The sequence below is a fragment of the Protomyctophum parallelum genome (assembly GCF_964188405.1).
Source record: "Protomyctophum parallelum genome assembly, chromosome: 18".
Lineage (NCBI taxonomy): Eukaryota > Metazoa > Chordata > Actinopteri > Myctophiformes > Myctophidae > Protomyctophum > Protomyctophum parallelum.
Window position 1 is genome coordinate 13,471,115 of NC_139716.1, and position 265,743 is coordinate 13,736,857.

The window sequence follows — 265,743 nt, forward strand, 5'->3', positions numbered from 1 at the left end:
CACGCACGCACACACGCACACACACACACACACACACACAGAACATAAATACGGTATTAACAGAATGTATGTCACACCCCGCCCCGCTCCTCTGCCTTTGTTTGGATTTGAACTGTGACTAATATTAGCCCCAAACCGCTGATGGACTAATATTTGGCAGCGTGACCATATATGGCATGACCGTCCATAATGGTTGTTTTGTGGTTGATTCATGTTCTGTAAATGCTTAAGTTTTTGTTATTATTGTTGCCATTGCACACATGTTCACTAATACAACAGTCCTTGTAGGCCAGTCAATCTAAGCTAAAAAGTGGCATATGGGCCAACATAAATTGCAATAGTAATCGTTTTTGATGATCCTCAGGGTCATCCAAATAACATTGAGTATTATATACATTTTGGATCATGGTAAATTCAAGGGTTGAACGTTGGGGTAGGCCTACCATTGAAAACCTATAGCCTATATGATTTCACATTTGAATTATGCTTTAAGTAGCATGTGCCATGTCAAACTAGGGGTTATGTATGATTCTGAACGCATTACAAGCATTAGTTGTACACGTAAAGTAAAGTGTTTTTCATGTACAATAATGTACAGCTCTTTGAGTTACAGACCCATATTAAGGGTCCATTTAGTTCCTAACTGTCATTTAGCTGGTGGGGACCCCCTGGAACTCCCTCAAGGACCCCTGGGGTTAAGTTCACTAAAGAAATAAAACTACAGTGTTGACTAATCATCACAAGTAGCTCTTATTTTGAAGAGGAAGAGGAAGTCTGTTCCGGTTGTAGCTGCAGCTGCCATGACAGTTTGTGTTTCAGATCCCAGGAGGAGGAAGTGGCCAGTAAACCAGTGGTGGTGGATTAAACAACATGCCTTTAGCCAAAGTTCATATATTTACCATTCTGCATCTTTGACTTAAACAATGTACACACTTTGGAATTACGTTAAACATGGTGGAACCTCCTACGGCGGCAGCATTAGGTGAGTAGTACATAAATTGTACAAAGTATCACACTGGTAAAAAAATCATTTTTACCAGCCTACCTGGTTTGTGCTGCTTTCACACATGCAGCAAGCATACTACAATGTGTTGTGTACTAGCTTGTCTGACACCTTGATCAAGTTGAGAGGGCAACTTATCTTTGCCCTCTATATTTGCGGGGATGTGTTTGTTTTCCTGTTACCCTGTGTGTTCTGTTTGCCTGTTGGCCTACCCTGTGTGTGATTGTATTTTGAGTACACCTGTGCCCTGTTACCCCTGCCTATTTAAGGCCTGTGTTTGCTGTGTTTTCTTGTTGGTCTGTAGACCTATGTCGACTGAGTGTATTATTCAGACAGCCTTATTTCTGCCTTTGTTTTGCCCTACGTATGTGGAAGAACCTGGGTTAGTTTAAAGCCCAGATTTTTACGGTAAACCACAACAATGCAACTCATTGAGTTGCAAGGAGTTGCATTGGTGTGGTTAGGATGCCTCTCGAGCGTCTCCCTAGGGAGGTCCTCAAGGCACGTCCCACTGGGAGGAGACCCCGGGGCAGACCAACGCGCAGTTGGAGGAAACACATCGACTCACTGCGGCCTTGGAACGCCTCGGGATCCCCCAGGAGGAAGTTATACTAATGTTGCTCTGGAGAGGGAAGTCTGGAGCTCTCTGGTGGAGCTGTTGCCCCGGCGACCCGACTATGGATAAGCGGTTGATGGATGGATGGATGGATGGATGGATAAATGTACCTGTTTCTCTAATGACATGTCGTTGAACAACAGAGTCAGCCAGTTGAGTTTCTGGGCTCTATGCGCTTCTTTGCTTGAATGAGAAAAGAAAAAAAAACATTAGAATCTCAAATATGAAAATACTTTAGTGGTTGAATGAGAGCGTAAAGATTTAATCAAATGTTCAGTATTTAGAATTTCAATTCTAAAACATGAAAATACTCGCACGCCGAGTTAAATTAACCCATTCTGGGCGGGAACCCCTGTTGGTGTTTTAAGCATTATGTTATACTTTAGCTATTGAAATAAAAATAGCAGATCTAGGTCTGCTATTTTTGAAAATTCGTGAAAATGTGCCTGAAATCTTTGAATATATATTCTTTCAGAGCGAGTTTTTAACTCAAATCTTTGCTTCTGAGGGGTCTCTGGAACAACATGTTTTCAGATGGGGGTCGACGGCCAAATACTGTACATCTAGTTTTGGGGGTCTTTGACATGAAAAATGTTTGAAAACGACTGACACAGAAAACTGTCAGGAATTAGAAGGCATTTGTAGAATCGTCCTCGGGTCAAAATGGGTTAACAGGTGATGGCAATCAACTGCAATCATCAGAACTTTCAATAAGGAAGGCTGAATATAAGACATCTTATGTATGCTATGTACGTACAGTTTCGTTATTTGACTTTATGATAACTAAATCCCACTATCATATACAGCAGTGCTTCACAAACGTTTTCATGTCAAGGACCCCCAAATTGACGGACCCCCATTTGAAAAGATATGCCAGGGACCCCCATAAGAGAAGATTTGTACGGCTCTAGCAGTGATTTCTCAACCCGTTTAATTGCAAGGACCCCCCCAGTGTGACATGCATTATTACTACCGACCCCCATTTTACCCATTCTGACCTGAGATCAGATTCATACGAGGTTTCCACTGGACACACACTGGTCTGACGAACCCATTCTGACCTGAGATCAGATTCTAAAAATGTCAGTCGTTCTTCGATTTTTCAAAAATAGCAGACCTACAAGCTCGTATCGCGCCACTCGGTGGCGCGATATGAGCTTGTAGATCTGCTATTTTTAAATAGCTAAAGCACGACATGATGCTAACACCAAAATGGGTTCCCGTTCAGAATGGGTTAATGGCATTTCTATATCTCCGACCCCCAATTGATATTGTAAAATCAATGTTAATTTAACTCTGAGAGTGTACAAATGGAACCAAATGGACCTGTTAGGGTCCATTTGGTTCCACTTTTAGCTAGGGACCTCCTGGAACTCCCTCAAGGACCCCTGGGGGTCCCCGGACCCCACTTTGGGAACCACTGATATACAGTACTGTAGGATTGTACTAAATGTATATATATTTTTAATGCTTGAATTTAATTTCCTCTCTGGGATCAGAAAAGTGGAAATCTAATCTATGTTTGTACCTACTGTACAGTACATACAGTATTCGTGTAATGAAAGTGAACTGTGCTCACACATTTCGACAGCAATAGAGAGTATGCAGATGCATGATTTTCCCATCAGGACACTTTGCAGATAGAGGATAATTCAAGCTTTTCGTTCAGCTGCAATGTTGGTGAGTTTAACATTGTTTAATGCAATCAGACAGGACTTTTCTGTTTGGATGAATGGGGCTGTCAACTGTCAAGGCCAGGAAGTAGTTTTTTGCCACACAGTGGGCGTTCCCGCATAACTTCCAGCCTAGGTACGATGATGTCACGTGCATACACTCTATATAGTTTCGTTCTCAAGTGTCTCTTTCAGATTTTACAGACAGCATTATTTATCTTTAACCCATTTTTGAAGTTTTCTGAAGTCAGTCATTCTCAAACATTTTCATGTCAAGGACCCCCAAAAATATATGTAATTGGCCACTGACACTCTGTGCCACGCTATGAGCTTGTAGATCTAGCTAAAGTAGAACATAGTGCTTTAAAACACCAAAAGGGGTTCCTATCCTGAATGGGTTCAAGTCGTATATGCTCTCCACCTTCCTACTGTGAACAAACGCATGGAAATAGTTTTATTTAATGAGTGTGATGTTAGCGTAGCCTTACCGCTCAGCTTCCAGCGTGTTCAGTGAACGCCTGACTCTATCGTCAACCACCAATCTATACAACACAGAACAACAACCCTCTCATAATCTCATTATTATACTTTACGTAAAAACATCTGGCCAGTATAATTGTTTTCCATATTATCTTTCCTTTTTGTAAGCTTTGAAAAGTTGTGTTGTGGTTAGCAATGATAATTAGCCATACATTAATTGTGCCCAAACATTAAATAACATATTTTAACATAATTACAACAAAGAAAAGTTAAAGAACGAAAATTCTAAATAAGCTTACGAGTTGGGGCTGTTCTGAGTAGGGGGTCTTTCCTGCAAACACACATACACATGCACGCACACACACGCGCACATGCACACACACATGCACACGGCACACACACACGCGCGCGCACACACACACACACACACACAAACACACACATTAACCATTTATTTATGTCCACACAAAGGAGATGCATACAAGGGCACAAATATAGGTGCATTAGAGTTACATTTACAAAATCTGTATTTTACAGGCACGTCACTCAGTACTCTATGGGTATAAGTAACAACGTCTCCGCCATATATGACACCACAATACTTTTCCAGCCTTTTTGCCTCCTTTTTGGGCGCACACACACACACACACACACACACAGTATTGAGATGTACACCATACCTGTGGCGGCTGCTCATCAGAGGGGCCGACGGGGGGCTTGGCGGGTTTGGCGTCGGGGTTGCTGAGGTCAGCGAAGGGGTTGATGGTCTGCCACGACTGGAGGTACTTAGACATCCTCACGGACGCCCGCTGTCTGCGCTCGCTGGGCGTCAACGTGTTGGCCTGGAGACCCAGATCACAGAGATCACTTTGACCCACTCTGACCTGAGATCAGATTCATACGAGGTTTCCACAGGACACACACTGGTCTGATTCAGCCATTCTGACCTGAGATCAGATTCTAGAAATGTCAGTCGTTCTTCGATTTTTCAAAAATAGCAGACCTACAAGCTCGTAGCGCGCCACTCGGTGGCGCGCTATGAGCTTGTAGATCTGCTATTTTTCAATAGCTAAAGCATAACATGATGCTAACACCAAAATGGGTTCCCGCCCAGAATGGGTTAACACCTACCTTTATGGGTGTACTGGTAAGACTTTACCACAAACTAGGCAGCCTGCAATGATCATGTATACGATCTGGTAATCCAGCTTAGTAAGAGGTTCAAAGTAAAAAAATATTTAGGACGATCGTCGAGACGATTCTACTCTATGCGGCTCCGAGACATGGACACTTTCAAAGAAATGAGAGAAACGTTTGGATGGCACTTATACACCCGCCTTCTAATGAGAGCGCAAAATCTTTCTTGGAAGAACCACCCATCGACTAAACTAATCTAATATACAGCAACCTTCCCCCGTGTTTCTTCACTAGTCCGATCCAGAAGAACACAGTATGCCGGCCACTGCTACAGAGCTGACAATGAGGTTATATCTTCGCTTCTTCTCTGGATCCTGGCCTCAAAGCAGACCAGAGGTAGAAAACTGTCGTTCCCTGATGTCATCGCTACAGGGACACAGTAAGCAGGAACTGGGGATGGCAATGAAGGACCGGGAAGTCTGGGTGTGGGCGGCATTGTGAAATCCATGATCTCGACCGCGGTCGAAAAATGATGACGATGAAGACTCTTTTAACACCTACCTCTATGGGTGTAGTGGTAAGACTCTTTTAACACCTACCTCTATGGGTGTAGCGGTAAGACTCTTTCTCTTGTGGGGGTCTATCACCAGATAGGTTGTTCTGCCCTTCAGAAGAGCGTCCCGGCTGCCCCCGTCTCCATCCTCCACTTGGTACGCTCCGTTCAAGTGCTTCAGCGTGTCTCCTGTGATGTGGACCCGCCTGGGAGGAAGAGACCATTATTGTCATACAGTGGGGGGGGGGGGGGGGGGGGGGTTACATTCAGAGGTAATCTTCTTTAATCCATTCAGGCCTGACGTCGGAAAAAAGATAAAAAAAGTTTTCTAAATCATGACAATTTTCGGAAAGATTTGAGGCACATTTCAAACGATTTTTCAAAAATGGCAGACCTACAAGTTCATAGCGCGACACTCTTGTAGATCTGCTATTTTTCAACAGCTAAATTATAACATAATGTTTCAAACACCAAAAGGGGTTCCCGCCAAAAATGGGTTAACTGCATGGCTAATGGCCAGACTAATATAATTTTAGCTCTGGCAGGTTCGTCTTCATTTCCAGGCTAATCTTTAATCCCTTTCTATGGATATTATGGACATAATCATTACAGAAATGTAATATTATCTACTGTACGTAACTGTTAGATACAATATTATGGCATTAGCTGTTTAGCTAAGGTCAATATAAAATGCATCGGGTTGTACCATCAATATGTCTGCAAGTCAATTCAGAATGGTAGCAGAAAAGACAAGACCCACATTTAAAATAACAGTATTATTATTAAACGTGGTCGACACGTACATTGTACGTGTCGACATGTACATTGTACAGCAACACAGGCTTACAGTAAGTGGCTCAACAGGTTTCAGTTGTTACTCATAACCAGAGCTGCTTGGAAACATTCCATAGAGCAAGAGTTAAGACAACTCCGTTCACTTCATGGGGCTTCAGTCCAATTATTGCCGAAGAGCATAGCGAACAGTGACCGGAAGTTGGCAGAATGCACTGGACTCAGGCAACAGCCCAGCTTTAAACCCCAGGGGGGTCCAGGGGGGAAATCCCGCAACATCGGAGTTGGAACCGGAGACCAATTGGGTCTCCACTGACCCGCTGAGTGCTGTTCAGAGGTGGACAGCCGGCGGGAGCAATGGGGCTCAAGAGGTTGATCTTAAATCCCTTTATTTTAGATGGTCTTCTAGTAATAGTACAACATAAACATGACAGAGACTTTAGTTGTCACTGTGCAATACTTTAAAACAGTTGGCATGTTGCACACATGCCTAAAATTGCGGATTATTTGCGCCGCCCTCGTTGAAAACAATGTATTTTAGACTCCAGCTTGTCACTCTCCTCCAGGGCTGTTGAAACAGCGCTGCTCAAGCGCTCTTGTATTCTGCCCCCTCAATGTCGTATAAAACTACGTCTTACTCTTAACTGCAATGGGAAAACACTTACCCCGGAAGTCCTCCAGACTCCATGTGATTGGCCAGCGTGACGTCATGTGACCACACGTCGTACTGCCACTTCTGCAGGCCGATGACGCCACAGAGCACGTTGCCCGTGTGCACGCCCACACGCATGCTGATCTCCACGCCCGTCGCCTCGCGCAGCTTGCTGCACGGTGGGAGACACAGACAAAGGGTGACTAGATGGAGACACAGACACAGGGTGACAAGATGGAGACACAGAGACACAGGGTGACAAGATGGAGACACAGACACAGGGTGACTAGATGGAGACACAGACACAGGGTGACAAGATGGAGACACAGACACAGGGTGACAAGATGGAGACACAGACACAGGGTGACTAGATGGAGACACAGACACAGGGTGACTAGATGGAGACACAGACACAGGGTGACAAGATGGAGACACAGACACAGGGTGACTAGATGGAGACACAGACACAGGGTGACTAGATGGAGACACAGACACAGGGTGACTAGATGGAGACACAGACACAGGGTGACTAGATGGAGACACAGACACAGGGTGACAAGATGGAGACAAAGACACAGGGTGACAAGATGGAGACACAGACACAGGGTGACTAGATGGAGACACAGACACAGGGTGACAAGATGGAAGGAAGGGTGAATAAATACCCTTGTTGTTTTTTAAAAACCTTTATTTATTAAGTCATTAAGAATAGGCGAGAGGGAGAGAGGTCGGAAAGAGCTGATTCTACAAAATAATGTCTTCTAAATCAGTGAACAGTTTAAAACATAAATAATTTAGACTAGGTTCTCAAACTTTTTCATGTCAAGGACACCTAAAAAGAAATGTACAGTATTTGGCTGCCGACCCCAATGTCCAAATATTTTGTTCCAGGGACCCCCCTATAAAATAAAATAAAATAAAATAAAAAGGTTAATATGTGGAGCCGGTGGGACACTGACTTGATGGCCGTGCACATGTCCAGGCCCATCTGGACACAGTTGCTGGCGTGGTTGGGGTGCGGGTCGGGCAGGCCGGACACGCAGTAGTAGCAGTCCCCCAGGATCTTAATACGAAGACACTCATTGGTCTGCAGCATGGGGGGGGGGGGCAGGGGGAGGGAGAGAGTAGGGAGGAGAGAAAGAGGGGGGGGGAAGAGAATAAATAGAGAAGAAAGAGAGAGAGAGAGAGTGTGTGTCAAGGGGAGAAGAAGAATAGCTGGAAGTTTCTCTGTGTGTTTGAATTAGTGATGTACAATATAATCGGTAAAATCGGCCATACAAATGCCGTCAATGGCTCCGTCGCTTTTGTTTTGTGTATTTTATAATTTTTGAAGGCAGCATAGAAATTCTCATTTCCAAACCATATCATATCAGAATTAATCTCACTCTCTCTCTCTCTCTCTCTCTCTCACCTCATCTCTATCAGAATGAATGAGACTCTCTCTCTCTCTCTCTCTCTCTCTCTCTCTCTCACCTTGGCGATGTCATCGAACCTTCCGAACAGTTTGTTGAGCACAGCGACCAGTTCCTCTGGAGAACAGCTGCTGGCCAGCTTAGTGAACCCCACGATGTCTGCATACAAGATACTGCACGCACGCACGCACGTACACACACACACACGCACGCACGCACGCACGCACGCACGCACGCACGCACGCACGCACGCACGCACACATACACAGAGTGGGAGGCCATTCACATCAAGAATGGTTTTCCAAATCAAGGTTGTATACGTCTAGTATTGTATACAGTATATGAATGTTTGTGATCGTCTAGATCAGTGGTTCCCAAAGTGGGGTCTGGGGACCCCCAGGGGTACCTGAGGGAGTTCCAGGGGTCCCCAGATAAATTATACCAAATGGACCTTTATGGGTCTGTAACTCAGAGAGTATATACAAATGGAACCAAATGGACCCGTTAGGGTCATAGAGTATATATGAATAGAGAAGACACCCGAGTTCTCCTCCCATCCACTTGCATTAAGTTGCTCAAAAGCGCATGAGGCGATTTCACTCCTCATTCCTGGTAGGAACAGAGTGCATTCTGGGATGGATTTGCCTCAAACACATGAACGTGCTGGTCCGTTGACTATCATTGTGCCGTTTGTGCGCGTTCACGTATGAAACATTCGTTCACGTGTCATGGCCTCAAACACATGAACGTGTGCAATGATAGTCAACGGAGCAGCGCTGGCTCGAGCTTCAATGACAAATTCGGCCACTATGTCCATTTCGCCTCAGGGTTTCCTCTGGGTGCCTTCTCTATTCATATATACTCTAAGGTTAGGGTCCATTTGGTTCCATTTGTTAAAATAAAACATTGCTTTTACAATATAAATTGGGGGTCCCAGAGATAGAAATGCCATTACATGGGGGGTCCGTAGACTAATGCATGTCAAACTGGGGGGTCCTTGAAATTAAACTGAGAATCACTGCTAGAGCCGTAAAAACTTCTCTTATGGGGGTCCCTGGCATGTCTTTTGAAATGGGGGTCCGTGGGCTAATTAGTGTCAATTTGGGGGTCCTAAAAAGTTTGGGAACCACTGGTCTAGATGTACAGTAGATATATTGTTCCAGTGTGTGATTGTCTAGTTGTTACAGTAGATATTGTTCCAGTGTGTGATCGTCTCTAGTTGTTACAGTAGATATTGTTCCGGTGGGTCTGTCTCACCTGACGTCTCTGCTCTGCCGTATGTACAGGCTGTGGAAGTTGTGGAAGTTGGTCTGGCTCTGTTTGGACAGTCTGTTTATGATCTCCTTCCTGAGCTCCATGGCGATGCCGCGCGGCAACACCGACAAGAGCAGGTGCTCCTGTCGCCATGGAAACACACCAGGATAAAAGACAGGGGGGATTCAGCCCATAGTATGCTAAAACAAATATAGACAACATTTAAATCATCAGCGCCAGAAGAGTAACTAAAAACATTAAAAAATTCAGTGGGTTTCAACTCTTTTCATATATCATCAAGGTCCATTATTTATTCAGCATTTGAGCCACCATTTGACCACCATTTGATGACCACCATGAATGGGAAACAGTCATTGGCCTGAATATAAAACTATGTTTGTTTTTGTTTTTTCAATGGAAATATCCTAAACATATACGGGTCGCATTATAATCGGGGACTAGACTATGACATTCAATGTTCTTTTTCCACAAACGAGTCTTGAAGAATGGGGGTCGTCTTATAATCAGAGTCGTCTTATATTCGGGACAATACGGTACTCATTTTCATTTTGTCATGTCATGTGAAGGCAGGGAATCATAGCTTCAAATTGACATATTGGTTGTTCAGTTTGACCCACCGGTTTTGGAGATATGGCTTATAGAGTAATGTCTTTGAGTTGAGAAAACACGCTTGAAAGGTTCACTTATGTGGTCTCTAACATTACACCTAGCTACATGTTTAAGCATTTATTTCATATTGACATGTCGATTTCATCTCTGACATTTATTCCAGACATGCTCTAGTATGTGAAGAGTCTGCCTGTGCTATAAACTCCTTTTGGATTAAAAAAATATATATATTCAGTTTTTCTCCTCTCTCCTGAAAAGCTTCTTAGACTTAGAATATTTTGTCCAGAACTCTGTATCACTGTATTGATGTTGGTACCATTAGGAGAGATAACAGGCAAATGTTGATCAAAATAAAACATATCTACATTCTCTAATTGTGTAGACTTCTTGTAAATGAAGTAATGCAGATGTTTAGCAGCAGCAGTTTAAGCAGACAGCAGCGCAGTTATTACAAGCAAGCAAGCAAGCAGATAGATAGATGGGTTTTAAGTGGTTAACATGTCTGACAGGATTGGCGTACTGGATGTTTATGTTGGGACAGACACTAAATAGTTTAATAGGCACTCCGAGTATCGAATTGTTGACTTACAGTGCCAGCGATCTGTTTTGATTTGGCTGCACCACGCAACGCACGCACGCACAGATACAGTAGCATTTCATCCATTATCCCGGTCTGTTTGCACATAGTGAAAGACGTTCATTCTCGCTCTGCCTGTTGTTCTACTGTAGCACCATGGGCTACACAGAGTATGACGTGAATAATTAATCTATTGGAACTTAACCCATTCAGGACTGGGAACCCCGTTTGGTGTTCTTAAGCATTATGTTATACTTTAGCTATTGAAAAATAGCAGACCTACAAGCTCATAGCGCGGCACTACGAGCTTGTAGGTCTGCTAATTTTGAAAAATCATAAAACTGTGTCGCAAATCTTTGAATATAATATTCTTTCAGAGCGAACGTTTTGAACTCAAATCTTTGCTACTGGGTGGTGGGGGTGGGGGGGGGTCCCTGGAAGTTGGAACAACATATTTTCAGATGTGGGTCGGCGGCCAATGTTATGTTTTGGGGGGTCCTCACATGCCTTTTTTTGGGGGGGGGGGGTCCTCGCATGAGTATAGGGGTATTGGAAATTGGAAATACTTTAAAGTAAAAGTGCCTCAAAATTGTACTTTAGTAAATGTAACTATAGTTACTTTCCACTACAGCTGAACGCGCGCGCGCGCGTGTGTGTGTGTGTGTGTGTGTGTGTGTGTGTGTGTGTGTGTGTGTGTGTGTGTGTGTGTGTGTGTGTGTGTGTGTGTGTGTGTGTGTGTGTGTGTGTGTGTGTGTGTGTGTGTGTGTGTGTGTGTGTGTGTGTGTGTGTGTGTGTGTGTGTGTGTACACAGATAGGGCTATTTGACTACGGTTCTTATTGTGTGCGCTGCTTTTTAACTGCCTCTTTTTATTGATATTTTCCTTCAACATGTACAGTACGCACATACAATACAATATGTAATTATGTACACATGTTCTTTACCTCTGCTGCTACCCCCATATCACTGCTATTTGAACCATGCACCATACTATTATTATTATTAGATCTTAAATGATCTCCCACCTTGAATAAGTAAATGATCAACAAGCTATTATCAACGATGATAACATCAAAAGCTGTTCATAAACTACATTCCCCACTCGCTGTACCATACTGTTGTGACGAAAAGAGAGCTGAGCCAGAAGGAAAAGCTCTCTGTCTACCGAGCAATCTTCGTTCCTACTCTCACCTATGGTCATGAAGTGTTCCTACTCTCACCTATGGTCATGAAGTGTGGGTCATGACCGAAAGAATAAGGTTGTGAATACAAGTGGCCAAAATGAGTTTTCTTCGACGGGTGGCTGGCATCTCCCTTAGAGATAGGGTGAGAAGTTCAGTCACACGAGAGAGACTCGGAGTAGAGCCGCTGCTCCCTCGCCTGGAAAGGAGCCAGCTTAGGTGGTTCGGGGCATCTGGTTAGGATGCCTCTTGGGCGTCTCCCTTTAGGGAGGGCCTCGAGGCACGTCCCACTGGGAGGAGACCCCGGGGCAGACCAAGGATCACGTCCCACTGGGAGGAGACCCCGGGGCAGACCAAGGATCACGTCCCACTGGGAGGAGACCCCGGGGAAGACCAAGGATCACGTCCCACTGGGAGGAGACCCCGGGGCAGACCAAGGATCACGTCCCACTGGGAGGAGACCGCCGGGGGCAGACCAAGGATCAAGTCCCGGCCCAGGCCGTAGCGTAACGGTCTGGGCACCGGACTGGTGATCCAGTCGCGGTGTGCCGCGGGTTCGACTCCCGAACCCGACACGGCCTTTACCGCATGTCATCCCCCCATCTCTCTCCCGTTTCCTGTCAGCCTACTATCTGTCCCTTAAAAAATCAATAAAAGGCGTAAGCCGCAAAAAAATATCTTAAAAAAAAAAAAAAAAAGGATCAAGTCCCACTGGGAGGAGACCCCGGGGTAGATCAAGGATCACGTCCCACTGGGAGGAGACCGCCGGGGGCAAACCAAGGACCACGTCCCACTGGGAGGAGACCCCAGGGCAGACCAAGGATCACGTCCCACTGGGAGGAGACCGCCGGCCTTGGCCTCACTGGCTCACTGGCCTTGGAACGTCTCGGGATCTCCCCAGGAGGAAGTCACTAATGTTGCTCTGGAGAGGGAAGTCTGGAGCACTCTGGTGGAGCTGTTGCCCCCGCGACCCGACTACGGATAAGCGGTTGAAGATGGGTTGATGGATGGCTCCAGCCACAGAAACAAGCTGCTATCATTAAATTGAACAGAATGAAAATTGAAAAGTACCTGTTGGTACTTCTTGACTTCCTTCTGGGAGCGCATGGCGCTGAACTCCTCTTTCTTCTGATTGGATATCCGCAGAGCGCGCTCCGTCATCCACAGGTGGAACACACCCACGCCGTTCACACACACAAACAGCACCGCGTTGGCCACCAGCTGGAGGGCAAGGGTTGAGGGGAGGAGAGGACATGAATAACAACGGCACTACTGTTATCATGAGCTGAGCATACAGACAGTGCGCACATCATTTTGAATACCAATGTTATGTTATGTTTTTTTTGGCATATGCAAATGTTGTGCGTCGATTCTCTCTCTCTCTCTCTCCTCTCTCTCCCCGCGAGCTCATTTGCACAGCATTTGCTTGTGGGAGCTCCAGGCTGGGACTCCAGTGTGTTGGTTACAGAGTTACAGAGAGAAAAAACTCAATGACGAGAAACCGTTTTGTTTTTTACTTCTCAACCACTTGAACCCTAGCTAGTCCTAGTGGCTTTCAAGCCTTTTTGTGCCAAAGATCCCCCAAATTGATGTGTATTTGGCCAAGGACCCCCCTTCCCCCCCATCTGAAAAGGTTTTGTACCAGGGGACCCCCCCCCCCCAGAATGAAAAATAAATATATAGATATATTCAAAATGTTTCAAACATTTTGGATATTTCTGGAAAATATTTCCAGAAACAGCAGATTTTACAAGCTTGTAGATCTGCTATTTTTGAATATGCAACATACAGTATATACGTCATGGATAAAGTGCTTAAGATGATTTGGGGACCCATGAAAACAGCCGATCTACAAGTTCACAATGTCGTGGGATTGCAATCTGCTATTTTCAATCAGCTGAAATGTATATACTGTAAGTGGTTGTGTTTTGTAATAATAATGAAAATCTACAAAGTAACTAGTAAAGTTTTCAATATAATTGTACTGGGGTAAAAGCACAATATTGTCCTCCCTGAGACCTAGCTTAGTGCAACACATGGGACTTTGAACAAGGCCGTGTTTGCACATCAATCTGCTGTGCAAGTATACATAATGTCTGTATTATGCTCATGTCCAGCTAGGGCAGGAATTTTCCACCGGAAATCATGTGTGAAATAACGAACTTTATAATAATTAATTACCCTGACCAACTAGTGCTGTAGGAGTTGTCTCTAGTGCAGGGACAAGGACACAATTCCCGGTCTGTTTATATCGATCGAGTTGATATACAGTAGTAACTCTATAGTACAGTATATTGTGGTCATTTTGTCCCCAACTTGGCAGAGGGAGTGTATAGCGCCCAGGATTACACTAGACTAGACAACATTTTGGGGGTCCTTGACATTAAATAGTTTGAGAACCACTGACATAGAAACATAGCAGATCTACAAGCTCATAGCGCGCCACCGAGTGGCGCGCTACGAGCTTGTAGGTCTGCTATTTTTGAAAAATCAAACAGCGACTGACATATAGAAGACATTTTTTTAAATCTGATCTCAGGTCAGAATGAAAAACTGTCAGGATGTAGAAGACATTTTTAGAATCTGATCTCAGGTCAGAATGGGTTGAGTAAAAAGTGTGAGTGCTGTGTGGACGGACGCTCTGGTCGTGGTCAGTCACCTGCACGGCCAGGTCGGGGGTGTCGGGGCTGGTGACGGACACGTAGACGCTGATGATGACCACGTGGGACACGCTGGTCCCCATGCCCACCATGAGGGCCCAGGCCAGGGAGAGGGGCAGCACCGTGTACACACTGAGGGACAGGAACATGAAGAACGCCACCTGAGACCAAAGAGGCAGAGAGAGACATGAGAGAGAGAGAGAGGGAGAGGTAGAGAGAGATGAGAGAGAGAGAGGGGGGGTGGGGGGGTGCAAAGACAAGAAGATCGGGAGAGATACAGTATTATGACAAGCGCAGACTTGAGAAAATGTAACTTTTTAATCTTTTAACATTTTTAGTCAAAGTCAAAGGCTCCATACGATTTGTCACACACACACGTTACTGCAGTGGAATTTGTTCTCTGCATGCATTTGACCATATCTCTTGGAGCGGTGAGCTGCAGCCGCGCCGCGCTCGGGAATCATTTTGATTAGTAGATTTGACCCCCCGAATTCAACCCATTGATGCTGAGTGCCAAGCAGGGACTGACCCCCCCAATCCAACCCATTGATGCTGAGTGCCAAGCAGGGACTGACCCCCCCAATCCAACCCATTGATGCTGAGTGCCAAGCAGGGACTGACCCCCCCACAATCCAACCCATTGATGCTGAGTGCCAAGCAGGGACTGACCCCCCCCAATTCAACCCATTGATGCTGAGTGCCAAGCAGGGACTGACCCCCCCAATCCAACCCATTGATGCTGAGTGCCAAGCAGGGACTGACCCCCCCAATCCAACCCATTGATGCTGAGTGCCAAGCCAGGGAGGCATTGGGTCCCATTTTTACAGTCTTTGGTATGACCCGGCCGGGGATCGAACCCCCGACCTCCCAGTTTCAGGGAGGTTTCACTCTAAACCACAAGGCCACTGTCTGGTAATATAATAAGATGTAATGTAATTGTAAGATACTTCGGGGTGTATTTTGCGTGTCTTAAGTACCAGGTCTTATTACCTAACTTGAGTAAACTAAAGACCTGGAGGCGTGATCAATGCTCTTTGGCCACTCAGAATAGCCAAATGGCATTGATCACGCCTCCAGGTCTTTAGTTTACTCAAGTTAGGGAATAAGACCTGGTACTTAAGACACGCAAAATACAGCCCTTCATGTTTAGATTTGACAGATTTCGCCTATAAAGACATATCCAAAATAGGAAAGCCAGGTTCGTTGAAAGTGTGGCCAAAGGGAGTGAGGCAGAAGTCGCACACTCTCCTGGAAACACACACACACACACACACACACACACCTGTTCCCAGGCGGCCACGGGCCCCCCGGTGAAGACGAACACGATGGCGGTGACGTAGAGGCTGCCCCAGACGCCCAGCGCCAGGGCGCCGCCACAGCGACGCACCACCGCCAGCCACGGCAGCGCCAGCAGCAGCATGGAGGACGTGCACAGCAACACGCACACCACACACAGGGCGCCCACGTGCACGCTGATGTTCTGCAACGTTAACAACACAACAAGTGGTGATCAGTGCACAGCAACACACCACACACACACACACCACACCACACAGAATCAACCTCCACACACCACACGTGACATACAGTTCAACACGCTTACAGTCAAATCCCTTTCGTCTTCTTCTCCTTTCTCTTCTTCCCCTAACGTCGCCCACATACAGTACAACCCACTTACTGTCAAAACCGTACCTTTAAAAGTATGCCTGTATCAACAGAATAATTATGTCATGGGTACTGTATATACTGTATGGGGGGGGGGGCCTCATATTTGATCCAGATTCCTAAGGCCGCCCCTGTGTAGATCGGCTATTTTCAAATGGCCCGTGTGTGTGTGTATATATATATATATATATATTTATATATATATATATATATATATATATATATACATATATATATATAGGGCTTGGTTATTGTATGTTTTGAAATATAAAAAAGTAGAATATAATATGGTTCCACTGCTGTCCGGTCTGAGATGACTAGGATTTTATACCGTGCATCACTCTCTCACACACACGCATGTCGCATGTGCCTCTTTCTCTCTCTCTCTCTCTCTCTCTCTCTCTCTCTCTCTCTCTCTCTCTCTCTCTCTCTCTCTCTCTCTCTCCCTCTCTCTCTCTCACCCTGCCTGTGGCCGGTATGAGGATGATGATGGCCAGGCAGAAGGCCATGGTGAGCAGCAGGCCGGGCAGCATGGCGGGGGTCTCCTCCACGCAGCGCAGGAAGGCCCGGCTGAACGCCCGGTAGCAGCAGCACACGCTCTCGCCGACGCTGCGTGCCGATTGGGCAGAGGCGTCGTGATGAGGGCGGGCAGGACTCGTGTCGTGATGCAAGGTCGGGTCTTCTTCTTCTGGTGACGCGGCAGGGGGGTCGCACGGCGGCGGTGGTGTGGTGGTGGCGTGCTCTTTGAGTACAGCGCTTTCGGGGTAGTTTTCCGGTGTTTTTTCTTCTACTCGTCTGTCGTGCGGGTGATTTCCCTCGCCGGGCGCCCCGTCTGCGTCAGCGGTGCGAGACGTGCGTACGTCGGGGCTGGACTTACCGTCGCTGCAGTAATCCGAGTCTTTAGAGACGACGCTCTCGGTCGAGGAGGACGTGTTCTCGCCCGTATTCACACTACGAGGGGAGGGGGAGTGGACCGTGGCGGCGTCATCCCGTGTCTCCCTAAAAGACGCCGCCGCCTGGGGGAGCGGCTTGAGAGGCTCCGGGGCCAGCGCTGTCCTAGCCACGCCCAGCTCCGCTGCTGCTACTGGTGGAGCTTTATCTGTGGCGGCGCTTTCGGACCCCGACGAGATTGGCTGTCGTCTGGCGTCGCCACCACCCGCCAAGTGGTCCATCTCCAGGGAGTCGTCGTCCCGCGGCCCGGCGGCATATCTGTCCTGCTCTCCCCCGGTGAGGAGCCCCAGGGCGGCCTGCGAGGCCCCCTCCTCCCCCTCCATAGCTGGATGGAGTCCTCGAGAGTCGCCCTGCATGGCGGGTCTGCTCGGGGACCTGGCGGTATCTGTGTCTGTGTGTAATCCGTGTCTCTGGACTGTGAGCGTCGACCCAGACCTACTCGCTCATCTTCCTCGTCTGTCTCGCCTTTTTAAAGATTTGTTTTTGGTTGAAGTCTTCAGTGAAGACTGACAGGAAAGAGGGGGAGAGAGAGAGAGAGAGAGAAGGGGAGAGACGAGGTCGTCATGAACGGGACTCGAACACGCGTCGCGCTGTCACATGCCGGAGCCTATATTATGAGGCATGATGCGCCTGGACCGCTAGGCCAGCGGGCGCCGTCTGTCTCCCGTTGTTGTCTGTCTCTCTCACTGCCTGTCTCACTGCGCTGTTGGTTTATCTACTGTAAGTCATCATCTGATTCTGTCTGTCTGTCTGTCTGTCTGTCTGTCTGTCTATGCTTTAAATACAATGTTCCATATGCACATACTTTTGCCTGGGGGTAAATTAAAATAGATAAATAAATTGAATGTTTAACAGCTCGATGAGACAAACAGCCGGAATGATGTCCAAAGTGATGATGATGAGGTTGATGATGATGGTGGTGATGGTGGTGGTGGTGGTCCCACTATTTTGCTTACATCATGACCTGATCTTGCCCCATCATACCACCCGGGGAACAGGACTGTCTCTGTCGACGTAAAGACAAACAAACAACAGAAGAGGCGCCGGTTATTGTTCACACTTTGCAATATTATAGATTAAAAATAAATACCAGACATATTGCAGAACAAATTGGAGAGGAGAAGAGAAGAGAAGAGAAGAGAAGAGACTACATAGCTCTCTCTCAACAGCTGCCTGTTACAGTATGTGCAGACAGACAGACAGGCACTACAGTGCTGAAGGCAGTAGCTTTAGCATAACATGGTTTTAATTCCATTTTAATGACAGTTCCTCCATGGCATTTAGCCCATTGTATGAAAACGTGTTTGGCTGGCTGTAGCCTCTTCCTCTGAAACATGTGCATGCACGCGCGCACGGCACGCACGCACGCCCAACCATCTGTCTGTCTGTCTGCTTCTCTCTCTCTCTATTCAATTTCAATTTCAAAAGGCTTTATTGGCTTTATAGCCTTTATTGGCCTTGATAAAATATGTTCCAGTTCTACATTGCCAAAGCATACATACAACAACTCTCTCTCTCTCTCTCTATCCCGGCTGTTAGAAATAGTTGTCTTATATATCCACGTTTTTTTAATTTTAAGTTTAAAATTAATTGCTCTGTTTGTATGTTAAAGATTTGTCAAGAGAGAGAAAGAGAGAGAGAGAGACATTGTTTTTTTTGTGGCCCTCTGAAGGTCCAGACCTACAGTTTAAGAACCCCTGGTCAAACTCTTTCATGTCAAGGACCCCCGGGCCCCCACCACCGTAACTCTGAAAGACCCGTAATTAATTAAGGGTCCATTTGGGAACTCCCTTCAAGTCCTGCTGTCTGATCGGGTCTGAGGGGGTCCCTGGACCCCCCTCTGAAAAACGTTGACCTATAAACGCTATAGCGCAGTGGTTCTCAAACCTTTTCATGTCAAGGACCCCCAAATTGACACTCATGAGCCCGCGGACCGCCCATTAGAAAAATATATGCCAAGGACCCCCCACAAGAGAAGGTTTTTTACAGCAGTGAATCTCAACCATTTAAATTTCAAGAGCCCCCAGTTTGACTACAGTCCGCCATTGCTATCTCTGGGACCCCATATTGTAAAATCAAAGTTAATATATATTGTAATTTGTAAAAATCTAAGTTAATTTAACTTGTACAAATGTACACATTTTGTACACTCTCTGAGTTACAGACCCATGAGGGTCCATTTGGTTCCTATAATTATCATTTAGCTGGGGACCCCCGGGAACTCCCTTTGTTGGCTATTATGGTTTTCAACCAGTGGTCCGGGGACCACCATGTGGTCCTTGAGGGGGTTCCAGGTGGTCTCCAGCTAAATGATGCATGAGTTGGTAACCACTAACCAAATGGACCCTGATAGATCTTTAACTCTTGAGAATGTAAAATGAAACCATTTGGTTTAATTTTACACACTCAAGACTTAAATTATTGTTAAACATCTGCATTACTTAATTTACAAGAAGTCTACCCAATTAGAGAATGTAGAATAATTGTTATTTTGAACGTTTGCCTGTTATCTCTCCTAATGGTACGTACCATCATCTGGAATGGAATTGTGGACCAAATCTATATCCAACGACAACAAAATATTCTTTAGAGAGGATATGTCATCAAATGGTGGTCCGTGGCTCAGATGGGTCAGAGAGGCTAAATGTCATCAAATGGTGGTCCGTGGCTCAGATGGGTCTGAGAGGCTAAATGTCATCAAATGGTGGTCCGTGGCTCAGATGGGTCTGAGAGGCTAAATGTCATCAAATGGTGGTCCGTGGCTCAGATGGGTCTGAGAGGCTAAATGTCATCAAATGGTGGTTCCGTGGCTCAGATGGGTCTGAGAGGCTAAATGTCATCAAATGTTGGTCCGGCTCAGATGCTGAATAAATAATTTGGACCTTGATATGATCAAGGGTTGAAAACCACTGCATATTGAGTGTGTAAAGTGCAGTGATAACAGAATGGTATCAAAGCATCTACATGTTATCTTATCTGTCTAACAACTCACTCACTGATAGCATGCTGAAAGGAAAGCCTTTCAATTCAATTAAATTCAATTCAAACAGCTCGTGGGAAAATAACATGAAGGCGATAGCCACTATACTAATAACAATAAAGTCTCAAAGTTTCTATAGTGTAAAATCAACTTTTATTAGAGTTTAGTCACCCACCTGTTTCCTCCTACAGTTGTTCGTTTCCCTATAATGATGATATCTCCATCTCTGTTCCTCTTCCATCCCTCCATTATAATGTTTAACACGTTCAGTCACTGTGATCACCGACAGACAACAACATGCAGCTCTCCGCGGATATTATCTGCTCTTTCTTCACTACTTTATAATAATTAATAATGTACTGCTAGTGCTTCGCTATTATTAATCCTGTCGTTTCATCTTCGGGATTGACTCGACTCGGACCGGTGCGTGTGCGTGAGCGTGTGTGCGTGTGTCTGTCTGTGTGTGTGCGTGTGTGTGTGTGTGTGTGTGTGTGTGTGTGTGTGTGTGTGTGTGTATGTGTGCGTCGGTCCATGAGGGAGGGAGGGAGGGATCGCTGCTATCACATCCCATAGCCTGTGGGATTGACTGAGTCTACACACACATCCCATAGACCGTGGGAACGGTCGTCCACTCTGTGATTGGGTAGTTGTTTGGCAGGCAACCTCTAACGAGTGATTGATTGATTGGTTGATTGATTGATTGTTTGTTTGTTAATTAATTTGTTCCAAATGGGAGTCATATTAATTAATTTGTTAAATTGGAATCTTAAACGACCACACAGGGAACGAAATGGAAAACGTGTGTGTGTGTGTGTGTGTGTGTGTGTGTGTGTGTGTGTGTGTGTGTGTGTGTGTGTGTGTTTGTGTGTGTGTGTGTGTGTGTGTGTGTGTGTGTGTGTGTGTGTGTGTGCGCAGTCTGTGCACGCCTTCCAGTGTGTAGATCCAGCTATGCAAATAATACCGTGCGCTAAACAGACATGAGTTGCAGGAAGATGGCAGCAGGCAAAGGTCACACCGACTGACGCTTGTAGATTTCCATTATGCGTGCAATAAATACGTGCACGCTTAATCACAAAAACAATAATGACAATTAATAATAGGCTGCTATGCAGGGACGTGCACACATAGACATCAAAGGGGCCACGAATGTAGCATTTATAGGCTACTAGTGAAAGAAATGCAAATGCCACTCCACTTTCTATGCCATGCATGCCGGGAGGCAGCATTCAGGAGAATTGCTTTAGAAATACATGTCATATACACCTCATGCATCACTATAGCTAAAGAGTGCTGCATTGCACCCCGAGAATAGCTGATCTACAAGCTCACAACGCGTCTGCTATTTTCGCTATTTTTGTTACAACCTTCCTGTTGTTGTTTTCCTATATCCAGCTATTAGTGTTGTTTTTTGTCTTGACACAAACATTAATTTGCCCCATTGACGATGAATGGAGAATTTACGTCATATAATGTGTCTGAGCACACATGACGTGAATTGATGTTTTTGTGGGCTATTTCGGTCGCACAAAAACATTAAATTCCCATTAACAATGAAGCAATAGATGTGTGATAGCGACATGAGAAATAAACTAAAAAGCATAACATAATGCTTAAATAACTAAAAGGGGTTCCCGCCCCAAAATTGGTTAAGTGTGTGTGTGTGTGTGTGTGTGTGTGTGGTGGCGTGTGGGTGTGGGTGTGGGTGCAGTGTGTCACTGCGTCACGTGCCGTGCCCTTCCTGTTTGCTATATTTAGTCTTGAAGAATGCTCCTGAAATTGTTGGCGGTCTCTTTCAGCCGTGGTTCAGACTCACTTAACCGGTCCAATATGATTATATGAAGCCTATTCACCGTGACAAATGGCCTTATTGTGTGAACAAGCTACGTACGGTGCCCAACCTGGAAAACTCCATTCATTCATTAGACACAACTAGGCCATGGGGTTCTCAACATGTGGGTCAGGGACCCCCAGGGGGGCGGGGGGTCCTCCTCACATGATCAGTCAGTATAGTGGTTCCCCACTTTGGGAACCACTGACTTATACAATAGGAGCATTTTGAAGTGAACACGAAACCCTGATTTTCCTTCAGAGGTTTCTGTTTTCCTCTGACTTTTTTTCTCTTCTGTCGAAGACTGCTGATTGATTTTGTAATCTTTTTCCTGTATACAATCGGGGTAGGCAAAAATAAGCTTCTAGCTTCAGCCTACACCCTTTTGGTCCGTTATTTTCTTCTGCTAATTTGTTGTTGTTATTTATTGTGATGTATTGTGCTGAAAAGGACCAAATAAACTATCATCATCAATTCATCATCATCACCACTTCATCCTTATGGTCATTATATCTACATTCTACAATAATCTACATATCCTGCATTCGTTACGGATGAACAAATAGGCCGTTTACAGTCACTGCCACATGCATGCAAATGCATGCTCTCTCTCTGGTATACTGTCATTTGAATGATAAACGAGAATCCAAAGTACATCGCCATGCCTCATTCACCATTATAACCTTCATCATTAACCAATGACTAGTCTAAACTAAGTAAGTATGCACCCCTAGAAGGACAGGCACCCAGTTAAATATTGCCACACAACAACAACCACGTCCTTGTTCATCACAGGAGAAATCTTCAGGAGAGTTGAACAACTCATGATTATGTGTCATAATTATGTTTTACATAATTATGACAAAAGGGAGGAGATAAGTATTGTGTACAGTAGTTGTACATGTAGTGTAATCAACGGCCACAACACATCGCTGAAGCTGCGAGGACTCAAGGCAAATTAAATGACGGTATATAGCCTAATAAAGGTAAGGTAAAAATGTGCTCCTATATATTTTAAATAGTCTATACAAGTAATATGTTCTTAACCTATTTTGTGAAAAATTGGGTTAGAATCTTCTATATTTCTAAATTATAATTACAATGTTTTGTGTTTCTGTTCTATTGGTCAATGTCGATTTCACTGACCGTCCTGTGGATACAGTAAACAGTAGGCCTATGTGATGACTTCTTTAAGTTCGTTGTGTCAAAGAATGTCATCCTACATCCTTTCCAATTTTAAGTATAGAATAAATTATTAATGGCACCTCAAAATTCCCAGGATATGTATAACTTACATTAGGCAGCGCAATGCCTTTTGAAATGGATTGATTAGTCCAATGACCAATAACCATCTCTGTGTCTGTAGCATGTGATATGTCAATCTCATCATCTCATCATCATCATCTCATCATCTCATCATCTCATCATCATCTCATCATCTCATCATCTCATCATCATCTCATCATCTCATCATCTCATCATCTCATCATCTCTTCATCATCTCATCATCATCTCATCATCTCTTCATCATCTCATCATCTCATCTCTTCATCTCATCATCTCATCATCATCTCATTAGATAATTGACACGGGTGAAAAATTAAAAAATTAAAAAAAAACCTTGTAGAATGAAGAAGAGATGTCGGTGATGTGACGGCCCTGCCCCCTCTGCCTCTGCTCAGTAGGCTATCTGGCAGCCTGGGTGATTAGGGCAGAGTGGAGCAGGCCGTCAGGCCAACTGTGTACACCTGAGTGGGGTGTGGTCTCTGGGAGAGTATATAAGGGCCTCTCCTTCCATGCTCTCAAGCCAGCTATCTTACATTCCTTTCGAGCAGTTGCACACCTTTTACAACACTCACACACAGCACACTCCATACATCCATACACTGCATACATGACTGATTACTGACATTGTCACATCTCATACCAGTTTATTTGATTATTGCTTAATTATTTTAACTTAGAATAATAAATATAATATAAAAGGTTTGCCTTGTGTGTGGACTCCCTTTTTGTCATGTATTGCCCTAGAGTGCATGACAGTGAGGTCAGGGTTTTAAATACAGCTTAGTAAAATGAACATGGAAAACAACATGCATAATACAAATACAAACTGAAGTAAGTAAATAACTTAGGTGAATCTAAACTTCCCCAAACCATACTACATATCTACAATTCTTCATTTACTTTCAGACATCTGTCTTTGTCCTGTTCTTCTCCTTTAAAGACTTTTCCACCAGGCTGCTTCTTCCATGTCAGCTTGACGTCTCCACTCACCCCTCGCTGCTTCAGTTTCTCTTTCATCTGAGTGAAAAATACAGTCTTAATTGTTATTCACCTCAACAGACATTAGTCCTCTGGTCCAGCTGTGATGTTGGACTTGGACTTGAACCTACAGACAGTCTAGTGACACTGACCTGCTTCAAGATGGCCTCCATCGCGGCAGGATCATTCAGGTCCACAGTGGGGTCGTCCGGGGTCACCTTCAGTTTAAACACCTGCTTTGGTTCTGTGGAGACGGCCGGGTGCGTGTGTTTAGTTAGACATACCAACAGTCAGACACCCCAAACCCTAACCCCAATGTAGGTTTGTTTTTAACCCGCAGCACGGGTTTGTCTGACTAATGACTGTAGGACTGTTTTATGTCTAACCAACACATGCACCCCGTGGAGACAAGGGGGGGACTCTATGGAGGCTGTGTTGATGACGCTAAACCTTCTACGTCAAGCATCAGCATTTCTGAACCAGTTGTAATTTGAACAGACTTTGTTGAGACACACACAGACTTGTAAAGTGAGTAGCACTAATCCAGACTGGATGCTACTGATGCTCAATAACAGAACAGTAAACGGTAAGCCTGGTAACGTCCACATCTACTGTAGCTAAACTCAGTTTCTCTGCAAACAAACAGTAACGGCTACCTGGCCTGGGAACGTCTTCACATCTGGGCACCAGGCAGTACTCCCAGCGTGTGTCTGTTATGGTGTAGCACCATGGCATCTCCGTTTCACTTGGATTACGGCAGTAGTTCCCGTCCAGGCCGCTAACAAAAATGTAGATACAGTATTACTGATAGAAAGATAGATAGACAGACAGACAGATATTTTGGCAGGGTGTTCTTACGCGCGTGGGTAGTCTTTGGGCGGGTAGCTGTGATCGTGAGGTGTCTTGGCAGACCAGTTCTGGCACGTTTTGCCAGAAATCGTCCAGGCAATGGTCCCCCGATAGTTTTTACCATCGGAAGTGTAGCAGGTCAGCTCGGGTTCGATGGTAGAAGTCTCAGATGCTGAGGACAGGGGAAAAGTAGACGGATGGAGAGGGAAGTCAAGGACCACTAGTGTTGTGGGAGAGAGGCTAGTCTGGGAAACAGAAAGGTGTCCAGTTCTCACCCTGGCCTTGGTCTGTGTGTCTAGACCCTTAACCACTAACTGCTCCCCACTCACTTTATTAATAGTGCTCACTGCTCCTAATAGTTGTGATGGGTAAATGACAGTGCCCTCAATACCCTCATACCTGTCTAACTAGTTCTACTTCTCCAAAGTGACTGACAGCCAGACCCACAACACTAGGGAGCGACCATGATCTGGTACCACACAAATTTAGAATGAAAACTAATTTTCATTCTACTAATCTGCCACCAACGTGGAATGCTGACACAATCTTTTCATTCTTTACTTTTTTTTGGGGACGTAAATCTTCCCTTCATTGTCAATGGCATTTAATGTTTGTGTTGCGGACATTTTGTGGGGACAAAATATGTATATAGGAGGGGCAAGCGCCCCTCTAAAATCACACTTGTGTGAAGTGAGGGATCATCGTACGTACATCATTCTGTTTTGGGGGTATCCATGAATGTTGTAGAACTACTTACCTGACAAAACACTGAAGAACATGAAGAGCTGGCAGAACATGATGCACGATGCCGCCACTGAGAGGCGCTGTTTGTCTTAATCTGTAGAACTGAAATGTCAAGATTCAAGAATTATAGTCAATTGTCACATTGCATGCAAATTGGACTCAGGCAACGCACAGCCCAGATTAACACAGATTAATGATCTTAAATCCCTTTATTTTAAATAGTTTTGTAGTAATAGTACAACATAAACATTAAAGAGACTTTAGTTGTCACTGTACAATACTTAAAAACAGTTGTCATGTTGCACACATGCTTAAAATAGCTCTTGTTTGCGCCGCCCTCGTTGACAATGTATTTCCAACTCCAGTTTGTCTCAGTTCAGGCTGCATGAACAGCGCTCGAGCGCTCGGTTTCTGCCCCTCAACATCACAACTCTTCTATTAGATGGCTCTGATTAGGACTAATGAATCCGTTCCCAATTAATTTCACTGCATATTATAGGCAATGTGTTCTGGGATTTCAAAGTGCTACTAATGTTCCATACACGATTAAATCTAAAGTTCAATATAATTCTGAAGCTTGGAAATAATTACATATATACTGTACTGTACTGTACCTTACAGTGTGATGACTTATTCTTTGACAAAATACCACATGGGCAATTTAACAAAACTTTACATTTTTAACAACTCATTCCTTGTTGAAAGTGTTTGTAGGATGAGATGACTAGTTTTAAGCTTGTGTTTCACAACACAAAATTATTATTATTATTATAATTATTAACCTACTACTACTACTACAATAGAAGCATTCTATGAGCCTATACGGAGAATAAAGTAAACTATTACCTGTTTCAAGCGTGAACTTCAATCTGTCATTTGCAGCTTGTTGTAACCCCGGTTTACACTATAACTATTCTGCATGTCATAAGATCTATTATCACCTCCTTCTCCCTCCCTCCCTTTATGTAAAACAATGCCTTGCATGATTTCCTTTGCCCTTGGTGATTCGTGTGTGAGTGTGAACTATACATTGACATCACTATTGGAGACAGGCGATGTGGTCTTTGTCTGGTTGTCCTGATTGGATCGGGTGGTCAGAAATCGGGGCCCTCACGTCATTTTCAAATCATCAGAATCAGTTCGGGAGCCAAAAAACGTGATCAGTATTCAATAGTATATCCATATCATGATATTAGACTGGATATTGTCTGTGATTTTGGATATTGTACTGTTGTGATATGTTGGCATAAACGCTATTTTTGAAAAATCGAAGAACAACTGACATTTTTAGAATCTGATCTCAGGTCAGAATGGGTTAATCAGACCAGTGTGTGTCCAGTGGAAACCTCGTATGAATCTGATCTCAGGTCAGAAAGGGTAAAATGCATAGAGACTGTGGAAAAAACCCAATAACGAGGTGCAATGTTAAACAGGTGTGTTCCAGGGTTAATGAGTTTACTGAGTAAATGAGACAGTTAACCAGGTACTGGAGTTCTTCATTCTGATTGGTGTGTGTGATCAAGTGATGTGTTCAGTGCAAGGAAGCTCTTAGAAGGAAGTGAAGTGGTCACGTGACTGGGCTGCGCCATGACACTTTCATGGACACTTTCATGGGAGCCAAACTCACACCAGTAGTGCAATGAATACATGGCAGTGAATGGAGCCGGCTGGACCAGCTCATAACAAACATTATACATGAACGATTGCGAGCTTTGTCATATAATTGGTTCAGGAATATGAAAGAAGACATAAGTGATATCACATGTTTTTTCCGAGTGGTTGTTTTTCGACTTAATAACTATTTATTTTTATTGAGGTATTTATAGAAGAGCACATAGTAAGTTTTCTGCCTGGGCTGCTCTCTGCTCTTTGAAAAAATAAATCACATTAAGTAGTATGCACATCAAAAAATAAGACAGCCTAAAATAACGTGTTATATATATTATTTTATTTTCCAGAAGCGATCACTTTACAAAAGGTCATAAATAATGTTTGTTCATGAGCTGGTCACTGAGCTCTCATTAACTCCAGTGCATTCTGCCGAACTTCCGGGTGTAGTTTGGCTCCCGTGAAAGTGTCCATGAAAGTGTCATGGCGCAGCCCAGTCACGTGACCACTCCACTTCCTTCTAAGAGCTTCCTTGGTTCAGTGGAAAAGTACTGAACCGTTTCACACAGAAGTGAAGTGGAAGTTTTCTGATAGTTTGATGCACAGTGCATGATTCTTGTGTCTGTTTTGTTGGAGTGAGTTATAAGAAGTCTTAAGTGAGTGGTAAAGTAACATGTGTTTGGACTGAGTGAAGACAGCAAGTTAGTTTCTCAACAAGAGGAGTCTTTGGCTCATTCTAAAAGACCAGTGGCGTGCACAGACATTTAGAGGGGCAGGTGCTCAAGTGAAAAAAAGGGCACCTTGTGCAGCACATTTTGGGGCGGGAAGTTGGGAACCCATTTTGGTGCTTTAGCTATTGAAAAATAGCAGATCTACAAGCTCATAGCACGCCACCGAGTGACGCGCTACGAGCTTGTAGGTCTGCTATTTTTTTGTTATCGAAGAACCACTGACACTGACTGGGCCTAGATAATATAGTAGAAGCGTTTTTTTATCAAGATTTGATCAATGTCACCATGGTCCACACACTACAAATTAAGAAAAAAAATTAAACATTTTTTTCCTTTTTTTTAAAAGCACATTGCTAAAAAGGGCAGGGGGTGCTCTAGCACCCCCTAGTGTCTATCTGTGCACGCCACCGTAAAAGACTGTGTTTTGGAGTGTGTTCCTGACGAGGATTCAGCGTTCCTGCAGTCTGCTCGGCTTCATCACATCTCACCATCTCACCAACTGTTCTACAGATCTGACAAAGAACTGTGAGTAGGACTTTTGCAGTTGCTCATCAACAAGGACTGAGGATTAAACCCATTCTGACCTGAGATCAGATTCATACGAGGTTTCCACTGGACACACACTGGTCTCATTAACCCATTTGATTTTTCAAAAATAGCAGACCTACAAGCTCGTAGCGCGCGCTATGAGCTTGTAGATCTGCTATTTTTCAATAGCTAAAGCATAACATGATGCTAACACCAAAATGGGTTCCCGTTCAGAATGGGTTAAATCATCATCGCCCCACCATCACCACGATCAGGCCTGCACCTTTTGGTTTGTGTGTGTGCGCGTGTGTATGAGTGTGGGCCCACTGTGTGTTTAACTCTAATGTATTTGGGTTTTGTATTTTGTATTTGCTATTTAGGTATAGTAATCTGATTTTGGTTAAAGTCATGTAAAAGGGAGTTTGTACAGATTTGTCTTACAGATTTTGAGAGTTGGGTTTTGTCTACTGTATTGTATATTTCATGTTTTATTATTTTCTTTGCCATTTAAAAAGGGTTGAACTATTAACCCTATCAGTAAATCTGATTTACATTTAAAGTGTGGTCTGGTATATTTCTTTAAAATAGGTATAGGCTACTGAGCTTGTAGATCTGCTAGTTTGCAGTTAAAGTCAAGTTATTCAACCTTGTGGATTATTCTATTTATACAGGGTTATACAGAGGTTAAGTTAACAAACTCAAACACCCCGTTATTCCCTTTAAGACGGTACCGGGGTGCTATATATATATATATATATATATATATATATATATATATATATATATACACATACACACATTCACGTTGCCACTCAGTCATGATTAGAACGGACTTGAACCCCCTGTCAGCAGGACCCAAACGCAATGTGTGTCTCTGCTAAAGACATATCCTCCCCATGTGGGTGTGATAAACACACTTCTTTTCTGGATGGCTGCCTGGTAACTGGAGAACTGTGGACTTAATGAGAGAAAGAATTGGACCCGTTTTGTTTAGGAAAACTACTTTGGCAGTGGATTTGACTATCAGCTTCTTGACACTCAAACCACAACAATGTAAACAAAATGCATCAACTAAAGGAAGGTCTTAATCCTGAGTGAAACAGCTGGAACTAACCTTCAGATTCCAAGACTGAACTACCATCCTGCAGAGCCCCTGATGCATCATAGAACCCTGATAGAAACGCAGCCATGCGGGACCCTGCTTGACCTTGACCCAACAAAACGTCTGATGATGTTTTACATATGAGTGTTTTACATAAGAGACACGGGAGGGGTCCCAGGGAGAGGGAGATGATGAGTCGTAGGTACTCTTATGACATGCAGAAGCTATAGTGTGTAAAGGTGATTACAACAAGCTGCAATTGGAATCAGCAACGCAACAACGCAACAAACAGGTAATAGTTGGATTATTCTCCATAGTTCTGTTATACTCATAGACTGCTTCTATTTGTAGTAGTAGTAGGCCTAGTAGTCAATAGGCTAGTCATTTCACCCTGCTGTGATCTAGCCCATACTTATTTAGTCAAAGAATAAGTCATAATACTGTACAGTAGGCTACTCAGAATTATTAAAAAAACGTCAGAATATGGTGAGTTCAGCACCACGCATATGCTAAATTAATGGCAGTTCCAGGAGAACACATAAATTTCCTATATTTTACATAATATGCAGTGAAATGAATAGTCACTAGTCCTACTGAAGTGGTTCACTATAGGCCAATGTTTCAAAGCCGGAAATGCAAACAGACATATTTTCATAAACTTGACTATGGCAGGTAGGCATGAATGTATATATAATATATATTATATCATAGGGTTATTCATTGGCTTGAATATGTTTTTTTCTACTACCCATACACTTAAAACATATATAAATCACTGATGAAAACATTCTATCTAGTGTATATTTTAACAATTCCATTGCCCCCAGCGCTGTGGGTGCTGGGGGCGTGTTCTCTCCTCCGCGTCATCAGTGCCCATACCTGAGGTGGGGTTGGCAAAAGGGCCTTTCTGTGTGGAGTTTGCATGTTCTCCCCGTGTCCCCTAGGGTAGGTATACCTCACAAAAAACATGCAGTAAGTAATCCTGGTCACTAAACTGCCTCCCCCTGGCCAGCCGGGGTGCCTGATGGAGGGGAAAGGAACTGGTTGGCGTTGGAATAACGTGTTCCTTCCACGCACTACGTCCATCCAGGGAAACTCCCCCCTGTCAGGTGTAAAGGAGCAACTTGGACACTCATGCATGAAGGAAGCATGAGTTCAAGTCCGTTGCTCTCCCCTTGTCCCCCATATATGGGGACTAGGTTGGCGGAGGGTGTGTACAGTGTAGAGCCCAGGATTATTGACACGGGTGAAAAATGGGTTACAAAGGGAAAAAAACTGGAAAAAACACCACCTGTAGTTGTGGAAAATGACAAGGTACTAGAGGTTTACATGCATGCAATGTGACAATTGCACTTGTTGAATCTTGAAATTTCAGTTCTGCAAATTAAGACAAACGGCGCCTCTCAGTGGCGGTATCGTGCATCATGTTTTGCCAGCTCTTCATGCTCTCCAATGTTTTGTCAGGTAAGTAAGTAGACCCACAACGTTCACACATGGGTCCCGACTCACTGTTTGGGGAGTGCTTTATAGCAGGGGTTCTCAACCTGGGGGTCACGACCCCTCGGGTGGGGGGAATTAAAAAACTTCAGTGCACTGTGCCTACACATGTTGCGACTGCAGGTCGCAACATGTGTAGGCACATATTGTTTTACCCGTTTCTCCGACATATTGTAAACCACATTTGTTACATGTGATTAAGTAAATGCAGTTGCTGGTTCTGGTTGTTATTCGTTGTTTAATCTCTAACACGCGTTTTGTAGTTCTATTTTTGACTAATTGTTTGGGTTTGAAGTATTCTGGTCCCTCGCGTGCTGGTGTGTTGATTTCTTTTAGCTTGCTGTGTACTAGATAATCTTTAAGGTTTTTGTTTTTTCTGTAGGCCGATATAATTTTATAATCTTTTAGAAGATCATCCGTTCGGTTCTCAAAATTCCTTTTTATTCTGTTGTTGGCTAGTGTGCTCTGTGTTGAATAACTGGTTATCAGGGCCAATTTAGGGCCTGGATCTCGCACTCTTATTTCTAAGAAGGTACTTTGAGCTTTCCGGAGGAATGTCCTAGTGTATCCCCTTAGTCTGAGTGCCTTAAATAGTGTTTTACAAGCTATTTTGAAATCACTTCTTTGCGTGCAAATCCTATGGAATCTTAGTAGTTGTGATTTGACTATCCCTGTGTAAGAGTGTGTCGGGTGAAATGATGTTTTGTGTAATAGGGCGTGGGTGTCTGTTTCTTTAAAGAATACTTTTAAGTCTAGTTTCCCATTTGTGTTAAAGTTTGGGCCCTTGAAGATTGTTACATCAAGAAAGTCAATCCTTTCAGTGTGTGTCACAAATTTTATCGTTATGGATCTATGATGGCTATTAAGAACATCAATAAATTCCTGGAATTCTTCCTTGCTATGTTCCCATATTCCAAAAATATCATCCAGAAACCTATAATAATGTGTTGGTTTAAGTCTGCATTTTTCTAGTGCTGTCTGCTCCCATATGCTCGCTTTCCCATGGCCGTCCCTTTGATTTGTAAATAAAATTAGTTGTTAAAGGAAAAATCATTCTGGGTTAGATTTAAGTCTAGTAATTCTGGGTCTGTTGCCAAATTATTTGGGGGGGATCCCCAGATTTTCTTTTTGAGTGGTGCAACCACTCCAAGGAACAGCAATCTCACAATGCGTCACAATGCGACGGATTGTGAGCTTGTAGATCGGCTATTTTCAATAGATTTAGTACACATTTTGAACTTTACTCTAAATTGCAGTATTGGTACTTTTTAAGTGGTGCAAACCACTTCTACATCCAGTCCGTGTGCCTGTTTGTGTGTGTGTGTGTGTGTGTGTGTGTGTACCCATGAGCATGAGTGGTGTGCGCATGCGTGAAATTGGAACGAGAGAAGTATGTGACATGGCTGCCACCTGCTGGACGCAAACGATACAGAGAAGAAATTGGAATGATACAAATTGGAACGATACAGAGAACCAATAGATGGGAGTTGCACCACTTGGTTCACACTGGTGTGATTTTTTACTTAAGTAAAAACAATTGAGTCGTTTTTTTCACCTCTGCTCTCCATTCATCTACTGTCCGTCCATCCCCGTCTCGTCTGTCCTCAGCATCGGCCGTCGAACCCGAGCTCACCTGCTACACCCTCGATGGCAGGAACTACAGGGGGACCGTCGCCAACACGGTCTCTGGCAAAACCTGCCAGAGCTGGTCATCCCAGACACCTCACAATCACAGCGCCTTGCCAGGATCCCACCCCAGCAAGTAAGAAACACCCTGCCAAAATATATCTGTCTGTCTGTCAGTGTTGTTTTCGTCGACTAAAACTAAGACGAAAAATGTTCGTCGACTACCTTTTTCCACTGACAAAAACGAATGGAAACTAAATGAAAACTAAGCTACGATGACTAAAACTAAGACTAAATATACTGACAATTTCGTTGACAAATAAAAACTAGACTAAAATGTTAGGAAGGGACTATAGTGGACAAGAGATCCACTATAAGTAATTTTACTCTTGGTTGCATGCTGAAAATAGCCGATCTACAAGCTCACAAGTGAGCTTGTAGATCGGCTATTTTCAGCAAGTGTAAAAACACTCATTACAACGGCATCAAGGCCCACCAAAACACATTTTAGTCGACTAAATCACCTGTAGATTTAGTCGACTAAAATCTTATGACATTTAATCGACTAAAACTAGACTAACACTAAGACATTTCCAGGTGACTAAAATGTGACTAAAACTAAATGAAGTTTCAGTCCAAAGACTACAGTATAATGACTAAACTAAAATCGAAAGTTGCTGCCAAAAACAAACCTGCTGTCTGTCTGTCTGTCTGTCTGTCTGTCGGTCCCAGTGTTGTTTTTTTTACAGCAAATTTTGATTTTTAGTTTAGTCGTTTTCTTTTGGAATGAAACTTCATTTAGTTTTTAGTCATATTTTTGTCACCTGGAATGTTTTAGTGCTAGTCTAGTTTTTGTCGACTAAATATCATAAGATTTTAGTTGACTAAATCTACGGTTGATTTACTCGACTACAATATATTATGGCGGGCCTTGATGCTGTCGTAATAGCTGATTTTACACTACGCTGCGACGCGTTGTGAGCTTGTAGATCTGCTATTTTCAGCATGTAACAAAGTGTAAAATGACTTCATGACCACTAGTCCCTTCCTAACAATTTAGTTTCGTTTTTATTTGTTGACGAAATTGTCAATATTTAGTCTTAGTTTTAGTCATCATAGCTTAGTTTTCATTTAGTTTCCATTCAGTTTTCTGCAGTGAAAAAAGGTAGTCGACGAAACATTTCTTTGTCATAGTATTAGTCGACGAAATCAACACTGGTCACTCTGTCCATCCATGACTGCCTGTGCCTGCCTATATCTGCCTTTCTGTTTATCTACACATACATTTTTGTCAGAGGCCTGGACAACAACTACTGCCGTAATCCAGACAGCGAGAGTATGCCATGGTGCTACACCATAACGGCGACACGCTGGGAGTACTGCCCGGTGCCCAGATGTGAAGACGTTCCCAGGCCAGGTAGCTGTTACTGTTTACAGAGAAACTGAGTTTAGCTACAGTAGTTGTGGACGTTCCCAGGCTTACCTGTTTACTGTTCTGTTATTGAGCATCAGTATAGCATCCAGTCTGGACGTAGACGTAGAGAAGGTTCCCTATCTCTAACCCTAACATAAACATAACCGCAAGCGCAGGAGCAGTGCATGTTCGCCAACCTTAATGCATGTTCGGACTAACGGGACTTCGGATCTATGGGCCGATCTATGGGCCCCCCCCCCCCCCCCTCGTCTCCACAGAGCCCCCCACCGTTCCCACAGAGCCGAAGCAGGTGATTAAACTGAAGGTGACCCTGGACGACCCCACTGTGGACCTGAATGATCCTGCCGTGATGGAGGCCATCTTGAAGCAGGTCAGTTCTCTAGATTCAATTCTCTGGGTTCAAGTCCAAGTCACGACATCACAGACCAGAGGACTATTATGTCTGTTGAGGAGAATAACAAGACTGTCTCTCTCTTTCAGGTTAAAGAGAAACTGAAGCAGCGAGGGGTGAGTGGAGACGTCAAGCTGACATGGAAGAAGCAGCCTGGTGGAAAGGTCTTTAAAAAAGAAGGAGTAGAACAGGACGAAGACAGATGTCTGAAAATAAATTCTTATGTGTGAAGAATAGATATATAGTATAGTTCAGGGAAGTTTTACTTAAGTTATTTATTTACAGCAGTTGCACTGAGGAACACTTTGGTATTATGCATTTTGGTTTCCATGTTCATTTTACGAAACTGTATTTAAAACCCTGACAGCACCGGCCTCTCTTCTTCATTCTTTGTTTTCTTTTTGGGAATGTGCCCCTGCCCTATTGCCTCAAAATACCCCTTTCACCCCCCTAAACAAAATGACAGGCTGTGGGGGAAAAAAGAAGAAGGACCGCAGATGATCCGTGGCCTTTATCAATATCATATATTTTAACGATTACATTGTAATGAGAACATATTGCTTATTGACTGTCCAATGACATGGCCCATTAAGTTATTGTGAAACATCTTGCTTTGGGCCCCTGAGGGCCCCGTCAATGCTCTCTGCCTAAAGGGGTTGTCTCAAGTGCCCTGGCCTGTCCCCCCCCCCCCCCCCCAAACCATGCAAGGCACCAAACTTGGGGCTCAGTGTCTTGCTCAAGGACACTTCAACACAAATGGGATCCAGGAGGAGCCTGCAGGGATTGAAACCGGGAACCTTCCGAGTCCAAGACTGAAACTGTACCTACTAACTGAGCCCTATACAGTAGCATGCAACCCCCGATTAAAATGCACGCATGCGTGACGGTCTTCTGATGTTTTACATAGTGCTCTGAGATCGTTTTACATGAGAGACAAGGGAAGGAGGGAGTTAAAATAAAAAGAGTCTTATGACATTAAGAGTAGCTATAGGGTGTAAAGCGGGATTACATCAAGCGGAAAGGAATCAAGGCAAATGATTGATTGAAATTCACGCTTTAAACAGGTATGACAGCCCACTTCTGTCATAGAATGTCTATGTGTAGTAGTAGTAGTACTATAATAGTAATCTGAGTTCCCAGAAGTTTTATTACTATAATAGTAATAGGCTAATAATTATAATAATAATTAATAAAGTAGCCTATTAGTTCATGTGTATACATGGACCTCAAAGTTTTGGGGGAAATAATAATCAAATAAAGGCCTATCTTGTGTGGTCCAAATTTCTGAAGTATAATATCAATATGTTGTGTGTTTGGGTTTCAACACAAGCCTGGTCAAGGTGGATTTCACCCTGCTGTAAATAACTAGCCCATTTGACTGTATCTTGTCAAAGAATAAAGCTGCATTCAGACCTGAATATATATATAGGTATATTAGCTCGTTTCGCCCACGTTTGTGCCACACGTTTGTGCCACGCCCGTTTGTGCCACGCCCGTTTGTGCCACGCCCGTTTGTGCCACACGTTTGTGCCACACGTTTGTGCCACACGTTTGTGACACGCCCGTTTGTGCCACGCCCGTTTGTGCAACGCCCGTTTGTGCCACACGTTTGTGCCACGCCTGTTTGTGCCACACGTTTGTGCCACACGTTTGTGCCACACGTTTGTGCCACACGTTTGTGACACGCCTGTTTGTGCCACGCCCGTTTGTGCCACACCTTTGTGCCACGCCCGTTTGTGCCACGCCCGTTTGTGCCACGCCTGTTTGTGCCACACGTTTGTGCCACACGTTTGTGCCACGCCTGTTTGTGCCACGCCCGTTTGTGCCACACGTTTGTGCCACGCCCGAAAATGTGGTGCAAATCTTTGAATATATATATTCTTTCAGAGCGTTTTTAACTCAAATCTTTGCTTCTGGAGGGTCCCTTGAACAACATATTTTGGAGTTGGGAGGCATTTTTTTAAATATCGATGTCAGGCCTAAATGGGTTAAGTCATCGTACTTTTTATATATGTGATGTATGCCATGCTTTTGTTATTGCTTAAATGTAAGTCGCTCTGGATCAAGAGCGTCTGCTAAATGCCTAAATTGTAAATTGTACTGTACAGTTTGTGCCACGCCCGTTTGTGCCACACCCGTTTGTGCCACGCCCGTTTGTGCCACGCACGCATGTTTTTGTTTTTGCTTAAATGTAAGTCGCTCTGGATCAAGAGCGTCTGCTAAATGCCTAAATTGTACCGTACAGTACAGTAGGCCTATACTCATATTTATTTATTTCCAACAAAAATATTGAACTTGTGAGTTCAGCACTGTAACCCTGCACGTAACTCGAGAACCGTTCGCCCCACCCACTTAAAATTCGACACACACGTTCCACACCCCCACAGGGAGTGCCCGGTGTCGAGTCGGTCAGATAGCCGGCAGAACCAGAACCAGCACAAAAGCCTCTGCCCGGGAGCTGGACCTGATCACCCCTATATCTCCATATATGGAGCTGGCCTGTTCTGGCATCACAACACTTCATATTTGGGCATGCCTGACACAGAACTCCATATAGGAACTAGAACTGCACTCTGTCGACTGCCTATTTGCGCGTTGCCATTTTTGGCCTACCAGTGCACAAGCAGGGCACGCAAGTATACTGTCGACCGCTACAAACTTTCAAATCTCTGTGAAACATTGAAATTAAATACTAAAGTCGGGTTATAACTGGCTGTCAATGGTGACGTAATTACGATATGTTTCAATATTGGTTGGGTAAACAGGTAACGTATGTATACATGTATGTAAGTTGTAAGTTGAAGGTGTAAACTATAGTGTGGTCGGCTGGCTTATTTATGTGCGTATGCTTGGAAGGTATATATACTGATGGTGACGTAATTAAGATATGTTTCAATGTCGGGTTATAACTGGCTGTCGATGGTGACGTAATTAGGATATGTTTCAGTGTCGGGTGAATTATAGGTGTAATGTCTGTATGTATGTAATCTGAAACCTATCTTTATTACGTCACCATCAAAAGCCGGCATTGATGCATATCTTAACCCATTCTGGGCGGGAACCCCTTTTGTTGTTAGCATTACGTTATGCTTTAGCTATTGAAATATAGCAGATCTACAAGCTCATAGCACGCCACCGAGTGGCGCGCTACGAGCTTGTAGGTCTGCTATTTTTGAAAAATCAAAGAACGACTGACATAGAAACATAGCTTTTTCAGAAAACTGTCAGGATGTAGAAGACATTTTTAGATCTGATCTCAGGTCAGAATGGGTTTACGTCACCATCAATACCTACCAAGCATACACGTGCATTCGTACGAGCACGACTCTGACATGGGTACAGCCGGGCACCAGTCTATAGTTTGACATAATATATGCCGTGAAATGAATTGGGAAACGGATGAATTAGTCTCCTATTAACCCATGATGATGACCTGATGTCTGCAGACTCTGTACCAAAGGCCCTGCATAGCAGTGTTGTTTTCGTCGACTAAAACTAAGACGAAATATGTTCGTCGACTACCTTTTTTCACTGACTAAAACTAAATAAAAACGAATCTATGATGATTAAAACTAAGACTAAATATACTGACAATTGCATGCTGATGCAGCGCGACGCGTGAGATTGTAGATCTGCTATTTTCAGCATGCAACCAAAGTGTAAAATATGTCATTACAACGACATCAAGGCCTGTCAAAACACATTTTAGTCGACTAAAATCGTATGACATTTAGTCGACTAAAACTAGACTAAACAATAGAACATTCCAGGTGACTAAAATGTGACTAAAACTAAGTGAAAACTATTCAAGAGACAACGACTAAAACTAAAATAGAAATTTGCTGCCAAAAACAACACTGCTGCATAGGTCACTGAGGATATGTGCGTGACGACATCATCAAACCCGGAAGATATGCGGAAACGCCTACTGAGTGGCAAAAAAAATAAATACATTCTGGCCTTGACAGCCCATACATCCCAACAGAAAAGTCCTTTCTGACAGCCCATACATCCCAACAGAAAAGTCCTTTCTGACAGCCCATACATCCCAACAGAAAAGTCTTTTCTGACAGCCCATACATCCCAACAGAAAAGTCCTTTCTGACAGTCCATACATCCCAACAGAAAAGTCCTTTCTGACAGCCCATACATCCCAACAGAAAAGTCCTTTCTGACAGCCCATACATCCCAACAGAAAAGTCCTTTCTGACAGTCCATACATCCCAACAGAAAAGTCCTTTCTGACAGTCCATACATCCAAACAGAAAAGTCCTTTCTGACAGTCCATACATCCAAACAGAAAAGTCCTTTCTGACAGTCCATACATCCAAACAGAAAAGTCCTTTCTGACTACATCCCAACAGAAAAGTCCTTTCTGACAGCCCATACATCCCAACAGAAAAGTCCTTTCTGACAGCCCATACATCCAAACAGAAAAGTCCTTTCTGACTACATCCCAACAGAAAAGTCCTTTCTGACAGCCCATACATCCCAACAGAAAGGTCCTTTCTGACAGTCCATACATCCAAACAGAAAGGTCCTTTCTGACAGTCCATACATCCAAACAGAAAAGTCCTTTCTGACAGTCCATACATCCCAACAGAAAAGACCTTTCTGACAGCCCATACATCCCAACAGAAAAGTCCTTTCTGACAGCCCATACATCCCAACAGAAAAGTCCTTTCTGACAGTCCATACATCCCAACAGAAAAGTCCTTTCTGACAGTCCATACATCCCAACAGAAAGGTCCTTTCTGACAGTCCATACATCCAAACAGAAAAGTCCTTTCTGACAGCCCATACATCCCAACAGAAAGGTCCTTTCTGACAGTCCATACATCCAAACAGAAAGGTCCTTTCTGACAGTCCATACATCCAAACAGAAAAGTCCTTTCTGACAGCCCATACATCCCAACAGAAAAGTCCTTTCTGACAGTCCATACATCCCAACAGAAAAGTCCTTTCTGACAGTCCATACATCCCAACAGAAAAGTCCTTTCTGACAGTCCATACATCCCAACAGAAAAGTCCTATTGTAATAAACAAAGTTAAACAATGTTAAACTCACTTTGCCATTGCCTCTATAGGCCTATGCAGGCTAAGGATGTTTCAAAGCAGGTAATGCAAATGGGACATATTTGCATAGGCCTACACTTGCGTGGCTATGCAGGATAATTTATGTTTTTTTCTACTACACACATAAAACATAGAAATCCACTCATGAAAACATTCTATCTATTTAACCATGCATGTTGTTGTTGTTTAAGTAAAATGTCATTGTCTTGGTGTTGTATTTCAGGAAAGTAAAAGGACCAGAGGTTTATTTGCATGCAATGTTCTTGAATCTTGTTATTTTCAGACAAGACAAACAGCGCCTCTGAGTGGTGGCATCGTGCATCATGTTTTGCCAGCTCTTTGTGTTCTTCAGTGTTTTGTCAGGTAAGTAGCTATAGCATAGGCTACCGCATTCATGGTTTTTTATTTACATAAAGAGAAAATCCACCCCAAAACAGATTTTAGCTGACATTGTGCTATTCCAAAGATCCTACAACACTGTCTCCATAAACTCAATCAGATCACGTAGACTTGAATTTAGAGATGCCATCGATGTGTACAAATTAAGAAGAAATCCAATTAAACATATCCTTTAAACTAAAGGAAAATGTCGGGGCATTCCACATAGGTAGGTGGCAGAGTATAGGAATGAGTATTTTCCCATGTTTGTTCAAAATGTAGGACCAGCAAAGATGGTCTATGTATGAAGATGGGTGAACTTCATTGGAGCCACTAGAGGCGAAATGGTACACACAGCCGGTCTCCTAAATATAGTAGGCGGTTTGGATTGGGTTACAAACATTTTTTGTACTTGGGAGCGGTTAAGGGTCTTGCTCAGAAACACTGTAACCCAGACAGCCTCTCTCCCACAACACTGGTACTTTTCCCCTGTCCTCAGCATCTGAGACTTCTACCAACGAACCCGAGCTGACCTGCTACACTTCCTATGGTCCTATGGTGCATCATTGTGCACGTTCATGTGATTGGGGCCATGACACGTGAACGAATGTTTCATACGTGAACGCGCACAAACGGCACAATGATAGTCAACGGCAGCGCGTTCATGTGTTTGTAACCAATCAATCCCAGAATGCACTCTGTTCCTACCAGGAAGGAGGAGTGAATCCGCCTCATGCGCTTTTGAGCAACTTAATGCAAGTGGATGGGAGGAGAACTCGGGTGTCTTCTCTATAGATATATAACTCTATGTGCTACACCATAATAACAGACAAATGCTGGGAGTACTGCCCGGTGCCCAGATGTCCCAGGCCAGGTATACCGTTACTGTTTGCAGAGAAACAGATAAACAGTAGATGTGGACGTTCCCAGGCTTACCGTTTACTGTTCTGTTATTGAGCATCAGTATAGCATCCAGTCTGGATGAGTGTGTGTGTGTGTGTGTGTGTGTGTGTGTGTGTTAAAACAAAGTCTGTTCAAATTGCAACTAGTTCAGAAATGCTGATGATTGACGTAGAAGGTTTAGCATCATCATCAACACAGCCTCCATAGAGTCCCCCCCCCCCCCCTCGTCTCTTAACTAAACACATGCACTCGTCTCCACAGAGCCCCCCCTCGTCCCCACAGAGCCCCCCGTCGTTCCCACAGAGCCGAAGCAGGTGTTGAAACTGAAGGTGACCCTGGACGACCCCACTGTGGACCTGAATGATCCTGCCGTGATGGAGGCCATCTTGAAGCAGGTGAGTGTCTTTAATAGCATAGACATATTCCCGGCTCTGGAGCGTATAAGTGTGCTCAAGGGAGGGCTCTGGAGTGTATGTGTGCTCAAGGGAGGGCTCTGGAGTGTATGTGTGCTCAAGGGAGGGCTCTGGAGTGTATGTGTGCTCAAGGGAGGGCTCTGGAGCATATGTGTGCTCAAGGGAGGGCTCTGGAGTGTATGTGTGCTCAAGGGAGGGCTCTGGAGTGTATGTGTGCTCAAGGGAGGGCTCTGGAGCGTATAAGTGTGCTCAAGGGAGGGCTCTGGAGTGTATGTGTGCTCAAGGGAGGGCTCTGGAGTGTATGTGTGCTCAAGGGAGGGCTCTGGAGCGTATGTGTGCTCAAGGGAGGGCTCTGGAGCGTATGTGTGCTCAAGGGAGGGCTCTGGAGCGTATATATGTGCTCAAGGGAGGGCTCTGGAGCGTATCTGTGCTCAAGGGAGGGCTCTGGAGCGTATGTGTGCTCAAGGGAGGGCTCTGGAGCGTATCTGTGCTCAAGGGAGGGCTCTGGAGCGTACAGTATGTGTGCTCAAGGGAGGGCTCTGGAGCGTATGTGTGCTCAAGGGAGGGCTCTGGAGCGTATCTGTGCTCAAGGGAGGGCTCTGGAGCGTACAGTATGTGTGCTCAAAGGAGGGCAAAACTCTCCCCGAGATTCCTTGCAAAGCACCGAGCGCATGTTCGGGTCTGATAAGTCCCGGAAAAGATGCGCCGTGATTGGCCAGTAATCACTTGAGTGGCAGCGTGACGTAACGTGCCTTCCACACTTCCGACGTAACTCCTCCCCCAGTGTAAATTGTTCCGCCCCTCCTTCAACACACATCGCTCCAAAGAACTGCAGCGGCCAATGAGGCATCTATCTATTGAGTGGTGCGACCACTCAAACTCACCAAACTCACCATCTATGGTCTCTATAGACTGTAGGTTCAAGTCCAAGTCCAACAACCTAATCTCTGCTGAGGTGAATAACAAGGTACCAGATGGGTGAAGTCTTCATGTTCTGTGTCTCTTTCAGGTTAAAGAGAAACTGAAGCAGCGAGGGGTGAGTGGAGACGTCAAGCTGACATGGAAGAAGCAGCCTGGTGGAAAGGTCTTCCAAAAGGAGGAGACCAAAGGAGAACCCCACCGCCCCAATTATGTGTGTGGAGAATAGCAGCATGGTTTGGCAAATTTTAGATCGATATACTTAGTATTAACTAACTGTATGCTCCCAGCAGTATCGCTCAAGAAGACCTTTGTCTAACTATATATTATATATATATATACACAAGTATATATATTATTGTTTTCACATTCACTTCAGTAAGCTGTATTTATCTTTTTGATTCATTAAAAACATGCATCTGAAGGTGCAAACCCTACTTAATTCTCTTCACAGTGACCATAATAACCATCTCCCCCGGAGTTAGTGTCGAAGTGTCCTTGAGCAAGACTCTAAACCCCTAATTGCTCCTGATGTGCTGGTTGGTGCCTTGCATGGTTTCCTCCGACATCGGTGTGTGAATGTGGTATAAATGTAATGCCCAATCTCTGTAAGGTCACATTCTCACCAGAGAGCTTTGCTGCGATTAAAACGAATCCTGCTGCGCATTTTCAGAAAGTGCGCTTCGTTTGGCAGGTGTGAAGGCCCATTCGAATCATAATGCGCAGCAAAGAACCGCATTTTACTCCGCCCAAAAACGGGGGTTTCGCTTCGCTTCCAATCGCACTTGACTACGATTCGGTGCAGGTGTGAATGCAATCCGCAGTAAATAAAGGAAATGAAGCAAACAATGTGGCGGGTGAGGAGCTGAACACAGTTGGAGACGGAGAAGGCATATTTTACGCAGCGCAAAGATGTCCCGTTACTGTGGACTGAAGCCCTGATCGAAATGAGGACGTGTACATTAATCAATTGCTTAAGAAAACACATAAAAACACTGCAGTGTAGCCTATTATAGCCTACAGAATATTCTGTCTGTCTGTCTGTCTGTCTGTCTGTCTGTGCGTGCCGTAAACATGGAGTGCTGTCACTGTGTGGGGACTGGGGAGTTATATCAGTGCGCTCATGCAGCGCTGTGCCTCCATGCCCAAAAGAACAGTGTGTGGCGGCTGCGTGCGTAGAGAGAGAAAGAGAGAGAGAGGGGGTCCCAGACGGCAGAACACATGCACGTTATGAGTGTAATTTTATCACCATACTGTATATTTCACTGTGTAGGCTAGTTTATGAATGGAACACATTGATAAAGGTCCCCCCGCTGCGTTTCCAATTGCTGCGATTCGTGCGAATGACAGTGTGAAGGCCAATTAAATATGCAAGAATCCCAATTTCCCCGCCAATACGCATTCGAGTCTACCGAAGTATTAGGTGAGAATGTGACCTAAAGCGCCTTGGATAAAGGCGCTATATAAATGCACCATTTACCACTTTGTTGATTTTTATTATTATTACACCACTTCAACCCTATACAGCTATTAGAAAACAGCTCACAAATAGCTATTTGAAAAAAATACGCGTCACATGGCGAGCTATAGGGGCGAGAAACTTGTGAGCCAGAAGCTGCAATGAGCAGAATTCTAATATGTATTTTTTTTTCTACAAGCTCATATAGCGGACTACTATGTGCTATGACCTTGTAGATCTGCTGTTGTATTAAAAAAGAATGTGTGCAAATCTTTGAATATACCTTTTTTTTTAAAGCAAACATTTTTAACTCAAATCCTTGAAATGAAAAAGTGTCATGTGCCACGCATGTTCCTGAGTCCATCACTCCTTCAACAACAACGTATAGAATTCGCAATGCCCTGCCTTGACATTTTTGCATCCATGATATCCAAACAAGATCGAATTTCCGTGCATTGTCCCTCCCGCCGCGTGCTCGCAGGACACCCCAAGGACACACTTTAAAATCAACTGTGGCCTCAGCAGCGTTTCCACAGATCAATATGACATTAATACTCAGAACAGAAACACCTTCACTGAGGTCTGTGTTGAACATGTTTCAATGTAAACCGCATCCATAACCATGGCCCTGTGATCATCCATATAATGCCTTCTGTTTAGTTTAGACCTGCAGCTCCATTCTACAACATGTTCTGATGTTTTCTGGAAAACCCTACTGTATGTGTCTGTCATGTCAGTGCGGTTCTCCAACTATTTCACGTCAAGGACCCCAAAAATAATATGTATTTGGCCTCCGACTCCAATCTGAACATATGTTGTTCCAGAAGCAAAGATTTGAGTTAAAAATGTTCGCTCTGAAAGAATATATACCGGTATATATTCCAAATTTGCACCACATTTTCACGATTAAAACAGACCACAAGCTCAAGCTCGTAGCGCGGCTCATTCCGCGCTATGAGCTTCGATAACATAGAGTAGATCTATAACATGATGCTTAAAACACCAAAAGGGGTTCCCGGCCAGAATGGGCTAGTGCTCGCGTTTCATATACACAGGCATGCAAGCAAGCAGGTACATGCATGCACACACACACACACACACACACACATGCACACATTGTGCACGCACGCACGCACGCAAAACCAGTGCTTAGTCTTCTGAAGCAACCAGCTGGGTAAGCAGATAAAGAGAGACACCCCCTCCACCCCCATGCCCTTGACCCCCCCCCCCCCCCCCCCCCCCTATCGGACATCAGAAAAGGACACTGGACTACATGTGGTGCTTGGTCGAGGCTTATGGCAGCTTATGGCACCTATGGAAAAGGCACACTGCATGCACACGTGACACGTCACGTGCACATGCACACATACACATGCACGCACGCACCCGCGTGCACACACTCACACACAGACACGCACACACGCACCCGCGTGCACACACACTGCACACACTCGCACGCTCGCGCACACACACACGCACACACCCGCTTATGTTTTTTATCCATGTCGGCATTGATAATTAATTACTGTAGTAGACTACATCAAGGTGAACATAATTCACCTGTGATTACATGCTTCGAGACTACCAGTCAGATCAGCACAAGTTCCACTTCACTACATTCTATCTGGAAACCTTGTATGTCCAAGAGGAGCCACGCTGGGCACAATATACACTGCAGAATCTGGTGGGAGGGCGTTAACATTTGTCCTTTGGGAGCCCTGCTGTATGTGGGCTGACAGACAGACAGACAGACAGACACAGATCAATCACGTTGCTATAGAGTGACATGACGGAGCTTGTAAACAGTGACTTTTCCATGCTATTTCATATTACTTTATTGACTTAAGAATTAGGGATGCACCGATCCGGCTTTTTGGCATTCAATACCGATTTCGATACATGGGGGTCCAGTATCTGCCGATACAGAGTACCGATCCGATCCCCCCCACAAAGAAACGTAATAACCTATTAAGCTGTATGCCTCACTGTGTGGAGTCTGGAATCATTATTTTGTGTAAGGCAACATCAAGGCTTGACTTAAACATTACTTTCCCAACTTTGTAAAACAAAATGTAACAAACACAGATATAAATGCACTGAATTATTTATTAAATAACTGCAACAATTAGACCAGGTTAATGTGTGCGCAGGCTAGCCTGGCTGCATTCCACATGTTATACTGTCAATACTACACTGCTGTGTCACAGAGGAGGTAGAGTTGTTTTCATACTGTAATTACACATAATTATCGGATCGGATCGGATCGGATAATGGATCGGCCACCGATCCGATAACCGATCTAGAATTTTAGCCTGGATCGGCGCCGATCTCCGATACGAGTATCGGATCGGTGCATCCCTATTAAGAATGGTGCAGATTGGCTCAGTTCATACTTGTGCCAAAACAGAAGGACTTTAGAAGCACCTTGAATAATGTCGTTGTCCTGCACTTTTCAATAACGTCCTTTAAAGGGTAAGAGTAAGACCACTTTTTGTTGATATTTGGGTTGTGTAGTTACCATGCCATGCATGATGGAACTCCAAATAAAAAAATATTGCTCCAGTGATTAGAAGTTGATCATTCAAAATATGCTCCTCGTTGACTTACATTGTACACTGAAACAGCTCTCTAAAGTCACTCTTTTAGTACGTAAACAAACACAGACAAAGTTGATTCAGACAATATTATAGAGCATCTCCAAAACTCATAAATGTTTTCTTTTAATAAAACTTGCGTTTTTTCTTGTCCACATTTGGAGTTACATCAAGCCACCCCTCAAACAACCCAAACCTCTACAAAAGTGGTTAATTACCAATAATCCTACCTCTAGTCTACTCCCTTACAACTCACAGGTAACTATTGTACCTTTTACCCCACTTTGATTATTTAAAAACTTTAGTTACTATAGTCACTGTTGTGGCAGTGGCTCTGGGGTAGAGTGACCGTAGGCAACCACAAGGTTCCCAGTTTCCAGTTCAAACCCGGTGTTGAAGGGTCCTTGAGCAAGACTCTGAACCCTAAATATTGCTCCCAATGTGCAGGTATGTGCCTTGCATGGTAATTCCTCCGGCATGTGTGTGAATGTGGTAAATGTAATGCCCAATCTCTGTAAAGCGCCTTGGATAAAGGCGCTATATAAATGCACCATTTACCACTTTGTTGATTTTGATTATTACTACACCACTTCAACCCTACAGCTATTAGAAAACAGCTAACAAATAGCTATTTGGAAAAAAAGACGCGTCACACGGCGAGCTATAGGGGCGAGAAACTTGTGAGCCAGAAGCTGCAATGAGCAGAATTCTAATATGGATTTTCTTTTTTTTAAATACACTTTTTTAGCATCCGGGGTCGCAACCCCTGCAGAATGGTCTGCCAAGACTGAAATCAATTCCAATTTGTCACCGGGACGTTCAGGTCACATTTATTAGTGGCAAGAAATAGGAGAAATTAGTTTATAGCTTCACATCAAGGGTAATTTAAAGAGGATGTCTGGATCAGGTCATTCCTGACACCACAGCTTGTGTCTCGTTGGTTAAAAACGGTGGTTCTCTAACACATGTTCATGTCAAGGATATATAGGAGGATGTTGCCACTACTGTTGGAGCAGCCATAAACTATACACACAGGTTCATCTGGGCATCTTTGTAATGTTAGTGTTAGTAAAAAGCAGGTAAAAGAGTAACGTTTGAGGAAGACTAACATCAGTCACTCTACCATTCAATGTAGTAGAAGAGGTGCGGGTCCACCTACAGGAAATACGTAAGCTGCGACCATGAGACCCGTTTCTGAATTCGTCTATAGGGAACATACAAACATTGGTCTTGTGTAAAGTGGGAAACTGAGTACTCTAATTATTATGTTTATATGATTATGTGGATAATGTGTTGAATAATATATATGTGTCACTTTAAATAGGTGTAGGTGAAATGTAATCTCTCGATCTGGACATTGCGAAATGAACTGGTTAAATTGTGTAATCAATTCAGCGTTGGTATGGTCCAGTGGGAGGGGCTTAGCCTATATAAGTAGGGAGACCTGCCACTGCAGGTAATTGAAGGTAGGACTGTTGAGGTGGAAAGACCCATGAGAGCCAAGCTGTCCAGTTAGTGTCGTAAACACTTTTGTTCTATTTCATTTTGATCACTGGTCGTCTGTGTAAAATCACACCCGTGTGAACTGAGTGGTGCAACTCTCCTCTCCCCTTTCCCCTCTCCCCCTGCCTCTCTCTCTCTCTCTCTCTCTGTAATTATCAGGCAACAGGGCAACTCTCTATCTCTCTCTCTCTGTTTCTGGCACAACAGCGCCACTTTTGCCCCTACTGGTACTCATAGTCACATTGGTGAGGACGGACCTTAGGGACGGACGGACATTGCTGTTCTTTGGAGTGGTTGCACCACTCAAAAAGGTGAATAAAAAAAGACCACTTCATCTCTGCATCAAGGATCTCTCTGGCAAGTTTTCAGTATTTTTCTTACAGTTTTTGCTATTTTCCAACCTGTGCCTTTTGGGCCAAACAGACCCATAACGGTGGGTTACTTATTATGATTCTGTTTGGACAAACGTAGCAGTTACTGGGTGGCATGGATTAGGTGTCATTTTAAATGTAAATTACTTACAAAACAAGCTTAAATACGATGTATCATCATGGCCACAATTACACACACACACACACACACACACACACACACACACACACACACACACACACACACACACACACACACACACACACACACACACACACACACACGGGGGTCATAAGGTCGTCAGTGGCCATCTGTCTTTTTTAATAGTGTCTGCTAATTAACATTTACCCCTAATTAACCTGTGTGATGGTGATAGCAGCTGGATTAATTATTCCAATATGAAAAGGAGTATCTAGCCCTGGGGGACCCCGGGCTAGAATTAGTACAGTTTTATGGTTTAAGCTCACAACGCATCGTATCACGTTGTGAGTGTCTAGATGTTTTTATTTCTGAAAATGTTCGACAAATTTAGAAAAATAAAATGTATTGTGTGGTACTGCAGATAAATAAATAGAAATGCCTCCTCAACCACTGCCATGGTATAATAGAAACTACAGTGACGTTAACAAGTGATTTATGGGCTACAAAAGTTCACAAAACTAAAAACATGAAAACCTTGAAGCCCCCGGCCTTTTCCTTTGTGCTAGCTACAGCAGTGTTTCATACACAAGGACAATTCAAGGTGATTTACAAAAGTCATGAAAAGGCATTCAAAAGTACACAGAAGAAGGAAAGAATTGACTGTGAATAAGCCTGTCTTACCTACTGGTACTCTTATCCATGTTAAGCATGCTTGTGTGTATGAGAAATACAGGAATGGACACATTTTGCTAGCCTGGTTAACCACTTCCCCTTCAATACAATTTCTTTCCGAAATAAATGAAATGTTTTCGAGGGGGAGTGGATAATAAATGGTGCATTTATATAGCGCCTTTATCCAAGGCGCTTTACAGAGATTGTGCATTACATTCACCCATTCACACACGCATTCATACACCGAAGGCAGCGGAAACCATGCAAGGCACCAACTAGCACATCGGGTGCAATTAGGGGTTCAGTATCTTGCTCAAGGACATTTTGACAGTAACTCTGGGGGAGCCCGGGTTCGAACATCCAGGCACTCTACCCCTGAGCCACCGCCGCCCCTAATAACCAATATTCAAAAAATAAATCGTATGCAAATCTTCTTCTACAAGTGCCTTCTAGATCAGTATAGCATAACACATAGTTGTCTCACATAATTGCAGAAACATTACGACTATCGACCCTAGTTAAAACTAAACATGAGCCAAAAATGAATACCAAAGAAAAGATATACAAAGAAGAAAAAATATGTATTCAACAACAAAAAGCTCCCCACACATATCATGGTATAAAGAAAAGCATACAGAGAGGAAATGTCTTTTTGTTTTTATTCCAGTATTCCAGTTCCTTCCAGGCTCCAGGCTTCATTTCACACTAGAAAGCAGAGGACCATTAGTCTGCTTCCTGGACTATAGCAGCACCTATTTCACACGCACGCACGCACGCACGCACGCACGCACGCACGCACGCACGCACGCACGCACGCACACACACACACACACACACACACACACACACACACACACACACACACACGTTACGCTAAGTTACTTGCTACGGTGTGGCTCTGTGACACCGCTTACACCCCCGACCTTCATTCCCCACAAGGTCAGCCGTCTCTAATGAGTCGTGACTCCAGTCATAAGGAGCATGGAGCATAAGGAATGGAGAATGAACAGCCTTTAGACACAGAGAGAGAGAGAGAGAGAGAGAGGGGTGTATCCAGTGTATAGTCAGGGCCGGTCCTGGGCACTCTGGCGCCCCAAGCAGGATTTTTCGCGCCTGGGGAGACACTGGGGAGTCACTATAGGGAGGCACTGGGGGGGACATTGGGGAGGTACTTGGGGGACACTGGGGGGGACATTGGGGAGGTTTTTCCTTTTCTTTTTTCCCCCTGAAATTGTGTCTCAGAAGTCACCTGTTAACCATTGGTGACGAAGTTAGCAGGGCATTATAAAAACAAAAACAAAAATCTTTAAATATGGATAAGGATATATTCTGTGTTTTCTGCTGCAAGCTATACATACATTGTCTGCTTTTGCTTTTAACTGTGTTTTGTCTCAACTGTTTTTAACTTGTCGTACGGCGACCTTGAGTGCCTTATTATTATTATACATTAGAAGGTTTCTTCTTTCGGGGGCATCGAGGGTGCGATAGAGGGGATTGAGTTTTATTTTTATATTTTGTTATGTCCGTTTAATACTTGCCCCTGGGCTTCTGTCATAAAACCTAAATAGAAAAGAAAAGAAAGAAGGTTTCTTCCCAACAGCAACGGAAAGCAAGACGGACGTACGTGGCCTAGATGAGGCGGGAAGACGATCTGCTGTTAGGAGGATTACCTGGGGGAGGTTGGTTGGTTGGTGGCTACGGCAGGACTTCCATCATTTTGGAAGGTCATCGAGTGGGTTCTGGACTTCATGTCCCCAGAGACACACTCCTCCTGTTACACCCCTCCGCACAAACACACACACACACACGCACGCACGCACGCACGCACACACGCACACACTGACGGCAAAATAGGCATTTTCGTCACGAAGGACAAACACAGATCAACAGCGGTTGCCTGTTATTGTCCATTTGCTGCCCCATTGAGCAGCACTATCTGACGAGTCCTTGACATTTTACTGTGTTTCCGCCATCGAGAAACCAGTGGGATCGGCTTCATGGCGACGTTTGTCTTCATGAGCGGACAAGGATATTATGCTGTGAGAAGAACGGAAAAGAAAACATGTTAACATCATGTGATGTGAGAGTTTCCTATAGTATACACTAGGCTGGGCTGGAATGAACCGTCAGTCACGTGTGTCAGGGGCGTATATCCACCTACTGTATGTTTGAACTAGGCCCAGGATGCAATCACTGCATTCAATTTAGCAAATATGGCAGTGGGTGTATTATTATTATTACAATTATTATTATTATTTATTATTAATCTATTCCTATTTGGATCCTTAGCCACTGGCACTGCCTAGTATGTCCATCTTATCTGTACCTGCATAGATTGATTGGTCATGCCTGCCTGATGACTGCCTGTCATCATGTGCTTTAGTTGTTTCTAGAAATGTGCCAGAATAGTTTTTCTTTGTTTATGATTAAATATAAACGAGAAGCCTCTCTGAGCGTATCCTAAATGTTAGCCTCACAATGTCAAAGGTCTGTTGCAAAGTCTTTGGAAAGATAGGAAGTCTGCACTGCAGTATAGAGGAGCTAGCCTAATTAGTTGTATCCTGAGGACTTCAGCTTTTACTGGGCAACTCCACAACAACAGCGTCCGCCCTTGATTATGGATTACTACCTGATTGAAGACATCAAAGGTCATCATTGTATTTTTTTGCTGAATGGATTTTCATGTATTGTGCCCATATGTTGTCTGCTGCTATGCTATATGGGGTGCTATCTCGCTCATTTGTAATTTGGAAGTGAGTTGAAAGAAATTAGCTGTTGTTGCACACTCGGTCACGCAGTCTTCAATACTCAACACTATACTTATACTTCAATACTAGTAGGCTGTCTGGACACTCTGCAGTCTTCAATACTCAACACAATAGGCTACTTATACTTCAATACTAGTATGCTGTCTGGACACTGCAGTCTTCAATACTCAACACGACTACTTACACTTCAATACTAGGTAGGCTGTCTGGGAGAGTGTGCATGTTGTTGTTTTATGGTTGTTGAGGAGCGCTCCTATGTCCAGTTGAGGGTGTGTGTAAACACAAACATTGTGTTTTAACACAAACATTGAAGACAAAAAGGTGTGATTTTTAGTTTACATTAGTGAATGTGATGTGATGAAGTGAAGGGGATGTAGCAGCCTGACATTACACCTGTCAATCTCTGTAGGCTAAGACACCTGACTTAGTATTTTTTAGGAAATTGAAGGCAAACATGATTATTAATTAATTCATTCATGCAAAGATGTGTGTGCCCAGGCAGATGGTCCCAGGCCAAGGTAATGATTAATTCCTGCAAACGCCATCCGTGCGTGTGTGCATCCGTGCATCCGTGCATCTGTGCATGTGCGCATCTGTGCATGTGTGCAGGGCCAAAGTTTGGAGAAAACCTTTTTATACCCTCCAGCCTTGCGTATATAGCCAGACGAATCTGCCATTGCAAAAATGAAATGGCCCCCAGACTTTACTTGATTAGTTTTTTTTGCAATACAACACATTTCCAGATTCATTTAACTTTGTTCTCCTTCATAATGCAGCGACGGCCCCTATAGCAGCAGGACATTCTGTGCATTGGTACAGTAGCCTATTGTTTTCGGGGGGTAGAATTCCTACTTTAACACATACAGTATGTCTGTCATTTATGAATTTTTAATGGCCTGTGGTCATGGAGTTTATTCTTCAAGAATTTCTATGTCATATTCACAGACTCCCCCCCCATCACCACCACCGCCATCATTTCATCCATCCTCTTCGCACGCGAGCGAGCGAACACACACACACACACACACACACACACACACACACACACACACACACACACACACACACACACACACACACACACACACACACACGGGGCACGGCCAAATTATATTACTCACCTTCATTTATGGTACAAAGTCATCTCAATGCGAGATTAATTTCAGAGTGTCTGTGAGTGAATAGAGTATAAGTGTCTCTGCCACAGGCCATTTCCTGAGCTAGAGTTGAGTCAAATGACCTTGATTCAGAATATTTGTTGACCGGATGGATTTAACCGATTAAGATCTGAAGCCGATTCTAAATGTCTTCTAAATCTCAACAGTTTTATGAAACATGTATGTTGTTATAGATATACTATCAGTGGTACTCACTCAGACCCATGTTTTCATATCAAGGACTTCCAAAAGTAGGCTATGTTAGCCGCCGACCACCCTCTCAAAATATTTTGTTCCCCCAGCTAGTACTGGTCAGAGTGATGTCAGAGGACCGCCCGCCGGCTGTTTTTCTCACACACAAATGTGTTTTTCTTACAGTTACACAAATGTGTTTTTCTTACAGTTACACAAATGTGTTTTTCTTACACACAAATGTGTTTTTCTTACAGTTACACAAATGTGTTTTTCTTACAGTTACACAAATGTGTTTTTCTTACAGTTACACATGTGTTTTTCTTAGTTACACAAATGTGTTTTTCTTACAGTTACACAAATGTGTTTTTCTTACAGTTAGCCTATACAAATGTGTTTTTCTTACACACAAATGTGATTTTCTTACAGTTACACAAATGTGTTTTTCTTACAGTTACACAAATGTGTTTTTCTTACAGTTACACAAATGTGTTTTTCTTACACACAAATGTGTTTTTCTTACAGTTACACAAATGTGTTTTTCTTACACACAAATGTGTTTTTCTTACAGTTACACAAATGTGTTTTTCTTACAGTTACACAAATGTGTTTTTCTTACAGTTACACAAATGTGTTTTTTTTACAGTTACACAAATGTGTTTTTCTTACAGTTACACAAATGTGTTTTTCTTACAGTTACACAAATGTGTTTTTCTTACAGTTACACAAATGTGTTTTTCTTACAGTTACACAAATGTGATTTTCTTACAGTTACACAAATGTGTTTTTCTTACAGTTACACAAATGTGTTTTTCTTACAGTTACACAAATGTGTTTTTCTTACAGTTACACAAATGTGTTTTTCTTACACACAAATGTGATTTTCTTACAGTTACACAAATGTGTTTTTCTTCCAGTTACACAAATGTGTTTTTCTTCCAGTTACACAAATGTGATTTTCTTACAGTTACACAAATGTGTTTTTCTTCCAGTTACACAAATGTGTTTTTCTTCCAGTTACACAAATGTGTTTTTCTTACAGTTACACAAATGTGTTTTTCTTACAGTTAGCCTACACAAATGTGTTTTTCTTACACACAAATGTGTTTTTCTTACAGTTACACAAATGTGTTTTTCTTACAGTTACACAAATGTGTTTTTCTTACAGTTACACAAATGTGTTTTTCTTACAGTTACACAAATGTGTTTTTCTTACAGTTACACAAATGTGTTTTTCTTACACACAAATGTGTTTTTCTTACAGTTACACAAATGTGTTTTTCTTAGTTACACAAATGTGTTTTTCTTACAGTTACACAAATGTGTTTTTCTTACACACAAATGTGATTTTCTTCCAGTTACACAAATGTGTTTTTCTTCCAGTGACACAAATGTGTTTTTCTTACAGTTACACAAACGTGTTTTTCTTACAGTTACACAAATGTGTTTTTCTTACAGTTAGCCTACACAAATGTGTTTTTCTTACAGTTAGCCTACACAAATGTGTTTTTCTTACACACAAATGTGATTTTCTTACAGTTACACAAATGTGTTTTTCTTCCAGTTACACAAATGTGTTTTTCTTACAGTTACACAAATGTGTTTTTCTTACAGTTACACAAATGTGTTTTTCTTGTTCATGACAAAGGGAATGAGAATGCAACGTACTGTAAGTCTGTGTGGTTTCATTTTGACATGCACGGCATTGACTATCTGCCCATCATCACCACAGTGATGTCACATACTGTATATCCTGTGTATCGTACAGTAGTATCAGTACACAGCCACAGCCAGTGAGAGGGGATATCTGTCATTGTTTATTAATGAATGGCCTCATTATTTATCAACTTGTGTTGTCCTACTGTACTTTTAAAAGTACTGTACTAAAGTAACATTTTGAGGCAACCAAGTGTAAAATGACTTATACCGGATCTCTTGTCCACTAGTCCCTTCCTAACGTTTTAGTCTAGTTTTTGATTGTTGACAAAATTGTCAATATATCTACTCTTCATTTTAGTCATCATAGCTTAGTTTTCAATTAGTTTCCATTTAGTTTTAGTCAGTGAAAAAAGGTAGTCGACAAATCATTTTTTGTCTTAGTTTTAGTCGGCGGAATCAACACTGCTCTGTGGTCTCCGTCCTGGGGGACAGCCAGCCGAACGGCCTGTTGCTGTCCTCTAGGAATTTAATATTCATATGTTTTGCCCTGATGAAGGTCGAAGGTCGAAACGTTGCAATTTGTTGCTCATCTCTAGGAAGAGAAAGAACATTATTCATTTCATATTTTTCATTAATTTCATATTCATATTGTATACCTGATGAAGACCCCCCCCCCCCCCAGAAGCAAATATTTGAGTAAAAAACTTTAGCTCTGAAAGAATATATATTCTAAGATTTGCGCCACATTGTCACGATAAAAGAAAATAGCAGATCTACAAGCTCTCGGTCCCTATGCTATGTATAAAGCAATGATAATACAACGATACATTCAAGTATCTGACAATGTATAAAGTCACCATATACCATCTTTTCATTCTCTGAAAATGTTAATATTTCGGACATATACTGTATCTGGTGTACGACGTACAGCGGAGATATAATAGTTTATAATTGTCAGTCTCCCAGGTTAACTGCACTTGATGTGTTGCAAAGCCAAACGTGACTTTGATTCATTGAGCTTGGCAAGCGCCCTATACAGGGTTTCATTTGTTGTCATTTAATCCATTCTATGCCTTGATGTGTGTCAGGAAAACTATGCTCCCCAAGCCGTGTGATGACTCCATGGTGTCATTTCCATAGTAACAAAGAGAAGGACTTCACATGTTATATTATTTCCAGACACTCTGGTGTTGTGCTTCTCAGAAAGATGATTTGATTAGATTTTAATGATCTGACTTCCCTACGGAATACAATATGCCAACCACATAATGGATTTGGCTCAGTAACCTTTCCAGGTTCATCAACACATTATCTCTTGTTGTTGTAGTTTGCATTCAATGTCAAAACATTCTCTTGTATTTTCAGCTCCATGTGTGAAGAGAATGTTGCTGTTTTTTTATTCTGAACTGCAGTCCTTCCTTACCTGTTGGAATATGTGAACACCAAATGATGTAGGCTACAGTGTGCGTAATGCGATTTAATAGATCATATTGATGTATGTATTTTGTAAGGCTGCGACGATTAATCGATTAATCGTAATCAAATTGATTATTCAATTAATTTCGTAATCACTTAATCGAATCGGCAACTAGTGTTTTTCCACTTAATTCTTTCTGTGCTATCTATGATTATAATCGTACACCCTAGGCTAGGCTACGGCATCAGCCATCTACGAACCCCCCCCCCCCCCCCCCCCGTATACTCCATAATATGAAAGCGGTGAACGTCAATTTACAGGGGCTATACAGCCGGGAGGAAGCAGATCCTGTTAAAGTGGACGCAGCTTAACTGCAATTATGGCTAGCAGCAATAAAATAGTTAAATTAGTGCACTGTGCTGTCTGTCTGTCTGCCTGCCTGCCTGCCTGCCTGCCTGCCTGCCTGCCTGCCTGCCTGCCTGCCTGCCTGCCTGCCTGCCTGCCTGCCTGCCTGCCTGCCTGCCTGCCTGCCTGCCTGCCTGCCTGCCTGTCTGTCTGTCTGTCCGTCACACAATGTTTGAAAGATCTACTCTATGAAGTTTTCTTTTTCTTCTTTTTTTCCTTTCAGTTCTATTCACCCAATCAGTGTCAATAATTCTAAAGAAGAAAGATGCTGCTACAGTATATGAATGCAGTGCTCAACCAATGAATGCATTAATGATTAATGAGCAGTCAAAGTGATCGGATATATAAACATACCACATTTCAGAGAGTGAGGTTAGATTACAATCTACTGTAGAGGTATATAACATCATAAGTAATAGGACATTGATATTTGATATATATCACATTAATATTAATGTGTATAAATGATAAGGGGTTGGTAGCTATACTTTACATGATATTAGGTTAAAAGTCTTTAAGGCTTTCAAGGGCGGCAGTGGCTCAGGAGGTATGACTATGAGCTGTCTTCTAATTGGAATCAAAAGGTTGCCGGTGTGTTCCCCGCCCTCGAGCAACGCACTGAACCCCCGTAGAACTGCTTTCGACGAGCACGTCGGCGCTCTTTAATTACAGGGTTTCCTCTGCTTATACGTGAACGTGAAACGCACATGTCGGGTTCTGTTGGAGAAACGTTCCATCATTGAATGCATTCGCAAATGACATTTCCTTTCATGTGTGTGTGTGAGTGATCCCTGAAAGCAATGCAACAACAGCCTGAACATCAAATACCCTCTCCTGACTTTCAACGCGCCGGCTCTGCTCTGTCATGTGATCTAAACCCACACCACTCTTAATTAATCATTTGGAATTCACAGTTAGTTGGCGAGTAGCTGTATACAGCCCAGCAGCATCAGCCATTATTATGCTTATTATTTGTAGCCTATAAGTGTACTGGATCATGTTTATTAATGAGGCGGTTGTAATAGGTGTATATTATGTTCGCACGCACGCACGCACACACAGAGACTTTTAGCTTATGCAAAACTAAACCATATATTATAGCCTCCAGTGAACATCCAGCCATTCGATGAGGAGGCGAGACCTTCAGACTGGTTCAATGACAATGCATGATGTTGAGTCAATTTATATGAGAAATATGAAATAGTCAGCAATGATGATACTGTTCATGCCATTGTTGATTGTTCATTTTCTATTTTGCATGTTTGCCCATGCAGTTTTCCATGTCATTTTCTCCCTGACACTAATTCATTGTACAGACAAAGGGTGTTTGGGAGTCATTCCTTATAGACACCAAATGTGACCAGATTTGACTGAGAGCCTGTCATTGTGCAACCTCAAGCTTTTCACCCGAGGTGAAAAGCTGATTACATGTTTTTTGTTAAAATCATGCTTTTATATGGACACGCCCACCAGTTCATTAAGTATAGCCATGGTTTGCCCGGTGGGTGGTGGTGGGTGGTGATCCACCTGAACTGAAGCCGCACCCACAGCTTTATGATAAAGGGGGGAGGGGTTATGGGAGGGGCTGATAGTGTGATGTCACTATATTACTGTTTATTCCATTGGCCCGTTTGACTGTCAAGGGTTCAGCCTCCAGGAAGAAACCCTAAATACAAAGTTAATACACCATTGCACATAAAAACGACTCCAGGGTGTCTAATGAAGTACTGTCACCTCATAGACACATGAAAAACTGGAAAAAATAAAAATAAATGTGGCACTCCACCTTTAACCATGTAGCTAGGTGTAATGTTAGAGTTCCACAGAAGTGAACCTTTCAAGCCTGTTTTCTCAACACACCGTTTTCTGCCAGAGAATGTTAGTCTTGAGTGTACTGTAAGGAGAGAATGTAGAGTGTTTCTGCCAGAGAATGTTAGAGTCTTGAGTGTAATGTAAAGAGAGAATGTAGAGTGTTTCTGCAAGAGAATGTTAGTCTTGTAGAGTGTAATGTAAAGAGAGAATGTAGAGTGTTTCTGCAAGAGAATGTTAGTCTTGTAGAGTGTAATGTAAAGAGAGAATGTAGAGTGTTTCTGCAAGAGAATGTTAGAGTTCCACAGAAGTGAACCTTTTCAAGCCTGTTTTCTCAACTCGCCGTTTTCTGCAAGACATTCCCTCCTGCTTTCATATGACATGACACAAAACTGAAAATGAATAATAATCCAATGACTGTCTCCCATTCACGGTGGGTCACAAATAGACAGTTTTGTCTTCATGTCGCGCTGAATGCCAAGAGCTCCAGGGCCTGGATTACTGATGTATAGGTCGGGGGGGGATTAATACTTCATCCGTTGGACCGTTTGGCAGCTTGAGGGCGGGCATACGTCGGATTACGGGAGTCGATCTTGACATTTGATTAGCATAAAACACACATTAACCCAGTTAGACCTATAGGAACGATTCTACAAAATAATGTCTTCTAAATCGTGACAGTTTTCTGAAAAAACCCTATGTTTCTGTGTCAGTCGTTCTCAGACATTTGAGCAAAGATTTGAGTTTGCTCTGAAAGAATATATAGTCAAAGATTTGCAAATCCTGAATGTTTCTATGTCAGTGGTGCTCAACAATTTCATGTCAAGGACTGCCAGAATTATCTGTATTTGGCTGCGGACCCCCATCAGAAAATATGTTGTTCCAGTGACCTCCCAGAAGCAAACATTTGAGTTAAAAATGTTCGGTCTGAAAGAATATTCTTGCACCACATTTTCACGATTTTTCAAAAATAGCAGACCTACAAGCTCTGCCGAGTGCCGAGCTATGAGCTTGTAGATCTGCTATTTTTCAATGGCTAAAGTATAACATAATGAAACACCAACAGGGGTTCCCGACCAGAATGGGTTAATGTGTTACTGTGTGTGCCAAAGTGATCATTGCACACATATATCCCCTGGTGGTCTTTCCTTGACCTTAAGCAGAAATATTGGACACAGTGAAGATGACTTTTCCATATACCGCATATATAATGCACGTAATCTCTGCATGCGTGTGTGTGTGTGTGTGTGTGTGTGTGTGTGTGTGCAGTGGTGAAAAGTAACTACGTACATGTACTCAAGTACAATTCTGATGTACTGTTACATTACTGGAGTATTTCCAGTAATGTAAGTACATTTTTTAAAAAAAAAATTTTGGCTTTCACCTTTATTTATTAATTTTTTATGAAGGGACAGACAGTTAGGCTGACAATAAATGGGGGAGAGAGATGGGGGGGGGGGGTAGTAAGGGCCGTCGGATCGGGAGTCGAACCCGCGGCACACTGCCAGACTGGATTATCAGGCAAGGTGCCTGGACCACTGAGCCACGGCCCAGGATGGACCTCTGAGCCACGGCCCAGGATGGACCGCTGAGCCACGGCCCAGGATGGACCTCTGAGCCACGGCCCAGGATGGACCTCTGAGCCACGGCCCAGGATGGACCTCTGAGCCACGGCCCAGGATGGACCTCTGAGCCCCAGGATGGACCGCTGAGCCACGGCCCAGGATGGACCTCTGAGCCACGGCCCAGGATGGACCGCTGAGCCACGGCCCAGGATGGACCTCTGAGCCACGGCCCAGGATGGACCTCTGAGCCACGGCCCAGGATGGACCTCTGAGCCACGGCCCAGGATGGACCGCTGAGCCACGGCCCAGGATGGACCTCTGAGCCACGGCCCAGGATGGACCTCTGAGCCACGGCCCAGGATGGACCTCTGAGCCACGGCCCAGAATGGACCGCTGAGCCACGGCCCAGGATGGACCACTGAGCCACGGCCCAGGATGGACCGATGAGCCACGGCCCAGGATGGACCGATGAGCCACGGCCCAGGATGGACCGCTGAGCCACGGCCCAGGAAGTGGGGACCGTGCTGAAAGCTTGTACATCTGCTATTTGTTTGCCAAGGTGTTTGAAAAGGTTTTGCTTCTTTTTTTTGTCACAAATCTTCTCTTCTGGGGGGGGCCAAATACATACCATTTTGGGGTCCTTGAAACGAACAAAGTTTGAGAACTGCTGATTTAGAAGGAATTTGTAGTAATCTGAATCTGTAATACACAGTGCTTCAGGTCTTAATTTGGGTTAAATACTTTTCAGCTAGGATGCTCATTAGCTGACAAAACAAACTTACGCTTACAGTATAATTAATACCATGAATAAATTGCATAATAATTAAAAGGCAGAGACCCGGAGTTTAATTGTTGCAAATGAAAGTCATTTTACATATTTATAATTCATCTGTTATTTTGTTTTCTCAGATAACTCATCGGCACCGCCCCCGGTTCGTCGACAGAAGTCTTATATTTGCTAGTTTAGATTCACTCAAGTGAATAGCATTTATCCATTTAGATAACTTTATTATTATTATTATTTAATTACTTATTTCTTTACACAAAAACATAATGTGTGTCTTATAGCACCATTTAAATGCTTAATTTGTAGTTTAATGTGCAAATGAAACTTTTTTTCAATACTCTAGAGGTTACTCTTATTTTGAAGAGATCGTCTTAAATTTGCTAGCTTAGATTTGATAAAAAGAACAGTGCCCTTAGAGGCGCACAGCTGACACCAATATATACTTAGTGTGAGACGCACCGACACACGTTCCAAAGGATATGCTTTCATGGTGGCTTGTAAAACTTTAATCGTTTATTATAGAGAATTGCCTGTCTTTGAAGAACTTGCAGCAGCGATCGAGGTAGGCAGTCAAGCCTGCTATGTTGTTTGTGTATTATTATGTTTATTCTAGCGTCTGTGTGTCTGTGCGTGATACTGATATTATGAGTGCGTGATTATTGTGTTGTGTTTAACAGCTTGGGTGATTACGTTCACTTGAATAAATCCACCAAACAGCGGTCAGAGCTTGGCTTGGTGTCCACTAACTGATCGAGGAGCACCTCTACCATCTTCTGAGGAGCACCTTCAACGCTTATCGCTACCATGTTGAAGTTGATGCCAGTGATCAAGTTACACAGAATAAGCCTAGGTATGTCTAAACGTGGGGTCCGGGGACCCCCAGGAGTCTTTGAGGAGGGGGATTTTAATTTATGAAAAATATTTTATTAAGAACATGTGTAATTGGAAGTGATGCCAAATAGCCTACTATACCATACCAGACACAAACAAAGTTTGAGAACTGCTGTTTTAGAAGGAATTGGGGAATATAGCAGGGGTTTAACCCTTTTCATTTTTAAGGCCCATTATTTATTTGGCATCTGAGCCACGGACCACCATTTGATGAGATTTAGCCTCTCAGACCCAAAACTAAAGAATATTTAGTTGTTGGGTATTTTGTCCACAATTCCATGCTGTTGGCAAACGTTGATCAAAAATAATCTACATTATCTAATTGTGTAGACTTCTTATAAATTAAGTAATGCAGGGACCCGTACGGGTCCATTTGGTTTCATTTTACGATCTCAAGAGTTAAACCATTTTGAGTGGGAACCCCTTTTGGTGGTTACATACATTATAATTTAGCTATTGAAAAATAGCAGTCTGCTATTTTTGAAAATCACACCCGTGTGAACTGAGTGGTGCAACTTCCCTCTCCCCCTCCCCCTCCCCTCTCTCTCTCTCTCTCTCTCTCTCTCTCTCTCTCATTAGCAGGCAACAGTGCAGCACTGTCTCTCTCTCTGTTTCTGGCAACAGCGCCCTTACTGATACTAATAGTCATACTCGTGCTCATAGTAACATAGGTGCATGGATGGGTGGGTGGGTTAACTCAAAAATCGTTAAAATGTGCCTCAAATCTTTCAGAAAATTGTCATGATTTAGAAAACGTTTTTTTTTTTATTTCGACGTCGGGCCTGAATGGGTTAAAGATCTAGAACGGTCCACTTTGTTACCAACTCTGTGTCATTTAGCTGTGGGACCACGTGGAACCCCCTCAAGGACCACTGGTGGTCCCCGGACCACTGGTTGAAAACCACTGAGCTATAGGATGCTCAATACGAGTACTTTATTTTTGTGGGAGTAACCACTTCTTTTACCCCTTCTTCTCATAGATGCAGATGGATCTCTGATCTACACTTGTCAGTTGTCATTTATGCTCGTAGATCGGCTGTTTTTGGCGATTTGCTGCAGTGTTGGGTCAGACTTGCGGTCGTTGGGTCGGACGTTGCATTCGTTCAGCCTAGTGTCAATTGGATGTTTTGGTACTCGGGTCAAAGTATCAGGGCCGGTACCGAGTACTTGAGGGTGGTATCGGCCGGAGTAACCGATACCATTATCAGTGTCGGGACAACTCTATAAATTGCATAATAAATAAAAGGCAGAGACCCAGTCCGGAGCTTATTTGTTGCAAATGAAATGACTACGGTGTATATAAATGCATGTCATTTTACATATTTATAATTCCTCTTGTTATTGTTTTGTATTCTCAGATAACTCTTCGGCACCGCCCCCGGTGAAACCAAATCATCCCGCTCGCGGTCGGCGTGGGAGGAGCTTTGAGGCATGTTCTGACCAGCAAACGGTGTGTAACCTGGAATACCACGGAATAGGTATGTCTAAAGTTTGATCAGTATTAAAGGACTACTTTAGTTTTTTTTTAACCAAGGTTCATGTTTTATGTTATTATTGGAGAAAGTAAAATAATAATAAGTGTTCATTTTTCTTCATTTGCTGCTTTCTTTCGTTTTAGGGAATTTAGCTGTTTTTGACAGGGGGGTGGGGGCATTTGAACAAGGGGCTAAATATGTATTGTTTTACAACATTTTATAGCGATTTTTTTTATTTTTATCATTTACTATAGTCCTACTAGACCCCAGGAAATTACATCTGGCCACAAAAGATCACGAGATGTACTGAATGTGTCAAACTGACATATTGAGCCTACGACACAGTGTGGCTTCCTCCCAGTAGGCCTCCTTCACATTCAGTAGATCCTGTGATCTTCTGTGGCCAGATGTAATTTCCTGGGGTCTAGTAGGACTATAGTAAATAGTCAAAAAATAAATCGCCATAATATTTTGTAAAAAAATACGTATTTAGGCCCATGCTCGAATGCCCCCGCCCCCCTGTCAAAAACAGCTAAAATCCCTAAAACGAAAGAAAGGAGCAAATGAAAAAAAAATTACACTTATCTTTTACTTTCTCTAATAACAACTTAAAACATGAGCCTTGGTTGAAAAAAACTAAAGTTGTCCTTTAATTTATCTTCAGGTCCGGTTGGCACCTAGGTGGCGCTATAAGCGAGATATGTAGAGTGCGCCCCCCCGTACATACACGCGCGCAAAGCACATTCGGGTATATGCGGTTATTAGTCGAATTTTAGGACATCTGGTGCGGTTTTGGTACGGTTCTACACCCATCTATCCTCGTGGAGGATTTAATCCATTTTTATTAACTTACCATTTTTGTTGAGTCCATTTTGCTTGGAGTTGGAGTCATGCCTGTTAAATATATATGCAGTCTGCAGAGCCTTAAGTTTACTTGGGAAATCCAATAAAACATTTTTGTTTATCTTTTTTCCCCTTCCGGTTAAACCCGGGCCGGAAGGGTCTGCTGTTAAACCTGTCTCCTAGGCAACGCGCAGCATGTAGAGGATTCATTTTTAGATGGTGGCGACTACCCCCCCCCCCCCCCCCCCCCCACTAGCGTCTAACATCACCTCACCCAATGTGAATGTGTGGGTTGCCAGTTGCCCGACCGATATCCCCCCTCTTAAAGCAGAAACCAGCGCAGAAAAAATATATTTTTGGAGGGCTTAAGTGGCGCCCCTAAGAGGTGGCGATCGAAGCGGCTGCTTCGTCGGCCTGTACTAAGAACCGGGCCTGGTTATCTTAATACAGTTTGTTTGGTAACACATGCTATGCATGTATCCCTTCTCATTATGATGTGTATATAATATGGATCTGTGGGGTCCGGGGACCCCCAGGGGTCCTTGAGGGGGATTTTGGTTTATCAATTTATTGATTGGTTTATTCATTTATAAAAATAAAAAGTGTAATTGGAAGTGATGACACAAGGAAATGAGCAGACAACATTGGAACTTATACTTGGCCACTAAATTAAGCTGATAAATGAGTACTCTGTCCTGATTGGCTGAAATTGTGCAACCTGCCTCGAAAATGTATTTTTGTTTATTAATAGGAAATCTTAATAATAAGATGCCCAAGGGCCCCCTGATGCCCGGGGGCCCTTGGGCATCAGGTGTGAATGTGCCTAAAGTGCCCATATGGTAGATCCGGACCTGTAGAGCAGAGCTTCTCAAAGTGTTGGACCGTGCTGAAAGCTTGTACATCTGCTATTTGTTTGCCAAGGTGTTTGAAATATCAGGTCTTAATTTGGGTTAAATACTTTTCAGCTAGGATGCTCGTTAGCTGACAAAACAAACTTACGCGTACAGTATAATACCATGAATACATTTCATAATAATTAAAATGCAGAGACCCAGAGTTTATTTGTTGCAAATGAAATGACTATAGAAATGCATTTCATTTTACATATTTATAATTCATCTGTTATTGTTTTGTTTTCTCAGATAACTCATCGGCACCGCCCCCGGTGAAACCAAAACGTCCCTCTCGCGGTCGACGCGGCAAGAGCTTCAGCGCATGTTCTGACCCGCAAACACACCCGAGAATTGACACTGGAGAAGAGAAGCACATCCATGCTGGAGAGAGGCCTTACAGCTGTGATCAGTGTGGTAAAAGCTTCCGCCATAAGAAAACCCTTGTAGTGCACAACAGAATACACACGGGGAAGAAACCCTTTGCCTGCAATCAATGTGGTAAGAGTTTTTGTCAGTCGGGAGATTTAAAGAGACATCAGCGCATCCATAGTGGAGAGAGGCCTTACAGCTGTGATCAGTGTGGTAAAGGTTTTTGTCATTCGGGAGATTTAAAGATCCATCAGCGCATCCATACCGGAGAGAGGCCTTACGTCTGTGATCAGTGTGGTAAAGGTTTTTGTCATTCGGGAGATTTAAAGATCCATCAGCGCATCCATACCGGAGAGAGGCCTTACCCCTGTGAGCACTGTGCCAGGGGATTTCGTTCTGCACAGGCATTAAAGTATCATCTGCTCATCCATACTGGAGAAAAGCCCCACTGCTGTGGACGATGTGGGAAGTGCTTCCGTGATGCACGGCAATTAAAGGTTCATGAGCACAACCATACTGGATTGAAGCCTTACTGCTGTGGACAATGTGGGAAGAGTTTTAGGTGCCCACGAATTTTAAAGAAGCATATGTTCATCCATACTGGAGAGAAGCCTTACTCGTGTGTTTTGTGTGGGAAAAGCTTCACAAGGGCATCTAACCTCAAAAGACATCAGCTAGTTCATACTGCAAAGAGGCCATACGCATGTGACCAGTGTGAGAAAAGCTTCAAAATAATGTCTGACCTCAAATCACACCAGAAGAGTCATACTACAGAGAAGAATTACCTCTGAGACAAATGTTACTGTTGAGACCAATGTGCCAATAATATGAATGATTCAGGAACATTATTGGAGAGCAGCCTTATGGCTGTGGCAGTCTGGGGAAAATTACCCTTTTTTTCCGTTTCGTTTTGGTTTGGGAGTTAATGCATTATGTCCAATGTTACACATGTTCAAAAATAAAAGCATTTAACACTAGCACGTCGGAGCGATTTTGAAGATTTTTGAGGATTTTCTTTACCCATTAAGTCTTGAGAAAGTTCCCCTTGCATGACTTTTTCGAAATATTCGATTCAAATCATCTTTTTCTCCATCTGAAACGTTTGGTAAATATGATTTTAGGCATACTTTAGGGCCCTTTTATCTGAATTGACCGTGTTCTGATTGGTCCTACGTACCACACAATCCGTGAGCGAGGGGAAATCACCATCAGTGTCCAGATTCAGATCTGTAGCTCGCCACCCAGTATATGCACTGGGAATCTATCTGGGGAATCGTTGTTGTTGGATCGTCGACGTTTGGAGACTGCCTCACATGCACCGGGGCTACTCGATGGATGGGAACGGAAGCGCCACAGCCCACATGAGATGCTCCAGGGGATGAAGATGGGAATCTGAATCACCCAATCTATTAAAAACCTGACCATGTGTTATTCACACACACTCTGTGTAAAAGATGTTTTTAAATTCCCGTTCAAAGCGCTTATTTTTAGTGATGGGCGTCTGATACTGAAGCTCTGACACAGGCTTCAAACCCCGCCTTAATTTACATATGAACCACTGCTTCAAAGCTTCATTGCTTCAGTAAGGAAAAAGTCACGTGGCCAATGACATCAGATTATTTTTTAGTACATTCTGTATATTGTTGTGAGACCAGACCACCAGAGATTTGGTGTAAGTCTTGGGCTTCTTATATAATGGTTAAGAAGCTGTATTCTAGTGTGTATAGGCCTATATGAGGTTTAATTGTAAGATGTGTGTCAATGACTAATTCCCCAAAGTAAGGAACAAAGTATGTCCATCTGTTCAATAAGGATCTTTTAGTTTCTAAATAAAGGGACGATTCTGTATTTCGAGGGATGGTTGCGAGTCCTGCTGCTATAATCTTCTCTGGCTGACCTGAGTCTGAACTGTGCTCACTTGACCTCGTGACCTTCCCTTTGACTAACGACAAGCGCCCTCTTGTGGCAAAAGCAGGAATAGCCTTTAAGTGCTGTTCAACATTTGTTTTCCTCTGTCAGATATGTAGCCTATATACTATCAAGGGATTCCTAATTGCACCCCAAGGTAAGTACGGAAATAATATTACTACAATGTACTGGGACCCAGTAATGCAGGGACACATACGGTAAGTTGTATGAAATACTTGCCATTAATATAGTGGTTGCAACTGTATTAATTGATTGCCAGAGTCCTGTGGTGGGAGTTCTGCTCTGGTTTTGGTGAAATATTAAGTAGTTCCGGTCATTTTGTGGGGGGCACAGGGGGCCATGCAGTCAAAGTAAATTAAAACTAACAAAACTAACGTCATTTTTATTGTTTACCTATTTCTAAAATATTAGTGCAACTTTCGTTCATTTTTGACCCCTCTATGGAACAATTTTTTTGTGTCCATATCACTATCAATCACAATTTGCGTCGTCACCTTCGTCTTCAATGTTTGTGTTTACACTCAGAACTGTCCATTCATTGTCAATGGCTTAGGACAATGATTGTGTATACACAAACACTCAAAGCTGGACATAAGGGGGGGCTATAGCGCCCTTAAAAAATGGACAAAATAATTGGCTCACAAATGAACATCCTAGACCAGATCTTTAAGAAACGGGTGCTTAACAAGGCCCTGTGTATCCGATCTGATGCTGCTCAGCCTCTACACGGAGAGTACATCCTTCTCCCATTCGGCCTTCGCTTGCGAGCCCCTTATTGTGCCACAAAAAACAGGCACAAACATTTGTTTGTCCCTGTCTCTATTTGCACACTAAATGCTGCTGAGGGTAGATCTAGGAGGAGACCTCATGATAAGCACTTTTTACTGAATTGGTCTCGTGCCTATAATGTCTATGCACACGCACTTTTTATGACCTATCGCATAGCACTTTAATGGTTATGTGCACCTTTGTACTTTGGTATCTGCTATGTGAACTGTTTGTTTATTTGTACTGTCAAATTGTTTAATGATACTGTCTATGCTGCAGCCCAATTTGGCCTTCGGTGACACTAAATAAACTTGAACCTTGAACCTTGAACCTTTCTTTCACGCCAGGTTTACTGCCGTAATATGAGTCTTTTAACGAGCCACAACAGCCAGCCATGCCGTTCTGGTCACATGGTCACATGGTCACATGATGGTCAGGTACACAGCCCCCCACTATTCATTTCAATAGAAGTTGCTCAGTGGCGTTTTGAAGCACCCGGAAGTACAATTATAACTCAATGGCTCGAGTGAGCGGAAGTTTTAGCCTATAGCCTAGCCCCGGACCTCAAATTTGAGGTCCCGGGATGACGCAACGTTACGCACGTGATGTCATGAACGTCCGTCTGCCTCCATGAAAGTGCTGCAGTTCCACTTTTCGCCAGTAGGTAGTGGCAGCTTCAACGTTGGAGGATCGCCTTATACTGGGGGCTTTGACACAAACGGATAAAAAAAACGTATAACCGACGTTACTGCACAGGTATATGATGACTTTGTGTTACTGCTATGATGGCTTTTCCTATAATCCTCTCCCCATACGGGCATGGATTCTCGTGTGAGTGTGTGTGTGTGTGTGCGTGCGTGTGTGTGTGTGTGTGTGCGTGTGCATGTGTGTGACCAATCCATGCGTGCGTGCGTTAACACCCATGATTCAAACCCGGAGTTTCCATGTGGGTTTAAAGCCACATATCTACCACTGTAATCCTAGAGGGAAATCCCCCTTTGGTCAGGAGAGATATTAGGATGTTCGAGCTATACGCTGAACGAGAGAGAGAGAGAGAAAGAGAGAGAGAGAATAAATGTACAGCATTTCTCTAATCTTTTCACCATCCTCTCACGGGAAACGCCTGGCAGCCCTGACTGTACACTTAAATTGGTTGAAACGGTCCTCGATAATATAATGGTCAGCATTGCTGTGAATACTTCCAACCTTCCGGCCTGTACTGAAAGAGACGGTATCAGTCTGATTTTTAATGACATCGTTTTCCTGGTGTTTTTACAGCTTTGGTGTATAAGATGGACTGCACAAGTTATAATTCAAATTCAGAACATGTTGTTCTTTCCCCTTTGCCAACATACATTTACCCCGACTGTGGCTCAGGAGGTAGAGCAGGCCGTCTAATGATCTGTGGGTCGGCGGTTCGAATCCGAATCCCGGCTCCTCCTTGTCTACATGTCGAAGTGTCCTTGGGCAAGACACTGAACCCCAAATTGCTCCCGATGTGCATGGTTGGTGCCTTGCATGGCTTCCGCTGCAATCGGTGTATGAATGTGTGTGTGAATGGGTGAATGTAATGCACAATCTCTGTAAAGCGCCTTGGATAAAGGCGCTATATAAATACACCATTTACCATTTTACCCCTTTCAAAAATCAACACCAGAAACTCATAGTTGCTGCTTCCACTTGGACCAGCGTAGTTGTCATTCAGCGGTATTGGTAAAGCCTGCAAGAATACAAAATAGAACACATAGTATTACAACACCTTGCATCAGACACCATCAACACAATAACAGCACGGACAGACATGGCAGACAGACAGCTGTCAGCTACAGTATAGCTGGTCTTTACATCAGTCTTAACGCATTTTGGGGCGGGAACCCCTTTTGGTGTTTTAAGCATTGTTATACTTTAGCTGTTGAAAAATAGAAGATCTACAAGCTCGTATTGCGGCACCGAGTGCCGTGCTACGAGCTTGTAGTTATTTTTGAAAAAATAGAACCACAACAATATAATAATATTTCAGGTCAGATCAGTGTTAACCGTCTTCCTGCCATTGCCGAAGCCCTTCGGCAATCAAAGCCTCAATTTGATAATACACCTTGCTGCCATTGCCGTAGCCCTTCGGCAATTATACTTTTATAGTGCATATGATCGATCGAGCCATAATGCTACTCACGTTAGCCGGTTAGCTAGCAATGTTGTTAGCACTGCACTGGATCGTTCAGATTAGATCGCGGTCGCCATAAGAATCCATTCTATCCGTTTCTTTCAATCGCCTGTATCTCCTATTCCTTGTCCCAGATGGCATTTTTGGTCAAACCAGCGTTTCTTTGACGGCACAGAGCCGACGTTGTGCAGTGCTATATGTACCGGCATTGATTCGATTATGTAAACAAAGGTTGTCTTGGCAACGTAAAGCTGGCAGGGATAAGCTCACTTCCGGTTGAGGCAAAATGTGGCTTTTCAAAATAAGAGCTCAAATTAAAAAAATGCTGGCATGAATTAGGTCCTAATTTCTCAATAAATGGCAGCAGTAAAAGGGTTAAGAGGAATGTTGTAAGTCAGACCAATGGGGATGTTTCTTCTACATTTGAATGACATTAAACGTACCTAATGCATTCATTCAGACGTCATCTTCAGTCATGTAACTGACAACTGTACCCTTCAAACATAATTATGTGAGGAATAGTCGAGTGATAAAAGAAAAAAGATATCGTCTCTAGGCCTACTCATTCTCATGCATAGCTGGGTTATGCCTCTTGGCCGCACGCACGCACGCACGCACGCACGCACACACACACACACACACACACACGCACGCACGCACGCACGCACGCACACACACCTACAGTATGCGTTTGCTAAAGACAGCAAATTCATTTAGCAGTATTCTATTTTCTATGCTAATGTGTTGATGATGATCCTTATTGCATCTACACAGAACAATAAGCCTAAAGCACTCATTAACTCAATGGCCAACAGATCGTTGAAAACAGGCCATCAGACGCTGCAAGATCTCCGTTAAAAATGCACGAGATTAAACTTCCAGCCGTCACACATAATATGCTTCAAAATGAGAAGAGGGGGTAGATGGCACTAATTCAGGTGCATTAAGCAACACATTGCCAGCCAGGCAGCAGATGCATAGACGATGAGACACATGGCATAGTCCCATCTTGGCACATTTCAGCTGTTTTAGTGATATATGTGTTGCAAATTGGACACGATGGCGTCTAGAATCTGGCAGGCCGGATGGTGGATATAGAGTGAAAGTTTGTGATCATCCCTGACACCGACATCGGAGTGGGGCCACTGGGTTGTCAATAAATAGCACAGCTCCTTCTGTGCCTGAAAATAAATGGGACTACTACTACCTATACCAGGGGCCCTTGGTTCTCAGGGAACTTTGGCTCTCAGTGGCCCTTGGAGGAAAATGGACCGCGCTATATACTGGGTTTGAGGCCCTGCGACAAGGGCTCCTGGGGCCCTCCATTGACCGTTGATTGTGTTAAAATTAGGTCAAAAACAAGAAGAAAAAAAAAACATTGAAAGGACTTCCGGCCTGGCTGGTGCAGCAAGGTACGGTAGAAACCAGTATTGCAATATTGGTATTGGTATCGATTATCATTTTGGACCTTCTATATCCTGTTTTTCTTTTCTCTGAGTCCTGCTCTTTACCTATATATATCCTCTCTCTTCTCACAAAACAAAAATATATACAAAACGCTGGAGCTTGCACTGAAATAAATAAATAAAGTAAAACAAATGTCATGTCACGAAGCATATTGTGCCTATAGGGAGCGCGTGCCACTTCAGTAAACATCTTACATTTAGAAGCCTACCTCAGTCTCATCTTCTGGGCCTTGGAGCATCGTGTCTGACAGCAGCACTGCTGTCAAGCTTTCTAACGGCCGTGGAGATGACTGTCCAACCACAGATTCACCATTCTCTGGCTCCCTGGCTGGCACACTCCAGGGCAATGCCACATAGGCAAGATTCATCAAAGCATTGAGCCATTTAGACCTGAGAACGAATTCTACAAATGCCTTCTAAATCCTGACAGTTTTCAGAAAAACCCATGTTTCTATGTCAGTGGTGCTCAAACATTTTCATCTCAAGGACCCCCAGAATTATCTGTATTCGGCTGAAGACCCCCATCTGAAAATATGTTGTTCCTGCAGGGACTCCCCAGAAGCAAAGAAAAACCATTATATTCAAAGATTTGTGCCACATTTTCACGATTTTTCAAAAATAGCAGACCTACAAGCTCGTAGCGCGGCACCCGATGCCGCGCTATGAGCTTGTAGATCTTGCTATTTTTCAACATAATGCTCAAAACACCAAAAGGGGTTCCCGTTCAGAATGGGTTAAAGATGACATATCTCTCTCAGTCTCTCTCTTTCTTTCTCTCCCATAAGGCCCAACTTCCCTTGCTGTGTATTAGGATGTAACCAGTTCCTTTCACTGGAGTCATTAGTCAGTGTACGAGTTAGTTAGTTGCTCAAGAGTCCAGAATCAATACACATTATTTGTTGCAATTCATGCAGGTACAACGGAATGCAAGTATGAGATCTGCAGAAATATCAGAGTCTACACAACATCCACATAGAATTAACAATAATAAAAACTGAGGTACGATAAGAAGAAGACATCAGTTTTAGTGCAGAGATGTGCGGGCAGGAATTAATTGGCATAATGACTAAAATGGAGAGAAGTTATCGCCATCGTTGGCTAGCACGGACATATAAAAGGAGTGGGCAATAATATTACCAGAAACACATAAATACATATCCCTGAATAACAGGTCTGTAACTCTGAGTGTTCAAACGGAACCAGACGGGTCCGTTTGGTTCCATTTTGAACACTCTCAGAGTTACAAGTCAACCAGAACCACGTTGGACTCCTAATGTGCCATAGTGACATAATAAATAATTTGCCATACATATTCCGAATAAAACTTGGAGATTGACATACAGTAATCGGGTCTTATGATGGGAATAAGAACATCAACATGGTGTGTGTGTGTGTGTGAAACAGAAAATCCGAAAATGTGTCACAGAGCTTGTAGATCTGCTATTTTTCAAAAATCGTGAAAATGTGGCGCAAATCTTTGAATATTCAGAGCGAACGTTTTTAACTCAAATCTTTTAACTCGTCACTCCCACCCCGTCCCTGACCGCCAGGAGTTATAGGTATATACAGTATATATTTCTGAATAGAGCCACCTAACTTAACAATAATAGCACAGTTCAAGTTAGCTCCTTGCTGAAGCTAAGGACTAGAAATATAATGGATTATTATGTTGATTACTTGTTTCAGGCAGATTTGCTAATTTAATATGTTGTTGCCTCAAAATGCTCAAATATATTATGAATAATTAAATATTGTTATTTTTTTTGTGCAGCACCAAAAACTTTATAGGCTATCATGATCATCACTTATTACTTTAAATAAATGTTGTCATAATTGTTGAGAAAATTACATATTTTGTATTTGTATTTTGTTACCCTTATTGGCCTTGGGCCTTAGTGAAATTAAATTAAATTTATTTGTTATCATTAATGCAGTAGAAGCTCAAAATCAAGCTGTTAAGCTTGACATACTAAGGTGATGTGGTGATAATTTATATTATAAATAAATTGTGAATGGTTAACTTTAACCACATTTTATTGTTATATACCTGCCTGCTACCTATAGTACTACCGTCACGTGACCCCTGCATCCGGCTGTGTTTTGTCCAATCAGATTTGTGACTGCATTGAGGCGGGCGTTTTTCAATTTGGTTTACGTTTGTTTTGTGAGATTTGAGACATAGACAAATTAAGTCAGACAATATGCCGGCGAGCGGTTCTTCCAAGAGGAAAGCAAAAAATATTAAGGATGCGAAGACGGCTAAATTACTGAAAAAGGTTCCATTGATTTCAAACTTCTTTCTTAAACCACCACATGAAGACGCAAACAGCGACGAGTCCGACGAGACAGGTGCGTGTGCGTAACAGGTGATGCTAATGCTAACGTCAACCAGGGCGAGGCAAGTGGTGAGGAAAATGTTAAGAAGACAAGCCTGGCCCTGAAGAAGAAGAGGATATCGCCATTTTAACATCCGAAAATGAGGAAGAATTACATCTTTCAGTGGAGGGGCTCCAAGTGGCGGAGCTGCCCCCAAGCCAACAGCACCAGTGCCCAAGGCTAGTAACCAACCAGGTGGATTGGACCCGCAACAAGTGGACAATTCCTGGTGTGAGAAATGCATTTAAATACAGTAAGAGTATAACATACTATTTTTGTTATTGTACCACAGGGGACAAATACTATATTAAAACAGACCATCTTTATTATAGTATTTAAAAGAGATGCATATGCATGTGAGAAGGAAAACACAATATTACTATTAAATTAGCATGACAATATTACACATTGGCACACTACATAGCTCTCTCGCTCTCTCTCTCTCTCTCTCTCTCTGTGTGTGTGTGTGTGTGTGTGTGTGTGTGTGTGTGTGTGTCTCTCTCTCTCTCTCTCTCTCCCCGCCCCTCATTCCACTTTCTCAACAGAGTGAACAGACTCGCACTCTCAGTCGTATCTCTTCTCTCTCTCACTCACACACACACTCACTCCGCCGTGAAGCTTAGCTGTTGCCCGGCTGCTCTCTCTCTACTCTCTATAGTACAGAGTGTATCATTTGTATCCATCTCTAATAATAATAATACTAATAATCAATTAATCCTTCGGGCTCCAGCAGAAAGCCACAACAAACCCAAACTCCGACAGACTACACATCTCTTCTCTCTGCAACAACACTCCAAAGGGCACAATTGTTTGTGACTTCTTCAAACGTCAAACGGTAGTTATTTATTCCCACTAGATATCGTCTCCGTTCTGTCTTCCTACCACGCCGAAGCGGCGACCACCACCAGGGCGGCTCTAGATGCAGCTCCGCCGGGGAGAAGGAGCAGGTCCAGCCGCTCCAGCGGAGGAGGAGGAGGAGGAGGAAGAGTGGTAATGATGGTGCCATGGTGGGACACTTTATTCCAGCAGGAGGATGCATTTTATTTTCTACACAAGTTGTGGCTTCTTGTTCTTCTTCCTGGAGTTTCTTCTCTGCCTGCACGTCCCTGCCGCCTCAGCACGAGGTAAGAGCTGTTTAAATGCTATTATTATGTACACATGTTATTTATTTATTGGCTTAATTAAACAATAATGGTTCTCCTCAAAGAAAGTGCGGTCCCACTCCACCACCAGTCCAGGGACTCTCGGGGTCGTTCCAAATGGACCCCAGCATGCGTGGTGAAAATTGACCCAAGCAATAATTGGTGATGCGAGGTTATACTGACACAAAGATTAGACCTAAATGGGACCAAATATGGACCGTTACAGCCAGGTCTGTAACTCTGAGTGTAACTAATGGATCCTTGGCTTGTAGGCTACACAGTAAGTCTGAGTGTATTCCATTTGAACACTCAAGAGTGAATGTGGGTCCTCCTCAGATACAATTAATTGTATCAACTGTATGGTTGCATTTTGTGAATATAATTCCACATCACCTTTTTTATATGCCACCTTATTTTGATTGTGAAAATTCAGTTTCAGTGGTGCGTCACGCCCTATTGCAGTGGCTGGAGAGATATTATATGCTTTTTGAGTGGTGCAACCACTCCTATAGACAGCTATGTGTGTCCCTGGCTGGCTGGCTGTGTCCCTGGGTCCGAGTACGGAAATAGCATATTATCACCACAAGTGTCACTGTTGCACTGCCTAACACACCACCAAGTCTCACTGTTGTGCAGCCTCTTAGGAACAGGGCTGGCCCCCTGGGCGCATTCCTGGGGGTCGGGATGTTCCGGGGACCCCTACACGGAGTTGCACCACTCACTTCACAATCACATGGGTGACATTGGGTGTGACTTTTGTTTGATCATCAGTGACATATTGCTTTAAGTGCAGGCTAATTAGGAAGGTTATATATTGTCTGTGTGGAGCTAAGTTGACGCAGGTGTGATTGATAAAGCTCTGTCTGGATAAATGGCTTAATGCCTACACAGGTGGTCTCTCTGAAGCCGTCTTTCTGAAGTCGCTCATACCTTCATTTTCCAACTATGGTACTTCATCATTTTAAATGTTGAGCCTCGACCCCAGAGCTCTGTGAATGACTTGACAGTAAGCTGTACAAGCACAATGGTTCTCAACCTTTTCAAGCTGAGTGTGACCCCACAAAATAGTCACATTTGAACAGGGGACCCCCCCCCCCCCTGACAGTGACAAGCATATTGTCACTTCTCTGTCATCAAAATCCTGTGGGGTCCCGTCATATGTGTCTGAGCAAATGATGAGGATGTACAATGATAAGACACTTCACACACAGGCGTGATTTTTTTTTATAGCATATTTAGAGTAGCCAATTATATATTTTTTTTACTCCTTTTTGTATCCCAGTGTAGTCATTAGGCCAATTAATTCCTGGCACTGCTCGGCACTGCTGTTGTAAGTAACCCGTGACCGAGGATGCCTCGCTGGTGGCGCTGTCCTACACTCCCTCCTCGCTATAGTGGCTCTGTCCTACATTCCCATGCAGCTGACTAGACAGGCTGCCAGACCCATGGAGCACATTGTCATGCAGGGACAAAATATCACCCTTAACCGCCCGGCATCCCTACCGACCTTCCAAGTATGGTACGGGACCCCACAGGATTTTGATGACAGAAGTGACAATATAGTGTGTTTTTATTTTTATTTTTTATTTTTATTTTATTAAGCTTAAGCAGATACAGGCTATGAGAAAATACATTCAAAGAGCCTATCAATGACCTGCAGCTACTCAGTCAGGCGTACAATATGTCTAAACTGAATGATTGGATGAATGACAGTCCTTGAGCTTTGTGCGATTACAGTCACATACTGAGGAGGTGTTTGTTCAGCCTCTTCTTCGTGAAGACTGCTAGATGCAATGTCTCCAACAACCACAGGGGGAAGGCTGTTCCATGTCCTTATAGCAGAGTGGAGAAAGCTCCTGTCAAGGCATTTGGTGTTTGACTTGGGGGTTTCCAGGGCGTGGCTTGGTAGTACTGAGCTTGAGGTAGTAGTGCTTTGAGGTCCACTGGACAGTTGGGAGTGTGCATCTTGTAGAGAACAGTTGTTGCTGCAACTGTTCTGCGATGACTCAGCTTGCCGATGGCGTACTGCTGTAGGGCAAGGTCCTCATCAACCCCGATGATTTTTAAGGCCTTGTCACTGTCACGGGGGGGGGGGGGGGGGGGGGGGGGGGTCCCCTGTTCAAATGTGATTATTTTGTGGGGTCACACACAGCTTGAAAAGGTTGAGAACCACTGTGCTTGTACAGCTTATACTGTTTTTGGGCGGGAACCCCTTTTGGTGTTTTAAACATTGTTATAATTTAGCTATTGAAAAATAGCAGATGTACAAGCTCATAGCGCACCACTGGCGCGCTACGAGCTTGTAGGTCTGCTATTTTAGAAAGATCGTGAAAGGATTTAGAAGATTCTTTTTATTTATTTCGACGTCAGGCCTAAATGGGTCAAGTCATTCACAGAGCTCTAGGGTCGAGGCTCAACATTTAAAATGATGAAGTACCATAGTTGGAAGGTAGGTAGGAATCCCACTCCACTGAGCGAAGCATGCCGGACTGTTAAGGGTGATATTCTGTCCATGCATGACATGTGCTCCATGGGTCTGACCGCCTGTCTGGTCAGCTGCATGGGAATGTAGGACAGATCTGTTTTCTAAATGTCCTCCTCTGTGATGTTTGCACAAGATGGTATGAAACACACGTGTTGTTTCTGCCTCTGCAGATGAAAGGGGAACGGTTCTGAACCTCTGACACACGTCAGATGTTTCTCGTTTGGTGAATAGCCAGCTGCCTATCGCAATGTCACAACACGAGTGACTGAGTAGATGGGGACGACGAATGAAACGGAGAATGTTTGTTATATAAAGGGTTATGGAGTCATGATGGAAAGCCATGTTTTATTTATTGTAAAATATGACCGGTATACCCGAGCATCTCATGCTGACGTTGTTTCATATGAGAGTCATTTCTGAAAGCAGCCAGGCTGGAATCCACGGCTGTCTGTTGGAGATAGACACTGCATTATTCAAAGAAAACCCTTTTCTTTACTCACTGACCGCACAGAAGGTAGGCCGTCACTCTGTCGGCCAACTCGATCAACTCCAAAGCAAAGCTAGCGAAAAAATGCTACCAGTTGAGTTTTGTTTTCGTTGTGTTATGCATAGAGGTTGCCAGATTCTGTGAGTGAAACAAGCGACCAGGTCTATGGAAATAAGCCCCAAAAGAGCCCTATTACATCAGCTATTTTCAAAAAAGAATGGTGAAAGCAAAGCCCAAATAAGCAGAAACAAGCCCAATAAGGCACCGCGCAACTATGAATATTTAAGCTACTTTACAGGAAAACTATTCCAAAGTTGCTTACAACGAGCAGAACTGGCAACACTGCAAACCAACGCTGCAGGCTACTTCGCATAGGGAAAAAAAAAAGTTTCATTGGCCGATGCTAGTCTGTTGCAATCTGACAGTTTTAAGGAGTCTTTGACTAGTCTGAACAAGACTGTGGTGTGGAAAGGCCTTAACACACACACACACACACAAACACAAACACAAACACACACACACACACACACACACACACACCACACACTCACGTTTCTATTACTAATGCTGTGAGGACTTCAACATTTTAGGATGCCGAGTCTTGCCGACTTTTTCACATTTAACCCTAATTCTGAAGCTGGAAATAGAATGCGTTTTGTGTGAGCTTGTAAATCGGCTTGTTGCATAAAACAAACGTGTGTGTGTGTGTGTGTGTGTGTGTGTGTGTGTGTGTGTGTGTGTGTGTGTGTGTGTGTGGGTGTGGGTGTGGGTGTGGGTGTGGGTGTGGGTGTGGGTGTGGGTGTGGGTGTGGGTGTGTGTGTGTGTGTGCAGCCAAATGTTCCCACAAGTGTAGTAAACATTGAGAAATAGACATTGTGAGGAGAAGATTTTACGGGTTATGGATGGAGTTGTGCGCAGGATTTATACTTGGTCGCATGCACACACACACACACACACACACACACACACGCTCGCGTGCGAGCACACACGCCTTTCTTCCTCACTTTCAGGGGAATTGAGCCCTTCAAACAGCCCGCTCAAGAGTAGCATTCTTGGCAGTTGTTATGACATTAAAAATAGAACACTACTGAAATGGCATTAATAAAATATTAAACTGTTTGTACAGTGCATTCATCAACTACCTTGCACTCATTAGAGAGTTAAGGCAACCTGTATATAATGGAGTCATCGGACTCGTACAGTATATTGAATTGAATTTGGGGAAAAGCGGGATAAGATTTAAGATGTGAAGGTGGTTGGTTATTGTATAAACTATTCCCTGGTGGATTTAGCATTGATTGGAGCACAATTATCCAGGAATGCAGTAACAACAATAGTCTCATTGTTTCTGTGGTGCTTGTGAATAGAATCCATATTATGTCACCATTGTTCCATTGTAGGAAGTAAACATACATTTATGCCATCCTTTGTCTTTCATGACAGATCCCCCCCCCCCCCCCCCCCCCATATTCCTTATTTATGTTTAAGATAACATTACTGGTATATATAATGCACTTAGTGTGTGCACAGCTTGTGTTTTCCACGGTTATAAATAATGTCAACACCCGCATTTGCATATTGTTCCTGCCTAGAGAGAGGGTGTCAACTGTCAAGTGTTGTTATTTCAGTAAAGCTCTTCCATTTAGTACCTCGGTCTCATCTTCTGGGCCTTGGAGCATTGTGTCTGACAGCAGCACTGCTGTCAAAGCTTTTTTTCTAACGGCCGTGGAGATGACTGTCCATCCATCCAGTCCACACATTCACCATTCTCTGCATGGCTCTCTGGTAAAGTCAAGGGCAAATGCCACAAAGGCACAAAGATTCACACCATTCCTTCTCTCTCTCTCTCTCAAGGTCCAACTTCCCTTTTTTGATGGCGTTTTAAGACATAGTCGGTATAACTAAGCCCCCCAGTAGGGCTGGCCAACGTAGAAGTGATCGGCCCTACTGGTCAGAGCTGGGATTGCAGGCGGGGCCTGGGCGGGGTGTTGTTTTTGGCAGCAAATTTTGATTTTAGTTTTAGTCATAGTCTCCTGAATAGTTTTCATTTCGTTTTAGTCACATTTTAGTCACCTGGAATGTTTTAGTGTTGGTCTAGTTTTAGTCGACTAAATATCGTACGATTTTAGGCGACTAAATCTACAGTTGATTTAGTCGAACAAAGCTCTGTCCCGCTGACAACACAATTATTAAGAATTGGATTTAGGTTGTTATTATGTTATTTAGACAAACACTGGGTAAATGTTTTGCTGGTATATGTATGTATACACATATGTATTTTTTATTTATATATATATATATATATATAGTTTTTTATTGTTCATACCAGCAGCAGTTGGACTTAAAATACAGTATCTTGCATATAAGGGAGAAAAGAAAAAAGAGTGGGTACATCTTTCTGTTTTTTTCCCTAGAGACGACCTCCTCCTACCACCCACCATATCTGCATATCCTAGTTTCTTGATTTCAGGAGGTGTAAAGTAACCTCCTGAAATCCGAACAGGAAAGGACCCCCATTTGAAAAGATATGCCAGGCAGGGACAATAATATGCAATATATGATATGCAATATAGGCTACGGACCCCCCATTTAATGGCATTTCTATCTCGGGGACCCCCAATGTATATTGTAAAATCAATGTTAATTTAACTCGGAGTGTACAAATGGAACAAATTAGGGATGCACCGAAAGGCAGAAAATGCATTTTTTAGCCATTTTCTGCTGAATACTTTTTGCGGCCGAATATTCGGTGCATCACTAGAACAAATGGACTGGTGTTCCATTTGTACACTCTCAGAGTCACAGACCCATAATGGTCCATTTGGTGCCTAATTATCATTCAGCTGGGGACCCCCTGGAACTCCCTCAAGGACCCCTAGGGGGCCCCGGACCCCAGTTTGGGAACCAGTGATCTATCTATGCGACACATAAATTCACCTTGACTTTCAGTTGAGTGAACACAATTTCATCAGATGGCTGCAGCTGGGTGTGTCCTATAGCTGAGTCAGCCAGTCAGTCAGTCAGTCAGGTGTCCCTGAACAGGACACCCAACCCCTAAACGTTCCCCGGGTACTGTATTAATAGAACCACTTCACTACATTTAGGCCAATTTTACAGGCATAACAAAAGGCCTTTTAATTAGCGGTGGGAGCAGTCACCTCCAGAGAAGTGTAGTGGTGGTAGCTATAAAGCTAGTCTGTCAACCACTTAATGCCCTGGTTTTCAACAGTTTATATATCGAGGAGCATTATTTATTCGACATTTGAGCCACGGGACCACCATTTGATGACATTTTAGCCTTTCAGACCCAAAACGTTGAATATTTTCTTGTTGTTGGATAAGATTTTGTCCACAATTACATTATATTACGTATTGATGTTGGTATACCATTAGGAGAGATATCAGACAAACGATCAAAATTACAATTAACCTACATTCTCTGATTGTGTGTAGACTTCTTGTAAATTAATAAAGTAATGTAGATGGTTTTTCTTTCTTTTTTTCTGTTTATTCATTTTGTTTTTTACAAATATAGAAGTAAATTGAGAAATAAAAACAGAGAAGTAATGCAGATGTTTAACAATAATTTAACTCTAAGAGCGTGAGAGCCCACTGGTGGTCCCCGGACCACCAGTGGGTGAGAACCACTGACTTAAACCATTTTGAGCTGATTCTAGACAGATTTATGAAAAACCTCATGTTTCTTCTCAAACATTTTCATGTCAAGGACCCCCCCAGAAATATATGTAATTGGTCGCCGACCCCCCATCTGAAAATATGTTGTTCCAGGGACCCCCTAGAAGCGAAGATATGACTTAATGCACTGTACTTTATTACTTACAGTATGTGGAGTGACGTTCCATCATGTGAGTGAAAGGCTCCGCTGGCAGGCAGCGAGATGGATTGGACAACAAATACCAGCGGTCGGATTGCGTGTCGGTTTGTGCACGGCGGCCGTGCGTGCCGCCATAGGCAATTGGAATAGTGTTTTATGCATAATGTTACCTATCGCTTGTCGGTGCATACTTTCACTTTATTGGCCATTACTTTATAACGGCATTTGTTAACCCATTTTGGGCGGGAACCCCTTTTAGTGTTCTAAGCATTGTGTTAAACTTTAGCTATTGAAAAATAGCAGATCTACAAGCTCGAGTGCCGCGCTATGAGCTTGTAGGTCTGCTATTTTTGATAAAATCGTGAAAATGTAGTGCAAAGCTTTGAATATATATTCTTTCAGAGCTAACGTTTTCATCTCAAATCTTTGCTTCTGGGGGAGGTCCCTGGCACAACATATTTTCAGATGGGGGTCGGCGGCCAATTACATACAATCTTGGGGGTCCTTGACATGAAAATGTCATGATATAGAAACATGGGTTCTTCGGAAAACTGATTTTAGAAGACATTTGTAACTCGGGTCTTTTTACGTATTTTTCGTTGTTGGGGGCTGGAATGGAATGGATGTCAACCATGGTGTGACAGAGTGGGGGGTTCTTTTCTGCTGGGTGTGTAATATTAATCTTCCAGTGTGATCACGAGGTTCTGTAAGAGTGAGGCAGTTTGGGGGACTGGACTACCGTATTGTGCTGGACATAAGATTGTTCTGATTATGAGACGACCCCCGTTTTTCAAGACTCATTTGTTGAAAAAGAACATTGAATGTCAAGTAGTCTATACTCTGATGAAATCTGATTGGTCTCTGACTGACTAACCAGCAGGCTCTTTCTGCCTTGTTCCGCCCCCTGGTTCCGCCTTGTTTATGTTGAATTTGCTGAAACATCATTTTTGGAAAAAAAACTAAAAACAAACATGATATGCCCTGCAGTCACCCCTGCTGCACCTGTGATGTGATGTTCCTTTTTTACTGACGCCAAGTTTAAAATAAGAATTGAACGCACAGCATATCTATATACGAAGCAACTGACAAACACTTTATTTCAATGGTAGTGGATGGAAAGAGAGAGGATTTTTGTCCAACCACGAAACGGCAACCAATGGGTGCGAAGAGGGGCACGACCACATGGGTGCAGGGACCTGACAATGGGTGAATCCAACCACGTTTTTTTTGAAAAACAAAACAAAACGTAGTCTTATATTCAGCACAATGGGGTAATAATTATTAAAGAACAGCAGGAAGATGGAGGGATGGGCCCTCAAACCACTTGTTCTCCTAAACGTCAGGTTCATTATGTGCCTCTATAACCAATTCCAATACCGACGCTGTAAGGCTCGGCACCACAAACTGCTGCCTCTTGTAATCAACTGTAACTGAGACTTAACCCATTTAGGCCTTGAAATAAAATAAAAAATTTCTTCAAAATCCTAAGAAACCTTATGCTTCTGTATCAGTGGTGCTCAATATTTTATGTCAAGGACCCCAAAAAATTATATGTAATATGCCTCCGCCCCCCCATCTGAAATATGTTGTTCCAGTGACCCCCCCCAGAAGCAAAGATTTGAGTTAAAATGTTCACTCTGTAATAATATATATTCAAAGATCTGAGGCACATTTTCACCATTTTTCAAAAATAGCAGACCTACAAGTTCATGGCTATGAGCTTGTAGATCTGCTATTTTTCAATATCTAAATTATAACCTAATGCTTTAAAACGCCAACCAAAATGGGTTAATGCTGCCTGTGGACTGGATACACTATATTATATTAACGCTTTGGGCTCAGCTGATTTTACACTATAGTCTCCGGAAATAGTCGATCCATCTATGCGTGCGTGCGTGCGTGCGTGTGTGTGTGCGCGTGCGTGCGTGCGTGCGTGCGTGCGTGTTCGTTCATATTCCGAAAGGGTTTTTCTCCAGAATCCTCGAGGTTTGTTTCTCACTGTAGTGTCAAATGTTGCTGGAGCAGCAATATTTCCAAGAGGTTGTTTGAGGTTTCGGCTGAACTGAACTTTCTCTTCACAAACTCTTTTTTACTTCTCCAAAAGATGAAGACATTGAAAGAATCTGGAGGCTATATAACTATAAAATCATACAATGTGGTTTTGATTTAAGTGAATAATTGAATAAAGCTAATTAATGCTAAACCTCAGATACACTATTGTGCAAATACTTCACACAGAAGAATGTGTGGGTGTTGTTGGCCCATGTTTAAATTATTTTTGGGGGTCCCCAGATTATTTAAAATAGTCCAGTAAAGTAAAAACTACCTCGAAAGTGTAGGCTACACTTAGAATGAATACAGTACTGTACTTACTACTCTGCTACTTTCCACCACTACTCGAGAACTACACTTTATAGCAATGCATTGCTGGAGTTGGTTTAATTATTTGTTAATTAGTGGCAGATTATTCAGAAGCCTGTCTTGGTCTTTCTCCATCATGTCCGCCCACATTCTACCAATTAACCCATTCTGAACGGGAACCCCTTTTGGTGTTTTAAGCATTGTTATACTTTAGCTATTGAAAAATAGCAGATCTACAAGCTCATACGACGATGCCTGTAGGTCTGCTATTTTTCAAAAATCGTGAAAATGTGGCGCAAATCTCTCTCTCTCTCTCTCTCTCTCTCTCTCTCTCTCTCTCTATATATATATATATATATATATATATATATATATATATATATATATATATATATATTCTTTCAGAGCGAACGTTTTTAACTCAACACTTTGCTTCTGGGGAGTCCCTGGAACAACATGTTTTCAGATGGGGGTCTGCGGGCAATTACATATAATTCTGGGGGTCCTTGAGAAACAGTGACATAGACATTTTCAGAAAACTGTCAGGATTTAGAAGACATTTGTAGAATCTTTTCTCAGGTCTAAATGCCTTAAATTACATGAAGCAAATCGCCCACATCGGTCATGTCTGGGTCACCGTAGACCCACAACATCATCACCACACGACAAATAGCATTAAATACAAAGTTATATTCGTTTGATTTTCAATTGGTGGTGTTGATGCAAACTAATATAACCAGGAAAGCATCATTTTAGATAAGGTAAGCTATATATATACACAGTATATTGCACATTGGTTCTCAAAGTAGCTTTGTCAGGTGCTATTTAATTTATGCCTACCAGCACCTCCTCCATGCACCTGGATGTGCACGAAAGCTATTTATTCTCGTGTGTTTGTGTGTGTGTGTGTGTGTGTGTATATATATAATCAAGTGTGTGTGTGCGTGCGTGCGCGACTATATTTGTGAGTGCCAAATGTCCCCACAAGTATAGTAGAATTTGGGAAATGGGACCATTTTCCCAGTCCTCACCAGACAAATGGTTGTTTTTATGATTCTGGGTAGTTATCTATGCAGTGGTCCTCGAGGGGGTTCCAGGTGGTCCCCAGCTATAAATGATGGAGAGTTGGTAATCAAATGGACCCTTATAGATCTGTAACTCTTGAGAACGTAAAATTATCAAGAGTTACATTATATTGTTAAACATCTGCATTACTTAATTTACAACGTTCTACACAATTAGAGAATGTAGAAGAATTGTTATTTTGATCAACGTTGGCCAACACCATGGAATTGTGTGTCAACTCAACATTCTTTAGTTTTGGGTCTGAGAGGCTAAATGTCATCAAATGGTGGCCCGTGGCGCAAATGGGTCTGAGAGGCTAAATGTCATCAAATAGTGGTCCGTGGCTCAAATGGGTCTGAGAGGCTAAATGTCATCAAATGGTGGCCCGTGGCTCAAATGGGTCTGAGAGGCTAAATGTCATCAAATGGTGGCCCGTGGCTCAAATGGGTCTGAGAGGCTAAATGTCATCAAATGGTGTTCCGTGGCTCAGATGGGTCTGAGAGGCTAAATGTCATCAAATGGTGGTCCGTGGCTCAGATGGGTCTGAGAGGCTAAATGTCATCAAATGGTGGCCCGTGGCTCAAATGGGTCTGAGAGGCTAAATGTCATCAAACGGTGGCCCATGGGTCAGAGAGGCTAAATGTCATCAAATGGTGGCCCATGGGTGGCTCAAATGGGTCTGAGAGGCTAAATGTCATCAAATGGTGGCCCGTGGCTCAAATGGGTCTGAGAGGCTAAATGTCATCAAATGGTGGCCCGTGGCTCAAATGGGTCTGAGAGGCTAAATGTCATCAAACGGTGGCCCATGGGTCAGAGAGGCTAAATGTCATCAAATGGTGGCCCATGGGTCAGAGAGGCTAAATGTCATCAAATGGTGGTCTGTGGCTCAAATGCCAAATAAAGTATGGACCTTGACATGAAAAAGGTTGAAAACCACTGATGTAGACGTTCTAGCTTCAGGGTTTGGTATTACAGGTATACCTGATTATACCACGACGGTGTCACACATTAGAATGGAAGAGAAGCTCAAACGCATATTCTTTTATTGTTTATTCATGCCTATGAGCTCTGTGTCTTCTTTATTTATTTATGTTTTTCATTCTTGTATTTGTGGACTCGGTGCACTGTGCCCGTCGACGTTGTAAAAAAAAAAACGTGCTTCATGAATAATACATGAGTGTAGTTGAAAAGCCAGTAATGGAGGATTTCATAAGTGAGGTTGTGTGTAATTGGAGTGTCGGGAAGCGAAGGAATTCACAGGCGAGGAGGTGTTTCTCTGTTATGCTTTAGCTATATAGTGTGTCAGGAGGGAGGGAGCTTTAAAATGTTCATTACATTACAGAGTGGAAGAGCTTCAAAGACCTTCCATATGGGGGATCTGCAGGTTTATATCCATTTATCTCTGGACCCGTTTGTCTGCGTCCCTTCTTATGCTCAGATAATGCAGTCCCTAGTATATAGTATGCCAGGGTTAGTTAACGGAATCAACATTGAGTAGAATGCCATCCTAATGGATCTAGTCTGCATGCAGGGCGGACGGATGGATGGATACATGGATGGATGGATGGATGGGTACATGGATGGATGGGTACATGGATCTAATTGAAACATGAAGCCCTCTCTGTTCATCATTTAGAAGTACAATTCTAAATCGTGTCCTTCTAGATTTGACCACTCATGTGCGGAGACCCAGTAACCTTCATCAGTGAATTCAGGACGGCACGCACACACAGTCACACACGCACACGCACACGCACATGCACACGCACACGCACACGCACACAGGAGCTCGGCCAACTTAGTCTCAGGGGTAATCACGCCTTCTATTTTACCACCGTCCGTCGTCCAACACTGAAAATGGGTCACCATCGTCCTGACAACACACGCACACGTGCACACACCCACGCACACACGTGCACACACACACACATACACGCACACACACACACTCTGGTTGACCGGAGTCCCTCAGGGCTCTCTTCTTCTAGTGTATTTTCAGTTTTCTGTTAAAGGAAATACCAGAGCGACAACGAGTGAGCTTGTCGATCGATCTTATATTTTCCGCGAAAGCACTCCCCACAGTGAGGAATGAGGATGCAGTGGGGTTTAAACCATTTAGTCCTGACGTCGAACTTCGACAGTTTTGTCTGTAAAACCCTATGTTTCTATGTCAGTGGTTCTCAAACATCTTAATGTCAAGGACCCCCAAATATAAATGTAATTGGCCGCCGACCCGACACCCATCAGGAAAATATGATGTTCCAGGGACCCCCATTAGAAGCAAAGATTTGAGTTAAAAAACGTTCACTCTGAAAGAATATGTATTCCAAGGTTTGCGCCACATTTTCACGATTTTTCATGAATAGCAGACCTACAAGCTCGTAGCTATGTGAGCTACGAGCTGCCTATTTTTGGGGGTCCTTGACATGAAAATGTTTGAGAACCACTGACATAGAAACATTTTTTACCGTTTTTCAGAAAACTGTCATGATTTAGAAGACATTTGTATAATGAATCGAACTTATAGATCTAAATGGGTTAAGACACATTAGGGAGACTTGTACAGCAGAATATGGTCTCTGTATTATTACAAGTACTATTGAGGATTAATCTAAAGTCTTTTCTAAAGATTCCATTTGAGTTGTGGCTACTGTACATTTAATTTTTATCAATTTTGGGCGGGAACCCCTTTTGGTGTTTTAAACATTACGTTATAATTTAGCTATTGAAAAATAGCAGATCTACAAACTTGTAGGCCTGCTATTTTCGAAAAATCACGGAAATATGCCTCAAACCTTTGAATACATATTATTACAGAGTGAAACTTTCAACTCAAATCTTTGCTTCTGGGGGAGGTTCCTGGAACAGCATATTTTCAGGTGGGGCTCGGTGGCCTATTTTTGACATCCTTGACATTAAAAATTGATAACCACTGATATAGAAACATTAGGTTTTTCAGAAAACTGTCATGATTTTGAAGACATTTGTAAAATTTCGACGTCACGCCTAAATGGGTTAATCCACCCACCTCTGCATGACTCTGCCATTGTTGCTTCTTCTTTCTTTTTTTTTCTCTTTCCTGCTCAACAGAGCTGATCTGGCTTGTTGCGTTCCTTCCTCCGGGCTTCGTATCTCTGTCTCTGTGAAGAGGAACGCGTTTAATAATTTAGAAAATAAAAGCTGCCTTAATGTTTAATCAATGAATGGTGTCAGCAGTCATGCATAGCAGCGGGCGCAGCATTCATCAGGTGAACTTGTTGGTAGTTTTATGAGACCACTGAGAAATCAAGTCTTGTCAGATGTACGGTAAAATACAGTACGGTTGACGCCGGGTGTGGTTGATTTTCATTCATAAATAGAAGTTAAACGGGAACCTGTTTCGGTGTTTTAACTAAGCATTATTTAGCTTTTGAAAAATAGCAGATCTACAAGCTCGAGCTTGTAGGTCTGCTATTTTTGAAAAATCCTGAAAATGTGGCACAAATCTTTGAGCATAAATATTTCTTTATTTTGACGTCGGGCCTAAATGGGTTAATTGTTACACTGGGATTGCTTGTGTTTTATCGCTTTCGGATGGAAACCTTGTATGTCCGAAACCATTCCTTTTTTAATTGTTTAACATGGTGAAGACAAAAACCATCCGATCTGCAAGCTCACAATGTGTTGCATCGCGGTGCGTTGTGAGCTTGTCTATCTTCATTTCATTTGCGTGGCACTCTGGTATATGATTAAGTCGGGCAGTGGTTCCCAACCAGTGGTCCGGGGACCACTAGTGGACCTTGAGGGGGTTCCAGGTGGCCCCCAGCTAAATGGAGAGTTGGTAACAAAATGGACCATTATAGAGCTTTAACTCTTTTTAAGTAAAATTTATCCAAATCGTTTCATTTTACGCTCTCAAGAGTTACATTATTGACATCTGCATTACTTAATTTACAAGAAGAAATGAGAGAATGTAGAATAATTGTTATTTTGATCAAAGCCTGTTGTCTCTCCTACTAAATCAGTACCGGCTAGATGTCATCAAACGTGGGTCCGTGGCTCAAATGCAGAATAAATAATGGGCCTTCATATGAAAAAGGTTGAAATCCACTGAAGTAGGGCATTAGTTTATGAAAAAAAACAAAAAACACAAAACCTTTAACATTTGAAACGTGGGAGTTACAAGGTTCCTGCGACTGCGACAATTTTCATTTTAAATTATTTACCACTCATCAGCCAGTTTTCATGGTTGCTTGTTATCTTTTTTTTCTTTGTTCGTATGTAAATCGTTTCTTTAGTTACACGCAGTAAAACTTGCCGTTAACACTTAAACATGCCTGCACGTGTAGACCTTGTATTACATTATTCATCATTATTCATGCTATTTCTACCACTGCTATCTGTTGGCTATAGTCATGATTTAATCCATTTTGGGCGGGAAGTCGGGAACCCCTTTTGGTGTTAGCATTATGTTATGCTTTAGCTATTGAAAAAATAGCAGATCTACAAGCTCATAGCACGGCACCGAGTGCCGCGCTACTAGCTTGTAGGTTCTGCTATTTTTGAAAAATCCTGAAAATGTGTCGCAAATATTTGAACATATATTCTTTCAGAGCCAATGTTTTTAACTCAACTCTTTAATTGCTTCTGGGAGGTCCCTGGAAAGACATTTTTAAATGGTAGTCGGCAGCCAATTACATTATAATTTTTGGTGTCCTTGACATGAAATATTGAGCACCACTGACATAGGAACATACCGGTAGGTATTTCAGAAAACTGTCAGGATTTAGAAGAATTTTTATTTTATTTTGACGTCAGGCCTAAATGGGTTAAAGTTCTCTGTCACTACGACTGATTTCACTCATTTGGATTCCACAGAAGCCGCGTGGTGTCTTCCCTGGAAGCGGAGATAGTCGATCTGCATGCTCACCACACGTCGTGCTGCGAGGTGTTGTGAGCTTGTAGATCGGTTATTAGGTTATTTTAAGATGGAAGTGGAGTATTTTTGTCATGCTATTGTAGCAATAGAACACAGTCATCTTCTATACAGTTTGGGGTCTGGAATATTTCATAAAAGTAAAGGCTAAATCTGTGATTTCTTCAACTGATTGGCTGCAACCATCCATCCATCCATCTTCAACCACTTATCCGTAGTCGGGTCGCGGGGGCAACAACTCCACCAGAGAGCTCCAGACTTCCAGAGCAACATTAGTATAACTGCTTCCTGGGGGATCCCGAGGCGTTCCAAGGCCAGTGAGTTGATTTGTTTCCTCCAACTGCGCCTTGGTCTGCCCCAGGGTTTTGTTGATGATAATAATAATAATATCTCAAACTTACATAGCGCTTTTCTGAGTACCCAAAGATGCTTTACATGGGGGGGCAGGGGTAACAACAAAAAATAAAAATAACTTTATTAGAAAAAATAAATAAACATTAAAAACAGTGAGAAGAGTTAGCTGGGGAAAGCAATGTTGAACAGGTGTGTTTTTGAGGCCGGTTTTGAAGGTTTGGAGGGTAGAGTCATCTCTGAGCGTTTTAGGGTTGGGGCAGGAAAGGTCCCAGGAACAGTATATGGTATTTGGTCTTGGGGACGTAAAGGAGGTTTGCATCACCAGACCTGAGGGAGTGGGAAGGGGGGACATGACATTTGAGGAGATCACAGAGGTATATGGGGGAGCCAGGTTGTTTTAGTGCCTTGTAGGTGGTCAGTAGTGTTTTGTAATTGATTCTTTGTTTGACCGGGAGCCAGTGAAGGTCACGGAGGACTGGTGTAATACGATCTCTGGACCGGGTCCTGGTGAGCAGAAAGAGTTCTGGACATATTGAAGTTTGTTCAGGACTTTGGAGGTGGTGCCGTAGAGAGGATACTGTTGCAGTAATCAAAGCGGAGTGAAACACTCGTCCACGCTCTTTGGCTGCATACTTTCACGTCAATTTGGACAATCATGGTAATTTTGTTCCCTCTCTCTGTGCGCATATATACCATACCATACCAGGCCAGCACACTTTACATTAAATTAGCATACTTTTACATGGCATTACATTATTATTCTTTCTGAGCCAGTTCTTATTGTTCTCCTTGACTCGTGGAACTCTCATCAGCGTTCCCATCTCCACCTTGGGAAAGCGAGAAGGGCAACAGTACTCAATCAATGCCATTAATTAATCACGTCTCCTGCTGAAGTGCAGCCTCAGCCTCCAGTCTCACATCCTGAGAGGGAGTGGAGACCATTCATTCATTCATTCATTCATTCATCCATTCATTCATCCATTCATTCATTCATTCATTCATTCATTCATTCATTCATTCATTCATCCATTCATCCATTCATCCATTCAAAACTGTGTGCGCGTCCGCGTGTGTGCGTGCATCGTTCCGCTAGATGACCAGTGAGCCACTGCACTGAATAGTGAAGCCTCACCATGCTGTCCCTTCATGGTAACGACCAGAGTGGCGACATTGAGGGGTCAGAACATGGAACTGGAGCGCTGCTCATGCAGCCCCGGAGAGGGACGAGCTGGAGTTTGATGAAATGCATTGTTGTCCAACAAGGTTGGCACAGATATCAGCAATTATAGGCACGTGTGCAACATGACAAGTATTGTACAGTAACAACTAAAGTCTCTGTAATGTTTATGTTGTACTATTACTACAAAACAATCTAAAATAAAGGGATTTAAGATCATTAAAGCTGGGCTGTTGCCTGGGTCCAGTGCATTCTGCCAACTTCCGGTCCAGGACTTTGTCACTCTTCGCCAAGTACAGAAGTCTATGTAGAAGAGGACTGAAGCCCCATCTAAACGGCACTGGTCACAACTAACTCATCTAAACGGCCCTGGTCACAACCACAGCTCATGTGCTTTTGAAATGGTATTTTCTAAACAATGTCTTTATGATGATCAGTGTGTCAGCTGCGCTGGACATCTGGTGATGTAATTGGTGTGCAGGGAATGGCCAAGGTACAGTAGTTTGTAGGCGTGTTTAATCTTTAATTGCTTTCTGCTGCGTTGTGCATTTTTTCTGATTTCTGAAAGGCCTGGAATTCATATTCTGGGCGTGAAAGTTTCATTGCGATGCTGTATCTCTGACGATCAATATAATGCAAAGGTTGACGGTTGGCTGGCTGCTGTTTTTCTCCCCCCTCCTTTCTAAATCATGTGAAGAATCTGACCAGACTCTAAAGCTCTTACTTAGAGCTTACTTAATTTCCTCCAATCTTAATAGTGTATGTTAATGAGATGTAACTTATACAATCTCTGTGCATGTATTTGGTCTCCCTGCTGTTCCAGTGAGACATTTAGTTCCTTAGGCATAGAAAATATTTGACCTTATATGTAGCCAATGGTGTTTGACCTTATATATAGGCAATGGTGTTTGACCTCATATGTAGCCAATGGTGTTTGACCTTATATGTAGCCAATGGTGTTTGACCTTATATATAGGCAATGGTGTTTGACCTTATATGTAGCCAATGTTGTTTGACCTTAATATAATGTAGCCAATGGTGTCCTCGTTTCATTCACATCATCATTAAAGATGAAGCAGCCAGCTGTGTGTCCTGTCCTGTCCTGACCCTCTCCTCTCCTCCCACATTGAGAGAGCAGCAGCAGTAGGGAGGGGAGGGAAGGGAGGGGGGGGGGCAGCCTGAGGGAATATCTCCACCTGCATAAATGATGACTTCCAGTCGTACTACAGTAAGATACAGTACTTCAAACTAGGGCTGAAACTATTCATTAGTATTCATTGAATTTGAATCATTGAAAAGTAAGACTTTTAATAATCAAGAATACTGTGATGTTCCAGCAACTGTCTTCTCAAACGTTAATATGAGTTCTTGTTTCAATCATTTATCATTTATTTCACATATTAAATGAACCATGCATAATATATTGCAGGTCTAAACTTATAAACTTAAAATGAGAGCGCTCATGATCATATAGCTGTTTCAGAGCAGTACAGTTAACATTTATTGATTTCCTCGGTTCAGAAGATATGTTTTCTAAGATCCACTTTTATTAAATAGTTAATTTTTAGCAATTCAAGTGATGAGGTTCATATTTCTTGCGAAAAACGTGCGTGCGCGCGTGTGTGTACTCTATTTCTAATAATGCATGGCTTTTTTTTCCTGTAACTGTACTGAAGCCATGCATAATTAGGCAGAGGTTTCACCTAAAGTATCTCATGACATCAACATGTCACTGTAATGGAAGCCTGTGGTTGGAGCCCCGGAATGCCGGAATGCCTACACAAGCTTTTAGTGCCACGCGCGCACACACACACACACACACACGCAGATGCATTTTGCTGTGTGGATCCTGAGCGATGTTAAAGTGGACTAGTCCTGTTCTGGTTGATGGTTGTCCTTTCGGATTGTGTTGGACACTTAGCGTTGTGTTCTGTCAGCTTGTATTGTAGAACCAGGGGTCGGCGACCTGTTTGGCATGAAGTGAAGTGCTGTGTTTTCACTTCATTCTGGATATAGTCGGTGTGCCACGTTACGTTTGAAAGGTTTTCTTTCACACCAGGATGTATACTCGTTACACTAAAGCACAGAGAAAACTGTTTTTCAAACTTGACTATACAGGAGCGGTGGTCTCAAAAACATTGAGCAAAACTTGACGGGAAAATATAGCACTGACGAAGGTCTTAGGACCGAAACGTTTGCTACTTTTAATTGCACTTTGAGCACAGAGCAGTTTATGAGCATCAATCAATCAATCAATCAACTTTATTTGTTCAGACTCGGGGTCCAATAAACAACAGACAGACAACATAAAACACTACATACAGAGAAGAAACACCCCTAACTCATAAAAACAAAATTTTTTCTATAAACATTCATACCAGTGCTTCCAAAAAGCAGACCGGTACCTATAGTGCTACTGAAGCTGGGGTTACATAGCAGCATAATTATGCAGTTTTGAGACTCATTGAGCCGACACATACATTTATACATTAAGGCATGAAAGGTGTATACTCCCACACTACAGAATAACTCACTTGCACTGCTTCACCTTGGTTTGTTCAATAATATACGCATGCAATCATTATAGGCAACCTGCAGTTTATACATACTTGCTTTCTTAAATGTTAAAAGAAAAAAATGTTTTCTTTTAACATTTAAGTTTTATGACATTCATTTTCATTTCTTTTTCTTTTTTCTTTTAGGTTTTATGACCTCAATTACACCCAAAAAAACCTGAACTTTGAACATTCAGTGGATTTTCTGTGGTCTGAAGTTTTTTTGGGTTTTTTTGGGCCTTTTGAGCTACAATGAAAACAGGCAACACAGGGATCACTGCCACTCGGTGTTTCAGCACCAAGAACAGCATCACTGCCGCTCTGTGTTTCAGCACCAAGAACAGCATCACTGCCGCTCTGTGTTTCAGCACCAAGGACAGCGTCACTGCCGCTCTGTGTTTCAGCACCAAGGACAGCGTCACTGCCGCTCTGTGTTTCAGCTCCAAGGACGGCGTCACTGTCGATCTGTGTTTCAGCACCAAGGACAGCGTCACTGTCGATCTGTGTTTCAGCACCAAGGACAGCGTCACTGCCGCTCTGTGTTTCAGCTCCAAGGACAGCGTCACTGTCGCTCTGTGTTTCAGCACCAAGGACAGCATCACTGCCACTCGGTGTTTCAGCACCTCTGGATGAACGTACACTGAGTGGTATCTCTGAGAGTGTATACTACAGTAGTAAATATGCGCCTGTAATGGCCCTGTATTGATCTCTGTTGTTGTGGGAGGCAACTTTAAATTGCCATGCATTTATATACTGTATCGCCTTTATCCAAGGCGCTTTACAGAGGTTGTGCATTACATTCACCCATTCACACACCGATGGCGGCGGAAACCATGCAAGGCACCAACCAGCACGTCAATTCGGGGTTCAGTGTCTTGCTCAAGGACACTGCGACACTAACTCTGGGGGAGCCCACAGGGTTCGAACTGAGAACCTTGCGGTTCTCATCCGGCCACTCTACCCACTGATCCACCGCCGCCCCTGAATTCAGTTGTTTACCACGGTTGCCTTCTCTTTTCTTTATCTTTTAATTTCACGTATATTTTTATCACCACTCTTTTATTACATTTTTTTGTCTCTTTTTCTCATGTAGTATTTAAGATTCAGTTCACACAATGCAATTTCCTGGTAGTAAATGTAGTTACTTCACAATACAGGTGTTTTTTTTTAACTTTACAAACAGAACAACGTTTTCGAGAGAGACAGACAGTCAGACAGACAGACAGACAGACAGACAGAGAGAGAGAGACCAGGACCAGTGAGAAATTCAGTTTTATTAAAGTACCAAATCACAACAAGCCATCTCTCTCAGGACACGTTACGTCTAGAGAAGCGACCCAACATGGTCCCGCCCTGAGCAAGACGCGTTATGCGTTATCTGTCTGTGTCCCACATGGAGATGCAAACTGAGTGTGAGTGCTTATGTAATCAATTGTCAGGTGTGGGGTTGCCATGGCTGGGAAATTGCACTGCAGGTGAGGGGATTTAGGCTGATTAGGCTCACTGGCAGAGCCTGAGCAGAGCCTTTTTGTGGTGGTTCTGGAGAACCGTGGGTCGACCGACTCGATATACCGGGCACTGCGCTCAAGCCTCTAACCACGTGTGTTGGTACTTGGCTCCGTTTAGTTTTTTTCATTTTTCATTTTTCAATTTTTACATTTTATGACACTGACAAAGACAAGATAGGAAAAACAAAACAAACAAACAAAAACAGACGGCTCAGCTCAGGCACGTTGTGGAAGAAAAGACACAGTTATACACATAATAACACATAATCCATATTTGCATATAATTTTTGTATTTTATTTTTTTGGTATATTATACCAAAAAAATTAAATACAAAAATAATATACAAATATGGACCCATTCAGTTTGGTGCTTGAAAGGGTTAACAACTCCAGAGAAAATTAAAGAAAATAAAAGATATGCATATACATACATACATACAGGCTCTGTTTAGTTTAGTGTGAGTTACTCATGGCAGGCCCAGGAGGACCCAGGTGTCGACGCGGGGAGGAGAGGACCGTGATTTAGGAGCAGAGGCGTGTGGACAAGCAGCCGCAACAACAACATCACAGACCCTGTTTGGCTGATTTATAGGCCTCTGCTATTGGCTGCGTACGGACAGGGCTAGAAATAAACGGCCATCCAGTAGGCCTGAGGATACGTCAGAAAGAGCCTCAGCGCTCGCTTTAGACACCCAGGATAATGTATAACGCCAATAAAACCCGTCCTTCTGCTCGGGTCAACAGAGAGGGAGGGAGTTGCTGGATAGATTGAGACGGGGCAGGACATTAACCCATTTTGATCTGAGATCAGATTACAAAAAAATGTCTTCTACATCCTGACAGTTTTCTGAAAAAGCTATGTTTCTGTGTCGGTCGTTCTTCGATAAAAGAAAAATAGCAGACCTACAAGCTCGTAGCGCGCCACTCGGTGGCGCGCTATGAGCTTGTAGATCTGCTATTTTTCAATAGCTAAATTATAACAATGTTTATAACACCAAAAGGGTTTCCGCCCAAAATGGGTTAAACAAACCACATGAATGTATTGTCTACCCATGGACCGTGGTGGAAAGTACTGGACCTAAATAAAATGCAACAGTACTTTTACATTACTTGTATACGTCAATTTGTCAATACTTAATGCTTCTACATCTCGGAGGCAAATTGTTCTTTTTACTCCACGTTTATCTGACAACTTTAGTTACAAGTTACTTTATTATTACAAAACATACATAAACCATCAATCGGCCTGTTTTATACTTTGTCTATCGGAAAACAGCCGATCTACAAGCAAGCTCATAACACAGTGACAATACCTTTGTACTTTTACTCCAATACACTTATGATTACATTACTTTTACTTGTAATAGAGTATTTCTAGACATTTGTTTTAGAAGACATTTGTGGCTTTACGTACAATTTAGGCATTTAGCAGACGCTCTTAATCCAGAGCGACAGTAAGCAAGAACAAAGAACATGGTAATACATCAAATGGAATATCAAACAGTCTAATCTAAACTATCTAATGAAACTATAAGTGTATACACAATAGAGGGTTATGTCTAAAGTGCTATTTAAGTTACATAAGTTGAGCCTTTGCATACGCCTGTAAGGTCGTCGAGGCTAGGGCAAGTGCAACGGCAAGTGATATATATGGGCTAAGATAAGATGGAGTCCGTTTTCAGACTGCGGCGGAAGATTGGGAGTGAGTCTGCAGTTCTGATTGATGTACGGTATGTGATGAAAGGTTGGCAGAGAAGCTGCCATACTTTGATGGCAGCTGCTGAATCATGTCTAGAAGAGGGTGAGGGAAAGGGCAGGGGTGGACAGGTGAGCAAAGGTCTTGAGGGATGAATTGTATTGTACTAGTCCTTACCCGTTCTGAATATATGAACAGCAAATGATGTTCAGTGTGGGTAATGTGATAGGGGGGGAATTGTTTACAGATGGTTTTGGGAAGTTGGGTTGGGCACAAAAGTAGGCTAATTAAACATTTCTTTTGCAAGTAAATGCTAAGTACACCATTGATGTGTGATGTAAATTTGGTGGTGATATTCTGCCTATAAATGGAAGTTATTGAATATTTTCGTAACATGCCCCCGTCCAACTGTCAGAGCTGGCTTTCAGGTGCCTGTGCCACGCAACCCGCGCGTTGGCCGCGATGCTTCCCCAAAGAAGAAGTTATGTCGACTGACGCAAGAGTTGCTAGTAGTATCAGGGTCCGAGTTGTTTTCCCCGTGTGGGTCTGTTGCGCGGAAAAGTGTGTCCCAGTATTAATCTGTGCCCGTCCAAACATGCATTTCACTGGTGACACGTGATTTGCGGGGAGATGTTTTATTTTTTGTCGCAAATTCATTTAATTAAGATGAATGTTGGAATGTTTGTCGTGTGTAATGCAGGTTGCATTGATGTTGGAAGACAGGGCTGTGCGACGCTAGGTTCCGTGAGGCGGTTCGTGCGTTGTGGCGTTGTGAGATGGATGGGTTCCGTGAGGCGGTTCGGGCGTTGTGGTGTTGTGAGATGGTGCAGAAAGCGAGCAGCTGTCTTGCTCTATGCTAAGGAATTACTCTGACTGTCAGACAGCGACCGCGCAATTTAAACAGCGAGCGAGCGTCTGCTAAATTATTAGATGTATTGTATTGTATTATGTTGTATTGTATTGCACACACATGCTCTAATCATGAAGAAGGACAAAAGGGCACAGTACAACACTTTTTTTTGTTTTTTTATAAGAAAAACAATCAAAGTGTTGTACCCTCATGGCCTTCTTTCTAATTATTTGTTCGCCTTTATTTTCCTTTTTTTATGGAGTGACAGACAGTAGGCTGACAGGAAATGGGGGGGAAGACATGCAGTAAAAGCCATCGGGAGTCGAACCCGCGGCACACTGCCAGACTGGATTACCAGCCATGGTGCCTGGACCACTGAGCCATGGCCCAGGCCAGCAGTACCCCATTTTAACTCTCTGTCTGTGTCCCACATGCAGATCCGTGTATGTGCCTGTGTGTGAAGAGTGCAGACTGACTGTTTAAGTAATCAATTGGCAGGTGTGGGGTTGCCATGGCAATCAATTGGCGGAGGCAGAGGCTGGAAATTGCACAGGTGAGAGGACTTGGCCTCATTAGGCCCACTGGCAGAGCCTTTTGTGGTGGTTCTGGAGAACGGTGTATGCCACCGACTCGAGGCCGGGCATTGCACGCATTGCACTCCCTGCGGGGACCCACCGAATTTGAATTCGGTGGGTCAAACGGTTCGCGAGTTATGTGCATTAGAACTGTACACACACGCATGCACGTGCACACACACACAGACAGACAGACAGACAGACAGACAGACAGACAGACGGAGACGTGGCACATTTATAGTTGGATGATGAACCAGATATGTCGAAGAAAAGGAAGGTGTGTGTGTGTGTCTGTGTGTGTGTGTGCGCGCGCGCTTGCTGTGCATGTGTGTCCATAAAGGGCTGTGGAGGACATAAGCGGGTCACACACACACACACGTGCAGCAAAACCCAGAGGATTAATTTAACGAGCTGTCGGACGCGTGTCCTGCGCTGCAGCCTTCGTTAACGCCACCGCTCACAGGATCCATTTCTCTGCCGTCTGACGGAACTAATTGACTTATTCCGCAGGCCTAAGCAGCAGCGAACGCTCTCGACATTTTCATATTAATCTTTCCTTTCTTTTTCTTTGGGGGGTTGGGCTGGTCTGGGTCCAGTGTTGGTTCTGACAGCAAGTTTTAGTTTTAGTCTCTACGTCGTCCTCAGATGAGCATCGACTCATTTGTGCTGAAGTTTCTGCAGCAGCATCTTTCTTTAGTATACGTCCACGTAGGTATAGGTGTGGGACGTCCTCTCCATCGATGCCCGTGTGTTGGTTTCCACAGTACAAGCTTTTTGACCCGGGAGTTCTTGGTGTCAGGTGACAGCTAGTGGTCAGCTAGTCTCATCCTCCTCACTGCTATCACTGATACACTTGGTAATGCCTCGTACAGTGGCCAGCTAGTCTCACTGCTATCTTCACAGCTATCGGTAAAGGGGGTGTGTGTGTGTGTGTGTGTGTGTGTGTGTGTGTGTGCTCGAGGGGCGTTGGTATAGACTCCCTTTGTTCCTAAGCATGTTTTATTTTGTATTAGCTTTACAAGAAATTCTCTAAGGAGAGAATACCAGTACTCACGGACATGGTTTAAGGCACTTCTTATTATTTTATATTCGCACAGTATGCTGCAGAGCAGACAGCACAACGTACGCGTTCCGGCATATAGCCTTCGTCAGCGTTATACTATTTTGTATTAGTCCTGTATGTGGCCGATTCTACAAAGGTCTGCTCAATCTGTGCTTCTCACACTTGATAGATACAGTAGCAGATGTACAAGCTTGCAGATTCTATATCTGCTATTTTTAAGGGGCTCCTATATTCAGCTATCAGTGTAGATTTACGTCTTACACAAACATTAATTTCCAATGACAATGAATGGAGAATTGACATCTAAACAGCAAATTGGCTATTTTTGTCCCACACAAAGATGCAATTCAATGTTCAATTGACAATGAATGGATTATCTACGATGATAAGAGCGCCACTCACTTCACACGGGTGTGATTTTCTTTTTTAATAGCCAACTCAAAAAAATCTAAAATGGTTAAATTGTATCGTAAAATGTCATAGAACCAGTTATATACCGACAGTAGAAACAATGTAGTACTTGCAATACATATAAGTTATATAACCATTATAATAAAAATCACTGCTACAGTTATGTGAGAGGTATTTCATCATTAAAATGCTATGGCTTACTGCCTGAATGCATTCAGTATATCTTCTTCCATACCTTTTTTTTCACCAAATATATTTCTCGTTCTTCGACCTTAATACTTCTATACTTCGTTTCTTGCCATAATATTTCTCATACACAGTATTTATTGCTTCTGAACCTCAAGGGCAACTAATGCAGTAAAACCCTGAGATTAACCCATTCTGGACGGGAACCCCTTTTGGTGTTATACTTTAGCTATTGAAAAATATCAGATCTTCAAGCTCATACGAGCTTGTAGATCTGCTATTTTGCGCAAAACTTTCAATATATGCTTTCACAGCAATTTTTTTTTTTTTACCCAAATATTTTCTTCTGGGGGGTGGGCGGCCAAATACAGATAATTCTGGGCATCCTTGACATGAAATAGTTTGAGAACCACTGACATAGAAACAATAGGCTTTTCTGAAATCTGTCATGATTCATGACATTTTGTAGAATCTGTTCTGGGGTCTAAATGGATTAATAATGTGTGTATAGTTTGGATCCTCTGAGCCCTCTGAGAGGAGGTGCTATTGAATTACAGCACACAGTCTTATCCCATTCTGACCTGAGATCAGAATCTAAAAATGTCTTCTACATCCTGACAGTTTTCCATTCTGACCTGAGATCAGATTCTAAAAATGTCTTCTACATCCTGACAGTTTTCTGAAAAAGCTATGTTTCTATGTCAGTCGTTCTCAAACACTTTCATGTCACTTTTCATGATTCTTCAAAAATGGCAGACCATGGCAGATCTACAAGCTCATAGCGCGCCACCGAGTGGCGCGCTACGAGCTTGTAGATCTGCAATTTTTCAATAGCTAAAGCATAACATAATGCTAACACCAAAAAGGGGTTCCCGCACAAAATGGTTTATACTTATCGTAGCTTATTGACTCAACAGCAAACCGTCTGGCCTTCTAAAAGCTCCTATTGATTGGAAACGCAGATGAATTCAGTCTCCTGCATGTGTTGACAACACAGAGGAGAAGAGCTTTCACCTCTAACTTAATTTGTACAAGAAGCAACTTAATCCATTAACCCGTTTTGACCTGACGTCGAAAAAAAAAAAAAATGTCTTAAACATCCTGACTGTTTTCTACCTTATGTTTATGTATCGGTGGTGCTCAATATTTCATGTCAAGGATCCCTTTCCACATTGTACAGTATATGCCTCGTCATCATCGCACCTGCTCCAAATTACCTATACCGGGTGTGCGGAAGTCATCTCTCTATATGTCAAGGATCCCAAAAATTATATGTAATATGCCTCCGCCCCCCCCCCCCCCCCCATCTGAAAATATGTTGTTCCAGGAACCTCCCCAGACACAATGATTTGTTCAGACCTACAAGACCTACAGACCTACAGACCTACAAGTTCATAGCGCGACACCGAGTGCCGCACTATGAGCTTGTAGATCTGCTATTTTTCAATAGCTAAAGTATAACATAATGCTTTAAAACACCAAAAGGGGTTCCCCGCCCCAGAATGGGTTAAGATCTGAAGCCGAAAAAAATGTCTTCTAAATCCTAAAAAAAAAAAAATGTGTTGCTGTATACAGTGGTGCTCAAACTTTTCCATGTCAAGGATACATGGAAAAGAATGCAATAGAAGAGGAAGGAGAGGAGAGGGTTGGGTCGAGGGTGTGAGAGGAGGACACGTGTGACAATTTAGAACAGGACAGCAGAGAACGTCCCAGACCCTGCATTTTAATTTGTATCCTAACCGAAGTCTCCATAATCCCATTACTCCACACAGTATAGCTGTCATGTTCCAGTTAACGTGACACTGTGAACCTACAGCTGTGATGTAAATGGAAGCCAGGCCTCATCCATCCATCACTGTCATCACCACACTGCCATCCATCAGTGTCTGCGCTTCCACTGAGATCTACTAACTGCTCTTAAAACTGTGGCGGGGGATGGTCCATTTGAAAAATTGCAGACAAGTGCTCTTTTATGTTGGTGCTCTCTTATGGTCAAAGTCGTACGATTTCTCACACCCGTTTCACCGCAGTGAAATCTGTTCTCCGCGTTTCACCATGTCTCTTGGAGCGGTGAGCTGCAGCCAAGGAGCGGTGAGCCCGCAGCCAAGGAGCGGTGAGCCCGCAGCCAAGGAGCGGTGAGCTGCAGCCAAGGAGCGGTGAGCTGCAGCCAAGGAGCGTGCCGCGCTCGGGAATGATTCGATTAGTTGATTTCATGTTTCGTTGTCATTAGTATATGGGCGGCTGTGGCTCAGGAGGTAGAGCAGGTCGTCCAATGAGCCCTGGGTCGGCGGTTCGAATCCCGGCTCCTCCTGTTCACATGTCGAAGTGTCCTTGGTCAAGACACTGAACCCCACCTTGCCTCCAGTGGTCGCCACCATTGGTGGATGTGGGACGTGAGGACGCTGGTGTCGACTGTTCGCCGCTTCACCTCCCATTGTATGAATGAATGGACCCGTTGTAAAGCGCTTTGATCACTTGGAAAAACGCTGTAAAAATGGACAAAGCTTATACTTATATATATATATATATATAAGGCTTATACGTACCTTGGCCCTGGTCCAGTGCGTTGGTTCTGCCAGGAACGCCTCTGCTTCACACCAACGGAAAATTCTACTGCCGGTCCGACTTTAGTAACAAATAAACTACTTTGCTATACTCATCGAAACAAAGACTGTTTTGTGTTGGTGAAAGTCTATTCTCTATTCGCCGGGGAAACCTGTCAGGATCCCAACTTCTCTGTATAACATCTACCTTTTGGGCATAACATTATTTTATTTTATTTTTGGCACCCTCTACAGATTGACCAGATCTTATTGATATTACTGACCAGGCTTCGTAGCCACAGAACCACCACAATAGGTTGATGCATCATGTTATTTGTTGAGAGACGGTCAGACAGACCCTTGTTACTGGACACACACTATGGCAATAATATTACTATAAGAATATACACCTATTTAACACTTATTTTAACAAAATAATATCACTCACACCACCTTTATTAACACTCAAGAATTGTCTGTGCAGGCGAGAGTCTCTCTCTCTCTCTCTCTCTCTCTCTCTCTCTCTCTCTCTCTACTCTTTTATCTTTACTTTACTTACTCCTCCTGCCTGCATGGTGTCTTTCCTGCCGGGGATGGTTGATCTCATTAACGCTCTTCACTTATGCATGTGTGCGTGTGTGTGTGTGTGTGAGAGACAGACAAGCCTCGTGATCAGACAGAACTAAAGGCAAGGACAGATTCATGTGGACAAAAATGCAGGTGATGCATTAGAACATTTCCCTTCACGCTGTGGAGCCATTCCCTCCCTGACAGGGAAAGTAGCCAATAGCAGGACTCCTGCTACTGCAGAGGGGGGGGGGTCTTTGTGGGTGATAGGGTTTTTTCCCCCCGACATAATAAGGTCGCAAATGCAAGCGGCCAAAATTAGTTTTCTTTTGTCGGGGTGGCTGTCATCTCCCTTAGAGATAGGGTGAGAAGTTCAGTCACACGAGAGAGACTCAGAGTAGAGTCGCTGCTCCTTTGCCTGGAAAGGAGCCAGCTTAGGTGGTTCGGGCATCTGGTTAGGATGCCTCTCGGGCGTTTCCCTAGGGAGGGCCTCGAGGCACGTCCCACTGGGAGGAGACCCCGGGGCAGACCAAGGATCACGTCCCACTGGGAGGAGACCCCGGGGCAGACCAAGGATCACGTCCCACTGGGAGGAGACCCCGGGGCAGACCAAGGATCACGTCCCACTGGGAGGAGACCCCGGGGTAGACCAAGGATCACTCCCACTTGGAGGAGACCCCGGGGCAGACCAAGGATCACGTCCCACTGGGAGGAGACCCCGGGGCAGACCAAGGCACAGTTGGAGGAAACACATCGACTCACTGGCCTTGGAACGCGATGGATGGATGGAACATTAGCCGAAAATAGCCGATCTACAAGCTCACACCGCATTGTGAGCTATTTCTGACAAAGCTGTTTCGTGTACAGGGAAAAATGAGCGGACCAAGTACAGAGGCAAATGTCAAAGTTTATAAAGTTGTGTGTGTGCACGCGCACGTGTTTGCCTGCAACGTACGCCCGTGCGTGTGTGTGAGAGAGAGAGAGAGGTGGAGAGAAATGCGTGACATAATCGATCGACGCGCTCCCAGCACGTTGCTGGTAATTTTCTGTTCTCGCCGCGGCTCCCAGCCGAGCATAAGCGACGTGTGTGCGTGCGTGTGAGAGAGAGATGGAGAGACTGAGATAAATGCTTGATATAATCAATGGACGCGCTCCCAGCACGTTGCTGGTTATTTTCTGTTCTCGAACGCGGCTCCCAACCGAGCATGAGCGAGGCATGATGAGGATTGTACTTCCCAACATGTTGACAGGGACTCTGACATTTCATTAATCCTCCATGAATCCCTTTAAAGTTGCTCAAGTGTGGACTCTATATTTTCACATTTCCTATTAGTTCCTCTGTGTGGATTAAAGTGCTCCAGTTCACCAGTGAGCCAGCCGCAGCCCCACAACAGCTGCTGTAATTGGCTTGTAAATGGATTTGTGGATGGTTTTGACATCATGCGCTGATGATTTGTACAGATCTCAGAGCCAGAAAGATGTTTTCCACGCATGCTGCTTCTTTTCCTCGTATAGTCATTGGTGGAAAGAGAATTGCTCAAGTATAGGCTACTGCACTTAAAGAAGCACTATGTCATTTTTATTATTTTCTTTTCTTTATGAATAATATGTGCAATCTTGTATGGTAGAATACAACAATAACTCGTACAATTGCGGTGGTTGTATTTTAGTCTCCATGCTCTTCTTTTGAGACATTTGGACAAACGTGTCGAAGACGGGATATTTTACCTGATTCAATATATTCCCTGAGCATGCAGGCAGGCTCTGATACCTCATTGGTCAAATGTCAGCACTTAAGCACAAACATACTGACTGACTCGTCTGTCTGCTGCTCTCACCTAATGGTCATGAAATGTGGCTCATGACCGAAAGAATTAGGTCACGAATACAGGCGGCCGATATGAGTTTTCTCTGACGGTTGGCTGGCATCTCCCTTAGAGATAGGGTGAGAAGTTCAGTCACGTGATAGAGACTCAGAGTAGAGTTTGCTGCTTCTTCGCCTGGAAAGGAGACGGCTTAGGTGGTTCAGGCATCTGGTTAGGATCCCATTTGGCTACCAACTTCACATACTGGTTGCTTTCTAGATTTAGATTATTAAAACAAAACTTACATTAACCACCTAAAGCAGGACTATAATATTCTACCCCAGATTTGAATCTGGTTTCCTGCTTAATACATCCATCCATCTTCAACCGCTTATCCGTAGTCGGGTTGCGGGGGCAACAGCTCCACCAGAGAGCTCCAGACTTCCCTCTCCAGAGCAACATTATGGTAACTTCATCCTGGCATATTTTGGAGATAAAAAACTCATCCTTGGTCTGCCCCGGGGTCTCCTCCCAGTGGAACGTGCCTCGAGGACCTCCCTAGGGAGACGCCCGATTTTCTATAAAATCTTAACCCGATACGATAATCATAATGTATTTGGCTGCCGGACAGTCGGACTGAAAATGTTTTGTGCCAAGATCGGTTTAATGTTTTGGATATTTCATACTTTTGTATGAAGCAAAGATTAATGCCTCCGTCTTCTCCTGGCTGAACAGCAGGAACAATATTATTGAAACATCATAATTTGATGTATTGTGTTCATTTTTTTTAAATCAGTGCTCCGCAGTCTCTGCGGCTTCGTTCACACTCTTTCACAAATCACACTGAGATTTTATTTTAGTTATCCATCCATGCGCTACAGCAGCCGTGGGCAAGGCAAGGCAATTTTATTTATAAAACCCCTATATACACAATTCAAAGTGCTTTACAGAATAAAAACAAAAACAGAGTGCAACAGTGCACTTTAAACTATTCACTTTACACTTTACCATTATAATAAGATAAAGGAGCATACGAATTAGAACAAACACTCCCACCTTTGATAAAGCAAAAACTAAAAACACAGCTAATTTAAAGCCCAGGCAAGACCTGGCAATATATGTTTTTAAATTGGACTTTAAAACAGCTATGGTTGGGGATTTCCTAATGTAACCTGGAATGTTATTCCAGGTTTGTGGTGCATAATTGTTAAATGCTGCCTCACCATGTTTTGTTCCAACTATCAGTAGGCCAGCCCCAGATGACCTAAGGGTTCTGGAGGGTTCATATTGGCTTCAGCATGTCTAAGAGATAGCTGGGCCCAGAGCCACAAACGGATTTATTGACGAGAAACAACATTTTAGAATCAATTCTCTGGGAGACTTCCCGATACTGGGCAACGTTGATGATCCAGAGGTCCACTATGTTTCCACACTCACTCACCATCTCCGTATTTTAACTTTTATTCCCCCCATCATAAGCCAGCTGACTTTTCACCTCTATTGCCACTGTCAAAACCCTCCGGGGGCCAGAGAACCACTTGACCTTGTGGGGATCTGTACGGAAATTCCGAAGAAGCATTAGTCTGCCATGCCGGACATGCCCTGCTCCCGTGCTAAGCGGTTATGGTTAGGTTTCTGTTTTTGGTTAACACTTGCTTTTGGTTTTGAGGAGTTAACACTTGCTTTGTTAAATACTAGGGTTTGAGGTGGGTTGTCGTTTGTCGGACCAATGACTAGTCTGAACTACGTACTGCACCCGACCCTGTGATCATGTATGGCTACGGGTGTAACGATACATTTTAACAGCGATACCATACGTATCACGATACATGGTTTACGATACGATACGGGCAATTATGGGCACTGTATTTTGCCCGTAAACCTCAAGTTTAGCAGGCATATACCGTTAATATACGGTAATATACAGGTTTGATGGTACAATTCTGGAGTTTACCGGAGTTTGTTGGAAAGTTTAACGGGAGTTTCCTGTATACACATCCGTATTCCATGCTTTTTGCGCAGTGATGGTTTACGATACATGGACAATATTGGTTCATTATGGCGATCCGATACGATACGATTCAATGATTTGAAATTGATACAGTAACTATTAATACCATGCACAAAAATGTAGTATTGATACAATCGATTACTTGCATTGCAAAACGATTTGATACGATACATAGTCAATGTTGCCATTTTCATTTCGATATACAGTACTTGGATTCTTGAAATTAAATTATCGTTACACCCTTATATGTATGGCTGGCGGAACGAGTGTTATTTTAGCTAATTGGATCAATGGAGATATGCGTGTGTTCATGGCACACACACACACACACGCACACTGGCACACACACCTCAGACGTCATCAGTTCCAATTAGAACACTCTCAGTACATATCCATATTCCCAGGGGCGTTACTGTACTGGAGGTGGGGCGCGGTGCAGCGCCACTCCACTCGTCCACAGCCTTTCACTACAGTTGTTTGAGCTCGTTGTGAGAGTGCGTCTTCCTCATCTCGCATATCGATTACAAACCCGTTCACACCTCTTACCAGAGCGTACAAACGCTGCCGAGTGTCAACAGCGCAAAGAGAGACTCATGTACGTTCTGAATGCAGGACTTGTTTATTTTTATTAAGCTTAAGCAGATACAGGCTATGAGAAAATACATTCAAAGAGCCTATCAATGACCTGCAGCTACTCAGTCAGGCGTCCAATATGTCTAAACTGAATGATTGGATGAATGACAGTCCTTGAGCTTTGTGCGATTACAGTCACACACTGAGGAGGTGTTTGTTCAGCCTCTTCTCAGCCTGGACACTGGCTCCGGAGGCCGCAGCTGCCCCTCGACACGACCTGCAACTGCTGAAGGATCTGACGACCTACATGGACGACGTCAACCGGGATGTGGGCAAGGCAGCTCTGACCAAGCTGCAAGGCCACCTGTGGTACCTCTCCGAGGAGCTTGTCGCTCTGGCAGTCTTCGACCCCATGGTCACGATGGAGGAGAAGAGGGGAATCCTCAATTCACTTCACACCACAGAGGGAGATGAATCTCCAGCGAAGCGCCCACAGCTACTGCCCAGCCAAGCCGTCTCTGGACTCCAGCTGCAAGATATGGCATCAACCAACACACAACAGTTCTTCCAGAAGCTGTGCCTGGAAGACGGGTTCCTCGACGCCGATCCCACGACCTGGCTGGAGCGGGAAGACTTCTGTACAGCAGCGGCTTTTGTGCAGGGTATAGCGGTCATCAACGACCATGCGGAGCGAGGAGTTGCACTCATCCAGGAATACAACCACAAGCTCACCAAGGATGAGGAGCAACTGCAATTTCTCCTCCAAGTTGTCTCTTGTCATCGCGCAGAGTTCCCAGACTCCAGAAAGAAAACCATCGCTGTTGGCATGGCAGCCCAGAAGGAGGAGCAGGAGCACTGAGTCGGACGGGCCTGGGAGCCTTGTGGATAAACTGCAGTTGCACTTGATTTACGTTGGGCTACAGCCACTAAAAACTATGTATTTGAGGTAGAATGACATTCTCCTTAAGCTTTTTGTTATAGTTTGATATATTTAACTGTGTAAAGAAGTAAGCATTTAAAAAAATCCATTGCACTGAATTGTCTACTCCATTGCACTAATTTGTCTACTCCATTGCACTGATTTGTTTACTCTATTGCACAGATTTTTCTTATGTTGTTGTTATTCATTACTCACTTCTCATGTTACGACTTTAAAAAATAAAATAATTATATAAAGGCTTTGGCAAAATGATTTCACATATAGGCTACTTTTCCATTGAAAGAGGTTTGAAAGGTTAAAATTGGCATTTTTAAATGCAAAATGATGTAGGTAAGAATGGTCCTATCCAAAAAATAAGCACAGATTTGAACTCCTGGTAGAAAAACACATAAAATAGACACCCCCCTTGTTAAGATATCCTTAAAATTAATTTTAGCACCGTTTATGTCCTGCCCTAGTCTGGGATCCTCGGGGTGAAACTTCAGGGTCCATGAGGAAGGGGTAAATGTTGTCCGATTGAGGAAAAAAATCACCAGGAGGGTTTTCTCAACTAGTGTAACCAATTCAGGGGGTTGGAGCTTAGACTTTCAAAACTTTGCGTTTTAAGAAACACCCCATTGAAGGCGTGAACACTGCTAGATGCAATGTCTCCAACAACAGAGTTGTAACAGTATTTCTGCAATATTGATACTAAGAAAACATCACACTCGTCTCGTGTGTTAAGTGAGGGGCGCTCTTGTCATCGTACATCATCCAATAAAAAAAGCCCCGAGCTGAATTAAAACAGTTGCACTCTGTTTAGAAAAGCCGATTTGCTCGTCCACCTAATGACGTAAATTATCCTTTCATTGTCAACGGGAATTAATGTTTGTGTAGCCATAAAAAAGCAGATTGTTCAGACACGTAAAAATACCCATTTGTAGATTGATTGGCCATTGTCAGAGCTCAACACTGTCATACGAAGGAGCATGAATCAGACTTTAGCATTTTCTATTGCTTGCGAGCTTGTATATCGGCTATTTTCAGCGTCAGTGTAAAATCAGCCATTATGACGGCATCAAGGCCAGCCAAAATACATTTTAGTCGACCAAATCAACTGTAGATTTAGTCGACTAAAACTAGACTAACACAAACACATTCCGGGTGACCGAAATGTGACTAAAACTAAACTAGAAATTTGCTGCATGCCAAAAACAACACTGCAGTCACCAAACTCACACTGTGTGAAACTAACCAGGCTGGGAGGCGGCCAGCCATGGCCTCTCCATCATAGAAGGTAATTACTTCATAACGAGCTGGTCAATTAAGGATGCCACGCTTGCGTTAATGTGGGACGTACAGAGAACATGCAATCTTCTTCTGTTCAGAAGCACGCACTGTACATCAGCATGTAATTATTTAGGCACGTGTTTGTGTCTCGTGTGAGGAGCACACTACCAACGTGTGTGTGTGTGTGCGTGTGTGTGTGTGTGTGTGTGTGTGTGTGCAAAAGTTGTACATACACGGTACACACATCACGTGCGTATGTTGCTATAGTCTCCACAGAGCAACGTCCTGGGACTTCTCATGTAGATGTGTATGTGTGTGTCCAGGGACTGCTCATGTAGATCTGTGTATTCTCCAGTGTGTGTGTGTGTGTGTGGACGTGGACAGCATGTCTCAGCGTTTGTCTGTCCACGAGGACAAAAAGCAGATCTACAAGCTCACGGAGCGTGGCGTCGTGGTGTGCTTTGAGCTTGTAGATTGGCCATTTTCAGTGCTCGACACCATAGAAAAGAGTATGAATGGATCAGACTTTAGCATTTTCTCTATTCCTTGCCGTTATCTTCTAACCATAGAGAGGACTGGAATAGATTGTTTTTTCACTTCATTTTTATTGAGAAGAAAGACGACGAGAACAGCAAAAAAACAACACGCAAAAAAAAAAAACTAAGACAAAAACAGGAAAAAAACGAAAAAAAAAAAACCCACAAAGGGCTGCATTTTTCATATACTACAATACACAATAAAAACAATGTTTGAAATGGGAAGAGATCCCACTTTTCCCATTTTTTTATAGAACTTATTCTCTTTGTTAGTTTTTCCACAATGTATATTTCCTCTGCAATGTCCATCCAGTTGTCTTTGATTGGTGGGTGCTACGTCGTTGCAAGGTATATTCCCCAACAAATCTTTGAATATATATTCTTTCAGAGCGAACGTTTTTAACTCAAATCTTTGCTTCTGGAGGGGGGGTCCCTGGAACTACATATTTTCAGATGGGGGGTCGGCGGCCAATTACATATATTTTTGGGGGTCCTTGACATGTAAATGTTTGAGAAGTGACATACATTTGTAGAATCGTCCTCGGGTCTAAATGTCATCTGTCCTACAGCACCATGCAGTCATCATGACTGCTCATAGACATGCAATAATAACCTTCCTGGGAGCCGCTCGCGCGTGACATTTGTACGTTATCATCAACCACCAACTGTAATATTCAGTCTTCGCTTGAAATAATATGAATTATCATTCACCACCGTATAAGCCTAGAGATCAGGTGAGGGAGTGTTAAGACAGAACAAGTTCACCAACATCAAAAAGTGCGGGGGGGTGGAGGGGGGGGGGGGGGGGTTCATGACTTACAGTTACTGCTCGTTAAAGCACGTGAAACAAGTCTCCCGCTGGTTCAGTACAGCGTCTTTTTGACGACGATCAATCACCGGAATCAGCATAAAATGTGATTATACCTGCAGAGCGAAACTTTAACGATATGCATCGCAGCTGTCTGTCTCTTCCCCGACACTCTAATTATTGCACACTCGTGTGATTCTGATTTCCATTTAGACGCCATTAGGCTCCTGACTGGGTTTCACTGGGGAGACAACATGCTTTTTAACCTGCTGCTGCCAGCGTTGGCAGATCCTGCCACAGAAATAAGCAACCAGGTCTATGAAAACAAGCGACTATATCTAGGCCACATGAGTGTTGGGCTTTATTTTCAACGAGTGCTAGCCCCTCCTATATGTCCAGCTTTGAGGGTTTGTGTAAACACAATAGCGCCTTTATCCAATGTGCTTTACATTCACACATTCATTCACACACCGATGGCGGAGGAAACCATGCAAGGCACCAACCAGCACATCAGGAGCAATTAGGGGTTCAGAGTCTTGCTCAAGGACACTTAAGACACTCACTCTTGGGGAGCCCACAGGGTTCGAACTGGCAACCTTGGCGGTTTCCATCCGGTCACTCTACCCACTGAGCCACCGCCGCCCCCTGGGGGCAGAGGAAGGTGGGCACACACAAAACGCAAAGACTTATAGGGGGCAAATAGGAAACGGGTCAGTAATATTCACAAGCGACTTTACAGAAAAGCAACGCCCAACGTCGCTTATAATAAGCAGACATGGCAACAACACGGACCTGCTGCTGCTGCATGTGTAAATGATGAATGATGAATTAATGAGTGAACCATTTAATAGCAGCTACATTAACCCATTCTGACCTGAGATCAGATTCATACGAGGTTTCCACTGGACACACACACTGGTCTCATTAACCCATTCTGACCTGAGATCAGATTCTAAAAAATGTCAGTCGTTCTTCGATTTTTCAAAAATAGCAGACCTACAAGCTCGTAGCGCGCCACGCGCTACGAGCTTGTAGATCTGCTATTTTTCAATATCTAAAGCATGACGTGATGCTAACACCAAAATGGGTTCCCGTTCAGAATGGGTTAAACCTCCATTAGCACACCCACCCACACTAAACACTAGTTTACTCATGCCAGCGTCACTCTCCCCATATACGGTCTGCTTCCTGCCACCTTCGTCCTCCATTGATGCTATAGGTTCATATGACTGATGAATTGGGGCGTCGCCACATTTGGTAATACGCACTTATTTCACTACACAAATCAATTCGCTGAAGAAATGGCAGATCTACAAGCTCACGACGTGTTACGTTGCAACGCGTTGTCAGCTTGCAGATCAGCTATTTTCGTTGACAAAGTGGTTGACAAACGTGGCATTTTAAGTTTCATAGGGCATGTTTTGATGACCGCGATAATATCGTTAATCACAATTATCTTTGCGACGTGTAATTGTCATTTCTATACAGGACATTAACCCATTTAGACCTGAAGACGTTTCTATAAAAGTCGTCTAAATCGTGACAGTTTTATGAAAACCCTATGTTTCTATATGAGTGGTTCTCAAACATTTTCTTGTCAAGGAGCCCCACAAATATATGTAATTGGCCGCCGACCCCCATCTAAAATATGTTGTTCCAGGGACCCCCCCCCCAGAAGCAAAGAATTGAGTTAAAAACGTTCGCTCTGAAAGAATATTTTCAAAGATTTGCGCCATTTTCACACATTTTCAAAAATAGCAGACCTACATATACAAGCTCGTAGCGAGCTATAACATAATGACTCGGGTTCCCGCCCAGAATGGGTTAACCCAATTCTGACCTGAGATCAGATTCATACGAGGTTTCCACTGGACACACCACTGGTCCGATTAACCCATTCTGACCTGAGATCAGATTCTAAAAAAATGTCAGTCGTTCTTTGATTTTTCAAAAATAGCAGACCTACAAGCTCGTAGCGCGCCACTCGGTGGCGCGCTATGAGCTTGTAGATCTGCTATTTTTCAACAGCTAAAGCATAGCATGATGCCAACACCAAAATGGGTTCCCGTTCAGAATGGGTTAACAAGGAATGTCAAAAGCAGAGACGTCATTGGCTGTATCCTGTATCCATAATACATACCAGGAACAGTGTTGGACGTGAAGGTGACTCCATCAATAATAGACTTGCATAATGTTGTGTTTGGTGCTGCTGCGTTTGGCTTTGCTCCTCCTGCATCCATCATACATCAAAAAATGCATTTATTTATTATAGTTGATAAAGTTGCTGACTAATGCAGTTTTGTTCGGATCAATAGCCGCCAGAGAACACTCTGCTACCCACAATGCAGTGCTGGAGGTGACTTTATCCAAGGACTTGCAGCTATACACATCTTGCAGACAGAGAGCATATTTTTTTCGGTGGTTCACCTCACCACCGGAAATCCAGACTATGTATGACACACACACACACACACACACACACACACACACACACACACACACACACACACACACACACACACACACACACACACACACACACACACACACACACTTCTTCCATCACTGGCATAAAATCTTATGATATTTAGTCGACTAAAACTAGACACTAAAGGTGACTAGCATGTGACTGAAACTAAATGAAAACTAGTCAAAATCTAAATCTGCTGCCAAAAACGACACTGGGGGGGCCTTGAAGAAAACCCTGAGAAGTCCAATCTTGCCACTATACAGTGCAGGGGACGGTATAATCTTGAAAAGTAATATCGCAGTGAGGAAATATTGCTCTGTCTATACGCCTACAAATGGCCGCAGATGACTGAGAGGTGAAGCCATGGCTAATGTCGTATGCCGGAGATGAAGTCAGAATATTGCAGTCAGCTACCGTAGAGAACACCATTTGTATGTTATCCCATATTGGGCGCGGGAACCCCTTTTGGTGTTAGCATTACGTTATGCTTTAGCTATTGAAAAATAGCAGATCTACAAGCTCATAGCGCGCCACCGAGTGGCTTGCTACGAGCTTGTAGGTCTGCTATTTTTGAAAAATCGAAGAACGACTGACAGAAACATAGCTTTTTCAGGAAACGGTCAGGATGTAGAAGACTTAAAAAAAAAAATCTGATCTCAGGTCAGAATGGGTTATTTTCTTTTCCAGGGTAGATGGAGCCATTATGTGAGTGACTGATGGAGGCGGCCTCCGTCGCCCCCTCACCCATACCCTGTATATCAGCTCCAAGCCTTCACGCTCCCCAGGCAAACATGCATATTTATTGACCCTGGTAAATGGCACTCCTTTTCCCTCTCGGTAAAGAGACCCTTGGTTTTTCATAGAAATGTGGTGCCCAAACTGTGGTGCGTCGGTTGCACCCCTCGTGGTGAAAGAAGACCCTGAATGAAAAGGCTAATGGCGGTTTTATGGTGTTATTTAACCGATTTGGTGTTTTAAAACAATGTGTTATACTTTAGCTATTGAAAAAATAGCAGATCTACAAGCTCGGTGCCGCGCTCCGAGCTTGTAGGTCTGCTATTTTTTTTTTAAATCGTGAAAATGTGGCGCAAATCTTTGAATGTATATTCTTGTATGTATATTCTTTCGTTTTTAACTCAAATCTTTGCTGTCCCTGGAACTACATATTTCCACACTGCAAAAAATCCTGAGCTAACTAAGACTTTCTATCTTATATCTAGTCTTAAAATAGGATTGATCTTGTTTTAATCATGATATACTTACCAAGAGAGAATTGTATAAGACGATTAACAGTGTTTTTAGAAAATATTTATTTTTTCTCTTACCAAGTTATTCAATCTTTAACCCATTCTGACCGGGTACCCATTTTGGTGTTGGCATCATGTTATGCTTTAGCTATTTAAAAATAGCAGATCTACAAGCTCATATCGCGCCACCGAGTGGCGCGATACGAGCTTGTAGGTCTGCTATTTTTTGAAAAATCGAAGAACGACTGACATTTTTAGAATCTGATCTCAGGTCAGAATGGGTTGATCAGACAAGTGTGTGTCCAGTGGAAAACTTCTATGAATCTGATCTCAGGTCAGAATGGGTTAAACAAGTTTCTGTACATGTACATCAAGCAAAAATTACCCTCTGAGACAAGAATGAAGCCACACTGCTACTTTTAAGACAATTGTTTAGTTGTGAGTACTTAATTTAAGAATTTCAATGCATATTGAAATGAACACCACATTTATTAATATGAAAGTCATTACATGTCTTTCAGCAGCCAAACATTGTATACATTGCGGGTCCTTGACATGAAACATTTTGAGAACCAATGATATAAGCACCACATGCTATACTTATCTTTCATATTTACAAAAGAATAGTATGCATGACAAAGAAAGCATGACAATCATTTTTTTTAACAATATATTTATTGCATTTTACTTTTTTTGACAAACAGACAATACAACAAAACACAATACATCAGACAATACAATTACTAAAAATGAAAAACAAACAAAACAATAACATACAGATGACAATCATTTTAACCCCTTTATCCATATTTTACATGTTGGCTATTAACCCATTTTGGGGCGGGAACCCCTTTTGGTATTAGCATTATCTTATGCTTTAGCTATTGAAAAATAGCAGATCTGCTATTTTTGAAAAATCGAAGAACAACTGACATAGAAACATTGCTTTTTCAGAAACCTGTCAGGATGTAGAAGACATTATTAGAATCTGATCTCAGGTCAAAATGTGTTAATACATGGCAGACAAAGCTCACACTGGGAGCTTGTCTTTAACAACCAGTCCTATTAGCATTAATTATTTCAACACAAATCTTCTCACAAAACCTCTTCAGATGGGGAGGGGGGTCCGCAGCCAAATCATTTTGGGGGACCATGGCATGATGATGTTTGAATACTACTGAATTCTAAGAAATTTAGTCAGGCTCATGTCGTAATGGGTTAATTACACCATGCAGCTCATAATGAGTGGCATGATGTAATTAACCCATTACGACATGAGCCTGACTAAATGCCTTAGAATTCAGTAGTATGCCATGCAGGTTTCCCAAAATGATTTGGCTGCGGATCCCCCCATTCCTGGGTTCTTAATTTTCATTTCTCAATGCAATTACATCATCAATGTTATATTTTGTCAAAACATACACACCTTTATTAAAACTAATGGGAAAATATGAAGTATAATCTATTAGCTTCTCAGCATCTATCACCTCTGTTGACCTCAAGAATTCTTACCAAGTAGAATTCTCTCACTGCACTGGCAGATTATTTCACTTGTTTTTAGTCCATTTAATCTCAAATTAATTTATTTTTTGAAATATCAAGACTGGCTTTTTTTGCAGTGCAGATGTGGGTCCGCGGTCAAATACATATAATTCGAGGGCTCCTTGACATGAAATAGTTTGAGAACCAAACATGGGTTTTTTCAGAAAACTGTCAGGATTTACAAGACATCATCCTCAGGTCAAAATGGGTTAACACAAAGGGTAGAATCGGACAAAACACTGTTGTAAGGAGATGTATGGAGCAGCTGTGGGAGTGTAGAGCAGCTGCATGTCTCTCAGTGCAGTGACAGTCTGTTATTATTTGCCATAATCATAGTATCTATACATGCACCAAGTCTCTGTAATCCACATAACTCGAGAACCGTTCGCCTCAAATTCAACACACGCTCGGTTCCGGCGAGCCACCCCGTGTCCGAAACGGTTGAGAAATGACAGAGTTACCGTGTGGGGGTCACCAGGGGTCCCTGTACTGTACTGTACTGTACTGTACTGTACTGTACTGTACTGTACTGTACTGTACTGTACTGTACTGTACTGTACTGTACTGTACTGTACTGTACTGTACTGTACTGTACTGTACTGTACTGTACTGTCAAACCCAAAGTCATCGTATATACATTTAAAGTGTGTGTGTATTGGGCTGCACGACATTGACACTTGGGGATGAAAACCAACCAAACGCTATTTTCGTGCTCGGACACAGTCAGGGACACAGCCAAGGACACAGCCAGGGACACAGCCAGGGACCCAGGGACACAGCCAAGGACACAGCCAGGGACCCAGGGACACAGCCAAGGACACAGCCAGGGACCCAGGGACACAGCCAGGGACCCAGGGACACAGCCAGGGAACCAGGGACACAGCCAGGGACCCAGGGACACAGCCAGGGACACAGCCAAGGACACAGCCAGGGACACAGCCAGGGACACAGCCAGCGACCCAGGGACACAGCCAAGGACACAGCCAGGGACCCAGGGACACAGCCAGGGACCCAGGGACACAGCCAAGGACACAGCCAGGGACCCAGGGACACAGCCAGGGACCCAGGGACACAGCCATGGACCCAAGGACACAGCCAGCGACCCAGGGACACAGCCAAGGACACAGCCAGGGACCCAGGGACACAGCCAAGGACACAGCCAGGGACCCAGGGACACAGCCAGGGACACAGGGACACAGCCAGGGACCCAGGGACACAGCCAAGGACACAGCCAGGGACCCAGGGACACAGCCAAGGACACAGCCAGGGACCCAGGGACACAGCCAAGGACACAGCCAGGGACCCAGGGACACAGCCAAGGACACAGCCAGGGACCCAGGGACACAGCCAGGGACCCAAGGACACAGCCAGGTTTCGGCCAAATACAAGTAGACACAGCCAGGGACCCAGGGACACAGCCAGGGACACAGCCAGGGACCCAAGGACACAGCCAGGGACACAGGGACACAGCCAGGGACACAGGGACATAGCCAGGGACACAGCCAAGGACACAGCCAGGGACCCAGGGACACAGCCAAGGACACAGCCAGGGACCCAGGGACACAGCCAAGGACACAGCCAGGGACCCAGGGACACAGCCAGGGACCCAAGGACACAGCCAGGTTTCGGCCAAATACAAGTAGACACAGCCAGGGACCCAGGGACACAGCCAGGGACACAGCCAGGGACCCAAGGACACAGCCAGGGACCCAAGGACACAGCCAGGGAACCAAGGACACAGCCAGGGACCCAGGGACACAGCCAGGGACCCAAGGACACAGCCAGGGACCCAGGGACATAGCCAGGGACCCAAGGACACAGCCAGGGACCCAGGGACACAGCCAGGGACCCATAGGGACACAGCCAGGGACCCATAGGGACACAGCCAGGGACACAGCCAGGGACACAGCCAAGAACACAGCCAGGGACACAGCCAAGGACACAGCCAGGGACCCAGGGACACAGCCAGGGACCCATAGGGACACAGCCAGGGACCCAAGGACACAGCCAGGGACCCAGGGACACAGCCAGGGACCCAGGGACACAGCCAGGGACCCAGGGACACAGCCAGGGACCCAAGGACACAGCCAGGGACCCATAGGGACACAGCCAGGGACACAGCCAGGGACCCAGGGACACAGCCAGGGACACAGCCAAGAACACAGCCAGGGACACAGCCAAGGACACAGCCAGGGACCCAGGGACACAGCCAGGGACCCATAGGGACACAGCCAGGGACCCATAGGGAAACAGCCAGGGACACACAAAGCTCCGTATAGGAGTGGTTGCACCACGTTTCGGCCAAATACAAGGAGACTGAGCGTCGGGGTGTGCGTCAGCTAGGACAGGGGCAGGGGGTGCGTCAGCTAGGACAGGGGCAGGGGGTGCGTCAGCTAGGACAGGGGCAGGGGGTGCGTCAGCTAGGACAGGGGCAGGGGGTGCGTCAGCTAGGACAGGGGCAGGGGGTGCGTCAGCTAGGACAGGGGCAGGGGGTGCGTCAGCTAGGACAGGGGCAGGGGGTGCGTCAGCTAGGACAGGGGCAGGGGGTGCGTCAGCTAGGACAGGGGCAGGGGGTGCGCCGCCAAACACGTTTGTACAGAAACAGATGGATGTAATTACTTTTTTGGAGGATTTCCAGAAGCCACCCACAGCCTGGGTGTAAAACGACAAGGAAGTAGTCCTTAATGGAAAAAGATGTTCAGGAGCACCAGGGGACACTTTGAAAAGATCTCTCTGCTCGTGTCTTGGTTTTTCTTTCCACTGTTTGATTATACGGTGGTTCACCCTCATTAAGCCATTTTGTGGCGGGAACCCCTTTGGGTGTTATGCTATGCTTTAGCTATTGAAAAATAGCAGATCTACAAGCTCATAGCGCGCCACCGAGTGGCGCGCTACGAGCTTGTAGATCTGCTATTTTTGAAAAAAATCGAAGAACGACTGACATAGAAAAATAGCTTTGTCAGAAGACTGTCATTTTCAAACATACATTTTTAGAATCTGATCTCGGGTCAAAATGGGTTAAGCGGCCAGCGTTTGAGTTGCAAGAATCTATCGAGTCAGTTGGAATTCATCTCAAGGTCTTATTTAAGGAAACAAGCAGGAATAGAAGGGCTTGTCGTGATGAAGAGACCCAACCAGAGGACAGAGAACAGTGTAGTGATGAAGAGACCCAACCAGAGGACAGAGAACAGTGTAGTGATGAAGAGACCCAACCAGAGGGCAGAGAACAGTGTAGTGATGAAGAGACCCAACCAGAGGACAGAGAACAGTGTCGTGATGAAGAGACCCAACCAGAGGACAGAGAACAGTGTAGTGATGAAGAGACCCAACCAGAGGACAGTGTAGTGATGAAGAGACCCAACCAGAGGACAGAGAACAGTGTCGTGATGAAGAGACTCAACCAGAGGACAGAACAGTGTCGTGATGAAGAGACCCAACCAGAGGACAGAGAACAGTGTAGTGATGAAGAGACTCAACCAGAGGACAGTGTAGTGATGAAGAGACCCAACCAGAGGACAGAGAACAGTGTCGTGATGAAGAGACCCAACCAGAGGACAGAGAACAGTGTCGTGATGAAGAGACCCAACCAGAGGACAGAGAACAGTGTAGTGATGAAGAGACCCAACCAGAGGACAGAGAACAGTGTAGTGATGAAGAGACTCAACCAGAGGACAGAACAGTGTCGTGATGAAGAGACCCAACCAGAGGACAGAGAACAGTGTCGTGATGAAGAGACTCAACCAGAGGACAGAGAACAGTGTTGTGATGAAGAGACCCAACCAGAGGACAGAGAACAGTGTAGTGATGAAGAGACCCAACCAGAGGACAGAGAACAGTGTAGTGATGAAGAGACCCAACCAGAGGACAGTGTAGTGATGAAGAGACCCAACCAGAGGACAGTGTAGTGATGAAGAGACCCAACCAGAGGACAGAGAACAGTGTAGTGATGAAGAGACTTAACCAGAGGACAGAGAACAGTGTAGTGATGAAGAGACTCAACCAGAGGACAGTGTAGTGATGAAGAGACCCAACCAGAGGACAGAGAACAGTGTAGTGATGAAGAGACTTAACCAGAGGACAGAGAACAGTGTAGTGATGAAGAGACCCAACCAGAGGACAGTGTAGTGATGAAGAGACCCAACCAGAGGACAGAGAACAGTGTAGTGATGAAGAGACCCAACCAGAGGACAGAGAACAGTGTAGTGATGAAGAGACCCAACCAGAGGACAGTGTAGTGATGAAGAGACCCAACCAGAGGACAGAGAACAGTGTCGTGATGAAGAGACTCAACCAGAGGACAGAGAACAGTGTAGTGATGAAGAGACCCAACCAGAGGACAGAGAACAGTGTCGTGATGAAGAGACCCAACCAGAGGACAGTGTAGTGATGAAGAGACCCAACCAGAGGACAGTGTCGTGATGAAGAGACCCAACCAGAGGACAGTGTCGTGATGAAGAGACCCAACCAGAGGACAGAGAACAGTGTCGTGATGAAGAGACCCAACCAGAGGACAGAGAACAGTGTCGTGATGAAGAGACCCAACCAGAGGACAGAGAACAGTGTCGTGATGTAGAGACCCAACCAGAGGACAGAGAACAGTGTCGTGATGAAGAGACTCAACCAGAGGACAGAACAGTGTAGTGATGTAGAGACCCAACCAGAGGACAGAGAACAGTGTCGTGATGAAGAGACTCAACCAGAGGACAGAACAGTGTAGTGATGTAGAGACCCAACCAGAGGACAGAGAACAGTGTCGTGATGAAGAGACTCAACCAGAGGACAGAGAACAGTGTCGTGATGAAGAGACTCAACCAGAGGACAGAGAACAGTGTCGTGATGAAGAGACTCAACCAGAGGACAGAACAGTGTCGTCATACTTTGGGGTTGGAAATAAGGCAGCCAGGTCTATGAGAACAAGCCCAGAAGAAGCAAGAGTACAAGCCGATCTACAAGCCATGAGATTTTTTCAAAGAAAAATCTGGATAAAAGGGACATTTGTGGAATATTTTCAAATCCACACAGATCATACTGTATGTGGGGAGGCTCTCTGGTACAAAATACTTTCAGAAGGGCAAATTACCGGACAAATGACCGTATATTAATTTGGGGAGTCCTTGACAAGAACATTTTTGAGTAACTATACTGGTTTAATTAGGAAACACGCCCCAAATAAGCAACTACACTTTAGAAACAAGCCCCCCCCCAAAAAAACACAGAAAAACGAACCTAAAGTCTCTTATGATAAGCAGACATGGCAACACTGGCAGAGAGTGGCCATAAGAAGCTAAAGATGGCAGAGATAGGAAAATGTGTATATAGTACCCATTAATTAAACTAATGGTCTTATCAATCAAATGTATTTATATTTTTTTGGCCTTTGGGATTGGTTTAAATAGCAGAGAGGGAATGATGCCTGGATTGGATTGGAAACTGGGATTGATCTCACAGTCCACTGGTGGATTGATCTCACAGTCCACTAGTGGACTGATCTCACAGTCCACTGGTGGACTGATCTCACAGTCCACTGGTGGACTGATCTCACAGTCCACTGGTGGACTGATCTCACAGTCCACTGGTGCAGCACTGTGTTGGGAAACCGGCTGTGATACGTCCCATACAGAGATAATGAAAACGGATAGAAAGGCCTTCTGGGCACCAAAATAAACCTTTTTCCCCATTATGAGCCAACCGTGTCAAATCCAATTACAAACTGTAGCTCTGCACACACACACACGCACGCATGCACGCACGCAAAAACACCTGTGAAATGAATAGTTAGTTATTCTTACACATTCTCTCCTTGGATAACCTAGCGATCCCCTTCCAACCGTGGCATCCACATTTTATGCATTCTGGCGCTTTGTGAGCGTGTAGATCGGCTATTTTTGTGTGCAATGTTTTTAAATGGGGCTTAACCCATTTTGGGCGGGAACCCCTTTTGATGTCTTAAACATTGTTATACTTTAGCTATTGAAAAATAGCAGATCTACAAGCTCATAGCGTGCCACAGAGTGGCGTGCTACGAGCTTGTAGGTCCGCTATTTTTTTAAATTCGTGAAAATGTGGCGCAAATCATTGAACATATTCTTTCAGAGTGAACGTTTTTAACTCAAATCTTTGCTTCCAGTTGGTCCCTGGAACAACATATTTTCAGATGGGAGTCGGCCGCCAATTTCATATATTTTTGGGGGTTCTTGACATGAAAATGTTTGAGAACCAATGACCTAGAAACATGGGTTTTTCAGAAAACTGTCATGATTTAGAAGACATTTTGTAGAATCGGTCTCGGTCGAAATGGGTTAAAATGGCTATAAACTTGCATGCACCACCTCCACCACCTAGGGGTGCAACGGTTCAGTTAGACCTCGGTTCGGTTCGAACCTCGGTATGGGGGCCACGGTTTCGGTTCGGTTTCGGTACAGTAAAAAAAAATGTGTGAAGTGACCCCCAGGAACGCGCCCAGGGGGCCGGGCCGGTTCCGGCGAGCCGCCCCGTGTCCGAAACGGTTATCATTATTTTAAAGGGGGAAAAAAACCTTATATTGCCATTTTAATGTGCCTCATCATTATTTGCAAGGGGAAAAAACAATGCACCTATGCGCTCACACGGGGCAGTAAGCACATGAGGAGAGGAGAGTGGTGGAGGGGAGGGGAGGATTCACACAGTGAATGCGTCGTGTACTCGTGTCGCACAGAAAAATACAAAAGTTTACAATAAGTCTAGTAAGTCTACATGAGGATTTAAGGATATTATGCTTAAAATATTAGAAGAAGGGCTTCTATCTACAGTCATGGATTGGACATTTAGTTGGGACTTTTCTGACGGAATTAATGTCCTGCTGCGGGTTGTTTTTGCTCTCACTCTCCCTCTTAATTAGCACTCAAACAGCGAGTGCAGAATTGCAGATGCAGAATCAGATCTGAACAAATTTACAAAGACCGTGCTTAGAGGCCTGTTGGCGCGAGGTTACTCCGCTGTGTGTGTCTCTGTGTATGACGATCAATAATTATTCCAAGAACGACGTTTAAAGACGAGGGCTGGAGTGGATTCTCCTCATCATGCCGTCTCTCTGTGTGCGTGTGTGTGTGGGGGGGGGTGGGGTGTAGGGGGTGGGCTGACAGAGTTCTACACTTCTGTGACCGAAAGATTGCTAGACTTCTTAGTAGGACGGTGTGTGACCGATAGAGTGCTAGACTTCTAAGTAGGCCGGTGTGTGACCGAGAAATACATTCTTCGCAGCTGTAAGAAATGAATTAATGCAAACCGAAATAGCGCGGTTCATTAGAGCGCATTGAACCGTGTATGCTGTACCGAACGGTTCGGTTTTAAACCGAAAACCGTTGCACCCCTACCACCACCTAGAGCAGTGGTGTCTGGGGGGCCCCCAGACACCACTGCGTGCTCACGGTGGTGGTGAGTGGTGAGCATCCAGTGTGTAATGTGCTCGGGGCCGTGCTATGCAGGCTGTGATGGAAGATATCGCTCCATGCTATAGACTAGCCAGCTTCTTGTTGTGATAGAAGTAAATGAGTGAGTGAGTCCCGCCCCCTTTCATGACATTTTTTCACATAGACATTTCAAAAAGTATTATAAGCGTCGTACAAAGCCAACTCGAGTCGTGACAAATCATGACAACAAACACAATATTTTGGACCAAACGAATAATTACAAAGAAGAAAAACAACAAAACCTGCCGTTTTTTTCTACCTTGTATAATTCTTTGTTTGGCCCCAAGGCCAAAACATTGTGTTTATTGTCATGTTTTGTCACGACGAGAGTTCGTGACAAGAGTTGAGAGAGTTGGCAGAGAGTTGAGAGAGTTGGCAAAAACACCTGTGAAATGAATAGTTTTAATAGTTATTCTTACACATTCTCTCCTTGGATAACCTAGCGATCCCCTTCCAACCGTGGCATCCACATTTTATGCATTCCGGCGCTTTGTGAGCGTGTAGATCGGCTATTTTTGTGTGCAATGTTTTTAAATGGGGCTTAACCCATTTTGGGCGGGAACCCCTTTTGATGCCTTAAACATTATGTTATACTTTAGCTATTGAAAAATAGCAGATCTACAAGCTCATAGCGTGCCACAGAGTGGCGTGCTACGAGCTTGTAGGTCCGCTATTTTTGAAAATTCGTGAAAATGTGGCGCAAATCATTGAACATATTCTTTCAGAGTGAACGTTTTTAACTCAAATCTTTGCAAATCTTTGAACATATTCTTTCAGAGTGAACGTTTTTAACTCAAATCTTTGCTTCCAGTTGGTCCCTGGAACAACATATTTTCAGATGGGAATCGGCCGCCAATTTCATATATTTTTGGAGGTTCTTGACATGAAAATGTTTGAGAACCAATGACCTAGAAACATGGGTTTTTCAGAAAACTGTCATGATTTAGAAGACATTTTGTAGAATCGGTCTCGGTCGAAATGGGTTAAAATGGCTATAAACTTGCATGCACCACCTCCACCACCTAGAGCAGTGGTGTCTGGGGGCCCCCCAGACACCACTGCGTGCTCACGGTGGTGGTGAGTGGTGAGCATCCAGTGTGTAATGTGCTCGGGGTCGTGCTATGCAGGCTGTGATGGAAGATATCGCTCCATGCTATAGACTAGCCAGCTTCTTGTTGTGATAGAAGTAAATGAGTGAGTGAGTCCCGCCCCCTTTCATGACATTTCAAAAAGTATTATAAGCGTCGTACAAAGCCAACTCGAGTCGTGACAAATCATGACAACAAACACAATATTTTGGACCAAACAAATAAAGAAAAACAACAAAAAAAGTGTTGTAACCTGCCGTTTTTTTCTACCTTGTATAATTCTTTGTTTGGCCCCAAGGCCAAAACATTGTGTTTATTGTCATGATTTGTCACGACGAGAGTTGGCTTTGTCCACGTCTTTAAATAAATACTTTCTGAAAAGTCAATGGGGAAAATGAACGGGGATTTATTTTCCGGGCGGCACTCCATTGTCAAAGTTGCCCACCTCTGATTTAAGGTCTTCCTTCAATCTAGCAAGGATTTCAGGAGCCGGTAGGGATTTCAGCTTCTATCGTATCCATCTAGACGAAGCCTTTCTATTGGTTCTCCTCCTCCTGCCTGCCAACGCCCCCCCCCCCCCCCCCCCCCCTCTGCCTCCTGAGGCTCACTGCCACTTATGATGATGACGGTACTTTGGTTGTCATGGTGATATGCGCAGTGACTATGGAAGGAAGTGTCAGTAATGCATGTGACCTTCGTCAAAGTATATACGGACACTGATGTCTCCACATACTGTACACTAATGTAATCTCTATGATACTGTACATCAATGTAAGCCCTTAACCCGTTTAGTCCTGAAAGTTTTCTGAAATACCTCATGTTCCTATATCAGTGGTGCTCAATATTTCATGTCAAGGACCCCCAAAAAATATATGTAATTTGCCACCGACCCCCCAACTGAAAATATGTAGTTCCAGGGAGGGACCCCCCCCAGAAGCAAAGATTTGAGTTAAAAACGTTCGCTCTGAAAGAATATATATTCAAAGATTTGCGCCACATTTTCACGATAAAAAAATAAATAGCAGACCTACAAGTTCATAGCGCGGCACCGAGTGCCGCGCTATGACTGAGCTTGTAGGTCTGCTATTTTTCAATAGCTAAAGCATAACATAAAACACCAAAAGGGGTTCCCGCCCAGAATGGATTAATGTAATCCATATAGGCATATACAGTAGGCTGACTGTTTCTGTATGAAAAGAAGGGTGATCATTCTGGCAGCATGGCGGCTGGAATTGAAAAGGGGAAATTGCTCATTAAAATGTGATTGTGAGAGAGGGGGTAATTTGGTCTGGCGCTTCTTGGTCGTGGCCGCTTTGCACGTTTACCTTGCTAATTTACACCTCCTCAAAGTGTGGGCTTACATAAAACACGGCAGGAGAAACTTAATTGGCTCAATAAATTGCGATGAAGTCGTGCACGTTATTATTATTATTATTTTTCCTCTCCCCCATGTCTAGTGTATGCAGATATACTGTATATTGGGTTCTTGGCCATTTTCTTTTATGTTTATTTTTATTTTTATAGGAGTGGGTTGCACACCCACTCCTATATGGAGCTTTGTGTGTCCCTGGCTGTGTCCCTGGGTCCCTGGCTGTGTCCCTGGGTCCGAGCACGAAAATAACGTTGGTTTTCACCACCATGTATCACTGTTGTGCAGCCTAATGCACACACACACACATTTCGCGACCGTTTCGGACGCGGGGCGGCTCGCCAGAACCGGGCCGGCAACCTGGGCGCGTTCCTATGTGGGTCTAGAAGTTCCCGGGGACCCCCCTGGGGACCCCCACACGGAGTTGCACCACTTACTTCACATGGGTGTTTTTTGTGTTTGTTTTGTAAAACAATGTCTTCTTTCTCATAGTAATAATAGTAGCAGCATAGTTTCAAATATATGTTTTGGCCTCTTTGCTTTCATCAGAGCATAATATACCTTTTGTCTGTTCTGGGGAAGGCTGAGGCTGAAACGCGTCAAGCATTTGTCCTATAGCTGGGGGGTGCGTATGTATAGGTACCTAGGAAATAACGTCCCATAGCTGGGGGGGGGGGGGGGGGGGGGGGTGGTATGTACAGTTTATAGGTCCCGGACCTGGGAGAGAAATTATTAAAGGGATTGTGACATAAAAAAAAAGGTTTTGGAATTGTTCTTATTTTTTTTTTAGGTTTTCTAAGCTCAATTGCACCCAAAAAACCTGAACTTTTAACATTCAGTAGACTTTCTGTGGTCTGGGGTTTTCTGGCTCAAACAGGTGCTCTGATTTGCCGGCAGTTTGTGATGTAAGAGCCTGCAAATCCCATATATGTCAATGGGATTTGCCAGCAGATGTCACTGTTTTCACTGTCTTGCCTTGTTTTCATTGTAGCTTAAAAGGCTTCCAAACCCCAAAGAAAACTCCAGTCCACAGAAAATCCACTGAATGTTCAAAGTTCAGGTTTTTTGGGGTGTAATTGAGGTCATAAAACCTAAAAGAAAAACGAAAAATAAATGAAAATGAATGTCATAAAACCTTTAATATTAGTAGTTGTGTTGTTTTGTAAACCCTTGGCTTTACTGTGCTCAGAACAAGCCAAAAGGCACCTTTTCTGCCTTTACTGTGGTGGCGCAGCACTCTCTCTCTAAGACTTCTGGACATCTCCTTCTAATCAACTGAAGTCACTTTTACATTGCATTATGGATTATTACACTAGTATTGCATTGCATGATTAATTATTTACATTATTACGTTATATATCATCTGAGGTTGAGTCAGCTCCCCACTTCTTGTACTGTATGCTTTTTTACGCTGATATGATCACAAGAGGTTACTGTATATATAGCTGATGATAAGCTTTCTCCCAGGCTTAAGTTTCAAACTGTTTCTAGCCATGAAGCTCTGCAGCGTTGAATTTTCTTTTGATTCATTTTTAATCTTGGATTTCTTTGGTCCCTAAAAAACAAAACAAATGCATGATAAATAGCTATGTTATGTTTTTTGGAACAAATTATTATTATTATTATTATTATCATCAGCCAAAATTCTCACATGTCTCCCTCCTTTTCCGTCCCTCCATTGGCTCCCGGTCGCTGCCCGCACAGAATACAAAACTCTGATGCTGGCATTCAAAGCAACCAAAAAGGTATGGCTCCCCCATATCTCACAAGTATGATTGTACCCTACAAATAGTTGACTGTTACGTTCTTAGTTTATACATGATTCATGATTTTTATATATGTGATGTATGCCATGCTTTTGTTTTTGCTTAAATGTAAGTCGCTCTTGATCAAGAGCGTCTGCTATGTATGTAGTATATGTATGTAGTATGTAGTATGTAGTTGGAGCACTAGTTGGTGACAGCTTTGGGATTCTGGGTCTGTGAAAAGTGTATATACAATACATGGAACCAAATGGACCCTTACAGGTCTGTGACTCTGACCGCGTGTATCAGATGAGATGGACCTGTCTCTGGTTCCATTCCTATACGCTCTCTCAAGACTTAAATAAACAGTGACGGTTTGGCCTGGCGGGGCCAGAGATAAAACTACCTATCAGAGTGGGGTCCGTGGCCCTAATGCATCAAACTGCTGGTCCATGAAATGAGAATCACACCTCTGTTGCTCTCTCTCTATCCCCTCTCCTCTTCTCTCTCTCTCTCTCTCTCTCTGTGTGTGTGTGTGTGTGTGTGTGTGTGTGTGTGTGTGTGTGTGTGTGTGTGTGTGTGTGTGTGTGTGTGTGTGTGTGTGTGTGTGTGTGTGTGTGTGTGTGTGTGTGTGTGTGTGTGTGTGTGTGTGTGTGTGTCCGCTCATTGAAGTTCTGACCACATGCAGTTTGGCCTCTTTCTGTTTATCTATCAGCGGTGAGTCTATATGGAGGCAGATGGACCCAGTTGGAGTTCACACACACACAAACACACACACACACACACACACACACACACACACACACACACACAGCGTACATCAGCCCTGCTGTTCTATCACACACAGTGGCAGCACATCACACAGTCTGTTCTCTTCATCCACTATAGCAATGAAATGATTATGTTAATGCGCCTCGTGTTTGCGTCGGATATACATTTTTCATAAGGAACATCACGGGGGTTCATGTGATCCTGCCCAGAGCCCCCTGCCCAGAGCCCCCTGCTCCCAGAGCCCCCTACCCAGAGCCCCCTACCCAGAGCCCCCTGCCCAGAGCCCCCTGCTCCCAGAGCCCCCTGCCCAGAGCCCCCTGCTCCCAGAGCCCCCTGCTCCCAGAGCCCCCTGTCCAGGGCAAGAGTCGTGCAGCATAGTTTTACTGAGGTTAGGTTTCTGGTTCAAGGACTTCAGTGTTTTGTATCATACACTTGTATGTATATTAAATACAGAACAAATAATGTTTGCTTTCGCCGTCTTTGTTGAAGAAGAGTCTTAATGAATTGAATCACTAAAAATGAGACAAACTGCCTATAACAGCTGAAACAGAACAGTATTTGCCAAGTCGTTTGGCTTTGCTCTTTGTCATGCCAGCTATTCTTAGGCCAATCGTGGGCAGTTTATGCACATTCCGAATATCAGTATGGTAAATCTACAGCGATACCCCAAGTTTGTTATAATTCAAAGTAATGGTTGGTACTTAGAATGTTGATCTTGGAATGCCTGGTCTATGTACAAATCAGAGACAGCCTACATCCTTGTAACATCTGGTGTATTTGGGATGTTAGCAAAGACATTGCATGCACAGCTAAACCAATATGGTAACATTAAACAATGTTTATATACATTGCTGCACTAGGTGGCACATATTTTCGAACTGTATCAGTCGACACTAGGTCAACAATACGGTCATATGTGGCGAGCAATATACACATTTTTGTATGCATCCATTTGTTATGTGTGCGATGGATTCTAGGTGTTGTTCAGAATCACGATGGTTTATACAGAGTGGAGTGTGGGTGTCGGGATACCAGATTGACAGATTCTACTTGGTTGGTAATACTTGCAGTCTTGCTTTGATGGTGAATTTAAAACATCCTCCCCAATAGCAGCATTTTTGTACATCGAATGTGAAACGGAGCGATCAGCTGAATCGACACAGGACAACTTTCCCTGCAGTCGAAGGCCACGCCAATGTTCTTTGGCTTCGGTCTGTTTCGTGCCAAGCAGAACCCTTCTATAGCCGTTTCTTCCTGTAGTCTGGTGACCCCTGCCTCCCTGGTGGGCGAGGGTAGCCTCCAGTAGTCTGTAATTAATCCATCGGAGATGGGCACATTTCCGTAGTTTTTCTGCCCATTTTAGCTGGACTCCTGTCCGGTGGCAGAGGTCATTGAGATCTGGCCAATCGGACCAGACCCCGAAGCCCTTGGCTTGTGAGTCCAGTCTCCCAGAGGCTTTCCTCCTAAAGCCCAGGAAGGTATTCTGCTCTGCAGCAGCCAGGGGTACCTTCCTCCTGCCCAGGTCCAGTAGGAGAGATGCCCTGGCCATTTCTCTGACGGTGCCATCATCATTGAGCATGTGTATGTAGGTGGCCACACACACACACACACACACACACACACACACACACACACACACACACACACATACTAGCAACCATCCGCAGTTTGGTAGGAGATATAAGACGATGCAAACTGTAAATAATATAATAATGCTACAACGTACCGTATATTGTTGCTGCATCCCATACTTTGATCTTTGCTGAGAAGAGACATTCGCTGGACCTGTAATTATTGATCATTACCCGATTATTGAATTATTGATTCTCATCTTTAGCAGAAAAGTGTCGGGATGAAGAGTGAGGATCACATTTAACCCATTCTGGTGTTGGCACTATGTTATGCTTCAGCTATTGAAAAATAGCAGATCTACAAGCTCATAGCGCGCCACCGAGTGGCGCGCTACGAGCTTGTAGGTCTGCTATTTTTTAAGAATCGTGAAAAGTGACATGAAAGTGTTTGAGAACGACTAACGTAGAAAAACACAGCTTTTCAAGAAAACAGTCAGGATTTAGAAGACATTTGTAGAGTCGTTCCCAGGTCAGAATGGCTTAAAGGTTGTATAAGCAGGTGACCAGAGGGACTGCAGCTGCATTCTAACGAACCACACTGATCTCTCTGCAGCTGACAGTAGCAGAAATGTGTCCTGCAAGCCTCACGGGTAAATACCCGTATATTACCAAATAGTAGCCCGGGCCGTTAATATGCAAAATCGATTCGGACCCCGGGCTGTTATAAGGAGCCGGGCCGTTATTTGCCATAGGCTGTTATTTATTTTTGCACCGGCCTGCACAAGGCCATTATTTGGTTTCAGTATATACATACAGTAACATACAGTAACATGTAGTGCAAATATTGTTTGGAACTGGTATTACCGTATTACTAATAAAAAAAACAAAGCTACAGTAGGCTACATACAGTAAAGCGTTTACAAGTATACTGTACAAAACAACATACTAATACTGTAGTGTACAGGGTTCCTACCGCCATGAAATTCAGTGAATTATTTTTAATTTTAAAATGCAGGCATAGAAAAGCTAATTTGGAATTAAAATGTTTGGATATCATTTCATAAATAACAACCTAACAATATACGTAGTTACTTTTTTACATCTGTTCTTTTTTCCATGTTGTCTTGCTTGGGAGGATTGATAGCATACAATATCCTCATTAATGCATAGGCCTGGAAATGGGGTAAAAATACATTTGGAAATGTTGTGGAATATAAATTGTTAAAAAAATAATTGTGGGAACTAAAGATCTGCTATTTCTTTGCACACCGGCCACGGCTTTTTGCACCGGTCTGCACCTGGCCATCATTTGGTTACATACAGTTCCATGCAGTCATCTTTTTTTAGTATGGTAAACAATAAAAAACAATAAAAATTGAACACGCATTTTGATTTAATTGTAAGAGGGATCGTATCAACAAACAGGTGTAACCACTACATGTTCTGATTGAGCATGGGGAAGCAGCGGACAAACACATGATTTCATTATAAACTGTAGGCCTACGTACCGGTAGATTTTCACCCAATGAAAATTTACACTTCACGGATTATATGCCATTTGGAATTAGAACAATCAGTTGAAAATTGACAGAGAATAACACGATTAACTTTTTTGTTGCGCCGAGGATTTGTTGCGCCGAGGTGTTTTATAGTACTATACTTGTGAGGACCTGGCTGGCGCACGCCACGCACCGAAAAGGGTTATTTTTTTTTCTCTGCAAGCTCACAAAGCGCTGTCATGCAACACTTGGAGCTTCTAGATAGTGATACACGGATGACAATAAACATTACACAGAATATACACCACTTTGCATTAAAACAATTGGTTGTGCATAGGAGGCACTTGTGAAACTATAGCCTAGATTTAGTTTATGGAGGACTGGTGTTGCGCTGTTGTGAAATGATCGAGTGGCGTGCGGAGATTTGCAAACTCAACACGGTGAACACGCATATAATAATATAAATGAGGGCTGAGGCTGATTAAGTTTGCAAATAACGGCCCATGCATGGGCCGTTATATAGAGGAGGGCGGTTATTTGATGGAGGCGGTTATTACGCAAAATGGTGTCGGAACCTGGGCCGTTATTTGGTGCTGGGCGGTTATTTGAGCATGGGCTGTTATTTGGTAATATACGGTACTCAGTTAAAACTGTACTGTACAGCTTGTACACCAGGGGTTTGCAGTGTACACCAGTTCTCAACGGTCTTTTTGGCTGAGGAAATGCTTTGGCCATGCATGACATGTCTTCCAACTGCCGCCATAGTTGTGGCCGTTGGATAGTGTGTGTGCAGCATCGATGGCATTGATTTGGATGTGGACGGATGGTGGACGGTCACAGAGACAACAGACCTGGCTGACGCTACTTAGTTTAGCTTAGTTTATTCGTTGTTTTATTTCATTAAAAAAAAACATAATTAGTTCCAGTGTTGTTTTTGGCAGCAGCAAATTTCTATTTTAGTTTTAGTCATAGTCTCTTGCATAGTTTTCACTTAGTTTTAGTCACATTTTAGTCACCTGGAATGTATTGGTGTTAGTCTAGTTTTAGTCGACTAAATGTCATAAGAATTTAGTCGACTAAATCTACAGGTGATTTAGTCGACTAAAGTGTATTTTGGCGGGCCTTGTTGCCGTCATAATGACTTATTTTACACTTGCTGAAAATAGCCGATCTACAAGCTCACAACGCGTCGCAGCGCGACTCGTTGTGAGCTTGTAGATCAGCTATTTTCAGCATGCAGCCAAGTGTAAAATGACTTATATTGGATCTCTTGTCCACTAGTCCCTTCCCAACATTTTAGTCTAGTTTTTATTTGTTGACGAAATTGTCAGTATATTTAGTCTTAGTTTTAGTCACCATAGAATAGTTTTCATTTAGTTTCCATTTCGTTTTCTTCAGTGGAAAAAGGTAGTCGACGAACATTTTTCGTCTTAGTTTTAGTCGACGAAAACAACACTGATTAGTTCATCAGTTTTTTTTTCTTAAATTGGAAAAAAAAAAATTATAGACTGAAGCCTAGGCTTATTACGTGTACCCTTTTGTCCGTTAACTTAAAATCATGAAAATATATATGTATACCCCTTTTACAGGTTTTCAAACAAACAGTTCATCTTATTTCTACTGAACAATGTAACATTCAAGTAGCAGAATGAAATAAAAAGTGCTTACATGCTCCTCATTACACTTACGGTGAAATAGAAGCGGACAGATGCGTTTTTATACGTCTGATTGTGGACAAGCTGTCGCATAACGAGGTAGCTCCACTTTGGCAGAGGAGAGCGACATGAAGCCATTAAGAGATTGCACTGAAAGTGTCTATACTGTAATTCTGGATGTCCAGGCAGAATCGCCACTAAAATAATGCCTACGAAATACCTGTATGTATGAAATCTTGTACGTCCAAAACCATGTTCAGGGAATGTGAATAAAATAAATCACACCCGTGTGAACTGAGTGGTGCAACTCCCCCCCCCCCCCCCCCCCCCCTCTCGTCTCTCGTCTCTCTCTCTCTCATTAGTCCAATACATATTAAGTTGATCAAAAACCACCATTATTGCTTTGTGCATAATTGCATTAGCATTATAGAGCGTCGCAGTCCCGCCCCCTTTCAGAACTATGAGGGCATTATCAATTTACAATTTACAATTTAGGCATTTAGCAGACGCTCTTAATCCAGAGCGACTTACATTTAGGCAAGAACAAAAGCATGGGAATACATCACATAAAAGCATTTATCATGAAACATGCGTAAGCTAAGAAGGTAACAGTGGAATATCTATATGATGAAACTATACATACACTATACATAATAAACTATACATATTCACTACTAAGCTATACATATGTACTATGGCGTGCTATGACTATATACAATACAATTATAGTGCTGTCTACATAACATGCTATAAGTCTGTGTCAAATGCTATCTAAGCCAACAGAAATGCTATCTAAGGGGTTAGGGTAAGTGCTATGGGCCATGATGGAGTCTGAAAAGGTGGGTTTTCAGGCTACGGCGGAAGATTGGGAGTGATGCTGCAGTTCTGACTGCAATGGGAAGTGCGTTGGCTGATCTGAGTGCGCGGGAGGGTTTGTAGGGTTCAATCATACTTGTAAGATATGGGGGAGCCATACCTTTGGTTGCTTTGAATGCCAGCATCAGAGTTTTGTATTCTGTGCGGGCAGCGACCGGGAGCCAGTGGAGGGAGCGGAGCAGGGGGGAGACATGTGAGAATTTTGGCTGGTTGAAGACCAAGCGAGCTGCTGCATTTTGGATCAGCTGGAGAGGCTTAAGTGCAGTATCAGGAAATAAATTCCCCATCCATGTTCCCCCATAGTCGTTTGGAAAAGTATTCATTTTATTTTTTACCCTCACCTTTTCTTCTTCTTTCAAATTTGTTCGGCCGCCAATTTTGTTTTGTTTATTGTCATGATTTGTCAACTCGGCTGTTGGCTTTGTACGAAGCTTAACCCATTTAGACATGAGGACGATTCTACAAATGTCTTCTAAATACTGACAGTTTTCTGTCGTGTGAAGTGAGTGGTGAAACTCTGTGTGCGGGTCCCCGGGGGAACGCACACAGGAACACACCCAGGGTGCCGGCCCGATTCTGGCGAGCCGCCCCACGTACGAAACGGTTGAGAAATGACTGAGTTACCGTGTGTGGATCCCTCTACTGTACCTTCTACTGTACTGTCACTGTACTGGGACACACGAAATCACCATATATACAGTTAATATGTGCGTGTGTGTTTGATGTGTGTTAGGTTGCGCACAGGTGGTGCAAAACAACCATGCTGTTTTCGTGCTCAGACTTACCCAGCCACCCACACACATAGATCCGTAAGGGAGTGGTTGCACCACTCATGTTTCTAGATCAGTGGTGCTCAACCTTTTTCATGTCAAGGACCCTCAAACATGTATTTAATTGGCCACCCCCCCCCCCCCCTTCTGAAAATATGTCGTTCCAGGGACCCCCCCCAGAAGAAAAGATTTGAGTTAAAAACGTTCACTCTGAAAGAATATATTCAAAGATTTGCGTCACATTTTCACGATTTTTCCAAAATAGCTTCATGAAGTTCATGAACTTGTAGATCTTCTATTTTTCAACAGAAGCATAAAACATAATGCTTAAAACACCGAAAGGGTTTCCTGCCCAAAATGGGTTAAATGTCTTAAAATAAATACATTTTTAAACGTCAATGGGGGAAAATGAATGGGGAATTATTTCCTGGTGCCCTCGTCGTTCTGAAAGGGGGCGGGACTGCGACGCGCTATTGTCTCCTTTGTTTGTTCGTATCCTATTCTAATTAGCAGTTTATACTAAGGCGTAAAAAGCAACCTCTTAATTGCTCTCGATATGCAGGTTGGTGCCTTTCATGGATTCTAGAGTGTGTGTGTGTGTGCGTGTGTGTGCGTGCGTGCGTAAATGGGTGAATGTAATGCACTTTGGAAAAGCGCTATTTAAATGCACCGTTTAGCAACAGTGGTCATTACTGATCACGCCAGCCGCAGAAAATCAGCTTTTTTAAAGAAGCGTGATTACCTGACATGTTCCTTTGGTGTTAAAAGCCTTTTGACAGAGGGTATAGCTTTGTTTCCCTTCAGCTTTTAGCACATCATTGATGTCAAAACATGCTTTTTAAAGTGCAGTTAAATGTGCTCACCAGAGCGTGGGGAGCCTGGGATTAATGTCGAAGGAAGCTTCTGGACCAACAGTTTTTCTGACCAAAATCTCATGTTGTTATATTCAAGGAATGAAGAAATTATGGTGGAAAATTGACATACATCCATCCCCAGCCCACCACAGCTCTGACAATAGTATCGTTTAGGCTAAATCGCTTTTTTAAATTGCTAATTTATTTTTTATTTTTGAGGGCCACCAGCCCGTCCTATACACGGGTTTAATGTTTGTCTTTAGTTTCAATGTTTGTGTTGTAAACGCATTGACAATGAAGGGAAAATGTCATGTGTCATTTACGTCATATTGTCCAATGTTGTTAACCCTGTAACCCTGTTAATTTCTACTTGCAAAAAAGAGATTTCAGACGACATATTACAGCCGCGACCTTTAGTAGAACATGGCCGTTTAACACTTCCGGTTCAAACTACCATTACACCGCTCTTCTTCTCTGCTTACTTCGTGCGTTTTACTGGCACATGGCCACTGACAATGTGTTAACCCATTCAGGGCGGGAACCCCTTTTGGTGTTTTAAGCATTATGTTATTCTTTTACTATTGAAAATCAGCAGACCTACAAGCTCGCAGCATGGCACTCTGTGCCACGCTACAAGTTTGTAGATCTGCTATTTTTGAAAAATGTGGCGCAAATCTTTGAATATATATTCTTTCAGAGCGAACGTTTTTAAGTCAAATCTTTGCTTCTGGGGGGTCCCTGGAACAACATATTTTCAGATGGGGGGGGGGGGGGGGGGGACCGCGGTCAAATATAGATAATTATGGGGGTCGAAAAAGGTTGAGCACTGCACCACTGATATACCGTAGAAACATTGTTTTTTCAGAAAACTTTTAGGATTTAGAAGACAAAGGTAAACGTGGGTACATTTGCATGTGATGAGTGTTCTCTCTATGCCCATCCTAACCAGGCTTGATCTTCTGAGATCAGTGGAAACTTGATCAGAGTTTTGATCACAAATGATCAGAATCTGCAGCATCAAGGACGGATGTGACTTTGATGCTGGAGGTTTTTTGAAGATACTTTCATGAAGAAAATCCTTCTAGTCTCTTCAGGTTGAATGGCGACAGTGTATACGGCCGTCTTTCAGGCTAGACTGCCTATGTTTAAAGTTACCTTTGAACAGCCACTGCACCGACCGCTGAGTTGGTTAAAGTTACCTTTGAACAGCCACTGCACCGACCACTGAGTTGGTTAAAGTTACCTTTGAACAGCCACTGCACCGACCACTGAGTTGGTTAAAGTTACCTTTGAACAGCCACTGAACCGACCACTGAGTTGGTTAAAGTTACCTTTGAACAGCCACTGCACCGACCACTGAGTTGGTTAAAGTTACCTTTGACTGCAGGCCTGGTTGACTAGATTTAGAGACATTTTGAAGCTCTTGCTACTGAAATCTTTGATCATTTAAGGACAGCTTGCCCTGTCTCCTCGCTGCTAACGTGGCTATTGGACAAGGACGGGTTGGGGAGGGACTTTGCGAAGGGCTAATTCTGTCAAATCTTTTTTTTTTTTTTTCAAGCAGTGTTTACCACAGTTCAACCACAGTCTGTGCATCCTCCAACCTCTCCTCGGCGCTTCATTAATAAATGAACGTGTTAGTTCATTTTAGGAGAGAGAACAACTCTCAGGATAAATGCAGTGTCGGGGAAACAATGAGCACTTGTTTATTTCCCATGCCTGCCGGGGGAGGGCACAGCATATTCATTAGTGTTTTGATGTATAGGTGCATGTTTATTCATTACCTTCTCTTCCCATTGTTTGGAGGCCATGCTGACGTTTATGATTATATATCTGCGTGCAATTAACTAACTCTCTGTTGAGTTTAGGGGATGGACGGCGTCATAATTATCACTCCATTTATCCCAATAAAGCCAAGATAATAAACACATGCAGGCTCTTTTTTTCTCTCCAGTACATAACTTAACAGAGTTCATCTTTCAGGACACTTTGAAAATAGCCTTAAATAGCCTGCAGCTATTTTCAAAACCTTTGAGTCTTTCTTATAATTTTACAGTTTGGTCCATGTTGGACTTTTTTTTTATCGTATAGTTTGCTGATTACTTTTGATTTACATAGTATATTGGTCTTTTTTTCCATGTCACTCCTTTTTTTCTTTTCTTCTAGTTATTAAAAAGAAAACTATGTTTTCTTTTTACTCCCAGGGGTTAACTGGGGAGTCGGGACAGGACATATAAGGAACTCCTTATATGGTCAACCAGCTCAGTGGCCTTGTGGTTAGAGTGTCCGCCCTGAGACTGGGATGTCGGGGTTCAATCCCCGGCCGGGTCATACCAAAGACTGTAAAAATGGGACCCAGTGCCTCCCTGCTTGACACTCAGCATCAAGGGTTAGATTGCGGTGTAAGTCCCTGCGACATACTAGCGTCATGTCCAGGGGGTGTACTTGTACATCAAGCTGCCTCACGCTACAGAAACAGGAGATAGACTCCTGCCCTATGGGCCTCATGGCTTACTTTTACTTACTTATATGGTCAGCACACTGTATAGCTTAAGTGAAACAAAGCTATACCGCGAACGACGAACGTGCAATTATCGATGACGTATAAACCCTCTGTCAAAAGGCTTTTAACACCAAAGGAACATGTCAGGTAATCACGCTTCTTTAAAAAAGCAGATTTTCTGCGGCTGGCGGTGATCAGTAATGACCACTGTTGCTAAACGGTGCATTTATATAGCGCTTTCCAAAGTGCATTACATTCACCCATTTACGCACGCACGCGCGCTCAAGCACGCACGCACGCACGCACGCACGCACGCACGCACGCAGGTTGAGAACCACAGCGATAGACAGTCAACACAGTCCCTGATTGGCTCCTCTTAACGAGGACATATAGTGCAGCTTTGGGATCTACACACCTCTACATGTCAGGACCATTATTGGCAACAAGGGAGAAAGACAGAGAGACATGAATTGTGCCTAACAAGGTGTGTGTGTCTCTGTCTCTCTCTCTCTCTCTCTCTCTCTCTCTGACATGTATTAGCCTGCGGACCCTCCTTCAGAAAGATGCCAACAAGGAGCCCCATAAGACATGATAAAACATTGATTTTCAACCAGTTTAATTTCAAGGACCCCTAGTTTGACATGTGCATTAGGCTACGGACCCCCCCATTTAATGGCATTTTGTCATAGAAATGTAATAATACCCCTTTATAAAAGGGTATCTCCTCTAAAGTTACAGTAAAGCCATTTCCTCTGAGATTACCTTGTCTGTCACACCCCTGTGGTGCTGTTTTGTTTCACTCTGTTACTGTCCCATTTGTTGAACCGATAGGCTCAAGTCTTGAGGCTATGTTGGGGGGCTGGCTGAGTGAAAGCTATAAAGGCTTACAAACTCTGAATTCTTGTGTTGCCTCATTATCATAATTGTCCTTCTGAGCATTTGTCCCACAGACTGCCTTAACGATTTCTATCTCTGGGACTCCAATTTATATTTCAATATTAATGTAGCTCCGAGAAATGAAACCAAACAAACAACAAATGGAACCAAATTGTGCTCAGTGCTCTGTATTGGAATAATAATAATAATTCCTCAGTTTTAGTTTCTCCTCAGTCGAATTCTGTCCTCTTCATTACATGAATGTTCCTAGAATAGTTTATATTAGAGCTTCTGTTTGTGAAACAGCATCTATTTCATAATTCCTTCATCTCTTCTTCTCTCCTTCTCTTACATGTGGTTCTACCCGGGGCCATTACTCACTGCTCAGGTAAGAACACATCTCGTGTGTGTGTGTGTGTGCGTGCATGTGTGTGTGCATGTGTGTGTGTGTGTGTGCGAGCATGCGCATGCGTGCGGCATATCTGAGAATATGCATGTGACCAGATTTTTTAAATCGAAGTGTAAATATGAAATAAATGCTTAAACATGTAGCTAGGTGTAATGTTAGAGACCACAGAAGTGAACCTTTCAAGCCTGTTTTTGCTGTTTCTCTGCAAGACATTACTCTATAAGCCATATCTCCAAAACCAATATGTCAATTTGAAGCTATGATCCCCTGCTTTCATACGACATGAAAAAATAAAATAAATCCAAAGGCAGTCCCTCAGTCAAATGTAGTCACATATGTGGCAACCGTTACAGTTTAAAAGTAACTCGTTACATTACAGGATTTCCTCCCGACAACATTAAGGTCACTACATCGCCACAGACTGAAAGGCACCGATTGTTCTTTGCTCATGTGGCCTAGTTGCTTCTTTTGGGCTTGGGATCAAAAGCAGAGGATTTGATTCCCCCTTCCTGCATGTGTTGTATATATTATTCCAATTATTTAAACGGCAAAAGGAAAAAGCCGTTTAATTCTAAAACATATCTACTGGTAGTTGACAGAACCCCCTTTTATAACCCATTCTGGGTGGGAACCGCTTTTTTAGCTTTTAAGCATTATGTTATGCTTTAGCTGTTGTAAAATAGCAGATCTACAAGCTCATAGCGCGCCACCGAGTGGCGCGCTATGAACTTGTACATCTGCTATTTTAGAAAAATCGTGAACATGTGGTGCAAATCTTTGGGAGGTCCCTGGAACTACATTATTTTCAGATGGGGGTCGGCGGCCAATTACATACGTATATTTTTGAGGGTCCTTGACATGCAAATGTTTGAGAACCACTGACACATAGAAACATGAGGTTTTTCAGAAAACTGTCATGATTTAGAAGACATTTGTAGAATCATCCTCAGGTATAAATGGGATGAAGCACATCATCGTCTAATGTAATGTTTATGAGCTATTTGCTTTGACATTTCCATGCAATCAAATACTTAGCAGGTCTGTCTGTGCCCTCCCTTCACAGACTGTAATGGCAGACATACGACGGTGGCACCAGCCAGCCTTTACCCTGTGCAGTAACACGAAAACGTGCATATATTTGCATAAATGTTTGCTTAAAAACCCTTCTGTTTGCACTTCTGTTTCCCCCCCAGTGAATGTTGGCCTATATATTCCCCTGATTGCAATCTCTGCAGTCTGGTGCGTCTAAACTGTGGCATAGGCTTCTGACGGTGGCAGAAAGATGACTTTATTGGCCATGTTGTACACGAGGAAATTGGAATTTTGTCTTTTTTCGCATATCTCTCCTTAGTCACACATACACATAAATATTTAATCGGAGAGGTTCTGGAGTCCAGAGTGGCTCTTGGGGTGGTGTGCGTTGCTCAAGGGCACTTGGTGGGCAGGCAGTACCAGCCGGTTCACCAGCCCACAACCGGGAGGGATGGAACCAGCAACCTTTTGGTTACTGGTGGTTATCTCCGCTGTCGGGCAGAGACACATCAAAGTTTGCACGGTGACTTTATACATTGTCAGATACTTATATTATCACCACTTTACCCAAATGCAGCTCAACTGGAGTTAGTGAGGTTTCTGACCAAAATAATAATGAAAAAATAGTTCTCAGCGATGCGGATTGATATCCATAATAAAGCTAATCTGACGGAGCATTCCGACACGAGCGGAAGGTTATTACAGTCCTTATGGCGGAGCATTCCGCCAAAAGTAGGGATTGTGTTAAGCCTCGGACAAAGCCAACTCTTGTTGTGACAAATCATGACAATAAACACAACGGTTTGGGACGATCAAATAAATAGAAAGAATAAAAAAGGGCAGGGTACAACACCTTTTTTAAAAGTTTTTAATCGTGCCCTAATTGGTGGATCAGACGATGGACTAGAATTGATTTTCTAGTGACACAGAGTTATTGTAACATTCCAGTTGTTTTACGATGCAGGGGTCAAACATCTCTCTAATAAGACACACAGAACGTCTGTCTTTGTGTTAAGGGGTCAAACATCTCTCTAATAAGACACACAGGACGTCTTTGTGTTAAAGCATTGATTTCATATCTAAGACACATTTGTGTCTGTGCGTCGTATTGATTCAGATCTAGCCTCATTGATCGCTGCGTGCTGAGACACGCCGAGGTTCCTGTAGCGCTGTCATCTTCCTCTTCATCAGCTGAGCTCCTCTATGAGGACCTGTGGTTATCAATATCTAATGCGCACACACAGTATCTCACGAGCTAATGGTGTGTGTGTGTGCGTGCGTGTGTGTGTGTGTGTGTGTGTGTGTGTGCGTGTGTGTGCGTGCGGGTGCGTGCGTGCGTGCGCGCGTGTGTGGAAAATGCCATTTGGCTTAATGCCACAGAATGCAGAGGGCCATGTTTTAGCAGCATGACGTCGTATGGTTCACTTTACATTGTGTCTAATTTGCTTGGCCTTTTTTTGTGAGTTTCATCGTGGTTATGCATGCTGTTCCATTTGACTACTGTGTGTTACTGTATATTATTTGATGTTTGCCGTGCGCTTACTCACAATTTGTCCCACGGGTGTTAGTTAGTTGCTGCACCAGCGATTAGCACTGCTGCATTCTGCGTTCTTTAATAAAAAGCATTTTTATCCGAGCTGTTATTTTGCCATTGGCTTTCAACTACGCGCCCCTATCGGTCGGGAGGAGGGTGGCACTCGGTGTGTTCGATATAGGCACGCTGACCGCCCTGCCAATACAGACTAATAGGCAAGTACGCTCCCGGTGTGCAACTGTGGATTTCCCAAACGAACCCCGTTTGAGAAAAGTAGCCGGGGCGCTCGGATAAAAATGCTTTTTATTAAAGAACGCGGAATGCAGCAGTGCTAATCGCTGGTGCAGCAACTAACTAACACCCGTGGGACAAATTGTGAGTACTTTATATTTGAAATCGGAATGTTTATATATACGTTTTGATTGTAAATGTAGCGACCGCGTAAAACAGGCTGTAGTTGCGTCATGACTGTCATGATAATCATCATGGCAGTCATGTTTCAGGGCTACCGTGCGCTATGATAGCGACGGACAGTGAACGTTATGCCGCAGTATCGTTTACCTGTCGGGCAGTGTTGATTTTGTCGACTAAAACTAAAACGAGAAAAGTTCGTTGACTACCTTTTTTCAGTGACGAAAACTAAATGGAAACTAAGCTATGATGACCAAAACTAAGACTAAATATAATGACAATTTCGTCAACAAATAAAAACTAGACTAAAATGTTAGGAATTCGGGCCTATCGTGGACGAGAGATCCAGTATAAGTCATTTTACAATTAGTTGCATGCTGAAAATAGCCGATCTACAAGCTCACAACGTGTCGCGAGCTTGGCTATTAGATCGGCTATTTTCAGCAAGTGTAAAATCGGCCCATTACGCCGGCATCAAGGCCCCGCCAAAACACATTTTAGTCGACTAAGTCAACTGTAGATTTAGTCGACTAAAATCTTATGATATTTAGTCGACTAAAACTAGACTAACTCTAAAGCATTCCAGGTGACTAAAAATGTGACTAAATCTGCTTTCAAAAACAACACTGCCGTCAGGTGCTCTAACAGAGGCGTGTGCGGTGCAGCCTATCAGATACAGTCTGAGTCAAGGCATTCATTCGCTAGTGGAAACTCCACGCCACTCCACCTTCGACAGGCAGCCTCTGTTTTTATAGCACAGCTCAAGACCTACTTCTACACTCTTGCTTTTAGTTGAGCTTTTTAATTTCTTTGTTGTTATTCATGTCCTCACTGCTATTAATTTAATGTTTTATTTCTTTGCTTTTCTTTTTTTTCTTTCTCGTGTGTATAGCTCCTCCACATTATTCTTTTGGTCTATTTATGTGACCTGCTACAGAGTGTGTGATAAACAAACTATCGTAGCAAATAAATTCTGTTATTTTTCAGCGAGAGCTTTTCTGGTACTCAAATCATTTTCCCAAGGTTGTCAGGGGGTGGGTGGGTGTGCGTGTGTGTGTGTGTGTGTGTGTGTGTGCGCGTGTTGTGTGCGGTTGTGTGCGCGTGTGTGCGCATGCGTGCGCGTGTGTGCGCATGCGTGCGCGCACGTCCGATTCAAAAACACAATTTATTGGCGCTGTTCAGTTCTCCTGACTGATGGCTTGCATTCAGAGGAGCCATCGATTACAGGTGTGGTTACACAGAATGGTGTCCAGTTCCATTTCTGCTAGGACGGTCGTTTGGGGGGGCGGGGGCCGCGGGGCGTGTCCCCAAGTGACCCACCGAGATGCTGACCAGCGTTGCGGTCAGGCAGAAACCTTGCACAGTACAGGATACCACTGTTGTATTTGGAGGCAAGTTTTGATTTCAGTTTTAGTCAGATTCTCTTGAATAGTTTTCATTTTAGTTTTAGTCACATTTTAGTCACCTGGAATGTTTTAGTGTTAAGTCTAGTTCATTTAGTTTCCATTTAGTTTTATAGTTTTTTCGTCTTGGTTTTAGTCGACGAATTCAACACTGTACAGTACATCCATATTTAATGTTTCTGAAAGGTTTCCTTTCCATCTGACAGTTAAGGTACACAGTAGGCGTCTCTGTTGGTGCATGGAAAACTCATACTGTACGTCAACAGTATGATCGAGTAGGGCGATAATTTACAAAAAGAAAAAAAAACATAGTTAAGTCAGGACAACTCAAGAATGGATGGATATATATTTATTGAATATAAAATGAGCATTATATTTATTATGGTTTGGCGATGTATTGGATCTGCTTTTTAGGTGCTCGGATCAAGCACATCAGTCCTGGCCATAGGGTCTCCGAACCCCCCGTACCTAAACAGTAGATCCACAACGACAGGTGGTAGCTGGGGTGGAGGAGGGTGAGACAGCAGGTTGTATACAGCAGCGCAGCAAGCAAGCAGGAGGAGGAGTGCAAACCCTTCTAGTTTAAGTAGCCGGTATGAAGATGGAGTGAGTGTGTGATTGGCTGAGTGAATCATGTGAATGAGAGCGTGATGCTGAGGTGGCCCAATAACGGCCTGCAGCGACCGCACTGAGGTTCCCTGACTGAACATGCTCCGCGCATGTCTGTGACATCATGTCTGTGACAGGCGCGATGCTCATTATTATGGAGAGGTTTCTGTTCCACTACACTGTAGTCAGACAGCTCAGCTAGTATACGACGTAGACATGTTTCCAGACAAGACGACGTCACAGCGATAGGAACCAGCATGCGAGCGCAGTCCGGCACCAGAATAAACCCACCAGCTCATTGGATGCAGTGTAGAAGTGGTCACAGCGGCAGCGCCGTTTTCCTCCCAATGTGGAGGAAGACTCGTTTAGGAGGATGTTTATCTCTCTCTCTCTCTCTCTCTCTCTCGCTCTTGAAATGCTTGTAAATCCTTGGTTTCTGTTGTGTGTAAAAACAATATAACGATTCTCAAAACTGCCCTTCAAACCCGCATCTCAAAATGTGATTAAGACGATTCCCATTGGTTACGTTGGTGTTTGTGTGTGTGTGTGCATGCGTGCGTGCGTGCGTGTACTGGAACCCTCTCCCTGACGTCTATTGTTTTAATAGGAACAGTACTTACAACTCTATTGTAAAGTGTTTTTTTATGCTGTAGGTCTTAAAAAAGTCCACAGACTCAGCACTCTGTCTTTGCTGATGTTACAGCTTTGAATACCCCCCCCCCCCCCCCCCCCACACACACACACACACACACACACACACACACACACACACACACACACACACACACACACACACACACACCCCAGCTGTTACATTGATTCCCATTGGAGAGAACAGCTAAACAATTTAAAAAACATTCCTCTCCCATTTAGCCACTGCAGCCAGTGAGTGCATGTGTAGTGTCACTCGTCATTTTAGTTGCCTTAATGTTTTTTTTTTTTTATGGCTTTCGCCTTTATTTTTTATTTATTTATGGAGGGACAGACAGTAGGCTGACAGGAGATGGGGAGTCGAACCCGCGGCACACTGCCAGACTGGATTACCAGCAGCCAAGGTGCCGAAACCGTACAGGGCCTCACTCTGTTTTAACGGCCCCACTGTGACATCTAGATGTCCACACTCCTCATCTCATCCCATGGGAGGCTTTCCATGGGTTCAAGGACCGGTACCGTCAGGACACATCCCATCCCATTCCACCCAGTCGGTCCAGACAGACACCAGCGGGTTATTTATTTATTTTGAAGTCCTCGGTTACCTCGAGCGCCGTCCCGCTGCGGCGGTATAGCAATTATTTCCGCAATCTGTTCTTCTTCTGCAGCGTAGGGTACGGGTACCGCGGACATGCTTTTGAATAAAACGGCTTTGGCTTTGATGAGATACGTGGAGATAACACAAAAAGCCTTATTATGCCTCTCTGAGGGAACTACAAACACAAGCAGATGGTAATTAAGTCATTAACCCATTCTGAGCGGGTACCCCTTTTGGTGGTTACATTCATACGTTGTTATAATTTAGCTATTGAAAAATAGCAGATCTACAAGCTCATAGCGCGCCACCGAGTGGCGCGCTATGAACTTGTAGGTCTGCTATTTTTCTTTTATCGTTAATTTCAACGTCAGACCTGAATGGGTTAATGAGAGAGAGAGAGAGAGACACACACAGACACTGTCCGTCTGTCCGTCTGTCTGTCTGTCTGTCTGTCTGTCTGTCTGTCTGTCTGTCTGTCTGTCTGTCTGTCGCCAGAAAGGAGGGCATTCTCAGAGGAATGCACGTTGGAGGTTGATGAAAACAAAAGAGTGGGGACAGAATCGCCGTCACAGACGCAGCACGATGCATTGTGAGCTTGTAGATTGGCTATATCTTCGCTATTTGACACACACAGCAGTGGTTTTCAACCAGTGGTCCGGGGACCACCAGTGGTCTTTGAGGGGGGTTCCAGGTGCCCCCCCCCCCCCCCCCCCCAGCTAAATGATGGGAGAGTTGGTAACCATATGGACCCTTATACTATAAATCTTTAACGCTTGAGAGTGTAAAATTAACCTGTACAGGTCCATTTGGTTTCATATCTCACACTCAAGGGTTACATTATTATTATTATTATAGTTAATTACCGGCATTAATTCATTTGCAATAAGTCTACACAATTAGAGAATGTAGAATAATCGTACGATTGAACATTTGTCAACAGCATGGAATTGTGTCAACCATAACAACATACTCTTTAATAGTGTAGTGCTAAATGTCATCAGATGGTGGTCTGTGGATCAAATGCCTAATAAATAAATAATGGGCCTTGATATGAAAAGGGTTGAACACCACTGACATACAGTATGAAGTGTATACTGTAAATGATTAAGATAATCTCCCTCCCTATTTACAAGTCTCATTGTAAACACACACACACACACACACACACACACACACACACACACACACACACACACACACACACACACACACACACACACACACACACACTGACAACCTTTACAGCTGCTCATAAAGGACCGGCCAATCAGGAATCAGTTTAGTGTGTTGTCCGCCAGTGTTGTTTTTGGCAGGAATTTTATTTTGATTTTAGTTTTAGATTTTAGTCTCTTGAATAGTTTTAGTCACCTGGAATGTTTTGGTGTTAGTCTAGTTTTAGTCGACTAAAGGTCATAATATTTTATTCGACTAAATCTACAGTTGATTTAGTCGACTAAAATGTATTTCGGCAGGCCTTGATGCCAGTCTTAATGACTGATTTTAGTTCTGCTATTTTCAGCAAGTGTTTCATGCAACCATGCAACCAAGTGTAAAATGACATGTTAGTCTATTTACACTTTGTCTATTTGTCAAGACATTTGGTTTCAGTCATCATAGCTTAGTTTTCATTTAGTTTCCATTTAGTATTCGTCAGTGGAAAAAAAGGTAGTCGACAGACATTTTTCGTCTTAGTTTCATAGTCGACGGAAACAACTCTGTTGACGTCCTGTCCGCCATACAGTAGCTCTCAGAACCAGTGTGGTTTTTGGCAGCAAATTTCTATTTTAGTTTTAGTCGTTGTCTCTTGAATAGTTTTCACTTAGTTTTAGTCACATTTTAGTCACCTGGAATGTTCTAATGTTTAGTCTAGTTTTAGTCGACTAAATCTACAGTTGATTTAGTCGACTAAAATGTGTCTTGACAGGCCTTGATGTCGTCGTAATGACATATTTTACACTTTGGTTGCATGCTGAAAATAGCAGATATACAATCTCTGTGATATTGTATATCTGCTATTTTCAGCATGCAACCCAGCATAAAACTGGATCTCTTGTCCACTAGTCCCTTCCTAACATTTTAGTCTAGTTTTTATTTGTTGACGAAATTGTCAGTATATTTAGTCTTATAGTTTTAGTCATCATAGATTTGTTTTTATTTAGTTTTAGTCAGTGAAAAAAGGTAGTCGACGAACATTGTTCGTCTTATAGTTTTAGTCGACGAAAACAACACTGCTCAGAACAACCCTGTTGACCGCCTGTCCGCCGTACAGTAGCTCTGAGACGCTGCAGGCCGCCTGACAGCAGCACGGGAGCAGCTACTGTACAATGTGGGGCTGGAATCGCCGGCTTGACCCAAAAGCCATTAATCTGATGGATGGTTGAGGTGGTGAGACGCACCCAGCGGAGGTGAAACTGTAAATGAGTCCATGTCCCCCCCCCCCCCCCCCCCCCCCCCCCCCCGCGTTACATTCTGTCTGTTGCCTCAATTCACCCTCAATCTGTCTTCCTCTTCACACGCTTTTTTGCCCGCCAAACATTTAGTAAAGTAATTTGTTTGGAACGAAGCCATTCTGAACTCTATATACGATGGGCCGAGCGAGCGAAGAGGAGAAGCGTCTGGGCGTTGTGGTGGAGAAGGAAAATAACAACCACTACGTAAACAAGTGACCCATTCTGAACGGGAACCCATTTTGGTGTTGGCATTATGTTATGCTTTAGCAGCTATTGAAAAATAGCAGATCTACAAGCTCATAGCGCGCCACCGAGTGGCCCGCTACGAGCTTGTAGGTCTGCTGTTTTTTGAAAAATCGAAGAGCGACTGACATAGAAGACATTTTTTAGAATCTGGTCTCAGGTCAGAATGGAAAACTGTCAGGATGTAGAAGACATTTTTAGAATCTGATCTCAGGTCAGAATGGGTTATAGGGGAGGTGAGTGATGGCCCATGGTGGTGAAGGTAACGGTTTGGAAAAGAGTGCTTCGTCAGCCACTCGACTGGCCAGACATCCCATTCCGTTGGGTGCCGTGCCGTACGTCTCCTGATTTGACCGCGTCTGAGAATCTCACTTTAAGCCTCTGTTAGCATGGCAGCGTGCTTTCTGGTCTAGAGGGCGGGTAGCCTGGCTGGCCCAGCCAGCGTGATTTCTGGTCTAGAGGGGGCGGGTAGCCTGGCTGGCCCAGCCAGCGTGCTTTCTGGTCTAGAGGGGTGGGTAGCCTGGCCCAGCCAGCGTGCTTTCTGGTCTAGAGGGGCGGGTAGCCTGGCCCAGCCAGCGTGCTTTCTGGTCTAGAGGGGCGGGTAGCCTGGCCCAGCCAGCGTGCTTTCTGGTCTAGAGGGGCGGGTAGCCTGGCCCAGCCAGCGTGCTTTCTGGTCTAGAGGGGGCGCGTAGCCTGGCCCAGCCAGCGTGCTTTCTGGTCTAGAGGGGGTGGGTAGCATGGCCCAGCCAACAACAAACAAGCAACAAAGAAACGACAATGAGTGGATCCTTATGGCAGGCGCGTGCATTGCTCCTCACGATGGGAAGAACGTAGGCGCCGTCTGGCAGCCTGGGGGCGCTGTCTAGCAGCCTGGGCAGCACGGAAGGTTATAGTGTTGAGCTTCGGCTGCATGGTACTGATATAACCCTTACTGTACGCCATTTGACGGGGTTAAATCTTAACGCGTCATCAGATGGGTTGCGAGGCGATCTGGCGTCCATCGTGTTAAGATCAGGCAATCGCCACAGACTGCAAGGCACCGATTTTTTTATTTTATAACATCCACACAAGCCTTCGTTACCCAAAGATATTCTTTGTGCCATGGACCCCTGTACCAGATTCTGGTGTTAAAATGTTTACAGCAGCACTATGATGTACAGTATATAAGTTTAAAGTGCTCATGTGGCCAGAGCCTTGGATATAGACAGAGTTAACACAAACTGCGTTCACTTCATGGGGCTTCAGTCCAATGGCGGCTCTCCTACATAGACTTCCATTGAGCATGGGGACTCGCGACTGGGACAAAGTCCTGGACCGGAAGTAGGCAGAAATGCATTGGACTCAGGGCAACAGCCCAGCTTTAATGATCTTAAATCCCTTTATTTTAGATTGTCTTGTAGTAACAGTACAACATAAAGGAGACTTTAGTTGTTACTGTACAATACTTTAAAACAGTTGTCATGTTGCACAGATGCTTAAAATTGCTCTCGTTTGCGCCGCCCTCGTTGAAAACAATGTATTTCCAACTCCAGCTTGGCTCATTTCAGTTCAGGCTGCATGAACAGCGCTCGGTTTCTGCCCCCTCTATGTCGTAACTCTTCTATTAGATGGCTCTGCATGTGGCCTAGTTTTCTTTTGGGCTTGATTTCATATACTGTATATATATATATATATATATATATATATATATATATTGGACTCACTATAAGCTTGACAATGGAGCCATGGTTAGGCTGAAGCTCTGTCAGACACAAACATGGCTGCTTTTATCACCATAAACAAAGGAAGAAGGCTCCGCTAACAAGCTGCTGAATCCACAAGCATGGAGTCGGCCATCGATCTGTTGGGCTGAATTTACCACACTGACTGGGCTAGGGTGGACTTTATTTTATTTTATGATGAGATGAAATGATCCAATTCAATCCAATTCAAGTTATATTTGTGTTTAGTTATTGTATATTTAGTTTTATTAGGGGGATTTTTCTGTCTTCTCCCAGGTGTTGGTAATAAGACAGACTGAAGTGACCAATGTGCATGTGTTGCCTGTATCCTGTACATTTGGGGCTTATTTCAATTTTGATTAGAAAACATACATTTACCACTTCAACCCTATACATTTCAGCCATTTGCAGATCTACAAGCTTGATCTTGTAGATCTGCTATTTTCAATAGATTTAGTAAACATTTTGAATTTGTTAAATGGGACATTCTGCAATATGAATACTTACTTTCTTTTAGTACTTTTAGTACTTTAAACTGTACAATTTGATGCCGATACTTTTGTACTTTTACTTCAATTCTGTACTTTTACTTGTAACGAAATAGTTCTAAAATGCATTATTGGTACTTTTACTTAAGTAAAACAATTGAGTACCACTGATGTTGGGCATGTTGCCTGTATCCTTTACATTTAGGGCTTGTTTGGACTCAAACACTGAGACTCATGATGTTTGGACTCAAACACTGAGACACATGATGTTTGGACTCAAGCACTGAGACACATGATGTTTGGACTCAAAGTCTCAAACACTGAGACTCATGATGTTTGGACTCAAACACTGAGACTCATGATGTTTGGACTCAAGCACTGAGACACATGATGTTTGGACTCAAACACTGAGGCTGCATCCGAATTGCTAGGGTTGTTCCCTACTCCCTACCCCCCATACGGGGATCCAGACTCTAGTGGACTCTATAGTGATGATTTCGGACAATACTCCCTGTATGGGGAGCACCGACTCTGACGTCAATATCGGTAGAGGGCGCTGTAGGTCCGCGGGTTCATGTACTTTTTATTTGCATGAAATCCCCATTAGGTTTTTTCAGATCGCCTCATAAAGAACTGTTTGAAAAATAAACAAATCATCCCGGCCGTTTCACTCATTTGGATATGAACATTATGAAGGATCAACTGACTACAAGAAACCAGTCAAAACGCTGCTGCTGAATTTTCGCTAGGAACAGACTGTATCAAATAAGTGACTGCAGGCTGTCACCTCCCTGCAAGGACAATGTTTTTAAAGTTTTAAATTCATGAATGAATAAAGAAAAAATAGGTTAATGAAAATATGTTTGCAGGCATTTAGGCCTATATGTCTATGATAAAAAGGTTATTTTACAATAACATAGGCCTATGAAAAATAGCCGATCTATAAGCAATGCGACGTCCGTGTTGTGAGGCCTACTTTTGGTAAAGAATTACCAAAAGTAGCCGATATACAAGCTCTGCTCACAATAATAATATGGACGTTTGGTGTTAACAGAAACAGCAGTCCAATAAATGACTGCCTACATAATGAAGTTTTAATGTATTTATCGCAATTCAATTAAATAATGTTAGATAGCATATTTTGGCAGGAATTTATGAATATTAATAAAACATATGTTCGGACACAATGTGTCTCACATGCATGTATTTACTATTTAGCCTACGTTTGTGATAAATAATCTCACAAATATATTCTACAGCAAGCAACTGATTCCTCTCCTAACGTCATGCGCTGGGCCTGGGTGATACAATGGATCAGTAATACTATTGCAAATGAGTAATTTATTATAAATAAAATAAAACAATTTCAAATAAATGCACAGATCATTTGTCTCGAGATCTGTAGCTTCGAGATCCGCCAGGGAAGGGAAAACAAAAGTTTAAAAAGTACATTTGTGTTGAGTTCTTTCGCTGGTTCAACTTCTGCCTCTTCTGAGTTGGAGCGCAATGAGCGCATGCATGCAGAAGCAGCGCACGTGCGCAAACGCGTGCATGTGCGCTCAAGAGCGAGCTTGAGCAATGCATTATGGGGCAGATTTGCTTCGCTGTGTTTTTGTAGTGACCATCGGATGCTCCCTACAATTCCCGGTGCATTGTGGGATACTTCAGTCCACTATGTTAGGGTGCAAAAATGCTCACTACACATTCGGACACTACAACAAAATGGCGGAACGCCAAAGTAGTGCACTATATGGGGCATAGGGAATGAATTCGGACGCAGCCTGAGACTCATGATGTTTGGACTCAAGCACTGAGACACATGATGTTTGGACTCAAACACTGAGACACATGATGTTTGGACTCAAACACTGAGACACATGATGTTTGGACTCAAGCACTGAGACACATGATGTTTGGACTCAAACACTGAGACACATGATGTTTGGACTCAAACACTGAGACACATGATGTTTGGACTCAAACACTGAGACACATGATGTTTGGACTCAAAGTCTCAAGCACTGAGACTCATGATGTTTGGACTCAAGCACTGAGACACATGATGTTTGGACTCAAACACTGAGACACATGATGTTTGGACTCAAACACTGAGACACATGATGTTTGGACTCAAACACTGAGACACATGATGTTTGGACTCAAGCACTGAGACACATGATGTTTGGACTCAAACACTGAGACACATGATGTTTGGACTCAAACACTGAGACACATGATGTTTGGACTCAAAGTCTCAAGCACTGAGACTCATGATGTTTGGACTCAAGCACTGAGACACATGATGTTTGGACTCAAACACTGAGACTCATGATGTTTGGACTCAAACACTGAGACACATGATGTTTGGACTCAAGCACTGAGACACATGATGTTTGGACTCAAACACTGAGACACATGATGTTTGGACTCAAACACTGAGACACATGATGTTTGGACTCAAACACTGAGACACATGATGTTTGGACTCAAACACTGAGACACATGATGTTTGGACTCAAACACTGAGACACATGGTGTTTCGAGTGGGTGGGACAACTGAAAAATATCTGTGCCCTTGATAATGTATTTTATAAATGTGGACTCAAATACAGAAATGTGAAATGTGTTAGGCTGCGCAACAGTGACACTTGGTGGTCAACAAACGCTATTTCCGTACTCGGACAGACAGACACACACAGGGACACACATGTCTAGGAGTGGCTAGCATCACTCAAAAACAGGGGGATGATCTGTGTCATTTTAGATTTTAGCAATATACCGTAATATTACCGTATATAGCAGTATTAGGGTTTAGAAATTAGAAGTGCATCACAAAATCCTGACTAATTTGGTCTTTCTTCTCCTGGGGGGTCTTTTCTGGCACAGAACATTTTCAGATGGGCGATCCGTGGCCAAATTTATATAATAATTTCCAAAGTCCTCGACACCAGCGATTTCGATTAGAAGGCATTTCTCCTAGCCTCCGGTCTTAATGGTTTAAGCCATTTAGACCGGAGGTACGACTCTACAAAATGATGTCTTCTAAATCCTGATAGTTTTCTGAAAAACCTCATGTTTCTATGTCAGTGGTGCTCAACCTTTTTTCATGTCAAGGACCCCCAGAATTATCTGTAATTGGCCGCCGACCCCCATCTGAAAATTATGTTGTTCCAGGGACCCCCACCCCAGAAGCAAAGATTTTACTTAAAAACGTCCGCTGTGAACTAATATAATATATCCAAAGATTTGCACGATTAAAACAAAAAATAGCAGATATACAAGCTCGTAGCGCGGCACGAGCTTGTAGATCTGCTATCTTTCAATAGCTAAAGTATGACATAATCCTTAAAACACCAAAAGGTGGTTCCTTCCCGCCCTGAATGGGTTAATGTGTTGTGATGAAGCGTGCGGAACGAAGCCGTGCCGTCATGTTTATGTATGGAGGAGTTAGATTGAGGTCAATCCTGAGGTCGCTCGTCGGTGGTCACGTTTCATGTGTTAAACTCATCACATAATGTCTGCTCTTTCAACGTCGCAACACTGTATATAAAATACAGCTGAAATGCCCACAAAATATAACCTTTTAATTAAACATTTCTTTCTCACCCGTCCTTTTAATTAATGAGAAAACCAGGCAGGCGTGAGTTTTAATTTCATTCAAATGACTTTTCTTTTTACTCACAGTGGTGTGTGTGTGTGTTGGGTCGATGTCTGGGATTAGCTGTAATCCTTGGTATTTGGACGATGCATAACATTAATCTGCACTCATGTACAGACACACACGCATACACATGCACGCACGTCTGCTGACGAATACCGCTTGTGATCCCCTAACGCTTTGTGTGTGCACACACACGCACACGCACGCACACACACACGCACAGAAAATATCAGCAAGGAGAATGAGACTATAGCAGGACACTGCCAAAGACATCGAGAACTGCCAGCCAGCAAACTGGTGGGAACCAACACACACACACGCATCGGTCACGAGGACCACATTAGTGAATGTTTTGAAGTAATAATAATCTAAATCTACAAAGTATAACTTGTTACTAAAGTTTTCAAATAATCGTAGTGTAGTAAAAGTACAATATTTGCCTCTGAGATGTAGTGGAGTAGAAGTAAAAGCATTGGAAATTGGAAGTAAAGTAGCCTACAAATACGTCAAATTGTACGTGGGGATTCATAGATACAAGAGATAGTAGATATTTAATAGTTATCATCGTCTATACAGACCTTTTCAGTAGTTTTCTCGTTCCATCCGCTGATGGATAACGCAATGCGGTAATGTGTTCACTGCCTCACTGCACAATGATCTTATACCTGAGAATCAAATTATTCTTTCTGCACATTGAGGGCAATATGTGTCAGAGTTTCAATTTGAAATGACAGTGTTTAGCCCATTCTGGACGGGAACCCCTTTTGGTGTTTTTAACATTAAGTTATACTTTAGCTATTGAAAAATAGCAGATCTACAAGCTCATAGCGCGGCACAGAGTGCCGCGCTACGAGCTTGTAGATCTGCTATTTTTTTAAATATCTTGAAAATGAGTCGCAAATCTTTGAATATACAGTATATTCTTTCAGAGCGAACAACAGGTTTTCAGATTGGGGTCGGCGGCCAATTACATATGTTTTTGTGGGTCCTTGGCATGAATATCTTTGAGAATGACTGGCATCGAAACATGACTGGTTTTTCAGACAATGCGGTTAGGATTTAGAAGGCATTTGTAGAATCTGTTCTCTAGGTCGAAAAGGGTTAGTAGACTGGCAGTAATTCAAGTCAGAACCGGGGCCTCAGAGTATGTCCTTTTATCTGTCCTATGGAACCATTTGGTACAAAAATACATTTACATTAATTTTTACTGTTTTAGAAAACCCAGCACACTGTGATGTTTACTGCTGAACAATATTGTGGTTTTCATTATTCTGAACTCGGATGGGAGGAGATGAGCTCCAAAGAACAACTCCCTTGACTATAAAGCAAATAACATCTCCCCCGTGACAAAATGAATAATGATGTTAATCTGCCAGGATTTTAATCAATGGAGCGATTAAATTGAGGCCGGTTCTACAGTATTTCTCTGGCATTGTTTTAACCCATTCTGAACAGGAACCCCTTTTGGTGTTTGAAGCATCGTGTTATATACTTTAGCTGTTGAAAAATAGCAGATCTACAAGCTCGTAGCGTGGCACCGAGTGCCATGCTATGAATTTGTAGGTCTGCTATTTTTGGAAAAATCGTGAAAAGGTGGCGCATACAGTATATTATACAGTATATTCTTTCAGAGCTAACTTTTTAAAGTCAAATCTTTGCTTCTGGGGGGTCCCTGGAACAACATATTTTCAGATGGGGGTTCTGCGACCAATTACATATCATTTTTGGGGTCCTTGACGTGAAATAGTTTGAAAACCACTGACATAGAAACATGGATTTTTTTAGAAAACTGTCAGGATTTAGAAGACATTTTTTAAGAATCGTCCTCTGGTCTAAATGGGTTAATGACAAATGGATTATATTTTTACCATCTCCCTGCCATGAATGAAGCCCAACATCTACACACAATATGTACGTACGTAGTAATAATTTATTCATACATTAATTTATAATAGAATCACGATGCAAGTGTTCTGTGGTGTTGCTGTTTCACACAGTCGGACACACACAGACAGACAGACAGACAGACAGACAGACAGACAGATGATTGTTTTCATAATCATAATGTTTATTTTACAGTCATTCTGGAGTACAATCGCAGGGTTTCACATACGTTATGTGTTGGAGTGAGCTGTCAGGTTCCCAGTGAAAGCCTTCCTTTGTGTCGGTGTGGATTTCACTGTGTGTGAATCTGATTGCAGCGTCCCATAGTGTATACTCCACACAATACCTTTAATTATGTGCCTATCTCCTGTCTGTGGATCTAAGAAAAGGCGTTGGATAATGATATTCTTTTGTCTGCTATGCCGCCGTCGGTCTGCGTGGAGGTTTTGATTTTCAAGACACCAAAAGAGCCGAATTCTGAATATGAATGTTGTTGTTGTTTGTTAGATGGGCTAATATGAATAACAACAACACCCCATAACAGGCATAACATGCTTTTGATGTCTGTTAAATGTTTTTTTTTTTAAGTGACTTTGTTGGTTGTGAAGCAAACTAGGCGAAGTCAATAAACACATATCTACATTATAACCATATTACCTGTTGGAAACCAGCTCAGTGGCCTTGTGGTTAGAATGTCCGCTGGGAGGTCGGGGTTCAACCCCCGGCCGGGTCATACCAAAGACTGTAAAAATGGGACCCAGTGCCTCCCTGCTTGACACTCAGCATCAAGGGTTGGATTGGGGGTAAGTCCCTGTGACATACTAGCGTCATGTCCAGGGGGTGTACTTGTACATCAAGCTGCCTCACGCTATACAGAAACAGGAGATAGGCTCCTGCCCTGCTATGGGCCTCATGGCTCGGCAAGGCTACTTACTTTTCGTGTTGGAAAACACACATTTGTGAAAACCTTGATGAAGCTTCCATGAGCATTTTGTCCATATTGCATCTTACATCATTGGAATGGCATCGTTGTGACATAAAATGGAGAAATAGAGGTAATTCAGCGAGGAGCTGTTAAGACTGAGCACGACCACGCTGTAAAAACCCTGTAAGCTATGTTAATGCAGAACGAACCACTGTGTACTTTCTCAGGATTTCAAGAAGCATTTTGCATCGGCATGACTTGCAGAAATGACCCCTGAATTATGTTCCCCTTGCATCTCTCAGGGTGGGGGTGGGGGGCAGGGCGGCAGGGCAGGGCAGCTCTTTAACATTGCTTTATTGATGAGCCAAAACCTGCAGTTTCTTTGCATTGAAAATCATGTTTTTTGTTTCTTAGTGTGAGATGGAAGTGATTTAAGCACCTGGCCTGAGTCAAACTAGAACTGGACTCAGAGCTGGGTGTGGCTGCTTGAATCACTCATCCTCCATCTCACACTTAGAGTAGGGGGGGGGGGGACGTGTGCGTAGGGATGGGTATCGTTAGGATGTTTTCGAGTCCGGTACCGATTCCGGTTCTGCTTATCGATTCCGGTTCTTAACGGTTCCCTATTTCGGTTCCAAAATGATATAAAAGAGGTCAAATGTTTAACAAAAAAGCTCAATGTCAGGTAATGTATGTATATATATATATATATATATATATATATATATATATATACATACAGTGTATATGTAATAAAGTGACAACTTTTACAATATCTCCATTACCATTATCCAAATTAATTCCTTAATTATATATATATATATATTTTAAATACATTTTGGAGAAAAGAATAGCTCATATGCAATGTGAAATGCCACCTAATTCTTAATCCTTTTCCTTGTCTTTATTATGGGCCATCTTGTGAAAGCTGCATGCTTTTATTGTGAAGGGTCTCAGTTCTCACAGCCTGCATATTTCCACGTGCTAAAAATAGCTGATCGACAAGCTCACAACGTGTTGCGTCCGCAACGCGTTGTGAGCTTGTCGATCAGCCATTTTCAGCATGCAAGCATAACACGTGTACGACGAAGAATAAATCAGGCATCACTGTGCTTCTGTGGAGGGAGGGAGATATATTTTGTTGGCCGAACGAGGCGATCATGTTTGGACATCTATGGACAGCTATTTTGGACAGCTATTTTTCGTGGCACATTATGTTTAATCACAACAGCGTCACGTTTACTTTAGCTCTTCAATGTTTGGGTCGGAACATGTATGTGTCTACATGCATATGCGCTCTGTGCGCTCCAGTCTTTCTGGAGGGAGCGAAATGTAGCGTCTTCTGCATGCATCTAAGCATTAACATTTCAATGGCCGAGGGTCGTTAGAGTCTATTGTTCCGTGTTGTTGTTATCGCACGTCTAATGGTTAGACGTGTGACAACGCAACAATAGGAAGCGATTACCACGGTCCATTCTGTTGCTGGCTCTCCGAGTAGCATGATCTGATTATAATCAGCTGTTTTATGTGCGTGTGTGCGTGCAGGGTGTCACCCAGGAACCGATAGAGAGAACCTGAAATTGAATTATTGTAATGGGTACCCGGTACTCGAGCATGTTCGGTTCGGTACCGGATTGGTCCCGAGGTTCGGGACCCACCCCTACGTGTGCGTGTTCCCTCCTCCGCGTCATCAGTGCCCATATACCAAGTAACTGCCGATGCAGTAAGGCACAACCCAAACCTACACCAAAGTGGTCTTTTGTAGGATTAACAAACAAAAAATAACAGGCCCAGTGGTTTGTGAGATTAGCTCGGAATAACAGACACACGCTATGAGCTTGTAGATCTGCTATTTTTCAATAGCTAAAGCATAACATGATGCTAACACCAAAATGTGTTCCCGTTCAGAATGGGTTAAGGATTATGTCATACTTTAGCTATTGAAAGATAGCAGATCTACAAGCTCGTGCCGCGCTACGAGCTTGTATATCTGCTATTTTTTGTTTTAATCGTGCAAATCTTTGGATATATTATATTAGTTCACAGCGGAAGTTTTTAAGTCAAATCTTTGCTTCTGGGGTGGGGGACGTCTGGAAAACGTCATAGGGAATCGAACCGACAACTCCATACGACGTGATACCAGGCGAGAGAAGAATATTCAGAATTATTTTTCCCTTTTTTTATTTTTCAGTCGGACTCTCGGCCACCGTACGCTTCACTCTACTAGCATTAATAATTAGCTTCCCGTTCACTTAGCTGTTAGCTGGGTATATGATGATGACATCATAATTCGTTAAGAAAACGTCTACTCCAGGATTCTCTTAACCCATTTTGGGCGGGAACCCATTTTGGTGTTAGCATCATGTCGTGCTTTGCTATTGAAAAATAGCAGATCTACAAGCTCATAGCGCGCCACCGAGTGGCGCACTACGAGCTTGTAGGTCTGCTATTTTCTAAAAATCGAAGACATTTTTAGAATCTGATCTCAGGTCAGAATGGGTTAATAATGAAACTGTCAGGATGTAATAGACACACACACCTGTATACAGTACGGACCTCCATCTGCTGCGTGGACCACACTAACTTCATCTCTGAACGTCTATACTATGCAGAACCCCCCCCCCCCCCTCACTGTGCACGCTTACATAATTATCATGTAATGTACACTTTGTAGAGTATGCACATGGGCTTTAATCCAGAACTTATTTACCAATCTGTTTGGTAAATGTTGATCCAATTTAACTAGACGGCTCTGCATGGCGCCTGAGAGCAGGTGCTCCTGCTGCCAACGGTTCTTTTCCCAGCTACATGGTGTGCATAATTATATATCTGCATATATAGGCTATATACGGCTGACTAAATTAAAATGCATATCTAGTATAATTGGTAAAAGTAGCCCAAAGGATATATTTGCAAACTGTGTGACCGGCTGAGAGAGTCTTAACTCCACACGGCGGAGGTGGCTCAGGGGGTAGAGTGGCTGGATGGTAACCGCAAGGTTGCCAGTTCGAACCCTGTGGGCTCCCGCAGAGTTAGTGTAGAAGTGTCCTTGAGCAAGACTCTGAACCCCTAATTGCTCCTGATGTGCTGGTTGGTGCCTTGCATGGTTTCCGCCGCCATCGGTGTATAAATGTGTGAATGAATGGGTGAATGAATGGGTGAATGTAATGCACAATCTATGTAAAGCGCCTTGGATAAAGGCTGCTATATAAATGCACCATTTGACATTTTCCTGCCAATGAGTACAGTCCAGTCAGGCTGAATGAAAAGTAAGACAACTGGTGGTATTAATGTTAACCACCTGCACTTCTTAAAAAAATATGGGTGTGAGGTGACATAAAACAGCTTAATATAATATAATCTATAATGATTTAACGTTCAATATAACTCCCAAGTTAATAAATCTATTTCAAATTAAAAAACCCAGAGTAAAAAGGAGACGCAACACGAAAAGAATGCAGAGAGCCAGTCAAGGTAAAATGAACGGACACTGTATTAGAAAGATTATAATCACACGAGGCACCGTACAGCACAGGTTTCTTTCTTTCAAATAATGTTGTACGATCTACTGTATTTATATATTTTTTCATAATGAATGACAGATGCCGTCACGACAGGTCAGCCGTGGAACAAATCCATAGGAGATAATGGGTGACCTTCCTTCCAGGCATCCAGTATTGTTTTCTTTTGTCCACATGCATGCCTGACTTCTGGGATAAAGGCGACAGCTTTGACACCAGTTTTTACACCGTAGTAAGGATTATGTGATTGGACGTGACATTATTTACTCACACAAAATGTTCCAGAATAAGCAAACGATTGATAATGATTGATTAAAGCAGACCTATCACATGACTAGTAGCCTATACGATAACATTACATGTTTCGTTGCATTCGGCCAACGTAGCAAAGCGGTTGTTGTTGCCGCCACAACCACTGTAGACGAACAGCTTGCAGTGTCCTTCCTCTGGATCGTAGTAGAATATCTGAATGGCTGCATTGCAGGAGCCAGGATCAGAATGGTGAACGCACGCTGAAAACCACAATGAGGATTAGAGTATCTATCTGGAATGACCATCTCATACGGCTAACCCTAAAGGGCCTCGCAAAACGGGGAGCCATAAAACGTGCCTATAGTTCACTTTCAATGAGACCTGCTTTTTTGCTCAGAGAAGTCGCGGCGGCGCGACAACGCAAGCGTATTTACGTGAGCACGGTCTCGTGAATTTGTCGCACACGTGCTCGTTTCGTGCACACACCGGACGCACTCACCAGACCTTGGATTTGGTTTGGCTTTTTTTTTTACGCTTGCGCCTCTCTTGAGCAGACCTGTCATTGATCCTCGCTCCCCGTTTGCAAGGCCCTTAAAACACATAACATTATTATGATTATGATTATACTATGAGGAAGATATTACAATTTTAAAGTGTTGTACACTGTAAAAAAAAAAAAAGTATGTGGCCACACCCACCACTTCATTAAGTATACCTGAACTGAAGCCACGCCCACAGCTGTGGTATAATTTAATTGATTGGGCCTTTTGACTTATTTGAATGGCCTATTAAAAGCACACCTGGGGTGAAAGTAATACTCCATAGACACATACAAAACAAAAATATGGCACTCCATCTTTAAGCCTACTTAACATTTTGTTGCTGTCAGTCATAAAGCTCTCCATATTCTAACTTTGTGTGTGTTTTGTAGCAGATCTGCAAGCTTGTAACGCAGCGCTAAGCAGCACGCTTTGAGCTTGTAGATCTGTTACATGTGCATCCCTAAGGCCTGACTCACACCTTTCGATCTAGCATACAACATAGATGAATACTAGATGTATGAGACTTGTTTACTGATGCAAGCTCCCAATGCATTTCCAATGTCACATGGTTTGACACAACATTTTTGTTGTACGACTTTCGGCTGTGTTTCGACTGCCCCCCTCCCCCCCATACAACAAAAATGTTGTGTCAAACCATGTGACTCCCATTGGAAATGCATTGCGAGCTTGCATCAGAAAACAAGTCTCATGCATCAGCTATAAGTGACAGTTTTGGACAGGTTTCCACCCAACAGGTTTCCACCCGACAGACAATTTACACCAGGCACAAACACATCCCCAGCTAGTATACAATATTTATACTGAAATCTAATGTCTCAACAAATTCAGATTACTGCATTCCACTGCACTTCGTAATGGCTAAATGTGAATTAAAAGATTGCTTGTTTTTAGTTACAAATTATGTTTGGTGTTGTCTATTTCAATGCCCAAAATCTGAATGTATCATCTCTGCCTGCTTAACAGAGTCTGAAAGTGAAAAATTACATTTTAACATCATGATAATTCGATGATAGTGATGATAGTCATTGACTTTAAGGTGTTATATTTAGGTGTTAGGTGTGAATATTCTATACAAATATCAACATCAACATAATGACCCCATGCATGTGTAACTTGAACATAACTATAAAGAGTTAGACAAAGACAACAAGTTAGGACACAATATAGGACTTTAAACTTACCTTCTGGCACGGGCTGAGAAACCACAGCTCCAAGGAAAATCAACACAACAAACATTTTTGCCACCATCTTAATTAATTAATTAATTGTTCAGGCCTGTCCAGAACCAAGATTCCCTCCAACAAAAGTACTTGTTTTTCTGTTCAAACCCTGAGCGCACTGACCCTAGCAGAGCACACTGACCCTAGCAGAGCTTGGTTAGATAATGTCCTATAGACCTACAGTATGACACCTTTTTATCATGTTCACTGACCAGGGAGTGTCGGTTTCACTCTAAACCTGATTTCACAGAGAAACAAGAGAAACGGTTGGATGGCACTTACACCCGCCTTCTAATGAGAGCGCAAAATCTGTCTTGGAAGAGCCACCCATCGACTGATCTAATATACGGCTACCTTCCCCCGTGTTTCTTCACTAGTCCGATCCAGAAGAACACAGTTTGCCGACCACTGCTACAGACAGAGCTGACAATGAGGTTATATCTTCCCTTCTCCTCTGGAGTCCTGCCTCAAAGCAGACCAGAGGTAGAAAACTGTCGTAACCTGATGTCATCGCTATAGGAACACATGCATCAGTAAGCAGGAACTGGGGATGGTAATGAAGGACCGGGAAGTCTGGCATGGCATTGTGAAATCCATGATCTCGACCGCGGTCGAAAAATGATGAGTCCCCACAAGTTCTCGCCAGCTCTCGCATAATAACGGGATGGGCGAGAAACCACCGCAGTGTTTAGTTTGTTGACTAAAAACTATGACGAATAATGTTCGTCGACTACTTTTTATTCACTGACGAAAACTACATGGAAACTAAATGAAAACTAAGCTATTATGACAAGTAAGACGCGCAAACGCGGGAAGCGAACGCAGCTTGTGTGTGTGTGGTTGTGTGTGTGTGTGTGTGTGTGTGTGTGTGTGTGTGTGTGTGCTACAGCTGCGCCCTGTGTGTGTGTGTGTGTGTGTGTGTGTGTGCTACAGCTGCGCCCTCTGGTGGCGGGCGGGTGGTGTAACAGCGGGACACACAGACATTCAGCCCTTGCTGTCATAGTAAGTGGCTCAGTGCGTTCGCAATCACTGCGTTCGCAACTAAAACAATAAGACTAATAATACTGACAATTTTGTCAACAAATACAAACTAGACTAAAATGTTAGGAAGGGACTAGTGGACAAGAGATCCAGTGGAACTAAAAGACAAGTCATTTTACACTTGGGTGCATGCCGAAAATAGCCAATCTACAAGCACACAACGCGTCGCAGCGCAACGCATTGTGAGCTTGGAGATTGGTTATTTTCAGCAAGCGTAAAATCTGCCACTATGACGGCATCAAGGCCCACAGAAATGCAATGTTTTTGTCGACAGAAACAAAAATTGCATGACATTTAGTCGACTAAAACTAGACTTGCCACTAAAGCATTTCAGATGACTAAAATATGACAAAAAAATTAATTGTAACTAAAAGTTCATAGCGCGGCAACGAGTGCCAAATATATATTACATATTTCTGGGGGTCCATGACATGAAAATACACAGAAACATGAGTTTTTCAGAAAACTGTCAGGATTTAGAAGACATTTGTAGAATGTCCCAGGGCCAAAATGGGTTAAAATCCATTGCACTCCACTATATACAGCCAACTTTATACTTGTGTGGTGCTGTTATCTCTATGCAAAAAAAGAAAACCTCCAGGTGTTATAATGATGCTTTGTGAATATTCCTGAAACTCCCAAGATGGCCTCATGCAACAGACATGTGAGCAGTAATGTACCTACTGTACCTACTAGTACTATACCCACCTTTCATGCTGTATTGGGGATTTTTATATTTAGCTTTATGTATAGACGTATAGACAAAGAATGTATTGATTTTGGCCTTAACATCACACGCAGTGATGCAAGGTATTCCTCATGCTTCTGTAAACCCTTGAGGACATATTTCTATGTTTTTAACTGAACTCTTTTTATATACTAGAGCGGTGCCCGTTTTCTGAAAAACCTATTCTATATCAGTGGTGCTCAATATTTCATATCAAGAACCCCAAACATTATATGTATTTGACCGCCGACCCCCATGTAATATGTTGTTCCAGTGACCCCCCTAGAAGCAAAGATTTGAGTTAAAAGAATATATATATATTCCGGTAAAAGTAGCCCAAATTGATATTTGCAAACTGTGTGACTGGCTGAGAGAGTCTTAATTCCACCCGGCGGCGGTGGATCAGTGGGTAGAGTGGCTGGATGGTACAGTATAACCACGAGGTTGCCAGTTCGAACCCTGTGGGCTCCCCCAGAGTTGGTGTAGAAGTGTCCTTGAGCAAGACACTGAACCACTAATTGCTCCTGATGTGCTGGTTGGTGCCTTGCATGGTTTCCGCCGCCATCGGTGTATGAATGTGTGTGTGTGAATGGGTGAATGTAATGCACAATCTATGTAAAGCGCCTTGGATAAAGGCTGCTATATAAATGCACCATTTACCATTTTCCTGCCAATGAGTACAGTCCGGTCATGCTGAATGAAAAGTAAGACAACTGGTGGTAATAATGTTAACCACCTGGACTTCTTAACCCATTCTGACCTGAGATCAGATTCTAAAAATGTCTTCTATGTCAGTCGCTCTTTGATTTTTCAAAAATAGCAGACCTACAAGCTCGTAGCGCGCCACTCAGTGGCGCGCTATGAGCTTGTAGATCTGCTATTTTTAAATAGCTGAAGCATAAGGTAATGCTAACACCAAAATGGGTTCCCGCACAAAATGGGTTAAACAAATATGGGTGTGAGGTGACATAAAACAGCTTAATATAATATAATGTAGCCTATAATGATTTAATGTTCAATATAACTCCCAAGTTAGTAAATCTATTTCAAACTTAAAAACCCAGAGTAAAAAGGAGACGCAACACGAAAAGAACGCAGAGAGCCTGTCGAGGTCATATGAACGGACACTGTATTAGAAAGAATATAACCACACGAGGCACCGTACAGCACAGGTTTCTTTCTTTCAAATGTTGTTCGATCTACTGTATATATAACAATGACATGTGATGTAGGAAGCTTTTTTTTCATAATGAATGACAGATGCCGTCACGACAGGTCAGCCGTAGAACAAATCCACAGGTTCCAAAGATGTACCCAATGAGCTGTTTTCTCAAGAGATAATCGGTACCCAGTATTGTTTTCTTTTGTCCACATGCATGACTTCGGGGAGAAAGGCGACGGCTTTGACACCAGGTTTTACATCGTAGTAAGGATTATGTGATTGGACGTGACATTATTTACTCACACAAAATGTTACAGAATAAGCAAACGATTGATAATGATTGATTAAAGCAGACCTATCACATGACTAGTATATAGGGTCGTGTCGATCAGTACACGCTTTGTTGCATTCGGCCAACGTATCGAAGCGGTTGTCGTTGCCGCCACAACCACCGTAGTAGAACGGCTTGCATTGTTCTTCCTCTGCATCGTAGTAGAACATCGGGAAGTATGCCATGCCAGGATGCCAGGCCATGCCAGGTCCAGGATCAGGAACGAGGACGCACACTGAAAACCACAATGAGGATTAGACTATCTATCTGGAATTAACATCTCATACCACTAACCCTAAAGGGCCTCGCAAACGGGGAGCCATAAAACGTGCCTATAGTTCACTTTCAATGAGACCTGCGTTTTTTCTCGGAGAAGTCGCGGCGGTGCGACAACGCAAGCATATTTACGTGAGCACGGTCTCGTGAATTTGTCGCGCACGTGCTCGTTTCGTGCACACGCCCGACGCACTCACCAGACCCTTTGATTCGGTTTAGCTTTTTTTTTTTACGCTTGCGCCTCTCTTGAGCAGACCTGTCGTTGATCCAGGCACCAACGCCTGTGTTCCTCGCTCCCCATTTGCAAGGCCCTTAAAACACATACAATTATTATGATTATACTATGAGGAAGATATTTTTTTCTTTTTTAAAGTGTACATAAAGTGTTGTACAATTTAAAGTGTTGTACACTTTAAAATTATGTTTTGTGGCCACACCCACCACTTCATTAAGTATACCTGGTTGTCACCTTAGCACAACCCACCTGAACTGAAGCCACGCCCACAGCTGTGGTATAATTTAATTGATTGGGCCTTTTGACTCAAAGGCTTTCAGGAAGAAATCAAAAATACACACAGGCTTATTTGAATAGCCTATTAAAAGCACACCTGGGGTGAAAGTAATACTCCATAGACACATACAAAACAAAAATATGACACTCCATCTTTAAGCCTACTTAACATTTTGTTGCTGTCAGTCATAAAGCTCTCCATATTCTAACTTTGTGTGTGTTTGTAGCAGATCTGCAAGCTTGTAACACGGCGCTAAGCAGCGCGCTTTGAGCTTGTAGATCTGCTACATGTGCATCCCTAAGGCCTGATTCACACCTTTCGATCTAGCATACAACATAGATGAATACTAGATGTATGAGACTTGTTTACTGATGCAAGCTCCCAATGCATTTCCAATGGAAGTCACATGGTTTGACACAACATTTTTGTTGTACGACTTTCGGCTGTTTTCCGACTGCCCCCCTCCCCCTCATACAACATCTGTAGCCTGAAAACTCACCTTTTCAGACTCCATCATGGCCCATAGCACTTACCCTAACCCCTTAGATAGCATTTCTGTTGGCTTAGATAGCATTTGACACAGACTTATAGCATGTTATGTAGACAGCACTATAATTGTATTGTATATAGTCATAGCACGCCATAGTACATATGTATAGCATAGTAGTGAATATGTATAGTTTATTATGTATAGTGTATGTATAGTTTCATCATATAGATATTCCACTGTTACCTTCTTAGCTTACGCATGTTTCATGATAAATGCTTTTATGTGATGTATTCCCATGCTTTTGTTCTTGCTTAAATGTAAGTCGCTCTGGATTAAGAGCGTCTGCTAAATGCCTAAATTGTAAATTGTAAATTGTTATACAACACAAATGTTGTGTCATACCATGTGACTCCCATTGGAAATGCATTGCGAGCTTGCATCAGAAAACAAGTCTCATGCATCAGCTATAAGTGACAGTTTTGGACAGGTTTCCACCCAACAGGTTTCCACCTGACAGACAATTTACACCAGGCACAAACACATCCCCAGCTAGTATACAATATTTATACTGAAATCTAATTTCTCAACAAATTCAGATTACTGCATTCCACTGCACTTCGTAATGGCTAAACGTGAATTAAAAAGGCTAAAACAAGATTGCTTGTTTTTAGTTACAGATTATGTTTGGTGTTGTCTATTTCAATGCCCAAAATCTGAATGTATCATCTCTGCCTGCTTAACAGAGTCTGAAAGTGAAGAATTACATTTTAACATCATGCTAATTCGATGATAGTGATGATAGTCATTGACTTTAAGGTGTTATATTTAGGTGTTAGGTTTGAATATTCTATACAAATATCAACATCAACATAATGACCCCATGCATGTGTAACTTGGACATAACTATAAAGAGTTAGACAAAGACAACAAGTTAGGACACAATATAGGACAATAAACTTACCATCTGGCACGGGCTGAGAAACCACAGCTCCAAGGAAAATCAACACAACAAACATTTTTGCCACCATCTTAATTAATTGATACATTTTTCAGGCCTGTCCAAAACCAAGATTCCCTCCAACAAAAGTACTTGTTTTTCTGTTCAAACCCTGAGCGCACTGACCCTAGCAGAGCTTGGTTAGATAATGTCCTATAGACCTACAGTATGACACCTTTTTATCATGTTCACTGACCAGGGAGTGTCGGTTTCACTCTAAACCTGATTTCCCAGAGAAACTAGAGAAACGGTTGGATGGCACTTACAAATGATGATGAGTTCCCACAAGTTCTCGCCAGCTCTCACATATATACTAACGGGATGGGCGAGAATGTGCAGTTTCACTCTAACCACCGCATTGTTGATTTTGTTGACGAATAATGTCCGTCGACTACTTTTTATTCACTGACGACAACTACGTGGAAACTAAATGAAAACTAAGCTATGATGAGTAAAACTAAGTAAATATACTGACAATTTTATCAACAAATAAAAACTAGACTAAAATGTTAGGAAGGGACTAGTGGACAAGAGATCCAGTGGAACTAAAAGACAAGTCATTTTACACTTGGGTGCATGCCGAAAATAGCCAATCTACAAGCACACAAGCTTGTGAGCTTGGAGATTGGTTATTTTCAGCAAGCGTAAAATCTGCCATTATGACGGCATCAAGGCCCACAGAAATGCAATGTTTTTGTCGACAGAAACAAAAATTGCATGACATTTAGTCGACTAAAACTAGACTTGACACTAAAGCATTTCAGATGACTAAAATATGACTAAAAACGAAATGGTTTCATGCTGCCTAAATCAACACTGAACCATCGACATCATGGTTGTATTTTATTCACATTGGGTACAGACAATGTAATGTTAAAATAGCAGATCTACAAGTTCATAGCGCGGCACCGAGTGCCAAATACATATTACATATTTGTGGGGGTCCATGACATGAAAATACACAAACATGAGTTTTTCAGAAAACTGTCAGGATTTAGAAGACATTTGTAGAATGTCCCAGGGCCAAAATGGGTTAAAATCCATTGCACTCCACTATATACAGCCAACTTTATACTTGTATGGTGTTGTTATCTCTATGCAAAAAAGAAAACCTCCAGGTGTTATAATGATGCTTTGTGAATATTCCTGAAACTCCCAAGATGGCCTCATGCAACAGACATGTGAGCAGTAATGTACCTACTGTACCTACTAGTACTATACCCACCTTTCATGCTGTATTGGGGATTTTTATGTTTAGCTTCATGTATAGACGTATAGACAAAGAATGTATTGATTTTGGCCTTAACATCACACGCAGTGATGCAAGGTATTCCTCATGCTTCTGTAAACCCTGGAGGACATATTTCTATGTTTTTAACTGAACTCTTTTTATATACTAGAGCGGTGCCCGTTGCTCAAAAAAAAATCTTAAAAATAATTTTCTGAAAAACCTATTCTATATCAGTGGTGCTCAATATTTCATATCAAGGACCCCAAACATACTGTATGTATTTGACCGCCGGCGCCGACCCCCATCTAATATGTTGTTCCAGTGACCCCCCTAGAAGCAAAGATTTGAGTTAAAAAATATATATATTATATTCCAAATTTGCGACACATTTTCATGATTTTTCCAAAAATAGCAGACCTACAAGCTCGTAGATCTGCTATTTTTCAATAACTAAAGTATAACATAATGCTTAAACAGCAAAAGGAGTTCCCGCCCCAAAATGGGTTAAAACGATGCAAGCTGGAAAAGCATGCCGCACCCAGTTATTATGTCTGTGTCCCTTTTATGACCATATATGGAGTTCTTTGTCACAATTGTCAGGCATGCCCAAATATGGAGTCTATGCAGATGTAGTTAGGATGGGAAACAAATTCCATGTATTTACCAATATTATACAGTGACAAAATATGCAACAACTAAATCTAGTTGTTCTTCTCGCCGTTGCTTAGTTGGTATGCATGACTAAACAACAGCTTTCTCTGTGTTTTGAGCTTGTTGTAGATCTGCTGCTTTTGCTACGATGAGTAATGTGGCCCTCTGGATGGAGTGTGGAAACACAGTAGCCCTCTCTCCATCATCAAAGTGATGCCCATCCCTGATCCAAATCACCAGCAGCCCAAAGGCTTTTCTCAAATGGCTGCATAACACAGTTATTGTTACATACCTACCTTCAGCCTTCATTTCTGCCTTTTCATTAAAAGCTACTGAATATTGGACCGGCACCAGAGAGACCACCCACAGTGATCCCGGCACAAGTCCATTTTCTTTCAGAAACGTTTCATGTGGAGATGATATTTGCTGTTCTCGAGGAAAAACCCGACCCCCATCTTTTTTTTCTTTGGTGTGCTTCCAAAATGCACTGTTAAAGGTGTGCGTGCGTGCGTGCGTGCGTGCCTGTGCGCGTGTGTGCATGTGTGTGCACGCATGCGTGTGTGTGTGCGCGTGCGTGCGTGTGCCTATCACATGCGCTAGAGGCCTAGAGCAATCAACTCAGCCCTGTGGCAAGGTGGACATGCTGTTTTCCTCTCTCTCACACTGGGCACAGATGTTTCTGCAGGCCTCTATGCATTATTGCTGCCCGGCTGGCAGGCCTGGCAGGCCCATGGGTGGTTATAGATCAGTGAGGAAGCTGCAGGGCAGAGGGAGGGAGGGAGGGAGGGCCTGGCTGGCATCATCCTCCTCTCAGCCTGCACCCCTCGGGCACTTCTGGAACAACTGTCCACTAGTCCACATGATCCATGGCTGCCATGAAGTCCGGCCGTATATGCAGTATATTATATACCCATGGATTAAAGTTCTCAGTCTTCACCACTTGTTTCCACCAGTATTAGCAAAGTACTGTATGTCTTCTATATGGAAGCATCTTTTGTGCTGAAGATAGACGATCTACAAGCTCACAACACGTCGCGCTGCGACGTGTTGTGAGCTTGTAGATCGTCCATCTTCAGTTGTTAGTTGTTTTAAGATTTAAGTGCATTTGACCTAGTCAAACTAGAAATCATGTTCAGAAGTGTGACATTATGTATGTTGCATACTAGATCTATTGATTCAAAGTTTTCCTTTCCAGGGACCAGAATACTTCAAACCCAAACAATTTGTCAAAAATAGAACTACAAAACGCGTGTTAAACAACAAATAACAGCCAGAACCAGCAACTGCATTTATTTAATCACATGTGAAAAATGTTGTTCACAATATGTCGGAGAAACGGGTAAAACAATAGGTACACGGCTGGGACAACATAGATACAATATTAACAATGCAAAAAAGACAACCACAAGATTTGTGCAACATTTCATGGCTCACGGCATTGAAGCTCTAAAATGCGCTGGACTTCAACACAATCCTAACTGGACAGTAGGACAAATACGTTTTAATGAAAAACAGTTTATTAAGAACCTCAACACGGATTTTCCTGGAGGCTTAAACATGCCCTAAAATCAGATCTTGAACACAACAAAACTTAAACTCAGGATTAAACTGGAGAAATCTAAAAGTGATTGGATCAGACTTCCTTCGGATACATGGTGAATGTATTTATTCCTTGCACTGAAGTTTTTTAATTCCCCCCCTTCTAGTTTTGTGTGGGATCCTATCGGTGTTGTTTTTGGCAGCGAGTTTTGATTTTAGTTTTAGTCATAGTCTCTTGAATAGTTTTCATTTAGATTTAGTCACATTTTAGTCACTCGGAATGTCTCCGTGTTAGTCTAGTTTTAGTCGACTCACTGAATATCATGAGATTTTAGTAGACTAAATCTACAGTTGATTTAGCCTTGAGGCCGTCGTAATGACTGTTTTTGCACTTGCTGAAAATGGCCGATCTACAAGCTCACAGCGCGACGCGTTGTGAGCTTGTAGATCGGCTATTTCCAGCGTGCAACCAAGCGTGAAATGACTTGTCTTTTTATTTATACTGGATCTCTTGTCCACTAGTCCCTTCCTAACCTTTCAGTCTAGTTTTTATTTGTTGACAAAATTGTCAGTTTTAGTCATCATAGCTTATAGTTTTCATTTAGTTTCCATTTAGTTTTCGTCAGTGAAAAAATGTAGTTGACGAACACTGTAGCGGTCCCCGCCGAAAGAAGGTCAAGACTTGAACTGATGGTAGTGAATTTATTAAGTCCATAAACCAACGTAAGAACTGACAAGAAAATAAAGAACACAAAACAAAATACTCTGTTAGTATTACACATAAAAATTGCCGTAGCTCACATTAGCTCCAAATGTAACTATAGCATTACACAAAACAGTACAATTCCCTTTTAAATGGTTTTGAGCATCATTCAGAAATTAGAATTCCTGTAAATACATTACAATTAATTGACTTTAACATCACCATGCACTTATTATAATGAACTCGTTTTTCCTTTTTAACAGCTGTTTTTAACTCAACTAAATTAATGAAATGGCCTCTTTTAAATCATTTTTAAATGTAAATGACATGAAATACTAGTATCCATAATGTATGAAATATAGTCCAAACAATCACCAATTCCTTTGCAAACACAACACAAAAGCAGCAAATTAAACTCTGGCTTAGTTGTAGTTTAGTACATTATCCACACTTAACACCATGTACTTTGTTGTAGAAATACGTTTCTTAACGCCCTTCAATCTACTATAACCATAGTTGGAACAGGATGTAAACAACACAAGCCATACATTTGTACCAATCTTTTCTCCCAAAACCCCCCCCAAAAACGTGTTAATATTCTACATAGCGCAAACAGTCCGTGGTTACTAACCTTATGCCTCTTCGGGGGGTGGCTAAAACTATACAGAATGTCTAAAAAGACAAGTCATAAAACGCGCGGTATGCTTTGTGGCGAGCAGCACAACCACACGTTTCTCTCGGATTATGTAATACCTTTTGCGTCGCGCACGTTATGACGTCACACTTCCTCTCTGGGTCGCGCAGGTAAAATCATACAAAACTCCTTTCAAAATAAAAAGTATTTGGCTCAACACACAAAAATAACAGGAAAACGACTTCAAAAGGTATGTTTCACAATAAGATCATAATATCAATGTCTGTACACCCAGAAATAGAAAAGTTCAGCAAAAAACGTCTTTACAAACACTTTTACGTCTTCGTTTTTAGTCGACGAAATGAACACTGGATCGTCCTATCCAGTGGGATCCTGGGGAACTCTGCGTTCTATAATGGGCATGACGGCATGTGTGTGTGTATGTAATTGCCTCGCGGGTGGGAGTGGCAGCTGATTAAAACCCTGCTCATCTACATTAACAACGGTTACGGGTCACAGGCAGGTTAGTTACGCTGTGATTATAATTACACAGCAGGCTGCGTTTCAGGAATAGCAACACATGTTTATCGTTACACACCCTCTTAAACCATTTTGGGCGCGGGAACCCCTTTTGGTGTTGGCATCATGTTATGCTTTAGCTTTTGAAAAATAGCAGATCTACAAGCTCGTAGCGCGCCACCGAGTGGCGCGCTACAAGCTTGTAGGTCTGCTATTTTCGAAAATTCGAAGAACGACTGACATATAGAAACATAGCTTTTTCAGAAAACTGTCAGGATGTAGAAGACATTTTTAGAATCTGATCTCGGGTCAGAATGGGTTAACCACATAAACCCTCCGTCGTTTATACTGGAGTCCCCCAGGAGTCCATACTAGCCCCCCCTTCCTTTTCTATTCCCTCGTTACCAACACTCTTTGTCTGCTCCGGATAGTTAGTTAGTTACTTTATTGACACAAATGTATAAAAACCCATGAATCAAAAACTTTAAAAGGTACAATACATTAAAACATACAAATACACCACACAAAACCCCCTTACAACAGGAGCTTACTATTGCTCCACAAGTGACAGGCAGGCATGTAGCATATACGCAACGTCTCTCTCTGTTAGTGCCCACAGAGAGGGAGCTCAAATCAATACCCTCGTGTCCATCCATATTTCACTGTGATATCTTGTGTGAGGTTAGAGGACACACCGTTACGTGCTGGTTGGTTTTGTAGCTGTTCAGGTGGTATATGCGGTTCCATCGTCCCTTTTCCACACGCAGTCCATGAGCGGACAACCCAAAACCGTGTAAAGGTCATCCTCCAAATAGTCCTCAATGTTTAACCCATTTAGGCCTGAAAAATAATTCTTCTAAATCCTGACAGTTTTCTGAAATACCTATGTTATGTTTCTAGGCCTATATCACTCAATATTTCATGTCAAGGACCCCACAAATGATCTGTAATTGGCCTCCGAGACGCCCATCTGAAAATATGTTGTTCCAGGGACCCTCCCCAGAAGCAAAGATTTGAGTTAAAATAAATTCGTTCTGAAAAAATATATTCCAAATTTGAGGCACATTTTCACGATTTTTCAAAAAAATAGCAGACCAAGCTCGTAGCGCGCCACTCGGTGGCGCGCTATGAGCTTGTAGATCTGCTATTTTTCAATAGCTAAAGCATAGCATAATGCTAACACCAAAAGGGGTTTCCTGCCTAAAATGGGTTAAGGTGTACTGCTGGTGCTGGTATAAAGTGGGTGAACAGATAGATCTGGGTTGATGGCTCGGTACACTGTGACCCCTTTTTCCACAACTTGGTTCCCAATGGGAACCGGTTTTCACTTATTTTTGGTTCTTTAGTCATTTCATGAGCCAGAGCTCCAACATTGGAACGTTAATTATGAATTGAGTGGAGCAAAACCACACCTATGTTAGATTGTTATTACCGTGAGACTTCCCCAGTTAATTACTTATACACGAAGACAATGATTTATTCTATCACACATTTTTTTATATGCAAATGAGGCATTATATAGGAAAATAAGCTGCCTACTACTGTGGAAGGGTTATCATATATTCAGTTATTTATATTGATCCTATAAACAATTACATTTCCCATTGGGAACCAACTGGTGTTCATGTGGTTAATCACATCAATTATTTGATTTGATTTATTTGATATATTCATGATACAAGAAAGTTATTGTCTATATAGACTATACTATACCGAAGTCCTGACGTCACTTGCTCGCTCATCGCCTTCATGGTTTGTGCAAGTAATTTTTTCTATGGAGAATAACGTCGGGTCATCTTAAAAAGAATCGTCTCATATAAGCACTTGTCGTCCAAAAATAAACAAACTGTCTCTATTGTTGGCGAGGTGTCTCTGTATCGTTTTTGATAGCCAGTCACTCATATTTGATACAGTCTGCTTCTATAGCTGGAAGTAAAAAAGTGTCTTATTTAGCGTCATATACCAAGTCCGTATATATACATACCCCAACGTGGGCTCTGTCTATATAATGGTTGATGCCTAACATTGGTCCGGACCGGTTCCCATGGCAACGCCCCACCGTTCCAACTATGGGAAGGCATATATTCATGTATATATATATTCTCTACCATTGATCGACTTTTAACCCCCCCCCCCAGTCCTACAAGCAGTCATTCCCGGCCTCTAAAGCTAAGTGTAATGAGTTTGCATGCTTTTTTGATAACAAAATCTTTAACATTAGAGCTGATATTTTGAATGGTGCTGTTGCTAGTGCAAACCTTCAAACAGCAGCTAACGGTCCCAGGATAGATCTCTCCAGGGGGAGCCTATTATCGTTTTGCGCAATTGATGAAGACGAACTCCGCAAAACCATATCACAGATGACATCTTCCTCCTGTTCATTGGATACAATTCCCACCACCTTTCTCAAAGAGGTCTTAGACAGTGTGATTGGAGATATCCTAAAAATTGTAAACAGCTCTCTACAGTCAGGCGTCTTCCCAGACTCACTGAAGACGGCCGTAGTTAGGCCCCTACTAAAGAAACATAATCTGGATCCCTCTGTTTTGGGTAACTATCGACCCATTTCAAATCTACCCTTTCTGGGCAAGGTTTTAGAAAAATGCATCTCTCATCAATTGGATGTATTTCTACAGAACAATAATGTGCACAACAAATTCCAATCTGGCTTTAGGAAAAGTCACAGCACAGAAACAGCACTTGTAAAAGTAATGAATGATCTTAGGGTGTCTGCTGACAAGAAACATGTATCCGTTCTCTTACTTCTAGATTTAACGGCTGCATTTGACACGATTGATCATTCCATTTTAATACAGCGTCTGGAGCACTGGATAGGTCTGTCTGGTACGGCCCTGTCCTGGTTCTCCTCCTACCTTTCAAACAGAAGTTACTTTGTCAATCTAGCCGAGTTTGACTCAGACAAACACAACATCAGTTCTGGTGTCCCACAAGGCTCGATTCTTGGTCCTCTGCTGTTCTCCTTGTACATTCTGCCATTGGGTGAACTCATTACCAATCACGGAGTCAATTTTCATTTCTATGCTGATGATACCCAACTATATCTTTCTGTGGCCCCAGACGATCCCTGTGCTTTAGACCCGCTGTTGACCTGTCTGTCTAGCATCAAATGTTGGATGAGTGAGAACTTTCTCAAGCTAAATGAGGATAAGACAGAAGTTCTCATAATCGGTTCTAGCAAGCAAAAATAATCAATAATTAGCAGACTTGGCAACCTGACTGTAGAAAGTAACAGTACAGTAAAGAACCTGGGGGTTATTATTGATTCTGAATTTAATTTTAATTCACACATTAATCATGTTACCAAGATTGCCTTTTTTCACCTTAGAAATATTGCACGAATCAGAGCCTATTTGTCCTTGGACGATGCAAAAACGCTAATCCACGCCTTTGTTTTTTCTCGGCTGGACTACTGCAACTCTTTTCAGGACTCCCTAAGAAAACGACTGACAGATTACAACTTGTCCAAAATGCAGCAGCTAGAGTTTTAACTAGAACTAAGATGAGAGAACATATTACTCCAGTTTTGGCATCACTGCACTGGCTTCCGGTTGTTTTTAGGATTGACTTTAAAATTCTGTTACTTGTCTATAAAGCTCTCAATGGTCTCGCACCTCCGTACCTCCGTGACTGCCTACCTAGATATGTCCCTAGCCGCCCCCTTAGGTCCTCCAATGCTGGCCTACTTGAAGTGCCTAAAATAATGTGCACAAAAAAGTATGGTGAGGCTGCTTTTTGCTTCTATGGCCCAACAGCCTGGAATAAACTTCCATTCGAGCTCAGACACGCACCCTCTGTAGACATTCTTCACCCTTGCTTTTAGTTGGGTTTTATTTTTATTTTTATTTTTTTATGTGTTTTTATTTATTTTATGTTCTTATATTCGGTTTTGTTCTCTGCTATTGTTCTATCATTTTAACTACTTGTGTTTTATTGTATTTTATTTTTGTGTCCTGCCCTGTGAAGCACTTTGAGCTGCATTTATGTATGAAAAGTGCTATACAAATAAAGTTTTTTATTATTATTATTATTATTATTATTATTATTATATATATCTTCAGTTGAGAGAGGTGGATTTTCAAACTTTTTCAATTCTCATAACTCTTGTCCTTTGGTGGATTTTCTGCCATCCGGATTTAATTTGATCCTTTTTCCCGCGATGCTAGCGCCATGTTAAAGCTTCTGACGAGAGGTGAGGGGCTGGTTTGTGTTCTAAAACTGTGTTTGTTTCCCCTGCCCTGTGCGTTTGTATGGGGGGGGGGGGGGGGGGGGGGGGGGGGGGATGGGCGGGCAAACACAGTGTAGTTAGAGTGAAGAAAAGTGATGGCACCCGGAGCTGTGGTTAATGCTACAATTAGCGTGCAATAAAGGAGTTAATAATCAAATTAAAAATCTAATTATTGTACAGAATCAACAGAGTGTGTGTGTGTGTGTGTCTGTCTCCAGGTTCCCGAGGAGGGGGCGCGACGCAGCACGCCATTGGTCAGTCCGGGACGTTACCTCACTTCCTGCTGGAGCCCAGCGACGCCTACATCGTTAAGAGCAACCCAATCAGCCTGCGCTGCCAGGCCCGGCCCGCCCTCCAGATCTTCTTCAAGTGCAACGGAGAATGGGTCCATCAGAAACACCACAGCACCCACGAATACGCCGACACCACCACAGGTGGGTGTGTGTGTGTGTGTGTGTGTGTGTGTGTGTGTGTAAATAAGTGGTTTTCAACCTTTTTCACACCAAGGCATTTGAGCCACACAGACCACCATTTGATGATGGATAAGATTTCGTCCACAATTCCATCCTGTATTGATACGGTATATACCACAGGCAAAATATATATTGATCAAAATATCATTTTTATGCATTATGTAATTGTGTAGACTTCTTGTAAATTGAGTAATGCAGATTTGTAACAATAATCTAACTTTAGAATTTACAAGATTTGTTTTTCTGTGGAGTTCGCCTTTTATTTTATATTTTTTATAGAGGGACAGACAGTAGGCTGACAGGAAATGGGGGACAGAGATGGGGGGGGGTGGGTGACATGCAGTAAAGGCCGTCGGGATCGGGAGTCGAACCCGCGGCACACTGCCAGACTCGGACTACCGGCCAAGGTGCCTGGACCGCTGAGCCACGGCCCAGGCCTAATGCAGATTTTTAACAATAATCTAACTCTGTTGTTATTTTACACTCTCTCAAGAGTTAAAGATCTATATAAGGGTCCATTTGGTTACCGACTCTCTCTATCATTTACCGGGGAACCATGCTGGGACTCCCTCAAGGACCGCTGGTGGTCCCCATACCACTGGTTGAAAACCACTGTTTTAACCCATTTTGGGCGGGAACCCATTTTGGTGTTGGCATCATGTCGTGCTTTAGCTATTGAAAAATAGCAGATCTACAAGCTCATAGCGCGCCACCGAGTGGCGCGCTATGAGCTTGTAGGTCTGCTATTTTTGAAAAGTCGAAGAGCGACTGACGTATGAGACATTTTTAGAATCTGATCTCAGGTCAGAATGGGTTAAATTGACACCCAAATGTCACCTCAGCTTTTTCCTGTCCGTTCTACTGGAGCTCGAAAGAGATTGAGGTCACGGGTTTGACGTTTAAAAAGCGGATGCTTAATGAAGACGTGTTCCCGTGGAGTCACGTTAATTATGCAGATGATGCTTGAGGCCGTGTGTCGGGTTAGGAGGCATAGGGTTAGGAGTTAGGAGTTAGGAGTCAGGAATTAGGGTTAATGTAGCCTGGAAGGCAAACCATTTCGGGTTTATGATCCGGTCGGGAGTGGATGATATCTTACGTCATGATGTAGTCACTGGTTTGTAGTCATCAGGGTGATATCTTACGTCATGATGTAGTCACTGGTTTGTAGTCATCAGGATGATATCTTACGTCATGTTGTAGTCACTGGTTTGTAGTCATCAGTATGATATCTTACGTCATGTTGTAGTCACTGGTTTGTAGTCATCAGGGTGATATCTTACGTCATGTTGTAGTCACTGGTTTGTAGTCATCAGGATGATATCTTACGTCATGTTGTAGTCACTGGTTTGTAGTCATCAGGGTGATATCTTACGTCATGTTGTAGTCACTGGTTTGTAGTCATCAGGATGATATCTTACGTCATGTTGTAGTCACTGGTTTGTAGTCATCAGGGTGATATCGTTACGTCATGTTGTAGTCACTGGTTTGTTTTGTAGTCATCAGGATGATATCGTTACGTCATGTTGTAGTCACTGGTTTGTTTTGTAGTCATCAGGATGATATCGTTACGTCATGTTGTAGTCACTGGTTTGTTTTGTAGTCATCAGGATGATATCGTTACGTCATGTTGTAGTCACTGGTTTGTAGTCATCAGGGTGATATCTTACGTCATGTTGTAGTCACTGGTTTGTAGTCATCAGGGTGATATCTTACGTCATGATGTAGTCACTGGTTTGTAGTCATCAGGGTGATATCTTACGTCATGTTGTAGTCACTGGTTTGTAGTCATCAGGGTGATATCTTACGTCATGTTGTAGTCACTGGTTTGTAGTCATCAGGGTGATATCTTACGTCATGTTGTAGTCACTGGTTTGTAGTCATCAGGATGATATCTTACGTCATGTTGTAGTCACTGGTTTGTAGTCATCAGGGTGATATCTTACGTCATGATGTAGTCTCTGGTTTGTTTTGTAGTCATCAGGGTGATATCGTTACGTCATGTTGTAGTCACTGGTTTGTAGTCATCAGGATGATATCTTACGTCATGTTGTAGTCACTGGTTTGTAGTCATCAGGATGATATCTTACGTCATGTTGTAGTCACTGGTTTGTTTTGTAGTCATCAGGGTGATATCTTACGTCATGTTGTAGTCACTGGTTTGTTTTGTAGTCATCAGGATGATATCTTACGTCATGTTGTAGTCACTGGTTTGTTTTGTAGTCATCAGGATGATATCGTTACGTCATGTTGTAGTCACTGGTTTGTTTTGTAGTCATCAGGGTGATATCTTACGTCATGTTGTAGTCACTGGTTTGTTTTGTAGTCATCAGGATGATATCGTTACGTCATGTTGTAGTCACTGGTTTGTTTTGTAGTCATCAGGATGATACCTTACGTCATGTTGTAGTCACTGGTTTGTTTTGTAGTCATCAGGGTGATATCTTACGTCATGTTGTAGTCACTGGTTTGTAGTCATCAGGATGATATCTTACGTCATGTTGTAGTCACTGGTTTGTTTTGTAGTCATCAGGATGATACCTTACGTCATGTTGTAGTCACTGGTTTGTTTTGTAGTCATCAGGATGATATCTTACGTTTTATCACACAATGTTTCAACCCATGTTTTCACCCCTGCAGTGTCAATTATCTAATGTAATCCTGGGCGCTACACTTGCTTTTTACACACTACAACACTAAAACATCTCGGATGACTAAAATGTGACTAAAACTAAATTAAGTTTTATTCCAAAGACCCAAAACTAGAATCTAAATGTTCTGTCAAAATGGACACTGCATGATGTCAAACCCCTCACTGCTTCCCCCTGCAGTCCGCTCATCAGAATGCAGCAGATAAAGTCAAGCCCTGTAGTAAGCAGTCTCTATGTCTCCGTTCGCCCTCCACGGCAGATCAATTTCACTGCGTGAGAAACGAACCAAACTAACTTTTAGCGAATGCTATCCTTCGTCCAACATTAATTTAAGTGATCGCTTATCGCTTGATTCAATCATGGCGATCAGAAGGCCAAGCACAACGAAGGTTATGCAGGGACTTTAATAAGCGCTGGCTGTCTGCTGCTGTGATATGGTGCTGCTGATGCTCTGTGACTTCTCTCTGGTCATTATCTCTCTCACACCGCCGTCACCGCCGTATTCTGCCCTGTAAACTTTACAAGCTGCACTCAGGATTTCACTGCCCGGCTCCCATCTGGATCCGCATCACACTTTATATGTCTCTCTCTCTCTCTCTCTCTCTCTCTCTCTCTCTCTCTCTCTGTCTACACATCACACTTTATATGTATGTCTCTCTCTCTCTCTCTCTCTCTCTCTCTCTCTCTCTCTCTCTCTCTCTCTCTCTCTCTCTCTGTCTACACATCACACTTTATATGTCTCTCTCTCTCTCTCTCTCTCTCTCTCTCTCTCTCTCTCTCTCTTTCTCTACACCATCACACTTTATATGTATGTCTCTCTCTCTCTCTACACCATCACACTTTATATGTATGTCTCTCTCTCTCTCTCTCTCTACACCATCACACTTTATATGTCTCTCTCACTCTACACTACTGGGAGAGAGGGGGGGGGTAGAGCGAACAGCACTCCAGAGAAACGAGAGAGAGATAGAGAGAGAGAGAGGGAGAGAGAGGAGAGAGAGAGGGAGAGAGGGAGAGAGGGAGAGAGAGAGAGAGAGAGAGGGAGAGAGAGGAGAGAGGGAGAGAGGGAGAGAGAGAGGGGTATAGTGGCAAATGAGACAGAAAGAAAGATAAAAGTAAGGAAGGAGTATTTTCTGGTCGATGCATGGCTTGTACAGCTTAGCTCAGATGACCATGTGTGAACTACATGGATAAAATAATAAGGCTGCTATGAAATCACTGAAGCACTGAGAATACTTTCTTTGTCCTTTTTTTACGGTAGCGGTGGTCTCAAAAACATGAGGGAAACTTTGACAGGAAAAGACTCGCTCACCGTATAGAAACTCCTTTATTTCATCATGCTCATAAAGTGCTCTGTGCTCAAAGTGCCACAGAGTGGCGCGCCACGAGCTTGTAGGTCTTTTTATCGTGAAAGTGTGGCACAAATCTTTGAATATATATTCTTTCAGAAGACTTTTTATGTATTTCCACGTCAGGCCTAAAAATGGTTTAAACTGTTATCATACACAGTATACCGCCACTTTAAAAGCGTGATTTTTCTCTCCCCGGACAGCTCTGGCTGGCAGGTATCGATACTTTTAGAACGACATGTTTTGTGCCAGCATGGATGATTTTTACATTTATTTCTTGATCGCCTCTTGTCTTGATTGTTTAACCCATTCTGACCTGAGATCAGATTCATACGAGGTTTCCACTGGACACACACTGGTCTGATGAACCCATTCTGACCTGAGATCAGATTCTAAAAATGTCAGTCGTTCTTCGATTTAATTTTTTTTTATCAGACCTACAAGCTCGTATCGTGCCACTCGGTGGCGCGATATGAGCTTCTAGATCTGCTATTTTTAAATAGCTAAAGCATAACATGATGCTGACACCAAAATGGGTGCCCGTTCAGAATGGGTTAAACATGACGTCCTGGGCCGCTATATATGCTCCATAACAGGCTTGATGTCCGGGTATCGGTTATGTACAGTATATTCACATTCTGCATCGTCCCTGTACGGAAGCAGTGTACCCACTGTACTGTATGACTGTAGGCCGCACTGTAGATTTTGGGAAGAGGATGTATCAAAGTCTCCACAGACACTGAATAAGATATGAAACAATGTGTTATTTTTAATGCAGTATTGCAGCCTTTCCTGTTGGGTCTGTACCAAAGCACACATAGGGGAGTGCTGCTTTTGGTGTTAGCATTATCTTATGCTTTAGCTATTGAAAAATAGCAGATCTACAAGCTCATAGCGCGCCACCGAGTGGCGCGCTATGAGCTTGTAGGTCTGCTATTTTTGAAAAATCGAAGAGAACGACTGACATAGAAACACGGCTTTTTCGGAAAACTGTCAGGATGTAGAAGAACATTTTTAGAATCTGATCTCAGGTCAGAATGGGATAAACATGAGCAAACACAACAGAGTCCATCCGGGCAGTGCAGTTCTCTGTGAGCCCAGCCACAGATGACGACAACAGAGTCCATCAGGGTGTTAGGTACTGTAGTACAGTTCTCTGTGAGCCCAGCCACAGATGACGACAACGGCTCATACTGTACACCCAGTGTTCTGCTGACTGTAGGACTGAGCTCTCATAACTCCCTGAAGTACAGACGAAGTGATAAATTATTGTTCTACTGCACATGCCGGGAAGTTGGCATCGATCTCCATTCTCCAACAACAAAAAAGCATGTTTTTTTTTTGTACCGTCTCCAATTTCTCAGTCGATGATTTTACTTTTTCCTCACTTGCGCATCTCTGCCTAATTTGTTTCTTCTTCTTTTATTTTTTATTTATTTGTATTAACTTTTTTCATTCGTTTGTAAGTCACTGTAGAAATGGGTGTGGTGCACGGTTATGAAGTTATGACCGATATCCGATCTCCGGTTATTTGCAGGGTCATATGATCATATCTGCCGACACCGATTCTGACCGACTCCGATATTATACGGATTATGCTGCCTTCAAATATTATAGAAATATACAAAACAAAAGTGACAGAGCACATCAATATATTTATATAAAATGTCAGGAAGGGACTAGTGGACAAGAGATCCACTATAAGTGGGGCGGCGGCGGCGGTGGCTCAGAGGTAGAGTGCCTGGATGGTAATCGTGTGGTTGCCAGTTCGAACCCGGGCTCCCCCAGAGTTGGTGTCGAAGTGTCCTTGACTCTGAACCCCTAATTGCTCCTGATGTGCTGGTTGGTGCCTTGCATGGTTTCCGCTGCCATCGGTGTATGAATGTGTGTGTGAATGGGTTAATGTAATGCACAATCTCTGTAAAGCGCCTTGGATAAAGGCGCTATATAAATGCACCATTTACCATTTACCATAAGTAATTTTACATGGTTGGTTGCATGCTGAAAATAGCCGATCTACAAGCTCACAACGTGTCGTTGTGAGCTTGTAGATCGGCTATTTTCAGCAAGTATAAAATTTACCATTACGACGGCATCAAGGCCTGCCAAAATACATTTTAGTTGACTAAATCAACCCGTAGATTTAGTCAACTACAACCGCCTGCCATTTAGTCGACTAAAAATCGACTACTAAGACATTCCAGGTGACTAAAACTCAATTAAAACTATTCAAAAGGCTAACGACTAAAACTAAAATCAAAATGTTACTGCCAGAAACAACGTTGCAACTGGAGAACTGGTGAAGGACGAGCGTCTGAGGACAGAGCGTCGTTGCCACCGTGGAGAACGCTCTTTCATCACTTGAATGAAAAAGCCTCTTCACTTCACTGAGTAGTGAGTAATGAAACCACATTAAAAGTCATTCCATGGAGATCGTCTTGTTGTTGCTCTGCTCCTTCGGTGACTAACGGTCGTTGACGGGAACACCAGACACGGAGCAGACACACAACGAACCAATGAACACGCTGTCCTCTGCTAACCCTCTGTGGGTGATCAGTCTGTACTTAGGACGTCGTTTTGGTCCACGAAGAGTCTCCTCCTGGAAATGCCATAGAGCAGTGCCTGGTTTTCTACCCTTGTTCAAACCAATAGGGCCCATTCGTTATTCTGCATTTGAGCCACCGACCACCATTTGATGAGATTTAGCCTCTTAGACCCGAAACTAAATTATAATATATTTTTTTGTTATCGTGGGATAAGATTTCCCGTGCTGTATTGATGTTGGTACCATTAGGAGAGACAATCAGGCAAACATTCACAAAAATAACAATTCTTTAGTTGTGTAGACTTTGTGTAAATTAAGTGCAGATGGGTAACAATAATTTATCTCTTGGGAGCGTGAAATGAAACCAAATGGACCAGTAACGTCCATTTTACCCTCCCAAGAGTTAAAGATAAGGGTCCATTCAACTCCGTCATTTAGTGACGGAGTCTATCTGCATCGAAAACGATGCAGATAGATGGATGGATAGATGGATGGACGGAGGACACAGTGGAAGGAGAGGAGAGGAGGGGATAAAGATAAAGAAAACGTAATTGTCCATTCAATTGACATAAACTGGAAATTAGTCTTTGGCACACCAATCAAACATTACAAAAAATACACGGGTGCATTAAAATACTATATCAAATGCATTCACATTAACACAGCAACAGTGATCATGAACAGGATTACACGCACGTCACACATGCACGCACACACACACACACGCACACGCGCGCACACACACAGGAAGGTTGGGACATAGGAGATGATAGCTGTGCCTGGAGACTTCCACTGATGAGACCGATACCCAGAGAATAGATGAGGAGATACGAGGGAGAGGAACAGTGCACGGTGAGGACAGAGGAAGGACACCTCTGGAGGACAGTGGTGGAAAGAAACCATATCGGACATGCGCTCCAGTAGGCCTTACTGTACAAACAATATACCTCAGAACTGTACTTTGGTAATAATAATAATGGATTTTTATTTATAATGCACTTTACATTCCTCAGAATCTCAAAGTGCTACAGTATAGGCATTAGGCAAAAATATGAAACGATAGGTAAAAGCAGAAAGAAAAGAACATTACGCGATTAAAAGCACACAGTTTAGCATCAAGAAACATTCAAAAGAAACAACAGTCATTGGTCAGGGAATAAAATCTGTGGGTTTTGGGGAAGGCCTTATTAAAAAGGTAGGTCTCTAGTCCTTGGTATACAGTAGGCCTTACTGTACACCAAAGTACAGTTCTGACTCTGTATTGTTTTCTTCAGTATTCAGAATTTTCAGTTAGTTCTACCCCGCTACACCTCGGAGGCAAATATTGAAGCTACTCCACCGCAATTAATTTATATGAAAAACGTCATGGTCACGGGTTACTTTGTAGTTATGATTAATATTACAGAACACAATAAATAACCAATTCAACCCTATATATATATATATATATATATACCCCCAATCCAAGGGTTGGATTGGGGTATAAGTCCCTTGCGACATATACTAGCGTCATGTCCAGGGGGTGTACTTGTACATCAAGCTGCCTCACGCTACAGAAACAGGAGATAGGCTTCTGCCCCTATGGGCCTCATGGCTCGGCAAGGCTACTTATTATATATATATATATATATATATATATATATATAGGGGAGGGGAGGGGAGGGGGAGAGAGGCGAGGCGAGGCAGGAAAAAGGATCCACACAGAGGAACTGCTAGAGAGACATATACAGTATAGGATATCCATCCCTGCAGCGTTTTAGATGAAGAGATAATGTCTGAGGGGAGGGGAGGGGAAAAATCATTAACGCATTCTGACCTGAGATCAGATTCATACGAGGTTTCCACTGGAGACACACTGGTCTGATTAACCCATTCTGACCTGAGATCAGATTCAGAAAATGTCAGTCGTTCTTCGATTTTTCAAAAAAAATAGCAGACCTACAAGCTCGTAGCGCGCCACTCGGTGGCGCGCTATGAGCTTGTAGATCTGCTATTTTTCAATAGCTAAAGCATAACATGATGCCAACACCAAAATGGGTTCCCGTTCAGAATGGGTTAATATGGTGAAACCATGAAATGATTGTTTTTCCCCCAGACATCCAGTTCTAGGAAACACAGAGTCAGTGTCGAGGTGTCCTTGAGCAAGACACTGACTGAACCCCTAATTGCTCCTGATGTGCTGGTTGGTGCCTTGCATGGTTCACATGACGCTCGCACATCACGAGCGTCGTGGCTTAACTTCCGCCTGTTTTATGCGATCGCTACATTTACATTGTAAACGTGTACATAAACATTCAGATTTCAAATATAACGTACTCAACACACATGTGCCACGGGTGTTAGAAATCTGCTGGTATAGAGCGATTAGCATCGCTGCATCCCACGTTGTTTAATAAAAAGGCATTTTTATCCGAGCTGTTTTTTTTTGCCATTGGCTTTCAACTACGCGCCCCTATCGGCCGGGAGGAGGGTGGCACGCGGTGTGTTAGATGTAGGCACGCTGACCGCCCTGCCAATACAGACTAATAGGCGAGTGCGCTCCCGGTGTGCAACCGTTTCCCAAACGAACCCCCGTTTGAGAAAAGTAGTCGGGGTGCTTCGTACATCGGGAACCCCTTTTGGTGTTAGCATTGTGTTATGCTTTAGCTATTGAAAAATAGCAGATCTACAAGCTCGTAGCACGCCACCGAGTGGTGCGCTACAAGCTTGTAGGTCTGCTATTTTTGAAAAATCGAAGAACGACTGACATAGAAACATGGCTTTTTCAGAAAAGTGTCAGGATGTAGAAGACATTTTTAGAATCTGATCTCGGGTCAAAATGGGTTAACCAGTACATCAATCATTACCCTTTATATTTGATGCCCATTGGTCAATCAATCAATCAATCAATGAGTCATTCCGTGTCATTTCCTATGTCCTCAGTCACAGAGCCTCTCTGGGTAACTGTGTTGCTACGGCAACAGAAGCTTGTATAAACGAAGCACTCGGTTCTAAATCAACCTCTCGCTCGCGTGGCAAATGATCGATTCAATGTGTAAAGCGGCCGCGTAATCAGAGGGATAATGTCCACTGAGACGTAATCAGAGGGATAATGTCCACTGAGACGTAATCAGAGGGATAATGTCCACTGAGACGTAATCAGAGGGATAATGTCCACTGAGACGTAATCAGAGGGATAATGTCCACTGAGACGTAATCAGAGGGATAATGTCCACTGAGACGTAATCAGAGGGATAATGTCCACTGAGACGTAATCAGAGGGATAATGTCCACTGAGACGTAATCAGAGGGATAATGTCCACTGAGACGTAATCAGAGGGATAATGTCCACTGAGACGTAATCAGAGGGATAATGTCCACTGAGACGTAATCAGAGGGATAATGTCCACTGAGACGTAATCAGAGGGATAATGTCCACTGAGACGTAATCAGAGGGATAATGTCCACTGAGACGTAATCAGAGGGATAATGTCCACTGAGACGTAATCAGAGGGATAATGTCCACTGAGCTCGTCATTATTGGAAAATGAATAAAGCCCCTCTAATCTGGCCGGAGCATGACCTTCATGTTAATGTGTCTGATAATGATGACTTGAGCTGTGCGTCCACGCCAACAAACATCACTACACACATAATATGTGTGTAGTGATGTTTGTAGGTGTGTGTGTGTATATATATAGCCTATATTTAAAACTCTGATAACGAAACTATGCATGCTATCTAAGGTACATATTAAGTTGAGCCTTATGCTGTGAATCTAAGGCTCACCGATCGCCCCTCAGATCGGTGAACCAATATCTCTCCAGCGCATTGCTCCATGCGCGGCCCGCCCCTCTAGACCAGAAAGCACGCTGGCTGGGCCAGGCTACCCGCCCCTCTAGACCAGAAAGCACGCTGGCTGGGCCAGGCTACCCGCCCCTCTAGACCAGAAAGCATGCTGGCTGGGCCAGGCTACCCGCCCCTCTAGACCAGAAAGCACGCTGGCTGGGCCAGGCTACCCGCCCCTCTAGACCAGAAAGCATGCTGGCTGGGCCAGGCTACCCGCCCCTCTAGACCAGTTAGCACGCTGGCTGGGCCAGGCTACCCGCCCCTCTAGACCAGTTAGCACGCTGGCTGGGCCAGGCTACCCGCCCCTCTAGACCAGAAAGCACGCTGGCTGGGCCAGGCTACCCGCCCCTCTAGACCAGAAAGCACGCTGGCTGGGCCAGGCTACCCGCCCCTCTAGACCAGAAAGCACGCTGGCTGGGCCAGGCTACCCGCCCCTCTAGACCAGAAAGCACGCTGGCTGGGCCAGGCTACCCGCCCCTCTAGACCAGAAAGCACGCTGGCTGGGCCAGGCTACCCGCCCCTCTAGACCAGAAAGCACGCTGGCTGGGCCAGGCTACCCGCCCCTCTAGACCAGAAAGCACGCTGGCTGGGCCAGGCTACCCGCCCCTCTAGACCAGGGCTGAAGGATCATTAAAGGTGTATCTGTCTCTTCTCTCCAGGGCTGAGGATCATTAAAGGTGTATCTATATCTTCTCTCCAGGGTCTGAGGGTCATTAAAGGTGTATCTATATCTTCTCTCCAGGGTCTGAGGGTCATTAAAGGTGTATCTATATCTTCTCTCCAGGGTCTGAGGGTCATTAAAGGTGTATCTATATCTTCTCTCCAGGGTCTGAGGGTCATTAAAGGTGTATCTATATCTTCTCTCCAGGGTCTGAGGGTCATTAAAGGTGTATCTGTCTCTTCTCTCCAGGGCTGAAGGTGCGTGAGGTTCTGATCAACGTGACCCGTCAGCAGGTGGAGGACTTCCACGGCCCAGAGGACTACTGGTGTCTGTGTGTGGCCTGGAGCCACCTGGGGACCTCCAAGAGCCGCAAGGCCAGCGTCCGCATCGCCTGTGAGTCCCCCCGCTGTGTGTGTGTGTGTGTGTGTGTGTGTGACTGTGGCTCAAGAGGTAGAGCAGGTCGTCCAATGATCCATGGGTCGGCGGTTCGAATCCCGGCTCCTCCTGTCTCCTGTCTACATGTCGAAGTGTCCTTGGGCAAGACACTGAACCCCAAATTGCTCCCGATGTGCTGGTTGGTACCTTGCATGGCTTCTGCCACAATCGGTGTATGAATGTGTTTGTGTGTATGAATGGGTGAATGTAATGCACGATCTATGTAAAGCGCCTTGGATAAAGGCGCTATATAAATGCACCATTTACCATTTGTGTGTGTGTTTAACCCATTCTGAACGGGAACCCATTTTGGAGTTAGCATCATGTTATGCTTTAGCTATCGAAAAATAGCAGATCTACAAGCTCATAGCGCGCCACCGAGTGGCGCGCTACGAGCTTGTAGGTCTGCTATTTTTGAAAAAAATCGAAGAACGACTGACATTTTTTAGAATCTGATCTCATGTCAGAATGGGTTAATCAGACCAGTGTGTGTGTGTCCAGTGGAAACCTCGTATGAATCTGATCTCAGGTCAGAATGGGTTTAATCCATTGTTTCTTTTTCCACGGCGTGTTAGATCTGAGGAAGAACTTTGAGCAGGACCCCCAGGGCCGAGAGGTGCCTCTCAAAGGAATGATCGTCTTACACTGTCGGCCACCAGAGGGCGTGCCTGAGGCCCAGGTAACGAGGACATGTCTCTCTCTCTCTCTCTCTCTCTCTCTCTCTCTCGCTCTACTCGATGTACGCTCGCTGTTTGGCGCTCCGAGCAGCACGGGGACCTCACTCTCGCTCGCTCTCCGAAAACAAATGATCTTTTTTTTGGGGACAAAACTGTTGCCAGAGGAGGATGGATGGAGTGCGGAAGTGAGCGAGAGATGTGGGCGTATTGTTGGAATTTATAGCTTCTCTCACCCCTCGCTCTGTCTCCCTCTCCCTCTCTCTCGCTCCCTCTCGCTCCCTCTCGCTCTCTCTCGCTCTGTCTACCTCTCTCTCCCTCTCGCTCCCTCTCTCTCCCTCTCGCTCTCGCTCCCTCTCTCTCCCTCTCCCTCTCTCTGTCTCCCTCTCTCTCGCTCCCTCTCTCCCTCTCTCTCGCTCTCCCTCCCTCTCTCTCTCTCTCTCTCTCTCTCTCTCTCTCTCTCTCTCTCTCTCTCTCTCTCTCTCTCTCTCTCTCTCCCTCGATCTGTCTCCCTCTCTCTCGCTCTGTCTCCCCCATCTCAAAATATGTAGTTCCAGGGACCCCACCAGAAGCAAAGATTTGACTTAAAAATGTTCGCTCTGAAATAATATATAGGGTATATAGACCGGGAATATATAGGATGCTCGGATCGGTGAACCAATATTTCTCCAGCGCATTGCTCCATGCACGACCTGCCCCTCTAGACCAGAAAGCACGCTGGCTGGGCCAGGCTACCCGCCCCTCTAGACCAGAAAGCACGCTGGCTGAGCCAGGCTACCCGCCCCTCTAGACCAGAAAGCACGCTGGCTGGGCCAGGCTACCCGCCCCTCTAGACCAGAAAGCACGCTGGCTGGGCCAGGCTACCCGCCCCTCTAGACCAGAAAGCACGCTGGCTGGGCCAGGCTACCCGCCCCTCTAGACCAGGAAGCATGCTGGCTGGGCCAGGCTACCCGCCCCTCTAGACCAGAAAGCACGCTGGCTGGGCCAGGCTACCCGCCCCTCTAGACCAGAAAGCACGCTGGCTGGGCCAGGCTACCCGCCCCTCTAGACCAGAAAGCACGCTGGCTGGGCCAGGCTATCCGCCCCTCTAGACCAGAAAGCACGCTGGCTGGGCCAGGCTAATATCAAGGTATATGCAAGTATCCGGGCATCTGTAGCTTAGGATTTGCTTTGTATTCCTTCACAATGCCACCTTAGATAGGAGGGGGGATGTACAAATATGTGTGTATGCACGCACGCACGCACGCACACACGCGCACACACATATCTGTGTGGGGGTACAGTAAGTGTGTCATAAATGATTCACCTGACACAAATGGAGCTTCTCTGTAGCGTTGTCCCGCTCACCAATACAGACAACTGCTCATGCAGTCACATCCAACAAAGACATGCTTTAGTACATAATGCAGAGCTGTGTGTTTCTGCATGAAGGTTAAAGGCTGAGATCCAGGTTGTATATTTTATTATTCCACATTTGAAATGATTCCACTGATGTGAAGTTCAAACTACAGGTTGTCGAATACATTAATAATAGCACATGGCACAAGATGATCAGTAGAAATAGGGCTGGGACTTTAACTGATTCATTAACTGTTACAGTTAATAACGTGATTTTAAAAAAATAAAAAATAGTCGCACATACTGTAGTTTCTTCACTACGGAACCTTTCTCACTGGACGAGTTTCAGGCGTACCGATCATACCGGTGCACGCAACAGGACAAGAGGCCCACCAGAGTGCTATGCTTTGCCCAGTGGATGATGGGAAATGTAGGCTATATTTAACTAAACTCACTCATGGATTCACTCGTATAGAGTCGTATACCATTACCAAAATCTGTTTCTGCTTCTCGGATAAAATGTGCTTCTCAGATAAAATATTGACATGCGATTAAAATGTGATTAATTTCGAATAATTAATTCCTTTAGAATGCCTGAAATTAATCCGATCATTTGTTTTAATGGAGTCCCAGCCCTAGTAGAAATGCATTGCATTTCAATCAGTAGTTGCTGTGTATTCGTGTATCTGTGCGTCATACAAACGTGTACATGTATTGGCCAAATGAGCGGTGAGCATCTCATCATGTGATAACAGTGTCTCGTCTGAAATGGATTTGGATTTTCCGAGACGACACGTATTCTCCGTCGTGGCTGTTTATTTTCCATCTTTTCTTAACGATTTGCATAACGTCACGGCGTGCCAACGCATCTGATGCTGAACTAATGTAAACAGAACACATGACGGTACAGTGGAGTGTACAGTGGACTGCTGTGCAGAGATGTGTCCATACATACTGTATGAAATATAGTGTGGACTGTAGAATTATCTATCTATGCATATTAAATAGTGTGACTGTACCGCGTGTAGAGAATGTGTATCTATGCATGTGGAATAGTAGTGTGTGACGCTGCATGCTGCTCAAACATAACATGACATGCTGAAAATCGCACGCTGAAAATAGCAGATCTACAAGCTCACAACGCGTCGCACTGCGACGTGTTGTGAGCTTCTAGATCTGCTATTTTCAGCGTGCGACCAAGTGTAAAATGACTTATACTGGATCTCTTGTCCACTAGTCCCTTCATTGAATTGGATGGAGCCCGCACACCAAAGGTACTAGCAAGACGTTCTTTATTTAAATACTGACAACGTTTCGATCTGTTAGATCTTCATCAGGTCATGTGAACATACACACAAGTTTGTACATTTGTAATAAGGAAGTGCCCCCATTACCCTATCAAAAACACCACATTTTGGTGCCCCTCCCATCACTACAGGTGTGACTCGTCAACCCTGAGTGAGTGGGTGGGGACCCAGACATATTGATGTGAATATAGTCTGTTCAGAAGCTTTAGTGCACTAGTTAAAAACATTTTAAAACCAATTTTTAAAAAACATACATGTATGTCTATATTCAAATTATCGGTACATCAACTAAAAATGCCACATGTCCTGTACTAGGTCTGTGGGCTTAAATTTCATTTCCAATGTTATTTCTATTTGTTGCATTGTTCTCCTTTTGTAGGGTAAAACTGAAAAACAGGAAAATACTGATGCAGATACATAAAGAACAATCAAGAACACTACCAAATGAACTACATAAAGACACCAAAACTATATATATAAAGTACACACCAAAAAAATGCATGAAAACAACAACATATGCACCAGGTTGGATTTATTCAACGCAGGAGGCCACTTTTAAAAAAAGCTTAGGACAGTATAATTTTGAACCATATTTTTTTATATTAAAAATGTTTTTAACTAGTGCACTAAAGCTTCTGAACAGACTATATTCACATCAATATGTCTGGGTCCCCACCCACTCACTCAGGGTTGACGAGTCACACCTGTAGTGATGGGAGGGGCACCAAAATGTGGTGTTTTTGATAGGGTAATGGGGGCACTTCCTTATTACAAATGTACAAACTTGTGTGTATGTTCACATGACCTGATGAAGATCTAACAGATCGAAACGTTGTCAGTATTTAAATAAAGAACGTCTTGCTAGTACCTTTGGTGTGCGGGCTCCATCCAATTCACTTAAGTTTCTTTTAGCCCAGCACCCAGCCCGTCGATGTGCGTATTCTACGTCTGCACTAGTCCCTTCATAACATTTTAGTCTAGTTTTTATCTGTTGACGAAATTGTCAGTATATTTAGTCTTAGTTTTAGTCATCATAGCTTAGTTTTCATTTAGTTTCCATTTAGTTTTCGTCACTGAAAATAGGTAGTCGACGACACACATTTTTCGTCGTAGTTTTAGTCGACAAAAACAACTATGATTGGGAACGATGATCAGAGTGACTTCAGAGGAGCATCCGACTCAAACGTATATTATGTAGTTTTATGTTAAAGAGAAGATAATATCATTCCTTATCAGTGTGATAAAAAAAGAATCATTAAACACATCTCGGTCAAAGGAAAAGTGTAGCCCTACAAGACGTAAGAGGAACGGCGTCACTAATGACACTCTAAAGTTAATTGAATTAGATGGAATGGAAGCTGATCTGGTTGCAATAATATATTCTGTAATTGCCTTCATGTGGTTTTTCGATTCTCTTTTAAATGAATGTGACTCTTAAGTCGTTACAGCTGTTCCCACAACGATGGATGTATCACTTATCTTTACGCCTGATGGGGAGGGCTTAATGTTCGGTTTAAAATATATATATATATATAAAAGAAATGTGCACACATTTTCAAGGGAATGACCGAAGTATGAAATGATGGTTAAATTGTTTTTACTCAGATGCCTTTCTGGTTGTAATGGAATTGGTTCAGTGATAATCATCCATCCATCTTCAACCGCTTATCCGTAGTCTGGTCGCGGGGGCAACTGCTCCACCAGAGAGCTCCAGACTTCCCTCTCCAGAGCAACATTAGTGACTTCCTCCTGGGGGATTCCCGAGACGTTCCAAGGCCAGTGAGTCGATGTGTTTCCTCCAACTGCGCCTTGGTCTGCCCCGGTGTCTCCTCCCAGTGGGACGTGATCCTTGGTCTGCCCCGGGGTCTCCTCCCAGTGGGACGTGATCCTTGGTCTGCCCCGGGGTCTCCTCCCAGTGGGACGTGATCCTTGGTCTGCCCCGGGGTCTCCTCCCAGTGGGACGTGATCCTTGGTCTGCCCCGGGGTCTCCTCCCAGTGGGACGTGATCCTTGGTCTGCCCCGGGGTCTCCTCCCAGTGGGACGTGATCCTTGGTCTGCCCCGGGGTCTCCTCCCAGTGGGACAAAACAGGCGGTGTATCCTATTGGTTGACCGATCTGTTCGGCATGTATTATTGGATCATAGGATTAGGTGTGCCTTTGCTGCTGTTCTGCTCACTGCCAATTAACCCATTCTGACCCGAGATCAGATTCTAAAAATGTCTTCTATGTCAGTCGCTCTTCGATTTTTCTAAAATAGCAGACCTACGAGCTTGTAGATCTGCTATTTTTCAATAGCTAAAGCATGACATGATGCTAACACCAACATGGGTTCCCGCCCAAAATGGGTTAAGCAAAAAAAAAAGAAAAAAGTTATGCTAATTAAGCAAATCTTTCCCTGCCTCCTCAGTCGGTGGCTTATCAGCTTTATGCATTATCATTTCCCTCCAGACAAGGAGATTATACCATCTCACAAAGTCAATAATTAACAAGTTTATATGGACGCGCTGAAGAGAGCGGGAAGGACAGAGAAAACCAATAACACAACCACAAAACTATTCTAATTTACTATAAAGGCTCAACAAGAATGGCTTAATTAAGACAAATGTATCAATTGCTAGCCCTTTCGGCTCCATATGGCAACATCTATGTATATCATAGTTAAAACAACACTGGGGATTTTACTGGGCATTAAAAGAGATTACAATATGTGACCAGATTTGACTGAGAGCCTGCCATCGCCCAATTTATTATATTCTTTTCCCCAAAATGACTTAGTAGCACAGGCAGACTCTTCACATACTAGAGCATGAAATAAGTGTCAGAGCTGCATGAAATTGACATGTAAATATGAAATAAATGCTTAAACATGTAGCTAGGTGTAATGTTAGACCACAGAAGACATGTAAATATGAAATAAATGCTTAAACATGTAGCTAGGTGTAATGTTAGAGACCACAGAAGACATGTAAATATGAAATAAATGCTTAACCATGTAGCTATAGGTGTAATGTTAGAGACCACAGAAGACATGTCAATATGAAACAAATGCTTAAACATGTAGCTAGGTGTAATGTTAGAGACCACAGAAGACATGTCAATATGAAATAAATGCTTAAACATGTAGCTAGGTGTAATGTTAGAGACCACAGAAGACATGTAAATATGAAATAAATGATTAAACATGTAGCTAGGTCTAATGTTAGAGACCACAGAAGTGAACCTTTTCAAGCCTGTTTTCTCAACTCACTGTTTTCTTCAAGACATCACTCTATAAGCCATATCTCCAAAACTGGTGGGTCAAATTGTAAAAAAAACAAACATGAAAATTCAAAGAAATCCAATGGCAGTCCCTCAGTCAAATTTAGTCACACATGTTTCCTGTTTTATACAAGGAAAGCGTAATGCGGACTGCAAAATCTCTCAAATAAAACGACACCATGGAAACTACAGTGTGTAGAATGCCCTAAAGCAGTCGTTCGCAGCCTTGCCGGGCTGTGACCCCCTAAAATAATCCTGTTTGAACAGTTTTATAGTATAGTTGGTTGATTTGTTGATAAACTTGTAAATCGTGCATTTACAATTATATAGCGTCTTTATTATCCAATGCGCTTTACATAGATTGTGCATTACCCTTTACCCACCCATTCACACACACACACACACACACCATGCAAGGCACCAACCAGCACATCAGGAGCAATCAGGGGTTCAGAGTCTTGCTCAAGGACACTTCGACGCTAACTCTCTGGGTTCGAACCGGGAACATTCCCGTTCTGCTCTACCACCTGAGCCACTGCCGCCCCACAATTATTGTCACTTCACTGTCTACTACTTATGATATTTAGTCGACCAACACTAAAACATACCAGGTGACTAAAATGAAAACTATTCAAGAGACTATGAGTAAAACTAAAGTCAAAATGTGCTGCCTATAAAACAACACTGGCCTCAGGCAGACACACAGCCCCAGTGGACACACGGACGGTGGTCACTTCCACCGGCCAAACTGGCACGGCATCACTCGTGGACAGAGTGCTGTCCATGTTAATTAACTCCGCGGAGCGCCTCGCTGGCACACTGTGCCGCGCTACCGTTGGCACAGGAAAGGCTTGGCCGTGTTCTTCTAGTCTGCATGTGGAGAGAGAGAAGGAAAGGCTTGGCCCTGTTCTTTGTTGCTCAGGTCATCCCTGTTAATCATATCAAATCTAGGTTTTACACCCGTTATATTGACACAGCTCACGATATACCATTTAAATGAAAAATAAAAAAAATATATATCTATAGCAAAAATTTAATGTACAAACTCGCAACGTGTTGTGCGCTTGTAGATATCTGATACTTTCCGCTGTACGCCGCACGGTGATGCACGGCCTATACAGGGTGCTTCTGTGGTTAAAGGCACATGATGAGATATTTATTGGGACATCAAAGGGGTACAAAAAAATGACAGATGACATCATAATAACTTCTTTATTGATTTTCCCAGCTCCCATTTATTGTTTTCCCAGGCAGGGCGTGATGTTGAAAGAGCAAAGCAATCTCTGCCACCACTACCGACTGCACAGCCCTGTAATATATCCCATTTGGACCTGACATCGATAACATGTCCTCTAAATCCTTGACAGTTTTCTGAAATGTACCTCGTGTTTCTGTATCAGTGGTGCTCAGTGTTTCATGTCAAGGACCCCCAGAAATTATATGTATTTGACCCCCCATCTTAAAATCTGTTGTTCCTGGAGATTTGAGTTAAAAACGTTCGCTCTGAAAGAATATATATTCAAAGATTTGCGCCACATTTTCACGATTTTTCTAAAATAGCAGACCTACAAGCTCGTAGCGCGGCACTCGGTGCCAAGCTATGAGCTTGTAGATCTGCTATTTTTCAATTGCTAAATTAGAAGCAAATATTCGCTGAAAGAATATATATTCAAAGATTTGCGCCACATTTTCACGATAAAAAAATAAAAAAATAGCAGACCTACAAGCTCGTAGCGCGGCACTCGGTGCCGCGCTATGAGCTTGTAGATCTGCTATTTTTCAATGGCTAAAGTATAACATAATGCTTAAAACACCAAAAGGGGTTCCCGCCCGAAATGGGATATTATTGCCTTGGAGAATGTGGAGTAATGTTGTGCACTATAATAGTCTCACCAGGATACAGTATACTGTACATATAGGTGGTGTGGTGGAAAAGGTACTCAAATGTTTCATCATTCATCATTGATGTTCATTGTTTAGTCTGAAATCGCTAAAACTAAAGAAAGCAGCTAATTTCTCTAATAACAAGTGTAGTGTAGTGTTGCTTAAAGTCATGTTTTTATGTGGGCACGCCCACCAGTTCATTAAGTATGCCTGGTTTGCCTGGTGGGTGGTGATGGGTGGTTATCCACCTGAACTGGAGCCGCACCCACAGCTGTAGTTGTATGATAAAGGGGGAGGGGTTAGGGGAGGGGCTGATAGTGTGATGTCACTATAATACTGTTTATTTCATTGGCCCGTTTGACTGTCAAGGGTTCAGCCTCCAGGAAGAAACCCTAAATACAAAGTTAATACACCATTTCACATAAAAACGACTCCGGGGTGTCTAATGAAGTACGGTCACCTCATAGACACATGAAAAACTGGAAAAATACAAAAATTGTGGCACTCCATCTTTAAGTAAATGTACTTGGTTACTTTCCACCACTGCGTGCACACACGCGCACACACACACACACACACACACACACACACACACACACACTTACCGTACTTCTTCTTATGGTAGTCCATCGTATCCGATGATGACTTCTACTTCTACTGGTGAGTTTTGAGGTGACTGTGAAGTGCAATCCGAGCAACACATTGTTTATTGCAGTGAGGGCATATGAAGTCAGTGTTACACACACACACACACACTCACACACACGCACTCACAGAGCCCTGTGGCTTGGGGAGTTGCGTAGTGTTCAGTGCACTGACTCACTGCCATAAATCAAACCTCCCACTCCCTGATGCCTGAGCGAGTCTCTCTCAATGAAAAGCTCCAACCTAATGGCAAGTTAATGGCAATTTACAGAGTCAGCCAAGCAGCCGACGGAGACAGAGAGAGAGACGTACTGTAGAGTAAAGTACGCCAACACACACCACCCTCCTTTTGAAGTTCATCATTACTAATTACTTTCACTCACTGCACATCTATAGCCTCAGAATGACTCACTGGTAGACGCAGGGCAGAATCAATTTCTTCCGGCCCATGCACCGGCCGGTAAGCACCGTCGGCCGGTCCGTAGGTGCGCCGGCCGGTCCGTGATTAGGTCGGCCGGTCCGTAGGTGCGTCGGCCGGTCCGTGATTAGGTCGGCCGGTCCGTGATTAGGTCGGCCGGTCCGTGATTACGTCGGCCGGTCCGTGATTACGTCGGCCGGTCCGTGATTAGGTCGGCCGGTCCGTGATTACGTCGGCCGGTCCGTGATTACGTCGGCCGGTCCGTGATTAGGTCGGCCGGTCCGTGATTACGTCGGCCGGTCCGTGATTAGGTCGGCCGGTCCGTGATTAGGTCGGCCGGTCCGTGATTAGGTCGGCCGGTCCGTGAGTACGTCGGCCGGTCCGTGATTACGTCGGCCGGTCCGTGATTACGTCGGCCGGTCCGTGATTACGTCGGCCGGTCCGTGATTGGGAGGCGGTCCACCCCAGGAGGTTAGACGGTACGGGAGGGGAGGTGCGTGCGTGCGGGGGTAAATGTGTCAAGTCACGTGACCACTGGCTGTGCTACGAATATGAATTATTATTATTATAGCTAACTTAATAGTTCCTGCTGTAAAACACCCAATCATATCGTTATCTTTCTTCATATTATTATTATTAACGACCCTTCGTTGCAAAAGACCGCCACCCTTGTGGAACGTTTCTTTAAGGTAAGTCCTGGCTTTCTAATAGTCTAGGGGTCTGTGCAAATGCCTCTCGATTTATTGCTCTGTGGCACCCGGTTCGGATCCCTCTCATGGCAAACTTAAAAACTTTTATTTTATAATGTTCTTTCGTAGCCTTTATTGTGTATGGACACAATAGCTAAATTTTAGACTGTATCATTAATATATATTATATTTAAAAAAAAATAGCCGTATTGAATTAATACATATTTAATTATTTGATAGGCAGGCAGGCAGGACTGACTGACTGACTGACTGACTGACTGAGGTTCTGTTTGACCTGCTTTAGGTCTCACTGAGGGAGGTTCTGTTTGACCTGCTTTAGCCATCAACCCTTCTTTTGACCAAAAATGCCATCTGGGACAAGAAATTGGAGATGCAGACGATTGAAAGAAACAGATAGGTAGCTACCCGATGCTAACGTAAGTAGCATTATGGCTTGATCGATCGAAAGCGCTATAAAAGCGCAATTTCCAATTGATCTACTGCAATGGCACTGAGGGTTTTATTAAATAATGCGCTTAATTATAGCGTAGATCTCGGCCAATGGCGGTGCATCTGTTAATAATGAATTGTTTTATATCATTTTTATTGTTTATTTATCACCTTTACAACGAGGTAGGCTATATAGCGTGTAAGGGACATAGTTAAACGTGTGGGTATAGCGCCTCCAAAACAATTGTGGCGCTGAGTGGGTGGCTCAGCGTTGGGTTCCTATTGATAAGATGTGCACTGCAAAATGTGCCAATGCAAACTGTCACTTTAGACCTGTGACCCAGAGCCCTGACTTGCTGAGTTAACATAGAGGTGTGAAATGGGACACTTCTCTCTCTCAAAGGGAAGTCAGTACACCAACTGTTACTAAATCTACTAACAAGTTGTAATAATCCGTAGAATGTAATTATTGTAAAGCAGTAATGTCATGGGTTGAACTGATTATAATAGTGGGGTATAGTCATACAAAGACTATGAGGAGGTTAGAATGTCCTGTCCCAACCCTGCTCACAGCAGGGAATCTGATAAGGAACTCCTTTCAACTCACAGCGGGGGGTGGGCACAGTCCACTGTCCTGTCCCTTAGAGCATGACAGCCACACGGCACATGTATTTCACTTCCTGGGGCACAAACAGCCAATCACAGGAAGAGCTGATGGCCAGACCCTGGAGGAAGGGCTAGCAGTACAGAGGGTTAAATCACCTCTGTGTCCCCTTGGGTCAGATTCAAATTAAACAACCAAGCTGAATCCATGCCTCGTGTACCTGCACGATGAACAAGCCCTGTGCAAACTGCACATCAACTAAACAGCCTCACATAGACCAATGGTAAATATGAATTCATGCAATAACTAATGAATAATGATCTATGTGTTGTGACGTGAACCTGTTATTGACAAATGTATTGTATTGTGTATTTTGTAGGTTATTTACCTAATCGAAAGTCTAATCAAACGGTTACTAAACTAATCTAAAACTAACTAATCAAAGGCCTGAACAAGGGCTAACAACTAACCCGATTTAAAATAGCTAGGCTCGTTGTGTTAAATGTATGTTTATGAAATCATATAATAAAAATATATAAAAGACAAAGAGTTATGTTATTTTAGATTGCGAATGGCCGAGATTTGAGTAAATACTTTGACCCAATGTGAAGTTGTTCCCCTTTCAGAGGGGCTAGATAGCACGGTTATGTTATCAATTAACAAAGAGACTGTAGCAAACTATAAATCTGAACAACAATTGCCAAGATGGTAAATGATTGGTATTCACCCCTGTTTTCAGTTGCTTAGTGGATTGGATGATTGCACTCTTGTAACCATGGTTGAAAACTATTACACTATAAGTGTGTGAAATGACAAGTAATGTTTCTTTCCTGATGTAGAGAAGAATAGCATAAAACAGGATGGAACATTTCATATCCAAAAATACTCCAGCGAGAACTTTGGCTTGTGTTGCTTGAAACCCACGTGAACACCCCTGAGAACACTCCTTGTTGCTCCTTGTGCTCCTTGTTGCACCTGAGGTGTTTTAACACATTCTGCGCGGGAACCCCTTTTGGTGTTAGCATTATGTTATGCTTTAGCTATTGAAAAATAGCAATCTCTACAGCTTGTAGGTCTGCTATTTTTGAAAAGTCGTGAAAATGTGGCGCAAATCTTTGAATATATATTTCAGAGCGAACATTTTTAACTAAAATATTGGCTTCTGGGGGGTCCCTGGAACTACATATTTAGAGATGGGGGTCCGTGGCCCAATAGAGATAATTCTGGGGGTCCTTGACATGAAAAAGGTTGAGCACAGAAACATAGAAACATGGGTTTTTCAGAAAATATTTAGGATTTAGAAGCCTTTTCTTTTTTTATCGACCTCAGTCCAGAATGGGTTAAACAGTGACATTTGAGTGGAATAGTGAGGCTAGGTGATACGGATACAGATTTAGTAGTGTGACACTTCTGTGAGAGTTTAGAAACAGATTTTTTTATATAGCCTAGTTTTGCTGTTGTTAAACTTAGCCCCACTGTTAACTTTTATGTTTTTTTTTATTCTTCATTCACTGTGAAGGAGAAAATATACTAAAATATAATATAAAATATTCTGAATTTGGTCCGAATTTTATTGAAAGGATAGCCCCTTGAGATGCATCATCTCATCCCCGTGTGTGTGTGTGTGTGTGTGTGTGTGTGTGTGTGTGTGTGTGTGTGTGTGTGTGTGTGTGTGTGTGTGTGTGTGTGTGTGTGTGTGTGTGTGTGTGTGTGTGTGTGTGTGTGTGTGTGTGTGTGTGTGTGTGTGTGTGTGTGTGTGTGTGTGTGTGTGTGTGTGTGTGTGTGTGTGTGTGTGTGCGCGCGTGTGTGCGTGCGCGCGTGCGTGCGTGCACAGGTGGAGTGGCTGAGGAACGAGCAGGCTGTGAGCTGGGATGGAGTGGTGGACAGCAGAGTGGATCAGAACCTGGTCATTCCAGAAGCCCGTCTCTCAGACTCCGGGAACTACACGTGCGTGGCCAGCAACATCGTGGCCAGGAGACGCAGCTCCACGGCCACCGTGGTGGTCTACGGTAAGAATTAGAATCGCGATTCCTGTTAAGAACGATTCAAAATCGATTCACAATTTCCAAAAATCGTTTTTTTTTGTTTGTTTTTTGGTTACAGTTACAGGAGTTTTCACTACATGGTGTTTGTGATATGAAATGTAAGCTTACCCTAATCAGTAAACATCATGTCTTCAGTCATTTTCAAGTTACTGTAGTCACTTCAGTTCTGCACAGTTCAGTCAGCTGACCCTCGTCGACAGGCATCAAGGTACCTCGTTAGTGTGATTGGCGTACGGTGGCCTAACGGTACGTTTTAACAGTGGGAGACCTTAGAGACCAACGGCGAGCGTCGCTTGCATTTCATTGGCTCTTGCGCAATCGCCCACTATCGCCGGGCGACGTCGCCCAAAAGATGAATTATTTTTATCTTTTCGGCCGACGTTCCACCGCCCGCTTTTCGACCATCGCCTGCTATGGCCAACTATCGGCAGTAGTTGCCAGCAGGTTCCCATTGACAAACAATGGACCTCCGGAGAATTCGTCTGGCTGTCGCCCGCTGTTAAGACGTACTGTTAGAGTCTCACTCCAAAATAATTAAAAATTCAGAATATTATTCACAGGACGTGTGTACACGTCCTAGCGCATCCGTCGATTGGATTCCCTATGATGTGTGGACACATCGTATGGACGGAACCTGTTAAGCGAATCATCTGAGGACCCCCCAAAATGATTTGGGGATCCCGACCCCCAGTTTAAGAACCATGCAAATGCAAAACAATGCTTTTTGTAAATCCTTCATTTATTCATTTTGTAAGCCACCGAGTGGCGCGATACGAGCTTGTAGGTCTGCTATTTTTGAAAGAAATCGAAGAACGACTGACATTTTTAGAATCTGATCTCAGGTCAGAATGGGTTAATCAGACCAGTGTGTGTCCATGTGGAAACCTCGTATGAATCTGATCTCAGGTCAGAATGGGTTAAAACACCAAAAGGGAATCCCGCCCAAGATGGGCTAAGCGCAATGTTTCCACATCTACTTTCCTCGACGTCTATCAAAAATCATCCAGAGAGTCTCCTTTTTTTTAGTTTCCACCGAAAGCAGCGAAACGAACGACGTTTCTTCCTCCTGCTGCTCTTCATCAAAGCAGCAGTCGAGACCCGTCACTCATCGTCATCAGCCCAGCGGCAGCTCCAGGGACTTCTCAGCAGGGGGGGGGCCCTTCATCATTTCTCCAAAGGGGGCCCCATGTTGTTTTTCAAGTTCACCACCGATATATAACCCCTTCTGACCTGAGATCAGATTCTAACGATGTCTTCTACATCCTGACAGTTTTCTGAAAAAGCCATGTTTCTATGTCAGTCGTTCTTTGATTTTTTTTAAATAGCAGACCTACAAGCTCGTAGCGCGCCACTCGGTGGCGCGCTATGAGCTTGTAGATCTGCTATTTTTCAATAGCTAAAGCATAACATAATGCTAACACCAAAAGGGGTTCCCGCCCAGAATGGGATAAGTGAGCAAACGCTCACGTAAACAATAAACGACAACGCAAAAGGCTTGGGAGAAAAAAAAAAGGCTACAAGAATAGGCTCCAATTATACAAGCAAGAGAACAAATAATACGATTATAAGTAGGCTATACAGAACAAACAACACACATATAGCCTAACTGTCATGTTGTGGAAACAGGATTGCATTCGCACCGACAAGAAAATGAACAAATTACAATTACTTTGAGCACCAACCATTAACACATCGTCTGCTATTGATGTATACGTGTTTTAACCCATGTTGGGCGGGAACCCCTGTTCGTGTTTTAAAGCATTATGTTGTACTTTTGCTATTGAAAAATAGCAGATCTACAAGCTCATAGCGCGGCACCGAGTGCCGCACTATGAACTTGTAGGTCTGCTATTTTTTTTTAAATCGTGAAAATGTTGCCTCAAATCTTTGAATATATATTATTACAGAGTGAACATTTTAACTCAAATCTTTGCTTCTGGGGAGGTCCCTGGATTATTTTCAGATGGGGGGGGGGGGGGGGGGGGAGGCGGAGGCATATTACATATAATTTCTGGGGTCCTTGACATGAAATATTGAGCACCACTGATACAGAAACATACGTTTTTTTCAGAAAACTGTCATGATTTATAATACTTTTTTTTCAGGCCTAAATGCGTTAATACTTAATAGCCATTTGTCGTGTGTGATTGGTGTTGTTTGGAAGTTTTAATGCACACGATGAGAGAATGAAAAAGAGCTAAGAAAGTAGTCCGGTCTGAGGTATAGATTTATTACCCAGCATGATGTACAGTACAAAATGATGAGGCCACGACTGTTCAGATTGAACGATCGAGGCAACATGAAATAAATGGACATTGCGTTGAGTATATGAGTGCACATCGTCAGAAAAGGCCGTACAAAGCCCTTTGATAGATGTAGCTAAATGTAGCAACGGTGTCGCGACCTTGGAGAAGGCAGGGGGGAGTGTGTGCCGTGGGAGAATTATTACACGCAGCATCTACTGCCCGCGCCTCCCTAAAAGGTCTCTGGCAGTGCCTTCTTGACAAAGGTGTTCCCTGGAGACCTATTAGTCGTCAGCATTGGAGTCTGAGACCATATATGGAGTTTGAGAACAGTTTGAGAACAATATGTTAAAGAAATAGGGAAATTAGTGAATATGAAACACATGGGGAATATTATATCCAATCAGTGTTTATACCGCTGCGTGCCTATATGTCGTTTACGATGGCTTCTGTTACCCCGCTGCTCATTGCCTCTACTGTATCATTTGATTTGCCAATGATTTTCAGCACGCAACCAAGTGTAAAATTACTTTTACTGGATCTCTTGTCCACTATAGTCCCTTCCTAACATTTAGTCTAGTTTTTCATTTATTGACGAAATTGTTAGTATATTTAGTCTTAGTTTTAGTCATCATAGTACAGTTTTCATTTAGTTTCCATTTAGTTTTCTTCAGTGGAAAAAGGTAGTCGACGAACGTTTTTCGTCTTTAGTTTTAGTCGACGAAAACAACACTGAATGTCAGCCACCTTTTTGGTCTCACGGCCGATATACACGAGGCTTTTCGCGTGCGCTTAAGCGCCCCCGCATATACGCGCCTTTTGTATCTGGGCTGTTATGCAGACCAAAAGAACCCCCCACCACCCCCGCGGAGGCCCCGCTGCATCAACCCGCTGTCACGCTAATGATAGCCTGAGACACGCCGTATCAACAAGAAGGAGCAAATCTTTATTTTCCCAACATGACAAATAATGATAGTGATGTTATTACACTGAGTCAGCGGTTCACGGTGGCAGCTGGACAGTGATGGATGGATTACAGCCCACAGAGATATCATATACAGTACATATTGGTCGGGCAGAGGCGGGGGGGGGGGGGGGGGTCCATGCCTGTAGTTTTGATGTGTGGAGACACAGTACGTATGTATGTACTGTATGTAACCCAGTGCTACTTATCCGGCCCCTGCTTAACCCATTCTGACCTGAGATCAGATTCTAAAAATGTCTTCTACATCCTGAGAGTTTTCTGAAAAAGCCATGTTTCTATGTCCGTCGTTCTTAGATTTAAATAAAATAGCAGACCTACAAGCTCGTAGCGCGCCACTCGGTGGCGCGCTATGAGCTTGTAGATCTGCTATTTTTCAATAGCTAAAGCATAACGTAATGGGTTATGGGTTAACCCATTTTGCGGCGGGAACCCCTTTTGGTTTTTACTTTAGCTATTGAAAAATAGCAGATCTACAAGCTCAGCTACGAGCTTGTATAGGTCTGCTATTTTTGAAAAATCCTGAAAATGTGGTGCAAATCTTTGAATATTCTTGTGTTTAACTCGAATCTTTGCTTCATGGCAATGCCAACTGCAGATAATTCTCGGGGTCCTCGACATGAAAAAGGTTTAGCACCACTCACATAGAAACATGAGGTTTTTCAGAAAACTGTCAGGATTTAGAAGACATTTGTGACCATATTTGACTGAGATACTGCCATCGCGCAAATTCCAGCTTTTTTTTTTTTTTTAAATGAGTTTATAGCACAGGCAGACTCTTCACATACTAGAGCATGTCTGAGCTGGAATCGACCTGTAAATATGAAATAAATGCCCAAACATGTAGCTAGGTGTAATGTTAGAGACCACAGAAGACATGTCAATATGAAATAAATGCTTAAACATGTAGCTAGGTGTAATGTTAGAGACCACAAAAGACATGTCAATATGTAATAAATGCTTAAACATGTAGCTAGGTGTAATGTTAGAGACCACAGAAGACATGTCAATATGAAATAAATGCTTAAACAAGCCTGTTTTCTCAACTCGCTGTTTTCTGCAAGACATTACTCTATAAGCCATATCTCCAGAACTGGTGGGTCAAACTTAACAACCAATATGTCAATTTGAAGCTATGATTCCCTGCTTTCATATGACATAAAAAAAACGAAAAGAAGAAAAAAATCCAATGGCAATCCCTCAGTCAAATTTAGTCACATTTGTAGAATCGTTCCTAGGTCAAAATGGGTTAATGTATCTGTGGTCCATCATGGTCATACCGATTATAAGTACTAGTCCTTTTACCCGTTCTGAATATATGAACAGCAAATGATGTTCAGTGTAGGTAATGTGATGTAATAGATCACATTACTGATAGGGGGGGAATTGTTTACAGATGGTCTTGGGAAGTTGGGTTGGGCACAAAAGCAAGGCTAATTAGTAGGCTATAGTTTATTTTGTAAGAAAATGCTGCAGTACAATCATTAAGTACACCATTGATGTGTGATGTGGCTCACTTCCTGTTGTCGTTCCTTCTTCTTCTTCTCCTGCAGTAAACGGAGGCTGGTCCTCCTGGACAGACTGGTCGTCCTGCAGCGTGCGCTGTGGGCGGGGCATGCAGAGGCGTTCGCGCACGTGCACCAACCCCGCCCCCCTCAACGGGGGGCTGTTCTGTGAGGGCGTGTCCACGCAGAAGAGCACCTGCAGCACGCTGTGTCCAGGTATACGCATTTAACCATGGTTAAATAACTCATTAAAGGAGAATTCCATGATAGAAGGCTATCTTACCTTTATTTGTAGTTGTTACGTCCCCACCAAAGAGGTCCAGGTGTTATTTGTAGTTGTTACGTCCCCACCAAAGAGGTCCAGGTGTTATTTGTAGTTGTTACGTCCCCACCAAAGAGGTCCAGGTGTTATTTGTAGTTGTTACGTCCCCACCAAAGAGGTCCAGGTGTTATTTGTAGTTGTTACGTCCCCACCAAAGAGGTCCAGGTGTTATTTGTAGTTGTTACGTCCCCACCAAAGAGGTCCAGGTGTTATTTGTAGTAGTTACGTCCCCACCAAAGAGGTCCAGGTGTTATTTTGTGCAAAAGTGCATTATTGGCTATTTCCCCTAATATAAGCCCTCAATGTGGGTTGGGTTTTTGTGCTAATTCGCTTATTTTCATCTAAATAAGTAGTGAAGTGTGCCGCTTGGGATACTATTTACATTATGAAGAGAGGATATATACAAAAAGGAAAGGATTTTTGAGCGATGGAAATAAGTGAATTAGCACAATGCCCCATTCAATTCAATGCAATTAAATGCAATTCAATTAAATTCATTGAGGGCTTATATTAGGGGAAATAGCCAATAATGCGCTTTTGCACAAAATAACACCTGGACCTCTTTGGTGGGGACGTAACAACTACATTTTCATGTCAAGGACCCCCAGAATTATTATGTATTTGGCCGCCGACCCCCATCTCAAAATATGTTGTTCCAGGGGCCCTACCCCAGGAGCAAAGATTTGAGTTAAAAACGTTCGCTCTGAAAGAATATATATTGAAAAATTTGCACCACATTTTCCACAATAAAAAAAAGAGTTGCAGATCTACAAGCTTGTAGATTTTTCTATAGCTAAAGTAAATGGTGCATTTATATAGCGCCTTTATCCAAGGCGCTATATACATAGATTTACATAGATTGTGCATTACATTCACCCATTCATACACCGATTGCGGCAGAAGCCATGCAAGGTACCAACCAGCACATCGGGAGCAATGTTGGGTTCATGCCCAAGGACACTTCGACATGTAGACAGGAGGAGGAGCCGGGATTCGAACCGCCGAACCGTGGATCATTGGACGACCTGCTCTACCTCTTGAGCCACAGTCGCCCTAAAGCATAACGTAATGCTTGAAACACCAACAGATTCTTATAATGCATGGTTGTCTGTGGTCTCCTCTCCCAGTGGACGGAGCGTGGGGTCCGTGGAGCGGGTGGACAGCGTGCGACGCGGCGTGTCAGAAGCAGCGCGGCAGAGAGTGCTCGTCTCCGACGCCCAAACACGGAGGGCTTCCGTGTGACGGCGCGGCACAGGACCGCGCCAACAACTGCACCGGGGGGCTCTGCACACACAGTGAGTTTAACCAACAACTGCACCGGGGGGCTCTGCACGCACAGTGAGTTTAACCAACAACTGCACCGGGGGGCTCTGCACGCACAGTGAGTTTAACCAACAACTGCACCGGGGGGCTCTGCACACAGTGAGTTTAACCAACAACTGCACCGGGGGGCTCTGCACACACAGTGAGTTTAACCAACAACTGCACCGGGGGGCTCTGCACGCACAGTGAGTTTAACCAACAACTGCACCGGGGGGCTCTGCACGCACAGTGAGTTTAACCAACAACTGCACCGGGGGACTCTGCACACACAGTGAGTTTAACCCAAACAACTGCACCGGGGGTCTCTGCACACACAGTGAGTTTAACCCAAACAACTGCACCGGGGGACTCTGCACACACAGTGAGTTTAACCCAAACAACTGTACCGGGGGTCTCTGCACACACAGTGAGTTTAACCCAAACAACTGTACCGGGGGGCTCTGCACACACGGTGAGTTTAACCCAAACAACTGTACCGGGGGTCTCTGCACACACAGTGAGTTTAACCCAAACAACTGTACCGGGGGTCTCTGCACACACAGTGAGTTTAACCCAAACAACTGTACCGGGGGGCTCTGCACACACGGTGAGTTTAACCCAAACAACTGTACCGGGGGTCTCTGCACACACAGTGAGTTTAACCCAAACAACTGTACCGGGGGGCTCTGCACACACGGTGAGTTTAACCCAAACAACTGTACCGGGGGTCTCTGCACACACAGTGAGTTTAACCCAAACAACTGTACCGGGGGGCTCTGCACACACGGTGAGTTTAACCCAAACAACTGCACCAGGGGTCTCTGCACACACAGTGAGTTTAACCCATTTTGGGGCGGGAACCACTTTTTGGTGTTTTAAGCATTATGTTGTACTACCTGTTGAAAAATAGCAGCCGCGCTACAAACAACTTTATTAGGAAAAACAATTACAAGAGTAAAACCAATAAAACATTGAATATAACAAGTTTAAAAACACATCAGCTTGGAAATGCGATTCTGAACAGGTGGGTTTGAAGGTAGGAAGTCGATTTTATGCCCAGGGAGCCATTTTTACTGAAAACGAAGGGTTGGAACGGATTCAGCACCCCATTAAAAAAACCTATTTACACGCTCGTTCATATTGGCCAACTTTAAAATGTCCTGCTTTTAGCCTCGGCCCTCCGGGTACCCCCACTTTGATTGGCTCCCACAAAGTTTCCCTAGGGAGTTGGTTTGGAACAAATTGATATGTGATAGTAGACACCTTTATGAACACATCTGTGTAAAGAAAGCTAGTGGTAAGCACTTTTTATTTTGCAGATTTGCCACAACCTGATGCCAATTCTACAAATGTCTTCTAAATCAGTACTTCTCAATCTTTTATCGTGCCCAGGAAGGACCCCTATCTGAAAATGTTTTGTGGCAGGGACCCCCAGAAGAGTTTAGTAAAGAAAATAATAATATTACAAATTATTTTTCAAAGTAAAATCATGAAGTGACGTGCTGCGAGCTTGTATAATTATGTGTTATTTCTTAGAACCAATATTCTAAACCACTATTTTAAATCCTAAGAGTTTTATAAAGAATGTATGTCGCTATACTCTAAAATCATACCCTGAAGAAGGCAACTTCTTCTATTTTATGGCATCGTGACTACGAGCTGTGCAGCCTCTTTCCTCTCTTAGTCAAAGTTTTACCTCCTGCGGTCAGCACCATCCCCACTACCGGTGTGCGCTCCTACCTTTTTGTTTGTTGCTATATACTCTAAAACGACACAGATGCTTTCCAGATTTGAATGGTTTAACCATTAACCCATTCTGAACGGGAATCCATTTTGGTGTCAGCATCATGTCGTGCTTTAGCTATTTAAAAATAGCAGATCTACAAGCTCATAGCGCGCCACCGAGTGGCGCGCTATGAGCTTGTAGGTCTGCTATTTTTGAAAAATCGAAGAACGACTGACATTTTTAGAATCTGATCTCAGGTCAGAATGGGTTAATCAGACCAGTGTGTGTCCAGTGGAAACCTCGTATGAATCTGATCTCAGGTCAGAATGGGTTAAGACCATGACAGCTGCACCGGGGGTCTCTCTGTAGAGATCCAAGCCAATAAGTGGGTTCTCTCTCCTGCTTTGGATGACACTGGTAAGGCTACCCACCTGAAAATGAGTTTCCTGTTGATTAAAAAGCTTCGATACATGCTTCTAGCCGTGATTACTATCATAATATGGAGTTTTAACGTGTTTTTTGTTGCCGATCTGCTATGTTCTGCAATAGCAATCCCCACCATACGGAGGCTGGGGTATTGAGTATGAAACTGTGTATTTTTATTTGCAGATGGAAAGCTGTTGCACGATGTGACTCCACAGGGTGAGTTCTGTCTCCGTCACTAAGTATTTAACCAACGGCATCATGTGTTTAAAGTCATCATGCATTCTATAGATCTGTTATTGCTGCTGTATGTTAATAAAAACTTTATTTACATACCGTAGCACCTTTCAAAACTGCATTACAAAGTGCTTTACATAAAAAAAAACCTGCAAAGTAAGCAGCAGAAAACATTTCAATTAACAACAAAAATATAATATGGAGCAGGAGATTGGCAGTGAAGGCTAATCTATAAATGTGCGTTTTCATAAGAGATTTAAAACGGGACACTGATTCAGCCTCGCTTTATCTCGCTTCATTCTGATTGATCAGTCGCTGAATTCAGCTGTGTGTTTATTTCTGTATAACGGACCGCTGTCTAATCAAAGCCTCAGAGCACCTGGCTGCGATGCTGTGTATCCAACATGACAGCCATGTAAACAAACGCACCATGTCATTTAACTCATTGTCACCTGAGATCAGATCAGATTCTAAAAATGTCTTCTACATCCTGACAGTGTTATGAAAAAGCGAATATGTTTTTTTATGTCAGTCGTTCTTCGATTTTTCAAAAATAGCAGACCTACGAGCTTGTAGATCTGCTATTTTTCAATAGCTAAAGCATAACATAATGCTAACACCAAAAGGGGTTCCCGGCCCAAAATGGGTTAACTAAACGTTTCTCTCAAGATCTCGTGTTTTTGAAAACATTTGAAGCGAAACATAGACGAGATGCAGTAACAGAGAATTGATTATAATTGATCCAAGACTTGATGTTTTCCGAGGCGACTGTGTTTGCGCGTGGCGGACGGCCAGCGCAAGCGCAACACTTATGGAATACTGTCATTGCCGTAAGCAAGAAACTACTTTTTTTTTTTTTTTACTTTTGGGTCAATTTATTTATTTGTTAACTCATTTGGCAGCTAAATCTTGTTTCACGCCTGTCTTCTAATGGCGCTCGGCGCCGAGATCGCCTCTTCACGCCTATTTTAATATCAATCACAGTGATCAACTGTGTTGAGAGCTTGTAGATCGGCTATTTTAAGCAAGTGTTAAAACAGTCAATGAGCCGGCATCAAGGCCCGCCAAAATACATTTTAGTCGACTAAAATCTCATGATAGACTAACTCTGAAACATTCCAGGTGACTAAAATGTGACTAAAACTAAATGAAAAAACTATTCAAGAGACTTAGTATGTATGACTAAACAGTGGTATCAGCACTGGTAAACAGTGACGTAGCTCTGTACTCTGTCTCTCTCTCTGGGGTCACGTGGTGTCGGCCAGTGGTTCCCAAAGTGGGGTCACTGCACTGGCTTCCGGTTGTTTTTAGGATTGATTTTAAATTATTTTACTTGTGTATAAACTAAGCTCTCAATGGTCTCGCACCTTCCTACCTACATGACTGCCTGCCTAAATATGTCCCAAACCGCCCCCTAAGGTCTTCCACTGCTGGCCTGCTCGCTTTGCCTAAAAAAATGGCAAAAAAAAAATACGGGGAAGCAGCTTTTTGCTTCTACGGGCCGTCGGCATGGAACAAGCTCCCACTGTACCTTCGTCAGGCAGCCTCTGTAGACATTTTTAAAGCTCAGCTCAAGACCCACTTCTACAACATTGCTTTTAATTCTTTAATTTTTTGTTATTCATGTCCTCCAACTGTATTGCATTACTGCTTGTTTTTTAATGTCGTTGCTTTGCTTTTCTTTTTTTTTTCTCCATTGCTCTGTAAAGCACTTTGAGCTGCATTTCATGTCATGAAAGGTGCTATACAAATAAAGTTGTATTATTACCTGAGGGAGTTCCAGGGGGTCCCCAGCTAAATGATAGTTTGTAACCAAATGGACTCTTATGGGTCTGCAACTCAGAGAGTGTACAAATGGAGCCTGACGGGTCCATTTGTACACTCTCAGAGTTAGATTAACATTGCTTTTACAATATAAATTGGGGGTCTCAGAGATAGAAATGTCATTAAATGGGGGGTCCGTAGACTAATGCATTTCAAACTGGGGGTCCTTGAAATTAAACTGGTTGAGAATCACTGCTAGAGCCTTAAACATCTTCTCTTATGGGGGTCCCTGGTAACCTGACGCTGCCAGATGAGGGCGGTATTGGGTAACCATGTTTCCCAACACAGCAATCATCTGGGATCTCTCAGGCAGTTGAGCTGACAAAAATCCGTTCCGTACCGGACCAATCAGCGTGAGCTAAGGGCGGGATATGTGCGAAACCGGACGTGAAGCTATATAGACACGTCAATATGATTGGTTGTGTTTGCACGCCCACACGGTGATAGACAGACGGTCCCATCGAATCATCTACTAAGTATCTTGAAAAAAAGGAACAGCCCCGTCATCGAATTTGCTTCCGCGATCCCAGATCCCAATAAGCTGTGAAACAAATTTGTGTAGCAAGCTTCTTGGATCTGGCAGCGTCAGGTTAGGTCCCTGGCATATCTTTTCAAATGGGGATCCGCGGGGCTAATTAGTGTCAATTTGGGCCTCCTGGTTTGGGAACCACTGGTAGACAGCAGCAGTGACGGAGCTCTACTCTCTCTCTCTCTCTCTCTCTCTCTCTCTCTCTCTCTCTCTCTCTCTCTCTCTCTCTCTCTCTGTGTGTTTAGGTGGTGTAGACAGCAGCAGTGACGTAGCTCTACTCTCTCTCTGTGTGTTTAGGTGGTGTAGACGGCAGCAGTGACGTAGCTCTACTCTCTCTCTCTGTGTGTTTAGGTGGTGTAGACAGCAGCAGTGACGTAGCTCTACTCTCTCTGTGTGTGTTTAGGTGGTGTAGACAGCAGCAGTGACGTAGCTCTACTCTCTCTCTGTGTGTTTAGGTGGTGTAGACAGCAGCAGTGACGTAGCTCTACTCTCTCTCTGTGTGTTTAGGTGGTGTAGACGGTAGCAGTGACGTAGCTCTACTCTCTCTCTGTGTGTGTTTAGGTGGTGTAGACAGCAGTGACGTAGCTCTACTCTCTCTCTCTCTGTGTGTTTAGGTGGTGTAGACGGTAGCAGTGACGTAGCTCTACTCTCTCTCTGTGTGTGTTTAGGTGGTGTAGACAGCAGCAGTGACGTAGCTCTACTCTCTCTGTGTGTTTAGGTGGTGTAGACGGCAGCAGTGACGTAGCTCTACTCTCTCTCTGTGTGTGTTTAGGTGGTGTAGACAGCAGTGACGTAGCTCTACTCTCTCTCTCTCTGTGTGTTTAGGTGGTGTAGACGGTAGCAGTGACGTAGCTCTACTCTCTCTCTGTGTGTGTTTAGGTGGTGTAGACAGCAGTGACGTAGCTCTACTCTCTCTCTCTCTGTGTGTTTAGGTGGTGTAGACGGTAGCAGTGACGTAGCTCTACTCTCTCTCTGTGTGTGTTTAGGTGGTGTAGACAGCAGCAGTGACGTAGCTCTACTCTCTCTGTGTGTTTAGGTGGTGTAGACGGCAGCAGTGACGTAGCGCTGTACTCGGGCGTAGCAGCAGGCCTGGTCACGGTGGTGGTGCTCATCGTGGGCGTCACTCTGTACAGGAGGAGCCGGAGTCAGTACGGTGTCGACGTCATCCACTCCTCGGCTCTGGCCGGAGAGTTCCAGTCCTTCACCTTCAAGTCTTCTAGTCAAGGTGAGCTCGGCGCTTGCTCGCTCGCACACACACACACACACACACACACATATTGCTAATAAGATATGGTACATTGATATAAGATATGGTATATTGGTATAGAGCCAATTTTGTGCGGGAACCCATTTTGGTGTTTTAAACATTGTTATAATTTAGCTATTGAAAAATAGCAGATCTACAAGCTCATAGCGCGCGCCCCCCCTCCTTTCTCTCTCTCTCTCTCTCTCTCTCTCTCTCTCTCTCTCTCTGTTTCTGGCACAACAGCGCCCCTACTAGTACGGTAGTCATACTGGTGCTCATGAACCAACACATACGTAGGCACACACATAGGTGAACACGGACATTGCTGTTCCTTGGAGTGGTTGCACGACTCAAACATCGTGAAAATATTTATTTCAGAAAACTGGAGGATTTAGGAGATTTTTTTCTTTTTAATTTTGAGGTCAGGCCTAAAATGGGCTAACTGTATCTTCACTGTGTGTCCTTCAGGGAATCCTCTGCTGATCAGCTCGTCCATGCATCCTGACCTCCTGACGGCCTCTACGACCTACACCAGCTCCATGTGCTTCCAGGACTCCATGGAGAAGGCCCTGATGGCCGAGCGCTCACTCCTTGACCCCTTGCCTGACCTCAAGGTCAAAGGTGAGCAGGAACAGATCCTTTATACTTCCCTCTCCACGTGCGTCTTTTCCTAATTGGCCAAATTCTCCAATACCCCCAAAATCGCGGCCAATCGCTCACTCCTGCATGGTGGTGTTACTGTGAAATTGGTGACCTACTGAAATATGTGACAAATGAGAATCGTGTACAATCACATAATGTCGGTGTCCAAATGCGGTTTGTTTATTATCAGAGTTCGACCTAGCGGTATTTAGGCCACGTATTTGACCCATTTTATGCTTTAGCCATTGAAAAATAACAGATCTACAAGCTCATAGCAACTTGTAGGTCTGTCTAAATTTCGACGTCAGGCCTAGATATATTCAAAGATTTGCGCCACATTTTCACGATTTTTCAAAAATAGCAGATCTGCTATACAGGATGCACTCATGTTTCCTTGGAAAGTCTCCCTGGACGAAGGATGCACTCATGTTTCCTTGGAAAGTCTTCCTGGACGAAGGATGCACTCATGTTTCCTTGGAAAGTCTTCCTGGACGAAGGAAGCACTCATGTTTCCTAGACGCTCACAGCTCCTCAGAGATGCCAAGCTCCTAATCCTTTCTCCTAGCACTTTGGAGCAGGAAGAGAAAGACCTGGCATCGAACCACCTGAAATTATGGTTCAACTGAGGATAGAAGAGTGAGGAAATAATATCAGGCAGTAGAATAGACAAGACCCCTTAAAGGTCCGCGGCCCGCTAATTGGGGAATTGGGGGGTCCCAGATATAAATGGCATTAAATTGGGGTCAGTAGCCTCTGCATGTCAAACTGGGGGTCCTTTTCAAATGGGGTCTTGCCCTGAACATTAATTTCAGGGCAAGACCTCGACCTCGCGCGTGCCGACTCGGCCCCCAGCCTGGTACCCTAGTCAAAATATGGCCCTTGAGGAAAATGTATTGGGGAACCCTGTCCTACAACATGAAATTCAACTTTTCAAATGTTGTGCGTTCCTCAATGTATTTTTCTATCCCCACAAATACGCAATTTTGAACAATCAGGCTTTTCTTTCTTTTTTTCTCATATAGGAGCTTTTATGTAAATTGCTCTCAGGAACAGCTCTACTGATTTGGTCGTACGCGTGATGTCATCAGTATTCAGTATCACCCTACTTTGTATAATTCCTCCTCTTCAGTCTTCAGTTCCAAATTTGCATTTCCACTTTGTTTACAATGTAGTCCGCCATTGTTGATTTTCCATGCTGGCATGGAATGGAAACAAGTCTATGTTTATCTAGCATCAGTATTATAATGACTCAAAAGACAAAATAATTTGCATACCAGCGCCCCCACCACCTCAGGACATTGTGGTACTACAGCTAAAACTACTTAAGAAGCCAGAAAGAAATGCCATGGACTGGTTATATCAGATATATATGGTTATAGCATGGTTATATCAGAGTGTATTGAGGTTCAAACCATTATAAATAAGTTTGAGGAACATAAACAATATGATATTAAATATTAAAAAACAGTTCTAAAATGAATGCTGTAGTTCCTTTAAAACCTGGATACCGTGTGTCAGAGTAGGTCTAGGCTATTTCTAATGTTATGATGTGAATGTTTGTATATTTCTTTACAAGCAGGCCAGGGTTGCTTCATGGGCTCTCTGGCAGAGAGGGCAGAGTACCACCACCACTCCCAAACCTTCCCCCGACACCTGGCACCAGACTACAGCTCCATGGGGGTGGATGCCACCCTCACACCAGACTATAACAGAATGGGGGTGGATGCCACCCTGGCACCAGATTACAACACTATGGGGGTGGATGCCACCCTGGCACCAGACTATAACAGAATGGGCATAGATGCCACCCTGGCTCCAGACTATAACAGAATGGGCATAGATGCCACCCTGGCTCCAGACTATAACAGAATGGGCATAGATGCCACCCTGGCTCCAGACTATAACAGAATGGGCATAGATGCCACCCTGGCTCCAGACTATAACAGAATGGACATAGATGCCACCCTGGCTCCAGACTATAACAGAACGGGCGTGGATGCCACGCTGGGCAGAAGAGAGAAGAGTGTCTTCACCCCCCAGGTCTCCTCCTCCTCCGCGGACCCCTTCACGGCGCCTCACCACAAAACAAGCGGGGAGGGATTCGACCACGCTGGAGGCAGGATGGCGATGCCCGTCACGGGTGAGTCTGACGCTGAATGTAGTCGACAACACACTGTTGTCGGTTAAATGATCTTCCAAAGATGAAGGAATGACAAAGTTCTTCAGGGTGAAGTATTGAGAATTTATTAAGAAGATTCAGCAGAGAAACAACATACAGAGAGTGAGGAACAGGCCTCCTTGCCTGTTCCATCAGCCCCTCTGGGCGCAAGCCTCCCCAACCCCATTCTCAGACAGTCCTTATAGTCTTGTAATGTCCATATATGGATCTGTGCTAAACATAAGGGCGACACACAAATAAGTATACCTTTTGCTGACAGCGTGGAGGAGTCAAGTCAGCTGTTAGATTGACAGCTGCATGAATTAGACTGAGCACATTGGTGAGCAAAGAGACTTAATGGAAGGAAGATAAACACACAATAATGCATTATATTTGGCACTGTAGTCGGCATTCTATAATTCCCATTACAACACACACGGACACACACACGGACAGGGGCAAAAGAATATCATCTTTGCCTCCCAGCCGTTCTGGCCCGGTGGAGAAAACAAACTATTTAGACCGTCAGTCACAAGCAGTAGGCTACTGCCTCGAGGTACATGTTTGGTCTCCCACGTAGAATGTAGCAGGAGCCAGACAGACAGGGGTGCAGGACACCATTATTTTCCCTATTTTTAATTTGTTTTAAGTGGGAGACCAAATTTGTTTCGTAACTCCAGAAGGACATGCCCTGGGAGATGAGATGTCACTCTGCATGAAAGGATTCCAGCAAGTCATGACAAAATTATGTACACAGCTAGATCTGCTACTGGCGAGATGACAGGATCTAGTTTATAATAGCATATAAATATGTTACAGTTACATTGTCTGATATTATGTTCTTATAATTAGGGGTGGCGGATAATCTATTCATATTTCTTGGCTGTTACTGGATACACCTCAAACAGTTTAACATTATAAATCAATTCTCATGATTGATTGAACTGCAATAAACCTTAAACTGTAAGCAATTACTTTGGAATTACTTACAACCAGACAGTGGTAGGGTCCGCCCTGAAACTGGGAGGTCAGGGTTAGATCCCCGACCGCGTCATACCAAAGACTGTAAAAATGTGACCCAATGCCTCCCTGCTTGGCACTCAGCATCAATGGGTTGGAAAGGGGGGTCAGTCCCTGCTTGGCACTCAGCATCTATGGGTTGGAAAGGGGGGTCAGTCCCTGCTTGGCACTCAGCATCAATGGGTTGGAAAGGGGGGTCAGTCCCTGCTTGGCACTCAGCATCAATGGGTTGGATTGGGGGGGTCAGTCCCTGCTTGGCACTCAGCATCAATGGGTTGGATTGGGGGGGGTCAGTCCCTGCTTGGCACACAGCATCAATGGGTTGAATTGGGGGGGTCAGTCCCTGCTTGGCACTCAGCATCAATGGGTTGGATTGGGGGGGTCAGTCCCTGCTTGGCACTCAGCATCAATGGGTTGGAAAGAGGGGTCAGTCCCTGCTTGGCACTCAGCATCAATGGGTTGGATTATTAGGGGGTCAATTCAACTAATCAAAATGGTTCCAGAGCGCGGCACGGCTGCAGCTCACTGCTCCTTGGCTGAGGCTCACCGCTCCAAGAGATGGGTCAAATGTAGAGAACACATTTTACTGTGGTAACGGTACGACTTTTCACTGAACACTTCTGTTTTTTTTTTGTTTTTTTTAGACAACCGCACAACAAGCACCACAAACTTCGGCGGAAGAGGAGGAAGACGAGGAGGGGTAGGAGGAGGAAGCGGGCGCTTCGCTCCACACCATCCATACGACCGGGAGGCGTACCGGCTACGGGACGGGTCCCACATGGGCACACACTGTGGACGCAGCACCGGGCCCACAGGGGACCGCAGAACCGGGCCCACACAGTGACCCAGCCACGCTGGGACACAGAGCAGGTACGGTACAAAAGGGCTGTCACGATCACACGTTTCAGCAATATTGCACGAGAGGGTGTTCTTTACTTTCAGTGCCATTGCCGAAGGAAGCCCTTTGGCAATTGAAGCCTAATTTTTATACTGACGCTTAATGCCATTGCCGAAGCCCTTCGGCCATTGTGCTTTTATATTGCATTCGATCGAGTGACCCATAATGCTACTCACGTTAGCCTGTTAGCTAGCTGTGTTGTTAGCACAGCACTGGATCGTTCATCTTAGATCGTCGTCGCTATAATAATCCATTCTATCCGCCTCACACAAATTTCTCGCACAATCGGTCTCGCACAATCGGTCTATCGCACTTCGGTCTCGCACAATCGGTCTATCGCACTTCGGTCTCGCACAATCGGTCTATCGCACTTCGGTCTCGCACAATCGGTCTATCGCACTTCGGTCTCGCACAATCGGTCTGCTTACGCCAAAGCTGAATCTTTAGAAAGGAAAAGTCTCTTTAAAAAAAAGTGTCACATCCAGACAGATTTATTTTACAACCCAGCGCAGTACATTTGCCCGTGATTATCACGCATACACTAAAAATAATTGGTGCACGGTGAAGTGACATTTTTCTGAAAAACCCATGTTTCTGTCAGTGGTGCTCAACCCCAGAAAGATATATATTTGGCCGCAGACCCCCATCTGAAAATATGTTATTCCAGAAGATTTGAGTTAAAAAACGTTCGCTCTGAAAGAATATATATTCAAAGATTTGCACCACATTTTCACGACTTTTCAAAAATAGCAGACCTACAAGCTCGTAGCGCGCCACTCGGTGCCGCACTACAAGCTTGTAGATCTGCTATTTTTCAATAGCTAAAGTATAACATAACGCTTAAAACACAAAAAAAAGGTTCCCGCCTTAAAACCTGTGTTTCCTGATTCCCTGTCTTTTTCCCCCCTTTCTTTCAGACGTGCCCCCCACTCTCAAGGACAAGCTTGGATATAATTGATCCCGTATATAGAGAGCCAGACTTTTGCCTCCCACAATTTCCAAATGCCTCCGTCTCTAGACTAGAGAGCACGGAAGCTCTGACAAATATCAGAGGACAAAGCCGATACAGCCTCCTCCCCCCGCTTCTGTTTTGTCTTCACCGTCACGCAAATTTGTCCTAACATTATGTTAGTATGCAGATTAGAATGCGGGTTGTGATTGTTTTCACATCGGACGCACTAAAGCACAGACTTCAAGACCAATTTTGCTGAGCATAAATATATGCAGTGCGGATTGGGAATCCCGATCGCAGACAACACTAGACAAGACAGCTGGACACATACAAATCACAATACATTTAAATGAATCATGGTAATTGAGGTCATTCCACAGATACGTAAGAGGTGAATCAGCTTTATTGTTACAAGTAAAAAAAAGTGGGCGAAATCTTTTTTTGTGCATAGTTCTCTCTCTAGGCCGTCCTTTTGATAGTTCCCATCTTGTTATTGTTCCAAGAACAAACCCCCCCCCCCCCCCCCGGTGCTGGTGAAGGAGATCAAGGAAGGAAAGAATATAGTTTGAGCGCTTTTACTACCAAAAACTAATGCAAGTAAAGTGTTTCAGATATTTCGAAGCTTGTTCCACAAACAGCACACGTATAGGATAGGGTCTTTCTGGGCTTATTTACAAACATTCATACACCGATGGCTGGTGGAGCAAACCATGCAAGGCACCAACCAACCTGCACATCACAGGGATCGAACCGGGATCACAGTTTCCATCCGACCTCTCTGCCGGCCACTCTAGCCCTGAGCCACTGAACCTCACGTTCCCATCCGGCCCCTCTAGCCCTGAGCCACTCCCGCCCCTTGTTTTGTTACATTGATTTCTCCACATTTATCGAATTAACGAGAGGCTACTTCAGCCAGTTTGTTGTCATGCTATCGATGCTATGTGGATCCTAAAACTACAGATGCTATGTGGATCCTAAAACGACAGATGCTATGTGGATCCTAGAACTACAGATGCTATGTGGATCCTAGAACTACAGATGCTATGTGGATCCTAGAACTACAGATGCTATGTTGAACTACAGATCCCATGTGGATCCTGTATGTACTGTAGGCCTGAACTATGGTTCATATTTTAAGGGTTCTGTGTTCCAACCTGATGTATTGTATCGTATTTTATTGTAATGTGTAATCACGCATGGGTTAAAGGAGTAGTTCACCCCAAAGTAATGTCTTATTTTCTATCCCTTATACACACACGCCATGAAGCCTTGAATTCAGGGAGATTTTTTATTTTTATTTTCTTAACATAACGTGATGACTGGCAGAGAGAGACTCAAAGAGATCCTACAATTTACAATCTAGGCATTTAGCAGACGCTCTAGGACTCTAGGTCTCCACACACCGAGCGCGAATTCGAATTTTTAAGTGGCGTTTCTCCATCGGTTTTCCGAAAAACGCGGCCGGTGTGCAACCACCTTCTTACAGAGCGACTTACAGCAAGCAAGAACAAAAACATGGTAATGCTCAAAAATAGTCATGATTAATCATACGTAAGCTCAGAACCTAACCTTGGAATATCTATATAATGAAACTATGCGTTACTATACACTATAGAGGACTAGCCTATTGTCTGCATAAAATGCTATTTAAGTTACATATGTTGAGCCTTTACATATGCCTGTAAGGTCGTCTAGGCTAGGGCAAGTGCTACGGGCGAAGACTGGGAGTGAGTCTGCCATTCTGATTGCTATGGGAATGGCCCCCCAAAAATTGGGGGGGTGGGGTGAACTACTACTTTAAGGTGAATTATGTTAGGTGGTGATGTCATGTGAAGGTGATTGTGGCGCTATTTAATGGCGCGTGTCCATTAATACTATACAGTGGACCCTGATGAAGGCATCGATCTGGCCCAAACGCCGTGGTCGCCCTCCATCTGGCCCCAACGCAGTGGTAACCTAAGATAAAGGCCTCCATCTGGCCCAAACGCAGTGGTCACCCTCCATCTGGCCCAAACGCAGTGGTAACCTGTGATAAAGGCCTCCATCTGGCCCAAACGCAGTGGTAACCTGTGATAAAGGCCTCCATCTGGCCCAAACGCAGTGGTCACCCTCCATCTGGCCCAAACGCAGTGGTAACCTAAGATAAAGGCCTCCATCTGGCCCAAACGCAGTGGTCACCCTCCATCTGGCCCAAACGCAGTGGTAACCTAAGATAAAGGCCTCCATCTGGCCCATACGCAGTGGTCACCCTCCATCTGGCCCAAACGCAGTGGTAACCTGTGATAAAGGCCTCCATCTGGCCCCAACGCAGTGGTAACCTGTGATAAAGGCCTCCATCTGGCCCAAACGCAGTAGTAACCTGTGATAAAGGCCTCCATCTGGCCCCAACGCAGTAGTAACCTGTGATAAAGGCCTCCATCTGGCCCCAACGCAGTAGTAACCTGTGATAAAGGCCTCCATCTGGCCCAAACGCAGTAGTAACCTGTGATAAAGGCCTCCATCTGGCCCAAACGCAGTGTCACCTGTGATAAAGGCCTCCATCTGGCCCAAACGCAGTGTCACCTGTGATAAAGCCCTCCATCTGGCCCCAACGCAGTGGTAACCTGTGATAAAGGCCTCCATCTGGCCCAAACGCAGTTGTAACCTGTGATAAAGGCCTCCATCTGGCCCAAACGCAGTGTCACCTGTGATGGAGGCTTCCATCTGGCCTCACCTGTGCGTTTTTTAAACTCCTTGCTATGGATTAATAAAATATTTTCTACTTGAACTGAACTGAGCTGCCATTATTTAAATTCAAAATGTATTTTTTTATTTATCCCACGACTTTTTTTCACCCAATGTCAATTATCTAATGTAATCCTGGGGGGGGAGGGGGAGGTCATGCTGCCTAGCTGCTTCTTTTACCTGACAGGGGGGAGTTTCACCGGCCAGACCTAGCGCAGTGAAGCACTCTGGTGGAGCTGTTGCCCCCGCGACCCGACCACGGATAAGCGCTTGAAGATGGATGGATGGAAGCCCAAATCAGCAACTATGCGTATATGTGTGTGATTTGACATGATTTGTTGCATAGACAGCCTGCCACTTACATTACTGTTAATAACCCTGCACATTATAACAGACAGATCAGTTACACACACAACTCTGCATATTACAACTGCCTGTCAGTTACACACACAACTCCGCATATTACAACTGCCTGTCAGTTACAGATCCAGACAGACTCAACCCTGTACATATACAACAAAAGAATGCAGAACTATAGCTTTTCTCCTTTTTTGCAGTGCTATAGGAGGAATCATATGAATGTACTCCAAACGCCTCGCGGGGACATTTCAGTTTCCACCTGGATAGGAATCAACCATCCCCTCCCCCACCCCACCACCTCCATCACCAGCGGAGGCGTCTGAGTGAGGGAAGAGAGAGATGGAGATCAAAGGTGACGTTATGCTGTATAGGTCATGCCTCGCAGAGCAGCGTGGGTCTAAACACTCCCCCGACAATCTAGCATTCAGTCAGACTCTCCACCCTGCGGCTCTCTGCTCGGCTCTGATAAGACCCTGTCTGTCTCTGGACGGATCTGACACACACACGTCAGTCAAACTCCCACTGGTGGAAAAGTAATTAACACATTTTAGACCTGAGCTCAATTCTAGAAAGAAATGCTTGTAGATCTGCTATTTTTCAACATATATTTTCAGATGGGGGTCGGCGGCTGTTTATACTTCTCTAGATGGATCCACACACACGTGACTCAAACCCTCCTATCTACCTGACCGCCGCAGGCACGCAGTGACCCGCGGAGCAATGGAACCTTTTGTTCTCTTATTCAAACGCTCGGATGCAATCTACATTTTTAATCTACATTGTTATTAGTTTAACCTTTATTTATATACGCCTCAGTAGCCTCGGTACCATCCATCCATCTTCAACTGCTTATCCGTAGTCGGGTCGCGGGGGCAACGGCTCCACCAGAGTGCTTCAGACTTCCCTCTCCAGAGCAACATTAGTGACTTCCTCCTGGGGGATCCCGAGACGTTCCAAGGCCAGTTTTCTCTGGGAGGAGAGGGGCCGGGGGGGGCTCTGATTCGGTGAACCTATATTCTCCAGAAAGCACGCTACCCGCCCCTCTAGCAGGGCTCGAGATTAACGGCGTCCCGACGTCCCGGGGACGGTAAAATATCTATTTGGGACTTAAATGTGTCTCATTCGGGACGGTTTCGGGATGAGATGAGTTTTTGCACTGAAAATGCGCATTTCGTGTGCAGCGATGAGCAGCATGAGACCAGCAGTGCTGCAAAGAGTTTTCGCAGTGCCGTCAGTCAGACAGTTGACGACAACATTCACCCAAATGAATAATAGGAATTATATTGCTTTTGCCCCGTGGATGGGACATTTAGATTTAAAATGTAAATCGGTTGGAAGCGTGGATAAAACCATGGTTGTGTGCAACTGGCTGGGCCAGGCTACCCGCCCCTCTAGACCAGAAAGCACGCTGGCTGGGCCAGGCTACCCACCCCTCTAGACCAGAAAGCACACTGGCTGGGCCAGGCTACCCGCCCCTCTAGACCAGAAAGCACGCTGGCTGGGCCAGGCTACCCGCCCCTCTAGACCAGAAAGCACACTGGCTGGGCCAGGCTACCCGCCCCTCTAGACCAGAAAGCACGCTGGCTGGGCCAGGCTACCCGCCCCTCTAGACCAGAAAGCACACTGGCTGGGCCAGGCTACCCGCCCCTCTAGACCAGACCTTTTTAGTCTGCTCTGAAGAAGGCTATACTGCTGAAACCGATATGCATCAGCGTGCAGGTTTTTATCCCCTATTTTAGTTGGTTTGTGGGTTAAGTTGTTTTCAAAGCTGCAGGGCACCCACTGCAGTGCCTTGGGGAGGGTCCTTCCACCCAAGGCACTGCAGCCATTTGTGCTATAGCCATTTGTTCTATAGCCATTTGTGCTATAGCCATTTGTTCTATAGCCATTTGTGCTATAGCCATTTGTGCTATAGCCATTTGTTCTATAGCCATTTGTGCTATAGCCATTTAGTGGGGTTCCGTCTCCATGTTAAATTTAGTTGTCATTTACAACTCATGTAAAAGTTTCACTTTCAGTACTAATTTGAAGGTGAGGGTCTATAGAACCATTTTTGGTTTGAGTGGCAATCACCAAAATAAAATAATTGGCCTATAGGGGACGTAGTCAGGTGCCAACCCCCATCAGCCCTAACAAAATATGTAAACTTTTGATTACATTTTCCAATCTGAACATATGAGATATGTATGGATTCACTATCAGGAGTAGCAGTTGGTAATTAAACCTTATTACACATATACTATTTGTTTTCACCCAGTATTGGTGTATATCCACAACAATAGCAGGAAAAACAAGCTAAAAACTAGTAGTGGGGTCCCTAGACACACCGTCATTTACAACTCAACAAAAGTTTAACTTTCACTTCTAATTTGTAGATAATGACCTATAGAACTATTTTAGTTCGAGTGGCAAGTCTACAAATTAAAAAATATATATATTTTTGCCAAATTTCCAAAATGGCCAAAATCGGAATTATGTTTATTTGAAAAATGTCTTAATTTTCTTATATTGCTGTTTTTTCTTTGTTTTTCTTGCTATATCAAGTCAATCCTGTGTGATGAATCAACTGGATTTCAAATATTAATGTTTTGAATAATATGATATAGAAACAAAATTTTGCAATATTGCAATTTTGCAAAAATAATTACAAATTTCTTTTTGCTAATTTTTTTTTTGATTTTTTTTTTTTTTTGCAACTTTGCAATTCACCCTTTGTCAGCCTTCCCAGCTCAGCCAGGGCAAAGTGACAAAACTTTGCAATTCACCCTTTGCAATTTTGCAATTTAGCAAATTTCTTGCAATTTTTTGCAAATTAATTTTTTGCAACTTTGCAATTCACCCTTTGTCAGCCTTCCCAGCTCAGCCAGGGCAAAGTGACACAACTTTTCAATTCACCCTTTGCAATTTTGTAAATTTTTGCAAATTTATTTTTTGCAAATTATTTTGAGCAAAATTGGAGCAATTCACTCTTTGTCAGCCTTCACAGCTCAGCCAGGGCAAAGTGACACAACTTTGCAATTCACCCTTAGCAAATTTAATTTTGCAACTTTGGAATTCACCCTTTGTCAGCCTATCCAGCTCAGCCAGGGCAAAGTGACACAACTTTGCAATTCACCCTTAGCAAATTTAATTTAGCAATTTTGCAACTTTGCAATTCACCCTTTGTCAGCCTTCCCAGCTCAGCCAGGGCAAAGTGACACAACTTTGCAATTCACCCTTAGCAAATTTTTCGCAATTGTATTTTTGCAAAAAAAATTGAGCTAAATTTGAGCAAATTTATTTTTTGCACATTTTTTTTCGCAATTTTGCAACTTTGCAACTTTGCAATCCACCCTTTGTCAGCCTTCCCAGCTCAGCCAGGGCAAAGTGACACAACTTTGAAATTCACCCTTAGCAAAATTTTCTTTTCGCAATTTTCTTTTCGCAATCTTTTTTCGCAATTCAGCCAGGGCAAAGTGCCACAACTTTGCAATTCACCCTTAGCAATTTTTTCGCAATTTTGCAACTTTGCAATTCACCCTTTGTCAGCCTTCCCAGCTTAGCCAGGGCAAAGGATTTTTGAGGATTTGAAAAAAATGAAAAAAAACGATGGGTTATAGCCATAGACTGTAAAAAATATGGACAAAGCGTCTAATATTCGTCTAAGAATAGACGTCTAAAAAACTTAAAAAAACGCTTTTTATCCCATTTTTAGACGCACGTCTAATAGCCGGCTATTGCTCAGTGGGTTAGGGTTAGCACGCCGTTTTTCATCATATTTGAGGATTCGAAAAAAATGAAAAAAACCATGGGTTATAGCCCATCGTTTTTTGGTCTAATAGACGTCTAATATTTGTCTAAGAATAGACGTCTAAAAAACTTTCATTTTTAGACGTTTTTTATCCCATTTTTAGACGCATGTCTAATAGCCGGCTATTGCTCAGTGGGCATATGGTATGGCATACTATAGCACGCCGTTTATCATCATTTTTGAGGATTTGAAAAAAATGAAAAATGTTCATTTTGTTTATCCTCGTCTTTCATCATTTTTGACCATGTCAAACCGTGTGTGGAAAAGGATGATTGTAAAATATGCGGAGCACGTCGGAAGCCTATTATATAAGGATCAGGGCATTTGTGGAATGAGCAACACAGCTAAATGTGTGGGTAGCACACATTTGCCAAAACATTTGCCAAAATGTCAAGTGGTTGGTATTTATTCACCCTTGCCACAACAGCTTGGTTTGGTATGAAACAGTATCTCTCTCACGGGCAAGACAGAACTTGTCATCATTAAAGGCAATCTCAATTCAGTGAGATTCTGGAGCCAGTGGTGATCCCATATATCTTCAGAATCTGGGACCTAACGCCATCCTCCAGGATGACAACGCTCGCCCCGTAGAGCCGCAGGATCACAGAGTACCTCCAAAATGTAGGAGTGGAGAGGATGGAAATGCTGTGAGTCCAGACCTCAACCCAATTGAACACTTGTGGGATCAGCTTGGGCGTGCTGGTCCGTAGTGATACATTTGACTGAGGGACTGCCATTGGATTTATTTGAATTTCGTTTGTTTTTGTTATTGACATATTGGTTGTTCAGTTTGACCCACCAGTTTTGGAGATATGGCTTATAGAGTAATGTCTTGCAGAGAAACAGCGAGTTGAAAAGAAAACAGGCTTGAAAGGTTCACTTCTGTGGACTCTAACATTACACCTAGCTACATGTTTAAGCATTTATTGCATATAATTATTTACATGTCAATTTCAGCTCTGACACTTATTACAGACATGCTCTAGTATGTGAAGACAAGAGTCTGCCTGTGATATTAACTCAATTTGGATTTAGAATTGGAGTTTGCGTGATGGCAGTCTCTCAGTCAAATCTGGTCACATATCGTGTCCTCCATGAGAGTGATGGTGGCCCCATCCATCCCTCCATCCATCCATGCAGGCCCGGCCCTTAGTACAGGCCGCTTCGAGCGCCACCTAAGCCCTCCAAAAATATTTATTTTAATAAAAAAATCCTCGGGTTTTAAATTTATTTTGGGGGGCTTCCGGCCATGATTGGGCCCCTGGCCAAGCAAGCAGCTCAGCTCGGCTAATCTGTCACTGAGGGCCGACCGCCACCGAAACAGGCTCTATAAGCCTCGGGCGTCACGCCATGCAGCGCACGCTACACGCTGTGTCTGTCCACCATTAGTCTTAGTTCTCTAACCCGTTTAGACCTGAGCACCATTCTACAAATGTCTTCTAAATCCTGACAGTTTTCTGAAAAACCCCATGTTTCTATGTCAGTGGTGCTCAAACACTTTCGTAGTGTAATTTGCCGCCGACCCCAATATGTTGTTCCAGGGACACCCCCCCCCCCCCCCCCAGAAGCAAAGATTGAGTTAAAAACGTTCGCTCTGAAATAATATATATTCAAAGATTTGCACTAGATTTTCAGGATTTTTCAAAAATAGCAGACCTACAAGCTCGTAAGCGCGGCACTCGGTGATATGAGCTTGAGCTATGCAGCTTGTAGATCTGCAATTTTTTCAATAGCTAAAGTATAACAATGCTTAAAACACAGAAAGGGGTTCCCGCCCAAAATGGGCTAATCCTCCATTCTGTGTGCCAACTATGAAATGGGCATCGGTGTTTGCCAACAGGGCAGGGGGGGTATAGCCACTGATCCACCGTGCTGCCTGTGGGCTTTATGTAATTCTAAGGCGAGGTCCAACCCATGTATTGTTTGGATTGGCTTTAATTCAGCCGTCGTCAAACCAAAGCTCTCGATCGCGATTCCATTTCCATGTAGCCTTCTATTCGACGGGCGGCGAGGAGGATAATATTATAGCCTCTGATGTTGAACTAACTATTAACCTCATCATATAAAAGGCTTTGTTGGAATACTTCACAGAAACAATGTGTGATGTCTGCATGTCTGTTGGACGAGGCCTGGGTCACTCTCTGTCTCGTCCTGGACACTTTGTACCCCACTGTCTTTTTTTACCCCCACTGTCTGTGACATTTACACACAATGCAATTTGCCAGCATCAGATGTTGTATATAGGCCTATGCCAACAGAGCCCCATGGTGATGCTAAATCGGTAGAGACGCGATGGATGGACAGATATAGGCTACCCATCACCTTACGTATGGTATGTGTGCTATATTGTATATGATGGCCCAAGGCTTCTCAAAGTGCACTCTTTTTTTTTTTTTTTTTAAGATATTTTTTTGCGGCTTACGCCTTTTATTGATTTTTGAAGGGACAGACAGTAGGCTGACAGGAAACGGGAGAGAGATGGGGGGAAGACATGCAGTAAAGGCCGTGTCGGGTCCGGGAGTCGAACCCGCGGCACACTGCGACTGGATTACCAGTCAGGTGCCCAGACCGTTACGCCACGGCCTGGGCCACAAAGTGCACTCTTTATCAAGATGTCCTTCATGGGCATTCAGAAAAGAAAAGAAAACACAGACCATGTTCACACATTCACTGATGCATGTGCACAGTCTGCAGTCACAACCAAAGGCATTCCATTGTCTTCCCCACAGACTAAATGTCATTCGATTAATGATAATAATTATTATAATGGATTGCATTTTTATAGCGCTTTTCTATGCATTACGTGCTTACTCAAAGCGCTTTACAATGGTCCATTCATTCATACATTGGGAGGTGAAGCAGCTTTTTCAGAAAACTGTCGGGACATTTTTAGAATCTGATCTCAGGTCAAAATGGGTTAAAATACGACCCCATTTTTTAGGATATTTCCATTGGAAGAAAACAAAACCTAGTCTTATATTCTGCACAATAGGGTACTGTGCGGGTGTTTTCAAGCGAGCCCATCACACAATGTCTGCATGAACTGCCTTTTCTGGTTCGATTGTGTAATATCACTTATTTTTGTTATAGTTACAAATCGACCAATGGCCACAGGCTGTATGTGTTGCTCAAGCCTTCCTGCATAGAAGGAGTCTGTCTTTTCTTCCATCTGTGTGAAGGAGCAGGGATTGCATGCAGGGGGAGAGAGAGAGAGAGGAAAACATGGTGTAACAAAAACATATGATTTATGATTGATGTTTCAACTGCGTCAGTGAAGCACTGAAACAAAAAAGTTTGAAGCCAGCTTTTTGCAGCATATGTCACGTCACGCCCGCAACAGTTTGTCGCTGGCAGGCTTCCACTGAAAACCACGTGTGGTTCCCAAGGTGGGGCCCGGGGACCACCTAGGGGTCCTCGAGGGAGTTCCAGGGGGGTCTCCCTGCATGGCAGCTTGGAACCAAATGGACCCTTATGGGTCTGTAACTCAGAGAGTGTTGGAACCACTCTCAGAGTTAAATTAACATTGATTTTACAATATAAATTGGGGGTCTCAGAGATAGATATGCCGTTAAATGGGGGTCCAATCATAGCCTACACACTAAACCCAAGCGGTTAGGTTATAAACACTTATTTGTAACACTTTTTAAACATGTCACAGTGTGGATTATAAACAGAAGAACATGTTTAATCGCCAATAACACTTTTTAAACACATAAACGTGTTTAGTTTTTACAATCAAAGTCAGTAATATAGGTGTTTAGAATTCAAACACTAGGTGTTCTCGTGAGGTGTTTGAGTGAACTCGTGTTCTACTGTATTTTATGAATAAACATTTGGCATTTAATTATTACACACTGGTGTTTAGGTTTTAAACGCGTCACATGTTCCAGGGATTTACAGTGTAATAATGCATGTCAAAAAAAAAATTGTCCGCCTAACTAATGTGACGTTAATGAGCACGAGTATGACTATTAGTACCAGTAGGGGCGCTGTTGTGCAGAGAGTGCTGCACTGTTGCCTGCTAATGAGGGGGGGGGGGGGGATTGCACCACTCAGTTCACACAGGTGTGATTTCTCTCCTTTATTTACCAAGATCTTTCCTGCCCGTCCGGGGAATCGAACCGGCAACCTTTCGGCAAAAAAGGGCGCTCCTCTAACCCTTAGGCCACCACTGCCCCCCAAACTGGAGGTCCTTGAAATTAAACGGGTCGAGAATCATTTTAGAGCCGTGAAAATCTTCTCGTATACTAATGTTGAAGCACTGTGCCCTAGTGGGAAGAGGTGGGACTGCAGGCGGACCCGTGGAGTTATGACTAGAAAACCCTGTGCAGCAGCTGCCAGCTGGGCTTTAACATTGAGCGTAGAGCGTCCTTCCGGGTGCTTCAAAACGCCACTGAGCAACTTCCACTGAAATGAATAGCGGGGGGGGGGGGGGGGGGGGGGGGGGTGGGCTATTGCTCCGGTTCAGTCTATCTTTTTAATACTCGATGGGTGTAGCCTGTGCCTGCCTGTCGCTTGGTCGCTGCTAGTGTGAAAGCGCTATTAGCAGTTCAGCCTGCCACTGACACTGAATGGCTAAAGTTTGAATTATTGTGTATGTTGCAGAGAATTATATTATTTTGGGATGTTTATGAATATGGGTTGATGCTTGGTTGCTAATTGCTTGATGTCTCCATAGTAGGGAGCAACTATCAGCTATCAACTATCCAGTGGGAGGGGCTTAGCCTTTATATGTAGGGAGGCCTCCCACTGCCTGGCAGTCAAAGTAGGACTGTGGAGGTGGAAGGAGCTAGGGCCATCTGTCCAGTATGTCTGTAAATTATTTTACAGAGTTTTCATACTACCCACACTAGGCAAGTGTGACAGTCTCATAGTCTCATGTTTTTATAGCCTATGGTAGGACTCCGTGCTTCTGGAGGCATTTCTCCGCTAAACACAGAACAGTGAAAATGGGCTCCATGCACACATAATAACTCTTCCTACTTCCAGGCCCGTTCCCTCATGCTTCCTTCAAAGGTGTTACAGATGATACTAATTAAGGCTCTGTTCCATTTAGTGGGTACAGTGGTATGCGTGCGTGTGTGCGTGCGTGCGTGCAGGTGTGCCTGTAGGTATTTGTGTGTGTATAAAAAGGTCATAAAAGCAGAGAGTGGAGATGTAACGAGAAGACTCAAAGTTCAAGGCACAAGCCTCCCCACGGGGGTCCGTGCATGCGCACATACACACACACACATACACACACACACACACATGCAGACTACACTCGCACACGTCAATCTGCGTTGAAGGATGTGCACACAGGAAGTGAATAAAGGCTCATGTAACCATTTCCTCATCAACTCATTTGCATGTGCAGCAACAAAGAGGCGACTGTCTCCTGTCACTGAGTGGTGAGTAAGCATACAGTTGGTTTTCTCTCTCTCTCTCTTGTATATATATTTTTTTTCTCCTCTGTTTTTATTCTATTTTATGACTAGTTTTAGCCCATTCAGGACGGGAAGTTTTGGTGTTTTAAGCATTATGTTATACTTTTTTAAATCGTGAAAATGTGGCGCGAATCTTTGAAATATATGGTTTCAACGTTTGTAACTCATATCTTTGCTAATCTGGACAACATATTTTCAGATGGGGGTCGGCGGCCATGAATTACATATATTTTTGGGGGTCCTTGACATGAAAATGTTTGAGAACCACTGATATATAAACAACATCGTTTTTTGTTTTTTTATGTCAGGATTTAGAAGATATTTGTAGAATCATCCTCGGGTCTAAATGGGTTAAGCGCCATGTACAGAGTTAGTCACAACTATAACAATACAAAAACAATACACTTTACGCCGAACCAGTGTTGTTTTCGTCGACTAAAACTAAGACGAAAAATGTTCGTCGACTACCTTTTTTCACTGACTAAAACTAAATAAAAACGAATCTATGACGACTAAAACTAAGACTAAATATACTGACAATTCCGTCAACAAATAAAAACTAGACTAAAATGTTAGGAAGGGACTAGTGGACAAGAGATCCAGTTTTATGCTGGGTTGCATGTTGAAAATAGCAGATATACAATCTCACAACGTGTCGCGCTGCGATGCGTTGTGAGATTGTATATCTGCTATTTTCAGCATGCAACCAAAGTGTAAAATATGTCATTACAACGACATCAAGGCCTGTCAAAACACATTTTAGTCGATTAAATCAACTGTAGATTTAGTCGACTAAAATCGTATGACATTTGTCGACTAAAACTAGACTAAACACTAGAACATTCCAGGTGACTAAAATGTGACTAAAACTAAGTGAAAACTATTCAAGAGACTATGACTTTTGCTGCCAAAAACAACACTGCGCCGAACAGGTGTAGGGAGGCTGAAAGCCGTTCGTAGCTTATTCCCTTTTCTGTCAAGTTGTAACATACATCAAACCGAAACAATGACAAAACATCGATACAAAGGACAAACCAATAAGGTCAAACTTTTTCCACACGTACTAGAAATTATATTTTATGGTTTATAATGAAAGTTTTGTATACTTTATCTACTATATTATCTAAAAACGTTGAATTTAATTTCTCTTCGACATGGCCCCATGTGTATTAGTTATGCATTCATATGGCAGTATATGAATCATTTCATAGATAGTATAATTTCTATACTTGAGTCTGTTATCATGTTGGTGGCATATCTCCGAGTGGAAATTTCTTCTGCCTCTACATGCTTTGCTCTTTGACTTTTCCCCTGCGTCGTGTAGCCAATCGGGGAGTCCTTGAGGGAGTTCCAGGGGGTCCCCAGCTAAAATGATAGTTAGGAACCAAATGGACCCTTATGGGTCTGTAACTCTGAGAGTGTACAAATGGAACCAAATTGTCCATTTGGTTCCATTTGTACACTCTCAGAGTTAAATTAAAACATTGATTTTACGATATAAATTGGGGGTCCCAGAGATAGAAATGCCATTAAATGGGGGTCATTAACTGGGGGCGTCCTGGGGGGTCCTTGAGAACCACTGCTTAATCTTCTCCTATGGGGGGTCCCTGGCATATCTTTTCAAAGGGGGGTCCGCGGGATAATTAGTGTCAATTTGGGGGGCCTTGACATGAACATGTTTGTGAACCACATGGTGTAGCGTTAGCATAGCCTACTAGCAAGGTTTATTCTTAACCACATGAATCCTAGCATCGCTCTTCTGGAAGAGGGTAAAACAAAAGAAAGCTTGAGAGCTTTAATATTCACTTTAATATTCTTTACTAGCCAGCGCGGGTGCTTTTGTGGTATGAAAAAGGCTTACAGTATGTTCTATTGTTATAGTTTGTCTGGATAAGAGCATGAGATGAATAAAATGCAAATACATTCTTTAGGGATGTAGTACTCATAATAAACATACATTTCTTTTGTTGCTATTCTGTTAGAGCACAAAGCATAAGACGCTCTTGGATTGGAGGTCCAGAGGGGCCCAGACGTCAATTTGAATAAAAACTGCAAAGCAAAAATTGCAGAGCAAAAGAAGCGAACGGATGGATGCTGCTGCAGCGAGAAGCGGTGTGGGGGATTTCTGTTCATGAAATACTTTTTTACCAGCTGCTGCGTTTAAAGCACAGCTGGTCAATGTTCTCTCTGCGGCGCGGCTTTAATTCACTCCCACTTGCTGTAGTTGAGACCTTTTGTTTCTCATTGACAAGCTATCGTTATATCATTTTTTTTACTATAAGTAAAAGAAGCAATACTGCAATATAGAAATACTCTGTTACAAGTGAGAAAGTCCGGAATTCACGTACAGTACTTGAGTAAAAGTACAAAAGTATTGGCTTAAAAGTTTACTTAAAAGTATACCCAAAGTATCGCGACGCATTGTGTTCGGCTTAATGTATGTTTTGTAATAATAATCTAAATCTACAAAGTAACTAGTAGGCTAGCCTCGGGGACCACAGGCATACATGATGCCTCAAAAGTGTACTTAACCCATTCTGAACGGGAACCCATTTTGGTGTCGGCATCATGTCATGCTTTAGCTATTGAAAAATAGTAGATCTACAAGCTCATAGGGGTGGCGCGCTACGAGCTTGTAGGTCTGCTCTTTTTTTTAAATCGAAGAACGACTGACATTTCTAGAATCTGATCTCAGGTCAGAATGGCTTATAATCAGACCAGTGTGTGTCCAGTGGAAACCTCGTATGAATCTGATCTCAGGTCAGAAGTCGGCTGACAAATCGCCTTACGGATAGATATTGTGTCGCTTGTCGCTGCTTAATCTTCGTGTTGTGTTCCGTGTGAATGTAGGCTACTCATACAACAAAGGTGGATGCTAACGCAGCACCTCGTTGGCCACGGTTGATTAGAAATGGGGTTTAAAGCAGGGAATGGGGTTAGTCCGTTCTCCTGCGATGACATTCAGTTAACTGTGCATGCCGGGGTCATCTCAGTGCAGAGGACCTACAGTACCACGCAGTCTTACAGTATCGGCAAACAGCCGTGACGGCTCAGCTTAAACTAAGATTTTCGTAACCAGAACACAACGTCATGCTGGTTTAATTGTAGAAGGCCCTGAAGCTAATTGGAAAGAGCTGTGTGTAACGCACTGTAATGAAACAAAACAGAAACATATCTTGTCCTGAGTAAACGGTAAATGGTAAATGGTGCATTTATATAGCGCCTTTATCCAAGCTCAGTGGCCAATTATTATTATGGGACCCAGTGCCTCCCTGCTTGACACTCAGCATCAAGGGTTAGATTGGGGTGTAAGTCCCTGCGACATACTAGCGTCATGTCCAGGGGGTGTACTTGTACATCAAGCTGCCTCACGCTACAGAAACAGGAGATAGGCTCCTGCCCCTATGGGCCTCATGGCTCGGCAAGGCTACTTACTTTATCCAAGACACTTTACATAGATGGTGCATTACATTCACCCTGCAGTCACACATACATAGATGGTGCATTACATTCACCCATTCACACAGACATTCATACACTGATGGCAACGGAAACCATGCAAGGCACCAGCTTGCACATCAGGAGCTATTAGGGGTTCAGAGTCTTGCTCAAGGACACTTCGACAGTAACTCTGGGGGAGCCCACAGGGTTCGAACTGGGCCACTGTGAGTCTGAATGCATAGTGCATTTAATTAGACTAACTTTATTAATGTTACTCACTCTCACACACGCGTGTGTGTGCGCACACACACACATACACACTGAAGTCACGTTGCCAAGATAATCCATTGCATCCATTATTTTAAGTGTGATTTGTTCCACATTCTTTATTCATTATTTTTGTTCCTCTTCAGTTTGGGCATAAGTTGTACTAGTCCTTCAACCAGTATATTTACCAGGATATTTAATATAGAAATATACTTAGGGGGTGTGTGTGTGTGTGTGTGTGTGTGTGTGTGTGTGTGTGTGTGTGTGTGTGTGTGTGTGTGTGTGTGTGTGTGTGTGTGTGTGTGTGTGTGTGTGTGTGTGTGTGTGTGTGTGTGTGTGTGTGTGTGTGTGAACTGTGTGTTCATCATATTTGGAAGCCTCTGTAATGTCCGTAAATCAGTCGTGAGAGGATTGCAGGAATGCCCGAGCCGAGAGCTCTAATGCCTCAGAGACCAAGAAGGCATAATTGGCAAAGTTCTGTCCAGTGTCTGTGATAATTGGCCGTATACAGTATGTATATACAGTATGGAGGAGGAGGCCTCCTGGCCGTGGTCAGAATCCCTGAGCAGTCTCATCACATTGTGCTGTGTTGGCACAATCCGTTTAGCCACAGAGACACAGACGAGCGACCGCTGCCAAACAATGAATAGAATACAGTAATCCAAACAGGAGGAAACTAATTATTTTTCCCCCCTACTGTACATCTTGAGGTGTTAATAGAGGGTATATGCACGTGACATGATCATAAAACCTGGAAGTTATGCAAGAATGCCTACTGAGTGTAGAAAATAACTATACTTTCTGGCCTTCACAGCCCATACATCCACTCAGAAAAAGTCCCTATCTGATTGGATTGGAGCCGAGTGGCGCCGCTACGAGCTTGTATAGGGCTATTTTTGAAAACGACTGAAGACATTTTTAGAATCTGATCTCGGGTTAAAATAGGTTAAGGTCCAGATCCTGATCCAGAACACATGGTGGAACGGAATACCTCCGTTGTTCGATCCAGAGGTTACTTCATGATGCTTAACTGTGCGACGGAATTACTGTAACATTAACTGTAACATGAACGGCTGCTGAGTATCATCGACTTCATGCGTTTTGGCAGTGCGTGCGTTGCGTGCGTGCGTGCGTGCGTGTCCATTTACAGTCCTTGGAAAGGGAGAAAAAAACACTCACATGTGCACAGCGTTACGCTCTGGAAGGCTCCCCGGCAGCATGTGGGTGAATGGTTATCATTGTGACTTAGATTTGGATTAAATTAGTATCAAATGATACTTAACACTGCATGGTTGGTGAGTCATGAACACACAGCCTGCCTCTCCGATTCCAGCATTACCATAGAGCTAAGCTATGCGCGTGCGTGCTTGCGTGCATGTCCTTACCCCTTACATATGTGTTGGCAAGGCAGTGCGTGTACAAAACATTCCTTTTTGTGTCTGCGTGCGTTTGTGCGTGTTGTGCGTGCGTGTGTGTGCGTGTGTGTCGTCCTTGCTTGCCAACAGTATGAAGTCATGCTTGTGTGCAGGACTATAATTACAGTGAGGATCTTTTACAGGCAAATCATAATGTTTCATCTTTTGTAAAAGACAGTAAAAGTCCTTGTTAACACATGTGTGGCCGCGCCAAGGTTCCCACTTACAGTTTCCTGGTTTGGCCGCATTCAGGAGGAAGGCTATCCTGTTTCTGAGATGGATCCATTCTGGGCTAATATGCTGACGTACTTTATCCCATTCTGAACGGGAATGCTGGTGTTAGCATCATGTTATGCTTTAGCTATTGAAAAATAGCAGACCTACAAGCTCGTAGCGCGCCACCGAGTGGCGCGCTACGAGCTTGTAGGTCTGCTATTTTTGAAAAATCGAAGAACGACTGACATTTTTAGAATCTGATCTCAGGTCAGAATGGGTTTATCGGACCAGCGTGTGTCCAGTGGAAACCTCGTATGAATCTGATCTCAGGTCAGAATGGGTTATATAGCATGTTTCATGTCAAGGACCCCCACATTGACACGTATTACCCCTCAGACCCCCCATTTGAAAAGGATATGCCAGCCAGGGACTGGATTTCAAAACATTTATCCTCACCACTGCAACGACATATCCCGTCCAATATTTAAAAATGTACCGGTATTTATCTTCTTTATCACCGGTTTAGTATTAGTGGTTTGGAGTTGGGTTTGTTATTTCAAAGTTGAGGAAAAGGACAAGCAAGGTTCGACAGAGGAAGCAGCGCACAGTTTATTTTTTCTCTTCCCGAAGCCTTTATAACTTTTCTTGTTTTTCTTTTTCTGAGATCTTAACAGTAGACTCTATATGTAGAGAGAGAGAGAAAAGTCAGGACAGGTCATAGCAGTTTAATCCAGCTCTTCTTGGATTGGATCGGAACCCGTGAGGCCAGTCAGGACAGTGTCATCATGTGGTTGGTGAGTGAGAGTAGCAGACTTTCCACCCTGCTCTCCTTCATCTGATACCCCAAACTGTGCTTCCTGCTTGTCGAGTGACTGAGCTGAGCCACATCCTGGATGGTGGACAGCTGGATGGTGATTGGCTGCGGTAAGAAGATCGAGGCCTCTCTCTCGGCTCACTGCACTTTCCATCCGCTGCGTGTCTGGTTTAGCAGGGTGCTGCGGCGCAGTGTCGACTCCATGTCTGGTTTAGCAGGGTGCTGCGGCGCAGTGTCGACTCCATGTCTGGTTTTGCAGGGGGCTGCGGCGCAGTGTCGACTCCATGTCTGGTTTTGCAGGGGGCTGCGGCGCAGTGTCGACTCCATGTCTGGTTTTGCAGGGTGCTGCGGCGCAGTGTCGACTCCATGTCTGGTTTTGCAGGGGGCTGCGGCGCAGTGTCGACTCCATGTCTGGTTTTGCAGGGGGCTGCGGCGCAGTGTCGACTCCATGTCTGGTTTTGCAGGGGGCTGCGGCGCAGTGTCGACTCCATGTCTGGTTTTGCAGGGGGCTGCGGCGCAGTGTCGACTCCATGTCTGGTTTTGCAGGGGGCTGCGGCGCAGTGTCGACTCCATGTCTGGTTTTGCAGGGTGCAGCGGCGCAGTGTCGACTCCATGTCTGGTTTTGCAGGGGGCTGCGGCGCAGTGTCGACTCCATGTCTGGTTTTGCAGGGTGCAGCGGTGCAGTGTCAATTTTGTCGACTAAATACTATGGCGACATTTTTTTCAAAACAGCTGAGCTACTGTAGTAGATCTGCTATTTTCAGCAAGTGTAAATTCAGCCATTACGACGGCATCAAGGCCCGCTAAAATACTTTTTTGTCGACTACTGTATATTTACTCTTTTAATCTTGTGACATGTAGTCGATTAAAACTAGACTAACACATTTAGTGTGACTAAAACTAAATGAAAATGCATTCAGAAGACTCTGACTAAAACTAAATAAAAAAATTGCTGTCAAAATCAATCAATGTATAATGTAGTATAATGTTTTAAGGCATATATTGTCTTATTAGCCTGCAGGCTTCCTTTTAAGAAAAGAAACTCTCCTGGCACTACAACGGTACAAAATGGGCTGTTCAGGTTTTGTGTTCCCAGACGGAAAAACTGCACGGAAAAAAAGAAAGAAAACATATTGGCTGATATAAAAATGAAATGAAACACCTCAGAGTAATAAGGTGGAGGGTAATTGGAAGACTGGAAGGATTGCTGATACTCGGGGAGTTCAACAAACGGTAAAGGAAAGAGTTTAGCTAGTTTGGCAAGTCGGTGAGACGGATACGTTTTCTCTCATACCTGCCATGAACTATGAACTGTGAACTGTTATGAACTATGAACTGTCATGAACTGTGTACTGTCTACTTTTATTATGTAGGGTGCGTTCGGAAATGCCCACCGGGAATGTGGTCAGTTTGTTGAGTGTGGTGGGCGGTGACGTCACAGAGTGCGTTCAGTGTGCCTTATTTACTAACGACCACAACTGTGACCCATTTGAGAACTGCCCATAGATCCGAAGTCCCGTTAGTCCGAACATGCACTGCTCCCGTGCTTGCGGTTATGTGCGTTCAGGGCGCATTTCCGAACGCACCCTATGTATAGTGATGCCCAAGTGTTTCCTGTTTTGCCTAGTGTCGTTTGCCAGTCTCGTCTCACCTCCCTGCGATTACTAGTGTCCTGCTAGTCTCCCAGCCAATCCCAGTGTTAGTTCTGTTCACCTGTGTATTGTTATCCCTGTGTCTACTTAAACCCTCAGTTCCTTTGTATAGACGTCTGTTATGGTGTTCTGTTCCCCTAGTCCGGCAGCCGACAGGCTTCTTTTGTTTTAAGTGGGGAAATTTGGTATATAGTCTTTTTTTATTGGCCTAGAATATTGTCTATATACATACATTAATGAATCCATTTGCTGACCGTTTGTTGGCATTGAGCAAATGTTTTATAGGGGTTTCTTGTGACCCTACCATTAACATCCTATGGCTGGCAAAAATGTCAAACTTTCCTTATGCTTTAAGTAGCATGTGACATGTCAAACTAGAGGGGGTTTCAAGATTCTGAATCCATTCCAAGCATTAGTTTTGCGCAAAAAATACTCCTTGGGCTAAAACCAGTCATAGCCACTTGCCCAACTGTGCCCAAAATGTGCTGACCTAATCACATTTGTGCTGATCTCATCACGGCTATGGCCATTTTTGTGTTTTTTGTGCAAAACTAATGCTTGGAATGGATTCAGAATCATGAAACCCCCCTAGTTTGACATGTCACATGTCACAGGCTACTTAAATATTAAAGTATAAGGAAAGAGTGACATTTTTGCCTTATATTGGATGTTAATGGTAGGGTCACAAGAAACCCCTATAAAAATTGGTCAATAGTGACAGCCGGTCAGCAAGTGGATTCATGAATGTATACATACAGTATAGACAATAGTTTAGGCCAATAAAAATAGACTATATACCAAATGTCCCAACTCAGTATAATAAATACTTTGCATTTGACTGCTCTGCTCTCCTGCATGTCTGTCTGTTATGCATCTGGGTCCCACTTGAGTCATACCGAGACAATACCATTCTAAATCTATACAGCCAAAGCGTAGTCTATAAGCATGATTCTTAACAGAATAGAATAGAAACTTCCTTGTGGAAAAAATAAGCTTTTTTCTTACAGTGAGGCTGATTTGGAAACAGACTAGTCTTGTTTCAACCAAGAATCCCAAGTGCTGCCGCTTGGAATTCCGGGCCCCCTACACCCCCCCCCCCCCCCCCCCCCATGACACCACATTGGACAAACAAGAATCAGAACCAGGTTCTGAGTCTTTGACAGCTTCTCTCTGGCTGCCCGTGGTGGCCTTGTTATCCCCCCTAACTATTCACCTCTACTCCCTGCCAGTTCTTTCAACACATCCCCTCAACAAAAATAAAGAGGCTCTGAGAGAAATTCTAGAATGCTGTAACACCTCATATTGTCGTTTCCTTGACCGGGTCGTGGGGGGTTTCTTCTCTCTGGCAGGACCCTGACCGATGATGACGTGTCCAACGAGCAGAGAGCAGCAGCAGCAGCGCGCTCCAGAAGGACCGCTTCCAGATAGCTCTGACGCTGCGGCGGTTCGAGAACAGAGCCCTGCAGAGAGCCCGCTGCATGATGGGACCGTCCGTAGCTTTGCCGACGCCATGGCCGAGAACATCCTCCACTCTGCTGTCAACGGACTGGAGGAGATGCAATCTGGAGAGAGTCGGTTTTCTTGCAGTGAGAAACTGGCCTCCGCTGAGGCTACAGTCGGCGAGGCCTGCAGGGGACCGATCCTCAGAGACGTGTCGTCGTCCTCCCTCGACGTAGAGATGATGGACGTTCCCCTCCCGACCCCCGCGGCTCTCGAGGCGCCCCCCGCGGGGGCCGCCCGGCCTCGCCACCCGCCGCCTCTCTCCCAGACGCGGGAGCTGCTGCCCCCCTCGGCGGGGGGGTCCCTGGACTACCCGGACGCCCCGCCCACCACCCCTCTCCTCCCCGAGCTGACGCGGAGCAGGGAGAGTTTCTCCAGGAAGCTGAAGGGGGGCCTGGCGAAGGAGTTCAGCCCCTCCCCGCCTCCTCCCACGCCCAAGAACGAAGAGGACAAGACGGAGGAGGAGGAGGAGGAGGAGGAGGGGTCGATGGACGGGACTCGGACCACGGCGGCCGCTGCCGCGGACGCCAGAGACGACTTCGTGCAACGTCTGGTGGTCTCTCTGTCCGAGGGGGGGGGGGAGGAGTGGGCGGCAGACGGAGAGGCAGGCAGTGCACCGGACAGCTACGGAGGAGGAGGAGGAGGCGGGGGCGATGATGATGGGGACGACGCGGCTGGAGGACCCCTCCGGGGAAGACGTGCGATGGCGGCGTACGCGGAGGCGCTTTCCGTGGAAATCCTGGACTGGGTGACCAATCGGCAGCCTCCGTTGGCTGATGATGGTGGCGTTCAGTGCCTGGCAGACAAGATGGCTCAGACTATCATCGGCTCCACCCTGAGGGAAGTCGCCATGCATGTCTAGTAGTGTAGGGTATATTATTATTATTTTATCTTCATATTTAATTACCACTTTTTTATATTTTAGAGTATCTTCTAACCAGAGACGGGGGTCGCATTTATATATAAATAAATAAAAAGTATATGCAGTACAACGGTCTCATATTATTGTACTTTTTTTGCATTGTCTCTGACAAATAAAAATATAAAATAAAGAAAGAAATGATGGATTACTGTCACATTCACACAATCACTCACACACCCACACACGCACACACACATGCACAAGAACACACACGCACACATGCACAAACACATTGGCCTAAACCCTAAACAAGACAATGTTGGTTTATGCAATCTTTGGGCAGACATTGACTTGCATACCCCTAATTTAATCATAATGGATCAGGATCTACCCTACAACCAAAATGTGGCCAAATGTCAGCTACAGCCTCGAAATGTCAATTTGTGAATGTGCCAATGTCAGGAACTCTCTCTCTCTCTCTCTCTCTCTTATTCTTTCTCTCGCACACCACGCCCAGGCATGTAGGCATGTTGCATGAAAACACACACACACACACACACACACACACACACACACACACACACACACACACACAAGCCTATATTAACTTCCCTTGTTAGGGCTGCAGTTACGTTCAGTGGCCAGTAGATGACAGTACAGGAGCAACATTGAGCTTCCTGTGTGCATCACTCAAATCACTGAAATCACTCAATTCAGTTAATTCGGTCAATTCAGATGTGTCTGTTTTTCTGTTTTTGACATTCTAACATTCTAAGGAGAAAATGTATAACTTGTGGAGCCAAAATCTAATTTCAAATGTTTATTTTGAGCCCAAAAGAGTGTAAAATGTATGTGAACTATATGTATCGCTATCAGAACATCTTCTGTTCTTGCCTTATATGGAAAGTGAGATGAAATGCTCTTTTTATTTTGTGTTTGTTAAAATGTTTTAATATTTTCCTTCACACTGTTCCACAAGACCCTAACTCACTTCAACCGGGAGAGTCATTTTAGATTGTATACGTTGGCGACATCATTGGTTCCCAAACAAGGACCCCCTGCACACAGTGTTGTTTTTGGCAGCAAATTTCTATTTTAGTTTAGTCATAGTCTTTGGGACTGAAACTTCATTTAGTTTTAGTCACCTGGAATGTCTTAGTGTTAGTCTAGTTTTGGTCGACTAAATGTCATAAGATTTTAGTCGACTAAATCTGCAGTTGATTTAGTCGACTAAAATGTATTTTGGCGGGTCTTGTTGCCTTCGTAATGAGTGTTTTTAGCCGATCTACACACGCGTTGCGACGCGTTGTGAGCATGCAACCAAGTGTAAAATGACTTATACTGGATCTCTTGTCCACTATAGTCCCTTCCTAACATTTTAGTCTAGTTTTTATTTGTCGACGAAATTGTCAGTATATTTAGTCTTATAGTTTTAGTCATCGTAGCTTAGTTTTTATTTAGTTTGCATTTGTTTTTGTCAGTGAAAATAGGTAGTCGACGAACATTTTTCGTCTTAGTTTTAGTCGACGAAAACAACACTGCCCCCACATTGACACTAATTAGCCTGCAGACCCACCATTTAAAAAGATATGCCAGGGACATTGATGATGCCATATGTCCATGTGTGGTCGTCTAGCCCTATGGAATATATGGAATGCACGTGCTAATAAAAAACAACTTAATACTATATTTTAAATACTTTTTATTAGCACGTGCATTCCATATATTCCATAGGGCTAGACGACCACACATGGACTTATGACATCAACTTGAGTGAAAAGTTCATCCATTTATGAAAGAAATAAAATATTGAAGGTGTTTTTATTATTCTATTTGATTCATAGATGTAACCCAGGTGGAAAACCCAGCTTACAAGCTAAAAGAGTCAACAAGGTTAACCAAGCTATTATTTTATTTGTATTGAAATTCATTCTAAGGTATTGTTTTATTTAAAAACATGTACAAATTAAGAACCTACCTCAGTTGTTCATGAGGTATACTTGGAAGCAACACTAGAGGGCGGCACTGCTTTTTACAAGCACATACTTGAAAGCATCACAACGATCACAACACCAGCGCAGCTGAAAGTGACGTCAACCCTCTTTCACGTTGGCGCGAATGTTTAGAAGCAGCAGTGAATAAACTCAGACAGACTACGTTCATTAAAACGATATAATTATAAATAACAGAACAGATACACCACCTGTGGCTACAGTGTGGTGCTGCTGTATGTTAGCCTTGCCAGGGGAGAATCCTGCAGCCGTTTGGTTTGGTGCAGAGTGAACCAAATGTTAACACACTCGGTGAGATATAAACAAACCAACACATTGACATGTTTTGCTAACTAGTTAATGCTGACGTCTGTCATACATGATGCTAACAGCTAGCACCCTGTTTTATACAGCAGTGTTGTTTTTGGCAGCAAATTTCTATTTTAGTTTAGTCATAGTCTTTGGACTGAAACTTCATTTAGTTTTAGTCACATTTTAGTCACCTGGAATGACTTAGTGTTAGTGTCTAGTTTTAGTCGACTAAATGTCATAGGATTTTAGTCGACTAAATCTACAGTTGATTTAGTCGACTAAAATGTATTTTGCCGGATCTTGATGAGTGTTTTTACACTTGCTAAAATTAGCCGATCTACAAGCTCGTTGTGAGCTTGTAGATCGGCTATTTTCAGCATGCAACCAAGTGTAAAATGACTTATACTGGATATCTTGTCCCACTTGTCCCTTCCTAACATTTTAGTCTAGTTTTTATTTGTCGACGAAATTGTCAGTATATTTAGTCTTAGTTTTAGTCATCATAGATAGTTTTCATTTAGTTGGAAAAAGGTAGTCGACGAACATTTTTCGTCTTAGTTTTAGTCAACGAAAACAACACTGGTACTGGAACATTGGATGTGATTCGCTGAGATATCTGTGGCTGTTGAAATGTTGTTGTTGTAACTTACTATATAGTGTGGTGGGAAATATATTATTTTACTGTTATTCTACTAACTGCACAAAAACGGGATTTGATTTGAGTTATAAGAAGATGCACTTTCAAATGGGAAATGTTACAATTACTCCTTATGGTGCAAGTGCATTTTAAAGGTGCATTCCACATGTTTTGGTCATAAATGCTAAATGACAGGAGGTATTCTATTTATATCATCAGTGTGTGTTAAACACAGTGATAGTTAATTAGTGCCTTTGTGTGCTTTTATTATGACAGAAAAGCACTGCATTTTATTTTGCACTCAAATGTAATTTTGAGTATTTGCATTCCGCAATACTCAGTGGATATTGAGATAAAAAAAAGTTGTACAACAAGAAAAGAACATGATGAGAACATGATAGAGATACTTGAAGGGATTTAATTCATATAGAGTTAGATTATCCCATTCTGAACGGGAACCCATTTTGGTGTTGGCATCATGTTATGCTTTAGCTATTGAAAAATAGCAGATCTACAAGCTCGTAGCACGCCACCGAGTGGCGCGCTACGAGCTTGTAGGTCTGCTATTTTTTTTTAATCGAAGAACCACTGACATTTTTAGAATCTGATCTCAGGTCAGAATGGGTTAATCAGACCAGTGTGTGTCCAGTGGAAACCTCGTATGAATCTGATCTCAGGTCAGAATGGGATAATTCATATAGAGTTAGATTATAGAACTAAAAGACCCGTTTCAAATACAGGTCAGGTTTTTTGATGAGGTTGAAGATCCCCGGAGACCAGTAACCCTGGAGACCAGTAACCCTGGAGACCAGTAACCCTGGAGACCCAGTAACCCTGGAGACCAGTAACCCTGGAGACCCAGTAACCCTGGAGACCAGTAACCCTGGAGACCCAGTAACCCTGGAGACCTAGTTGATGGCGAGCTATACCCAGTTTGATGATTCCAGGAGGACCCAGATCTGCATCAACCACGTTCTCAGACAGCAGACGGCCGGTCTGTTTGATGGTAGGATTGTGCCCGACTGGTGCTGACCCGAACGCGTGAATTAAGAGTGCACTCCAACGAACATTGATCACACCGACTAGCAGGGCCGGATTAACACCTCTGAGGGCCCCTGGGCACTGAAGCTTGAAGGGGCCCCCCCCCCTTGTTTTGTAGCCGTTTTGGGGCAGTTTTATGCCGCTATATTGGCCTATTTCCGGTCACCTACCCCCCCCCCCCCCCCCCGAGTGACAGCCAATCTAGCGCATTGTTGCTGCTTTAGACACAATTGCACTTTTCAGCTGCCCTTCTCACCAACAATAAAACACTAATCTTTTTAGACACCATTTATTTAATTCGGATTAGGATTAGGATTTTTTTTTTAGGGGCCCCTGGTGCCCAAGGGCCCCTGGGCACGTGTCCAAAGTGCCCATATGGTAGATCCGGCCCTGCCGACTAGGTCTGTGTGGAACTCAGGATCAGAGTCAGACCTGTACAGTCTGATTCCAACAAACACTTGACTTATACTAGAGATGCTCCGATCGATCGGTGGCCGATCACCGATCTGATCGATCGGATCGGCCGTGCAAAATCCACCGATCCGCGAAACCGATTTTTACATCCAAAATAACGTGTCACTTTCTCGGTTCTGCACCGCTTAATGGAGAAGTATATATCACTCTCGGTTCTGCACCGCTACTGGAGAAGTATAGCGCTGAATCCCCCCCCCCCCCCCCCCCCCCCACAGTGCCACACACACCCCAGGGAGAGAGAGAGAGAAAAGAGAGACTCCCAGCGAGGGAGTGAGACAGAGCGAAAGGGAGAGAGGTCCAGTCCTTACCTTTTTTCTCATTGACCGGCAGCAAAGTGAGCAAACTATAATCCAAATTGTTAGACAAGTAGTGTACCCTGGCCCCTGATACCACTTTCTTGGAAATGCGCTTGTTGCCTGCAGTGGCAGCCAGCCAGTAAGATGAGCCTGTGCATTTCACGGTTTTCACCCTGTATAACTTGAACGCATAGGCAAGGCAATCAAGACCATTAATTAATGACAGCTGTGTAGGGGTGAGGTCCGCGTGATGAGTCTAATGTAGGCTACAGGATTCTATAGGTCACCACTTTTGGTGTGACACACACACGGCTTCTGTTTACAATGCGTTGTCGACACGTGCTGAGTTGACAAAGTTAAATACAGATTTCGGAGAATAGAGTTTATCCTTTAGTAATTAGGCTGTGGAAGTATTCACACTACTTTTGGATTGGAGTGGAGAGGAAAAGTATTATGTTTTAAGGCATATTTGTCTTATTAGCCACTAGCCAGGGATCCTTTTAATTAAGGGCTTGTATTTCATGTATTTGTATATGGGCCTCGACCCGTAGTATCCCGGAAGTATCTGCGCGCTAGTTGTGGTGGGCCAGCTTCTGGGGCCAAGTTCCGCGAAAATGTCCGGGTCGAATCTTTGTCTCAGTCCAGGCCTGGATCCGTTAATAATAATAATAGACAAACGACGATGGGAAATTCCCCTTCATTCCCCTTTTCTTTATACGTCTCCAATTGGAAGCAGAAGTGGGATCGGTGCACGTGGGCGTCGGAACCAGCAGAACACTAACATACTTACTCACTTACTCACACTCTGCTCTGCAGTCATGCAGCCTGTCCAAGACGGGCCGAAGAAGACTCCAGCTGAGAGATTAAACCCAGCAGCAGCAGCAGCACGAACGACACATAATGAAGTGTTTTCTTTACAGCTGAGCACTCAGTTTTAGTGAAGTGAGTGAAGTAATACTGGACACTGTCCAAATGTTATAGAAGTTCTATAGTGGACCATGTCCAAATGTTCTAGTTCTAGTGGACACTGTCCAAATGGGGGGGAAGAAAGTCACCTTTGTTGAACTCTTTCAAAAATGATGATGTCGCTTTGTGATGACTCCCCAGATTCATATTTACAGCGTTGGAGGTTCTGGATGGGTCCGCAGCCAATTCCGAGTGTGAACGCACGCACCATGCGCACACACGCACCATGCGCACGCACGCTGCACGCACACACACACAGTTTATGAGGCAGGGAGTGTGTCAGTGGTCATCTTGTGTTCAGGAAAGTTTAAGTCTTTTTTGTGTTGACTGTTTGCCAAAATGACTCTCTGATCTCTCTCTCTCTCTCTCTCTCTCTCTCTCAATCTCTCTCTGTCTCTCTGTCTCTCTCTCTCTCTGTCTCTCTGTCTCTCTCTCTCTCTCTCTCTCTCTCTCTCTCTCTCTCTCTCTCTCTCTCTCTCTCTCTCTCTGTCCATATTATTTTCTGTCTGTCGCCTCTCTTATTCTGGCTATTTCTTTCTATCTCTCTCACTCTCTCTCTCTCTCTCTCACTCTCTCTCTCACTCTCTCTTCTACAGATGTGGGAAGAGGGATGACGTGCAAAGTCGTGCATGTGCATGCGTGTCTCTGTGTGTGTATGTGCGTGTGCATGTGTGTCGCTGTGTGTGTGTGTATGTGCGCATGCACGTATTCTCTGTGTGTGTGTGTGTGCACGTGCACGTGTGTCTCTGTGTGTGTCATCCCTTACAAACTTATATTACTGGGTGGAGCAGCATCGGAGAGTCGGAATGATAGCATGAAATGCAGTTAACTGGAGTTGTGTGTGTGCGTGTGTGTGTGTGTGTGTGTGCGTGTGTGTGTGTGCGCGCGTGCGCGTGTCATTACAGGCCATCTCATAGTGATATAGCAGTTTATCGCAGCCCCATAAATTACACACTCCTACAAGAATGTCAGAATTGTTAATGTGAAAGGCATGAACCGGTGGTTTGACATGCAGGCGTTTTGAGTTGAAACGTTATATTTTAAAACAATACTGTAATGTGCACTTTGGGACTGAAGTATGAAGTATGAAGCTCAAAGTAGACTTAAACGCTGTCGCTCTGCAGTGATCCCTTCAAAAGAAACTCAACCTGTCTCGACGGAGCACAACTTCTCCATGTGGAAAATAAATACTTCTCGGCAACTTTCACTGACTAAAGTACATTTAGTTAAGTACAATTGTGAGGTATTTGTGCTTTACTTAAGTATTTCCAATTTCCAGTACTTGTACTTCTACTCCACTACATCTCTGAGACAACATTTTTACTTTTACTCCACTACAATTATTTGGAAACTTTAGTTAGTAACTTTAGGGATTTTAATTTTGATTAGAAAACATGCATTAACCACTTCAACCATATATATATATATATACATTTAGACCATTTTGAACACATTTGAACACATGATAAATGGGACATTCTGCAATATGAGTAGTTTTACTTTTAGTACTTTAAGTACATTTTGAAGCGCATACTTTTGTACTTTTACTTGAGTACATTTTTAATACGGGACTTTTATTTGTAACAGTTGCAGTATTTATACTTTTACTTATTAACCCATTCTGAACAGGAACCCATTTTGGTGTTGGCATCATGTTATGCTTTAGCTATTGAAAAATAGCAGATCTACAAGCTCATAGCGCACCACCGAGTGGCGCGCTATGAGCTTGTAGGTCTGCTATTTTTGAAAAATCGAAGAACGACTGACATTTTTTAGAATCTGATCTCAGATCAGAATGGGTTGATCAGACCAGTGTGTGTCCAGTGGAAACCTCGTATGAATCTGATCTCAGGTCTTTGCTTTGAGTTTGGCTATTTTTGGGCTAATGGAGAACAAGGGGGACAAAAAGAGGGGGGCCAAAAACAGAGCCCTGTGGAACGCAGGTCAACAAAGCATTTAGGGTTTCATTAAGTGGTGAACCCTCGACGCTCAGAACCGTGCTGTTGTTGTGGACCAGGCCTTGTGTACTTGAAGTGTACACTTCATGTAAGGATATAAAGCGCTTTGGGTGTTTTAGAAAAGCGCTATATAAATTTAAGCTATTATTATTATATACTCAATAACCACCTGCAACCTGGCGGCCCCATTTTGGGGCATGTCATCATAACACAGAAAAAGATTTTCCTTTTTATTTTCCTTTTTTTCTTTCTTCCCTAAACGCAAATCTCAAAGCTTGTGGGTTCGGCTAATTAGCACTACAAGACACCGTCCGTCGTACCATTTAAGCATAAAAGGTTCTGGCTAAATGCAAGAGCTGGTTATTTTTTACGACGTGGCTTTGCAGGAATCTAGCCCTTAGTGTGTGTGTGTGTGTGTGTGTGCGTGCGTGTGTGTGTGTGTGTGTGTGATGTAGGGGGACCAGGTGTCCCACTTTATGTGCGACTGCACGGCCCATTTATCCCGTGTCCCACGCGTGCGTCCCACATTCCCAGAAGATGATGATGATGTCCCGCGTTCTGAAAGGGCCTATAGTCTTCAAAACGCAGGGCAGATGATTTCCTTTTTGTTTCACTGGCTGTGAAGAAGGAACGGGACGGCTGTCGTCCTATTGGAGGAATGATGTCAATCAAACTTCGCACGCGTAGGTCAAGTCACCGTCTTTGCTGTATATAGAGGGACCTTCTGAGTCACCACAAATCCCTCAACATCTGCAGATTAAGCAGAATGTGATGGACTATATATGGTTGAGTATAGAGGGTATGCGCGTGACATCATCATCATTGGAAAAACTACTTTCCGGCCTTGACAGTTGACAGCCCATTCATCCAAACAGAAAAGTCCTGTCTGATTGCATTAAACAATGTTAAACTCACCAACATTGCAGCTGAACGAAAAGCTTGAATTATCCTCTTTCTATCTGCAAAGTTTTTGTTTCATAAAAATCCACCATAGAAACGTTATGAGCTAACTTTCTGTCAAGAAATGCCCTGCATTTGATTATGTTAAGTGTCAGAGTTTGGAAGTGCTTGTTTTCAATAACACAACATTTTGCTGCCTCCTGCATTCTGTGACATTTAGAAACAGCAGGACGGTTGAGTGATTTCCAACGAGCGCTTCCAAACCACTGTTCTGCCACTCAGTCTAGATGAGTGTCCTGATGGGAAAATCCTGCATGTGCATATACTCTCTATTAGGATAACTCCTCAACCATATACTGGATTTTTCTGACCAGCTCAGTGGCCTTGTGGTTAGAGTTTCCGGCCTTGAGGTCAGGGTTCAAACCCCTGGCCGGGTCATACCAAAGACTATACCAAATGATGAATTGATGCCTGATGCCTCCCTAGCTGCTTGGCGCTCGGAATCGAGGGTTGGATTGGGGGTATAAGTCCCTGTTACATACTAGACTATTTACTATGAAAACCTGGATCTCCGTGTGTTAGTCACGCCTCCATTTATGGTCACGCCTCGTGACATCACACCTCCATATATCATTGGTCACGCTTCGTGACATCACGACTCGTCGTGACACCATATATGGCCATCTCCATATTTATGAAGATCACGACACTGACCTCATCAAACCCTGGATAACCCTACATGGAGAAGACTGGATCATCACCTAGATCTGCATATTATGGAGCCGGCCAGCAATTCTACATCTGACCTCAAACCCTTAGATCTCCATATATGGAGCAGACCTGTTCAGACATTCCATATGTTGATTCTCCCACACCCGTCCGTCCTTCCTTCATGTTCTGACATTCCATATGTTGATCTGACCTCATCACCCATATACAGGCGGATGCGTCCGCACGACAACTTCATCATCATCATCATCATCATTTTCCGACCGCGGTCGAGATCGTGGATTTCACAATATTACGCCATGACTTCCCGGTCCTTCATTGCCATCCCGGCATCGGACTATAGTGAAGAAACGCGGGGAAGGTCGCCGTATAGTAGATTAGGCGTCTTACTGGTGTAGTTATTATTATTCACAGAGGTTTTGTCCAACAGCATGCCTTGTTGTTTACGGAAGCCACATGTTTACAGTCTGGAAGTCAGAGGAAGAGACAGAAACAGTGAGGTTACAGTTACATGATGACACAGAGGAAATGACCACCTGCCACAACACGGGCAGATGATCAAAGCTATGTCCTGTCTGCTGCTTTCAATCTGCTCGGCCTCGAGTGCGTCACTCACTCACTTCTAGCCAAAGTTATATGAGCAGATTAAGACTTTCTTTATATAGCTTAAGTTTTTCCCTTGACTCAACAGACAGACTACGAGCTCCTTGTGAGTCATGACGCTGACCTAGCGGGTTCCAATCTGACTATCATTATATCTCACATGTCTCCCGTCTGTCTCTCTGGATCACAGATCTCCTACTGTGTCTATGCTGAGAAAGCTCTTGTCCTTCAGATAGGTGAGTAATATGTGAGTCGTCTCCCATGGTCTCCTTTCTCCAACTATAGGCTATACACTCTCCTACTGTGTCTACTGAGATACGTCGTGTCCTTCTAATACTGTGAGTAATAGGCCAGTCTCCCATCTTAAGGGCAGTATGAGTCACCGTCCACATCCAAGGTCGGCTGTTTTCAATCAATCTATCCCAATTCAGCGATCCGCTTCAGCGAGTGCATAATCGAGGGCATGAGACGTGGCGGTAAACTGCCGGTAAACTGCCGGCAAACTGCCGGTAAACTGCCGGTAACAGCCGTGGCGCTGCCAGGGAAACTGGGGGGGATTATTTGTGACACTCGAGTTTCCGCTCGCTTCCGCGGCAGAGTGCATTTGCCCCGGGGTCTCCTCCCAGTGGGACGTGCCTCGAGGACCTCCCCTAGGGAGACGCCCGAGAGGCATCCTGACCAGATGCCCCGAACCACCTCAGCTGGCTCCTTTCCAGGCGAAGGAGCAGCGGTTCTACTCCGAGTCTCTCTCGCGTGACTGAACTTCTCACCCTAATCTCTAAGGGAGACGCCAGCCACCTGTCGAAGAAAACTCATTTCGGCCGCTTGTATTCGCGACCTTATTCTTTCGGTCATGACCCACACACAGGGACCGCGTGCAACTGCTACTGTTATCTACTACAAATATTATTAACATTGAGTGACTGCAGTTTCTTCCAGCGGGTGAAATATCCCTTTAACCTACTTTGGGTACATTACATTATAACCCAATTTAGAAATCATGATAAAATAATCTCGGTTCTTGTTGGCATGGCCGGCGTGGTATCGCTGTGTTCGTATTGGCTTTGACTCACACTGCCTCACGGCTTGAAGCGCGCTGCGACTCTGTTTTGATAGACTGCTGTCCAAACACCACGAATTTATATTATCATAAAGATTTACTGTTCCTCCAACGAGCGTTAGCTGCTGTAACCGACCAGCTGCAGGCCGTAACACGCCGCGACCGGCCCGCGCCACGCCGTGAGCTCATGCCTCATGTCTTCTGGTATTTCCTTCATAACAGTATATCCTCTTTGTCTCACTCCTGGGGTGATAACTGTAGTGTGTGTGTGTGTGTGTGCGTGTGCGTGTGCGTGTGCGTGTGCGTGTGTGTGTGCGTGTGCGTGCGTGCGTGTGTGTGTGTGTGTGTCTGTGTGTGTGTGTCCGTCCATGGGTGTAGCCTACTATATGTCTGTCTGCATATATGGATATGTCTGTATATATATATTGTGTGTGTGTGTGCGTGCACGGACCCCCGTGGGGAGGCTCGTGCCTTGAACTTTGAGTCTTCTCGTTATGTCTCCTGCACTTTCTGCTTTTATGACACTTTTTATACACACACATAAACACCTACAGACATGCACGCACGCACGCACGCACCACGCACGCACTCTTATGCACGCACGCACACACACGAAGCCATATCCCACCCCCCACACATTAGCCCATGGAAACATGTACATGACCACATACACACACACACTCAGACATAACTGCATACAGACATGTGCGCACACGCACGCACGCCACGCACGTGCACACACACACCCACAGAGTGCGATATTCCCAGTGCTCTGATACACAATACAGCAGGAATGAACTTTTAACTCCTGATGATTACCATGACGTCTTCTCTCCATGGGACACTGGCGCACACGCACGCACACACACACACACACACACACACACACACACACATGCGCACTAACACGCACACACACACACACACAATGCAGAGTCGGGTGGACAGCTGTGGTGTCAGAGGGGAGGGGACCCCCCCATGTCTTCATGAACCCCCTCATCCCCCCGCCCCACACACACACACCAGAAAAAGTACTTCTCCAGATGCATGTGTGTGTGTGCGTGTGTGTGTGTGTGTGTGTGTGTGCGCGCGTGCGTGCGTGTGTGTGTGTGTGTGTGTGTGTGTGTGTGACAGAGACAGAGAGACAGAGAGAAAATGGGGGCGGGGGGTGTAGAAAGATGGAGGAAATGAAAAATGGAGGGATGATGACTCACAGAGAGCAGGGGGGGTTGCCCTGTCTGTCTGTCTGTCTGTTTTAGTTCATTGTCGACAATGTCAACTGAGGTCCGACCTCAGTCTGATGCTTTCGTCATGTATATGAACATCTGTTTTTTTTTTCCTATAATTTTCTATCCCACGATTTTGCAACCAAGTTTTTTCACCCAGTGTTAATTATCTAATGTAATCCTGGGAGCTATACACTTCCTCTGCTAACCTGGGGGGGGGACTGACCTCATGCCTCCTTCTATGCATGAGGAGTCAAAGCTGCTTCTTTTCACCTGACAGGGGAGAGTTTCCCCGGACGGACGTTGCGTGTGGATTCAAGGAACACGTTATTCCGACCAGTTCCTTGTACGAACATCTGTGACTTTTCGGTGCGAGGCGAGGCCGCTGCCTGCCTTACGCCGGACGGACAGACGGTGCATACCGTACCGTACGCCATTACACGCCAGAAGATGAATGTGCGTTAGTTAATTGGCAAAGCACGTTGAATCACGTCCTCATGGAAAAACAATCAAAGCCGATGTTAAAGACGTACACAGCAGAGTAGTAGGACTATCATGTAACATGCATACTGTGTACTGTTACTGTATAAACACATCGTGTTTATAGTACACATATACATCTCTCTCTCTCTCTCTCTCTCTACTCGCTCTGTCTCTCGCTAATATCAATATACAGCTATGGGAGATAATGGAGAGTGTAAATTCCCCTAAGATGTTGATGCAGAGTTTTCAACTCTGTCACGTGACTTCATTCACACACCAGTGCAGAGAGGATTGATTGCGTTTCTGAGCAGCCGGTACGCAATGTATGTATACTGTACTGCACATGTATGTATACAGCACATGTATGTACACAGCACAATGTATGTACAGCACAAGATGTATATACTTCAATGTATATTTGTGAATCTGCATGTATGGTTTTACAACCAGATAAATCTTTATTAGTCTGTGTTTAAGATATGAGGCTGGAATTTGAAACTGAGGTGTGTGTGTGTGTGTGTGTGTGTGTGTGTGGGGGGGGGGGGGTCTCTCCCTCCCATCCCCATTTTGACCTACAACCAGTGACGTAAACTCACCCCCCCCTTCCTAAGAACGGACCACATTTTTGAGGGGCCCTCCTATATTCAGTTATAGTGTATTTTGTCCTATAACACAAACATTAAATGCCAGTATGCCTTTAAATAAATGTAAATATTGATATTTATTTTCATATTTTGTTGTTCTACATCATGAAGATGTAAGAGTTCACACACATAAAACTTCCTAATAGTGGTAGTAGTATACACAGCAGGAACCTTCCCAGAATGCCATGTAAGGACAGTGCAAGGTGGCTGTAGCTAATGTCAGATTCCTTTCTGAAACATTCCAGATCTCAGGTCGTTTGTTAAAGATTAAAGCACAGAGCAGTTAGTCTGGTTTAGTAGCACGATGACCTTTGCGATTAAAGATCACTGGTTGCTGCTGTTGGCCCACAAACACAATCAGCGCTCATTGCTGTCACATGTTGTCACTTCCCGTGAAAAACAGGTGGAATTTGGCCTAGTTTCTCTGCACTTTGCTCATGGGCATTTTGTTTGAGTTTAACCCATTTTGTGGGCGGTGTTTGGTGTTTTTTTTCCCACGCTTTTGTAACCCAGTTTTTCTTTTTCACCCAGTGCCAATTATCTAATGTAATCCTGGGCGCTACACTTCCTCTGCCAACCTGGGGGGCAGCGGACTGACCTCATGCCTCCTTCTATGCATGAGGAGTCCAAGCTGCTTCTTTTCACCTGGCAGAGGGGAATTTCCCCGGCCGGACGTAGCGCGTGGAAGGGACACGTTATTCCGACCAGTTCCTTTCCCCTCCATCAGGCGCCCCGGCTGGCCAGGGGGAGGTAGTTTTAGAGACCAGGATTACGGCATGTTTTTGTGAGGGTATCTACCCTAGGGGACACCTTTTGGTGTTTTAAGCATTATGTTATACGTTAGCTATTGAAAAATAGCAGATCTACAAGCTTATAGCGCGGCACCGAGTGTGCTACGAGGTCTGCTATTTTTTTTTAATCGTGAAAATGTAGTGCAAACGTTTTTAACTCAAACCTTTGCTTCTGGGGGGTCCCTGGAACAACATATTTTCAGATGGGTGTCGGCGGCCAATTTCAAATATAATCTTGGGGGTCCTTGACATGACAATGTTGGAGAACGACTGAAATAGAAACATGGGGTTTTCCAGAAAACTGTCAGGGTTTGGAACTAAGACATTTGTAGTCTAATCCTCCTCAGGTCAAAATGGGTTAAGGCCTATAATTATGATCATATCACGAATTAAAGCAAGGGCTCGCAGCTCACTTTGTTGTTAACAGTTTGGCTCCGCACCAAGACCGGAGGATATGTGCTGTTATATTATATATTATCTCATCCTATGATCATATCATATCATGACAGAATGATGTACAGTATACCACACAGTCAGTTTGACCATTAAAATGTGAAATATAGATATTATAGACACAGATAATATTATCCACAGTCTGATCTCATGAGATAAAAAAGGAATCGAGTGACTAATTGCATTGAATCAAAGCGTCAGAGTTGCTTTCATAAATGTGGTGTGTGTGATTCATTCATGCTCGAGGGGGAATGTGAGTTTCTGTGTCCACCGAGGAGGGGCTTTTTTTATTTCTTCTTTTCTGAAGTGCAATATGTTTTTAATTGTTTTCAATCGGAGCGACAGTATGTGCCATATTCTTTACACCAGTGGTTCCCACACTTTCTCATGTCAAGGACCCCCCAATTGACACTAATTAGCCCTGCGGACCCCCCCATTGGAAAATATATGCCAGGGACCCCCGGGCCCCACCATAAGATAAGATTGTTACGGCTCTAGCGGTGATTCTCAATCCGTTTAATTTCAAGGACGCCCCCAGTTTGACATGCATTAGTCTACCGACCCCCCATTTAATGTTTTTTCTTTTATCTCTGGGACCCCCAATTGATATTGTAAAATCAATGTTAATTTAACTCTGAGAGTGTACCAAACGGGTCCATTTGGTTCCATTTGTACGCTCCCAGAGTTACAGACCCATAAGGGTCCATTTGGTTCCATTTGTACGCTCCCAGAGTTACAGACCCATAAGGGTCCATTTGCTTCCATTTGTACACTCTCAGAGTGACAGACCCATAAGGGTCCATTTGGTTCCATTTGTACACTCCCAGAGTGACAGACCCATAAGGGTCCATTTGGTCCCATTTGAGTTACAGACCCATAAGGGTCCATTTGGTTCCACACTATAATGATTGAGGCGGTCTGCAGTAGTGTGACTGACGAGGCGCTGAGAGTCGGTTCCACACGCCTGCCGTTTCCATCCGTCCCCGGAGAGAGCTGGACGACCGTCAACTTTCTCTGGGCGTTTGGAATATGGAGCATTTCTGGCGAGCGCCAAGTTGCATTTTCGGCTGCAGGGGAATTAAAAACACTTTGGTGCACACACACACACACACACACACACACACACACACACACACACACACACACACACAGACTCGATGATGATGACAACTGCAATTTTGTAACTAAAACATTTTGAATAATGACGTGAAAAGCAAGGAGGAAATAAACATCGGAGGGGAGGGGAGAGTTTGATTGATTGATTGAAATATGTATCGACAGTTTGCAGAATTACAGTATACATTTCAAGCACAACTCAATACAAAGACTGTTAACTGTGAGTGAGTGGACGACCCAATAAAGCATTACACTTGTTTACAAGAGGGTCCACCTTGTTGAATTCATCAAAAGAGAGGGGTTTAACTTTTATGAAACCCAAGAAAGAACACATGTATGACAAGAACGGACTGCAGGACAATAAATAACACATTGAATTAACCTCCTTATATGCAAATGAATTGCCTGTTTTAAAGATGACCTTTGAGGAGCTATAGGGTCATCCATTACACTTGGTGTTGGCTCGTAAAGTCTTTTGTGTTGTGACCTGGGTCTCCCCCTCCCCCCTCAACCCCCTCCCACCCACTTCCACTTTTTGTTGTCATTTGACAGAGGTGTGGGTGGGGAATGTGATAAGGCAGAAAGGTCGCCGTGACCTTTCTGTCTGTGGTGTTCCTGGGCTGGTTGTTGTGGTCTGGCCTGGTCTGTTCCGGCCGGCTGCCTTGTGGTCTGCGGTCGGCCGGGCCCGGCCCGGCCCGACGGGTCCATATGCCTCCCGTCTTCATCTCTCTCTCTGATAAACAGCGCTGCTGCTGCACTCTCTCTCTCTCCAGCTGTCTCACCCAGACAAACCCTGTTTGTTTACAGCTGGAATTAAACACTCATCTCCTTTAATATCTTTGGCCATCGGAGATGGAAAATATACGGACTATACGCCGGAACTATATGGCCTACCTCGTCATGACCCAAACGTTGTCTCTATACAGACAAATAACGCCCAAAGATGTGCAGTTGTTTGTGTTGGTTTGGGTTGCGTGTTAGTTTCTCACCATTTTAAAGTACACACGGATATATATTTTATTCACTGTGTCATTTATTTTTGCCGGTGGGGATTTGGGAAGATGAAATGTTTTAGGTTGCACTAAACTCCAGACATTTCATGGCTCTCGGGCAGCAGTGATTCATTCGCAGCACTTTGGGTCGGTTCTTTTAGAGCAGACAATGAAACCAGGGCACTGCCTATAACCCTGCAGACGCTGTGAAGAGATGTTGAAAAGTCTAACTTTCAATATTTAATTGCGCCTCAACATTTATAAATGTTTGAATACTGTGTGCATGTGAAGCAAATATTTGCTCATAGCCTATAAGTAGTGTGACACACACACACAAATTCAACTCAATGGGCTTTATTGGCATGAGAAAACATACGTTTACACATTGCCAAAGCAACAAGTGGGAACGCACACACACACACACACACACACACACACATACAGAGGAGAAGACAAGAGAGACTGCAACCAGCGCAAACAAACTGCAGTCAGATTAGAGAAAGTTAAAGTTGTGTAGCAGTTGTTGATTGAATGAGTGACACTGACTGTGTGTGGTGTGTGTGTGTGTGTACACAACAAGTGGCCCACTTTATACTAGCCCATAGGCCTAGTGAATGATTGAGAGAGAGAGAGAGAGAGAGAGAGAGAGAGAGAGAGAGAGAGAGAGAGCACTAGAGTCTAGTAGAGCAACATTCCTGCTGTTGCAGCCAAGGTGATGGGGAGGTTAGGCCAGCCCCTCAGAGCTGTGAGAGGCAGAGCAGATAGACCTCCCTACAGACACACTACCAAATGAAAGTGTGCAGAGCTGCAGAGCGCACCAGCAGAGAGAGAGAGAGAGAAGAACGCTAATCCAGCAGAAAGAAAGAAAGATCCCCGCTGCAGCAGCAGGCTATAGTCTTCAACTTGTGTTTACTCAGCCAGGCAGCACTGACTGCACTGCAGCAACAGTTGTTCATTTAAAGCAAAGACACGGACGGATAAAGCAGCGTTTTTTAACTTTTTTTGTTCGACTCGTTCGTTCTGTCAGTTGAGTCGGAACTTTGGGACCGCTTGCTGAGCTCGTGTGGCCGGAGGAGTGGATTTTCCACCCCCCGAATTCTTCACTACTTTTCTTCTCTTTTCGGGTTCCTGCAGTGCACGCTCGCCGTGTCCCAATCCTCCCCCTGTGATCCTCCTCCCCTCCCACGCCGAATGAAAAGCGACTCCTTCGGACGGTCCATGGAAACGGAGATCTATAAATTTTGTTGTTTTTTTCCCGAGTTGTTCTTGGGGCTTTTTTGATCCGTTTTGTTAGTTTTTTTGTGTTTGCGGGGCATTTATAACTCATGCGTCGGGAATGCCATGGCGGCTCCGAGCGCACAGCAGCAGACCCAGCACCACCAGCACCACCAGCAGAACCAGCAGCAGGACTACTTCAGGTCGGTGAGCAGCGAGTCCACCACCTACATGATGGTGCCGGCCACGGCGGGGGGGCCGGGGTCCTCATGCGGCGGCCGCGGCGGCGGAGGAGGCTCCTCCGGGGGGTCCTCCGGGGCGTCCGAGCCGCGCCACCGCGGGGACCACCACCACCACCACAGCCAGGGCGGCCAGCAGCAGCAGCCCTCCAAGATGTGGGTCGCCATGGTGGTGATCGTGGTGGTCGTGCTTCAGATCGCCTCGACCACCGGCCTGTTCGTCTACCTGAACATGTCCATATCACAGGTGAGAGATCACACGGATCACAGCTGGGTTTCATTTCATTCGCTGATGATGATGATGATGATCACTCTTTGGGGAGAGAGAGGTTTTTTTTGGGGGGGAGGTTGGATTTGGAAGTTGGAACGACTTTCGAGGCTCGATAGTCGCTTACTTGCTGCTCCACACACAAGAGTATTATTAAAATTCAAGGATTTTTGTATTGGCTGCAGTTTTTTTTAGGGGGTGGGTGGGCTACAAACTCGTCTGACTGAACTTGTTGAAGTCAGTCGTGAGAGAGAGAGAGAGAGAGAGATTGATTTATTGTCATTTTCAAATCTACAGCTGTGTAATGTGTTGATTACAGGCAGGCTGTTTTTTCTATGTGAAAAAAAGACCACCTTGGAACTATTAACTCGTAGCAATTCCTATACACTCCCCCCCCCCCCCCCCCCCCCCCCCCCCACACACACACACACACACACACACACATGTTGTTATTGTATAGTTTGCATGCAGTGATGGTCGTTTTCATGACAGTGAAACCAGTCACTTCACTGACAGACAGTCATTCTGGGCAGACAGTGTCCCCCCCCCCCCCCCCCTCCCTCTCACTACTTCAGAAAGCAGTGGTTGTTCCCAAACCTTTTCATGTCAAGGACCCCCACATTGCCACCAATTAGCCCCGTGGACCCCCATTTGAAGAGATATATGCCAGGGAGGGACCCCCATAAGAGAAGATTGTTATGACTCTAGCAGTGATTCTCAACCCGTTTTAGTTTCAAGGACCCGCCCCCCCCCCCCCATGCAGTTTGACATGCAAGTACGGACCCCCCCATTTAATGGTGTTTCTATCTCTGGGAACCCCCCCCCAATTTATATTGTAAAACCAATGTTAATTTAACTCTTTCTTGAGAGTGTACAATTTAAATATCCATTTTGTAGTACACTCGCAGAGTTACAGAGTGTACAGACCCATAAGGAAGGGTCCATTTGGTTCCTATAACTATCATTTTAGCTGGGGATGCCCTGGAACTCCCTCAAGGACCCCCGGGGGTCCCCGCCGGACCCCACTCATACCTAGCCTACCTACCTATCTGCACGGCGCTATCATCTGCATGATTGTTATCTAGGTCATTGCTTTCCAAAGTGTGGTTCGGGGGACACCCCCGGGGTCCTTTCCCTCCTTGACATGACAAAGTTTGGCAAGCCCCCTGATCTAGGTCGACAGGATAGTACTGTACTTTTAATTTGATAATGATTAAACATACTATATATATATTTATGCATGTTGACTCAGTTTCTGGTCCTGAGTGCCAAATGTTCTCTGGCGCCAGGAGGAGGCTCATATGGACGGAATTAACCCGTTCTGAACGGGAACCCCCTTTTGGTGTTTTAAGTTGTGTTATGCTTTAGCTGTTGAAGAATAGCAGATCTACAAGCTCATAGCGCGCCACCGAGTGGCGCGCTATGAGCTTGTAGGTCTGCTATTTTTGAAAAAATCATGAAAATGTGCCTAAAATCAGAGCGAACCTTTTTTTTTAACTCAAATCTTTGCTTCTGGGGGGGTCCCTGGAACAACATATTTTCAGATGGGGGGGGGGGGGGGGGGGGTCGGTGGCCAATTACATATCATCTTTGGGATCCTTGACATGAAATATTGAGCACCACTGATACAGAAAACATGAGGTATATCAGAAAACTTGTCAGAATTTAAAAGACTTTTTTTAAATTTCGATGTCGGACCCAAATGGCTTAAAGAAGCAGTGTTGTTGCTGTGTGTAGTTCCCAGTGGCTCCTCCACAGTGTTGTCAGTGAGAGTGACGCAACAACTGTGAGATGATGATGACCCATGAGAGAAATAATCATGTAGGCCTGATATGTTTTTAATAGCGAAAACCTTGTTTTTTTCCTTCTCTCCTCTCCCCCAGTTTGTATTTGTAAGTTAATTTGAGCACTATACCGTATTTGATTGCAATGTTGCAATTTATGCAACGTGTTGTATGAGAGTGTACACGTATCAGTTTGCTCAGAGCTTCTGCCTGATGGCCTCCCCCCTGGTCCATTGGGATGTCCCTTTGGTCTAGTGGTTAAGATGTTAGGACTTTAACGTGGGAGAGCCCAGTTCGAATCCCGGGCGCTACACACACACGCATACGCATGTCTTACCGTTATTTTTCTTTTGGCAATAAATACTAAAGCCCCTTTGAGCAGTTAATCAAACTAATTGATTAATATAAAATGAGTGGTTAGTTAGAGCATAATAATATGCCTTTCATGCGGAAGGTTTGCGGGTTCGAACCCCGCCTGGGGGGGGGGGGGGGGGGGTTTGACGTCAGCGAGGGCATGCGATCACAACGGGTTCCTAATCAATCACGGCCAAATCTAAATGCGTTCAGATCTCTGAGCTCCAAGTCTCCTTGAGGAGGCGTGTCTGTCTGAAGACTGTCCTGGACGGAGAGTCTCCAGAACGTAAAGACACACCCATCGATAAGTCATAAAACAATCATCATTCATAAGCGGTCCCTATATTTGGGGATTTTGTCATTGGAGGCGCAAAGCTTAAAAAAAATCTATTCGGATTGCATAACACTTCTTGATGATTCGCTTAATAAAAAAAAGGTAATCGATAGAATAATCGTTAAGACAATGATCCATAGTTGCAGCCCCCTTTAATGATAATTATTGATAAGCAGTTATACAGCGCCTCGTTCAATCCTACATCGTCTCATAGGACGAGCTGCGCTGCTGACCGTGTATGTGGTCATCCAGTCTGCCTTGGGTGTTTGAGGAAGTAAGGGGAGGCTGTTGGCGAGAGCAGATATTATTATTATGCCACTGAGCTTATCAAGACC

At 43.7% G+C, this 265,743-nt stretch overlaps 5 protein-coding genes across 5 annotated transcripts in view; 3 read left to right on the forward strand and 2 right to left on the reverse strand.

The window, feature by feature from the left end:
* LOC310875963 (adenylate cyclase type 4) overlaps positions 1-17,590 on the reverse strand; it is a gene marked incomplete at its 5' end in the record, with an annotated part of 28,093 nt that extends 10,503 nt beyond the window's left edge. Inside the window, 13 exons of the mRNA XM_083789412.1 lie at positions 1,730-1,802; positions 3,781-3,834; positions 4,072-4,103; positions 4,453-4,614; positions 5,509-5,668; positions 6,920-7,078; positions 7,866-7,993; positions 8,380-8,491; positions 9,576-9,715; positions 13,030-13,179; positions 14,618-14,779; positions 15,901-16,098; positions 16,745-17,590. Coding sequence (XP_083645538.1) covers positions 1,730-1,802; positions 3,781-3,834; positions 4,072-4,103; positions 4,453-4,614; positions 5,509-5,668; positions 6,920-7,078; positions 7,866-7,993; positions 8,380-8,491; positions 9,576-9,715; positions 13,030-13,179; positions 14,618-14,779; positions 15,901-16,098; positions 16,745-17,590 — 2,376 coding nt within the window. The remainder of the gene's footprint in view (positions 1-1,729; positions 1,803-3,780; positions 3,835-4,071; positions 4,104-4,452; positions 4,615-5,508; positions 5,669-6,919; positions 7,079-7,865; positions 7,994-8,379; positions 8,492-9,575; positions 9,716-13,029; positions 13,180-14,617; positions 14,780-15,900; positions 16,099-16,744) is intronic.
* Positions 17,591-23,748: 6,158 nt separating this feature from the next.
* On the reverse strand, positions 23,749-26,846 carry LOC310875965 (uncharacterized protein; the record flags this gene model as incomplete). The annotated part of the gene is made up of 7 exons (XM_083789414.1): positions 26,747-26,846; positions 25,914-26,002; positions 25,166-25,328; positions 24,964-25,085; positions 24,460-24,551; positions 24,230-24,346; positions 23,749-23,790 (listed from the first exon to the last, which is right to left on the reverse strand). Exons 2-7 carry the CDS (start codon positions 25,951-25,953, stop codon positions 23,749-23,751), a joined length of 576 nt encoding a protein of 191 aa, XP_083645540.1. The 5' UTR covers positions 25,954-26,002; positions 26,747-26,846.
* A 4,447-nt stretch (positions 26,847-31,293) lies between these two features.
* LOC310875966 (plasminogen-like) lies at positions 31,294-35,048 on the forward strand (the record flags this gene model as incomplete). Its single annotated transcript, XM_083789415.1, has 5 exons — positions 31,294-31,333; positions 32,975-33,128; positions 34,288-34,409; positions 34,706-34,797; positions 34,908-35,048. The coding sequence occupies 5 exons, from the start codon at positions 31,294-31,296 to the stop codon at positions 35,046-35,048; spliced, it is 549 nt and encodes a 182-aa protein (XP_083645541.1).
* A 5,169-nt stretch (positions 35,049-40,217) lies between these two features.
* On the forward strand, positions 40,218-221,069 carry LOC310875967 (netrin receptor UNC5D-like; the record flags this gene model as incomplete). Its single annotated transcript, XM_083789416.1, has 17 exons — positions 40,218-40,257; positions 41,437-41,570; positions 42,598-42,664; positions 63,256-63,375; positions 65,358-65,522; positions 75,037-75,170; positions 75,265-75,304; positions 179,034-179,249; positions 190,569-190,712; positions 191,330-191,433; positions 203,856-204,030; positions 208,845-209,012; positions 210,246-210,413; positions 216,196-216,384; positions 216,874-217,026; positions 218,627-219,187; positions 220,870-221,069. The coding sequence occupies 17 exons, from the start codon at positions 40,218-40,220 to the stop codon at positions 221,067-221,069; spliced, it is 2,778 nt and encodes a 925-aa protein (XP_083645542.1).
* Positions 221,070-262,063: 40,994 nt separating this feature from the next.
* Positions 262,064-265,743, forward strand: part of LOC310875968 (uncharacterized protein) — a gene marked incomplete at its 3' end in the record, with an annotated part of 89,634 nt that continues 85,954 nt past the window's right edge. The window contains exon 1 of the mRNA XM_083789417.1: positions 262,064-262,915. Coding sequence (XP_083645543.1) covers positions 262,556-262,915 — 360 coding nt within the window. The 5' untranslated portion in view covers positions 262,064-262,555. The remainder of the gene's footprint in view (positions 262,916-265,743) is intronic.